This window comes from Stegostoma tigrinum, chromosome 3, assembly GCF_030684315.1.
Source record: "Stegostoma tigrinum isolate sSteTig4 chromosome 3, sSteTig4.hap1, whole genome shotgun sequence".
NCBI lineage: Eukaryota > Metazoa > Chordata > Chondrichthyes > Orectolobiformes > Stegostomatidae > Stegostoma > Stegostoma tigrinum.
In genome coordinates, this window is record NC_081356.1 from 79,082,953 (window position 1) to 79,286,250 (window position 203,298).

Consider the following 203,298-nt stretch of genomic DNA (forward strand, 5'->3'; position numbering starts at 1 on the left):
AGCCCCTCACCCCTGGGATAGTAGAAACTGCAGATGCTGGAGAATCTGAGATAACAAGGTGTAGCGCTGGATGAACACAGCAGGCCAAGCAGCATAAGTGGAGCAGCTCCTCTGATGCTGCTTGGTCTGTTGTGTTCGTCCAGATCTACACCTTGTTATCCCCCAGCCCTGGACCCATTCTCATTTCTGAGGCGTAATGCCTGGAACAGGTTGGAATAGACTAGTTGAATCTGAACAGGAGTTTTACACAGGCATATCATCATAACTTCAAAGTGCATATTTAAAAGGATTGACACCAGCTTTGGAGAAAAAAGTTAATGTTTCAAATATAATTTATGAATCCTCTGGCTCTTAGTTAATCACAATAAGTTATTTACTTCATCAAACTGGTCGTGATTCTGAAAACCTATTAAACCTCTTGACCTCTATTGGAAGGACAACAATGACAGCTTCTCTAGTTTCTTCACATAACTGAGGTCACTTCATCTCTGGTACCTAGTAATCTCTTCTGTAACCTCTTTAAGGTCTTGATATCCTTCCTAAAGCATGAGGCCAGATTTTCTGAGCAATGGCAATCTCACACAGATTCCCAGTCCAGCCCTTTTTCATGAAAGGATGGAGGTCTGTATTTCAGAGAGGAGATTTTGATCAGAGCGCTCTCATATTTCCACCCTGACAACTCTCTTGCAACATAGCAATCAGCTGTCACAATGTGAAACAACAGCTGTCAAATTATAAGTTAAGTGTGATGTTAAAGTGCTGGAAGAGTGGGTTTCAGATACATAGGGAGAGAGGGTGCCAGATGGATAGGGTTCCAGGTTAGCAGGGTGCCAGCTGCATAGGGGAGGTAAGGTGGCAGGGGTAGGATGACGTGAGTAGATGGTAGGGTGCCAGTTAAGTAGGGTGGCAGGTGGTGAGAGGGAAAGATGCCAGGTAGGTAGGATGGTAGTTGGGATGGGAGTGGAGTGCAAATAAGTGATGCAGTGTTTAAGGTAGGTCAGGGTGGATTAGAGAAAACAGATCTGATAGAGGGTGGGAAAGTTTAGTGTTGGGTCTGGGTGGATTTGGGTTCAGTGGTAGTTGCAGGGGTGGAGTTGGATCAGGCTCGGTGGCAGGTGGGGCTGGGAGTTGGGCTAAGGCCTGGGCTCATTGGAATTGTTCTGGGGAAGATGTAGTTGGGTATGTGAGGTAAATATAGAATCAGTTTAATAGTATCTCAGTTATATTATGCATTTAGTAGCCTAAATTTTCCTGAGTAACTTGTTTACATAATTTCATCAGAACTCTCCAAAGTCCCCGATTTAATTGGAGAGTTCAAAGTGTAGCGGAATTGCTGAGCGCAAAATTCAGTCTCCCAGACAATTCCTTCAGAGTGTGCTGTAATGGGGTTTCCACAAGATTTCCAGGAGTAACTCCAATCAAGGCCAGAATAACGGCTACCAGGCCATCAGAAAATCCAGGCCAATGTGTTCAAAAATGAACACAATATTCCACCTGGGGTCTTCTTTAGATCTGAATATATTGGGCAATCTTCCTTAAAATATTTCTCTCAAAGATGCAGGTCGACTTTTACAGTGAGTATAAAAGTGAATTGTGGCTTTGGATATGACTGTATTTTCATTTGCCACCTGGAGTTTACTTTGTGTAGAGATAGTGGGGACTGCCGATGCTGGAATCTGGAGGGAGGAGGGTAACTTCTTCAAGGTAGGCATCCTTAGGAGAGGCTTCGCAGTGGGGTTAAAATTGTTTCAGAGATAGTGGGGACTGCCGATGCTGGAGCTGAAGCGTCTCGACCCGAAACGTCAGCTTTCCTGCTCCTCTGATGCTGCTTGGCCTGCTGTGTTCATCCAGCTCTACACCTTGTTATCTCTTTGCTATGTGTAGGCTGGTCTTAAACTCGCACATGTCTTCACAACACAGCTCATATTGTATGCTTGATCCTTTACTCACTGTTTATAAGGTTCTGATAAGAAAAGCATCAATTTGACAGAGAGTGAAAAATTGATGCTGACTATCAATGCTATCAATGTATAACTTGTAGGTGAAAAGGGGATTGACTTATGATTTATAGAGTGCTTGCAAAAGCATGATTTTTGGAATCACAAAACAAGTTTGTCCTACATACCAAGTTGATTTGTATGCCATAATCTGCTGCAACTAGTGTTTATAAAGGCTTAGCTTGACTGACTTACTTTTGTACCCTAGTCGTCTGTTTAAGAAAAAGCCAAGGATGTTTTTAATAGGATCCTCAGAATGATCTGTCACCTTTGAAGATTTATCTTTAAAAGGAATATAAGAATTGAAAATACCTATATGGCATTCACCTGCATCAAATAGCCTTGTCTACCAGAAAGCAAGCATCTAAATTCTCAGCAGATCTCAGGTTATGATTGGTTTTGCCACTACAAACCTGAAGACTCCTGGACAAGTTAAGTTGTATTCTTGAATTTAATCCACGTACTAGTGATTAAATAAAGGATTGCTGTGCTATATAACATATTTCTACAAAGGTGGATTCAAGTTCATGAATCCACTCCAATACAAAATGTGAGAGTTATGAAAGACATAAATAATTCCAATAGTGGCCAAAATTTGTCTCTTAACTTCAAAAGCATTTTATTAGCTCAAAAGTAGTTTGGCACATCCTGAGGTTGTGCAGGTCTCTTTTTTTTTGTTGTGTAAATTGTTCCGGAGCTTCTTTGCCTAAAGTGGAGTAGTCCAGATGAACATATACTGTATCTTAGGTGAATGCAGCTACAAGCTCAGATGCATTATTGTTCCATATTTTTGTATTTTTATGCCGTCAAAGATTTCATTCCAATTTGATAGTATTGTTATTTATGGATTCCTGTTGTCTTTGGGGAGGATCAAAAGAAGGACAGGCAGTGGAATGTGATTGTTTGGGAGACCATTCTGTTTTTACACAACATTGGTTTGGTGATACAGCAGATTCCACTCCACAATTCCTTAAAATTGTGCTGTTCAATGCTATTTGTAAGCCCATATTTGGTATTAGGGACATAATTGCTGTTTATGCTGTGTAAGAATGTGATAATGTAACTGGCCAGTCTTAGTAATAGTGAGATAAGACCCTGACTGTAGTAAGTGGAGGGATCATTGTAATGTGTGCAAGGTGCAACGTGGACTGTGTTTTTTTCCTGTCTGTGTTTGCATTTATACTAACTAGGTGATGGAGAATTTCTTCTACAGTTCAACAATTTGGGGACTTACTATTTCTCCACGAGATTTGGATCTTTAGCATTAATCTTAGCATCTGCTGTAATTTTATTATTTATTAAAATTGTGAGTGGCTACAACATTCTAAAGGCACTGAGCACAAAGGCATTGTAGTGCTTGGTAAATGTTATGTGAATCATTTAGTAGAACTCGAAAGACATTTGTTACAATTCCTGTGGACACTGACAATCTAAAACAAAATTCAAACTTCCAGTTAAAGCTGAAAGAATAACAGCAAGATTTCATGTTTGGCAACATTTACCATATTCAATGATATAAAACATATTTTTCCTTCTTGGAGGAAACTTACAATTTCAACTATAGAAAGAAATATTCCTCCTTCTCAATTTTTGCTCAGTTGAGAAAACACACTTCATGGGTATACTTACCATGATCCTTTAAGTAGAAATTCCGATTTCCCAGAATCAATTCAAATAATTCTCAACTTTTGGAGATAGTAGGAACTGCAGATCCTGGAGAATCTGAGATAACAAGGTGTAGAGCTGGATGAACACACAGGCCAAGCAGCATCGGTGGAGTAGGAAGGATGTTTCGCTCCTAGACCCTTCTTCAGAAAAAGTTTTTGTCGGGTTAATACTGTACTTCTCTTTTCTCAGCCTGGTAACTTGTAATCTTAGAATTTTCCCCACTGTGAGATTTTCTTTTCCTGGAGACATGTTCATAAACCCTTCCAACCTCATGTTAACTCACCACGAATTTGAGCTTTTCCATTTGTATGGGAGATTCTGCTGACAATCCTGCATTGTGAACCATTTGTCATATTTTGGTTTCTGGTGGTTTCCTCTTTCTCAGATCCAGAGAGACTCATTACACTGTCAGTGATACTGTCTAATAGCATTGCATGGCCTATAACCTGATCTTTAGAATAGCTTTTTCTGCATTCATCCTTTTGCATCTAACTAACTCTTATTGAGAACCCAATTTTCTTGAAATTAAATAGACACCTGAAAGCATTGCTATTTTCAATCTGACATTCTTAACACTTTTCTGAGACTTTGGAGATTAAATCTCAAATGTTAACACAGTTTGCAGCCATTGTCTCAAAGCACCTTCTTCCCAAGTAAAAAAAATTTAAACCTTTTGATCGCTAACAATCCAATTGGGCGGCACGGTGACTCAGTGGTTAGCACTGATGCCTTACAGCACCAGGGACCCTGGGTTCGATTCCAGCTTCGGGCGACTGTGTGGAGTTTGTACATTCTCCCCTTGTCTGCCTGACTTTCCTCCAGGTACTCCGGTTTCCTCCCACAGTCCAAAGATGTGCAGGGCAGGCGGATTGGCTGTGCTAAATTGCCCATAGTGCCCAAAGATGTTTAGATTAGGTGGGTTAGACATGGGAAGTTAGGGGTATGAGTCTAGGTGGGATGCACTTCAGAGGGTGGTGTGAACCTGTTGGGCCAAATGGCCTGTTTTCACACTGTAAGGATTCTGTGAAAACACCCAGGCTGACTGATAGGCAGACTTCAGAACAGGTCCTAACCTAGAGTTTAGGGCCTTACTCTCCGATGTCCCAGCCTCTACCCACACACCAGGCCTCATCACCACATAGGCTGCCCCTACAAACCCCTTGTTATTAGTCATTAACAGTCCCCATTAACAACTATTCACACTCACAGCCTGATCATTAGCAACTCCTTCAGTCTCCCTTTGGGCTCTATCCTGTCATTTACTCCCTACCCCACCCACCTCCCTATTTTCTGCATATAAACTGACGTTTTCCCAGCCACTATCAGTTCTGAGAAAGGGTCACCTGATCCGAAATATTAACTCTGTTTTTTCACCTTTACAGATGCTGCCAGACCTGCTGAGCTTTTCCAGCAACTTTGTTTTTGTTGTCACCATAATTATTCAGTCTGTACAAGGAACAAATATTCAGTGAATATATATGTATTTCCAGAAGTGAAAATTGTAAGCAAGAACATAACAAAAATTCACAGCATGCTGACCACACAGTGCCACTTTCACAGCCGGAAGAGACCATACAAAATGTTGTATGTCAAATAAAAGCTAGAAATTCAGAAAATAATTGAGTAAGAACACCAAAAAAGTCGTTAAAATGAATTCTATTGAAAAAACTAAAAATAAAACTAAAATGGATGATTTCACATTGCAACAATTTCAGACAAATGATCACAGAAAATGGTAATAAAATGTGAGGCTGGATGAACACAGCAGGCCAAGCAGCATCTCAGGAGCACAAAAGCTGACGTTTCGGGCCTAGACCCTTCATCAGAGAGGGGGATGGGGAGAGGGAACTGGAATAAATAGGGAGAGAGGGGGAGGCGGACCGAAGATGGAGAGTAAAGGAGATAGGTGGAGAGAGTATAGGTGGGGAGGTAGGGAGGGGATAGGTCAGTCCAGGGAAGACGGACAGGTCAAGGAGGTGGGATGAGGTTAGTAGGTAGATGGGGGTGCGGCTTGGGGTGGGAGGAAGGGATAGGTGAGAGGAAGAACCGGTTAGGGAGGCAGAGACAGGTTGGACTGGTTTTGGGATGCAGTGGGTGGGGTGGAAGAGCTGGGCTGGTTGTGTGGTACAGTGGGGGGGAGGGGACGAACTGGGCTGGTTTAGGGATGCAGTAGGGGAAGGGGAGATTTTGAAACTGGTGAAGTCCACATTGATACCATATGGCTGCAGGGTTCCCAGGCGGAATATGAGTTGCTGTTCCTGCAACCTACGGGTGGCATCATTGTGGCAGTGCAGGAGGCCCATGATGGACATGTCATCTAGAGAATGGGAGGGGGAGTGGAAATGGTTTGCGACTGGGAGGTGCAGTTGTTTGTTGCAAACTGAGCGGAGGTGTTCTGCAAAGCGGTCCCCAAGCCTCCGCTTGGTTTCACCAATGTAGAGGAAGCCGCACTCTCTCCGTGACTCCCTTGTTCGCTCCACACTGCCCTCCAACCCCACCACACCCGGCACCTTCCCCTGCAACCGCAGGAAATGCTACACTTGCCCCCACACCTCCTCCCTCACCCCTATCCCAGGCCCCAAGATGACTTTCCACATTAAGCAGAGGTTCACCTGCACATCTGCCAATGTGGTATACTGCATCCACTGTACCCGGTGCCGCTTCCTCTACATTGGGGAAACCAAGCGGAGGCTTGGGGACCGCTTTGCAGAACACCTCCGCTCAGTTCGCAACAAACAACTGCACCTCCCAGTCGCAAACCATTTCCACTCCCCGTCCCATTCTCTAGATGACATGTCCATCATGGGCCTCCTGCACTGCCACAATGATGCCACCCGAAGGTTGCAGGAACAGCAACTCATATTCCGCCTGGGAACCCTGCAGCCATATGGTATCAATGTGGACTTCACCAGTTTCAAAATCTCCCCTTCCCCTACTGCATCCCTAAACCAGCCCAGTTCGTCCCCTCCCCCCACTGCACCACACAACCAGCCCAGCTCTTCCCCCCCACCCACTGCATCCCAAAACCAGTCCAACCTGTCTCTGCCTCCCTAACCGGTTCTTCCTCTCACCCATCCCTTCCTCCCACACCAAGCCGCACCCCCATCTACCTACTAACCTCATCCCACCTCCTTGACCTGTCCGTCTTCCCTGGACTGACCTATCCCTTCCCTACCTCCCCACCTATACTCTCTCCACCTATCTCCTTTACTCTCCATCTTCGGTCCGCCTCCCCCTCTCTCCCTATTTATTCCAGTTCCCTCTCCCCATCCCCCTCTCTGATGAAGGGTCTAGGCCCGAAACGTCAGCTTTTGTGCTCCTGAGATGCTGCTTGGCCTGCTGTGTTCATCCAGCCTCACATTTTATTATCTTGGAATTGTCCAGCATCTGCAGTTCCCATTATCGCAGAAAATGGTAGGTGTGATGCCAGAGGCAGAAGACTTAGAGATAGCCAAAAGCAAATTTGCAAACTCCAGATGTGTCAACAACAACAAAACTAAAACTTTTACCAAAAATAAAGTCCCTTAAGATGTTACGTTCTGTCCACTTTCCTGCTTGCCTCAGAATCCTGAACACTAAGTAAAGATCTATGGAAGAAAAGAGAAGCCATTGAAATGTTGGTGCTAAGATGTATGCTGAAATTTCCACATGCAGACCGTAAGACAAGTTAAAAAGTGCTTGAAATTGCGAAACCAAAAAGAACTCTTAAAAAATGACATACAGTAATATGTCAAAATTTCAGCCATTTGATCAGAACTAAAAGGCGACGGAGATCTCTTCCAGGAAGTACAGCGAAGGACAACAGAAAGAGGTGTTGACCAAGGTGTGGTTGATAACGGATATGACAATAGGGTCAGATGTAATTGACAGTGGATGTGTGATGATGACAGGTGACCAGGACACATCTGGACAGCAAACCCACAGTATGGACAATAAATTACCACTTGCTAGCATTTTCAATAGTTAGCTTGTTTTCATGCTTTAAGAAGTAGTGAGTGACTGGCTGGGGAGTTGTGGCGGGCGTGGGGGGTGGGGAAGCAGTGGTGCAGTAACATAATTGTAATGTTATTGACTCGTAATTAAAAAGCTGTAAGCAATGCCATGGAGACCTGCATTCATGTCCTGTCAGGGCATCTGGGGAGTTTAAACAAAATAAATAAAGATTTTGAATGACCAGGTTATTTTAAAAATCTATGTTGTTCATTAATGCCCTTTAAGAAAGGGAATTTTCCATTGTAACCCATGATTCCAACCCCACAGAATTTGTTTGATTCTTAACTGCCCTCTGAAATGGCATAGCAAGTCATTTAGTTGTTTTAAATGGCTACAGTATGAATCAAACTGTACGTACCTGTGTCCACCTGGACACTGCCAGTGATAAAGGCAAAACCTTTGAAGTGAAAACAAAAAACGCTGGAGATCACAGTAAGTCAGGCAGCATCCATGGAGAGAAAGCAAGCTAATGTTTTGAGTCTTGATGACTGATGAAGAGTTGAAACATTAGCTTACTTTCTTTCCACAGATGCTGCCTCACTGGCTGTGGTCTCCAGCACTTTTTGTTTTCAGTTCAGATTCCAGCATCTGCAGCAATTTGCTCCGATACCGTTTGAAGTGTTCATTTCCAAACAATTGGGATCTTATGTCAATATTATGTCAATTGGAGTCTTATGTTCTTACAGTTGAGTTAAAACAATGGCCCTACATATTCATACAGCCTGAATCATGCCTTATAGTCAATACCCTAGTCTCCTCCATCACCATCCCTGGGGTATGGGTTCTATTCCACTGACAGAACAGGACCACCAAAGTTGGCAACATGGTGGTATACAACAGGTAATGAAAAATAGTTACTTTTCAGACTGGAAGATGGCAGGTGCAGTTGTCCACTGTAGCACTATCAGTGCCAGGACCACTATTTCTCTGATTTATACAACTGGCATTGATATTGGAATAAAAGTAACATTTCAATTTTGGTACGACACCAAACTTTTGAGGTGTGACAAGCCGTGAAGGTTGTAATTGAATGTCAATAGGTAGCAAACTGGGCAGACAAATGATAAATGGAATTTAATATTGAGATGTGTAAGAGTATGCTATTTTGTTGAAAGGATAGAGACAGAGGCCTGCTCCTCAGATGCTGTCTGACCTGCTGTGCTTTTCCAGCCTCTCACGAATAGACAATAGATATTCAATACTATGTATAGTCTAAAGACTAAAGGGAGATGAGGACTTTGAGTCCCCAGGGAAGACATGTTGAACCTTTTATGAGCTCTAGTTAGGCCACGATGTGCGTCCCATTTCTGGTCACCACACTTCAGGAAGGATGCAAAGGTCCATGAGAGGGTGTTGTAGGGCTTTACCAGTATAGTTCCAAAAGTTGCAGTGTTAGGTTGGAGAAGATGGAGTTTCTTTCCTTGAAATGAAGGAGATTCAGAGGAGAGTTGATTATGTGTACACCATGACAATTTTGATAGAAGCGTATACTATCACGGCAGATTTAATAGAGGTGCTCACTATTCATGACTGATTTGATTTAAGTATACAAAGAAAACTCATTCTAATAACAGATGATACAGGGAATAGGAGACTCAGGTTTAGAGTTTCTGGTGAAGTAACAGGAGAAATACCTTTCTTAAGAAGCAAGTGATAAAGTTTGAAGTTTGCTGCTTCAGAGGATTTTGGAAGGAGAGAAGGTGAGTGCTATTACAAGTGAGATGGGCACTTGAGAGGGGCAGGGCACAGAATGACCTGTGGGTGACAGGCTTCAACGTCCATAACCAAGTGTGTCTCAATAACAGCACTACTAACCAAACTGGCCCATTCCTGAAGGCTGGACTGAACATGGTGTGCAGTAGGTGGTGAGAGAGCTGATAAGAGAGAAGAATCTTTCTTGACTTTACCCTTAGCTGTCACAGATACATCTGTCTGTGGTAGATTTAGCAGGAGTGACCATTACTGGAGAAGTCCTTATTCACACTAAAGACATCTTCTATGACGGCACAGACACTATACCAAACTGGGATAGATTTGAAACAAATCTAGAAGTTCCAGATTGGCACCATGCAACACAATCAGCCATCAACAGCAGCAGGTCAGTTAGTTCAGTTGGCTAAATGGCTGGTTTGTGACCCTAGCAGTGTGGGTTCAATTCCTGCACTGGCTGAGGTTACAATGAAGGACTTTTCCTTCACCTGAGTCATGGTGACCATCAGGTTAAACCACCACCAGTTAACTCTCTCTCATAAGAGAGAAGCTCTGTGGCCTGGTAGACTATGACAATTTTACCTTCAGAATCATAGAGAGAAGTCATTGAGAAAAAGGTCTCTATGAGAAAGATATGGATAACACAAGATGATATTCGATTGAAAGAAAAGGAGTACAATTCTACACAGATTAATGATAGGCCAGAAGATTTCAGCATTTTAGGAAGAAGTAATGGACGAATAAAAGAAGGGGAGTAATTAGAATGTGAGAGCAAACTAGCATGAAATCTATAAACAGACAATAATTGTTTCTACAAGTATATTAAAAGGAAGAACAAAGCTAAAGTAAACATTGGTCCGTTAATGGCTGAGACTGGGGAATATGAATTGGGAAACAAGAAAATGCCAAAGTCAATGAACAACTATTTTGTGTCTGTCTTCCCAAGAATAGTACAAAATTGAGCAGCTCCAGGGAGGAACTAGGAAGAATCAGTAAAAAAATGATTAAAATAGTATCAGGAAAACTAACGGCACTAGAAGGCTATCAAGTCTCCTGGACCTAATGGCCTGCATCCTTAACTGAAGTGGCTGCAGAAATATTAGATGCATTAGTTGTAATCTTCCAAAAATCTCTAGATTGTAGAAATATCCCTGTAGATTAGAATACTGCAAATGTTTTGCCTCTTTTCAGAAAAGGAGGAAACTGAATGCCAGATAGCCTAACAGATCTCATTTGGTTAATGCCAATGTCAAAGTAATAGTAGCAGGACATTCAGAAAATCATAATACAGTCAATCAGTCAAAATAATTTCTCTGAACTAGAAATTGTATTTCTCAAACTAATCAGGTCTGTAAAAATGTAGTTGGCAGGATAGATAAAGGGGAACCAGTAGATGTAGCACATTTAGATTTCCAATAAAATATGGTGTTCCATAAAAGCTTCCAGATCAATGAGCAGTTCATAGCATAGGGAGTAATGTATTAGCATCCATAGAGATTGGCTAACCTAGAGGAGAAACGGTCAGGATAATTGGTCCATTTTTAGATTGGCCAATCAACTTTTGGGGCACCATAGGGTGCCTATTTTCCAGAACTTACATGAAGGGATAGAGTGTATTATAGTATGAGCAAATTGATTACAAAGATAGAGAAGAGAACAGGAAAACAAAAAAAAAATGCTCAAAATCACAGCAGGTCTGGCTGCATCTGTGGAGAGAGATCAAGCCGATGATTTGAGTCTGTTGTCTCTTTCATCAGAGCTCCCAGTAATTTTGTGTTCAGTACAGATTCTAGCATCTGCAGTTACTTGCTTGTGGATAAGAGAACAAGTTGTGAAGAAGATTCAAGGAGCTTAACTACTTTTTTCTTGTGAGACGGCAAACAAGTGAGTCTGTTTTTGTGTTAGAAATATGCTGGTGGAGGTTTGGATACCCCTGGGGTGAGCTTTATTTACATACCTACATAGGAGTTGACCATCAGCCCCTCAAATTTGCTTTGTCATTTGATAAGATCATAACTGATCTGATTGTGGCCTGAACTCCACCTTCCTCACTGCCCACTATGTTTGACTCCCTCGTCAATCAACTATCTATCTAACTCAGTTAGAAAATATTTGATGATCATCTCCACTGGCTCTTTGGGGAACAGAATTTTATAGACCAGTGAGCCTCTGACAGAAAAGTGTCTCTTTATTTCTATCTTAAATCAGAAACCCCTTATTTTTAAACAGTGTTTGCCAGTTATAGTCTTGTCCACAGAGTGAGATATTCTTTCAGCATGCACTCTGTCAGGTTCCTCAGGATCTTGCATATCATCTATCTTTCTTCTAAGCATCAGTAGATACAAGCCTGACTTGTTCCCCTTTCTGCATAAGGAAATCATCCCAGAAATCAAAGCGAATGAACCTTCTCTGAACTATTTCAAACACTATATTATAGGATTTGGCATTCAGTTTAAGTGGAAGATCTAAGTCAATTACAATTGTAGACTGAGTTGAATGAGCCAATCTAAACGTTTACTTGCTCTATTACAGTCAGAGTACAAATGTGTTTTCAAGACATTTACAGAATTCATTATCACAAATACGAAAAAAATATTAAATACTGGCAGTAATTTTCTTTTCAGTCGATCCACTTTGGAACGCCAGATTGCAAGGCTGGTTGACTAGACACAAGTTTTTTTGTTCTGTTCTCTTGACTGAAGCTCTCCTTCTGCCGTCGGTTGTCTTTTGTGTGCATCAAACCCACTAAGATCACCATTTATTAACCCTTGCTTGCCCTTATACCCCTGCCCCGTGTGTGCTCAGAGACATCCTGAATTGGCTTGCTAACAAGGGACATCAACATCAATGGTTCATGATCAACTTTGGATTGGCTAGATAGTGTCTGCCCAATCAGGTTCGGTTTCTTTTGTGACGATGTTATGACTTCAACAGGTTATTTTGACCCGTTTCTTTTTTGAAGAGAGATTTTAAGTCAGAGAACTGGCTACTGAAGATGACTTAAGTAAATAACTCATGAAGCCTTGGGGTGTTTTTTTTTTAAAAGTTGGAACAATGGAAGCAGCCTGGGTCTGGCCAGCTCTCTTAGACCAGGCCTTCTGTTTTCTTTAAACTTTAGCAGAGAGCTTTGGGCTCTCAAAAGAGTTGGAAGTTTCAGTGAATGTCTCTTGGGTGCTAAACTCTGAATTTTCTCTTGATGTTTCTTCTTCCTGGATTGGAGAACTGCATGTGAGAATCTGTGCCTTAATTTACCTTTTTGCCAAGTGGTATGTTTAGGGGATGGTCCTATATTGGAACAGTTAATTAGTAATAGGTACTGTATCTAGTATTTGGTTAAGTTTTCCAATAGTTGTTATTCTAAATTCTGCCTTCTTTTATTTGTATTTTAACTGTAGTATTTAAATAAATTGTGTTTTACTTAATATCGAGTAGTTTGACTGGTTGCATTGCATCTAGAACACGGCACCTCACATCTGTTTTTAAAATAAGAAAATGTTGGGGTTTGGGGTACCTTCTAAAATATTTTGAAGGGGTTTGTTAAAAGTAATGGTTATCTTAGTGACATCACTTCCATTTGGCTCCTGATTGACTTTGACTCAACAATCACTTTTGTAAGGTCATCCCATTAGGGACAGCTCGGTGGCTCCGTGATTAGCACTGCAGCCTCACAGCACCAGGGACCCAGGTTCAATTCCAGCCTCGGGCAACTGTCTGTGTGGAGTTTGCACGTTCTCCTCATGTCTGCATGGGTTTTCTCCAGGTGCTCCAGTTTCCTCCCACAGTCCAAAGATGTGCAGGCTAGGTGGATTGGCCGTGCTAAATTGTCCATAGTGTTCAGGGGTGTGTGGGTTAGATGGGGATGGGTGGGATGATCCAAAGGGCACTGTGGACTTGTTGGGCCAAAGGGCCTGTTTCCACACTGTACAAAACCTAATCTAATCCCCTTTGGAACAGCATTAGCTTACCAATTCCAGAGTTCTTCACCAAGAAAAGGTGGCACCAATTACACCATTTATGCATTTTCTTAAAGTACGCAGCATCACCTCCTAACGATTAAGTGTCATCCCAAATGTCAAACTGCTGCATCAAAAATGATAAAAAAAAATTCCAATACTTAACTTCAAAGTAATAGATGAACACACACCGCCCCCATAGGTCTGTTACATACTTTAAGTTACAAAACTAAACTTAAACTAATTCAAAACATAATATCCTTCGATAAACACGTTTTACCGCAAAACATCCTCATGTATGTTGGCCCTGAATTCACATTAACTTGAGCTGTAACAACAACCATAAAACTATAAACTGCAGCCTTTCTTTTGATTTGGCCATATGGTTTTCTTCCTAACAGCAACAGTTTTACAAATAATCACAATTAAATAAAATACAATTTACTTATTTCATTGCTTAATCAAGTTAAAATGACTAATCATTTTTAGTCGTCATGGAATTCTACGATATCTTTCTCAAGTACAGGCACTATAAATTTAATCAGCAATGCTCTCGCAATTGTTATAGAACTTCCCAATTTATATTCCATTTGACTTCCTAATTACTTGTTCTAGAGTCATACACAATGGAAACAGTCTAACTAGTTCATTGCCAACCATGTTCCCTAACTAAACCAGTCTCACTTGCCTGTGTTTGGCCCATATCCCTTCAAACCTTTCCTATCCATATACTTATCCAAATGTCTTTTAAATGTTATAGCTATCTGCATCCACCACTTCCTCTGCCAGTTCATTCCACATACAAACCTTTCTCTGTGTAAAGAGGTTGTCCCTTATGCCCTTTTTAAATCTTTCTCCTCTCACATTAAATTATGGCCCCTAGTTTTGAATTCCCCTACCCTAGGGAAAAGATGCCTGTTACTGTTTTTGTAATTCATGTACTAAAACACCTAGATTCCTCTGTTCTGCAGTTTTACAGTTAGTTCATGTTGACATCAGACTACTGGCCAATTGAAGTTAGTGAGGGCAGTCATGGAGATGGGTATCAGACATCACATGTAGCCCTCACTGAAGCTGGCAGATGTCCCGAGGAAGAGACCGCTCACCTCAAAGACCCCACGATAGCTCAAGGAGACCTAGTTCCCGGAGTCATGAGGAAATAACACAATGTCTGAGAATCTTGTGGAAGGATAAAGCAGTCACTGCCTGACTACCCAAGGAACCAGACCCAGTTACTGCAATGGTCCATCAGCTGGAATCTTGCTGTGTTGTCTAGCATTGGTAAAGGTGGCATCCATCAGTAAGGTAATGTATCAGTGTGCAGATGTCTGAGATGGTGCAGAGGTCGACAGATGAGGAGAACACAAATGTCTGCTTAGTTTAACCTCATTTGCTTAGTGCAGTCTGTTTTAACACTACATCTCTATCATGTGTATCTCTTCCTGTCAATCGTGTGCTCAGTGTCACGTCTCCTCTGTCCTGCTCTTCTGCCCTTTTGCTGTCCATGTTTTGCAGGTTGCTGCTGATATCCAATGACTTTTATTTCTGAGGCTGCAGTGCCCATTTCCATCTCTATCAGTTCTGGTGCTCAGGTGGTGGCTGAACAGTTATTCGCACTGTTCTGATGCCTACATAATGCCAAGACACTGTCTGAGCTGGCAAAATTCTTAATGTGGCTTCTGTCTGCCACCTCTGATAAGCTGCTTCAAGTTTAACTTCAAAGCATTTTTACACAACTTATAAAACTCCTTCCGGCTCCATGATCTCACGTAGACATGGTCCTCACTCTGAAAGCTGGTCTGATTCGGAGAACTGCTAAAATCTGGCCCTCTCTGTACCAGGAACATAAAAATTGCAGGACTGAGACTTTTAATGAACCCTTAAATATTAATTATGTCTTGGAGCTGAGTTTAATCATAGACCAAGATTTTCCGAATCAACATCACACTTTACATCCCAAGCAATTTACATTTATACAAATTTATTTAAAAAAGGGATAACAATCATAGTTTAAGAATCTCATTCTAACAAAATGATTAGAATCCACTTGATATTTTAATTTGTCTTGAGATGATCATATTTTAATTTGGTGTTGCAAGCAATTTATCAGATTTTATGGACATAATATTTAATAATGATAATTTATTGACAATTGGTGAGTTAATGCTTTTGTGACTTGCAAAGAATTCTATTAATTATTAACTTAAAATATTTTATCAGCAAACAAAAGTGTAATAGCTTCAGTACGTGAGGAACATTGGTGTTGGTGAAAGCTAAAACCCATACAATCCAAAATGGATTCATCTTTAAGCAATCGAGTAATAATTATGAGTTTTTCTGCTCTTGTGCCGAGTGCCTTTCTTAGAATGTGCTTAAGATGAGTGTTTTTCAAACTGATAGGCAGGATCTTATGTTATGACTCATTGGGGGAGTGCACTGAAAATCAAGTCCCCCTATTTTCAACTCTGACATGATTGACCAGAGGTAAGACTGTATTGTCAATTTTCCCAATTACTCCAATCCTACCTTCATTCTGAGATAACAAGGTGTAGGGCTGGATGAACACAGCAGGCCAAGCAGCATCAGAGGAGCAGGAAGGCTGATGTTTCGGGCCTAGACCCTTCTATCTTCCTTCTCCTGCTTTTAAAGCTGACTGAGTGGGACCAATCATATTCTGCCTGTAGTTATGTTGCATTAAACAGATTGTTAGCTAAAATAGATAGAAGCTGGAATGGGACACTCGGTCCATCAAACCTGCTCTACTGTCCGATAAAATCATGGGTGATCTTATCTTATCTTGGCATTAATTCCACTTTCCTGCCGACCTCTAACGACCCTCAACTCCCGTGATCAAAATTCAGCCTTGAACATATGCAGGGCCAAAGCCTCCACTACTGTCTGTGGAAGATAATTCCAAAGACCAATGATCCCCTGAAAGAAGTTGTTCCTGCTAATTGAGAGATTCTTTATTTTGAAACCATGCCCCCTAATTTTGGATACTCCTTGAGCTGAACCATCTTCTCAGGATCTACCCCTTAATATCTTGTACGTTTGAATATAATCATCTTTTTATTCTTCTAAATTCTAGTGAGTTTGGCCCATACTGTTCAGTGGGCTCTCTAAGACATGTTGTTCGTCTGGATAAGAGCCTCGTGAAGCTTCTCTGAATTGATGCCAATGCAAGTGCATCCTTTCTAACGAAAGGATACTAAAACTGTACACAGTAGTTTCATGGTGTGAAGCTGGATGAACACAGCAGGTCAAGCAGCATCAGAGGAACAGGGAAGTTGGCGTTTTGGGTCGAGGCCCTTCTTCAGAAATGGGGGAGGGGAAGGGGACTCTGAAATAAATAGGAGAGGGGGGAGGCAGATAAAAGATGGATAGAGGAGAAAATAGGGTGAGAGGAGACAGGTCAAAGAGGCAGGGTTGGAGCCAGTAAAGGTGAGGGAGGGGATAGGTTGGTCCAGGGAGGACGAACAGGTCAAGGAGGCGGGATGAGGTTAGTGGGTAGGAGATGGGTTGGGGCTTGAGGCGGAAGAAATGGTTAGGGAGGCAGGGACTAGCTGAGATAACAACGTGGGGAGCTGGATGAACACAGCAGGCCAAGCAGCATCTTAGGAGCAGGAAAGCTGATGTTTCGGGCCTAGACCCAAAACGTCAGCTTTCCTGCTCCAAAGATGCTGCTTGGCCTGCTGTGTTCATCCAGCTCCACACTTTGTTATCTTGGATTCTCCGGCATCTGCAGTTGCTATTATCTCGGGGACTAGCTGGGCTGGTTTTGGGATGCACTGGGGGGGAGGGGAGATTTTGAAGCTTGTGAAGTCCACATTGAAACCCTTGGACTGCAGGGTTCCCAAACAAAATATGAGATGCTGTTCCTGCCTCTTTTGGGTGTCGTCTTTTTGGCAATGCAGGAGGCCCAGGATGGACATGTCGTCCAAGGAGTGGCGGGAGGAGGGGGGGGGGGGGAAAACAGTGTGGTGAAAAGAGTGTGGTAGTTGAAATGGTTTGCGACTGGGAGGTGTAGTTGTTTGTTGCAAACTGAGTGTCAATGTTCTGCAAAGCCGTCCCCAAGTCTCTGCTTGGTTTCCCCCATGTACAGGAGGCCACAATGGGAAAAGCAGATACAGTATATCACATTAACAGATGTGCAGATGTCTTCTTAGAACCTGGGATGGGGGTGAAGGGGGAGGTATCGGGGCAGGTGTAGTGGAAATGTCGGAAGATGATGTGTTGGATTTGGAGGTTGCTGGGGTGCTACGTGAGGACAAGGGGTTTCTGTTTTGGTTGTTATTGCAGGGAGGGGGTGTGAGGAATGAGTTGCTGGAAATGCAGGAGACACAGTCGAGGGCATTTTCTGTCATTGCGGAGGGGAAGTTGCGGTCCTTGAGGGGGAAAAAGAAAGGACATCTGGGATGTTCGGGAGTGGAATGCGTCATCTTGGGAGCAGATGCAGCAGAGGCAAAGGAATGGGGAATGGCATTTTTACAGGAAGGTGGGTGATAGGAGGAGTATTCTAGGTAGTTGCGGGGTTTGGTAGGCTTAAAATGGATATCGGTTTCCAGGTGGATGTCAAAGATGGAGACAGAGAAGTCCAGGAAGGAAAGAGAGGTATCAGAGATGGTCTAGGTGAACTTAAGGTTGGGCTGAAAGTTGTTGAAGTGGACGAACTGTTTGCGCAGCTGTGGGAGTAAGAGGCAGTGCTGATTCAGCATCAGTGTAACAGAGGAAGAAGTGGGGTTTAGGTCCAGTGTAGGTGCAGAAGAGGGACTGTTCCACGTAACCTACAAAGAGGCAGGCATAGCTTGGGCCCATGCGGGTGCCCATGGCCATCCCCTTTGTCTGCAGGAAGTGGGAGGAATTGAAAGAGAAGTTGTTGAGGGTGAGGACAAGTTTGGCTAAGTGGATGCAGGTGTCAGTGGAGGGGACCTGGTCAGGCCTGTGGGACAGGAAGAAGCGGAGGGCCTTTAGGCCATCTGCATGGGGAATGCAGGTGTACAGGGACTGGACATCCATGGTGAAAGTGAGGTGTTGGGTTCTGGAGGAGGTGGAGGGTGTGGGTGGTGTCACAGATGTAAGTGGGGAGTTCCTGGACCAAGGGGGAGAAAATGGAGCCAAGATAAGTGGAGATAAGTTCGATAGGGCAGGAGCAGGTGGAGCCAATGGGTTGACCAGGGCAGTCAGGTTTGTGGTCTTTGGGAAGGAGAGAGAAGCGGGTGGTGCAGGGTTGGGGGACGATGAGGTTAGAGGCTGTGGGTGGGAGGTCACCTGAGGTGATGAGGTTGTGGATGGTTTGGTGCTTGGGGGTGGGGTCATGATCAAGGCAGCCATAGGAGGGGGGGTCAGAGAGCGGGCATCTGGCCTCAGCGATGTAGAGGTCAGTGTGCCATACTACTACTGCGCCTCCTTTGTGGGTTTTATGGTGAGGTCAGGATTGGAGCAGAGGGAGCGGAAGGCTGGATGTTCTACTGGGGGAAGAGGCTGGAGTGGGTGAGAGGGGTGGAGAGTTTACACGATTGATGTCTCAACGACAATTAGAGATGAAGAGGTCAAGGGAGGGTAGGAGGCCTTGGGGTGGTGTCCAGGAGGGGGTGTGATGGAGGCAGGAGAAAGGGGTCAGTAGCTTCATCGCTGCTGGAAATTTCAGCAGGCCTGCAGCATCTATGGAGAGAAATCAGAGTTAATGTTTTGGGTCCAGCGACCCTTCCTCAAAACTGATGGTAACTAGCCAAATGTTTTTCATACAGAAGATAGGGTAGGGGGGAGGGGGCAAGGAGTAAACAATAGGTAGAGTTAGAACCTGAAGAGACAACAGTTGGATAGACAAATCAGTGGATAACAATCAGCTTTGGAAATGAAGAGTTACTAATGGGGACCATTAGTGGCTCACAATGGGTTATGTGTAAAAGCAGACTCTGGTGTGTTGGGATTGTGGTAAGGACATGGGGGAAGATGCTTTAAGCTTAAATTGTTGTGCTTGACATTGAGTCCAGAAGGCTGTAGAGTTCCCAAGCAGAAACTGAGGTGCAGTTCTTTCAGCTTGCACTGAATTTCGCTGGAGCACTACAACAAGCCTGAGGTAGAGATATTGGCCAGGGAACAGGGTGGTCTGTGGAAGCAGCAGGTGACTGAAAGCTCAGGATCTTTTTTTGTGGACAGAACATAGGTGTTCTATGAAGTGGTCACCCAGCCTATCCTTCATTTCCCCAATATAGATGTGAGCAGTGAATGCAGTAGACTAGATTGAAGTGCTGCTTCACCTGGAAGATGTGTTTGGGCCCTTAGATACTTAGGAGGGAAGATGTAAATGGCACCTGTTACATTTTCTGTGTTTGCAGAGAAGGTGCCATGGGCGATGCTGGGAATGAAGGAGGACTGGACTAAGTTGTCCCGCAGGGAATGGTTGTGGTGGAAGGCAGAGGAATATGTATCTGGTGGTGGCATCCTGCTGGACAGAGCAGAAATGACACTCATGGTCCTCTGGATGTGGATGCTGGTGGGATGGTAGGTGAGGTCGGGGGAACCCTATCACTGTTGTGGCAGGGAAGAAAAGATGTTAGGGCTGAAGTGTGTGAGATGGGGCAGACCCAGTTGAGGGCCCTGTCTGCAGCTAAGGTTCCTGTTTCCAGCTAGACAAAAAAAAACTTTGGTTCAGGAAGAAGGTGGACATTTTGGAGGCTCCCTTATCAAAATTGGCATAATCAGAACAGATGCGATGGAGACAGAGGAACTGAGAGAATGGAATAGTCTTTACAGGAAGCAGGGTGTGAGGATGTACAGTCCAGGTAGCAGAGGGAGTCAAATAAAAACTGAAAGGGCTGTGGATGCTGTAAATCAGGAACAAAAACAAAGTTGCTGGAAAAGCTCACCAAGTCTGGCAGCACCTGTGAAGGAAAAAAGAGTTAATGTTTTGGGTCCAGTGACCCTTCCTCAGAATTGAGGGAGTCAATTGGTTTGTAGTGGATATTGATGGCCAGCCTATCCCCAGAAAATGGAAACAGAGATGTTGAGGAAGGGAAGGGAAGAGTCAGAGATGGACCAAATGAAGGGGAGAGAGAGGTTGAAATCGGAAGTGAAATTGATAAATTTTTCAAATTCTAAAGAGAGGAAAGCAGTACCAATGATTATGGTTGGGGGTTGGAGCAGAACTAGAACAAAGAATGTTCCATGTACCCCACAAAGAGACAGGCATCACTGTGGACCATGTGGCTACACATGAAATTCTATGTTTTAATCGCTCTATTTATAGATTCATTTGCTCAAAGATCATTACTTACTCTGATCTCTTTACCTACAATAGGTCTAAAATAGAACAGAATAAAATGGAAGTGTGGATCAACTGTGCTATTCAAGGGGGCATTAGATAATTGCAACAGTATACAGTGTTAAATGAAAGGGTGGAACAAAGTCATAATTCTTATTTGGCAAGCCAGTACGGACACAATGGGCCGAATAGTCTCCTATGCACCACAGCAATCTGATAAATCTGTATTCCTCTCAAAAGAAAAGTCCTGAATACACTATGAATGCATCTTTAAGAGTACAGTAAAGACACTTTTACTTGTTTAGACTGTACTGTGAAGATTTAAAACCATGTTGTTTCCAGTTAAGAAAACTGTTGAAAGAGAGTGTGGGGTTACAGTAAAACAAGTTACTGGAGCACATTTTAAATTGTATTTGCAATGTGACTTATTGGAGCAGTGAGCAGCAAGTGTCCAGATAGATCGACACCGTCTGACTGCTCAGTCTTTTAATTGGCTTTTCAATTGGGCACCAGTTGTTGTGGGTTTAGGAGTGGTCCTCTTTTTTAAAAAATAGGATCCTATTTTTCTAATCAACCTGTTCAGAAATGATATTACACACTTCTGGAGCGAGTGGGACTCCCAGTCCAGGGGTAGGGACACTACCACTGTTCCCCAAGAGGGCCCTGAAAGAGTGCCTATCACCATATCAACATCTTGACTGTAGTCACCTGCTGAGGAACGTGTGCTTGCTGTGAACAATCCAGCAAAACCATCTCGCCTGCAAACAGAAAGCATCTTACCCTCCCTTCTGTGTGTGCAGAAATAAGAGGAAATCTCTAGCAGCTAGCTATTCTCCCTCACCTTTCTCGCATGATGTGTTGTCTTTGCAAATCCCCTGTTCAAATGAAATGTGGTAATGCACTTTCAAAAACACTGACAGGGCGAATCCTTAACCAGTAAATCAAAGACTGAGAATCAGTGTACGTACAAGCTTGTGTCATTGACAAAGAGTCAGAAGGAATCACATGGAACCAAAAAGAACAACTCTTCAATCTCTAATCTGGACAGTATTTTCCAGACTGGCTTTTTTTTCCCCTCTTCTATATCCATAGTGTTTGTGTCGCATTTTGTCTCTTTATAGGTCTGTTTGAATGTGTATGGGTGTTTTAAAAGGGTGTAGAGTTTAAGTTATAGAGTTACAAACTGGCAATTGATATTTCTTTTTGGACTTTGGTTTATACAATTTCCTCGGATTAAGTAGTTACCTGTAAATGAAGGCAGCTCAGGGATGCATATTATTTTAACCTGAACTAGACAGCTAGGAAGAATTGGACAATTTGAGGAACTGTGTATTTGTTTGACAATGCACTATGCCCAGAGAGTTGACACTATTATCAAGGGCCAGTTTAGCTCAGTTAGCTGGACAGTTGGTTTGTGAAGTAGCATGATGCCAACAAGGTAGGGTCAATTCCTGCTTATAAGAGCACAAAAGCTGACGTTTTGGGCTTAAACCCTTTGTCAGAGAAAGTCTAGGCCCGAAATGTCAGCTTTTGTGTTCCTTGCTCCACACTTTGTTATCTCAGATTCTCCAACATCTACAGTTTCCATTATCTCTAGGGTCAATTCCTGCACCAGCTGAGGTTACCATGAATGACTCTCCTCAACCTCTTTCTCTGTCCCTCCTCGCGCTCTGCTCTCCACCCCCCCCCAACACGTATAGTGGCCCTCAAGTTTAACCACTGCCAATTGTCTCTTTCAGGAGGGTGCAGCCCTATAGTCTAGGAAGAATATGGTGATACAATGACATACCTTTGTCAATTTGACTAATCTAATCCTTCCAAAGCTTAAGATCACCCATGTTTAATATAGTACCTTTCTTACAAGCCCTCATTGATTTATTCACTACAGTCTATAGTCCTATAGTGCAGCAAGTGCTGGAGAGCCTACACATACTATTACCAGTGACTTCTTTCCTTTGCTATTTATTCCCACAGAAACACTTACTTAATGAGACAATGGTATTCTTCTTGAGATCCTCTGAAATGCTTAAACAGTAAATAAGCCTTGCTACTTTACTGGCTTGCAAACCTGGCTTTAAATCCTCCTCTGAAAATAAGAGAACACCGAGACACTGATCATTCTTTTATTATGTGGACTGCAGTTCCGAGGTAAAGGTTGTTTTGTAAATGCCTAACTCAATTCGTTGGTACCACTAGGGTTTATTACCTGCCAGTTAACAAATGATACATGCAAGTTGCTTTCAACATACTGTTCCTGCTGATAGCAGGTTTTTAGCTTCTGAACCAGCAAGCCTCTCTTAATTTTGATTCCAATCAGATAGAGATATATTCTTTCAGAAGTACATTTAATGTCTGGTCCACAATGCTGCTAATGCTTCATGATTTGTGATTCAGATTTCCCAAGTTTTGAGCCTAATCCTCGGCAGAGAGATGCACCAAGATGATGCAGAGACACAAAATACATTGACAAACATGTTGGACCTCTGAAACAAAGGCCCGTGGAAGAGCAGTACTGCTAGACATCTATGAACAGCAAAAATTGAAAGTGGTTGAGAGGGCCATGGACAGGTTGAGAGTTGGCAATAACTTGGCTGTTAATATAAAATGTAGGAAAATGTGAGGCTGTGCTCTTTGCAGGAGGATTGGAGGAGCTGAGTTTATTTAAATGGAGTAAGACTGCAGAGCGTTTTGGAAATCCTCATCCATGAATCAAAAAAAGCTAGCATCCAAGTTTAGCAGATAATAGGGAAAACAACAGGAATACTGGCCTTTATTTCAAAGAGAATCAAGAATAAAAGGAGGGATACTTTGCTAAAAACTACACATGGCACTAGTCAGAGCACAGCTGGAATACTGTGAAGTTTTGGGCCATTTACCTTATCAAAGATTTACTGGCACTGGAGGGCCGTTCAGAGAAGGTTCACTCGGCTGATACTGGGTATGGAGGCACCGTCTTATGATGAAAGGTTGAGTTGGGAATGTACACATTGGAGTTTAAAAGAATGAGAGGTGATCTCATTGAAACATGCAGGATTTTTGGGGTACTTGACAGACAGATGCACCGAGGCTGTTTCCCCTGAGCGTATCTTGGACCAGAGGCCATAATCTCAGAATCAGGAGCCACATTGTTAAAACAGAAATCAGGAGGAATTTCTTCTGAGGGTAATGAATCTGTGGAATTCTTTACTGAAGAGGCTGGGTCATTAAGGCAGAGATGGACAGTTTTTTTATCAGTAAGGGAATGAAGAATTATGGCCAAAAGGCAAGAAGGAAGTGAAGTTGACAGGTATCAGATCAGCCAGGATCTACTGAATGACAGTGCAGAAGTAATGGGCTGAATGATTTACCTCTGCTCCTATGTCTGCTGGTTCAAGCCTAACTACTTGTATTGTGCCTTTAATGTCTTAAAAATATTCCCAACATTCATTTTGGAGCATTGTGAAAGAAAAAGCCATTATAACACCAAGCCACATCAGAAACGATTAGAGCAGATGACTAAAAGCTTGGTCAAAAGTGTAGGTTTTAAGGGCATCTTAAGTTTATGCTGTTTTGCTTATCCTTAAGTTTGAAAACAAAGTCAAAGTCCATCAGTATACTGTCTAAAAAATACATCCATTTCCTTATTTCTGCAATCTTAATCTCCTCCCATTCATAACAGCTGACATCATTAATAACACACTTGTATCACTGACTGGTACTGTTTCAACGTTAACATCCCTCATTTAATGAACTCATCATGAACAAGATGTTTTCTCCAGCTATCACTTATAGTCTAACATCTCTAAAGCTCTTGCATATAACGCTAGGGTTGAAACCAAGAACCACTTCTTCACAAAGGGAAATCTGGAAAGTTTCCATGAAAGGGTGGGGCGAATTGAAGTTTTCAAGTCTGAATATTGGGCTTTTACTAGGCAACAATGTAAAGTTGTACATTTTGGCTGGAAAAATGAAAATGCAGCATGTTATCTAAACGATGAGATACTGTATATTATCATTTATTGAGAGGGCAAGTGAATGCAAAAATATCGAGGTTTTGCTTCAGTTATACAAGGCACTGTTGAAACTATATCTAGATTATAGCATTCAGTACTAGTCACTTATTTAAGGAAGGATGAAAATGCCTCAGGAACAGTTCAGATATGGTTTATCATCCCCCAGGGTTCAACAGAACAAGAAATGCCTTGACAGAGGAAGATCCTAAGAGGTCTTGACAGTATGGATGCGGAAAGGATGGCAGAATCTAGAACTAGGAAGTCACTGTTTAAAATTCAGGAATAACCCATTTAGAACAGATAATGCATATTTTTTCCCTTCAGAGAATTGAGGGTATTTGCAAATCTCTTGCAGAAAAGGCGGTTCAAGCAGAGTTGTTCAATATTTTTAAGACAGCAACAGATTGGTTCCTGCGAAGGAGAGATAAAAGGTTAACAGGGGAAGGCACGAACGTGGATTTGAGGATTCAATTAAACCATTGCTGATCTGATTGTATGATGGAGCAAAGTTGAGGAACTGAATGACTCTGTTCACACGTTCGTTAGAAGCACAGAAATTGCATTAGAAAGTATCAAAACATTTGTTTTCTTCAATAAGGTTTATGCACAAAAATTCAACTGACAAACAATACATACAGTAATAATTTATTTTGAAATTTTCATTTAGTTATTCTGAAACAATTGTTGTTCCATTCATAAAAGAGTAGCCATCTCACCTCAAATAACAATATACAACAAGTTACAGCATAGCAATGGCTCTAACTACTTTTCTGGTAAAATCTAGATCAGGAGAAAATACTCCAGTCCAAAGCTGTAAAGTTACAGACAATCTCTTTTTGCAGCACACACACAGCAGTGTATATTAACACACTGTAGCTACCTATGCACATCATGTGATCACAGAATCGAGTCATTGCTTCAAACAACATACCATCCAATCAGATCATGCATAAGAGCAGGCTGGGGAAGGCTGTTGCAGCAGAAATCATAAGGCTGTGAATTTCACAGCTGCATGATTGCTTAGAGGGGTTAGGATACTTCACAATTACGAACAAGGAATATTAATACTCAGTTCATTCACTTTTTTTGCATGTATGTAATTAGATATCTAATTTTTGAAACTCCCTGACCATTTTTTTGCTATTAAATTGTTGAACATGATTCATATGTATTAATGGACTTACCTAGACAATTTTCAAGTATTTTAAAGTTATATAAGCCAAGCATTACATAAAAGGGTTATGGCAGGAACTCTTAATACATAATACAAGTAAACTGACTGTACATTGTGTTGCTTTTATGACTTGCAGGAATAATCTCAAACCTCCTAACCAAATGCATCTGCCAAATTTCCACCAGCATCTATATAGTTTCCTATCAAATATGGCTTCCTTAACAGAGACCCTCTGCAAACAGAAAAACAGTCAAGATATTTACAAAAGCATTTAAGTTGATCAACATTTCTTGTAAAACCAATAATCTCCAAATATCAGACAGTTGGGCCAAAATTATACATAATAAATCAATTTTCTACAGTTATTTCAAACAGAGGTCACTAAATATGATCCAGAATGACGCTTAGGACTCTGATTTCCACTAGACTCGGGGTTTTCAGGTTTAGAGCTCTCCTTTCTTTTACTGTTGTTTACAGGTGTTGGGATTTGTGATGGCCGAGTGGAGCTGTTGTCTGTGCTACTTTTGCGAGGGCTAGGTACATAGTTGAAAGGAGTTACTCTTGCAGCAACAGTACCACTAGGCGAGTTGTGCTTGCTTGAACTGTTTGAACTAAAAGGTGTACGTTCGGTGACAACCATGGTCTCAATTTCTGGTGAGGTAGCAGAGCTGTTCACAGCAGATTTTGCTTCTGTGTTTTTTTTCTCTGGACTATCTAACTGTGTAAATGAATTCAAACATTTCTCCATTCTTAGACCATGAGGAGGAGTTCTATGTTCTGACATTGGCTTGTTCTGTCCATCACCTGAGCCTTCTTCATCACTTATAAGCAACTTTTCAGGCACATCATCAATAACTGGGGGTGTATTGCCTGTTGGAGATTTTCCAGGCCGAGGATTGTTTATTGGACAGTCCTCAATTCTCACCCATACATCCTCAGTCTTTGACACAGGAGGTGCCATCTGGTAAACTAAATGTTTGGATTCAACATTATTTGGAGCTGAAGAATTCAGAAGGTGGTTGTTTGTTTGTGAAATGTCATTATCTTTAATTTTTCTCCAAGTTCCCCTTAAAGGAGCTTGGTTTTCCTTAGCTTGTTTGTTACCATGAGCAAAATTCTGATGTGGTTTCTCATCTTCACTTTTAGCCTTCTCACTTGATTCTGAAGAGGCTGATAGAATTGATGAAGAGCTTCCTGTTCTTCGCCATGTGCTAACTCGAGGAAGGGATGAGGAATGTTTGCTATGTTCCCGTTTCCATGTACCTGATCTATTCACAGGAAGCCTTGAAGGGCTTTCAGAATGAGATCGAGCTATATCATGTTTCCGCATTGGCCTTCCTTCAAGATGTTCTGCAGTGAGATTCTGATTTGGAGGTACTTTTCTCCAACTGCTGGTTTGATTTGGTAAATGACTGGGCATCACATCAAGATTCTGAGATGGACTTAAAACTGGAGTCTGAGTTTGTGATCGAGTAGGTGATGCTGGCCTAGAAGGTGGTGATAAAGATTCGAATGAAGTTGATTCTTCTAACTTTCTCCTCAATGTTGGACTTGGGGCTTCTTTGATAAAGGTTGACTGACGCATCAATGTCGGCCTTTCAGATCTGTCAGATTCACTGCCACTTGACTTTGTTGAAGACATTCTTGACAGTTCCACTCTTTTACCTGGTACAGTGTTACTGCCACTCTGGCTTAATCCCTTAGAATTTGATTCACTTCTTGTAATAGATGATGTGCCCTTTCCTAAACCGGTTTGCTTTGAGGATGCCTGCTGATTTAGTGGTCTACCTGCAGATGTGTAAGACATTCTTCCCGATCCTGCAGGTTTGGTTGAGGCAGTGCTTGGAGAAGATGTCCTTGGCAGTTGCGATATCTTGTTGGAAGGGCTGATCCCATTCCTACCTGGAGATATGGAGTTTCGACCAGGAGACTGCATTGGTCTTGACAGAGATTGTTGAGAAGGTCTAGATGGTGTAGAATCTCTCGATCCTGATCTAGAAGAGCCTTTGCTGTTTGATGCCCCCTGCACACCTGTTTGCTTGCCCACTGGACTCGACTCTGATTTTATTGGCGTTTTCATGCCTCTTGGTGGATTGTGTGTGTTTTGACTTGGGCTTGGGCTTTTGGAGGTTGTATTTTTTGGTGGCATCTTCGGAATAGGGCTTGTGCTAGGTGAACTGTTTCTTACACCAGGTATGTGAATCATGGTTCTTCCCCGCGAGATCATTGGCATATTTGCCTGTTGAGTATACTTTGGCTGACTGGAAGCAGTCTCAACATTGGAACGGGCCTTCCCAGTTATTAAACTTTTATAAACCCTTTTCCCTCCTCTAATAGCTTTAGCATTTTCTTCGTCATTTTTTTTGTTGTCACTGGTGCTCTTCTCACCAGGTTTCACAATTTTAGGGCCTTTACTGGAACCAAGTGGTTTTTCTTCCTGGTCAGGTGTAAGGTGAAAGGGCGATCCTAAAGAAATACCAGATTTAAGTGACAGAATGGAATCAGAATCAGAAGAACCCTGCCTTGACAGGCAAGCAGCAGCCTGGTGCAAGCTACTCACTATAGAATTAGCACCCTCTTGGATGGCTTTCCAGTCAAAACTTTCAGAATCTGGTGAAAAAGCCTGTTCTGAAAGAGGGCTTTGTACTTGCTCTCTCAAATTCATAGGTTCATCTGTCTCCTCTGCTGATGCTGCAGAAGTATCGCTTCCTGTATTTTCCCAGTTACTTTTCGCTTTTGCAAGGTGTTTTTTCTTTTTTGGCATTGCTGAACTTATGCATTCCTGTAGAAGATCATCTTCAGAGTCAATGCTGAGAGAACTAAGGGAACTGTTTCTAGAAAAACATACAGGTGTGTCTTCAACGTGAAATGACTTAGGTGCATAGCCCGAGGCGGGAGGTCTGCTAACAGCAGCTTGGCTGTTTGTATGCTCTTCCTGTTCACTGTGCGGTGTTGATTTTTTATTATTATTCTCTTGGTCAATATCACTGAGAGAACTTAAGGATGAATTGCGAGAAAAGCAGACAGGAGTATCTTCAATGGCAAAATTCTGCATTTTTTCATCTGTACCAGTTTCTCTGTCATTGCTGTCTTTTGGTGTTTGAGAGAAAACAGCATGCCTCTGTACTGCAGCTTTTGACTGCCCTCTACTTGGCAAGGGTTTTTGACCTGATTGCATTCTATCGGTAGGTTGCTGACCATTAGAAATTTGTTCGTTATTACAATTTTTTACATCATTAGAAGCTTTGTCTTTTTTGCCTTTTTCTTTTTTCAGTTCTGCCTTTTCTTTTGAGAGATCGGTATCATCGTCATCAAAGTCAAGTGAACTCAGTGAATCATTTCGTGAAAAACAATATGGAGTTCCTTCAATTGGGGTGTAATGATGTGGGGAGTCAAAGAGAAAACCTCCACGAATACGGTTATCATTACTTGATGGTTTATCATGAAAATCCCCAGCAACATTTTTTGTGGTTTGCCTTTTACTACCTTTTTCCATTTCCTTTCTGTGCTCTGTGTAGCCTTCAGCAGAAAAGCTACTTGGAGGATCTGATGCAGATGCCCGTTGTAAGGAACGTGCTTTATATTCAGTATTCTGAGATATTGGTTTCACTGGAGATGTCAGTTTCCTTTTATCAGGCTCTTGGTGACTTGCATGGTTCACAGATGTTGATGCTTGTTGCATTTGATTCATCATTTTTTTAATTCTGTAGGGTTTATGGCTCTTTCCTTTTGGCATAGCGGAATTTATACATTCAGCTAGAATATCACCTTCCTCCGATTTATCGTCTTGCCCTTGCTGAACAGTATTGAGACCTTTGGCTGCCTCAGCCTCATCCATACTTCTGCCCTCAGTTGGGATAGTATCTCTCTTTTCCATCACTGCAGATTCAGATGCAGGCCGAACGCTTCCTGAATTTGCCAATTCATTTGGAGGTGACTCAATTGTGAGATCACTTAGAGATGTAGCTGTTGAAAAGTTTATTGGCGTTCCTTCAACACAGTAGACTCGTGGCATATCTTCTCTAAATAAGTCATGATTAAAACTTACGTGCTTTTGAGCATGGACTCTATTTTGATTAGAAAGCAACTTGTATACAGGCAACTGACTTGGTTTCCTTGCTACAGGAGGTGGTATCCGTGATGTTGAAGTAGAAGGAGTTTTCTTTGCTTTACTCGAAGATTTAGTTGGCATGGCTGAGTTTATGCATTCTTCTAAGATATCAATATCATCATCGTCATCATCATCTTCCAGAATATCTTTCTCAGGTTCTGCAGCTTTGTCCATTTTACATTTACTTTTTACACTAGCATCTTCCTCTTTATCAAGTTCTTCACTCTTATGATCATCTTCATAAACAGGAGGCATTACTCTGAGCTCAAGATCTTTCTGAATAAATGGCTCATCAAGGCTAAGAGCACTTAAACTTGATGCACAAGAAAACCCATCTGGAGTGTTTTCTGTGGCAAAATGCATCAAGCTATCGCTGTCCTGAGGAACTTGAACTCTTTGGACTGCAGCATTCACAGCCTCTTGCCTTTGGCCAGTCTCTCTGCTTTTAACATTAGTTTGATCCTTGATTTTATGTGCCTCTCTCTTTAGTTGAGCAGGTTGAGGTGGTGGTGTTTTACTTCTGCTAGGAGGCATCGTCTGTCCTGGACTGTCTGGAAGATCACTTGGACTTATAACTCCACTGACTGTTTCACTGCAAGGCTCACTCTGGATGGAACTGGCAATTGATTGACTTTCAAAGCTCCCCAGTGAACTGACTGAACTGCATCTACTAAATACTAAAGGAGTTTCCTGCACATAATGCTCTGGAGGGCTCTTAGGGGTCTGTGCTCCACTCTTGGATGGTGATTTGGCACCTGAAGAGAACTCAACAGCTTTCTGCCTAGAAATATCAGGTTGAGACACATTGGTGGCCTGCAACCTATTCTGTTTCATTCGTGTATGCTGTGAAGTAGAGGAACCCTCACCTATTGCTGCCTCAGCAGATAACTGACCATGACTTTCCTTGAGGTCAATAATCTGCAAAGTGGTTCCATCATCTGATACATGTTTGGCTTGGCCACGTCCTTCCATTTCATCCTCTGATGACAGAGATGATAGTGAGCTACATCTTGAAAAGCAAATAGGAGTATCCTCTACACAATAAGTCTGCATAGTTTCTTGGTTAATTGAAGGAGCCTTACAATTGGCTGTTTTCTGTACTGCAGGAGTGGGAGTTGTTCTAGTTTGTGTAGAGCTAGGGTGAAGTTGCCTTGGTTGACTGGATGAGATTTTGGAACTTGATGTGCTTCCACGACTTGCTGCTGCATGGTCTTTTGTTGCATCTTGAATCAAAGAACCTTTTGAGTACATAAAAGATTGCTTCTGTGAAGGAGGGATTTCTGAGGAATACTTCAAACTATAATCAATTGGCTGTTCAATATGGTGCTCTTCCTCTGTAAACTTTATACTATAATTTGTAGGCCTGTCCTCTTCCTCCTCATGTTGTTCTTCCTCAGAGTACCGTTCACTATAGTTAGTTGGTTTGTCATCTTCATAATCATCTACCTGGCAAAGAGATGGATTAACTTTCTGGTTCATTCTGTGCTCAGAATCTACTCTAATTTGCTCAGAACTGTTATGTGCTCTGGTGCTGTAAGAGCAATCTGCCTGACCAAATCGAGGTTGGAATTTAATATGTGCTTCATCTCCACTGCAGGTACTTTCATGATAGATGGAATATTCAGAGGGTTGAGTTCTGGCCTGTTTATGTTCATTCCTTTTCATCTCTTCTTCCACAGTATGCTTTTGCCGTGCCCATTGCTCATTTTGAGATGGACTTTGTCGGCCAGAGTTTAACTGTTCATCTGAATATTTAAGGCTGTAGTTAATTGGTGTGTCTAACTCTGCATCGTTGTCATCTAAATGATTAGCATTGTGAATTTTGTTGGCAAGATCAGCTGGATATTTTTCATAATTGCAGAATTTACTTTCATCATCTTCTGAGTAAGATTCTATTGATGGCTTCATTTGCCCCCTTTTTCCATAGCCATCACTGCTACTTACACTATTCAAGCTATCATTTGATGATCTCCTATACTCCATTTTTCCATAAGGCATGGAAGCGATTCTATTGGAATTTTCAGGTTTAGCATAATTAAAAATGTTAGTATTGGGATGAGATGATGATGTTCGTCTCATTCCAGTCCTGTCCTCTGGCATACAGTGTAGATCAGATGCAGAGGCTGAATTTCTGTTCTCAGAGGATAAATGCATGCTTGTTACCTCCTCCATCACCTTGACTATTTGAGCTGCAGTGGTCGGAATCTGTCGCCCTACTCTTTTAGAAGGATCTGGCACATTATCAGAAGCAGGAAAGGAAGTAGTATCTGTTCCTCTTCGATCTCTTTCTACGCTCCGGTCCTTTTCTCCTCTGGAACTTTCTACACTGTTTCTGTCTCTTGAAGAACCAGATAACAAAGAAGTAGTCATATATGGTGACAGCACAGTCAGATTTCCAGTGTTGAAACTCTCTGATCTGCATACCCCATCATCATGCCGTCCAGAGTCCAAAACATACTCACTGTATCTACCTTGCTTGTGCCTTTGTCTATTGCGATGGGATGTTTTAGGGCTCAAATTATCAATATTATCAAAAGTTTCTGATAATTGTTGAGCATCTAGCTCTGCCTCAAGAGCCTTTTGTTTTCGGACATGCAGAGACGGCAGACTCGATCCTGGAGACATAATATTGGCATCTTTGTATTTAGCAGGTCTGTTGGCCATTAGATTCCTTAAAGCTGCAGCACTTCCCATTGCAATCATTTTGTGTTTAGAATGAATTAGATTCTTGAGCATGCTAACTGCTCCCATGTCCCACAAAGACTCCTGATCCTTGGCATTTCGAGCGGAGAGATTCCAAAGAGTTCCGCATGCATTGCTAACTATTGTCAAACTGTGCGATTTTAAGTGCTGTAGCAATGTCTGTAGGCAATTATTTTCTCGTAGGATATTTCTAGGGATTAGAACGAGAATTATGGATTAGAATTAGAAAACTGGTTTATAAAAACATTTATAAACCTAATATATACTAGTGTATATAAATTTCAAATCAAGGCAAAAATACCGAATAAATAAGACTAATAAAATATTCACAGATTAGCTATGCAGACTATTCTTTTCAAACTCATTTGAACTCAGTCTTTAAGCACTTTAGAAGGAAGGAGAGCAGGAGAGAAGAGTTGAGGAAACAGCAGTATGGATTGGGAAAGGAAGAAAGGAAGGGAAGAATGCAGGGAGGGCTGCAGAATTTGGGCGTGAAGTTAGCTGACAAAATTTTAAGTTTTCTCTCCTGCAAGAAAGAGATGGAGCCGTTACTTGTGATGGCTACTTTAGGAGCAGCATCCTACAATAAGATTGATGCCTACTGCAGGGAATCTGTGCCCTGCTTGTAGAGGAATCTGCTTAGTACATGCGAGGCAGATATTTTAAATCTATTCCCATTGACAGTTCTGTCTTAAGAGAATTCCAGAGTGAACACACAATTAGCCATTGCTTCAAACTCATATTAGGACATATATTCAAATTGTGGTGGTGGTTTAGGACTCCATGGAAGCAGGAAAACAGAACAGGACATATTCAGCAGTCAGAGACTGAAGGAGGAGAAACAGCTAACATTTAAAGTTTATGACTTTTCATCCAATGCCTCTTCTATCTCCTCAATACTGCCTTGACCTGCTAGGTTTTTTTATTCCCCAGCATTCTGTTTCTCTTTCAGATTTTCAAAATCTGTAGTATATTGCTTTTCTATTTATGGAAGCAGATGTTGTCTATGTTGCTGTCTGAAGAGAGTAAGATTCTCAAAATGTTTTATTACTGTGATATAAACATGGTGATGAAGTACCAATGTGAAACTGAAGTCTGTCCTTTTGTTTAATCATTTATTTTTGCCCTGGAAACAAAAATTACATCTTAGGAGAATTTAAAATTAGTTTTATCCTGACTGATGTGATTTGACATTAAGTGATTTCCCTATATTTCTGATTTCTGAAAAATTTATATTGGCAGTGCACACTATTCCCAGTACATCCCCCAGCAATCTTAGGGGATGTTAATTTAAACCAAAATCATGCACCTTTCATCACTCTTTCTAAAAAGAGCCACAAATAGCAATGAGAAAATGATTAGATGATCTACTTTGGTGTTGTTTGTTAAGGCACAAAGATACTAAAGGGCGTAAGAAAAGCTTTTCTGCTGTTTACTGAATAGTACCACGGAGCATCTTATATTTACCTGAGGAGGAAAGGCTTCAATTTCTTGATTCTTAATTAGGGAAATATATATTTAAATTGAGGAAGAGTTGGATATATTGTGAAGGAATATGAATCTTTTACTTTGAATATTCTGTGTTTGCATAAATATAGAAAGCCATTTTCAATCAACTGAATCAATTCACAAAACTCCTACTGCAAAATATTCCTCTATTGAAAGCATATTCAGAACTATGCATAGTTCTGAAAATGATTAGATTATCTGCTTTACTGCTGTTGGTTAAGGCAGAGAAGATACTAAAAGGCATAAGAAAAGCTTTCTGCTGTTTACTGAATTGTACCATATGCATAGTTCTGAACGTGTTTTCAATAGAGGAATATTTTGCAGTAAGAGTTTTGTAAACTGATGCAATTGTTTGAAAATGGCTTTATATATTTATGCAATTAATCTAGTAAAATTCCTTGCCGAGTCAGCTTTGTTCTTCTCTGAAAATAATCCCCATTTCATTAGTAAATTAATGATGCAAAACAGAATGGGAAATTTGCTTACAAATATGAACAAGTTTGTACTAGGTCAGTCAGCCTACGGTTACAAATTCAAGAATGCTATCAAGGGCCAAACTGTGCTTGCTATGACAATCTTTGACCTCATACCAGGGAAGGAAAATTTTACTATCTTAAATTCTGTGAAACCTGCAATTGTTTTTAAGGATGTTTTAAACAGACTAAATAAGGGGTGATGAATTGGACAATTCTACCATTGTTTCAGTTTTGCCAGTGCTCACCAGTTACTTTACTGAAGTTAATTAAAGTGTGATGTGAATGCTTGTAATCTCATGCAATAGTCTTCATTGTATTGTTATCCCATGTGTGATTTACAGTTTGTGCCGACTGGTATTTGCCTATTAATTCCCTTCACTTGCGGATTGTTTGGTAAATTTGGTTTGCATATTCTGTACTGGTAAGAGGCAATACGGAATAGATGAATGAATTAAGGGTATAATACTTTACAACACTGAAGTTAAGGAATCTTTTAAGTCACTATAATTATAGAAATCTGCATGATTGACTTTCATGAAGTAAAGACAAATTATTTCAATAAATAAAAGCACACACACCTGTGATCTTCATTTGTCGCAATCAGACTAGAAACATTTCGTAGGATTCCACCTCCACTTTCAATAATGGCAAGCGTATTAGTTTGACTTCTGTAGGTTAAAGTGCTGACCAAAAATGCAAGAGCACCACACACAGAACAGATGTCAGCCTTATTCTCAGTGCAATGTGCAGACAAATTCCAAAGGGCACTAAGTACACTCTTTAGGGTTGATTCCTTCAGAAATAAAGGAATAGTTAATACAATTTCTTTCTTGTTTGATAAGTTTAACCTGGAAAACATTTTTGAATATTTCCATGGTACCTATTTTACATTGTGCACCTTGCTAATATACTCTACATTTGAATGTTATAACATGTTCAATTTTCTTCAGAACCTCTGCTCTAGAACATTGATTTGTAAAAACCTTGACAGATAGCGCTTGCAGTATGTTAGGATAGTGTATATGATTGTAATGCTGAATATCAAATTCAATGAGACATTTATATGTAGCAAATTCCCAATGTGCAATAAAAAGTATAAACATTTTCATTCCACAGACCTGATAGAGGTCTGAGTAAAAATCTGAGGTGAGATTTTCAATCCTCACTCTGCTCGAGTTCAAATGATTCAAGGGTGTGACAGTATGTACATCGTAACATTTAAAACAAGTTTACTTCATATCTTTTATGTTTGTTTTAATACTATGTGTGCTCGACTTACTGAGCAGAACAAGAGATCACAGTGTAGAGGCTAAAAAACAGCAGAGATAGGTTAGCTAACAGGAAGCCAAGATCAGTCTTAAATATCATTTAAGTTATCAAGATGTAATAAGATAGATCAGCACTGAATCCTCAACTATTTATATGAATGACTTGGTCACAAGAATTAAATGTATACTGTTAAATTTGCTGAACACATAAGAAAAGTAGGAACATAAAGAGGATGCAGAGTGTGAAAAGAGATGAAGATAGGTAATATTGTAATATTTTTCCATGAAATTGTGGATGTCATCAAAAAGGAGAGCATTTGTTGCTTGTTCTTAGTTGTCTTCAAATTACAGGAAATAATTAACAGTTGACCAGGTTGATGTGGCAAATTTCCTTCAAATTAGTGGACTTGATGGATCTTTACAACAAATGATGACAGTTTAAAGGTCACCATGGAGACAAGTTTTCAATTTCAGATTTACTAATTTATTTAAGTTCCGTCAGCTGCCATGGTGGAATTTGAATCTGTGCTCCCAGGGCTTTAATGTGGGCTTCTGGATTACTAGTTCAGTAACAATATCACTGCATCACAATCTTCCTAATGTACAATATTGGAAAATATCAGCAAGTCCATTGTGGCAGGAAGAATAGAAAATCAGCATATTATATAAATGGAGAGAGCTTGTAGACATCAGATCCTGAGAGACCTTAATGGGATGGATAATGAACAATGTTTACCCTTCTGCAAGAGACTAGAAATAGGGGATACAGTTTAAAAATAAGAGAACTTCCATTTATGAAGGAGATGAGAAATATTTTCTGAGTCTTTGGAATTCTTCTTCAGTTAGTGATGGAGACAGTCATTCAATGTATTAAAGCAGTAGATAAGATTCTTAATTAACTAATGAGTCAAAGAGTGTCAGGGTTGGTGGGAATGTGGAGCTGAGGCCACAATCAGCCATGATCCTATTGAATGGCTGAGTAAGCTCGAAGAGCCAGATGGCCTCTTGTTTAATATGTTTGCACAAACTGTTGGTCAGTGTTGCTGAGCAATTGGTAGAACTGGCATGGACACAAAGTTTTAATACCTGTGGGGAAATACTGAGCACCACCTCTATTTTCAACAATATTTACTCAAAACTACATGAATGAAATCACGGCATTGAATGTATAAACTACCAAAACATGGCACACTGTGACCCCTTCTGTAGTTACTCTATCTTTTTATGAATTACAAATTTGGGAGTCTTTTCTCTTGAAATTCTAGCCTTCAAGTTACAGAAGAAAGTACAGATTGAAAATAGCAAGATGGCAGGAGAGGTCTAACTTTTCAGTAGTCACATTTCTACGAAAATTCTGAATGGAACATAGCTTCAATTTTAACTGTGAAGTAATTCATCTACCTTTTTCACATCCAGTGCACATTCCATTAACGCGCTCACACTTCCAACTTCACGCAAGATCTTTTTACTATTTACATCGGCTCGCCAGGATAAATTTCGCAATACACTTGCAATTACCTGTAACAAAAAGTTGTAGTTTACCTATAAATAAAAAAAATGCATTTCTTTTCCTGGAATTGCTAATTGTATTTTTATTTCCTCCTTTATTCCTAATGCATGGTAGGATATCAGATTCTCTAATGTTAACACCAAATATCATTCCTAAAGTCTTACAGAAAAAGCCAGTTATATAAAGCTTCAAGATGGTAAACTCTTCTCAGAAATGGTCTGATTAATATAACGTTTGATTAAAAGGCAAGGAACTGTTCATCAAGCAAAAAGAAATTGAAGTGGATAATAAGCAATCGTGTGCAGCATTTTCTCCAAGTTAAAGACAGCATTATGACTGCCAGTGAACTATTATTTTGCCATTTTCTATTATATTCTCAACTTAGCAAGACAGTAGTCCAAAAAATGATCTGTTTAAGATGATTAGTACACTTAGGAAAATCTCATCATTCAAATGACCTTGCTTACCAGATGCTTTAAAAATTCTACATAGGGAATTCCACTGAAGCTTAACAAGCTAATTTTTTTACCTGCTGTAGATCTTCACTTTCTGATTTCAGTTGAGCTACCATTGCTCTCATACACCCCTTCATAGAGCAGAGTGTGGCCTGTGAACAGGAAACATCACTGCAGAAGCAACTCTTACACAAATGTAATTTAGTTTTTTTAATGCTATGGTTGCTGAAATATTTAAATCATAAGTGAGAAGTTTGTAAAAAGCAACACCAACTGCAGTCGAGAGTGTCACCATGCCATGTACTTTCAGAAGTTCCAAAGTAGATGCCAGCTCTCAAAGCAAAGCACTGGAAGAGATCATTCCTCACCTAAAACCCAATTACAACTTTGACTCAAAATCTTCAACTAGTTTGATCAATTTTTATCCAACTATTCAAGTAAACTGATTCACAATGAATTGTGCAATTTAGTTTCAAGTTAATTTTAAGTGACCAAGTAAACCACAAAATTTAGTGGCACTGCTGCCTCACTGCACCAAGGACCCAGGTTTGATTCCACTCTTGGGCAACTGTCTGCGTGGAGTCTGCATAGGTTTCCTCCGGGTGCTCCAGTTTCCTCCCACAGTCCAAAGGTGTACTGTTTAGTGGATTGACCATGCTAAATTGCCCGTAGTATCCAGGGGTGTGTAAGTTAGGTGGATTAGACGTGGGAAATTCAAGGTTACAGGGAAAGGGAAGGGGGTTGGAGATGGGTCTGGGTGTGATGCTCTTCGTAGGGGCAGCGTGGACTTGTTGGGCCGAATGACCTGTTTCCACACAATAGGGATTCTATGAAGTTTATAAAATTTTGTGAGAGAAAGCAGAAAATATTGGAAACATAAGGTAAGAGAATAGATAAGTTCAATTTCTTTGGAAGTATGATTCACAGAAGTTTAGCATACAGGTGCAGCAAATGATTAAGCTATGAAATGCATCCTTTACTAAGGATGTAATATTTCAGTTATATATTGTGCAATTTTGATCTCATTTAAGGAAGGAAATAAATGCAGGTGGAGGATCAGAGGAGGTTTATTAGGTTGAAAATGGGAATAAACAAACAGTTTGTATAATGAAGAATGACTGGACAGACTTAGCTTTTCACTGGATTTCAGATGAGAGAGGGGTGATTTCATTGAAGTTCATAAGATTCTGAGTGGTCTTGTCAGGTAGCTGTGGAAAGGATAATCCCTTGTTTAGGTTCATCCAGAACAACGGAATACCATTTTAAACTTAGGAGTTTCCCTTTCAGGACAGAGATGAAAGAAATGTATTTCTATCAGAAATCTGTGCGACTTGGACCTCTCTGCCTCAAAAAATAATGGAGGTGGGATCATTGAATATTTATAAAGTAGATGCTGTTCATTACACAAGGACAGAAACATTACTGGGGTAGTTGGGAATGTAGAACTCAGAGGACAAACAGATCAGTAGTGATCTTATCGAATGGCAGAGTAGGTTTCAGGGCCAAATAGCCTACTGCTGTTTGTAATTCATATGTTGGCATGTGTAAGATACAAACCCAAAAGAAAAATCCACAATAAACTGCATACCTTGTTTGCAACATCCCCAAAAGTTAAATTTGTAAGTGCCATCCCAGCATATCGTCGTAAAGTGATGCTGTAATGGTCATCAGTGAGTCCATACATTTCACAATCAACTTGCAACAATTCAGCTATTGCCTGCAAACCACCTGCACATCAGAATAACATTAGTCAAAATTCAACTTCTTTCCAAAACTAATATTCTTAAGAAGCTTTGAAAAAGTGTCATAAACATCTTAAAGTCAGCATCCTGAAAAATAATTCCTAATTCAACAATGGTAAGATCTGGCTCACAGGAATGGATAAATAGGTTCACAAAAAGTCTGCAAAATATTCCAATTCTCACATAGTGCTTCACTGAAAAGTCATTGTTCATTTCTGTGTGTGTAATATCTTGCTTCACATAAATTAGTTTTCTATAGTCTTTTCCTATTCTTACACACATCCATGCATTCCTGAATATTAAAAGTCTTGTCAATGTGTTGACTTTCCTGTAAATAAAGCTAAATGTTTTAGCTTTCTTGGCACACGAACAAGAATCATGATACTTACATTATGTGCCTAAGTACAACATGGGACCAATACTGAAAATTATGGAGGCTCACATCTTGAGGGGCCACTGACATGGCTGTGCACTCAGCTACGAACTGTTCTCACAAGGGACTAACATGAAAAACTGAATGTCACTTTATATCAATATAAAAGAGTCCAGTTAAATAAACAAGGCTGCCCCTTTACCATATTAATAACCATCAGGAGCAGGTCACAAATCATAACCTTCATGTGTTAATCTTTTAGGTTTGTTGCTTCCTACTTTGACAATGACAATTCACTCTTGTGCTGCAGTTTGAATTTCTAGATAGCAGACTGCATAATTTTCACCATCATTTCACAATTTTCTGGAGGGTTTGTGTTATAAAAGTAGACTGGATATGCTGGGACTGTTTTTTTTCAACTAAGTGTAGGAGGTTGAGGCATGACATCATAGAGGTTTATAAAGTTATGTGGGGCATGATTTCCCTAATTTGGGGGAGTTCAAAACTAGGGGGCATATTTTTAAGGTGAGAGGAAAAAGATTTAAAAAGAACATGAGGGGCAATTTTTTTTAAAATGCAGAAATTGATTCATGTGTGAAATGAACTGCCAGAGAAAGTGGTGGATGCATGTACAGTGACAATGTTTAAAGTACATTTGGATAAGTACATGAATAAGAAAGGTTTGGAGGGATATGGGCCATATGCTGGCAGGTGGGACCAGTTTAGTTTGGGAACATGGTCGTTGTAGAGTAGTTGGAATGAAGGGTCTGTTTCTGTGCTGCAAGACTCTACAACTCTGTTTCTGTTATTTCCTCACATTAACTTAAGATGCTTTCTGTGAGGTATGACTCCATTCTTACAGTTCCATTTTCTCTTTCCGTCTCCCCATCATCAACTCCCCCATTCCTGCCACAATCATTCCAAATTAATATTAGAGATCAAGTAGAGATCCAATCACACTGATTTGGAGACCAACAAAAGGGATCACATTTCAGAGACACTACAATTCTTTTCTTGTCAAAGACCTCAAGTGATTCACATCAGTTCTGCTGCAGTTAAATTTTGAATGCATGTACATAATATGACACAAACTTTCCAATCTAGATAACAAGGCTGCATTGTTCACCTAGTTCATTCATTGCATGTCTGTGTTCCTCGTCAAACGAAAGCTTCATAAGTACGCAAACTGCAGGGCAGATCTGGTGCTCCACTGGAGATGGCACTGTAACAGCACAATGGATATACAAAGCAAAAGGAGGCAATTCAAATTGATAAATATTCTATTTTCATTACTTCATTATAATACATCTTCCAAACATGAACTTTAGAATTCAATGTGGTTAATTAAAATCAATCTTAGCAAACAATGACAATCTAAAGGCCAGACAAAAATGTTACTTTTTTTGTTATTTAATAAGTAGTTGAAACAAATCTTTTGCTTGACACACCATATACCAGTGCAGAGATTCGGTCAAAATTTTAAAATTAGACTACATATTTGGTTGTTATTGTTCACTCACACGTTGGTCAATCCACTCACTTTAACTGGCTCGTGAGCACACAAATGTAAAAACAAGGACGAGACATGCAACATTTTTACCATTTTAAACAAAAACAGCCTAATATACACACAGTTAAAGAAGCTTAACACTTAAATCTCAATATCTGTTTAGAGGTTGTCACAGCAAAATAAAAACAATCACCCAATAGGCTCTTTGTATTCAAACAGTTTATCATTCTAAAACAAAATCTTACTAACTAAATGAGCATATATGGCAATACTTAACTGAAGAATTAACTATGTGGGGCAGAAAATAAACTACACTTTTATGGTAGAACTAGGTAAAATCCTAAACATAGAAGATAAGAGTGGCTATTTAACCAATTGATTCCACTCCACTATTCAAGAAAATCACAGCTAATCTCATATTTCCACACTCTCACTATATCTATTGACACCTTTAGCCTCCAAAGGTCTGGCAATTTTTAAAATATATTCACTCACTTGGCCTCCACATGTTTCTGTCATAGAGAATTTCACAGTTCAACACCATCTAAGTTAATAATTTCGCCTTGACATAGTTCAAAATGGTTTACTCCTTATCCAGAGTCTGTGACCCTTTGTTCTGGATCCCTCTGTCCAGGGTGGAACAGATTTCCTGCATATACACTGTCCAGCCATCAGAATTTTTACCCCTTCATTCTTCTAAGCTCCCATTAATGCAGGCCTATTAACCCCATCTCTCCTGAGAGAACAAACCTGTCATCCCAGGAATCAGTTTAATGAACATTTATTGCACACCCTTGATGGTAAAGATATTTTCCCCCATTTTAGCATGTTCCCAAATCATTTAAATAATATTCTGCCATTCTGTTTTGCTACTAAAGTGGGCAATTTCACATTAATGGATGCTATACTACATCTGCCGTGCATTTGCAAACTCATTCAATGTATCTAAATTGCTTTGAAGCCTCTTTTCATCCTCAACTCCAACAACCCCATCTAGCAACAACAAATTTGGAAATGTTACATTTGATTTCCTTGTCTAAATCATTCAGATATTTTGTGAATATTTGAGGTCAAACACTGATCCTTGGGGTTTCTCATTTGTCACTGCCTTCCACTTCAAAAATGATCCATTTATTCCCACACTCTGGTAGTCATATACTGCCATAGATTGAGAATCAGTTAAAAGACAGGAAACAATATTATTTGCTTTAATTTTGCACATTAACCTTGTGAAATTTATCAGAATCCAAATATACTTTCTCAAAATCCAAATAACACCATAACCAATCATTCTGCTTTATCTGTTCTACTAGCAACATCCTCAAAAGACTCCAGGTTGTCAAATATGATTTCCATTTCATAAATCCACAATGACTTTGTATAATCCTATTAGTACTTTTTCAGTATCCTATTATCACATTCTTTAGAACAGACTGGAGCATTTTCCCAACTACACAGATGTCAGGCTAAGCTGGTCTGGAATTCCCTCTCTGCTTTTTAAAACTGGGGTAAGCCACATTTGTCACCCTCCAATCTGCCGTTAGTGTTCTAGAATTTATAAAGTTTTGGAAGATGACAATGTAACGGAGGGAGAGGTGGGGTTTAGGGCCAGTGCAACTGAGGAAGAGGTATTGTTCCATGTAACCTATAAAGAGGCAAGCTTAGCTTGGGCCCATGTTTGGCCCTAAACCCCACCTCTTCTTCTGCTATATTGATGACTCTATCAGTGCCGCTTCATGCTCCCACGAGGAGCTTGAATAGTTCATTCACTTCACCAAAATCTTCCATCCCAACCTTAAGTTCAGCTAGACCATCTCTGATACCTCTCTCCCCTTCCTGGACCTCTCCGTTTTTGATGGTACATGTTTTTGATCAGAGCTGACTGGGTGGACAGAATGGTCCTTCTTTGTGCTGTGTGACCTACACACCAAAGATCTAACTTACTGCTAACGATGACTGTACACATACTAAAATATAACTAGCTACCAGGAATAGCCAAAGCTGGCTGTCAAGGATCACTTTAAGGATGGTTTCACAATATGAAGGTGTAACGGCTGCATTTGGAGAGGGATCATTTGCTTTGGTGTGGATGGCATACTGAGCAGAGTCAATAACATGCTTTCTTTAGAGTTTCACTTCCCCACTGAGAATACTTTTGTTTAAATCTGTCAAATACTAGAACATTTTTCTACCTATATTGGGAGACAAACATGATATCTGTATAATGCTTTCCCTTATGCCAGTAGCAGTATCCCAGGCAGAACAGGCTGAAAGGACAATCGATTATAAAAGATAGATAAAATTCTTCAGGCTATCATACTGAAAAAAACTTTAATTATGAACTATTATTAATTTATGAACTCAATTCAATAAACACTTAAAAGTAGTTGCCACAAATATTTGCTTACCAACTATATTATAATCAAAGAATTTAAAATGCAGAACTTATCTACATTACTTTGCTTATTAAAGGCTACTTCTTTTAAGAAAAAGATGCAGAAAGAAACTAACACATTACACTGTAAAGAAAATGTCATACTTGGATTTTTGTCTTGATCCACACCTCGCTCATGTGCTTCCTGCCATTCCCAGCATGTCTCACAGTAAGCACGGATTTGTTCTAGTAGATGAAGAACACGGGTCTCCCGTCTTCCTCTCTTGTCATCTGGCTGTGAATGGATGATATTGTGCAGTGCAGCACTAGCCCGCGCACGGGCCTCCTTGCTGCCACGTGAATTGCCTAGCAGCACAGAGTCTTTATCATTGCCGTGCAAAAGCTGTATCAGCAGTGGAAGACAACCAGATTGACGCATAGCTATACAGCTGTCCTGAGAACTAGACATTGCTAGCAAAGTTCGAGACATATCATCCTTGTCGTGTGTACCAAGCATTGACAGCAGCGAATATACCATTTCCACCTATAGCCCAAGTGAATCAAAAGGTTAAATTTTATTCATATCATAGGACAAACAATTAATGATGTGAAGTCTAACTACAGAAACGTTGACAAAAATTATACCCTGTTTAAAGACGTTTAATTTGATACAGAAGTCATTTCTACCTTGGCAGATGTGGAATGGGAAAATTCTCACTGATTCAACTGTGTCAGGATAATAAATTACATCTATCCGACTGCTTGTACTCCATTGTTAGAAATGATATCATAATTGGATAACATCAGAACCAAATTCATTTAAAATAGAATTAATTAATTGCTTTTTGGTAGATATTTTAGCTAATTTCTAATTAACCTATTCAGAGATGTTATCACAAATCTCTGGAGCAGGTCAGATTTGAACCCAAGCCTCCTAGCTTAGAGGTATGGACATTACCACTCTGCCAGAAGCACCCTGCACTCTATATTTTATAGTATGTACTTAATATACTACAGATTTATCAACTTTCCAGCCTGTAGTATGCTGAATGAGTAAATTCACAGATTTCATGCGTTGAGCAGGGATATTCCGACCTACCCAATTAATTGCTCATTAACAGCTAATAAGTCTAACATGTCCTAAAATACATAGGGCACAAAAGGAGGTCTTTCGAGCTCTTGCAGCATAGTGACAGCATCCCTATTTCTGGGCCAGAAGACCCCAGTTCAAGTCTTGCTGACTGCATGACTTGTAGTAACATGGCTGAAAAGGTTGATTGGAAAACATCTAGAAGGGGGTCTTCGGATTCTTCTGGTGCATTTGTGATCTCCCTATCTCTGAGCCAGGACATCCCAGGTTCAAGTTCCACCTGCTCCAGAAGTATGTAATATCATCTCCGAACAGGTTGATTTAAAAATAATTAATAAACAAACAAACATTTTAAGGGTACAGTGGTAGTATCCCTAACTCCGAGACAGAGACATGAGCACAAGCCCCACTTGCTCCAGAGGTGTGCAACAACGTCTGAACAGTGTCTTTGGACTCTTGTAACACACAGGTAGTGTCCCTACCTTTTGGCCACAAAGCCAAGGTTCAAGTCCAAACAACCCTGTGAGTCACAAGAGTCTGAACAAGTTAATTAGAAGTATCTACCCTAATAGAAGTTTACTAGTTCACAAAATGTGGCTTGAATAGTGGTGTGACCTAATGAATAAAGTGTCTAACCTTGGTGTGATTATCAGATGATTGCAGGTTTGAGTCCAGTTGCAGTTACTTTAAGGGCTCTCGTGGTGCAGTGTAGTAAACTTAATTCTGGGCCAAAAGACTGAGGGGTGCGCCAGAACAAGCTGATTGAAAATATCTACATGGCACACAGGAAGGCTCTTGTGGTACAGTGGCAGTGTCCCCATATCAAAGTGAGAAAATTTGGGTTCAAATTCCACCTACTTCAGTAGGTAGATCTAACACATCTGAACAGCTGGATTAAAATTACACAGTGCAGAAATTTGTTTCTTCTGGCATTTATGCTCATTTACTCATCTTTTAATTTCTCCCCTTGTTTCCTAGCTGCTTATTGAATAAACCTATGCCATTTGCTTCAATCATGTAGCAACATATTCCACATTCTTTGGACACAGGTTCCTCCTGAAACCCTTCTGGCCATTTTACTGATCATCTTAGGTATTATGGCCTCTAGTTTGGACTCCCCAGATGTGCAAACATTTTCTGAACATCTATATTTCTTCCCTTTCAATTACATCAACCCTTTCATTATCTTAAAGCCATCGAACAGAGCACCCTGCAGCTGTCTCTTTTATATACAAAAGACCCTACTCAGCTCTATCTGGAATGTCATCCTTTGATTTCTGCAATTTTTTTGCACTTGCTTCAATGCTTCTAAATGAAAACAGAAACATGCAAAATATTCCAAGTGTGGGTGAACTAAATTTAACTTAATGCCCCTCTCTTCAATTCTAATTCTTTTTAATCAAACTGTTTCGACATGTTACAATACACCTGAGCAGGTGGGATTTAAACCCAACTTTCTGATCAAGAGGTAAAGACACTACCACTAAGCCACAAGAACCCTACATATCTAAGCTATCCTTTCAGAAATTAACCCTATGATTTTGCTTTTTAAATTGACCCATCATCTTTTTGGGTTTGTATTTTGTTGTATTCTTCCTCAATATTAATTATATTTAGCAATTTGATGTCATCTACAAATTCTAAAACTTTATCTCCAATTTCCAAATCCAACTAGGAATATATGAACATCAGTGCTCCCAGTATTGATCCCTGTAGAACACAACTTCGCAGTCTGGATAGCTACCCTTAACACTTTTGCAGCCAGCTCGTTATTGATATAATGCTATAACGTGATATGCTCTGAATCTACACATTCTGATGTTACTTATGTCTTTTGAAAGTCAAAGCACATTACATATAGTACAGCACTCATCTACACTTTCTACCATCTCTTCAAAAATGTGGTAAGTTTGATCAAACATGACATCCCTTCTGAAATTCTTACCGATAATTCTATTTTTGGGTTCTAGTTGCTTTTCCATTGAGGCCTTATGACAAGGTGCCACTATCTTTCCTACCACTGTTATAAAGCATAAATATCTACAGATTTTACTTGTTCTTCCTTGCTTTACAAATAATACTGAAACAACAATGTTAGCTTTCAGACTTTTAGTCGTACTACATTTTCTAATAAATTATTACACACATATATGCTTCTGCTATTCTTTTTCCTAACTTTTTCTAGTGTGAAGGGATACAAATCAAACTAGACTAGAGGCTTCATCGCCACAATATCGATTAATTTATCAATTATCTCCTTACCTTCCATCTTAAATTTCTTTGATTTCTTACTTCAGGCCCATCTTATTAGCTTCTCTTGTGAATACCGAAACAAAATAACTATTCAAGATTTTTCCTTTCAGTTGTTCTCACCTGAAGGTTGATTTTGTGCTTTCGTTAACAACCCTACCGTTCCTTTTCTTTTATTATTACAGCAATTTACCCTCCAGAACAGAAACAAACAGCTGGAGAAACTCAGGTCTGTTAGCATCTGTGGACAGGAAGTAGAGTCAATACTTCAGGGCCAGTGACCCTTCAGTCTAGCCAGACCTGCTGAGTTTCTCCAGTTATTTCTGTTTACGTTTTGGATTTCCAGCAGCCACAGTTGTGTGCTTATTTTTGCTTAGTATATTCTTCAAAACAATTAGCCATAACACAGGCTTGTATCTATTCCCTTAACGCTCAAATTTCCTAACATCAATGGCAAAGTTTTCCTATTCTGCTTTTGTCTTTGACTTCTTCATACGCTAGTGCCACGTTTAGCATCCTGGTAGTCTTCTTTCTTGCAGGTAGCTTGTAGTATACTGTACTTGCTGGATAAGATCAGTGTCTGTGGTATCAATTTTTCTATCTTTTCTTTGTCTCTGTATTCTGCTAATAGACAGTCACACTCTTTCTACATCTGCACTATAGTCTGAAGTGTGACTGCATTCTACAGAAAATTCACTGTATCAAGTTGAATTTCTTTTCTCATCATATTCCAGTAAAACAGCTTTGACTTCGAGGAAACTCAAGGTACAGTTTTTTTCCTGCAGATGTGGAAATTTAAGACAGTTTCACTGGACTGAATAACCTGCTCTTCTTTCTTATGTTCCCATTATAGCCTTTTAAGAGAAGAAATTCCTTATCAGCACCTTAAATGGGAGACCTCTTGTTTTGAAAATTTGACCCTATTTCTAGATTTCCCCATTAGGGAAAACAACTTTGAGATATCAACTCTCTCAGTCTAAGAATCCACTGTTCCCCCAAGATCAAATCTCATTCTTCCAAACTCCAATGAATGAAGGCCCAATTTGCACAACAATTCCTCATAAGAGAATACCTTTATCCCAGAAATCACCCTAGTAAACTTCTATGAACTGCCTCTAATGCAAATATATCCTTCCTTAAGACTAAAACTACTCTGGATATGGCTCCGTCAATGCCCTGTGCAACAGTAACAAGACCATTCTCAGAAAAGGTCATGGGACCCGAAATGTTACCTCTGTTTCTTTTCTTCACAGATGCTACCTGACCTGCTGAGCTTTTCCAGCAACTTTGTTTTTGTTACTAGTAACAAGGCTTTGCTGTTTTTATACTCCACACCCCACTTGCTACATTCAGACCTTTTGCGAGTTGTGTATATCCAGATCTCTCTACTGCAGCATTCTGCAGTTCATTTCCATTTCCGTAATATTCTGCTTTTCTATTCTTCCTGGCAGAGTACAAAGCCTAATTTTCCCCACATTACACTCCATCTGCCAAAGTTTTGCATACACTTTATCCTTTTTTATATCTTCCTCAAAATTTCCTTTCCTTTCTTTCTTCCAGTTGTCTAGAAATTTGGCTACAATACACTCAATTTGACATTTTGAAAATATCCCATTTTTCTGAAGAAGGGTTCTGACCCAAAACGTCAACTTGCCTGCTTTGCCAATGCTGCCTGGCCTGCGATATTCCTCCAGCTCCACATTGGGTTATCTAATGTTTCTTGTAGTTACCAATCTTCTATCCACATTAATTTGTTTCCCAAGCATGGTAGTAACCATTTATGAGGCACCATATTAAGAGCTTTTTGAAAATCCAAACATGTACTGACTGATCTTTATTCACCTAACTTGTTACATCCTTGAAGAACCCCAAGATAGTATAACATCCTTTCTACTAAACCATGCAGCTCTGCATAATTGTATTACAATTTTACAAATATCCACTGAATTCTTAATAAAGACAAAAGAACTGTAGATGCTGTAAATCAGGAACAAAAACAAAGTTTCTGGAAAAGCTCAGCAGGTATGGCTGCATCTGTGAAGCAGAAAACAGAGTTAACATTTCGGGTCCAGTGACCCTTCCTCAGAACGGATTCTTAATGATGGAATCAAGCATATTCCCATGACAGATGTTAAGCTAACGTGCCTAAAGTTCTCCATTTTTGTCTCACCCCTTTTTGAATAGAGTTGGTACATTTGTAGTTTTCCAGCCAGCTGAGACCTTTCCAGAATTTAGTGAAGATTGGAAGATTGAAGCCAATCTATCCACTGTCTCTGCACACTTTCTTCAACACCCTAGGATGCAGGCTAGCAGATCCAAATGACTCAGAAGCTTTTAGAGCTATTAGTATCCCAAGTACTTTTCTCTTGAACATTATGTGAAGTTCCTCCTTTTCGCCCTTGCTTTTCTACTATTTCTCATCTGCTTTTTGTATCTTACACTGCGATTCATACATTCTCTTTCAATTCACATGGGAACATAGTAAATGGGAGCAGGAGTAGGCCATTCGTTCTTTTAACTTGCTCTGCCATTCAATATTGATTATTCCACTCAGTACCATGTTCCTGTTTTCTCCCCAATACCCTTTAAACCCTTTAGCCCTATGAACTATATCTAATGTCTTCTTGAAAACATTCAAATGTTTTGGCCTCGCCCACTTTGTGGCAGAGAATTTCACAGGCTGGTTTAAAAATTTCTTCTCATCTCAGTCCTAAATGACATACCCTGTATTATTAAACAATGGCCCAGGTTCTGGATTCCAGATTCATTGGGAACATACTCTACACGCTTACCCTGTCTAGTCGGGCTTTTAATACCGTTATGAAATTTCTTAGTGAGTCACAAATGATAGATCCTTCTTACAGTCTTTCTCAATAGAGTAAAATGCCTCCTCTGCTAACTCTATTCCTCACTTAGTAGTTAGATATATTAGAATTACAAGAAATAATCTTAACCAACTGATGAATTAGTCAAATTGAAATTTAGAGAAATCATAATTTCATGTAAATTAATTTCAGGTGAGCCCGAAATTTTCTTTTGCAAAGCATTTTGTTTTCAGAATCATCCACATGTGGGTAATATTCAGAATTTAATTTTCTATTCAGTATGACTAGGTATACTTAAACACTTAAGGGTAAGGTCTTAAGGAGTGTTGCTGGATAAAGAGACCTTGGAGTGCAGGTTCATAGTTCCTTGAAAATGGAGTCACAGGTAGATAGGATAGTGAAGAAGGCATTTGGTATGCCTGCCTTTATTGGTCAGTGCACTGAGTATAGAAGCTGGGAGATCATGTTGTGGCTGTGCATGACATTAGTTTGGCCACTTTTGGAATACTGTGTAAAATTCTGGTCTCTCTGCTATTGTAAGGATGTTGTGAAACTTGGAACGGTTCAGTAAAGATTTGGAAGGATGATGCCAAGTTTGGAGGGTTTGAGCTACAGAGAAAGGCTGAATAGGCTGGGGCTATTTTCCTGGAGCATCACAAGTTGAGGGGGTGACCTTATAGAAGTTTATAAAATCATGAGGGGCATGGATAGGGTAAGTTCGTGGTGGTGGTGGTGATAGGGGGGGTGGAGGAGGAGGAGGGAAAGGAGGAGGAGGAGGGAGAGGAGGAGGAGGAGGGAGAGGAGGAGGAGGAGGGAGAGGAGGAGGAGGAGGGAGAGGAGGAGGAGGAGGAGGAGGAAGAGGAGGAGGAGGAAGAGGAGGAAGAGTCCAAAACTAGACAGCACAGGTTTAAGGTGACAGAGGCAAGGTTTAAAAGGGACCTAATGATGATCTTTTTCATGCAGAGGGTAGTGCGGGCCAGAGGAAGTGATGGTGGCTTGTACAATTACAAAAATTTAAAAGGCATCTGGATGGGTACATGAATAGGTAGGGCTCAGAGGGATTTGGGCCAAATGCTAGCAAATGGGACTAAATTTATTTCGGATATTTGGTCTGCATGGACAAGTTGGACTGAAGGGTCTGTTTCCATGCTGTACAGCTCTGGCTTATGAAAATATTTTTATCACTATCTGACTTAATTAGTTCTCCCCCCCAGAAAAATACTGGACAACTAAACCATATAAACTTGAACATGATCATGCACTCGATTTTCAAAGTAAATATGCTGCCAATATGAGTCTGCCACCACAGATACTACCATCTTTAAAGGTCAGGAACAAAGCCATGAAAAGCAGGATATCCATCTCAGGCTTTCCCCAGTATAAACTGCCACATATTACAGAGTAAGCAGCTCAGAGAATTCTGACTCCCCGCCTCCCATCTCCATTACTGCTTTATTTTATTCATTTAAAAATCAAAGAACTTCAGACCCATGGTTTCCCAATTCCACTCCACATAATTTGTAAAAAATCACTTGGTAGTCAGCATTTGAGAATCTGATCTGAATCCTCTAAATTGGACATTTTGAGGCAAATTCAATAATTTCACTTCTATGTGAAGCAATGCAGTATAATATTATAATCTGTGCTTTTACTAATTCAGGGCAGTTTCAACAGTATTCAACATTCTCAACATTTCTGATTAGGAAGTCAATATGCTATAGGAGCAACTTTTCTTTAATAATTCATGGGAAGTGGCCTTTGCTAACTAGGCCAGCATTTATTGCCTGTCCCTAATTACTCAGAGGGCAATCACATTGCGATAGGTCTGGAGTCACATATAGGTCAGACCAAGTAGGGACAGCAAATTTCATTCCTTTAAAATCATTAGTGAACCAGACAGGTTTTCATAACAAACGACAGTGATTAACATCCACTGTTAGGCTGGCTTCTAAACTCAAACCTTTTAAATTAAATTGAAAATTGCATCACCTGCAACGCCGCATTTCTCCAAAACATTAGACTGGCTTTCTGGATTACTAGTCCAATGACATTATCACTTTCCACCACCTTCCCAAATTCCAAATATGTGGAAGTCGTATGTCAAGGTAAGTATTATCTGTACAATATTATTACATCAAACAAATTTCAATACTTAATCGTATGTATCTAAATGTTTACAGTTTAGATGTTTAGTCCTATTTACTGATACTGTACTCACTTCTTGATTAAATATGCAATTACACTGTAAACAACCTTTAAGGAAACAAATTCAAACATTTAAAGCCCACAAACCCAGTACAGAAAAGCAAGCATTGCTGCTTCAGCAGTTGGAATTCGAATCAAAATGACAAAATATTGCCAGAATAAATAACATTCAGACGAATGTCCAAATTTCAGATTGAGATCAGGTAATTTTTGTAAATGTTTTCAAAGGACACAGTAAAGAATACAACATGCATGCATTAATGAAAAAGAAGCTATACTGCTAAAACAGCCAAAGCATTGTTAAAATGGATATATTAGAAAAATGCAGTGTAGCAACCTGTAGTCTGGAATCTTCGGTTACCTTGGTACCCAGGTGGCTTGTCAATCTTCTAGGAACTGAGTAGGAATTACTGCAGCTTGTCACATTAGCAGCGTCTTGTTCAACTCTTGATCCTGAATCCTAAAACAGAAGACAGAATTTGAAGTGTTGAGTTTGACAAAATATTGTTTGTGAAATGCTACGAAATAAATAGAACAAAACAGCACTTTATTGTCACTTGTATTTAAGAAAATGTAGTGAGGTATGTATAAGTCGCCACAATTTGGCACCATTTTAATTACTGAAATTAGAGAAAGAAATAATTGAGACAAATGTTCAAGTGCTATGTCATTTCTGTAGAAGGGTTGAGACCCAAAACATCAGCTTTCCTGCTCCTCTGATGCTGCCTGGCCTGTTGTGTTCATCCAGCTCTACACCTTGTTATCTCACACTCCAGCATTGGCAGTTCCTACTGTCTCTTATATCATTCCTTGCTTTGTAGGAACCATATCATCATTTTTTGAGAGTGACAAGTTGAGATTAATTTTCAGTACCCAATGGGGCTTCCTATTAAGCAGGGGTAGCACCAAAGAAGATAGCTGTGACTGCAGGAGGTAAGTCACCACAGTTCCAGGACATCATGGCAGGAGTTATTCAGGGTAGTGTCCTATGTCAAACTAGCTTCAGCTGTTTCATCAATATCACCATGATGATGTTAGAGATGTATGCAAATAACTGCACAATGTTGAACAAAATTCACAACATCTCAGATACTGAAGCAGCAAATTGTGCAAGAGTTTTAGAGCCCTAAAACAACCTTGTCATGATGTCATGGAACTGCACTGTGCTAGGTAGAAGTAGCAGAATGTGGGCAGAGTTGATGAGATGAGACAATTGAGAGAAGCAGATGGACAAAATAGTGCTTCGATAATGTAAAGGTAAAATCAGAGTTTGATATATCTCTGATCATCAGGTATTACAGTATTGGGTATAATAGGTAATAAACAGTCTTGTAAAGAAGCCAAAGCTGCAAGACAGGTCACAAGCTTGCCTTCTCCTTGACCATTCTATTTTGACTCCAAGTTCCTGGATACAAGTAGAAAACCACATGATATATAATAATGGCAGTGGGGAAGTGTGTCCTGGGTCCAGCCATAGAGAAGAATGTCTCGGGTCCTGACAAGAGTGAGAGATATCTAATCTGGTGACGGAGATGTTGCCAGATCTTGGGGATAGTCATTGGGTCCAGTGGCAGGGAGTACAGGAGATGTCATATTCTGGTGGTTGCAGAGAGTCAGGAGGCATGGAGTTTTTAGATCCTGAAGGTAAGAGTGGGGGTGCTGGGACCTGTGAGTAGGGTGTCAGGTCCTAAGATAGAGGGCAAGTGTCAACTGAGGGCTTGTAAGGGGCCTGGGGAAGTGTAGTTGAGGTTTTGTGATAAATTGGGGCTGGGTCAGTTGAACAGTTACCCATGAGTTAGAGTAGGTTTTCAATAGTCTAAGATAACAAGGTTGGAGCTGGATGAACACAGAAGGCCCAGCAGCATCTTAGGAGGAGGAAAGCTGACGTTTCAGGCCAAAACCCTTCATCAGAAAAATTTCAATAGTCTAACATTTCCTGAATAACACTTGACTTAACTGTAGCTGAATCCTCCACATTTTCTAATTTAAGTGGATACTTTCAGACGGTTCCAGGCTCAGGGGCATTGCCCAGCATAATCTTCAATTTTCCAGACAATCCCCTCAGTGTCTGCTACATGGGGATTCCATAGGGTCCCCATTCATAACTCCTATCCATGCTGCAGAAACAATTGTCTGACTATCAGAAAATCTAGGCCATAATTTCTCAGTTGGAATATAAAGCAAAATCAACATGATACATGGCTCTTACTTCACATTCCTACAGCATTTCACTTCATTTTCTAACGCAAATAAATTTTTCTTTGCCAATGCTATATGGTTCTTTGACAGGAGTATTTCAACAGACCATTTCGAGAGATAAAGATTGATAGCAATTAAGGATTATGTTAACTAAACATTAGACACAAGCATGAAATGTACTGTACTACAAATGTTCATCAAGCCACCACTCATTTCTGATCAATGTTTGTTCCACACATCTAAACTCAAGGAGTTAGATCTTCATTGTTACTCATCTTTCTAATGCTGAATATTCTGAAATATAATAAACAAAGTAGATATCAGAGAAAATTTACTTCGGGGGCAGGGGGCTTTGGTAAAGAAAGAGGGGTGGGGCAAGAGGCACAAACAATACATGCAAAAACCCATTACCAAGTGATATCCATCGAACTGATAATTTTCTTAATTGGTGCAAAACTGAATCTCCTTACCTGCCCAATCCCTGTTGTACCCATACTGGCTTCTCTTGTTTCCTGACAGTCACTCTGTCGTTCTGCATCATGTGATGCCGTTTGTTCACGTTTACTTTGTGAGGATTTCTGTTTAACAAATAATCATGACAGTAAATTCAGAATATTGAAGTATGAGGAATGTTTAAACTTGCCTAGCTGCAACTCTACAATGGAACTGTGCTTGCATTTTATGACTTATCCGTTGAGGTCAGCAGCAAGCACCACCCTGCTCAGTGACATGATTTGATGAAAATACTGCACGTCCACAGAGATCTAATGATGTATCACAAAAGCTACGATGCTGACTGGCTGTGCTGTTAAAATGACAGGATGTAAAAAAAAAAGTCCTCTGGGAATGGATGAGAATACACAAAGCAGTTCTGAGAGCATTTGATCACGTGAAAAACATCCTGAAAAATCTATTGCCAATAAGCTCCTACTCCTTGAATGTCTCACATAATAGATATAGTTAAATAGCTTCAGGGTAGACAGAAACACTCCTATTTAGTGCACTCATTTTAGACAGCTGACATTGAAAAGATATGTTCTTAAAAGTCTATTTTGGGAGCAGTTGTCAATTAGGAGCACTACATGCCTAAAATTTTAAAAATGCTACAAATTCAAGTGAAAAACATATTCAATGTCATAATTAAAGGTATTCACTACTTCCTGCGACAGCCATGATGGATTCATTAACTCAGCTGAAGAGGCCCAAGTACAGCAGTTAGCTCACACTACAGTGAAGTGTTGAGTGTGTTTCAGTGTTGAAGATGCTGTTTATTGAATGTAGCACTAAACTGAAGCTTTAATGCCCTCTTGGACAAATGTCAAAAGTGATAACAGTTACTCCATCTCAGAAAATGCTTTGTTGGTTCTAAAGCACATTGGGACAACCAGAGGTCCAAGAAAATACGTGCAGTGTTTTTTTTAAATAAAGCTGGAGCCAAAATGAATTTGAATATTTAACATTTCGGAAGGAGGGACTAGGCTCAAAACGTCAGCTTTCCTGCTCCCCTGATGCTGCTTGGCCTGCTGTGTTCATCCAGTTTTACACCTTGTTACCTCTTGAATATTTAACAGGTGGATCTCCAATTCTATAGACCTATTCAGGCACATGTCAGCTAGCAACAAAACTCCAAGAGATTCTTGTGAATGTACAGCTGGACCGTTCATTAAATAACTGCAAACCTTTCGAAAACATGAGAAAGGCTATATTTCTATAAACAGGAAATGCTTATGATACATTTGAAAAAAATGAAAACAGTTGAAAATATTGGTTTAAAAAAATCACTGTCTTATCAAATAATTTAAAACTGTGCTATTCCAAGAGGAGACTGCATTATTCGAAAGCCTTCAGCAGTGTTTAAATGTTACGTTTCAGTGTTCATTGAAAAATACAGACACTTAGTACAGCATTTTCTTTAGTTAGCATGTTTTAAAACATCAAACAGATTCATATTATTGGACTTAAGATCTGACCATATCAATTAGAAAAAAAAAGTCAAAAATTAATTTCCATTTCCTGCTGTGGCTAAAATTAGATCTTGATAAATCCAGTGCTTAGACTGAACTCTACCCGGTCTTGCAAATTTCTCTCAAACTTCTCCTGTTGGCTATATTGAGCAGTATTTCCAAAAGTACTGGTAGTCCTCCAATACTGAGCTCAAGTGGACATGGTTCATTTGTAACTCCAGATTGTGAATTTTGATAGACTTTTCAATAGTGGGAATTATAAAAGTAAATCCAAACATGTCATCATCCAATATTGGTAAATTGCACTTTCCAGGAGAGCAGGTCACCTGAAACTATACCGAAGCCCTCTTATTCTTCTGCCCATCATCCCAGTAAATCAACTTGTAGAGTACTTTTCCTTCCCTGAAATTACTCTGTGTGAAGCAGCTCCTGACATCAGAGCGAAATTATCCTTTTACAAGCCTGGCTCCTTGTTCCACCAGAAAAAAAAAGTTTCAGTCACTTTTGACATCTGTCTGAGAGGGCATTAAAGCCTCAGTTTAGTGCCACATTCAATAAATGGCACCTTCAACACTGGAACACAATCAACACTTCATTGTAGTGTGAGCTAGATGCTGTACTTCGGCCTCTTCAGTTGGGTTAATGAATCCCGAAACGTCAGCCTTCCTGGTTCTCTGATGCTGCTTGACCTGCTGTGTTTATCCAGCTCTCCACCTTGTTATCCTTGTTCCACCATTATGGTTTAGGTTTCCAGTTCTAATTAACTCGATGTTTGAATCAGACAGCACTCCAACACGGTAAACTTTGTTTTTGAGATAGAGTAAACAATCACAACACTTAAGTCTAGTATTCTTAAAAAATGTTGAGATCTGAAAACTAAATTGCATTTGATAAACTATTGCATAAATGCCACAAGTTAGGCTCAAGATGGCACAGATTCAACGTAAATACTGGTAGTGGTTAGGAAAGTTTTCAGCGTTTTGTCTCTTTGAAATAGAAACAAAATTTCCTTCGAACATGTTAGCTTCATTTTAAAAATATAATTGATACATTAAGTAAACATTTGAAGCAAAAAACAAGTTTCAAAAATGTAGTGATCCGGAAGCCTTGTAGTTTCACGCTGATCGCCTAACTGACGAGTACAAAGTTCTGACATAATTATTTATAGAAGGAAAACTAACTTTCTCCAAGTTTGATGTTTAAAGTGAACCATGCAATCAGAACCAAATCATAATTTAAATGCTAAATAAATGATTAAAAAAACATAATGACCTCAGTTTCCGTTGCTTGGGACTGTAAGTGCTGTCGCAAACGAAGCATATCCTTCTCAATTTGCTGAATTCGGACTACTCTCATCTGCACAGGATGAACTAAAGTTAGAAAAAGAAACTTTGCCTAGCTGGTTAAAACTGCATGACTACAAATTTTCTGTTTTGCGTGTTTTATTCTTAATTGGAGAAAAACAAACTTTACCATGTTTATAGAACTGCCACAATACCCCTTCCAACAAATTAAAGTTTAAAATTGATGTTTATTTTAATCAAAAAAAAATTTGAACTTTAAGCAATACCAACTCCCTTTTCTTTCTAGTAGATTGACAATTTATCTTGAGATTTTCATTTAAAATTATATTCCAGAGGCTAAATGATACAAATAAACAAACTATTCTATTCATCCTTGCAGCATAAAGATCAAATCTATTATTTTCCAGCACTATTATTTTCTTGAGACATTTAACATTTACGTTATTCCATATGTAGGTGTAACAATATATCCTGAAATTGCTATGATACTACCTGAGCTCGCTTCTCCATATCCTGGCAGGTTCCCAGTTGTTCTTCCATTGCAGATCGAATTTGCCGTGCTTCATACTCCAACTGTCTCCTAGTCATGTCTGTCTGCACAGAAAACTATCCAAAGATGACAAAATCAATACAATTATAATTTAAATATTATAATGATAATACAGGGAGGTAACTGATCTGGTTTCACCTCTCCCATCTTTGAAACTGGCTGAGGTGTTGCACACATCCATTTCTCTTCTGTGTCTGTCATGCTTTACTAACAGAGTCATAAGAGACATACCGCACACAAACTGACCCTTTGGTCCAACTATTCCTTGCTGACTGAAAACATTCATCTTCGTAAATGCTGGCTATTAGGATTTGTAAACATTATTAGCTTGAACTTCTTTAGAATGTTGCAATAGAGGATTACAACAGCAAAAATGCATTCTGACACTTACAATTTGCTGACTGGGTGGACCAAACATAATCCCAAACTAAATTAGTCCCACCTGCCTGCTATATCCTTCCAAACCTTTCCTATTCATGCATCCATCCAAATGTCACCTAAATGCTGTAATTGTGTCCATATCCACCACTTCCTCTGGAAGTTTACATGAAGCATCCTCTGTGTAAACAATTTGCCCTTCATGTCTTTTATTAAAATCTCTCTCCTCTTACCGCAAAAATGTGCCCCAGTCTTGAAATGCCCCAACTTAGGGAAAAGACACTTACCATTAACCCTATCAATACCCCTCATGATTTTATAAACTTCTAAGGTCATCTCTCAACCTCCTAGAAAAAATCTCCCAGTCAATCCTGCCGTAAGTCAAACTTACCATACCCAGCAACAGCCTGATAAATCTCTTCTGAAACCTCTCCAGCATAATAATATCCTTCCAGTAAGTTGGCAGCCAGAATTAGAGACAGTACTTCAGAAGAGGCCTCACCAATGTTCTGTACAACCTTAACATGTCTTCCCAATTCCTATATTCAAATGGCTGAGCAATGAAGGCAAGCTTGTTAAACACCTTTTTAACCACCCTATCTATATGTGACGGAAATTTCGAAGAATCATGTACCGGAACTTCTAGGTCCTTCTGTTCTACGGCACTACCCAAGGCCCTACTTCTTCAGCAAAAATAATTTCAAGTGATTGCCGACTCTCATTCAGAATGCTCTCTCTAAAACCTGCCTACATATTGGGTGCAATAAGCTCTTTGGAATCTCTCTTTGACCAATACTACCTTTTTGCTCTTCCCTCCTCATGTCTGGTAAATCAGAATCATACATTTTTGCTGCTGTCATCCTCCATAACAACATTCTAAAGACATTTAAGCTAATAATGTTTACAAATCCTAACAACCTGTTTTTATGAAGGTGAATGTTTTCACAAAGAGGACATCTTCCATCATGTTGCTTGGCCAATGGAAAAGATCTAGCAATTCAAAACTGAGCACCAGTGGGTTTTATGGGAAACTTAATTACATTCAACCTCAAAATGTCATTTCATGGCAGCACATACCTTTAGTAGTACCTTTACAGTAAAAGCAGAAAATCAACTCGTGAACATTGAGAATGTTTGAAGGCAAAAATTATCTAGTACATTATCCACTTCTACCTCTCTCCTGAGGTTCTCAGCATCACAGAAGCCAGTCTTGAACCAATATAATAAATCCCATGTCATATCCAGAAATGAATAAGACACTGGACACATTAAAGCCTACAGGCTCCACCGACAATACTTGGGCTCCAGAACTGACTCTTTCTTCCGGCCAGGTCATTCTAGTCCACATGCAGTGCTGGCATTCATTTAAAAGTGGAAAATAGTTTGGATATCACCTCAAAAATGAAGACAAATTCAATCTGGCCAGAAAGAGGCTCATTAGCATGTTCTTCATTAAAGAAATGGTGTGTCAACAACAACGATCAGAGCACTGACTCACCGATAACTCGTTCACCAATATTCATACGTTCTGTGGGAATCATTCAGTTCCAGATCTCATTCAAGCCTTGGTCAAACATAAACAAGCGGTGATTCCAATGGTGTGCCCACCACTTGGGTCAGACTGATTGCCCTATAATCATTTAGCCTATCCCTCATATCCTTATTAAACAATGGTATACATCAAATGACTCAGTACCATGTCTGTACCTAATGAGGACTGGAAAATGGTCTTCAGTGCACTCGCTGTTTTCCCTATGGGTTACTAAAACAGCTTGGGAATACAATTCATCTGGCCTGAGTGATTTTGGATGTTACTCTCTCCAGCACTTCCTCTTGGCTTATACTTATTGTCGGCGACATTTCCCTACGCTTAACTAAAATGCCTGCATGATCTCTCTCCTTTGTAAAGCCAAAGCACTCATTTAGAGCCCTGCCAAAATCATCAGCATCTGCACAAAGTTACCATGTACATTTCTACCCTTTCCTTCCTCTTAAATGTACTGATAAAACATCTTTTGTGTTTTCCTTAAATTCTACCTGCCAGTGTTCAGTCTAAATTTTGGAGCTCCCTAAATTACTCATGTGGGTAAACCTTCACTATGCTGACTACAGTAGATGAAGGTTGCACCTTAAGCATAAATTAAGTTCAACAAGAAATGGGCCATTGCCAGTGAAGACCAGATCCCATGAGCATAAATAAAAATAAATGTAAAAGATTACAGATAAGATTATTTATCTAATAACAAGAGAAATTCTACAAAATTACATGTTCCCATCAACATAATCAAGAATGATGATAGAATCATGGAATCCCTAGAGTGTGAAAACAGGCCCTTTAGCCCAACAAGTCCACACCAACAATGACAGCACCACACCCAGACCTATCCCCCATAATCTACGCATCCCTGAACACTATGGACAACTTAGCATGGCCAATGCACCTAACATGCACGTCTTTGGACTATGGGAGGAAACCCACGCAGACATAGAGAATGTGCAAACTCCACACAGACAGTCGCCTGAGGGTGGAAATGAACCCGAGTCCCTGGCACTATAAAGGGAGCACTGACAGATTGATAGCCACTGAGCCACCGTGCGTCCCCCCCAGACAAAATCAGAAATTCAACTTAACTTACATTTTCTGTGAGAGGGAGATTATCAATCCTCTTGGTGAGATTTTGAAGTTGTGCATAGTACCAATCCTTTTCCTTCTCTTCCTTTTCAATCTCAGCAAGTAGTAAAGACCTTGCAAGCAAACAGAAACCGTAAAATTACAGTGCACTTACATAAGGAACATGTAAACAAATCACGCAAGATATTAGTCTGCTCATGGATGCAATTCATCTATTTTCCGCAGTAATTCTCTCATGGTCTTCCAAAATGCATTTAAACATCAGGCTATGTTGCAAAGACTTCAGTTCTATGCCATGAAATGGATAGTGCACTGATTTTTTGCATTTTTAAAAATTTTTGACATATTTATATTGTTCTTCATGAAGCCTGTTAGCTGCATATGATTCCTAGGTGAGCGAACTATGAACACAAAGTCTAATTACTAAGTAAACAAAGTCAGATCAATTGAAGCGCAATAACGACTGCCTGCCAAAGTGCCAAAGACCATCAATTTCTGCCTAGCCGTTTCCTAATCACCAGCCTCCACATCCTCTGCATTACACAAACCCGATCACTGCTTTGACAACAAACTGTCAGTGGATACATCGCAGGCACCCATGGGTCAAACATCTTAATGTTGAGAGGAAATCATGTCTTCTTTAGATTTAGCCTTGGACCCTGAACCCAGTTTGTGCCAAGAGGATGGTGCTAACCAATTTCTCCCACATTCGTCTGGTTTCACAAATACACTATTGCTACTTAGCTTCATCACCTGTCTCAACCTTTTCAATATCTCTGTGCTTCATACCTCCTCTGCCTCTCTATCATGTTCTCCTCCTGTAAGTAATCCTTAATAATTCTTAAACTTCGATCAAGCTTTTGATCACGAGTCTAATATCAGTTTGAGAAGCTTGATGTCAGACTTTGGTATTACTTGTGAAGTCCTGGGATTTTGTTTCTTCCAGTTCAGATATACTGATAGCAAGGGATTCAGCATACTAATGTGATTAAAATGTTAAGGGATGATTGTTAAATTCTCTTTTATTGCAACAGTCATTGCCTCTTGGATGACACAAATGTCTCGTCACAGGTCTTAGTGCATATTACCTCGGACTGCTTCAGTATCTGAATCACTACTAATGGTGCTGAACATTATGCAATCATGTGAACATTCCCACCTCTGATCATTTGATGGAGGGAACGGTAATTGATAAAACAACTTCTGCTTTGGACATGAACCTGAGTAACTCCTTCAAAGTTGTTTGGAATTGAAATGACTTACTTCCAACAACCACAACCATGCTTCATGCCAAGTATGATTCCAACCAGTGGTAAGTTTACCCCATAATTCCATTGAACCTAGTTTTGCCAGGGTTCCTTGATTTCATTCAGTCAAATGTGGCCTTGATGTCAAGGGCAGTCAGTTTCACCCCAGCCATGGAGTTCAGCTCTTTCTCCCATGTTTGAACCAAGATTGTGATAAAGTCAAGAGCTGAGTAGCCCCGGCAGAACCCGATACTTTTTACTACATTAAAGGGATCTACATAACACTAAATTATCGTTGTCAAATTATCTGGTATCCACATCCAGATCAGGCGTAACTTCCTACTTTCAAAAGATGTTGGCATTGTTCTCACACTCTGCACAATTCAAAACAGATCCCGTTTCTTGCCACATCACAGCTCAAGGATGTTGGCAATTTTGGTGTTTTATTTGAGCCCAAAATTAACGTTCAACTCTCTTTCTTGTTCATTATGAAAGGAGGCCAATTTTCATCCACATAACATTACTTACATCTCTGTCACTGCTCTAGCAATCTGCTGTCAAAATCCTCATCCATGGCTTTGTCTTTTCCAAACTTGATTGTTCCAAATTTCAAAATCAGGTGCACAATTGTCACTTGTCTCTCAAGTCTTCAAAATTAAAATTCCCATTCTTCCTTCCCGTCTTCAACTTTCTAAAGTCCTAAGCTCTGGAGTTTAAAGCCTAAACTCTTTTAAGACTCTCAATAAATAAACTCTGACCAAGATTTAAGTCACCCCTTCTAACATCCCTTATTTTGAGTCAATTTTTGTCTTTCCACATTCTTCTGAATAAACTTCAGACTTTTTTTATGGCAAGGATAGGCTTATAAATGCAGGTTTTTGATTCTGAATGATATGTCTTATTTTCAAACCACTTCTCAAAACTTGAACTGCTTGATATGGTTCCTCTGATGTTCAGCAAAATAGCTGTAGTGTAGTACTAAGCAATCCTAGCAAAACTGGAATTAGTGGGCACTGGGGGCAAACACTCCACTGGTTGGAGTCATGCCTGCCACATAGGAAGATGGTTTCAGTTGTTAGAAGTCTGTCATCTCAGCTCCAGGACATTGCTGCAGGTGTCCATCAGGATAGTGTTCCAGGCCCAATCATCTTCATCAATGACCTCCCCTCCATCATAAGGTCAGAAGTGGGGAAGTGTTTGCCGATGATTGCACAATGTTCCGCCCTATCCGTGTCTCCTCAGATACCAAAGTAGTCGGTGTTCAAATACAATATCGACAATATCCATGCTAGAGCTGACAAGTGGCAAGTAACATTCGCACGACACAAATGCCTGGCAATGACAATCTCCAATAAGAGATAATCGAACCACAGCCCCTTGACATTCAATGATGTTACCATCACCGAATTTCCCTGGAAAAGATATATTGGAACTGGAGGCAGTTCAAAAGAGATTTACTAGGCTGATTCCTAGGATGAATGGGGTTGAATATTAACAACAATTGAATGGGTTAGGTCTTTATTCATTAGAGCTTAGAGGAATGAAGGGTGACCTTATTGAAATGTACAAGAGTAAGAAGCACAGAGTCATTGTGGGACTGCAGCAGATTGAGACAAAGCCCAAGTGAGTCACTGACTATTGTTGGAAATTTGGCTCAAAGTGGAAATTAAGTTCAGTTTTCAGAATTAATGTCACTTTAGATTAGATTAGATTCCCTGCAGTGTGGAAGCAGGCCCTTTGGCCCAACAAGTCCACACCGCCACTTGAAGCATCCCACCCAGACCCATCCCTCTATAATCCACACACCCCTGAACACTACGGGCAATTTAGCATGGCCAATCCACCTAACCGGCACATCTTTGGACTGTGGGAGGAAACTGGAGCACCCAGAGGAAACCCACGCAGGCACGGGCAGAATGTGCAAACTTCACACAGACAGTCACCCAAGGGTGGAATCGAACCAAGGGTCCCTGGCACTGTGAGGCTGCAGTGTTAACCACTGAGCCACCGTGCCGCCCTTTAGAACTGATCCTTTAATCAAATAAAATAGCCCAATTAAAGGAGTTAGCTACTTAATTCTGTTCAAATTCAAGCATCTGAATTCATTTGTCTAAATAAAAATGTTGCTTATTGTAACAAAAAGGTTCTCTGAAGAGATGTCATTCACCACTGCAGGTTCGCATGCATCGCGGCCAGCGTAGGGCGGCAGCACAAGGAGACAAAGACCAAGTGAGTATGGTTGGAAATTTGATGTGAAGTGGGACAAAATTGCTTTTACTAGGGTTTAATGCAAGAAATAAACTCTCCATATTGAGTGATGATTGGGAAAGGTTGAAAGGAGTAGATCAAGGGGCTGACCTGAAGTGAAACCAGCAGTGCAGTGCTGTCACAAACTACAGCAAGTGACACAAATGCAGTGACAGAAGCTGATGGGGAGTTGGAGTGATGACTACTTCCAGCCGATAAAATAAAAGTCCATTCATAAGGTTGTATTTAGGTCTCCAGTGTTTTTCTTCTTTCTTTTCTCAAAAATAACTGTTCAAGCATAGAACATAGAACAGTACAGCACAGAACAGGCCCTTCAGCCCACGATGTTGTGCCGACCATTGATCCTCATGTATGCACCCTCAAATTTCTGTGACCATATGCATGTCCAGCAGTCTCTTAAATGTCCCCAATGACCTTGCTTCCACAACTGCTGCTGGCAATGCATTCCATGCTCTCACAACTCTGTGTAAAGAACCTGCCTCTGACATCCCCTCTATACTTTCCTCCAACCAGCTTAAAACTATGACCCGTGTTAGCCTTTTATGCCCTGGGAAATAGTCTCTGGCTATCAACTCTATCTATGCCTCTCATTATCTTGTATACCTCAATTAGGTCCCCTCTCCTCCTCCTTTTCTCCAATGAAAAGAGTCCGAGCTCAGTCAACCTCTCTTCATAAGAAAAGCCCTCCAGTTCAGGCAGCATCCTGGTAAACCTCCTCTGAGGAGGATTAATACTGGCTTATTTAGTTTATAAATCAAAGGTGTCAGTACAATGAAGTGAAAAGAGCAGGAAATCACGTGATTAATTTACTAGTTAAATCAAATGTGACAGAGATGGTCGGATGGGTGATGTATTGCTGCTGTAATATTTGGAAGTTGCTGGACACCCAAGTCATTTAGAATGAACACATCTGTTGCAAGTGCTTGCAGCTCGAGGAACTTCAGATCCAAATTGAGGACTGGAGCTCGAGCTGCACGCATTGCACCACATCGGGGAAGGAAAAAGTTACCCGGAAACTTTGTTCCAAACAACGGTTACACTGCTCCAGATTAGGTAATTCGAAATTAATCTGTCATCAGGGACAGGAGGGTATACATACAACTGAGGCAGGAATGAGGACCCGGGGTAACAATTGAGGAGCTTCAATCCCTGCAATTGTCCAATTGTTATGAGGCTCTTGTAAAGTGGGCAGATAAGATGAGGACTTCAAGGAGGATAAGCAAACTATACATGGAATCTTGGTACAGGGAGCCTTTCAAGTGGAGGAAGAAGATAGGTATGTATTTGTGACAGGGGGCAGTATAATTTGGGGGCTAGGTATTGCTGTCTGCAGCCATAACTGAGAACCCCAAAGGCTGTGTTACCTGCCCAGCACCAGCGTCAGATACATCCTGGGACTGGAAAATAGATTAGAAGGGGAGGAGGAATCTAGTAGTCATTGTCCACAGTGGCACCAACAAACCTGGTGGTAGGACTGGAAGGGGGAGGTGGAGGGTGGTCTGCTGAACAACTTTGAACGGTTAGGAGCTAAACTCAGAAGCATAACCTCCAAGCTACTCATCTCTGAATTACTACCTGAGCTGCAGGCAAACTGGCACAGTGTCAATAAAGTCAAGGAGAGAAATGTGGCTCAGACAGGTGCAGGTGGAATGCATTTCAGTTAGTGGGGCACCTGCACCAGTTCTGGGGTTGTTGTGATGGGATATGCTTCACTTGAACTGTGCTGGGACCAGTTTCCTGGAAATTCAAATAGTATTTAGAGAGGGTTTTAACTAATTGCGGGCAGAGAGAGAAATGCAGGCTTCCAAGGCAAAAGGAAAAAGCTACACTATAGGCAGCAATTTGGATAGCGATTAACTACAGTGGGACAGGGTATACAAATATAGAAAAACAGTGGTAAATAATGTCAATATGATGAACAGTCAAAAGGAATGGCTGTTTATTTAGAAAAAAATTTAATTAACAACCCAAATACAGGTTAATGGATGTTACAGCCATTGTTGAGAAATGGTTAAAAGGAAATCAAAGCTGGGAATTAAACATTCAGTGATGTGTCTTTTTGAAAGTACAGGTAGGAAGGAAAGAGTGGCGAGATAATATTGTTGGCAAGGAATGGAATAAGTATATTAGCAAGAAATGGTCTTGAATTGAAAGTGCAGAATGCAAATGCATGGAAGAAAGAAATAAAAAACGTACAGATGACACTGGTAGGAGTAGTCTATAGGCTTCCTAACAGTAGCTACATCAGCGAGAGAATAAATCAGATAATGAGGGCCTATAACAAAGGCAGTACATTTTCTATAGGTGACTTGAATCTTCATATAGATTGAGATAGTCAGAATGGCAGAGGATGCACGAAGAAGAATTCATAGTTCCGTAGAACCATGTTATGGATTGAATGAGATCAGGTATTTTTGGATCTGGTGATGTGTAATGAGGCAAGGTAAATACATGTTAGACAAAAATATCCCCTAGGAAACAGTGACCGTAATATGGAAGAAATTAGCATCCAACTAGACAGGGAGGAATGCATGTCAGAAACAACTGTGCTCAGCTTAAATTAGGGTAATTTTTTTATTCATTCATAGTACGTGGGCATCACTGGTTGGCCGACATTTGTTGCCTGTCACTAGTTGCCCTTGAGAAAGTGATAGTGAAGTCCCCCTCTTGAACTACAGCAATCCACATGCTGTGGGTTAACCCACAATGCCGTTAGGAGAGAATTCCAGGATTTTGACTTACTAACAATGAAGAGCCAGTGACGTTTCCAAGGCAGGGTGGTGAGCGGTACTGGAGACAATCATAGAATCATACAATCCATATAGTGTGAAAACAGGCCATTCAGCCCATCAAAATCACACCGACCATCCAAAGAGCATCCCATCTGGACATTACTTTCCTCTCTTTCCCTATACCTGCATTTCCCATGGACACCACTTGACACTATAGGCAATTTAGCCTGTCCGAACCATCTAAATGCACAGCTTCGGACTGAGCACCTCACCTGGAGGAAATACACGCAGGCATGGAGAGAATGTGCAAACTCAACACAGACAGCCTGAGGGTGGAATTAAACCTGGGTCCCTGCTGCTGTGAGGCAGCAGGGCTCCCCACGCTGCCCATTCAGAGAAGGCTCACTGGGTTGATCCCACGTATGAAGGAACGGTCTTGAAGAGACGTTGAGTAGTTTGAGTATGTACTCAGGGGAATATGGAAGAATGAGAGGTGATCTTAATGCAACATGCAAGGTTCTTACTGGACTTAATACGATAGGTATGGAAAGATCATCTCTCCTAATGGGAGAATACAGGACCAGAAAGCCTAATCTCGGTATACTGAGTTACACATTTAATTTCTGATGATAATGAATCTGTGGAATCCCCTACCATAGATAACAGGCCCCTATCTCAACTTAATCAGGAGGGGAAACATGAGTTATAGGGAAAATGCAGGAAAGGCGGAATTGAAAATGATCAGATCAGCCATGATCTCCTTGAATGACGGAGCAGACCCAACAGACTGAATGGCCTACTACTGCTCCTTTGACATATGGTCTTAAATTGGAATGGTTGTGCCTGGAAAGATGGCTAAGGAAGATCTGATAGAAGTTTTCAAAACCATAACAGCGCTGGATAGATTAGCCAGTGAGAAACCATTCCCGCTCACTGGAGAACAAGAGAGCACAAATTGAAAGTGATTTGCAAAAGTAGCAAGTGTGATTTAAACAAATAAAAAAATCATACAAGTAGCTCAGTCTTGACTGCACTGCCTGGAAATCTGGAGGAAGCAGGCTCAATTGAGACATTTTAAAGTTCGCTGATTTTATTCAAACATTCATCCAATGTACCAGAGTATGGTGAGAAGGCTGGAGAATGGCGATAAATCATAATGCTCACTGGGAGAGCAGGTATAAACACAATGAGCCAAATGGCCACCTCCTGTATTGTAACTGATTTTCAAGCATTAAAATCAGCTGATCAAAGTTGAAAATTAATAACCTATTTTTAACACTATTGTGACAATCCAAAATTTAAAAGTTTAGTTCTTCACAGGTAATTTTCTTCCAGTTAGTTTCAAGATTTAATTTTGATATTATTCACCAAGGCAAAAGCCACACTTATTTCTACACTGGAAGCTTAAAAGATTGCACAATTATCGGTCAGCTGCAAAACTACACTATTTTGCAGTTTGTACACATTAAGTCACCACTTTCTAGAAATATGTCATTAATTTTTCTCCATTGCTCTGCAACAATGTATTTGTAATCCTTATACTGGTTTACAAAAAGAACTCATCCTCCTCCACAGAGTTCTGAGAGATTACTTTGCTCAACTAAATGTCAATTAATGTTCAAATTTTTTTCATGCTTGCCAGCTGGCTTGCTAGCTAACGTTATGCAGCTCAGTTTCGTAGCAAAGCAAACTCAAAATCTGAGCATTCATTTAATTGCCTTCTGGAAAAGTAATCACAATAGGGATATGCAACATAGAAGAAATTCACTTCAGAATTACCGATCTTGTTTTCGATGCAATTACACACATTTTCACATTGTTGTTCCTAGAGATACTTCACCTTGATACTGTACTTTTTTCTTGTAGATCTTGGCCCTTGCTAACTGTATTGTTTCAAGTTGTATCAAAGACTTTTTCTGAAAGCACTGGGAAAATTTCGCTACTTAATACATTATTTAATTCTGTGAGAGTTGTATGGTAATTAGTGACATGAAATGTCATCATTCTGAGATTTCAGATTCAACATATCTAAGTATGGCCTTATTTTCGCAAAATGCTTATAGCAAAGTATCTTATTAATAAAGTCACCTCACTTAGAAATATTTTCTGTGATATCCTTAGACTCAAGTTGCCGTTTTTGAACAGAAGACCTGTACAAAGATCTTCAAAAGGCTCTCCATTTCCTTTATCGTGGGTACTTTGATTCTAACAGGACTGGACAGGATAGGTGCAGGGAGGATGTTCCCGATGGTGGGTGTGTCCTGAACCAACAGTCACAGTGTGAGGATTTGGGATAGACAGTTTAGGCTGGAGATGAAGTGACATCTCTTCACCCAAAGAGTGGTGAGCCTGTGGAATTCATTACCACAGGAAGTAGTTGATGCCAAAACACAATATATTCAAGAGGCAACTAGATATAGCACTTGGGGCTGATGGGATCGAAGGTTTTTCTGAACAAGGGTCAAGGCTCAAAACGTCAACTTTCCTGCTCCTCTGATGCTGCTTGGCCTGCTGCGTTCATCCAGCACTACACCTTGTTATCTGGGATCAAAGGTTATTGGGAGAAAGCAGGATTAGGATATTGAATTGGACAATCTGACATGATCGTGACGAATGTCAGAGCAGGCTCAAAAGGCCGAATGGCCTCCTCCTGCTCCTATCTTCTATGTCTCTACGTAAACCCCAATAAGGCATACAATACTGTTCTACTAAATGTGGAATGCACTGGCATTATCTTTTTCCCCCTAATATGACACTCCATGTGAAGTGAACATTCCTTTTTAAAATGTTCGGTTTATTCAGCGTTTAAAAATCTTTGGTAACAGCTGTAAAAATCTTGCACATTGCAAGCAAACAAGTAAGACCACCAAACACAATCTTGTGCATTGCAAATGCTGTAGCTCTGAATGTAAATTTTAAGCATCCTGTTAAGAAGTATCTGCACATTTCATCAATAAAAATGATAGGAAGACAGGCTCTAACATAACCTCCTGATGGACAAAAGTGTGGATCAACTCCAAGAAACTCAAAAGCATTGTTTTTGGCTTTTCGGTCAGCTTTCTGGTATATGCAGATATTTTGTCTGAGGCCTTTAAATTTATTTCTCCTAACCTTGAATGCTGTCTTCCAATGAGTTCTAGTTTCATATGTCTGTTATTAGTTGTTTGTGACAACATAATTCACACATCTACGTGCATGAACTTATTCCGACAGTATGTAGTAAATTGATGACCTTTGCTTGATAAATGCCTCTTCACATACAACAACTTTCTTCCATGATTCCATTTCTTCCTAGTAGAGAAATTACTGAATATTCTAGCTTCAGCACAAGTTTTGCAGATCATGCCCAAATACACGACCTGACAATATCCTGGCTTGAGCTGAAAAGTGGCAAGTTACATTCACATCACACAAATGCCAAGCAATAACCATCTCCAAAAAGATGATCAGCTCCCCTCTGGGATCTCCGCTCCTGACATAAAAATGGTGCTACCATCACTGAATCCCCCACTATCTACATCCTACGGGTTACCATTGACCAGAAACTCAACTGGACTCACCACACAAATACAGTGGCTACAAAAGCAGGCTAGAAGCTAGGAATACTGCACCATGTAACTGACCTCCCAACTCCCCAATGCCTGCCACCATCTAAAAGGCAAAAGTCAGGAGTGTGTTGGAATACTCCCTCAGTGCTTAGCTCCAACAACACTCAAGGAACTTGACAGTAGCTGGGACAAAGCAACCTCCTTGATGGTGCCACAACCACAAATATTCAGTCACTCCACCATCAACACGCAGCAGCAACAGTGTGTACTACCTACAAGATGCACTGCAGAAATTCAAAGATCCTTAGACCACACCTTCCAAACCCATGACTACTTCCATCCAGTAGGACAAGGGCAGCTGATACATGGAAACACCACCGCCTGCAAGTTCCCCTCCAAGCCAGTCACCACCTCATTTGGAAATATATCACTGTTCCTTTATTGTTACTGGGTCAAAATCCTGGAACGTTTTTCTAATTGCATTATATTCTACCTACAGCTAATGGACTGCTGCGATTTAAGAATGTAGCTCACCACTATATTCTCAAGGGCAAATAGGCAATGAATGAATGCTGTCCCAGCCAGCAAAGCTCACTTTCCACGTGTGAATAAAAAAAGGCACAAACAACACTGTACTGGAATCCTTCCCTCAAATGTACAGGAATCTTGCCATTGGATTGTTGTGATTCTGTTTATACAATTTCATCCAGCTGTATTTGGACCAAGACCTTGAGGCCTTGGCACAATCTAAATTGAATGCTGGTGAGTAAGTAAATAATACAGACAGTGGATATTTAAAATAAAACAAAGTGCTTGAGAAACTCAACAGGTCTGGCAGCATCTGTGGAGGGACATTCTGGGCAACACTTCAAAGGATTTACAGTTTTGTTGATTGAGGGTTTTTTTTGATTTTGCTTAAACATAGCTGTTAAAAGGAAGTGCTGTAACATAAGTAACCCTCATAGGCACACTTAAAATTAGCAAAATCTCACTGTAGTCAGATGAAATACCCACGAATCTAGTTAAATTAAATTCAACTAACAACTTGTGTTAGCTGCTGGCAAATCCACCTTACTAGAAACTATTTTTAACTGAAGAAATGTTACTCCTGAATGGCAGTTAAGCGAGGTTGATTCAAATCATGTTACCCACACAAAACGTCAAAACATGACAGAAGAACTGCAGTGTAGTCTACATACACATAAACTATATGAAAATAACTTGCATTTATACAGAATATTGATGATGAGCAAGATGTCCAAAACAAACCATCAATTATTCACTCAATAATGCTTAGCAATGATAACTGATGCACACAAAATACAAAATTTTACAAAAGACCTTTTCCATTTAAGTTTGGGGACCACTGATATAGTACTGGTTCATTTCGCTCACACGCTACTGCCTTTATTAACAATAAAATAAATCTTATGCACAGTTTTTCTAGTCCCTCACTGACCACACCCTTTCACTCTCAGAGCATCACAACTGCTCTGGTAGTCAAGCTAATGTGACTGTACTCAAGTTCCTTCGCCCTAACCATCCCAATCACAGGCTGATTTCCTTTCTAGGCTTATCACTTAAGACTCAAATGAATCAATGAACTGAGCCTACTGGAAGCAACTGTGGGAGGGAAAACCTATGATGGGATGGTCAGTTTAGACAGATTTCTTTGCGCACTAGGCCCACACAGACATAAATAATTAAACACATGGTGTCTCTGAAGCCACTGCACAGTGCACAGCTTTCAGGGGTCATAGATTTGTATCCATTTTTAGTCCCAAGTGTCCAGCATATGATCAATTTTGGTTTCCAGCCAAAGTCCACGTCTTTGTAGACTTTGGCCAATTTCCACTACTTTAGACAACTGTGGAAATAGCTGAAGGATCTAGAACAGTTCCAAAATCATTGGACACAAAACATTAACACGGTTTTTGTCCCTCCACAGATATTACCAGATCTATCGAGTTTCTCAAGCACTTCTCAGTGTCTTGGTCCAAAAGCAAAAGCTAAATTGAGGGGAAGTGACTGCCTTGGATTACAAGGTAACATTCAACCATGCATGTTACAATGGACTCCCTACTAAGTGAATGGGAATCAAGGGTGAAAGTCCTCCACGGGGGAGTCAAATTGACAAATTAAGACACTGCAGTTTTTGCCAGCTAATTATCTCACCCCAAAGGTATTACTACCAAACATCTTCAAAGCAAAGCAAAGAATCATGCAGAACACAAGAGGCTTGGGCCCCAGCTATGCCTGCCTCTTTGTAGGTTACGTGGAACAGTCCCTCTTCCGCACCTATACAGGCCCCAAACCCCACCTCTTCCTCCATTACATTGATGACTGTATCGGCGCCGCCTCTTGCTCCCCAGAGGAGCTCGAACAGTTCATCCACTTCACCAACACCTTCCACCCCAACCTTCAGTTCACCTGGGCCATCTCCAGCACATCCCTCACCTTCCTGGACCTCTCAGTCTCCATCTCAGGCAACCAGCTTGTAACTGATGTCCATTTCAAGCCCACCGACTCCCACAGCTACCTAGACTACACCTCCTCCCACCCACCCTCCTGCAAAAATTCCATCCCCTATTCCCAATTCCTCCGCCTCCGCTGCATCTGCTCCCATGACAAGACATTCCACTCCCGCACATCCCAGATGTCCAAATTCTTCAAGGACCGCAACCTTCCCCCCACAGTGATCGAGAACGCCCTCGACCGCGTCTCCCGTATTTCCCGCAACACGTCCCTCACACCCCGCCCCCGCCACAACCGCCCAAAAAGGATCCCCCTCGTTCTCACACACCACCCCACCAACCTCCAGATACAACGCATCATCCTCTGACACTTCCGCCATCTACAATCCGACCCCACCACCCAAGACATTTTTCCATCCCCACCCCTGTCTGCTTTCCGGAGAGACCACTCTCTCCGTGACTCCCTTGTTCGCTTCACACTGCCCTCCAACACCTGCAACCGCAGGAAATGCTACACTTGCCCCCACACCTCCCCCCTCACCCCTATCCCAGGCCCCAAGATGACATTCCACATTAAGCAGAGGTTCACCTGCACATCTGCCAATGTGGTATACTGCATCCACTGTACCCGGTGTGGCTTCCTCTACATTTGGGGAAACCAAGCGGAGGCTTGGAGACCGCTTTGCAGAACACCTCCGCTCAGTTCGCAACAAACTACTGCACCTCCCAGTCGCAAACCATTTCCACTCCCCCTCCCATTCTTTAGAGGACGCGTCCATCATGGGCCTCCTGCAGTGCCACAATGATGCCACCCGAAGGTTGCAGGAACAGCAACTCATATTCCGCCTGGGAACCCTCCAGCCTAATGGTATCAATGTGGACTTCACCAGTTTCAAAATCTCCCCTTCTCCAACTGCATCCCTAAACCAGCCCAGTTCGCCCCCTCCCCCCACTGCACCACACAACCAGCCCAGCTCTTCCACTCCACCCACTGCATCCCAAAACCAGTCCAACCTGTTCTTCCTCTCACCCATCCCTTCCTCCCACCCCAAGCTGCACCCCCATCTACCTACTAACCTCATCCCACCTCCTTGACCTGTCCGTCTTCCCTGAACTGACCTATCCCCTCCCTACCTCCCCACCTATACTCTCTCCACCTATCTTCTTTTCTCCCCATCTTCGGTCCGCCTCCCCCTCTCTCCCTATTTATTCCAGAACCCTCACCCCATCCCCCTCTCTGATGAAGGGTCTAGGCCCGAAACGTCAGCTTTTGTGCTCCTGAGATGCTGCTGGGCCTGCTGTGTTCATCCAGCCTCACATTTTGTTGTCTTGGATTCACCAGCATCTGCAGTTCCCATTATCTCTGAGGCTTTTTGGTCCATCAAGTCTGTACCACCGTAGCTACATTAAATCTACACTAGTCCTGTAGCCTTCTATGTTATGACAGCAGCACCCTGATTTTCTTCAGCTGTTTCACTGGTAAAACTTTAAAGTGAGAAGCGAGGATATTCACTTGATTTAGTGGTCAGACTGATTCACATCAACTGAGTTATCAAAGATAACGAAGTGTGGAGCTGGATGAACACAGCAGGCCAAGCAGCATCTTAGGAGCACAAAAGCTGATGTTTCGGGCCTAGGCCCTTTTTGTCCATTTATATATGCAAACAGCATTAATACTTAAGGTGATGGAGTTTGATACATATATATAGACAGTTTCATTCATGAACATTGAAAACAATAGAAAAAACTTGGTAGTAAGGTCTTATCGAAGAATTATGCCAAGCACTACGCTATCTGCATTATGATAAATAAATAAGCATACAACTGATATTAGAATTACTATTTTACTGTTAAATAAAATTATATACATAAATATCTGCATTTGTTTTAGTATCGCATGGTGTGACTTAAAGAAATGGTAAACCAAAACCGAGAACGTTTTCAGAAACCGTGATAAACACTAATATTGCTGTAGTTACTTCGAACATTATAAAGTAATAAGTACCGCTCTTTTTCTAGCTCTTCCAAGTAGCTAGTGCTTTCTCTGCTTCCATTGACTAATCCCCTTCTAGGAACTGAACCCATTGGAACTGGGCTACACTCTCCTGATCGACTCGACACTGATCCTTCACGACTTCCATATGAGTGCAGTGACATCTTTGGTTTTAATTTTACTGCAGATGAATTTGCACACTCCAAGTTCAGTTCTGAAAAATAAAAGCATTAAATAAAAGCATTATGTTTATGGTTATTTGGAAAAGCACAGTTTGGTTAGAAATAGCACGGCTTTGAGACACGCAGGTCATGCCTCACAAGCCTTACTGAATTCTGAGGATTTGACAAAACACATCGATGAAGGTAGACAGTGGATGTGGCATATATGGATTTTAGCAAGGCATTTAATAAGGTTCCACATGGTATGCTCATTCAGAAAGTAAGGGGGCATAGGATTCAGAGAAATTTGGCTGTCTGGATACAAAATTGGCTGTCCAATAGAAGTCAGAAGGTGGTAGCAGATGGAAAGTATTCAGCCTGGAGCTCGGTGGCCAGTGGTGTGCCGCAGGGATCTGTTCTGGGACCTCTACTCTTTGTGATCTTTGTAAATAACTTGGATTAGGAAGTGGAAGGGTGCGTTAGTATGTTTGCCAAAGACATGAAGGTTGGTAGAGTTGTGGACAGTGTGGAGGGCTGTTGTAGGTTGCAATAGGACATTGACAGGATGCAGAGCTGGGCAAAAAAGTGGCAGATGGAATTCAACCGAGAAAAAAAAGTGTGAAGTGATTCATTTTGGAAGGTCGAATGTGAATGCAAAATACAGGGTTAACGGCAGGATTCTCAGCAGTGTAGAGGAGCAGAGGATCTTGGGGTCCACGTCCATAGATCCTCAAAGTTGCTGCAAGTTGATAGGGTTGTAAAGAAGGTATGTGGTGTGTTGGCTTTCATTGGCAGGGGAATTGAGTTTAAGAGGCGTGAGGTTATGCTGCAGCTCTATAAAACTCTGTTTAGATCCTCTTTGGAATATTGTGTTCAGTTCTGGTCACCTCATTATAGGGAAGATATGGACGCTTCTGAGAAGCTGCAGAGGAGATTTACCAGGATGCTGCCTGGACTGGAGGACAGGTCTTATGAGGAAAGGATGAGGGAACTAGGGCTTTTTGCTTTGGAGCGAAGAAGGATGAGAGGTGACTTGATAGAGGTGTCCAAGATGATGAGAGGCAATAGATAGAGTGGATAGTCAGAGACTTTTTCCCCAGGGTGGAAATGACTATTACGAGGGGACATAATTTTAAGGTGACTGGAGGAAGGTATAGGGGAGATGTCAAAAGTAGGTTCTTCACACAGAGTGGTGGACATGTGGAATGTGCTGGCGGCAGTGGTAGTGGAGTCAGATACTTTGCAGACTTATAAGCAACTTTTGGATAGGCACGTGGAGGATAGTAAAATGTAGGGTATGCAGGTAGATTAATCTTAGTAGGATAATAGGTCAAAACAACATCGTGAGCCGAAGGGCCTGTACTGTTCAATGCTCTAAATAATTTTATGCAATTTTGTAAAACTGAATAATGCATTAAGATAGTTTGCCGTGAGAATTATAAATCAGCTTCAAGACAATTTTAAGATGTAACTGCATAATTCAAAATTAATCCAAGTACTTGACAAAAGAAAAACTGTTCAAGACATTGACTGATAACAATGCATACAATGGAAGGAATCACCCTTCACCAATATGGAGGAGTACCTACTCATACAATCCTGCCCAATAGTTTGAGTTCTCCTCGGGGAATTCAACGACAGACCATAATACAACTTTGTCCCAAGCACGGACATTCTGAAGTGTTAACTTTGAATAACTTTCTTGACATGATTGATGTTCTTAGCAATGCGGCAAACAACCCAAGTAAACACTGACGCCAATGAAGATAAGGGAAGAACACTCCAGTGAATAAAATGATGCCTAGCACAAAGAAAGACAGTTACAGTTGCTGGAGACAAATCATTGAAGGACCATGATATTATTGAAGTAGTTCTCCAGTCAAGCTCCTAGCCCCAAATGTCTCCAGATTTATCAATGACTACCACTTCACTTTAAGGTCAGAATTAGAATCTTTTGATGATGCTTGTATTCATCTTGATTTGCAAACTGCCAGCTAATGTAGCAGTCCATGTCCACATGTACATAATATCAAATGCCAGGCTTGGCTGATGCACAATATTTTCACCATTTTAGTGCGAATGACACTTGCCAATAGGAGAATGTAACTACAGCAAGGCATCCCAACTGCATTTCAAATTTCCCTAACATCACCTCTGTGTAGAAGGATGGGGTTGCGGGGGGAGGGAGATAAATTGTTAGGGATCACTACTGACTAGAGGCCCAAATGGGCTAACCTCAAAGCCATAGTTACTAGAGTAGATCATAGGTTGGTCATCTTGTGGCAGGTCCCTCCCGTTGTGATTGTATCAGCACTTCATTTAAAAGCCTGAATATCACCTGCGCTTCTGCAGTGGATCAAGGGTGCAGTGCATAAAATCCACAGGAAGAATTGCAGCATGACACCAAGGTTACTTCAGCAGTACCATCAAAACTTAACTTTCACCACCTAGATAAGTAAGAGTGCACGCATTGTCGCACAAATGCAACTTGGGCATATACTCATCAATGCTGAATCCAAATCCTGGAACTCTTTGCCTAATAGAAATGTGGAAGCACTGCACTGATTGCAGCATTTCAAAATGGTGACCCATTAATATTTTCCTCAGGATAATGAGGGATGTGTATTCAAAACTGATAAATTCAACAATGCATATCTATTAATTTTTTTGTTACAGATATGACAGTATATGAAGCTAGCAATATATTCAAAATTTACAAATTGCCTATCAAAAAGTAACAATTAAAGTAGGACTTGCGTGAAAACAACCTGCAAAAAACTTGCAATTTAAACAGCAGGTACATAATGTTCTTTCACATACTGTAAGAAGTGCGCCAACGTGATTCCGTTATCAGGGCAGAGCGCTCCTCTGAAATATTTGGAAATGTTCCATGAACAATAAGAAGGCTGGTAACTGTTGAACAATGTACCACTTTGAAATAATGAAGGAAGAACAAAAAGTGACAATTTTAAGTTCTCAAATGGGCAACCAAACAGTCCCTTACCAAACTATCATACCCTACTGCCTCTCTTCACGTGCTTCAATCAAAAATGAAACACTATCTTCATTGGACTTAATTCAGACATAAGAAATCCAACTTTCCCACAATTTCAGCGACAGAATACCTTCTTTCTCAAGCCAAACGGCTCATTCTGACATAGTCTCAAGTTCAAATGCAATGATGCACTCTTGACTCAGTAATGCTCACATCTTCGGAGGCAGAAAAACATGGATTCAAATCCAGGAGCACAAAAGCTGACGTTTCAGGCCTAGACCCTTCATCATCATCTCTGATGAAGGGTCTAGGCCCGAAATGTCAGCTTTTGTGCTCCTGAGATGCTGCTTGGCCTGCTGTGTTCATCCAGCTCCACACTTGGTTATCTTGGATTCTCCAGCATCTGCAGTTCCCATTATCTCTTATCTCCTATCTCATGGATTCAAATCCCACTGGACTGAAAGCAATAACTCGCTCTTCTCTACACAGATGCTGCCTGACCTGCTGAATTTCTGTTTTTGTGTATGTTTGGACAGATTGGGAACGAGATAAAAACAATTACATTTCTGTTGTTACCAACAGAATCGGAGAACCGGAGAAAAACAGTTCACTGCTCCTAGCTCAGTCATAACATCTTTCTTATGAAATACTTAATCAAACTTTGACTTTTCTCACAAATGCATGCAAAAAATTTTGAAGAGGGAGAGGATTCACAACTATCCTGTCCAAAATGTTCTCTTCAATTAACTACAACAGATCAACAGGGCATATTGTCCACTGTTGTTTCTGGGGTGACACAAACTAAAAAGGCACCTCAATTCTCCAAAGAACAGTAATGATACTTAGTGATAATGGGAACTGAAGATGCTGGAGAATCCAAGATAATAAAATGTGAGGCTGGATGAACACAGCAGGCCCAGCTGATGAAGGGTCTAGGCCCGAAACGTCAGCTTTTGTGCTCCTGAGATGCTGCTGGGCCTGCTGTGTTCATCCAGCCTCACATTTTATTATCTTAGTAATGATACTTAGTTCAGTCAAGAGCGCAGGAGGGCATGCCAGGAATAGCACCAGCCATACCTAAAAGCAAAAGGGTGTCAAAATGGTGAAACAAGACTACTGGACTATGTGCATGTCCAACAGTGAAAGCAGCATGCAACAAACACAAAAGAAGCTACATGACAGTCAAGGTTCTGCAGTCTTGCCACATCCCGTCATCAATGGTGGATGACAATTAAATAACAAACAGGATATGGTGTCTCCACAAATATCTCTGTCCTCAACTATGGAAGGGCTCGACACATCAGTGCAAAAGATACCAGCAGTATTTGCATCTACTTCCCCGGAGTTCATACCTTCTGACACTGGGATTCATTCCACATATCAAGAAACAGCCGAAGGTACTGGATATTACAAAATCTATCAATCCTTACATCCTAGTTATATTACTCAAGGCTTCTAGTGCAGAACCAGGTGTAATTCTAGCCAAACGGTTCCAGTTCAGCCATAATACTAGCATACACCTAACAGTGTGGACAACTTCCCAAATATGTCCTGTCCATAAAAAGCAGGACAAATCCAACCTAGCCAAATTACAGGTCCATCAGTATATTCTCAAATCATAAGCAAAGTGATTGAAGGTGTCATCAACAGTGCTATCAAGTTACACTTGCAAAGGAGTAACCTGCACATTGACGCTCAGTTCGGACTCCAGCATGATCACTTAGTTCCTGATTTTCATTCAGTCTTGGTCAAAGATGGAAAAAAACTGATCACTTTCACCTCATCTCTGGAGATCGCTCATGACACAAAGGCAACATTTGAGTATGGCAGTAAGGAGTCAATGGGAATCAGGGGAAAACTCTCCAGTGGCTAGTGTCATTCCAAGCACAAAGGAAGACAGCTGCAGTTGACAAAGTTCAATCAATGCGGGATACCACCGCAAGAGTTTCTCAGAGTGCAACTATATTCAGTTGCTGTATCAATAATTTTTCTTCAAAATAAGTTCAGAAGTGGAGATGTTTGCCAAAGATTGCAATGCTCATTACCATTCATGAGGATTGGAAGCCTCAAGAGGCTGTTCAGCAGAGTGCTCTAGTTAGGACATGCAATGTTAAATTCAACTGAGTGGCCATGAGATGGCACGTATAACACATTTGCCAGACAGGTGCACTGTACTCTGCTGTGGAGTATGATAGGGCAAGTCACAAGTCATACAGTACAGAAACAGGCCCTATGGTCCAACTCATCCAGGTTTTCTAAACCGAAGTAGTGCCACTTTCCTGTACTGGTCTACATTCCTCTAAACCTTTCCTATCCATGTACTTGTTTAATGTCTTTAAAGGTTAATTGTACCCACCCCTATCATTTCCTCTGACAGCTCATTTCATATACACACCACCCTGTGTGAAAGCATTACCCCAGGTCCCTTTTAAATCTTATCTCCTCACCTTAAACAAACAGTCTAGTTTAGGGCTCAAATGCCTTGGGGAAAAGACCTTGGCTGTGCTGACATTCACAATATTGTAGCGGCAGGGCCCTACATTAATTTGACAAGCGTGATTAGTAGATCGTTTCCGATTGTGACTTGGCTGCTGTTCACTTCAAATCTTCCTGAAAGGACAGGTTCCCAAGTTGCATCATATTAACCTCTGCCTATCCATGTAGAAATGTAAATCAATTTTGATACTGTGGAGGTATACTTGATATGTTTTTGAATGCCATGGGTGGCTCAGTAGTTAGCACCGCTGCCTCACAGCCCTAGGGTCCCAGGTTAGGGTGACTGTCTGTGTAGAGTTTGCACGGGTTTCCTTCAGGTTTCCTCCCACAGTCCAAAGATGGGCAGGTTTAGGTGGACTGGCCAAACTAAATTGCCCGTAGTGTTCAGGGATGCGCAGGCTAGGTGGATCAGCCATGGGAAATGCAGGGTTTCTTGGATAGGGTGGGGGTGGGGGTGGGCATGGGGACAGTCTGGGTCTAACACTCTTTAGAACGTTAGTGGATTCAATGGGCCAAATGGCCTGCTTCCACTGTAGGGATTCTACGATTTTATATGGTGCAGCAGTCTGCGAGCTTTGTCATGTCTTTGTGAACTGTCTGGCCTAGAGTACAGCAAGATGGAGCCTTGGTAGCACAAAGGATTTGTCAGCTGAATTTTCAGGGCATGGTTCTTGGCAGATTATTTGTATTCATGATTGGCTGAGGCCAGCACTGAATCCTGTGGTAGCCTGGTGGCCTGTCTTCTCCATGCACAAGTTGGACTGATTAGTGCAAGTCTTTTTCTAACTCCACTCATAGAGTCTATTTTTACCTTGCTAACAGCCATATCCTTTTTCTCTGCTGTCATTATTGTCCCGCTACTCAATCTCCCCATTCTCCTTTCTAAATGCAATAAACCCTCCAACGTTTAATCCCTAGTCCTGACATTTCTGCACCCAAGTCTAAGTTATCACAACTTTGTTAGTTCCTTCCAATGCGTGATTGCCTTCAATTCCCATTTAATCATAGATATCTAAGTGCACTGCTGTACAAATATTTTAAATTCACTTTTAATCAAACTTTTAGACTCTATAATTATTGATTACCTTGCCATCAATGGCCTCCTTTAATTTATTCTTTTCTACATTCTACTTTTCTGTGTCTTTTTTCCGTGTTTCATTCACATATGCATGCCTCTTGCGCACAAATGAAGTGATGTATTATTTGCATTATAGCTGAAATCAACAGTGAAAATACAGAGAGCAGATGGATATTTAGAGAATACTGGCACATTATTGATGTGCAGAAATATACAGTTTTGAAATTTATATGGGTCATGCTTGCCATAACAAAATCTGTTTCATGCACAGGATATTTTTAAAAAATAAGAAACTACTCAGGTGTAGTATTGTAGCACTAAAATTCATTTGAAAATTATTTTAGACAAATTGAGTTTTAAACTTTTTGTTCCATTAAATAAATTCAATAATTACATAACAAAAGGGAACAAAATAGAGAAAGCAGTTATTAGTACTTCTGCTCAAGGGCAACCCATACAGTGGGCTAAGAACACTGTTCTTTCATTGCAAATGTCCTAACGAGATAGAAAGCCAAAGTTTAATCCTGCCGTCTGAAAACAAAGGACAAAAAAAGGAAGTGAAACATCTAGTTACCATGGTCTACATCGGTGACAACTTCAAAGTTAGATATAAGAAAGATTTTCTGCTGAGAATGAGCAGAGAGGAGTTAAATGGAAAAGCTCAATAACAAAGTTACCAATTAATTTTGGAATGACTACCCAGTGAATGACAGACCATTACTCAGAATTTGCATGCTAATTTGTGCATGCCCTGTGTTCTAAAGTTTTGGTCAATTTTGTTGGGGGCGGGGGGGAGACAATGATGCTAAATAGTATTTTGCGTCCGACTGCGGTGTATAGTTAGCATTCCACCAGGTTTGACCTTTCTGCCTCCCTCTGTCTATCCAACTCCTGATAGCTTAATTATCCTGTACTATTCACTGGGCTTCATGTCAAACTTTGGGGAACAGTAATAAAGGTGCACCAGCCCTTTTCAACGTGAGTTTGAATTCGTGTTGCTATTATTTTCTTTTAAGGTGCCTTAATTGACTTATCTTTAATCAAACCTTTACAGTAGGGACTGCCCTTGAAGCAATTTATTAATTCTAAATACTGACAGATCACCATTAAAGCTTCAGGTGAAATACAGGCCTTTGAAATTCACAAGGAGACATGTTGGTGCAAACCAGGAAACACTCTTACCTCCCTGCTTTAATCCTTTCAGTTTGCAGAGTTTGTTTCTACACGTCTTGCACTGTTTGTGCTGTGACCGAAATTGAACTACGTTATTTGAAATGAAATATTATGGAACTACAGAATATGTGCTGCACTGAATTACACTACATCCTATTCCTTTTATACGGGAGTATCACAGCCGATATAAATAACTGGTTGGATAACTGTGCTTTCATTAGAACCATGAGGTTTTCCATTGTATTACTCAGTAATGTACATCTTTGAGAATCTCAAACTGCAACATCTACGTTTCAACCACCAAAATCTACTTTGTTTGTTGTTGCAAATTCTCTCTTTTGGTGCATTATCGCTTCAGAATATCGTGCAGATAGGAATCATGCAACCAAAATCAAATGAAAATAAAGGTACCTCTAAAAATGAACAATGCAAATGCTTTTCAAATTGAATACAAAAATTCTGACGTAGTATGTCACTCCGGACCTTCAAAGCTCAAAGGCTCCCTTTCACCTATTGGAGACGAACTTCTGAAATCATTAACAGACAGACTTATGTTTTTCAAAATTAAAGTAAGGATTTCCTAGAAACAAAATGCTAAAATTTGAGCTTTAAAAATATTCTTTATTATCTGAATCAGTAAAATGCAAGCAAATTTTGCATTAGGCACTACAAATGTTTTAGCTGTCCACATGAAAGTTATCAACAGCTCTAATTTATTTAGAGAACAATGTGAGAAACACCACTATGTCTTCATTCATATGGCTGAATCTACTTCCCTCGATGACCATCTAAAATTGGTGTTTAAAATGTCAGTTACCGTTACATACTACAAGACTTACCTTTTAGTCGTTCCAGCAGATCAACCTGTCCAGCAGAAGCCAGAGCCAAAGCCTCGTCTTCAATGCTACCCTGCAGTTGCTTCAGGACCTCCTGCAGCACGAAGTGAAGCAGAATCAGAATGGCTGTAATCATACTGAAATCGAACTTACAAGTCAGGCTGCACTACAACCTTCAACTGAGCAGAATTAACTTGCACCAAGTGCATCACAAGATGATTTTTTGGGTCAATGTTTCTTATTCTATTTTATAAGTGAGACAACCAAAGTTAATTTCTGACCCAAATATTTAAATATTTGCAATTACTTTGCACTTGAACTTGACAATTTACCTTCCTGGAATGCTTTGTATGCTCCAAATTTGTCCATAAACTACATACAAGTCTTGAATTGGTTAAGGATTCTGCCGTGCCACGTTTCCATTCCCCCTGGCAAGGTGCACAACCATATCTAAAATTACTTGTCATTGCCACAAGGTACTGAACTCTATGAAGTGAAAGAAAATGTTTCAATCAAATCTCGACAAAGGCCCACACTCAAGTAGCATACAGTATGCAACTGAGCCGATGTATATTACACCTGGATTGATTTATTGATTTATATTTATTAGAAATTAGAGGTACAGCTCTAAAGAGGAATTCAAATCAATTCCTAATTCAGCTTATGCTGTATTACAAACAGTTGATTAGTGATGCTAAACATTGCAAAAATCTAACATTTTGGGTTTCTTTTTCTTGAGCAAAACTTTCGAGTTTGCCCAAGTTGTTTTTCCATCACATTTGGGCGTTGCTAGCTAGACTTGGAATTGTTGCCCATCCCTAACTGTGGTTGAAGTTGCTGCTGAACTACCTTCTGAAACGGTGGTCAGTCCACATGGTGTAGGTGAGCAGTGCTGTTAACTACAATGTTCCCAGGTTTCTGACAGTGACAGGGATGTAAAAACAATTTTGCCCTAAATCAGGACATGCGGCGTGGATCGGAACTTGTGGTCGATGCTTTGCTTGTGCATGTGATAGCCCTTGTCCTTCTAGGTGGCAGTGGCTGAGGGCTTGGAAAATGCTGCCAAAGGAGCCATGGTGAGTTTCTGCTGAGTATCTTGAAAAGATTGCAGAGCACAATATACTTAAGGATCTCAGTGTCCTCCTGCATGGTTCACAAAAAGACAGTATGCAAGTACAGCAGGAATTACGAAGTTTAATAGATTATCATTTATTGCAAGTGGGATTGTAAACACAAGTAAGAAGGCTTCAGTTAAGTATGGCCATTGGTGGTACTGTTATAATATTGGTCTCCATATCTAATGATGGTTGTAAATATGATCAAAGCAGTGCAGAGAAAGTTTATTGGGGTGGCACGATGGCTCGGTGGTTAGCACTGCAGCCTCTCAATACCAGGGACCCGGGTTCGATTCCAACCTCGGGCGACTGTCTGTGTGGAGTTTGCACATTCTCTCCGTGTCTGCGGGGGTTTCCTCCGGGTGCTCCGGTTTCCTCTCACAGTCCAAAGATGTGCAGGCTAGGTGGATCAGCCATGCTAAATGCCCGTAGTGTTCAGGGGTGTGTGGGTTATAGGGGGATGGGTGGGGGTGGGATGCTTCAAGGGGCGGTGTGGACTTGCTGGGCCAGAGGGCCTGTTTCCACACTAGAGGGAATCTAATCTAATACCTGAAATCAGCAAATTGACTTACAAGGAAAGTTAGATAGGCTAGGCTTGTATCTGTTGAAGTTCAGAAGAATAGAAAGGGACTTCATTGAAACATGTAAGATCCTGAGGATTCTTGATAGGGGATGCGCAGAAAAGAGGTTTCCTTTGATGTGGTAATCCAGATAATCCATAAAAAGTCAGTATTCAAACATAAGGAATTGCCAATTAAAGACAGGGGAGGAGAATTTTTTTTTCAAGAGGGTAGCAAATCTTTGGAACTTTGTTCCTCAAAAGCTGATGGAAGCAAAGTCTTTGAATTATTTTTCAGGACCAAGGTAAACAGATTCTTCATAAGCAAAAGATGAAAGGTTATCAGAGGGTAGGCAGAAATGTAAAATCATCAGATCAGCAGTAATTTTACTGAAGAGTGTAACAGCCTTGAGGGATAGAGTGGACTCTACCTCTACTCCCAGTTGGTTCATATATACAGATTGCACACTGTGGTTCCACAGCACTAATCAAGCAAGCAGGTTTGGCCTGGATGTTGTTGAGCTTTCACTGTTGTTGCAGCCATACCCATTCACAAAAGTGGGAAATATTTCATCACACTCCTCACTTATGCCTTGTAGCTAGCAGACAGGATTTGGTGGATCAGGAGGCCACAATTACATAATTTTGGAGAAGGAGTTTTGATTAGAAGACCAGCTACTGTAACTTTACTACCTAATACTAAAACTATTAACACTGCTACTTTTGGAAAAAAATAACATTAAATGAAGCTTAAGTGAAGAATAGAACTTTATTCTACGTAGATTTAGCTTGAAGGATAAGTTCATTGTAATTTTTAAAGTAAAATAGTACTCCTAGGCTTGAATGTTTCCTGCCAAATTCCATTGTTCTATGTTCATCATTGTCTCCTGGATCCTGTGTTAAGGAGTTTCATCCACATCATTGGGAAAGTGAAAGGCAAAGCCATTACGTCAGTGGACAGAGCTCTTAATGAAAGTACAAGTTTTCTTTTTCTATTAAATACTTACAGTAGAAGGGCAAAAAAAAGACTGGCCTCGTCAGTGACATATTCACTCCAAAATCAATACTTAATGGTAGGTAAATGTTACATTTTGTCATTTGTGGAATCTTTTCATTCCATTCTGTCTTCAATCTCTCTCTGCTGTGCCCAAAACATTTAAATGAATTGGATCATTAAAGTTCATTGTTCTTTTCACTAATGACTGAGTAGGTAGGGAATAACTTTTTCCTCAAACAATGGAATCAAGAGCCAGAGGGAAATGACCTGGAAGTTAATTGACAAAACGTTCAAGGTGAATAGAAGAGGAGGAGATGGGTATCTTGTTGAAAAGAGGTAAAAATGTCCTTAGGTATGGGAAAAAGAACAAGCAATTGGTACTATTGAACAACTAGCACAATGCAGATTTGACAGACTTAAGCTGCCACTTTCTGTGCTGTTCATTCAACGAATTTGTCCAGCCATCTGCTAACTTGAAGATGTTTTATTATTTTAAGTTATCTTGTGTTTAGTGCAGATCACCTTGGTAAAAGGCCAGTGCCAGCATGATCACCAATGCTGCTTGCTCATGAACAGTTGCATTTTACAGGCAGAACAAAGAGCTGTGTACTCACAGCTGTGCCTGCAATATTATGAACTGGCACATGCGCTATTTTGGCTAGATCAACAGATTCCAGCATAATTTCAATTAACTAATTCAAAGGGAAAATCATCAAAATTTTTCAAAAGTAAGTTCATAGAATCCCTACAGTGTGCCAGCAGACCATTCGGCCCATGGAGTTCATGCAGACCCCCTGAAGAGTATCCCACCCAGGCCTACCCCTCCACCCTGTAACTCTGCATTTCCCACGGTTAATCCACCTAGCATGCACTTCTTGGTGTACATATAACAGTATATATTGTGTAAACGAGGGGTAAGCCATTCAGGCCTGAGATGAGGAAAAATTTCTTCACTCAGAGTTGTGAACTTGTGGAATTCTCTACCATAGAAAGCTGTTGGGGCCAGTTTGTTGGATGCACTCAAGAGGGAGCTGCAAGGGGGCCTTCGGTGTGGAGAGAAAGTGGAAGTGGGATACTGAAATGGCATGATCAGCTATGATCATATCGGATGGTGGTACAAGTTCAAAGGGCCAAACAGCCTACTCCTGCACCTATTTTCTGCATTTCTATATAAAACAGTTTTAGAAGTCCACAAGCACATTTTTATGGGCTAACTACAGTGGAGCTCTATAGGCTCTTTTCAGTATGAAAATAACTAACTAAAATAAACATTCTTTTGATACATTTTTACTTCATTGCTTGTTTTTAAAAGAAGGAAGCACAAAAAGTTAAGTTTAAAAAGGATTTTACATAATTTAATAACCTGAATTTGACAGTCCACAATTTAAGCATTGGAAGAAAAATACATGCAGTGAAAAGTGTCCAAATTAATATAAATTTAGTTAAAAGACACTCCTGTCTGGGTCTTTTCTACCTAGAAATTTCTGCAAAGTTGCTTCCTATGCATACAGTCAGAATACAACAGCTTTGAAAGAGGCCCTTCAGTCTCTGTATTTGTGCCAGTCATCAAGCACTGATCTACTCTCATTTCATTTCCCAGCACTTACCCCTAAGTCTAATAATCTTTGGTGTTTCAAGTATCATCCAACTACTACTTAAATGCTGTGATGGCCCCTACCTCTATCAGCTCTTCAGGCAATGCATTCTAGAAACCTAGCAGCACTTGGCTGGAAAACATTTAATCAATTCTCTTCTAAATCTCACCCTATTTAGATTAAGTCTGTGTGTCTTGGCTACTGGCTCCTTCACTAAAGAGAAAAGTTTCTTCCTTTTCACCCGACACCCCTCAAAGTTTTGTACATCTCAGACAGGTCTCTCTCAGCATTCATGACTCCCAGGAAACCAATTCCTGCCTATTTAGCCTCTCAATAGCTGTAAAGTTCCAGCCATGGGAACATCATTATCTCTCCAGTGCAATATACGTCAATTGCCTTTTCATAATTTCACAATGGAGTACATTTGGTTCAAAGAAGAGTACAGGATAACATACCAGGAATAGGACCATACATATCCGAAAATGAGGTACGACCTGAAGCAGCTACAATGCAAGACAACTTTCATGGTAATGAGCAGACTGAGCAAGTGACTGACAGATCTAATTGATCAGACAACCTGAGGAACAGATCTAAGTTCTACAGTACCCCTACATCCAGTTGTGAGTGGTAGGAGAAAATTAAACTAACTGAAAGAAGTTTCTATAAATATCCCTCTCCTCTCTGACTGGTAAGCCTAGCATATCAGTATACAAAACAAAGTTGATCCATTTGTAACAATCTACAGCTGGAAGTGTGAATTAGATGATCCATCTTAGCTTTTGGTGTCCCCAGCATCTTAGTCTTCAGTCAATTAAATTAATTTTACACAATATCATAAAACAATTGAGGTTACCGGATAATGCAAAATCCATGGACCCTGACATCATTCTGGCAATAATGTTGAAGACATGCTCCAGAACAGCCACATCCTTAGCCAAATCATCCTGGTAGATACAACAATGGAATTTGCCTGGTGAAATGGTCTTATCCACAAAAACAGGATAAATCTGAACAAGTCACCACATCAATGGATTCCTCATGATCATCAAAGTGATTAAAAGTTGTCATTTTCAGCTATTAAGGGCAATTACACAAACATAAGTTCTTCACTGACTCAGCTTAGATTCTACCAAAGCCATTCAGCACCCGACTTCATTTCAGCCTTGCTCCAAACAAGAAACAATGCAGGTGGTGATGTGAACGGGCCTGCCCACATTGTTAATGCATTTGGTCGAGTGTGGCATTGAGGAGCTCAACTGAAAGTGAAGCAAATAGGAATCAGGGAAAATTCTCAACTGGTTGGAGATAATACTCACTGCTAATACAAAGGAAAATGATCACAGATTTTGAGGTCAGTAATCTCAGTCCCAGTATTATTAATAACATAAAGTAACATCAGCAGGAACAGCTATTCAGCCCTCAAGCTTGCCTCACCATTCAACAAGATTATGCTCAATCTCTTCCAGGCCTCAACTTCTCTCGTCAGCTCCTTTGCCCTCAACTCCCAGATATTTTAAAAATCTAACACTAAACACTTTCAGTGATCTAGTCTCTACAACTTTCTAGGGTATAGAATTCCAGGTAATAACTAACTTTTCTCAGGCAGAGGAAATTCTGTCACAACTCAGATTTACAGGTTACCCTATCCTGTAAATACAGCCCCTAGTTTGAGATTTCCCATCAGTGGAAACATCATCTTAACATCTACTCTGTCAAGCCCCCTCAGAATCTTTCATGTTCGCCTTTACATGGAGAGGTTGAATAGATTAGGATTATTTTCATTAGAAAGACGGAGATTGAGGGGGGACCTGATTGAGGTCTACAAAATCATGAGGGGTATAGACAGGGTGGAGAGCAAAAAGCTTCCCCCCCCCGCAGAGTGGGGGACTCAATTACTAGGGGTCATGAGCTCAAAGTCAGAGGAGGAAAGTTTAAGGGGATATGCATGGAAAGTTCTTTACACAGAGGGTGGTGGGCGCCTGGAACGCGTTGCCAGCGGAGGTGGTAGACGCAGACACGTTAGCGTCTTTTAAGATATATTTGGACAGGTACATGGATGGGCAGGGAGCAAATGGACACAGACCGTTAGAAAATAGATGACAGGTTAGACAGTGGATCTTGATCGGCGCAGGCTTGGAGGGCCGAAGGGCCTGTTCCTGTGTTGTAGATTTCTTCGTTTCTTTGTTTGTTACATTAGTACAATCAACCACATATTTGGTAAATGCTTTGCAGAACACCTCACCCTGTCCAAAGGAATGACCCTGGTAGCCCAGTTGTTTGCCATTTCAGTAATCCACCTTACTGTCATGCCAACACTTCTATCCTGAGCCTGTTGCAATGTTTCAATAAAGCACAATGCAAACTCAAGTGGCAACACCTCATTTTCCACTTCGATGCTTGACAGCCTTGAGCTCTAAACATTAAATTCTACAGCGTCAGAAATTAACCACATGATGCTGATCCTCAGTTTTCTTATTTGGCATTCTCTCTCCCCCTCTCCCACAGCCTTGTCTTGTTTGTAATAGAAACCGAAATTGCTAGAGAAACCCAGCAGGTATGCCAGCATCTGTGGTAAGAAAGCAGAATTAATTTGTTTGGTGACTCTTCACCTGAATTGGGGGCAGATCCACTATCAGGACAGTTCTGAAGAACTGGACTCAAAATGTTAACTCTGTTTTCTACTCACAGGCGCAGCCAGCCCTGCTAAGTTTCTTTTAATTCTACCATCTGCCATGGCAGGATTCAAATCCAGGTTCCCAAAGCATTACTTAGGTCACTTTTAATAGTCTGGTGATAATACCGCAAAGCCATCACCTCCCCTTTTGTATCTTTTCCTCTTTTGCCCACAAAAACAATCCCTTTGTCTTTTGCACTGGGCACCTCTACCATCTCATCTTTGCTCCTCCTCCTCCTCAACACCTTTCAGTTCAAAAGAGTAATACTGGGTTCAACAGGTTAACAGCTTCTCTCTCCACAGATGCTGCCAGACCTACTGAGTTTCTCTAGGGTTTCCTGTATTTGTTCCGCTCAAACTCTTGTATGTTCCAATAAAATTTACCCCTCAATCTTCTCAGTGAGCGTGAATCTAGGATAGTGTGTTGCTTTCCAGCTGCTAGGATTAAGGATGTGTAGGGGTGACCTATACCTGGCCATTCAATGTGACTTGTACCTGAACACGCTAATTGGTTCATGCCTGCTGACAAGATGGCAAACTGAAGCTAAGCAAAACTAAGCAGCCTGCTCACACAGTAAAACACAATGCTACCTTTGAACAGAACTGCTAGAAGGTCGGCAAAAGTAGGAGGTATGTTCCCATCTGAGACAGTTCTGAAGAAAGGAGGCCTTAGAACAGATAAATGACCCCTAGCCTTACTAATGAAAGATGATTGTCCCAGTAATTGAATAACATCAGGTGCTAGATGAAGCCCCTAAGCAGCTGCAAGGACAATAGCTAAAGCTATTTCATAGTAAATAGTTGCTTCTTTGAAGATATCTGCAATATCAAATTGTTTCCAATTAAAAATGCCTTGTTGATAGAAATTGTTTTCAATACATAACCAGAATACAATACCAGCCTTAAAAAAAATTTAAGCTTAGATGTGAAGGTTAGCTAGCCATAAGAGATGCCTTCTCTTTTGCCTTGAACAAGACAGCATTTTGTAAATTAAGAGTTGTGAGCAATCTAACAGTAGAAGTGGCTGTATAACATTATATTTTACAATTAACTTTATAACAGAAGTTAATCTTACAGCAACTAGTTAAAACTAACTGACCTTTTATTTTTACACTATGTAATTGGGACAAAGGGAAAATAAAAGGACTAACTGAATGTGATTAAAAAAAAGCACTAAAATACATGGGTAATGGAATTCAAGCTATCCTTACAGATAGGCAAGCCTGAGAAAGACCCGAAAGAGTATAGCCATTAAAAGTTTGGAATACAAATGAATAGGATGCAGAGAAAGAACCCAAGGCCTAGCGATTACAATGTCTAGCTAATACCATAAGTTCATGGGAATCTGGGGCTGTCCATAGAAGTGCCCATCATTGATTAGATGTCTAACAGGACTGGGTGTTTGGATTAGGGGGAAGGACAGCGAATATGCTGCATTTGATTATTGTAACCCAAAATGTATAAAAGTGCTGTTTTTTTTTTGTAAAACCAGAGAGTGTGTCATTGATCGATCTTCCGAAGCCAGATTCAGGGAAGATCCTTTGACCCCTCTCCCTGCATAGAGGGGTTTCTGCTTGAATAAACGTCTTCTACTTGGCCTGAATCCTGCCTGCCTCTTGACTTTTGTCCCCGGTCAGGAAAAACACTCCTACATGATGTCTCAAAACATTTGATGCATCTTGTTAAAACAGAGTGAGAAATTGGATGTTATTGTACATTGGTAGGAATGCGACAGTTAAAGAAAAGACTAAGGCTTCACAGTCTGAATATAAGAGGTTAGGGAGAAGATTTAAAAAAACCACAAAGTAATAATGTCTGGTTTTACTCCCAATGCCAAGCTTGAACGAGGGAAAGAATAAAAGGATAGAGGAGAGAAATCGATGGCTGAAGAGAAGGTGTAATGTGCTGGGATTCAGGTCCTCAGATCACTGGGATCTCTTCTGGGGAAAAGACCTGCTCAAAAAGGATGGAAAGGACCAATATCTCAGCAGGAAGATTTGCTAATTCTATTAAAGAAGACTATAAACTATTAGCGAGCCGGGGGTGGGGGATCCTGTGTGGCAGAATAAATAGAAAGGTAGATAGATGAGGATGGTTTTGAATCTGAAAAGAAATAGCTAATTAGAAAAGCCAGACAAGAGCAAGTCAGGGAACAAAGTAACTCTGAAGAATTAAACCGTATTAATTTCAATGCAAGGGGTCTTATCAGGTAAGGCTGATGAACTCAGGGCATGTTGGGAAAATGGGATCGGGATGTCGCAGCTATTGCAGAACTAGTTGAGGGACGGGCAGAACTAAAATGTCAAATGTTACAGGTTTCAAATGCTATGGGGAGGACAGAAAAAGCAGCGAGAGAGGAGGGGGAGTGATTTTTCATTAAGGAAAACATACTACTGTAACTAGAGAAGATATCTCTGGAAAAAAAAAATCGCCAGATGAAAATACATGGGTTGAAATTAGAAATATAAAAAGCAATGGTCACTTCGATGGGACTGTACTTCAGACCCCACAATAGTCAGAGGGAAGTTGAAGAAAAACATGCAGAGATCTCAGGTGTATGTAAGAATAAGGTTGTAATAGTGTGTGATTTTAATTTTCCAAACATTGACTGGGTCTACCATACTGTTAAAGGTTGAGATAGTGAAGACTTTGTTAAATGTTTTCAAGAAAATTTTCTTCATCAATATACAAATGTTCCTACTAGAGAAGGAGCTAAACTTGACCTTCTCTTGGGTAATAAGACAGGGCAAGTGAATGAAGTGATAGTAGGGTCTAGTGATCATAATTCTATTTGTTTTGAGCCAGACTTGTAGAATCCCTGCAGTATGAACACAGACCATTCAGCCCGAGGCCACACCGACCCTCTGAAGAGCATCTCACACCCCCCGCTCCCGACCCTATACTTAAAACCCTGCACTTCCCATTGCTAATCCACCCAGCCAGCACATCCCTGGACTCAATATGGGCAAGTTGAAATGGCCAGTCCACCTAAACTGCACGTTTGAATTGTGGGAGAAAACTGGAGCACCCAGAGGAAACCCACACAGACATGGGGAGAAATTGCAAACGGCGTACAGTCACCCAAGACTGGAATCAAACCCAGGTCTCTGGCACTGTGAGGCACTGGGTAGCCACCCAGATAGTTACGGAAAAAGATAAGACACCCATAAAAATTAAGATTTTTAAATTGGAGCAAGGCAAATTTTAATGGTTTGACTTAAGAGCTTTCAAATATCAATTGCAGTAGACTGTTCATAAGTAAAGGGACATCTGATAAGTGGAAGGCCTTCAAAAGTGTGGTGATGAGAGTTCAGGGAAGGCTGATAGGATTAGAGAACAATAGAAGAATAAAGTTATTGACGCTCTATTCAAGAATTTTTAAAAAATCATGTATTAGATATAGGCAACCTGGTTTAAATGAAGCTCATCTACAGAGTAAAGAGTATTCGAACATTCTTAAGGAGGACATCAGGAATATATAAAGAGAGAAAATGAGATATCCTTGCCTGGACGAGAGCAGCGTCAACACTCAAGAAGCTTGACACCATCCAGGACAAAGCAGCCCGCTTGATTGGTACTACATCCATAAACAACCAATCCCTCCACCACTGACGCTCATAGCAGCAGTGCATACTATCTACAGATGTGTTGCAGAAATTCAAAGATCTGTAAGACAGCACATTCCAAACTCAATCATTTTCACCCAGATGGACAAAAGGCAGCAGTTATATAGGAATGCCACCACCTTCAAGTTCCCCTCTAAGCCACTCACCATCCTGACTTGGAAATACATGGCCATTCCATCACTGTCGCTGGATCAAAATCCTGGAATTCGCTCCCTGATAGCATTGTGGGTCAACCCTAGGCAGGTGGACTGCAGCGGTTCAAGAAAGCAGTTCACCACTATCTTCTCAAGGGTGACTAGGGATGGACAAGAAATGCTGGCTGAACAGTGACACCCACATCCCACAAAACTAATAAATGAAAATAAAGGTTAAGGATAATCCAAAGAGGTTCTACAAGGATATTAAGAGCAAGAGCACAATAAGGGGAAGAATTGGGGTCCTTAAGGATCAAAGAGGTCTTCTTTGTGTTGAACCTGAACAAGATGGGTGAGATAATAAATGAATATTTCACATACGTTTTTACCATGGAGAGGAATGGAGGTACAGAACTCGGAAATAAATATTGACATTATGTAAACGGTTCACACTACAGAAGAGGAAGTGCTAGAGGTCTTAGAAAATAAAAGGTGGATAAATCGCCTGGGCCTAATCTAGGTTATTTCAGGACTTTGTGGGAAGTTAGACAGGAAATTGTGGGCCCCTTGCAGAGATATTTGTATCATCTATAGCTATAGGTGAGGTGCCGGATGACTGAAGAGTGGCTAACGTCGTGCCTTTGCTTAAGGATTGATGTAAGGAGAAGCCTGGAAACTAAAGACATGACAGCCTGACTTCAGTTGTGGGTAAGGTGTTGGAAATGATTCTGAAAGATTAAATTTATACACTTTTGGAGAGGCAAGGAATGATTTAGGGTAGTCAGCATGGCTTTGTGGGGGAGAAATTGTGTCTCTCAAACTTGATTGAGTTTTTTTTGGAGAATAGAGAACAGTACCTATTCCCCTAACTATACTATCTAGATTACTACATTTCTCTTTTCTCCCCCAGCTTCAATGATGATCTGGACCATGGTGCTGTGGTAAGCGCACTCAGGAAGAAACCAACTGAAGGGGTTCTCAGCCACCAGTTTTTATCTTTTGCATTCACTATTCTCCTGATACAGATTACTATTCTCTTTATGAACCTGCCGACCTGCCGTCTGACTTATTTTGAGAAGTTGCTAATTCGGTGCACTGTCTCTTACTATTTCAGAGGTTCCTTCTCTCACTTGCTTAGTCTGCTGATGCTGATTCCATTCATGCTAGTGCAAGAGATTGTCAGATTAGTGTCTAGGACCTTCAGCTGCTTCATCAACAATATTTCCTCTATCAATGATATTTCCTCTACCAATGCCAAAAGTGGACAAGTTCACCAATGACTTCATTACGTGCAGTACCATTCATGTAGTGCTTTAGAATCCGAGCGGTCATGTCCAGGCAAAGCAAGACCTGGGCAACATTCAGGCCTAAGCTAATACGCGGCAAGTAACATCTGCACCTCGAGTACTGACAATACCCACTTCTAATAAGAGAATCAAACCATTGTTGAATCTTCTTCTATCACTCTTCTGGGCAGTACTATTGGCCAGAAACTTAACTGAACTAATCATATTGTGGTGACAACAGCATGTCAGGGGCTAAGAATTCTTCAGCAATTAACTCTGCGAGTAATTCTTCAAAGCATATCTACCATTACAAAGCACAAGTCAGAAGTTTGATGGAATATCCTCCATTTGCCAGAGTATAGCTCCAAACACACTCAAGAAACTCAACACTATCCATGACAAAGCCACCCATTTGATTGGCACTCCATCCAGTACTTTCAACGTTCACTTCCTCAAACACTAAGGCAAAGTGCCAACAAATATACTAGCTACGGGTTGCCCTGAAAAAAAATGCACCAAGGCTCTTTAAACGGCACTTTTCAAACCCAAGACTGCCACCACCTCAAAGAACAAAGCAAGCATAACGGCTCTAGTAGCACAATGGTTCTTGCAGTCCCTACCTCTAGTCCACGTGGTCCAGGTTCAAGTCCCAATTGGTTCAGAGGTGTGTAATAACATCTCTGAACAGGTTGATTAAAAATATTTACAAGAGAACACCACCATTTACAAAGTCTCCCTCAAACCACACAATAGCCTGACTTGGAACTATTTTACTACTCCTTGACAATCACTAGGTCAAAATCCTTGAGCTCCAATGCTGTGACGTACCTATGCCATACGTACTTGAGCAATTCACCACAGTCTTCTCAAGGGCAGTTATGATTAGGGAAGCAATGATTACAAAAATCAACAACGTCCATGTCCCATGAATGGATAAAACAAATTATTTTGTTAGGAAACAGACTAATATACTGTAGTCAGCAAATTTCAAAAGAGCTTTTTCCTTATAATTTGCAATTAAGAACAAAGAAGAAATTATGACCTCCACACTGATCTTTAATCTGCCCTTTACTGAAGTGGTATGTTGTTCAGTAAAATCCCTTTTCATGGGTTACACAATGAAATGCAATGCTCCAAACAGTGGGGAGTTACAAATCTTGTAGCCACATTCCTCCTGCCAATTCCAATTTTAGTCAGAAATTCAAGGGTTGAGCAGAGCAGAAATCTTCACTCAGGATCAAAAAAATGGAAATTCAACTCAACTACTGCCATTACTACATCTTGAAGTGAAAGAAATACATACAGGGCTTAAGAGAAATCTTGCAGATTTGCTGCCTGGCCTATATATACACAAGATACACAACAGCATGTTATTTGTTGGTGAGAGGCATGGGTACAGGGTTAGGGATAAGGGACAACTAATTTTTTTTTAATAAAGTGATGTGGAATAACAAAAGAAATCACCAATTAAAAATCCAGAAACTACAGGTTTATTTCCTACCTGTTTTGTATTCCATATTGCTCAGTTTAAAATTATTTTAGAGGTGGTAAAAACCTGCAGTACATATCAAGTTGACATTTTTCCTGTACTTGTTCATTAGCACAAATGTAAAACAAAACAATTGCTGAAACCATAGAGACCGAATATTCTGACATCACAAATAACTGAAACCATAGTGATAGAATTCAAATGTATTTTTAAAAGTTGAATTAACCCGAGGGAACTACAAAATAGAAAAGATTAAACCAAGGCAAATTAAGAAGTAACAATTAGCTTCCACCTACGTTTAAAAGCTGACAATTTTAAGATGACAACAGATTTAATTCTCTGATTTTTGGGGAATAATGAGTTATTTATTGTCAGGCACTCCACAACGAAGCCTGATTTTACCAGAGTATAAGCTGCCCAGAATGATATATTAAATCATACCATTATTACAACTGTGCGCAAATTGTAAGCTCATACATAATCATTTAACAATAATAATCAATTTTAAAAGTCTGATTTAATAAATCTCTACGTGTAACATGGTGGGAATTCCATGGAAATTTAATTCCTTTTTTTAGAAATTTTGTGATAGGAATGTTTACCATTTTGTTGTGGAATTTATGCTTTGGTCTCAATTTGCAAACTGGACTTAAATTGAACTAATTTTAAGAACAGAATATTTTCTCCAACTTCCGGTGCAAACCGGCAAATTCTTAGGACTTTTCTTCTTTCCTCACATTAAATAATATCGTCTTTACCAGTGGTAACCTGTTGCAGTTTTATCAATCACCTGAAAATAGGCTTATATTAAAAAGTAAGCATTTTTAAAAGGAGCTATGTCTACCAACTAACTATTCAGATTTTAAATAACTGAAAATTACTCTAGGAAAATCTACAGAGCCATTCACTAGTTTTAGTGGTCTACAAGTGTCAGTTTTAGTACATTCAGTACTTTAACATGCAAAAGGTTTTAAACTAGTATCAGTACCAGTGCACCTAAAAGAAAAGTACCATTTTAAGAATTTCATTAAAAACTCATCAATGGATGCAGCAAGTGAAATATCGCTACAATGATTAATGTGATCTGCAGGCTCAGATGTTCTACATCTGCAGACACATCTGTTCCACTTGTTATTACCATATTTTTGTCACAATTTGATGCTAACATTTTTCACAAAATGCCAATATGTATGTCCACATTTGAAGTCAAAGTGAAAGTTAACAGAGTTAATGTTTTGAATCCACTACTGAAGAATCACTGGATTAACTGATTTCTCTCCACAGATGCTGCCAGACCCAGAATCTTTACATCAATTTCTGTTTTTGTCTCTTAATGCAAGTGTTTGGAAGTGGGTGACTGAATAACTACGTAGGTAGTCAGGTAGACGGTTTAAACAGGAGGTCCGGTGAAGATAGACATTTGGAGTAACCCAGCTGCTACACCAGGCTTTTATGGGTCTAACATTTTCTTGGCAACTATCAGAATAAGTTGCATATATCCAGCCCAAGGGTCCACTCTAAATCAGGGTCAGAGATTTTATTTTTATTTCAACATACTTGTGGAGGATCCAAGACAGCAGGAAATCAGACCATGAGAAGTTTAAATCTCCCAAGTAAATTCTCATGTATGCCTTAAGTCAGGTCTTTTCAAGAGTCCTGATGCGCTGATCTGGGTCATTGCTTTAATAATTCCTCCAAGTTCCAATGCTATTTTACATTTTAAAAATAATAAACTGATTTTCAAGATATTAAGGTTTTAAATTTTTTACATGCTCATATTTATTGCTTATTTTTTGGAAGATTTGTGGCCCATTGATACTTAAATGCATCGCTAGCTTCAGCTTCTCTACTGTCTGACAGTACCACAACAGGCCATTGACTTCTTAGCTGTGAATGCACCCATTAAGCACACTCGAAAACTCACTCATATGGTCTTCAACATTACCATCCTCTTGCCTCTTCTCTACCTTGATCCAGACTTTCTTCATGCTACTATTAACCACTGGACTGTTGAGTTATTCTTTCCACTATTCCAAGTTGCTACGGTAAGGGTTCATATAATCATAAGAAAGCGGAATAAAGCATTCAACCAAATGAGTCTGCTCCACTATTCAACACATTGAGGAAACAAAAGGTCAAACGCTCGCCTCTCATTGACAAGCTTCCTGCTTCACGATAAAAACTTAGCCCCCTTTCCAATGTCAACTCATTTTTTTAAACTTTCTAACCCATGTTCACTTGTACCAATTGTGCCTTTCATTCTGCCCTAGTGACTTACCAACTCATAAGTATTGCTGACATTTCTGTAGTACCACAATGTTCAGACCACTTGCATCTCAACTAATTATTCTTATGCTCTTATTTTAGCAGTTTCTTCTTTGTTAAAACCAGAAAATAGTTACTAGTTTCTTTGCTATGTTCTCTGCTTGTATGTAGGTCTCCTTTGAGGTCAACAATTGGCTCAGTCACTCCTATCGCTATCTATTCACTTCTAACTGCACATTGAGGACTTCTGAATTCCTTTTCATTTTAACTGCTATTCTATTCATATACTCACTTGTTTTCCCTGTCTTTTGAAGTTCATCTCTGAACTTTCTATATTCAGCCTGTTCTGTTAACAGTTTGACAGCCATTCTGCCACTTTGAATTACCTGGCCAGATCCAATTCCAACCAACTGATATTGACACTGCTCCAAATAATTAATTTTATTCATTTGTTCTACATCCTTTTCAAGATTATACGTTAGAAACATAAAAAAGCAGGAGACGGCCGTTTAGCCCGTCAGCTCTGCCATTTTTCACTATCATGGCTGATAGGCTATTGAGTTGCACTAATTGTGCTTTCTCCCTTTGATCCCATTCATCCCAAGTGCTATATCTCATTGCTTCTTGAATATATTCAATGCTTACCACAAGATGTAGTTGATGCCTAATGAATTCTACAGGCTCACCACTCTTTGGGTGAAGAAACGTCTCATCTCTGTCCTAAATGGTCGACCCCAAATTCTCAAATTGTGGCCCCTGGTTCTGGAGACAACCACCATCAGGAACATCCTCCCTGCATCTCCCCTGTCCAGTGCTGTTGGAATTTTATAAGTCTCCCCCATCATTTGTCTGAACTCTAACAAAAACAATCCCAACCTAATCAATCTCTCCTCTTACGTCAGACAGGCCATCCCTGGAAGCAGCCTGGTAAACCTTCGCTGCACCCCCTCGAGAGGAAGAGCATTTTTCCTCAGCAAAGGGGGCCAAACTGCACACAATATTCCAATTGTGGTCTCACCAAGGGCCCTGTATAATTACAGCAACACTTCCCTGCTCCTATACTCGAAACCTCTCGCAATGAAGGCCAACATGCCATTTGCCTTCTTTACCACCTGCTGCAGACCTGCATACTTACATTCTGCGATTGTGCACAAGGGCACCCGGGTCCTGCAGCACACTTCTCTCTCCCAATTTACAGCAACTCAGGTAGTTAAACCTTAAGATGCTATGACTATTGCCCGCAAATACTCCCCAACTGACAAGTTGATCCACTTGAGCCATATCATTCACTGAGAACCAGGTTCAGCATCGAGCAAAAAAAATGTGGTTTTACATACCTATAGAATACAGACAGAGAGGGTAAAACCAATGAGTAAGTCATTTAGAATGGAGATAAGAGGGAATTTCTTAAAATGATAAAAATGTTCTCAGTGAGAAGATTGGACTTCAACTTTGCAAAGGCTGTGCAGTGGTCAATATTGCCAACATTATGGGACAAATGCATTTGCAGATTGGCAAGGCAAGTGCAAAGTAGGGTTTTGCCTCTTGCTGGCTTTCTCACAACCTGCCATAAGCCTAATCAGGGAGCCACGTCTTTCAGGGCTTGGTCAATCTTGTTCACCTAGACTACATTCTTGCCTTACTACCTTGGCACTTCTTTCAAGTGATATTCAACTTGGAGGTGTATTACATCATAAGCTGAGGGCAGGCAGTAGGTGAAGATCAGCAGGACCTTTTCTTGTCAATTTTGATCCAATAGCATTAAAAACTTAATGGGCTCCACGGTCAATGCTAAGGACTTCAAGGGCCACTCCCCTTTTGTTAAGGATCATCATGCCTCAGGCAAGTAGAGAATTCAAAAAGATGGGACCTTCACAATGGCCTCAGCTGGTGAAGGAATAGAACCTGTGCTGTTGCTGTCACTCTGCATCGTAAACCAGCCATCCAGCCAAGTGAACTGGCCCCCAAGAAAGAAGTACACTGTGAATTACATTTGTACGATTCTGACTATATGCCATGCAATTTACAAAATATGCATAATAAGCATTCACCTACTTTTGCAAAATGGAATGACATCTGTTAATAGTCTGCAACACATGATTTTGGAGTGTCTTTTTAAAATCAATTCTCATCATGTGGACTTCTCAGGCAAAGCTGGCCTTTAACCCCAGTTGCTTTGAGATGATGATGAATGGTCCCCATGAGCCAGATAATAAAGTGTGAAGCTGGATGAACACAGCAGGCCAAGCAGCATCTCAGGAGCACAAAAGCTGACGTTTCGGGCCTAGACCCTTCTTCAGAGAGGGGGATGGGGTGAGGGTTCTGGAATAAATAGGGAGGGGGAGGCAGACCGAAGATGGAGAGAAAAGAAGATAGGTGGAGAGTAGAGTATAGGTGGGGAGGTAGGGAGGGGATAGGTCAGTCCAGGGAAGACGGACAAGTCAAGGAGGTGGGATGAGGTTAGTAGGTAGGAAATGGAGGTGTGACTTGGGGTGGGAGGAAGGGATGGGTGAGAGGAAGAACAGGTTGGGGAAGCAGAGACAGGCTGGGCTGGTTTTGGGATGCAGTGGGGGAAGGGGACGAACTGGGCTGGTTTAGGGATGCGGTGGGGGAAGGGGAGATTTTGAAGCTTGTGAAGTCCACATTGATACCATTGGGCTGCAGGGTTCCCAAGCGGAATATGAGTTGCTGTTCCTGCAACCTTCGGGTGGCATCATTGTGGCACTGCAGGAGGCCCATGACGGACATGTCATCTAAATGAAATGGGAGGGGGAGTTGAAATGGTTTGCGACTGGGAGGCGCAGTTGTTTGTTGCCAACCGAGCGGAGGTGTTCTGCAAAGCGGTCCCCAAGCCTCTGCTTGGTTTCCCCAATGTAGAGGAAGCCACACCGGGTACAATGGATACAGTATACCACACTGGAAGATGTGCAGGTGAACCTCTGCTTAATATGGAAAGTCATCTTGGGGCCTGGGATAGGGGTGAGGGAGGTGGTGTGGGGGCAAGTGCAGCACTTCCTGCGGTTGCAGGGGAAGGTGCCGGGTGTGGTGGGGTTGGAGGGCAGTGTGGAGCGAACAAGGGAGTCACGGAGAGAGTGGTCTCTCCGGAAAGCAAACAACGGTGGGGATGGAAAAATGTCTTGGGTGGTGGGGTCGGATTGTAGATGACGGAAGTGTCGGAGGATGATGCTTTGTATCCGGAGATCGGTGGAGTGGTGTGTGAGAACGAGGGGGATCCTCTGGGGGGCAGTTGTGGCAGGGGCGGGATGTGAGGGATGTGTTGCGGGAAATGCGGTCAAGGGCGTTCTCGGCCACTGTGGCCCTTGAAGAACTTGGACATCTGGGATGTGCGGGAGTGGAATGCCTCATCGTGGGAGCAGGTGTGGCGGAGGTGGACCTGCTCACACGATGAGGCATTCCACTCCCGCACATCCCCGATGTCCACGTTCTTCAATGACCGCAACCTTCCCCCGACAGTGGCCGAGAACGCCCTTGACCGCATCTCCCGCATTTCCCGCAACACATCCCTCACATCCGTCCCCTGCCACAACTGCCCCCTCCAGAGGATCCCCCTCATTCTCACACACCACCCCACCAACCTCCGGATACAACGCATCATCCTCCGACACTTCCGCCATCTACAATCTGACCCCACCACCCAAGACATTTTTCCATCCCCACCCTTGTCTGCTTTCCGGAGAGACCACTCTCTCCGTGACTCCCTTGTTCGCTCCACACTGCCCTCCAACCCCACCACACCCAGCACCTTCCCCTGCAACCGCAGGAAGTGCTACACTTGCCCCCACACCTCCTCCCTCACCCCTATCCCAGGCCCCGAGATGACTTTCCATATTAAGCAGAGGTTCACCTGCACATCTGCCAGTGTGGTATACTGTATCCATTGTACCCGGTGTGGCTTCCTCTACATTGGGGAAACCAAGCGGAAGCTTGGGGACCGCTTTGCAGAACACCTCCGCTCGGTTGGCAACAAACAACTGCACCTCCCAGTCGCGAACCATTTCCACTCCCCCTCCCATTCCTCAGACGACATGTCTATCATGGGCCTCCTGCAGTGCCACAATGATGCACCCGAAGGTTGCAGGAACAGCAACTCATATTCCGCTTGGGAACCCTGCAGCCCAATGGTATCAATGTGGACTTCACAAGGTTCAAAATCTCCCCTTCCCCCACCGCATCCCAAAACCAGCACAGTTCGTTGCCTCCCCCCACTGCATCCCAAAACCAGCCCAGCCTGTCTCTGCCTCCCTAACCTGTTCTTCCTCTCACCCATCCCTTCCTCCCACCCCAAGCCGCACCTCCATTTCCTACCTACTAAACTCATCCCACCTCCTTGACCTGTCCATCTTCCCTGGACTGACCTATCCCCTCCCTACCTCCCCACCTATTCTCTACTCTCCACCTATCTTCTTTTCTCTCCATCTTCGGTCCGCCTCCCCCTCTCTCCCTATCTATTCCAGAACCCTCACACCACCCCCCTCTCTGATGAAGGGTCTAGGCCCGAAACGTCAGCTTTTGTGCTCCTGAAGATGCTGCTTGGCCTGCTGTGTTCATCCAGCTTCACGCTTTATTATTTTGGATTCTCCAGCATCTGCAGTTCCCATTATCACACACACCCCATGAACCAGAGTTGCCCATGGGAAGAAGGCACCACTACAAATTGTTATCCATTGTGGTTTCATTATATCTGTGACAATTGAGCAGCTTCATGTCAATTTTATTAATATGTTTTAAATTTCCAAATTTAAAAAGAAAACTTCAATTTCAATCTGCTCTAATGGAATTTAAATTCATGCTCTTGAGATTTCTACTCTAGACTGGATTACTACAACAGTACCAGCAAAATATTACTGAAATGCTTGCTCTATTTCTCTCTTCACTTACTTGCCAGACTAGCTAAAAACATGTTTCCACTAGTTTGTTTTTATTACAGATCTCCAGCACCTGCAAAATTTTTGTTTACCTGCAGTGCTAGCAATTAGATACCGAATGTTGTCAAGAGCTCTGGACCAGACTGAATTGCTCCTATTACACAATGAAGAGGAGTAATATTAAAACTGATTCGGTTAGAATTCCCACAATTCTACGAAGAACGTCTTAATTGCAACTGACTGAAACACGTCTTCACCCACAACTGCTTAAAAGTGAAATTATAACAGAGGGCAGCAGATCTCCAGTAAAAAAAAAGTACTTTAAAAATATAAAATCAAAAGTACAGTCAACAATCGAAAAGGTGAAAGAAATATATATCAGCAAAAAAGCAAAGTAGCGTCTTAACTTACGTAAGCAAGTTCAAGATAAGGAGAAACGGATTGTTTGCGGGGGGAATATGAGTGTGCGAAAACACGAGGGGGAGGGGGTGCGAGAAAATTAGCGAGAAAGGAGTATAAGACAGCAAGATAGATCATATGAGGGGACAGAACAGGAAGAAACATGCAGCTGTTCAAGACTGATCTCTATCTATATTCTATTTATCTGGTATTAAAGGATTTGGAATTACGGCATTCATCCCCAAAGTCTTATCAATCTTAGTTTGATAATCTTCAACTGACTTAACCTCATAAGCATTTTCAGTGAGTTACAGATTTCTAGTACCTTTCGGGTGAAAACGTGCGAGTGAATTAAATTTGTTGAAGTATTTCAATCGTGGGGCAGTGTTCCGCGCGTGCGCAATTTCATGGGCGAGCGGCACTGCGGAGTTGTGGTGGTTTAGGGTGGGGGCGGTCAGCACCGGGACCTCGGAAGGAGCTGGAGAAGTGAGAGAGTGGTGGAGAGTTGGGTCAAAGCCATAAGGTTAAAAGGGGTTAGAGAACAGGAGAAACCCTCCTATTCCCCCACATCCAACCCCGTTTCAATGTCGGGCAGTACCAAAGGAGCAGGAAAGCTGACGTTTCGGGTCGGGACTTTTCTGAAGGAGGGTCCCGACCTGAAATGTCAGCTTCCTGCTCCTATGCTGCGTGGCCTGCTGTGTTCCTCCAGATCCACACTGTCATCTCTGACTCCAGCATCGGCAGTTCTTACTGTCTCCGTTTCAATGTCGTCCCTTTTCTGTGCGCAGTGCGGACTTTGCACTTGACGCAATAACGTAGAGGCTCGAGAACGATGCACGTTTCCATGTAAATACACAGGCGTAGCTGCTTCACATAGTCGACAGTAGTAAACACTGCATTAATCCAAGATAACAAAGTGTGGAGCTGGATGAACACAGCAGGCCAAGCAGCATCTTCAGAGCACAAAAGCCGACGTCTCGGGCCTGGAACCCTTTATCAGGAAAGGGGGATGGGGAGAGGGTTCTGAAATAAACGGGGAGGGGGTGAGGGGAAAGGCGGACCGAAAATGGACAGAGGAAAAAAATAGGTAGAGAAGAGAGTATGGGCGGAGAGGTAAGGAGGGGATAGGTCAGCCCGGGGAGGACTGACAGGTCAAGGGGGCGGGATGAGGTTAGTAGGTAGGACACGGAGGTGCGGCTTGAGGTGGGAAGAGGGCATAGGTGAGAGGAAGAACAGGTTAGGGAGGCGCGCATGAGCTGGGCTGGTTTTGGGATGCAGAGTTCCCAAGCAGAATATGAGTTGTTGTTCCTGCAACCTACGGGTGGCATCATTATGGCACTGTCGGAGGCCCAGGATGGACATGTCACCTAAGGAATGGGAGGGGGAGTTGAAATGGTTTGCGACTGGGAGGTGCAGTTGTTTATTGCGAACCAAGCATAGGTGTTCTGCAAAGCAGTCCCCAAGCCTCCACTTGGTTTCCCCAATGTAGAGGGAACCACACTGGGTACAGCAGATGCCGTATACCACATTGACGGATGTGCAGGTGAATATCTGTTTGATGTGGGAAGTCATCTTGGGGCCTGGGATGGGGGTGAGGGAGGTGGTGTGGGGGCAGGTGTAGCACTTCCTGCGGTTGCCGAGTGTGGTGGGGTTGGAGTGGAGTGTAGAGCAGACAAGGGAGTCCCGGAGAGACCACTCTCTCTGCAAGGCAGACAAGTGGGGTGGGGGGGGGGGGGTTGGAAAAATGTCTTTAGTGGTGGGGTCGGATAGTAGATGGTGGAAGTGTCGGAGGATGATGCGTTGTATCTGCAGGTTGGTGGGGTGGTATGAGAGGACTGGGGGGGATTCTCTTCTGGCACTTATTGCGGGGGCAGGGTGTGAGGGATGAGGTGCGGGAAACATGGTTGAGGGAGTTCTTGACGACTGCGGGGGTGGGGGGTGGGGGAGGGAGTTGCAGTCCTTAAAGAACGAGGACTTCTGGGATGTACGGGAGTGGAATGCCTCATCCTGGGAGCAGATGTGGTGGAGGCAAAGGAATTGGGAATAGGGGGTGGAATTTTTTCAGGAAGGTGGGTGGGAGGAGGTGTATTCCAGGTAGCTGTGGGAGTCAGTGGGCTTGAAATGGACTTCGGTTCCAGGATGCTCCCAGGATGAGGCATTCTACTCCCATACATCCCACATGTCCTTGTTCTTCAAGGACTGCAGTTTTTCACTCAAATGCTAAATTCTATCATGTTATAATCACTATTCCCTAGGCGGTCTTTTGTTGAAATTACTTATTAAGCCCATCCAAAGTAGTCTGATCCCTGGTCGGATTCACAACATATTGTTCTGAAACTATCCTCTGAGCTACATCTGCCATTTTGATTTTCTCAATTTACAAGATTCAAGTCATCTGATTAATAGACTGCCTTTTTCACATCCCCATATTACCTTCGAATCTATTTTCTGCCCTACAGAACAGTCATAGAGGCCTATGGATAATTCCCACCACTGTCTTCAGCCCCCTTGTTATTTCATAACTCTACCTACATGGATTCTATATCATTGAATCCAACATTTCTATCAAAGCCACTCTATAAAACTTTCCTTCCTACCTGTCCTTTCAAAAGATCACATAACCCCAAATGTTCAGCCCAATTTTGATTTCCTTGGAACCGTGCCTCCATAATGGCTATAAGATCAAACCTATTGACCTCTTTGTGCCACTAATTCATTCATTCTGAATACTATGCACATTCAAGTGAAGAGCTATTCATTCTGTCTTGTTACTTTTTGTTTCACCTTTGTCCCTATTCGTCACTTTGTTAATGCTGGTGTACTCTGTCCCTTCGAGTCGTTCTCTGGATAGGATCCCTCGGCTTGACGGTCGCATAGTGAATGTAGTGAGCCATTAGATTATAGAGTGTTTGAGTACAATTATGAGACTGCTGATGGCCTACAGAGGCTCAAGGATGCCCAGACTGCTAGATGGGCTTGTCTAGGGTACATTTTGCAGCCTTGCCACTCATCGTGCTTGCCTAAGCAGTGCCTATAACAGTGGAACACTACATCATTAGGTGATAGGGAGGAGTAGTTTATGGCACTCAGCAAAAGGCTTCCTTGTCTATGTTCATCCTGATGGCATGAGATTTCAAGGCGGCTGAAAACTCCCTCCCACCTGCATACAAATTTTCCGCCACCTCTGATGTTGGAAGAAATTGCTAATGAATGGTGATAGTGAGCCAGAAAACCCCATCTCTAAACACTACCAGGTCCATTGTGCTTGTCCAGCAATTTCTATTTTTGTCTTTAACCCACTAAATGCCGGCATAGGGGACTTTGCAGGGTTGATGGGGTTGAGTTGCCATTGTCGTTTTAGATCCCGAAATGGACGTCAAATAGTTCATTTGGTTTCAATTTTTGCAAATTTTTAAGCAGTTTTATACATCTGATTTACTTCCTAGGCCGGTTCAGAAAGTACGGAAGAGTTAATAACATTGCTGAAGGTCCGGAGTCACATGCAAGCCAGACCAAATAGGAACAGCGGTTTTCCTTCCCTAAACTACATTATGGAATTAGACGTGTTTCTATGACAATCATCTCATGATTGTGATTAGACATTTAGTCTTCAGACATTTAGTATCAGTAGAATTTCCATTTAAAAATGAATCTACTATGATGGGATTTGAAACTAGAGCCCCACAACATTACCTTAGTCTCTGGATTACTAGCCTGGCAACAATATCATTATGCTATCGCCTCCGTTTGAATATAATATGTGAGGCTTGCTTGATTGAATGGTGCCATATTCGCTTTGTCTTTCAGAGAAATGTCAGATTGCTTTCAATGAGTTTGTCTAACCTCCAAATGTTTTCTCCAAAATAACTATTTCTTTGGGTGTGACAGGTCGAGGAGAGGCAGAGGTCAGTGCTGTATTTTTCGTCTTACACTTTCTGACTAAACCTTCATGAAACATTAAAACTATCCCTATTTAAATGATTTTGTTATGAACTCTGATGAGGCTGCTAAATGTATGTTGTGGTTTGATCATGGACCAATAGCTTATAATTTGAAATTTCAGGCACTAAGAATAAAAACACAAGATTCTGCAGTTTTAAATAAACAATTTTTTTAAAAATGTTTACTATTGAAAGTAAGTAGAACATAAAATTTAGACGCTAACATCCAGAATTAACGAAGTAATTATGGATGTACACTCACATGGGGTCAGCATCCCAAGCATATCACACAGATGTGATCAATACAGATCCCACACAGACTTAGCAAGTGCCTCCCCAACTCAAATGGCAATGTCATCAAATCTCAATAAAACAAGGGAGTGACGATTGAGCCTGTAAAGTCCCTCAGAAGCCATGCTATCTCAGACTGCCTCAATAACAACTTACGTTCTTGCAGTCCAATCTCCTCCCGTGACTAAGCCTCACTGGAACAGTGATGCTACACTCCAGCATTTACTCAATTTTATCCTCTTCATGAAGGTAGCACTTCCTTCATGTTTCTGTGAGTTCTGATGAAGTTACATCAGATTCAAAGTGTTAATTCTGTTTCTCACTCCACAACTGCAGTCTGACCTGCTGAGTTTCTCCAGCATTCTCGGTATGTGTTTCAGATTTCTAGCACCTGCTGTACACAACAGCATCACAGGCTGCAGGTGTTCCATTCAGAATATTCAAACTCTTCCATTGTGGCGTTCGTTGCATAAAGGATCACTGGACCAGAGATTATAAAGATAAATACAGATAGACTTCCTTCATCCCCACTTTCAGCAAACAAGTAATAATAGGACATCAATGAGCCCTAGCCACTCAGAACCAAATGTGGCACTTAAAGTAAACAGAGATATATTCAGTTGTTCATCTCTCTCCGACACAGACAGTGAACTGCTGCTGCATTTTCAGTTGCTCCTCTTCCCAAGTCTCTTCAACCTGGAGACTGCTAACAGGACCTCAATGTAGAATACCTTTTCCAGCTTCTAATTACCTCACTGACCAACAGGTCTATGGTAGGAGCCATCTGTTTAGATAGCCTCTGACTAAAAGCCTGGGCTGAATGCTCTCTCCGTTCGCTGAAACACTGATCCAGTGATCTGCTTTACATGACAGATTCTACAAGGGTCCTTAAAATGGCCAGCTCCTTTAGGTACAAGTAAAAAAAAAACTTGAATAGAGCATATGCAGTCTGTGAAGCTGTCGTGCATGTGTTGGGGGTTCCCAGAGGATGCCAAGAATCAAAGTATCCAGCCTCCACAGCAATGTCACAAGTAATACAGGGAAGTTGACATGATTATGTTTTAGCCATTGAGAGGTGAACATTTTAATTATTCCACAAAAGACATGAAAATCTGAGTGATAGATCTTCAGTGACAGAAGTGCAGCCCCATCTCCCCAACCCCACCCCTATCCCATGACCAACACTGCCTCCCATTCCCACCTCCTTGACCTGACACAAACTGTCCATCTTCTCTCCCACCCTGGGTTAGTAAATTTGCAGATGACACTAAGGTCGGTGGAGTTGTGGATAGTGACGAAGGATGCTGTATTCAGAGAGACATAGGTAAGCTGCAGAGCTGGGCTGAGAGGTGGCAAATGGAGTTTAATGTGGACAAGTGTGAGGTGATGCACTTTGGTAGGAGTAACCGGAAGGCAAAGTACTGGGCTAATGGTAAGATTCTTGGTAGTGTAAATGAGCAGAGAGATCTCGGTGTCCACGTACACACATCCTTGAAAGTTGCCACCCAGGTTGACAGGGCTGTTAAGGCGGCATACAGTGTCTTAGCTTTTATTAATAGAGGGATCGAGTTCCGGAACCAAGAGGTTATGGTGAAGCTGTACAAAACTCTGGTGTGGCCGCACTTGGAGTATTGTGTACAGTTCTGATCACCGCATTATAAGGAGGATGTGGAAACTTTGGCAAGGGTGCAGAGGAGATTTACTAGGATGTTGCCTGGTATGGAGGGAAGATCTTACGAGGAACTTGAGGCTGTTTTCATTAGAGAGGTGGTGGTTGAGAGGTGACTTAATTGAAACATATAAAATAATCAGAGGGTTAGATAGGGTGGATAGGGAGAGCCTTTTCCCCAGGATGGTGACGGCGAGCACGAGGGGGCATAGCTTTAAATTGAGGGGGTGAAAGATATAGGACAGATGTCGGAGGTAGTTTCTTTACTCAGAGAGTAGTAAGGGAATCGAACGCTTTGCCTGCAACGGTAGTAGATTCGCCAACTTTAGGTACATTTAAGTTGTCATTGGACAAGCATATGGACGTACATGGAATAGTGTAGGTTAGATGGGCTTGAGATCGGTATGATAGGTTAGCACAACATCGAGGGCTGAAGGGCCTGTACTGTGCTGTAATGTTCTATGTACCCGGCCGTCCCACCACTGCCTACCTGCACTCACCTCTCACCATCCCACCTACATTCCGTAGGCCCACCCTCCTGTCTCTATTTTTTTCAGAGCTCCATTCCCACAGAAGGGTCCTAACCTGAAACATCAGCTTTCCTATTCCTCTGATGCTAACTGACCTGCTGTGTTCCTCCAGCTTTCCCTTCAAGGGTAAACCAGAACAGTTCCAGAATTGATCGACAGGTGATACTCAATGGATTTAAATTAAAAAACTAGATTATTAGGGCCTCTTGTAGCATAGTGTCCCGATTCCTGGAATGGAATGCTTGGAATCAAGTGCCACTTGCTCCAGAGGTGTGTAATCACATCTCTGAACAGGTTGATTAGAAAAATAGTTCAGTTTAAAGTTTTACAAAACATAGAAGCTGTATTCTTCCCCAGTGGGAGATGGAGTAGGCTTCTGGCCAGGAAAAGGATCTAGGAGGACAGATAGAAACTGGTGTTTGTGCTTAACGACGCTCATGATGAAAACCCTTCTAAATCTTTTTTCTTGCTGCCAAATTCAACACATGGACATTGGTCTGTGAAACACACCCGAGGTCAAGTGTTTCTAGAGTAAAAGCCAGCTGGTGTTGCAGCTATTTCTTGACACTCTATCAGAGATAGACCTGAAGTCTGTGCCCTAGTAAATTCTTTGAAAATTCACCTGCGTGCGTTTTGACTACACTTGGGTTTGGAAAAATTTGTAACGTCCAAAGCCTGATCTTAGATGGAGCAGAGAGTTTGGAACTCATCTTGTGCCAGTAGTGCAAGAACTGAAAAGGCAGAGCCAGGATGCAGGATGGTTGAGTTTTGGAAATCATGACCTGCCAGGAAATATTTAAAGTTATAATAATCAGGCTTATTACACATGCATAACAGAAGGAAATCAAGAGCAACATTTGGGACACTAAGAAGCCAGGCTAGCAGATTCGTGGTAAGTCAGAGGATTGGGAAAGCTTTAAAAACAAAAAGGTGACCAAAAAAAAACTGGGTAAATTTGCAAGTAATATCACGATGGGCAGGAAGGGCATTTTTAAATATTAAAAAAAAAGCCAAAGCAAACAGACCACTTAGAGAATGAGGCTAATGAAATAATAATAGGAAACCAGGAAATGGCAGAGGAGTTGAATAAGTTATTTGCCATTAGTCTTCACATGAGAAAACACAAAGCATTCCAAAATACTAGAGAATCAAGAGGTAAAGGGAGGACAGTAAATGAACACAATAACTATCAATAAAGAAAAAGTGCTAAGGAAACTAATTGAGCTAAAGACAGATCAGTGCTTGGACCTGATTGGAATCACCCTAGGATAATGAACGAAGTGCCACAGAAATAGTGAACTTCTCAGAATCCTTATATTCTGGAAAAGTCCTCGAGATTTGAAAAACTGCCAATGTACCATATTTATTTAAATAGGAAAACAGGCCAAAACTAGGTAACTGTAGGCCAACTACCTTAAACATCTATTTTGGGAAAAGTTAGAGTCTATCATAAAGGATGTAAAAATAGAGCATTTTAAAACACATTACATGATCAAGCGGAGTCAGCACAGCTTCACGAAGAGGAAATCCCCACCTGACAAATATACTAGAATTTTTTCAGGAGGTAATAAGCAGAATAGATAAAAGGGGAAGCAGTGGATGCACTACATAGTTGGATTTCAGAAGGTACTTGCTAAGGTACCACAGGTTAGGCTGCATAATCAGATAAGAACCCACGGTGTTGGAGATAGTATCTAGCATGACTACTGGATTGGCTAACTAAAAGAAGACAGAAGGTTGGGTGGTGACGACAACCTTTAATTAGTAGATTGCCAGTGATCAATTTGGGGGCAAAAAATCAATGGGAAATCAAGGGATGACACAATCTGTAGAGGGATGTAAACCGACTAAGCAAGTTGGCAAAAACAGATGGAATAATCATGTTGAGAAATTTGGCAGGAAGAGGAGGAGCTGAAAATGATTTAAATAGCAAAAAACTGCAGAGGATTTGAAAGTCCTTGTGCATGTGTCACAAAAAAAAAATTGCATTCAAGGTTACTAGGCAATAGAAGACAAATTGAATGTTGGCCTTTATTTCACAGAAATTGGAGGTTCTGCTAAAACCAAACACGACACTCGGCATACCGAAGCTGGAAAACTGAACAGTTTTGGATGCGCCTATCTCAGGAAAGATATACTGGCATTGGAGGCAATCCAGAAAGTCACTATGCAGCTATTAGGTACGGAGGGACTATTTTATGGGAGATGGCAAGTAGGGTGGGCTAGTACACACTGGAATTTGAAGAATGAAAGGTGATTTCATTGAAACATAGAAGATTATGCGTCTCATCTGTCAAGCCCCTAAGAGAGGTTGAGATAACAAGGTGTAGAGATGGATGAACACAGCAGGCCAAGCAGCATCAGAGGTGCAGGAAGACTGACGATTTGGGCCCAAAATGTCTGTCTTCCTGCTCTTCTGATGCTGCTTGGCCTGCTGTATTCATCCAGCTCTACATCTTGTTATCTCAGATCTTCCAGCATCTGCAGTTCATTGTATCCCTAAGAGAGGTTGATTCCCCTGGAGGAAGAGTCTAGAAAGAGTTATAATCTCAGAATACGTGGTCATCCATTCAGATCCAAGATGAGGAGTAATTTTGTCTCTGAGGACAGTGAATCTCAGGAATTCTTTACTGCAGTGAGACATCAAAGCTGAGCCATTTATGATGTTTAAGATGTGGACATGCAGGTGTTGGATGGTGGTGGACAAAGTCAGAAGTCACATGACACCAGGTTACAGTCCAACAGGTTTATTTAAAATCGCAAGCTTTCAAAGCGCTGCTCCTTTGTTAACTGAAGGCTTCCAAAAGCTTGTGATTTTAAATAAACCTGTTGATTGTGGCGCTTTGTGATTTCTGTCTATGATATTCAAGGCTGGGACAGAGAAAACTTTAATCAGGGAGGGAATGAAAGGCTATTGAGAAAAGACTGGAAAGTGGCAACAAGGATTATCAGCCACGATCTCAATGAACCCTTCTGTTCCAATGTGTTACGGATAAAAAAAATGGATGGTGAAAACGGGTTCAAAATTTTTTTTGCAGCGTCAGATTGGTTGGTTTTTCTGTACGAGTTCCATTAGATTTCTGCAACTCAAATTGCCCCACACTTTTGAGAAGAACATTGCAGATTTAGAGAAAGATATAATGCAGATTCACTCAGATTCTACCTGGCATGAGGCAATGGTAAAGGTTGGCTTGAAAATTTGGATATTTTTCAGTTTGAACAATGCATATATTATCAATATAATAGAATTGCTTCAGTTCTCGAGTGGATTGGGTACATAAATGAAGGAACAAAAGTTGAAACAACATGGGAAATTGTATTAAAACTATTTGCTTACATGGAGTCTAACCGGATTCAAATTGAACATCCTGTTTTTGTGTTGTAACATCTTTGTATTTCGATGCACAGTCTCTGCTCTTCAAAACTCTCCCCCAAAACATTTTGTTATCTTGTTCTCCTCCTTGCAAAATCTTTTAAATAACCTGTCCAAATCTGACATTATACACAATTTTTATGATAAAAATTCATCTTAGAGTTACATATTACCTACTGATACATCGAGTATACCAAAGCTATTTTACAAATACAACGATTTCTGCTACATTAAGTGGTAAAGTTCAGTTGGAATTGAGAACAGGAATTTGGATTTAATCGCACAAAACTACAAATTCTAACCCTGTCATGCTGTACAGTAAGACCTACATTCCAACAAAGTAGTTTATTTGGCATCTTTCATACATTCTCAATGCCTCCTCTGCAACTCAAAAGACAAGTTAAAAGGGTTTAAAATGCATACTAAAATAATTTGCAGAGCAATATTTAATGGAACACAACTGTGAGCTGCAAGCTGCAGATAAACCCACAAGGACACAAAATTGTTAGTTAACCAATACATGGGGCTATTTGTTCTACAAGCTAACATATCAGCAAGATAGCAAAGGAATAATAATGATAACGCTGATAGCTACACAATGAGGTTGTTTATGCACTGAACCTCTGAGCCTTGAAAGAAGTCATTAAAAGCACCAGGGACTTTGGACAGGGGGTGTGATTGATGTACACCAGTCAGACAGACCATTATGTTAAGGACAAATTGTGGCCCAGTGCAAACAGACCTGATAGTATATACGTGCCTTCCCATTAGTCATATACAACAATTACATGGACATACCTATGTTAGGATAATCTGACTGTACTCCTTATGCATGAAGTAAACCTAATCAACAGTAATGATTGGATTTAGATAAACGTATCTCTCTTAATTGGGATATGTTAATTTCTTGTGACTGAATCCAAGAGTATAACTGCTTCTGTAATCCTTTCTGCGGGGTCTCCAGTATGATATTCATATACTCTGGCATCCCTTGCTGTTCTAGTAATAAAGACCGTTTTAACACACACACTATAGATGTGTGTCTGGTCACTCTCTGCCAATAAGGGTCAGAGAAGAGTAGGGTGACTATCAGACCTGGAAATTTCCAAAGCACAAGTTAGTAACTACAAAATTACAATACCTATAGTTCAAAGGTTATAATAACAAACTCGCATTGTAGCATAATTGTGTATACTAAGATTTCATCAAATACTACTGAGATAAATAGGAAGAGGTAGTCCACTTTACTGGTGATTGCAGGACAAATATTTGCGACAACGCTGAAAGAACTCAACTGCTTTTTGTTAAATTGTGTCACGTGCCTCTCGTTGATAGAAATATGACTCAGTTTAGTATCAACTTAATATCAGAAAATTGACACCTCTGATCATGCAACATTCCCTCAGCATTTGTTAAGCATCAGCCTAGGATATGCCCTTTCATTCTCAGACTGGAACTGGAACTTATGACCATTTGACTTAGAGGCATAACTTCCACCATCGAAAGTGACAATGGTGTGAATATTGCACAACAGTAATGTATTTGTGAACTAATTTAGTATATAAATAATTTAACACAAAATATTAATTCCTAATTTAAATTTTTTTTTAAAAAAATTGAATACACACTGAAAATTAAAAAGGTCTTGCATTTATTGTTTTAACATACAAAAAACATCCCAAGGTGTCTCACAGCTGATTCCATAAAGAGAGAGAAATTCACTTTGTAGCACATGTGGTCCAATTTGGTTGATATTCTAACATACTTAAAAATAACAATCAATTATGTACAATGAATCAAGCATTACATTATACCTGGTACCACATCTAAGTGCCTGGCAACAGAAATGAATGTGGCTGTCACAAATTACCAAAGTAACAATCTTAAACATTTGCTGTAGGTGCTAAACAAATATCAATTCTAATTTCTAAATTAGAATTGCATCTTTCACTTGAAGATGTAGATTCATTTTGCAAAAGAAAGCCGTCACAAAATAAATTTCTTATTAATGGTTCTGATCTCACACACTATTGCCACGCATTTGAATGAATTTTCCATCACACAGCAAACATAAAAATTGCATTAGTATGGAACGCAAGTTGAGGATATTAACAATGATTTTTCACACATATACCATAATGCATGACACAACACCACGTTCTAAGATCAACTACCTGAAAAATATAATGTTGCTAAATATATTTCATTATGATGCATTAACTAATTTAGAAATCAAAGGCCAAAAAAAGCATAAAAGTTGCCTGCATATGTTCTGGCCTTATTCTAGTGTTGAGTGACTGCCTGTAAATTGGTATGCTGGCTAGGATACCCTTTCAGCACATTTTCTTCTACTTCACTGCTTTAGCCAAGAGAACAGCAGCTGCCACACATGCAATGTGCTATCACAATGTAGCATGTCAAACCATTAGATTTTGAATAAGGTAAGCCTTTATACTGTGTGTAATTTCCAGTGGCAATGTGATTCAACTTTATAATGTACATTCAAAGAGAAACAATACATCTCTACAACTACTTCTTGGACAACTGAACCATTCCATAAGCAATTTACGTTTTTTGTCTTCAGCAAGAATTTTATTGTCTAAAATACTGGCACACTGTTATCCCCACAAGTGCTGCCTGACCTGGCGAGTACATCAAGCTTTACTCTTTAATTTGAGATAACACTTATTGCAATAAAGTTCAAGAAAATGGTTTATCTTAATTTTCAAATGATATTTGTAACAACAATTAATCACACAGACCACAGGAATGCAAATATATAAATGCTTTTAAACAAATTTGGCACAAAAAAATGCAATTGTAGCCTGCCAACCAAGTATTAAAGCATTAGGTCCAACTACTAGTACTGGTGTATCATAGAATCCCTACAATGTGGAAGCAGGCCATTCAGCCCATTAAGTCCACACTAACCCTCCAGACAGCATCTCACCCAGATCCACCCCCTACCCTGTCCATGTAACCATGCATTTCCCATGGCTAATCCAGGCAGTCTGCACATCCATGGACTGTGGGAGGAAACCTTCACAGACGTAGGGAGTATACGCAAACTCCACGCAGTCGCCCAAGCCTGGAATTGAACCAGAGGCTAGTGCTGTGAGGCAGCAATGCTAACCACTGTACATAAAAGCCCCAAAGTACACAGGGCGGCAAAAACAAGAAACATGTAGAAATGCAATCTGTTGGACCAACCACAAAGCTATTCAGTGTTTCAAGAACTGTAAAAGTCACATGGTATACAGGGACACTGGGCTCATCTGTGCAAGAAATCTAATTCAGGAGATGTGACCAGAGATTACAATAAAATGCAACCAAATAAAAATGTGCACAGCATACTGGCAGATGTATCAGGGATTGCACTAGCAAACTGCACAGGTGCAAACACATACAAGGTTAACAGCAAGGCAGATCATGGTTCAGATTTAGAGTAGAAAAATCTTCAACTAGAATGTAATCAAACTTTTCATATTGTGAATGTGGCACAATTTGTGGGTCAAGTTCTACAGTTGGAATCTTTTAATATTGCAATTATAATGCAGTGAAATTAGGGAAAAAAAATCTATTAAGCCAGATTTTATTCGACGATCCTGACCTATCCAGTGGTAACTTCAGCTGAGATCATAACAGCAGTATTAGTAACAAATGCTTGAAGAAAAACAACACACTCACAAAGTTGTCATGACAGGGTGTAAACATCTCAGTCAGAATCCCAAAAGGATGTATATCTGGATCTTTACAAGTCACTGATTCAACCTACAGCAGCCAAATAAACTAATGGGACACCCATTCTTTGCATTGGCACATGATGAGGAAATGAAATCACAAGTGTTCCCAGGTAGGACATGAGTGCAGCAGCAACAGTAGGGCTGCTACTGGCATCACAGCTCAATAACGTGTTGTCCACAAGATTGCCAACGTACCAATAATGGCAGAAATCATCACTTTTAGGATATCATTTGGAAAATGTTTTCAGAGACAACCTTTGATTTATCTGTCTGTTAAGACCTGTTCCAGCAACGCACGAACAGAAAATTGAAAGTATTGTTGCATGCAAAGCATTGCCGATGATACTGCAGTGATAGGCAAAATGAAAGAGAGCATAAGTCTAACAGGGTAGCAAGCCCTTATGAAAAGCTCATTTTCAACAGCAATAAATACCAGGTGAGTACAGATCAATAGTTTTCCAGGCAAAAAATTTAAGTGGTTGGACACACACCTTTCTCACAGGACAAAGAAGACCTGCAGAGATGTTTTGAACCTTATTTTTAAAACCTCCTTGCACTGTACATGAAATTTTGCTGATAAAACATCACTATTGAGACAGTGCTTAAAGAAAGATGTTCCATATGCTTGGCAATCAAATTTGGAAATCAAAACATTTTAAAAATAAAAACACCAGGAACATTAGTAAGATGGCAAACCAATTGCATTTAGTTTCTAAGTTTACCATAACTGCAACCTAATTATTTGCAAGGAAGACTCGCACTAGTTTTCAATTCATTCACACTTGTTCAGTAAGAAATTCATTGCAGAAACTGATCACAAACTATGGAAAACTAGTTGGTGCAAGCCACTGATGACTGCACTATCTAGATTACAATAAGTCATGGTATAAGTACACAGTAAGACTGTGACGTCTGTTATATACTTAGAAACAAAATGGTTATTCCATACATACAAAAAAAAAATCACCAAATTTCAAAAAGACTGCAGGTATTTCGCTAGACTTACCAGTGGCTGGTGCAGAAATTGAAGTCAAAGATACTCCTAAATCTGATGATATTTGATTGACATAAATGCAGCCAACTTTAGGAAGCAACAACAATCCATAACTGGTGGCACAATGGAATCCTATTACACAAGACTGGCCTGATACGACACACAATACCAGTTGTTCTTTGATATGTTTGGCTGTACAGAAGTAAATTCAGTCTCTCAAAAGGCATAACTTTTAAAGAGAAACAGGTGCTTGCACGTAAAGCTCTTCACCAGAGCATACTGTGACAGTTACATCAGGAATATATCAGAGCAGAACGGTGAGGGACCTGGCAAAAGTGCGCGTTTTGGACACAGAGCAACAATGATTTTAAAGACAACAGTGAAGATGCAGGAGGCATGCCAGAGTCACCACGCTGATCCACGCAAATGTCAACACCCTCACCAGATAGCAATGCACCCTTAATAGGAAATCGTAGTAGATTTACTTAACAAATAGTGACAAATTTCTCCTAGTTTTTGCTGTTTAACTGGAAGGAACTGGCTTATCCAAAACTGTTGATTGGAGAAGGAATCTTCACAATTCAGTTGAAGAATTTAAAAAGAGGGCAATAAAAGACTGTCAATAAAACACTTGGAGGCTGCCCACATGCCTGCAAATGCTATTAAATGCTTTAGAGAAATCTGGAGTTAAGATCATATAAAATAAAAACAGGAGTAGGCCATTTGGCCCCTCAGACCTGCTCTGCCATTCAACAGTACAAAGTCAAGAGAAAAGCAATTAGTGACAATACTCTGGTTATGAATGGATGAGCAAGAATAGATCCGAATGAAGGATAAAGTTCTGACAGGAACAGTGACATTGCTTAGTGGCAGGCTTCTATATCTAGCATGGTGATCAAGAGGAAAAATGAGACAGTCAATAGCTTGACGAAAATGGGGCTTAAAAGAGCAAAAGATGGAGCATCTCCAATGGCAAACTGAGGTCAAAAACGACTACAAAAGGTCAAAAAAGTTAAAATGCACTTTTCTCTTCAAGAATTACAATTAATTGTTTCTTACATGGCTACATGAGAGGTAATGCACGAAGACCCAGATTATTTACAGCAGTATTCTTGTCAAGATAGCAAATCTAAAAAAGGTAAAAATCAAACCAATGCATCTGCTGCAAATGCACTAGACGAGAAGTTACCACCACGAGTGTCACCATTATGTGCTCATCGTGCACATGAAAAAGAAGTCTCACACCATACAGAACTGGAACCAAAAGTACAGTAATTGTTATTGAGGCCTCACCCTTGCCTTCTGGCTAGCCATTAAGTATATGCTTTATAATGAGAAATTGTACCACTGCATCATTGTAGATTCAACAGTACAAGTTGTAGAAGTCTCCAAGATCTAATAGACAGGCAAGCTTACTCTCAAATGACATCATATGCTTTGGACTCGGTGCATGTAATATGCACTCTCTACGGTTGAAGTGGCAAAAACAGAGCCATGAAATATCATCTGTAACCAAAGAGATGCAATTAATAGTATAGAACATAGAACATTACAGCACAGAACAGGCCCTTCGGCCCTCGATGTTGTGCCGACCTGTCATACCGATCTCAAGCCCATCTAACCTACACTATTCCATGTACGTCCATATGCTTGTCCAATGACGACTGATATGTACCTAAAGTTGGCGAATCTACTACCGTTGCAGGCAAAGCGTTCCATTCCCTTACTACTCTGAGTAAAGAAACTACCTCTGACATCTGTCCTATATCTTTCACCCCTCAATTTAAAGCTATGCACCCTCATGCTCGCCGTCACCATCCTAGGAAAAAGGCTCTCCCTATCCACCCTATCTAACCCTCTGATTATTTCATGTTTCAATTAAGTCACACACAAAACAATCATTGTGTCAGTTATGCCTCAGTTGATTGTGTTTTCAGCCAAGTCCCTCGGCTTTGGGTTCAATGTCAGGGCTTGAACATTAAAATCAAGGCCAACATTCCAGGACAGTACTGAGGGAGTGGCTCAATGTAAGAGATGCTGCAGCAGGGCCCCATTTGCTGCTTGGGGGTGGAAGTAAAAGATCCCATGGCACCAGTGCAAAGATGGGTTACCCAGAACATCCTATTTCTCAACCAACATCACAAACCATTTCCACTCCCCCTCCCATTCCTCAGACGACATGTCCACCCTGGGCCTCCTGCAGTGCCACAACGATGCTCCCCAAAGGTTGCAGGAACAACAACTCATATTCAGCTTCGGAACCCTGCAGCCCAGTGGTATCAATGTGGGTTTCACAAGCTTCAAAATCTCCCCTTCCCCCATTGCATCCCAAAACCAGCCCAGCTCGTCCCTGCCTCAAACTGTTCTCCTTTCACCTACCCCCTCCTCCCACCTGAAGACACACCACCATTTCCTACCTAACCTCATCCCGCCTCACTGACCTGTCCGTCCTCCCTACTTCCCCACCTACACTCACCCTTACTGGCTCCATCCCCGCCTCTTTAACTTGTCTGTCTCCTCTCCACCTATCTTCTCCCCTATCCATCTTCAATCCACCTCCCCCTCTCTATTTCAGAACCCTCTTCCCCTCCCCCACTTCTGATAGAGAGTCTAGGCCCAAAACATCAGCCTTCCTGCTCCTAAAGATGCTGCTTGGCCTGCTGTGTTCATCCAGCTCCACACCTTGTTATCTCACAAAACAAACATTATCTAGCCATTACCATATGAGTTTACTGCAAGCAAAATTGGCTGCTGTATTTCCTATATTTTAACAGTAAAGGCAAAGTTGCCACAGTAGCTGTATACTCTGGTCAGACTATCATTAGAGACATGACTGGTGGTGGTTTAACTTGAGGGTCATCAAATCTCAGGCAAGGAGAGCTTGAGAAATAGAATCCTTCATGGGAACCTTAACCAGTTCTGGAACTGAACCCCAGCCGTTGGTGTCACTGTATTGCAAACTAGCTGCCTAGCCAACTGCGTTAAAAACTGCAAAAAGGCATTTAGTTGGCTGCAAAAGTGCTTTGACAGGTACAGTAGTTGTGAAAGGCTTGATATAAATGCAAGTATTTTGATGTTTTTAAAGTTTTTTTTCCTAGAGATAGGAAATTGGACTAGAAGTTTAGTTTGATGTTTATTAGGATACCAATGTTGCAGACGGACTGGTTAAGCTTGGTGACAGAAGCCATTGGGTTTTGGTCTTGTCAATATTTAGTTACAGGAACCACAGAATGCTTACTTCATAACTATCATGGCTATATTGGTTAACTGAAGGAATAATTCACCTAGTCTCATTCCCCTGCCTTCTCTCCATAGCCCAGCATTATCTTGCTTTGAAAATAATAATCCAATGCCCTCCTGAATGTTTCAATCGTACCTGCCTTTTAGGCAATGCATTCCATATTCTAACCGTTTGCTGTGTGAAAAAGATTTTCCCTGTGCCAGCATTGCTTCTTTCACCACTTACCATAAGTTTGCACCCTTTGCTTTCCAATCTTTCAACAATGGGAACAATTTCATCCCATTTACACTGTCTATGCCTTTCATTGTTTTTAATACCTGGTACTCAACTCCTCTTAGTCAGAAGTCCCAACATTTCCCAACTAACTACATAGCTGAAGTGCATTATCCCTGATGCCATACTCAATCTATCCAAACTTTTACCTTCCAAAAGAAGTATAGTGCATAGAACTGCACGTTGACTCAAATCCAGTTTTTTATGCAAATTTAAGTTACTTGTTTTTGTGTTACATGTCTGTAAATGATAAAGCACAGGATCGCTTGGAAATTTTCTAATTAATCTGTTTAAGAGGTGTTATCACATACCACTGAAGCAGGTCGGTTCTGGAACCCAAGCTTCTTGGCTCAGAGATAGGGACACTACCTCAAGTGCCCTATCCAGCATGTTATGTTTTATTGAATTAGCTCTTAACCTGATAACCATTTCCAAAGATCTAGGCCTATATTTACTCAATTTATGTCAGTAAAATACTACTGAACCACAATGGTGATCTTGAATCTCCCCAGCTTTCAACCAACATTTTTCTTTTGAATAATTTGTTCACTTAAGTATCAAAGATCAATTTACAAATAAACTAATCAGTAAGCGATCTATTCCAATGGATTTAACTGGTATTGAAGAAAACCTATTTACATAAGGCACTTAAAACAATTACATTTCAATACATCATCATTCCTGCTGTTCTGATGGCTGTGAGCAATATTGCTGCACCTGAGTTTCACATCATCCATAAATTTTGAAGCTGTGCCTGTACATCAAGATCTATGTCAACAATATCTATTGGGAAGAACAGGCACCCTTTTGCCAACATTTGGATATTTTAAAGCTACCTCCAATCTCAAAAACATACTTTAACCTTCAGTTTCCAGTCACTTGAGAAATTCTGTACCGTGCTATCACTTTGCCTTATGTTCCCCGAGCTATGCTCGCAACTCCACTCTGTAGCGCTTTATTGATTGCTTTTGTTTTGTCCATGGACACAACTTGAACAATATCCTCGACAACCCAGTACATGGATAATCTAGCTACTGGTGCAACAATTAGTTTGTTGAACTCTACTGGTGAATAACAAATTGGGTTTTATTCTTGAGGCAATCACCTTTGAGTCGGTTTTACTAATTCTTCCGTAGGTTAACAGATGCACGGCACACCTATATCACAAAATCATAATATATCTCCCAGCAAGATGTATTATTAATGTATTTTTGTGAGCCATCACAATGGCTTTTGTGGATGCTACATGTAATTGTGCTTTGCAAAGGAACAGTAAGGCAAGGACTTCAGATGTCTTGGCTAACAATCATCCCTCAGCCAACTTTCTGTTCAATTGCCTGTTTACCTCTCTTCATTAGGTTAAAGTCTCGTTTTTTTTAAGGACATTAAATTACATCTTTTCTGATTTTTTGACTGATACATTCTGTATATTTTGCACTTTAAAGGAAGTCTGCTATGACATCATTTTTCAAGACAAACAAACAATCAGTGCTACTACACTGCTTAAAACATCTGGGTTTAAAATGTGTAGTATCTTATATCATCCAAAAAAGATAACCATGTTTTCACTAATGCTGATTTCAAAGTTACCCATGAGAGCACCCATCGTTTTCAGAGCTAATTCAACACAAATGAATGGTGAGAAGTGAACCCTAATTAAATAAACTTTGTTGCTACAAGTTTTCCTAGGCAAGGATCAAGCTTGTCACAAAGATGTGTGCAAAATGTAGAATAGTAATCTTGAGTTTTATGACCTGGTGTAACATCTTGGACTCAATACAGTGGAGCTGGAGAAACATGGCAGGTCAGACAGCATAAGAGGAGCAGGAGAGTCAGCATTTTGGATTGGGTCCCTTCTTGGGCTGCTCTTAAAAAGGGAAAGAAAATAACTAGAAGTGCTAAAACACAAGTCACCTCATCTATAAGTCTGTCAAGTTTTGCAAAACCTCTGAAATCAAACTACCAGGGAGGATTTCTGTGCAGTTGTCCTGAAGATCTTTACATCTTCATTTTTCTAGTCACTGAAAAATCTAAGGATAACAAGTCAGCGAGCGTCTCAATTATTGACCGGAACAAAGATGGCCTACCGAAATTCATTATGTAAAGTGGGAGATAAAGACCCACTGCTTTAATGGCATCTTGACAGCTCTGACAATGGGAGATCAAAACTCTTTATTGATATCGATTGTGGCACACAATGGGAGCAATCAGCTATTATTTGATCAAAATCCTACTGAGGACATCTGTTTGTAACAATGAGTTTACAGAAAGCAACAGAAGAGAGCCAAGCAGAATGCAACCTCTCCCTCACTCTGCAATTCTCCAACTTGGGTCCTATCTCTGTCATATCTCAGAATACATCACAGGTAGAAGATTTTAATTTGAAGGAACTTCATGTGCCACAGCATGCAGCCAGTTTAAAAGACACTATGAAAAACAAAAGGCAGCTACGTTGGTCATAACACAAGTTTCAGAACCACTTGAAGATTTCTTTCTTTCTTTGTGACTTGGATTTTCTTCAACTTCACCTCCCCCTCCCATATAATTTGCTTTCTTTTCCCACACCTGTGTACATGTGTCTCTCTCCCTCTCACAGAATTCGTAACAGGTTAATCTTTTCAATTGGTTCTATGTTTTTTTTTGAAGGAGCTTCACAGAAACCAAAAACACTTTTTGGTTAACTCAATGGATCTTGCTCATTTGTTTCTTCATATAGATTTGCAAGGTGAAGAATATACTAAAATAAAATTTAAAAAAAAATCACAGTTTGTTAAAAATTCAAAAACTTTTGTTATAAACAATCTCAGGACGAAAAGAGACAAATTTATTTAACCTTCAACTTAGTCATTACAACCTCAAGAGTGGGTTGTGAGGCTGTTGCTGAGCAACTTTTGAGGGACATTAACAAGTTGACCAAACGGACAGACGACATGGGATAGAAATTTCTAAGCAGAGAAAGGTGCAGTGATGCATTTTGGTACAAGAAACATGAAGTGACAATACAGGCTGAATGGTACAACTTTGATGGGAGTATAAGAGCAAAGGGACCTTGGGGTTCAAGTACATAATTCTTCAAAGATTGCCAGGCAAGTTGAAAGATCATTAGGAAGGCCTATAGAATCCTTGGGTTTATAAATAGAGGCACAAAGTATTAAGGCATAGAAGTAAACCTCTACAAATACATGGTCTGAGCAATTTAAGAGCATTGTGTTGCTCTCTGGGCGCCTTATTTAAGGAAGGACATGAAAGGCCTGGAGACAGTGCAAAGGCAAAATTAGAAAAATTAGGTTTATACTGCTTGCAGCAGCTAAGATTAAGACGTAACTTTATCAAGGTGTTCAAAATTAGGTTTATACTGCTTGCAGCAGCTAAGATTAAGATGTAACTTTATCAAGGTGTTCAAAATTATGAATAATTCTAACAGGGTAAAGGAGGGCACTCCACTACCATTAGTTGGTAAGTCACGAACAGAAGATCATAGTTTCAAGCCTGTCAGCAAGGCAGCTAGGACTGAGAGAAGGCGAAATTTCTTTCCTCAGAGTTGCTAGAATTTGGAATGCACTGACTTGAAGAATGGTGGAAGCAGATTCCCTGGGTGTTTCAAAAGATAGCTGCATGTATATTTGAAAGTGATCAATTTAGAGTGCTACAGAGATTGGGCTGGAGAATGGGATGAGCTAAGTAGCTCTTTTGGGAGTGGTACTGATGATGGGTTGAATGGCCTCCTTCCATACTGTTAAATTATATGATTGTAAGATTTTAGTGATTTGAAACTTGAGATTGAGAGTCAATTAATTGGATAGATTTAAAAAGAGGCGAAAGCATTAGAATATTAAAAGTTTCAGGTCCCTATTGCAGCAGAAATGCTGGCGGCCATGATATGCATTTGTCACTCAGTTTAATCAATTCAACCTTCCCAATATTCAAACTGGTGAACTACTGACTGGCCCATAACTTCATAGTAACAGCACAGTGAATTCCACTTTTGAATTATCTGTTATGAAAATGATTTTTCAAAGATTTCCTTGTGAGAAAGTCGATAACAATCACTATTTTTGTACATTTCCACATCAAATTAGGTCAGCTTTTACTGGCCATCAACCAATCCTTTATCTTGTGTTACTACTCCAAAATGCAATGGCACAAAACCTCCTGGAAGTCTCCTAATATTTATATGGAACATATTGCATTTTTGGCGTTTCAAGATATTAGATATTCTCACCATAGCTTTAACAACATTCAAACGTCGCAGGCTAGGAGAAAGCTATGTGCACTTGTAAGGTCAGAATATAGCGCTCTTTGAATACCCAATGTAAGCAACTAACCACAGGAAGACCAAGATAATTTCTGAAGAGGACTGAATTTAATATTACAACAATCCTATGCAGTAAGATCAATAAGAACGAGAAGAAAAAAATTTAAATTTGTGGTCTTGAATTAACTACGATCAACGCAAACCATATGGATCAATGAAAGGCTACTTGGGATCCCTCGGTCTTGAAAAGTATTAAAAAAGAAAACTTCACTGAAACCGGGTGCAACTAATTGGAGAAACTAATGTAACTATAATTTGAAATTAGCTGTCAGAAAGGCAAATGAATACCAGCACAAACTACAAAAGACAATGTTGTTAGAAAACATTTCACACAAAGATCACTGACAGATTGAAATCCTTCAAATAGGGAAGCAAAAGTAAAAATTTGAGAATGATGGATAGGAGGATACGGCAATAGCAAGACTGTAGATTTCTAAGGAAGGAGGAACAACTGCCTCCATAGTTAACTGTGTAGAAAGGTATAATGGTAGCACAAATCAGCCTTAAACACAACAGGTGACAAATATCCAATTTATGGAACTGGTAAGTTCAAGCAGTTGCTCATATGAATATTCCACCACAAAGCCAATTGGAATTTTTAATATTGTATTTCCATATGTGTCCCCGTCTAAAACATGAATTTATCTTAATACTATGGCCACTTAACAACAGTGGAATATTTTTGATGGAAAGAAAATGCTGCACATAAATTTCAACTACATATGGTTTCACAATATCTAGGCCAACTTCCTCCAATGCCACACTAACAAGTAACAGTGCTAATAACAGAAATTTTACTCAAGTGGAATATCGTCTTCAGTTTGCAGAAAACTGAAAAGTACCTTCATATTGAATGCCTCTGTCTCTAGCTGTGTCAGATGGCTTGAATTGTCTTCTAATTCCTGTCGCAGATTTGAATTCTCCATTTTAAGTGCCTCCACCTGCTTCAGGAGCTGATCATATGAAGCTGATGATGCAGCCATCCTGAAGTAGACACTGACCTGTTTAAAACAAAATAAATATATTAGCTACACTCCTATCCTTTCAGCATTCTTTCTAAACAAAGCTGACATCATTTACAATGTGCCTATCAAAAACAGCACATTTGAAATACTAAGCCTGCAAAACATACACAACACTTCCCATTTAATGATAGCGAATATAATTTTTTGATTGAACTTCTTCCCATTGGTTTCCCCTTAAATTGCTATTTTGCCTTTGATCTTCAAAGTTTAAACCACTTCGAAAATAACTGTAATGAAGATAGTAGACTTAAGATTTTCTAATCCTGTTATTCTTACAAAACAAAATTCTGCCTCTCCATAGGCATTATGTAACTTAATGGGCTGAAAGGCTTCCTTCTCTGTTTCTCTCCTTACACGGCATATTGAAAGCATGGAATGAAATGGCAACTTTGGCCCAAAGACCAACTCTTAGATAGAATATACGCAATCTACCCCAAGATTGACTTTGTCCTATACATTTAGCTGTCGCCGCCAAGTTATTCCCAAATATAATTGGGTAAATCTGTAAATCATAAACTTTACCACATCTTCAGTATTCAACCATGGCCAAAGACCCATCAGCCAGTGCTGTAGCTCGGATTATTTTGGCCTGAAGGATTTGATTGTTTTAGTCTACAGAATCAAGGCCACAACAATTTAAATCTTTTGATTCAGTTAATTACCAGAGCATCAATGGTTTGATTCAACAGTATGCTGCATATACTAAAATTCAGAACAATATTCCCTAGGTTTACCTTGAGGCTCACTAACCTTGCCATGATCCACTGAAATTAAAGTGACATGCCATATTTTAAATTAGGTACATCAACATCTCAAGCATCTGGATCCCTTTTTACCATATCACTCGAAGAGCGCAGAACATGATAGACATTGTGGTTTAGGTGGGAAATTCAATGATATTGGAAAAGCAGGATCTGACCAAAATGGACTGGGAGCAAGAGCTTGCAGGAAAATCTACAAAAGTGGTGAGGGTGGCAGGTATACTTTAGGTTCAAAAAAAACAATTTGGAGACTTCCAGTTTCAAGATATTCTTTTTACTCTGACATGTAGGAACAAGAAGCCAACAGAACCATGGTGTCTCGGAATATTAGGTTAAGATGGAAAGAAAAGAGCAAATTAACAGACCCCCTAATGGAATATAGAAAGTCCAGGGGGAAACTTACAAATCAATTACGAGAACAGAGGTAATGAGAAAACACTGGTAGGTAAAGTTAGATAAAATCCCAAGGCATTCCACAGACATATTAAAGGGGATAAGGATAATCAGGGAAAGAGTAGGGCCCATTGGAGACCAAGGGGACAGTGTGTGGAGACAGAGGACATTAGAGGAGTACTAAACGAGTACTTCACTTCAGTCTTCACTTGAGTAGATGGATATACTTACAGAATTTGGGAAGAGGGACTGTGAAGTACTTCAGCAGACTGACATGGGATTGTGGCAAGAGAGATCTTGGTAGGATTAAAAGTGGACAAATCCCCAGATCAGAATGAGCTGTATTGCAGGCTGCTGTGGGAAGTGAGGGTGTAAATTACAGGGGCTCTGGCTGACACTTTCTAATTCCTCTTTGGCTAAAGGGGAGTTGCCAGAGAACTGGAGGACAGCCAATGTGGTTCCACTTTACAAGAAGGGTGGTAGGGATGAACTAGGGAACTACAAACCTGTGAGTCTCACAATAGTGGTTAGAAAGGAACAGTCAGCATATCTTTTTTCACAGAGAGGTCATACCTAACAAAGTTAACTGAAGTTTGAGAGGAGGTATCAGGTGTGTAGGTGAGAGCTGATGTAGTTTAAATATATTTCAGCAAAACCTTTGAAAAAGTTTCATAAATGAGACTACGAAGAAGGTAAATGCACATAGGATCCCGGGTAACTTGGCAAGATGGATCCAAAATTAGATTAGTCCTACGACATAGAGTGGTAGTAGAGGCTGTTTGTGCAACTGGAGGGCGGTGTCAGGTGGCATACCACAAGATATAAAATGATTAATGAGGATACATACATGTGTATGGGGACAGGTGGTCAATAGTAAGGAAGGTGGTTTTGGGTTACAGGAAGGTATAGAAAGATTAGTCAGTATCAGTAGCAGATGGAATTTAACATTGCTTAAATGTTAAGAGATGCAGTTTCTAAGATGTAACAAGACACAGAAATACTCAATGAATGGCAGGAAACTAGGAAACCCAGAGGAACAGAGGGATCTTAGGGTGCTTGACCAGAGATCCCTGAAGGTAACTGGACAGGTTAATAGGGTGATTAAAGAGGAAAATGGGATGCTTGCCTTTATCAGTTGTGGCACAGACAACAGAAGAGTTAAGATTGGAACTGAACAAAATTTTGGTTTGGCCAGCTGGCGTAGTGTGCGCAGTTCTGGTCACCACATCACAGGAAGCATGTGATTGCACTGGAGGTGGTGCAAAGGAGATTGGGATGAAGCATTTGAGCTATTAAGAGAGGCTGAACAGGCTTGGATAACAAGGTGTAGGGCCAGATGAACACAGCAGGCCAGGCAGCATCAGAGGAGCAAGAAAGCTGACATTTCAGGTCTGGACCCTTCATCAGGCCCGAAACGTCAGCTTTCCTGCTCCTCTGATGCTGCCTGGCCTGCTGTATTCATCCAGCTGTACACCTTATCATCTCAGACTCCAGCATCAGCAGTTCTTATCTCTGAACAGGCTTGGGATATTTTCTTTAGACGAGAGTGCTGACAGGAGATCGGATTGAGGTGATTATGAAGGGCATAGACAGGGTGGAAAGGAATCAGCTGTTTGCCCTAGTTGAAGACTCAATAATGAGGCGGCATAATTTGAAAAGTTAAGGGCAGAAGGTTTAGAAGGGAATGGAGAAAGTGTTTTTCACTCAGAAGGTGGTGGGAATCGAGAAGGAATGTACAGGCGGGAAACCTCAACTTTTAAAAAATACTTGGTTGAGAAATGTCACACTATTCAAAGCTATGAGGCAAGTGCTGGGAAGTTGGATAAGAATGACAGACCAACGTCGACACGATGGGCCTCTTTTGTGTTATATGACTCAGTGCTCTAAGTGAGTCAAGATTGTGGAATTAGATTTTGAGAAATAAAAAGAATTTAAAGTAAATACCATACAATAGCAAACAGAGGAATGCTAATATGGAACTAGTTAGCAGCTTTAAAATATTGCAGTCCACTGAGATGCTTTTAGCTCCCATTTATAGACAGATCAGAAAGCTGCAAGGAGGGGCTGTCATTTTCAAAGCTCTCATTTGCCTATTACTTCAATCTAACAACTCATGAATCTAAGAACTCATTAAAGAAATGGCAGGCCCAAATGCAATTAAAGAATGCACACTTGCACCTAAAGGCTGTCAAGCCAACTGAAGGATCAGCAACTCAGGCAAAGGCACTGGGAGTACTGGCAACTATGAGGATGGCTCATAGATGACAACATTATGGCGACGGCATCCACTTCCAGCCAGATAAGTGGGATCCAGTTAGCTGAAACTAGCTTCAGTGTGGGCAGGTTGTCACAGGTTGCCCTTTAGTGTCTCCCTCACTTAATTTCTCACACTCCACAAACATAGCAATTGTAAGAATTAAGCAAATGACCATCACACATGACAAAATCCACCATGCAACTTGAGAAGAGAAACTCAGATGGCCACTGGGCTGGACAGCACCACTGTATTACTCCTACTGATAAAATGGTATAATGGTAAAAGATGAATTATTGTACAAATGCGGACGAATGGGATTGTGGGAGATAAAGCAGTTTGGATCAGAAATTGGCTTGCTGAAAGAAGACAGAGGGTGGTAGTTGATGGGAAATGTTCATCCTGGAGATCAGTTATTAATGGTGTACCGCAAGGGTCGGCGTTGGGTCCGCTGCTGTTCGTCCTTTTTATAAATGACCTGGATGAGGGCATAGAAGCATGGGTTAGTAAATTTGCAGACGACACTAAGGTCGGTGGAGTTGTGGATAGTGACGAAGGATGCTGTATTCAGAGAGACATAGATAAGCTGCAGAGCTGGGCTGAGAGGTGGCAAATGGAGTTTAATGCAGACAAGTGTGAGGTGATGCACTTTGGTAGGAGTAACCGCAATGCAAAGTACTAGGCTAATGGTAAGACTCTTGGTAGTGTAGATGAGCAGAGAGATCTCGGTGTCCATGTACACACATCCTTGAAAGTTGCCACCCAGGTTGACAGGGCTGTTAAGAAGGCATACAGTGTTTTAGCTTTTATTAATAGAGGGATCGAGTTCCGGAAGCAAGGAGGTTATGGTGAAGCTGTACAAAACTCTGGTGCAGCCGCACTTGGAGTATTGTGTACAGTTCTGGTCACCGCATTATAAGGAGGATGTGGAAGCTTTGGAAAGGGTGCAGAGGAGATTTACTGGGATGTTGCCTGGTATGGAGGGAAGGTCTTACGAGGAAAGGCTGAGGGGCTTGAGGCTGTTTTCATTAGAGAGAAGAAGGTTGAGAGGTGACTTAATTGAAACATATAAAATAATCAGAGGGTTGGATAGGGTGGATACGGAGAGCCTTTTTCCTAGGATGGTGACGGCAAGCACGAGGGGGCATAGCTTTAAATTGAGGGGTGAAAGATATAGGACAGATGTCAGAGGTAGTTTCTTTACTCAGAGAGAGTAGTAAGGGAATGGAGCGCTTTGCCTGCAACGGTAGTAGATTCTCCAACTTTAGGTACATTTAAGTCATCATTGGACAAGCATATGGACGTACATGGGATAGTGTAGTTCAGATGGGCTTGAGATCGGTATGACAGGTCAGCACAACATCGAGGGCCGAAGGGCCTGTACTGTGCTGTAATGTTCTATGTTCATTCAAAGACATTCCACTCCCTGCCATCCCTCACCAATCTGTAGCACTCCATTGTCCCAAAGAGCTGGTTTCTTTCTCCAAGCAGTTGCAAGGGATAACACAAATCATAAACCTGGCACAAAGCAGAGTTATTCTAGCCAAAATTTAGTGACTATAATGTAAATACAATGGAAGACCAAGCCACACTAGATGGCCGCAAAAGCAGTAAATCTCCAAGAGAATAAAGGTGGAGAGCTGGATGAACACAGCAGGCCAAGCAGAGGAGCAGGAAGGCTGATGTTTTGGGCCTAGACCCTTCTTCAGAAATGGGGGAGGGGAAGGGGGTTCCGAAATAAATGGGGACAGATGGGGAAGCAGATTGAAGATGGATAGAGAAGATCGGTGGAGAGGAGATAGACAGGTCAAAGAGGCGGGGATGGAGCCAGTTTAGGTGAGTGTAGGTGGGGAGGTAGGGAGGAGATAAGTCAGTCCAGGGAGGACAGACAGGTCAAGGGGGCAGGATGAGGTGAGTAAGTAGGAGATGGGCGTGGGGCTTGGGGTGTGAAGAGGGGATAGGTGGGAGGAAGAACAGGTTAGGGAGGCGTGGACGAGCTGGACTGGTTTTGGGAAGCAGTAGGAGGGGAGATTTTGAAACTTATGAAGTCTACATTGATACTATTGGGCTGCAGGGTTCCCAAGCGGAATACGAAATCCTGTTCCTGCAACCTTCGGGTAACATCACTGTGGCAGTGCAGGAGGCCCAGGATGGGCATTTCATCTGAAGAATGGGAGGGGGAGCTGAAATGGTTCATGACTGGAAGGTGCAGCTGTTTGGTGCGAACTGAACGTAGGTGTTCTGCAAAGTGGTCCCCAAGCCTCTGCTTACTTTCTCTGATGTAGAGGAGGCCACAACAGGAACAGCAAATGTAGTACACCACATTAGCAGATGTGCAGGTGAACATCTGCTTGATGTGGAAAGTCTTCTTGGGGCCTGGGATGGGGGTGAGGGGAGAGGTGTAGGGGCAGGTGTAGCACTTCCTGCGGGTGCAAGGAAAAGTGCCGGGTGTGGTGGGGCTGGGGAAGGGGAAAATGTGTCTGGTGGTGGGGTCGGATTGCAGATGGCGGAAGTGTTGGAGGATGATGCATTGGATCCAGAGCTTGGTGGGGTGGTACGTGAGGACAAGGGGAATTCTGTTTTGGTTGCTATTGTGGGAAGGGGGTGTGAGGGATGAGTTGCGGGAAATGCGGGACGCACGGTCGAGGGCGTTCTCGACCACTGTGGGGGGAGGTGGTGGATTGTGCAGCCCTTGAAAAATGAGGACATCTGAGACGTACAGGAGTCGAGTGCCTCATCCTGGGAGCAGATGTGGCAGAGGCGAAGGAATTGGGAATAGAGTATTTTTGCAGGAAGGTGGGTGGGAGGAGGAGTATTCTTGGTGGCTGTGGGAGTCAGTGGGCTTGAAATGGATTTCGGTTTCTCGGTGGTTGCCCAAGATGCAGACAGAGAGGTCCAGGAAGGAGAGAGAGAGAGAGAGGTATTGGAGATGGTCCAGGTGAACTTAAGGTTGGGGTGGAAGGTATTGGAGAAGTGGATGAACTGTTTGCGCTCCTTGGGGGAGCACAAGGCAGCGCTGCTACAGTCAATGTAACGAAGGATGAGGTGGGGTTTAGGGCTAGTGTAGATACAGAAGAGGGATTGTTCCACGTAACCTATAAAGAGGCAGGCATAGCTTTGGCCCATGCGGGTACCACGGAGCCACCCTCTTTGCCTGCAGGAAGTGGGAGGAATTGAAAGAGAAGTTGTGAAAATGTGTTTATCTGGCAGCATTGAAAAATCACTTGTTTTCTGCAAACTATCTTGTCCAAATAAGCACCCATTTTCAGAAGTGATTATATACTAGAAAGTACAGATCCATTATCAAAAAGGTAAACTACAGCATTAGAATTCTCAAGTATCAGAATATGTTGAAAATACTCAGTAGATCAAGCAACGTTTGTGCACACAAGATGATCATCTTTTCAAATCATGCTCTCTCAGTACAGTTTCTGTCACTGGACTATGCGATTGTCTTGAATTCACTGAAAGTCTGAATTAAACACTCTGCTGGGACTTCCGATAGTGCATGGAGCGGTCCCAGACAACCAGATACTCCAAGACTTCTTTAATTTTCAGTCTTAACTATTTCAGACAGTGATTAACTCATGAGCTACAGTTCATATTAAAATAAAACGTGAGATGTTGGAAATCTGAAACAAAAACAGAAATTGCTAGAGAAACTCACTAGGTTTGACAGCATCTGAGAAGAAAAAGCAGAGTAAGTGTTTTGGGTCATGTCTTAGATAGTAAAAGTGGCACATACACACACAAAAAGGGGGGAAGGGAGAGGGAAACAGAGGAAGAGGGGTAGACGGAGAAATACTTTGTGAAATCACAAGAAGCCAAGAAACAGGGGTATACACAGACTAAATGAATGGGCAAAGATCTGATGAAGGGTACAAAGTTGGAAAAAGTTAAACTGTCAATTTTGGCAGAAAGATCATCTAGATTGGAGAGACTGTAGAGCTGAGATGAAGAGGGATATGGCTGTCTTTGTGCATGAATCACAGAAAATTAGTATGCAAGCCATCTAAGAAAGTTCTTACAATGTTAACATTCATTGCAAAGGGATTGGAATACAAAAGTAGAGAAGCCATGCTTGTTCTATAAAGGGCTTACTCATCTGCAGTACTGCATACAGTACTGACCTGATTATTTATGGAAGAATGTAAATGCATTGGAAGCAGTTCAGACAGAAGTTTACAAAACCAGTACTTGAAATGAGGAGAGAAATAATGGGAATTGCAGATGGAGAATCTGAGATAAGGTGTGGAGCTGGATGAACACAGCAGGCCAAGCAGCATCTTAGGAGGACAAGAGCTGAGGTTTGGGCCTAGACCCTTCATCAGAAAAGGGGGAACGGGGACAGGGTTCTGAACTAAATAGGGAGAGGGGGGAGGCGGATCGAAGATTGATAGAGGAGAGGATAGGCAGAGAGGACAGTATAGGTGGGGAAGTAGGGAGGAGATAGGTCAGTCCGGGGAGGACAGACAGGTCAAGGGGGTGGGATGAGGTTAGTGGGTAGGAAAAGGAGGTGTGGCTTGAGGTGGGAGGAGGGGATAGGTGAGAGGAAGAACAGGTTAGGGAGGCGGGGATGAGCTGGGCTGGTTTTGGGATGCAGTGGGGGGAGGAGAGAGGGGAGATTTTGAAGCTTGTGAAATCCACATTAATGCCATTGGGCTGCAGGGTTCCCAAGCGGAATATGAAATGCTGTTCCTGCAACCTTCAGGTGGCATCATTATGGCACTGCAGGAGGCCCAGGATAGACATGTCGTCTGAGGAATGGGAGGGGGGAGTTGAAATGGTTTGCGAGTGGGAGGTGCAGTTGTTTATTGCAAACTGAGCATAGGTGCTCTGCAAAGCAGTCGCTAAGCCTCTGCTTGGTTTCCCCAATGTAGAGGTAGCCACAACGGGTACAGTGGATACAGTATACCACATTGGTAGATGTGCAGGTGAACATCTGCTTGATGTAGAAAGTCATCTTGGGGCCTGGGATGGGAGTGAGGGAGGTGGTGTAGGGGCAAGTGTAGCACTTCCTGCGGGTGCAGGGGAAGGTGCCGGGTGTGACGGGGTTGGAGGAGAGTGCGGAGCAGACAAGGGAGTCCCAGAGAGAGTGGTCTCTCCGGAAGACAGAGAAGGGTGGGGATGGAAAAATATCTTTGGTGGTGGGGCCGGATAGTAGATGGCAGAAGTGTCAGAGGGTGATGAGTTGTATCTGGAGGTTGGAGGGGTGGTATGTGAGGACAACAGGAAATTTTTTTTGGCGGTTATTGCGGGGACGGGGTGTGAGGGATGAGTTGTGGGAAATGCGGGAGACACGGTTGAGGGCGTTCCTGACCATGGAGGGGGGCAGGAGTTGTGGGCCATGAAGAATGAGGGCATCTGGGATGTACGGGAGTGGAATGCCTCATCCTAGCAGCAGATGCGGCAGAGGCGAAAAACCACCAAAAGACGTTTTTCTATGCTTCCTCAAAAAGATGAAGTAGAATCTTTGAATATTTTAAAGGCAGAGGCAGGCAGGTTGTTATTATTTCAGATCTCCATCAACAGTGACGTGTTTTTTATAACTTGAGCTCCACACAACAATCAATAGGTTAAATCCATATGTAGCAGGAATTATCTCTGAATGCATCCAAAATAATGCCATGGGAGAATATTAAAATATGTAAGTGCAATCACAGGGAAGTAGTGGGTCACTTTCCATTGCGAGTTGTAATTTTTTAATCCAGTGATTACTAAATTACATGTGATAGCAAAAGAAACGATCAAGCATATTCTGGAAGTGTAAATTGGAATAGTTAACTCAATGCGAACTATGTTTAAAAAAAGGTGAGATAAAGAGGAAGTGATTGATGTGATTGCAAGAAAACAAAAGAGAAACAAAAAGTAACAGCAAGTTAAAGTATCAGAGATAATGGGAACTGCAGATGCTGGAGATTCCAAGATAATAAAATGTGAGGCTGGATGAACACAGCAGGCCAAGCAGCATCTCAGGAGCACAAAAGCTGACGTTTCGGGCCTAGATCCTTCATCAGAGAGGGGGATGGGGGGAGGGAACTGGAATAAATAGGGAGAGAGGGGGAGGCGGACCGAAGATGGAGCCCTGAGGTTGGTCCGGAGGGAGGAGGGTAACTTCTTCAGGTTAGGCATCCCTGGAAGAGGCTTCGCAGTGAGGTTAAAATAGTATCAGAGATAATGGGAACTGCAGATGCTGGAGATTCCAAGATAATAAAATGTGAGGCTGGATGAACACAGCAGGCCAAGCAGCATCTCAGGAGCACAAAAGCTGACGTTTCGGGCCTAGACCCTTCATCAGAGAGGGGGATGGGGGGAGGGAACTGGAATAAATAGGGAGAGAGGGGGAGGCGGACCGAAGATGGAGCCGGCTTTTGTGCTCCTGAGATGCTGCTTGGCCTGCTGTGTTCATCCAGCCTCACATTTTATTATCTTGGAATCTCCAGCATCTGCAGTTCCCATTATCTCTGATACTATTTTAACCTCACTGCGAAGCCTCTTCCAGGGATGCCTAACCTGAAGAAGTTACCCTCCTCCCTCCGGACCAACCTCAGGGCTCCATCTTCGGTCCGCCTCCCCCTCTCTCCCTATTTATTCCAGTTCCCTCCCCCCATCCCCCTCTCTGATGAAGGGTCTAGGCCCGAAACGTCAGCTTTTGTGCTCCTGAGATGCTGCTTGGCCTGCTGTGTTCATCCAGCCTCACATTTTATTAGCAAGTTAAAGTATAATGGGTCTAATGAGTGACAATTGAACAGCATTTGAAGAGTAATGTCAACTGAGACTTGTTTTTATATTATGTATTACTTTGATACTAAAATAATTACTAAAGGAAAATTCCCTAGGAAATTTAAAAGTTTTGGAATTGCAGAACTTGCCGTGCTCATGAACAGTCAGAATGATTTTGAGGGTTACACATTGCAAACAATTTTCTACATCATATACTCTGGGTGAGCACTTAGCTAAGGAAAGACATAGGAGGTGATATAGGAGAGAAGACACCTGCTTAACCAACAATACTTTTTTGAAACTATCTTGGCAATCACAGATGACAAAACACCCCCATGCCGCAGAAACTCAAAGCTATTGATGAAATGTGTTGTCAAACTAGAAAATCAGTTGGTTAAACATTCAGCGTGTTTAATGTGGTGAAGCATGGGGTAATCAATTTTGGAATGAAGGCAGTCAAGTCACATACCTTTTAATTGGCATGAAAATAAAGAGGAATACAGAGGTTTGGACTGGAGGTATACCAAACACACAATGGCAAAGTACCATGTTTAATAACAATGAAATGTCTGCTGTTGAAGCTGTTTGAGTTATGTCTCAGGGAAGTTAGAATACAAAGAGGATGATGTTTTGCCAGTTGTATACGGCCTTGGTCAGATCCAGCTTTAGTCGATTTTCAGTAGAACACCAGGAAGGAAATAGTGACCTTGGAAAGATCACAGCATCATTTTGGTAGGCCTGTATCAAGGTGGAGAGATTTAATTTTAAAGACACGTTGCAAAAACATGGACTACATTCCCTCCAGCTTCAAAGGTTGAGGCATAATCTGATTGAGACGCTTACGTTTTATACAATGTATAAAGATGCCTTGGCTCTAGTGGGGTAGACAAAAATAAAGGGGTACAACTTTAGAAGTAGAGCTGGGCCATTTTGGAGCCAAATCAGGAAGCATGTTTTCACTTTTAATGTACAAAGATGGAATTCTCATGCCCAGCAGCTGCTGAATGGTGGGCCAATTGACATTTAAGACTGAAACTGCTAAGTTTTGGTATTTTCAATTAATTTAAAAACAGAGTATTGAGCGAAGGATGATGTATGGAGTTGAGGGTGCAGATCAGCTATGATTTAACTAAAATGGTGAAAGCAGCTCCAAGAGCTGAACAGCCACCTTGGTTCTTATTGTGTGCCCTGAAGACATTAACATATCATAGAATTACATCCTAACAGAGTGGAAACGAGCCATTCAGCCAAACTAGTCCAAACCAGCCCTCCGAAAGGCACCCCACCCAGACTCATTCCATACTCCGACATTTCCCCATGTCTAACCCACCTAACCTAAACACCCCTGGACACTACGGGCAATTTAGCTTGGCCAATCCACCTGACCTGCAAATCTTTGGACTGTGGGAGGAAACCGGAGCACCCGGAAGAAACCCACACACACACACGAGAACGTGCAAACTCCACCCAGACAGTCGCCCGAGGCTGGAATTGAAACTGGGTCCCCGGCTCAGAGAGGCAGCAGTGCTAACCACTGAGCCACGATGCACCCAGAAATACGTTTAGAAATTAAAAATAATTTTAAAAATAAATTAGAAATTAAAAATAATTTAAAAAATAAATTAGAAATACATTCAGAACAATTGAGTAATAATCTGGTGAGGTACCCTAACACGGCAAAAGATACTTTCAATGTGTCAAACAATTGCATGCCAGAATGCCACAGAATCTAGATGGCATTCAATAATGTTTTTATAATACTCACTATCCATATTGTTATGGACCAGAGAAAATCTCCTCTCAAAAGTATATCAAGGAGATAGTCCAGACTCTAACAGGTTCAACTGGCAACACCAAACCCCAAATGAAAACAAAAACTAGAACACCTGTAAGTGCAAACCTGACTCAACCCGCTAAGGCTTTTGTCTAATTTAGGAAGAAACTTTGCAGCTCAAAGCTGTTAACCCACTGCTTCTGAAGCAAACATTCCGTTACCAGTGTGGCAACACCTCTCCAAGAGAAACAACACAGAACCAATCTCTTTCAAAAGGCACAGTACTGTTACAATACAACATTAATGTCTCATCACGTGGACGAAACTAAGGGCAGTAGAAAACAAAATATTAATAAAAGAATTATTCCCAAAGAAACAATCAGCTTACATAATGTTGAATAAGTATCAAGCTTAGCTAAGCATCCAGTAGGTCCCCAACTGAAATCAGCACTCAGATACACTCAAGAAACAAAATACCAAAACATTCACTCATGGGCAACAATAAAAATATCAGGCATTTTCTATGACAAATTTAAATATCTAGCTGTGATACAGAAATATATTGATACCAACTATCTTGTCTAATTCATACTGGGATTTATTTAGAGACATTTAAACAATCAATGAGTTCAAAATTAACCCTTGAAATGTCAATTAAACTGCTCAACGCTCAATTGAGAACCCTTGAGGCCATGGTGTAGAATATCTCTAAGAACAGAAGTCTAGCGGTGAGAGGGCAAACTTAAATCTAGATTTGGATAGAGGGACATGTGGGAAAAAAAGCCAGTCATTTCCTTCCAGAATCAGACCATTTGAATGCCTCCACCACAATCTCAGGCAGATCATTTCAGAACTTAAGCACTCACTGCATTTAAAAAGAAGTTTTTCATTTTGCTTTTGTTTGTCAACTAATTTATATCTTTGCCTTCTCATTCTCGATGCTTTCACAAATATGAACAGATTCTCATTATCTACTCTGTCCGGATGTCTCATGATTTAATGCAGGATTCAATCCTTTTCAACTTTCTCTTCACCAACATAAATCATCCCAGTGTTTTCAATCTATCTTTACTACTGAAACTCTTCTCTGGACCCATTCTCAAGAATCTTTTCTGTACTTTCTCATCCTTCCAGTGCCTGGGACTGGAAGTACTACTCCACCATTACTGAGATCCTATATGCTTCATTAACTGCTCAGGGCATCTCAAAACACTACACAACAGATAATTTTTCAGCTGTAGTTTTTTCTTTAAAAACAAAAACAAACAGTAGCCAACATCAGAAAGTAGCACTCCATAACTGTAAATTAATCAAAATGGCCAAGTGATGTATCTTTTAGTGTTGATCTCATTTGAAGTTGTGTCAGCCAGGACACACACAAATCACTACCCTCCTTTAAATACTGTAATGGAACATTTCACGTTCATCTAATCTGTCAGAGCCTTGAGTTGCTTCAAAGACTGTACCTCTGACAATACTGTACTTAAGATTCAGCTAAGGTTCACTACAGTGGTATGTGGACCGAATTTTTTATGGAGGGGAACAAGACCCAGTTGGGCAACCAAAAGCTTTGAGAAGGAAGGAGAGCCGAAGAAATAATGAGTTAAACGTAGGACTGTGCAATGTCACATCTTTAATATGTTAAAGTGAAGACAAAAATAATAGAATAGACTGTTGTTAGTTTGGAAGAAATGAAGCAATTTTTCAGGGCGAGTTATCAACTACAAAAAAGCTTTCCTCTGAATTCACTGTCCACCCCAACCATTTGCCTCTTTATAAATGTTACTAATCATATTCATGGTCTGTCCTTTAAGCTTTCTATCTCCTGGTGCCTCTCTAATCCCTCGTTCTCGACATACAAGTGTAGACCATTCCCATCTGTCCTTGACCACATGTATTAACATATCCCTTGTAATTCTGCTTCCTGACATGCTTATCTTTGGAAAGAAACTCTCTCCTGTCACTTCCAACTGCACTTTTCGAATCACAGCCATCAAGCTATCGGACTTTATTCATCACAATACTTCTGCAACAAATAAATGTTTAACCATTCCCTCACATATCCCGCCATGGAATATTTACTCTGTCACCTCATCCAATAATGTTACATGACCTCCATCTTCACTTCCTCAGTACCACGGACCACAGATTGATATTTTGCACACGACTGATTTACATCACCGGACTGGCTAGATCAGGTCAAGGTTCATTTTTGTGTCAAACAACCTATTCCAGAATCATCCTGCCATATCTTTTCCACTACCAATCATCCCTGAAATCCTCAGCCATTCAACATATGCTGCTTTTCTGAATATTTTCTTGACCACCGAGTCAAATCTACTTCCCAAACAGACCCCAAATAATTTTAAAACCTTCCATCAAATCTCTTCTGAACGTTTTTTTCTCTCCTAACTTCTCCAACCTATCTTCATAACTGAAGCTTCTGTTTCCTGAAACTATGTTTGTAAACCTCTTCTGCACTCTCAAATATGTTCACCTAGAAACGTACACAATCCACAAGTTGAGATGAATCTAGTGACTGGCTTCTGTATCCCAGTAATAATGCTCTGAAGGTTGTAATAGAACAATCTGCCTGTCCCATCACCTTAAATGACTTATGTACACAGACACCCAGGGTTGTTCAAAAGCAAGAAACCTGACACACATATTCTAAGTGCTGATTACACAGCTGCTTGTTCAAGCAACAGTAGAAGCCTTGTTGTAGACAAACTGGAGCCATGGGGTGGAATTTTGGCTGGCAGTAAGTAACTGATTGGTCTGTGGAACACAGACCAGATATTGGCGACAAAGGCCGACAGCCTGCAAAAACAGCTTGGAGGTGCGAATATTTGGCAGAAGTCTTCTGATCAAGGGCAGTTCTACAGTAAAAAGACATTTTGAGCCTTACCTTTCCCTCAGCAGTTGCTGCAAACTGTGGCTCTTAATCAGCCAGCCATAGACGGTACATGAGAGACAGCAACTCTATCTTCTGTAGGCAAGTGAAGTATCTCGCAAATGATAATCAATGAATAGGATGTCCTGACAAACCAAAACAGGCACTAACGAACTGCCTTCTCAGTCTTCCCTTCCGCACATTGTACCCATGTTTCATTTCTGTTCTATGTCTGTATGTGTGTGTGCATGCACGCACGCATGTGTGTGGGAGAACAAAGAATTTATAAGGCGTTTAGAGTTGTAAGTCGAGAACCAATTATAAATCATCACATCTGTAGCTAGAATCTACTTATTTGTAATAAATAAAGTTACGTGTGTTCATTATCGAAAGCTGGTCTGTGCTTTTTGTCTGCCTAGGTCTAAAAGTCAGTTAAATGGAGGAATTTTGCATGCCTTAGAAGATAATCTTTAACTTTTGGGACAACTCCAGGAACAAGGCTTGACTTCCAGCATGTTCCCCCGGTTAGGTGTAACAAAAGAAGTATGCCGTACAGCTACTCAAAATCATGGTTGAAGTGATTATGTCCTCAACTTAATTTTCTTGCTTGTTTTCCACAGCTGTCAACTTCTTACAGTTCAACCACCTATCACAATGACTCAACCTTTACAACTCAAGGAGGTTGAAAATTCCAAGGCTTTCTCTGACCCTCAGAGCAGAAATTCCAATTCTATCCACACCTGAAATGAGACCATCACTACCAGTTTTTGAAATTATGCCTTTAGTTCCAGAATCCCCTACAAAGGAATTCTCAGTATCCACATTGTCATAGCTGCTCAAAATCTTATGTTTCAATAAGAACAGACCTGTCATTCTTTTAAATTAAAACTAGTACAAGTCTAACTTGTGCTTCCTTTGCTTGTGAAACAATCCCTTTAACCAAGGCATCGACTTAACGAACATTTGTTTACAAGAGCTCATCCATTTATCTTAAAATGTTTTCTGAAGAAGCAGCGAATTTTACCAGCTGCAGAGAAAGTAAGTGTTGCAAATGAAAGAAACTTGAAACAGCACATGTTTGAATTACTCTAAGTCAGGACAAGCAACATACGATCAGAACTCCTAACTGAACTGCCTACTAGCTAAAAAGGTACACATCCACAAAGCCAACTCGCGTTCCTCTCCTTCAGATGCTCAATGTCCTTCCTCACCAAAATCTTCGGAACACTGCCCAATATGACAGGGAGCTCTAAGTGTTCAAAGCAGGGATATATTTTACTTCAAAATCAGTATAATATTAGTATCTCTGATTCTTAATCTATATTTCCTTGCACCTACAGGCTTCATTAACTAAAATCTAACTTGAGACACAAACTAGGCTAACTGGAATGACAAATTGCTTAGTAAAATAAATGCTGTACTCCTCTTTGCCAAGAGTTACATCTAGTTTTTAAAACATTAACTGCAGTGACAAAATGATACCTAAATATCGTCTTTCATCATCAGCTGATCATTATTTCTTGCCATTTCCTCAAAGATTTGTGGCAGGAATTAAGAATCCAAGGAATGTATAAAATGGAATGCTGCATTGTTTTAATCAGCTATTTCACAGTTTTCCTGTTTTGACTTAAAATGGCTCCAATAAATTGAACTGAAAACAAAGTAGATCCAAGAGAAAACTAGCTGCAGTTTCCCCATTGCATTTTACAAAGTAAACACGTACAAATAAATAGGTAAATCATGTCAACAGTTTTGTCACCAAATTGCAGAGCAGAATCCTGATAAAACAATTACTATTCTCAATATAGGAGCAGCTCGAACAGTTCATCCACTTCACTAACACCTTCTACCCCAACCTTAAGTTCACCTGGATCATCTTCGATGCATCTCTCCCGTTCCTGGACATCTCTGTTTCCATCTCTGGCAACCACCTGGAAACCGATATCCATTTTAAGCCTACCAAGTCCCACAGCCACCTAGAGTACACCTCCTCTCACCTATCTTCCTGCAAAAAGGCCATCTCCTCTTCACAATTCCTTCAACTCCGCCACATCTGCTCCCAAGATGAGGCATTCCACTTCCAAACATCCCAGATGTCCTCGTTTTTCAAGGACCGCAACTTACCCTCCATAGTGGTCGAAAACACCCTTGACCATATCTCTCGCATTTCCCGCAACTCATCCCTCACATCCCCTCCCTGCACTAATAACCAAAACAGAATCTCCCTCGTCATCACATACCACACCACCTCCAGATCCTACGCATCATCGTCCGACATTTCCACCATCTGCAATCCGATCCCACTATCAAAGACAATTTTCCCTCCCCACCCTTATCCGCTTTCCAGAGGGACTACACTCTCCAGGACTCCCTTGTCCGCTCCACACTCCCTAACAGCCCCATCACACCCGGCACTTTTCCCTGCAACCACAGCAAGTGCTACACCTTTCCCTACACCTCCCCTCACCACCATCTCAGGCCCTAACAGGACCTTCCACATCAGATGTTCACCTGCGCATCTGCTAATGTGGTATACTGTATATGCTGTTCCCGTTGTGGCCTCCTCTACATTGGTGAAACCAAGCAGAGGCTTGGGGACCGCTTTGTGGAACACCTCCGCTCGGCTCGCACCAAACAACTGCACCTCCCAGTGGCGAACCATTTCAACTCCCCCTCCCATTCCTCAGACAGCATGTCCATCCTGGGCCTCCTGCAGTGCCACAATGATGCCACCCGAAGGTCGCAGGGATGGCAACTCATATTCCGCTTGGGGACCCAGCAGCCTAACGGTATCAATGTCAATATCACAAGCTTCAAAATCTCCCCCCACCGCTGAAGGCTTCCCAAAACCAGCACAGCTCAGACCTGCGTCCCTAACTTGTCCTCCAACTATCCACCTCAACCCCCACGCCCATCTCCTACCTACTAGCCTCATCCTGCGCCCCCGACCCGTCCATCCTCCATGGACAGACATATCCCCTCCCTACCTCCCCACCTATACTCATCCTTTACTGGCTCCAACCCCACCTCCTTGACCTGTGTCTCCTCTCCACCTATCTGCTCCTTTGTCCATCTTCTATCTGCCTCCCACTTGCTCCCCATTTATTTCAGAATCTCCTTCCCCTCCCCCATTTCTGAAGAAGGGTCTAGATTATTACATAAATTACATTCCGTCAAAGTACAAACCATCCAAAAGAGCTGGGTAACTGTGGAAAACAAATGATGTTTTTATGATTTATGTAATACTAAAAGAAAAGGCTTATAAAGTTGTGAGAAATGGAAGTAAGTTTGAACATTGGGAAAAATAAGACCACAGCAAAAGAAGAAACTGATAAAGGGGGAATAGAATGGAAATATAAATTAACTAAAACATGCAATTAGATTGTAATAGCTTCAATCAGTATGGAAAAAGGAAGTTGTTTCAGAGATAGTCGGAATTGCAGATGCTGGAGAATCTGAGATAACAAGATGAAGAGCTAGATGAACACAGCAGGCTACGGAGCAGGAAAGCTGATGTTTCAGGTCTAGACCCTTCGTCTGAAGAAGGGTCTAGTCCCAAAACGTCAGCTTTCCTGCTCCTCTGATGCTGCTTGGCCTGCTGCGTTCGTCAAGCTCTACACCTTGTTGCCTCAGATTCTCCGGCATCGGCAGTTCCTACTATCTCTGTAACCATTCTCAGTATCTTCTGAAGCTTGTGACTAGATAATACACAAATGGAATAATCTTCAAATTTTTCAACAACTTACTAGATGCATTGACTAATCAATATAAGCCTCCAAACGGTGAATCCTCCATTGTAAACAAAATCTCTTTATTCAAATATTATCAACATCCATCATATAGCTCCACTCGGTGTGAATCAGGGATCGAATACACGTGTGAACTAATATGCTGTCACTCAGAGTTAGGACATGTGTTCCAGAATGACAACTGCTCAATAATTGCTTGAATGGTACATTTCTTGATAACCTTCACAAACTTGACTTCTTAACCCATTCTTCATATTGCACTTGCTTTGTCCTGTGGATTAGTGACGCATAGGTATCACTGCTACATGTCAGATCTCATGAATGGTTTGTTTCCTTGATGAGTAAAACAAAAAGGCTCAATAAAGAGCAAACATTAGAGAAGGGAAGAAGCTCTATCGGAACCAAAGACAAACAGAGAAAAATAGAAAAGGAAAGAAAGATGGGATATAGAAACAAAAACGAGAAGGAGTAAGTAGGTATTAAGCCCTTCAAATCTGCTCTGCCAGTTAATAGGATAACGGCTGAACCTCTCTGTAGATTTGGTAGCAATTATCCTGCCATCTCAACTGTTGATGCCTTTGATGTCTAAAATGTTATCAATATCTTTACAGAATTTACTCAGTGACTCTGCCTCCACAGCCTTCTGTGGGAGCAAATTATACAAGTTGATTACCATCCGAGTTAGAAAAATTTCCTCATCCTGAGGTTATGACCACCCGGTTTCAATTCTCCAACAGGGGGAAAACATCTCCTGCATCTGGTCTGTCCAGCCTGCTGGGATTTTACATGTTTTACAAATCCATGCCAACTACGTTGAATCCTGTAAATACTTTCCAAGTGTGCAGCTGGAGGAATACAGCAGGCTAGGCAGCAGAGGGGCAGGAAAGTTGACTTTTTAGGTCAGGACCTTTCTTCAGAAATGGGGAGGGGGAGGGGAGTTTTGAAATAAATAGAGGGAGGAGGGGTGAGCTGGGAAAGTAGATGGGATGGTGATAGGTGAGGGCATGTAGGCTGTCGTCAGAATTGGTCAGTGAGGTGGGAGTGGCAGATAGATAGGGAAGATGATGGACAGGTTGTGTCAGGTCAAGGAGGCAGGGATGAGAGGGAGGCTTAGTCATGGGATGAGGCCAGGAGTGGAGAGATTTTGAAACTGGTAAAATCCACGTTTAGGTCATCGGGTTGTAGGCTCCTGAGGCAGAATATGAGGTGCTGCTCCTCCAGTTTCCAGGTGGTGTCACTGTGACATTGGAGGTGTCCCAGGACGGACACGTCACCCAGGATTGGGAGAGGGGTGTTAAAATGTTTCACGATCAGAAGGTATTGTTGTTTTGTCACGTACAGAGTGCTGATGTTCTAAAAAATGGTCTGAGTCTCTGCTTAGTCTCACTGATGTAGAGTAGGCCACATCAGGTGCAACAGATGCAGTAGACATTTGGCCTAAACATGGATTAGCCTAAACTTGGCCACTCCCAGCCTCATCCCATGACTAACCCTTCCTCGCATCTTTGCCTCCTTAACCTGACAACCTGTCCATTTTCTCTCCTACCTATCTGCCATTCCTGCCTCATTGACCAATCCTGACCACTGTCTACATGCACTCACCTATCACCATCCACCTACTTTTCCCAGCCCCCACCCCCACTCTATTTTGGGTTCACCTTCCCCCTCCCCATTTCTGAAGAAGGGACCCAACCCAAAAGAGCAGCTTTCCTGTTGCTCTGATGTGGCCTGGCCTGCTGTATTCCTCCAGCTGCATATTTTGTTATCTCTGACTCCAGCATCTGCAGTTCGTGCTATCTCAATACTTTCCAAAGTATTCTGTTATCATGCCTTTTATAACAGAATAGTACTCTTGCCATTACTGACGTTTGAGTTGAGAGGGGAAGAAAGAAAAGGAGCCATACAGGACTCGATGCACCAGCTCTGTTGCTCTCTCGACAGACACTACCAGATCTTTCAAGTTTTTCCAGCAGTTTCTCTCATCATTTCAGATTTCCAGAACCAGCAGTATTTTGCTTTTAATTTATGCAAACTCTGTTTCCCTGTAAGAAATAAAACCTATTTTAAAAATCTTCTGGAATAAGTTTACTATATACAGAGCGAATCAACATAATTTCATTCTTTTTGGTCATTCAGGATCAAAGGGGATAGTGAAAACATAATTAAGATTGGAGAATGTTAAAGGAAATGGGAAGGAAGATGAAGAGTTTGACATCCAAAAGCTATTAGAACTTACAATGCTCAACACCACATGGAGAAAGCTATTGAAATGCTGGCTGAGTTGAAGGATGAAACAGTTGAATAAGCACAGCTCTGAAACAGAATGAAGAAAAATCACTGTAACCTACATGCGAACCTCAAGATTTGAGGAAGCCTGCTATCTGTAACCATGGGTGGATCTGAAACTCCAAAGGTTGAAATTTCAGTTGGAACCTATGTGGGATTACTAAGAATTGGCAGCAATTGTTGAGGAAGAGTGATGTGGTTGTGAAAGCAAGTTTTTGTCGGTATCTCTTCAAACGGGAGAGGAAATAATCTCCAGGTATGTGTTTTAGTGGGCTCAATCCTGTTCTCAAATTCACTGCTGAGAAGGAGCAGTCCTGTGACCTAAGATCAACTGTTCGCACAGAAATAAATCAGTTAACTACTTCGGGTTTCCAGGGACTACTCTGCTCTAGGGAGCCATGGTTTGATGTGTTTGCTAAAGATGCCAAATAATAACAGCAATCTTACTATAAAACTATTCATTTGCTTTTATCATTGGACCAGCTAGTGTATTTAAGTCTAATTGGAGCATTCCATTGAAAAATATTGGCTATAAGTATAAAGGAGGATTTTTGGTTCAGATGAGAAATTTAATGGAGGTGCAATCAGGTTTGTACTTAAAAAGAACTACCATTAAAAGTGGTAAACAGTATTAGGAGACTCATTTGCTTATGATTTTTTTTAAGAACATTACAGCACAGTACAGGTCCTTCGGCCCTCGATGTTGTGCCGACCTGTCATACCGATCTGAAGCCCATCTAAACTACACTATCCTACGTACGTCCATATGCTTGTCCAATGATGACTTAAATGTACCTAAAGTTGGAGAATCTACTACCGTTGCAGGCAAAGCGTTCCATTCCTTTACTACTCTCTGAGTAAAGAAACTACCTCTGACATCTGTCCTATATCTTTCACCCCTCAATTTAAAGCTATGCCCCCTCGTGCTCGCTGTCACCATCCTAGGAAAAAGGCTCTCCCTATCCACCCTATCTAACCCTCTGATTATTTTATATGTCTCAATTAGGTCACCTCTCAACCTTCTTCTCTCTAACAAAAACAGCCTCAAGTCCCTCAGCCTTTCCTCGTAAGACCTTCCCTCCATACCAGGCAACATCCCAGTAAATCTCCTCTGCACCCTTTCCAAAGCTTCCACATCCTTCTTATAATGCGGTGACCAGAACTGTACGCAATACTTCAAGTGCGGCCGCACCAGAGTTTTGTACAGCTGCGGCATAACCAGGTCAATTCACACTAAATCAAATAAACACGCTAAATCCTAAGTATCCGCGTATCCACAACTTGTGAATTTGCCTATCTACGCCCAAAGGTACGCGGCAACAAAATTTAACATCCACAGCAAAACTCAAGTATCTGTGATTTTTAACAGGCTCTTTAAAAAAGGTACTACTTGCCCCAATCTATTTCCAACATGTTGTGGTTTTACTATCCATTATCTTTTTAATATAGATTACATAACACATAAAATGGCCTCAAAAATAGTATCACAGACTTAAAGGATATAATTTTAAGTGTAGAATATTGATTCACAGGTAGATCAGGAAGCAGAATTCAAATATACTCAATTCAGGAACTACAATATTGAGTTTAAAAATATTCCTCCAGCCAAAGGCAGTAAGTGACAAGACACACGGGTCGAGTTCAAATGCAATGATTTTTCTAATCTGATGAGACATTAAAGTAAGAATCCAGATATTTTCTCTGGTGCAGGATTTCATTGCACTATTTTAAAAAGCAAGAGATCTACCTGATACTCTAGTCAATACTGATCCCTCAACTAATATCAGAAAGTGGAATATCTGGTTAGCACCCCAGCGAGAAACACCATGCTCCAGGGAAATCGGCTGTACTGTTTGCTATATTAGAGCAGTGGCTGCACTTTGAAAGTACTTAATTAGCTGTACTTTGGGAAATTCTGGCATCATGAAAGGCCTTACATAAATGCAATTTCACTTTTACTTTCAAACTCAGTGCTTGCTCACAGTACAAGTTCGGAGTATTAATCCTGTTTTGCACCTGCAGGTGGTTAGTTAATAAATCAAGGTCTTGGGAGACTCTCATGGCCTTAGAGAGAAACTTCAAGACAAGAATCTAAGGTTTAAAAAAGGCAAAGGGACATTCCTGGAGGGTGAACTGAGGGCAAATGCAATCCCAAAAACTGATGTAAACTTATGCTTGGACTAACCATTCTTCAAAATATCATAATTGTATTTTGCCAGTTCAGTAGCTGGCCTGCACAAAGCCATAATTATTAGCCTTGCCCATAAAAATATAGAATTTCACAGAATCTTGGGCCAAATGGCACTCAACTTATTAAAAAGTACATTTTTCAAACAAAAAAATTTACAATTGGCATTAAGGCATCAAACCTTAAATCTAGGCGATATTATCATACCTTTGCTGGTGAAGAGTTTAGAATATTCTAGTGTCTCAATTTTTTCTTTGGGTGGAGGTGGGGCTGTGCTTTCCCTCTTACTGCCATTCTGCCACAAAGTACGCAACTGAACATTGAAGGCAGGATCAACATTGGTTTAGATTCCTTCCATCTGAGAACAGCCTAATCTCGAGCAATAATTAAACATAGCTACTTGAATATAACGCCCTGGCCTGCCCTCATCTCTAGAATGATACCTGAGCAATAGTCAGACCCTTCAAGACAAAAGGATTTTTTTAAAAAAAAGTGATCCCTTATACAATTTACTCTAAATTGATGTGTTCGATTTATTTTACTCAAATATACAAACAGTAAGTATTTCACTTGCTGCAAGGCTAGAAAATTCAGTTGTTGAGACAAGTCAACATATATCAATTACTAAGTTTGTTATAGGGAACCACAACATCTGCACTTCATGATTTGCAGTCACCTCAATTCCTGCAGCTTTTTTGGTGTATTCAAACAGTACCAAATACAACTGGGATTCTTATGTATAAAAGATATTAAAACATTGTACATTAAATTTTGGATGATCTCTTCAACCCAGTTGAGGGGAGGAACCATTTCAACATATTTAATTTAACCACATACCTTAAATATTCTTGAGCAAAACCAAACACTACAGTAAAAATTCTAACATGATACACTGCAATTCGGCTGCTCATAAGTCTTTCCTCTGCAGGTTTATGTAAAAATTCTCCATTTTAAACAGAATCTGAAAATATCTGGGGTTGAAAAGGCTTGTCGAATATACTCGTGAGCGCGCACACAACTGGGTTACTGTAGATTCTGTGTTACGTTGCTGAAACGAAGTATGGAAAATCCTGTGTTTTTAATGACAATTCATAGTTAATTTAATTAGATTTTCTGAACATTCAGTTCAAAGTGCAGATTTCAGCTGAGCTATTGTATTATTTCATAGAATAAAGATCACAGCAGCTGTTTCCCTTTCCAATAAATCCACTTCATACTATAATTTACTCAAACATAGCTTCATTTGAGTTCAAATAATGTCATACACAATATTTTTGTCTTTAATAGGGTTTCCACTGCAACATATTAAACCTGACTTCCAATGTGTTTTAAAACAGCAATGCACCAACATTAGCTGTTACGCAGCTTTTGGAGCTATGATTGCAAGCACCCACCATGAGCACTCATTCTGTCGCTATAAAGACACAGCAAGGCATCATTAAAACACAAATACCTTATTCTGAGAATAAAACAAAAAACCGCTGTGTTCATCCAGCTCTACACCTTGTTATCTGAGGTACATGACCACCAGATCAATGAAAAAGAAACAAATTGCAATTTTATCAATCTCTGCGTCAAAACCTAGTACACACAACTGCAACATAACCTGATAAGCTTTTCTCAAATCAAGAAATCAGCAATAGTTTCTTTATTCCAAACCAGAATAAACCAAGATTTCATTCAGCATTTCATTTAAAATTTTTGGGTTCCTTTCTAGTTTCTGGAGACACTGTCTACTGCTTACGTACCAATATCAAACCGTTTACAGAATACAATGCCCCATTCTTTCCCAACCCTCCTTTTCAGACCAGGAAAAGCTGATGTGCACAAAATAAAGCCATATCTAATCTGCTGCAATAACAAACCCGTTTAGGAGTAAATACAAACACAGTAATACAATTATATATGTCATTTTGACAATAAAACATAATAATTTTAATTTTAAAAATTGTTTTTCACCTACCCCATTTCTGAAGCACTGTATACCTCCATTTTCCCACCCTTCCTTGTGTTAAAGCACAAGTGAATACAGCCATTCCACTCACGTGATCACTTAATCATCCAATAAGATTGCAGATAATCTCCTTTAGTTCTGGAGGATATTTGCTGGCCTTCATCCAGAAGATTACACAGCTGCTTCCTATAGTCAATTAAATCCCTGTCTGTATGAGTGGTAGAGGCTGCTTGCCATAGCAGATGATTGGCACAAGGCCAATAGGTCCGACAAACTAGAAGGTCACACCTGCTGTCAACAGTGCCTCGAAGCGGCAGCAATTTATAAGACCAAAATCTGAGTGTTCATTTGCTCAAGTCAGCTATAAGCATCTCTCTCTCTCTCTCTCTCTCTCTCTCTCTCTCTCTCTCACACACACACATTCTGTAAAACACCTAAATCCGGCCAAATGTTTCTGAACGACAGCCAGAGTTAAAGAACCGTTTCCACGCAGCGAGGTAATTCTGTCCATTGACTCCATGTGGTCTCTCTATGTAGAGCAACCCATTAAGTCCCATTCTTCCACTCTTTCCCTACAGCCATACAAGTTTGTTTCCCCTTAAGTGCATAACTAATTTTCTATCCAATATCCTTGTGAAATTGTCGATTGGCTCAGCTTCACCAAGTTCATTACAGCAAATTTCAGGACATTATAACTCACTACATTTAAAAAATAATTTTCCTGGGAAGGTTCTCATGACAGTGACAATGTCCTTACCTTTGAGCCAGAAGGCCCACATTCAAGTCCCACCTGCTCCAGAGGTCCCTCATAACACATCTGAGCAGGATAAGTGGAAAATATCTACAAGGAACTGGAACAATCCATAGAATTCATAGTCCATGGAAATAATTACAGGGACCATCATGGCACAGTGGTCATGTTCCCTCTGAATTAAGAGACCCAAGAGCAAGTCCCATCTGCTCCTGAGGTGTCTAATAATTTCTCTGATCAGGCTGATTAAAAAAAAATGAGGAAGTTTCCTCATTTCCTGCTACCCCTTACTAAACTGTGTAAAATCTGTGTCCTCCAGCTTCTGTAACGGCAACAACTTTAACTTGTTCACCTGGAATACTCTGGGCAGCTTCAGTCCACTTAGCTAAGAAAAGGTATACCGGCATTGGGAACAGTCCACAAAAGGTTAACGAGGCTGATTCCAGAAATGGAGGGACTGTCTTATGAGGAGATTCTGAATGGTTTGGGCCTGTATTCAAAAGGTGTTTAGAAGAATAAGGAATGAACTGATTAAAACACACTAGATTCTCAGGGGGCATGACAGGGCGGATACTGAGATGGATCCATTAGTCGGGGGGAATCATGAGCGAGGAAACAATACTGTACACAGCCTTGCACTCAACTTCTCAACCATCACCAGCCACTTCCTACAACTCTGCCAATTCTGAATCCGATTTCCTCTCCGTGAGGGTAGTCTATGTTTGGAAAAGCTCTACCTCAGAATCTTGTGGAGGTTAGATCAATTAAAGTACTTAAAGAGTATACAAACAGATTTAAGTACAGGAAATCATAGGCGGTAAGATTTTGGAGCCCATTAAGGATGAGATTGCGAAGTGCATGCAAGAACATGGTAAAATAGGGTGCAGTCAGCATGGCTTCGTCAAGGCGAAATCATACCTGACAAATTGGTTAGAATTTTTTGGGGAGGTAATCAGCAAGTTAGATAAAGGAGAGCCAGTGGACATGATCTATTCGGATGTCCAGAAGGCCCCTGACAAAGCTGCTAAGAAAGATAATTGCCCATGCTGTTAGGGGCAAGGTACTGGCCCTGACAAGAAAATAGCTGATGAGCAGAAAACAGAGTAGGGATAAAGGGTCTTTTTCCGGATGGCAGCCAGTGAATAGTGGAGTTCCAAAGAGGTCAGTGTTGGGAACACAACTATTCATATTATACATTAATGATCTGGATGAAGGAACTGAGCGCATTGTGTCATCTCCAAATGTAGCAGAAATGATAGGTGGAGGGACAGGAAGTGTTGAGGAAGTAGGGAGGCTGAAGATGGAATTGCTAGGTGAGTATCCTTAAATCCTGATCAGAACCACCCCACCACAGACACTGCAGCAATCATTCTAAACTCTATCAAGTACAGACCACAGTCCAGAAACACTCATCTGACAAGCCTTTCGTTTCCAGGATCATTGTTGTAAACCTCCTCCAGTGCTAGCTCATGTTTCCTTTGACATAGGGCCCAAAACTGCTCACAAAATACAGTCTGACCAGAACTTTACACAGCCTCAGCAATACATGCCTGTTCATTTTCTTGCCTTTTTGAAATGAATGCCAAAATTGCATTTGCATTCTTAACCATCAACTGAACATGCATGTTAACCTTAAGAGAATCCTGAATGACTCTCAAGTCCGTTTGTGCTGAATAGCATTCCTCAGACCATTGAGTATAGGTGTTGGGACATCATGTTGAGCCTGTGCAGGACGTTGGTGAAGGGTACTCTTCTGAAATACTGTGTGCAATTCTGGTTGCCCTGTTGTAAGAAGGATATTATTAAATTGGAGAGGGTTCAGAAAAGACTTACTAGGATGTTGCCAGGAATGGAGGTTTGATTTGTAAAAATAGGCTGAGATTTTTTTTCATTTGAGCGTAGAGGGTTGAGGGTTGACCTTGTAGAAGTGTACAAAATCATGAGGGGCATAGATAAGATGAACAGCAAAGTTTGTTTTCCCTGAGGTGGGGAATTCAAAACTAGGGGGTACATTTTTAGGGTGAGAGGAGAAAGATTTAAAATGGACAGGGGGCAACGCTGTTACAGAGAATGATTACCATGTAGAATGAACCGCTGGAGGAAGTGGTGTACGCAGTTTAAAAGATATTTGGATAAGTGCCTAAATAGGAAAGGTTTGGAGGTATACGGGCCCAATGCAGGCAGGTGTGACCAGTCTTATTTGGGAAGATGATCGGCGTGGACTAGTTGGACCTAAGGGTCTGTTTCCGTGCTGTATGACTCTGTTGTGAATTCATCATTGAACAACCATACATCTGACCCTACGACAGAGTGAAAATAATTGATTAAGCACCTGAAGCTGGTTGGACCTAGGTCACAACCCTGAGGAAATCCTACTGAACAGCCAAAATGACTGACAAACAACCAAAACCATCCTCTTTTGCACCAGGTATGACTCTAAACAGTGGAGAGTTTTCCTAATTCGAAACAACCCCAGTTCTGCTGCCATTCGTTAATTTCACAATTGATCAAACGTAGCCTTAATGTCAATGGCAATCACTCTCACGTCATCTCTAGGATTTGGTCCTTTTGTCCATGTTTAAACCAAATCAGGTTAATGAGGCCAGGAGCTGAATGGCCCTGTTGTAACCCAAATTGATAGTCTGTAAGCAGGTTATTGCTGAGCAAGTACTGCTTAATACAACTGATGAGACCCCCATCACTTCAACGATGATCAAGAATAGGCTAGCAACGTGGTAAACAGGATTGGTCCTGCTGTGTGTACAGGGCATATCCAGGCTATTTTCTATATCAGGGTGATAGATGCTAGTGTTGTAGCTGTACTGGAACAGCTTGGTTAAGTCTTCAGGACTGTTGCTCAGGATATTGGCAAGGCCCATAGTCTCGGCAGTATCCAACATCTCCAGCCATTTCTTATCATCACGTGGAGTGAAGTGATTTGGCTAAAGACTGCCATTGACCCGGACCTCTGGAGGAGGCTGAGATATATTACCCACTCATGGTCATTTACACATCCACTACCTCCACAACTCACTCTATACTCCAAAATGTTCAAACAGGATCAGTCTTCAGTGTCATTATTTATTCCAAAGCAACAGAGTCAGTACAGTACAGAAAGAGACCCTTTGGTTTAACTTGTCCAAATATCTCCAAACTAAACTAGTCTCAGTTACCTGCTTTTGGCTCATCTACCTCTAAACCTTTCCTATTGATGTACCTGTCCAAATGTCTTTAAAAATTGTAACTGTACTTGCATCTACCACTCCTTCTGGCAGTGCATTCCACATACAAATCACTGTGAAAAAATTAACCCTCAGGTCCCCTTAAATCCTTCTCCTCTCATCTTAAAATTATACCCTCTAGTTTTGAACTCCCCCGCTGTATGCCATTCACTTTTTGCTATTCACCCTATCCCCCTCATGATTTTATAAATCTCTGTTAGGTCACCCCTCTACCTCCAACGCTCCAGTCAAAGAAAAGTCCCATCTTATCCAGCCCCTCTTGAAAACTCAAACCCTCCAGTCCTGAATACATGCTTTAATTCTTTTCCGTCTCCAATTTGATAATATCCTTCCTATGGCAAGGCAACCAGAACTGTGCACAATATTCCAAAAGCGGCCTCAAAGTCCTATACAACCCCAACATGACATCCCAACTCCTATACTTTCGGGTCTGAGCAATGAGGGCGAGGATGCCAAATGCATTCTTTACCACACTGTCTGCCTGTCACGCAACTATCAAGGAACTTACTTTATTAATAATCATTACCTTCAACTTCTTGTTCCAACTAGTCACCTATCTAATTCTAGGAGGTTTCTTGTATCTTCTTCAGCAAAGACACAGAATAATCATTTTGCTTTTCTGTCATTCTTTCTTTCGCCACTATAGCTTCTCTTATACTGTCTGCCTAACCAAACACTTCCTCTTTACATAGATAACAAGGTGCAGAGCTGGATGAACACAGCAGGCCAAGCAGCATTAGAGGAGCAGGAAAGCTGACGTTTTGGGACTAGACCCAGAAGAAGGGTCTAGACCCGAAACATCAGCTTTCCTGCCCCTTAGCCTGCTGTGTTCATCCAGCTCTGCATCCTGTTATCTCAGATTCTCCAGCATCTGCAGTTCCTACTATCTCTGAAACAACTTCCTTTTTCCATACTGATTGAAGCTAATACAATCTAATTGCATGTTTTTGTTCATTTATATTTTCATTCTATTCTCACTTTATCAGATTCTTCTTTTGCTGTGGTCTTATTTTTCCCAATGTTCAAATTTACTTCCATTTCTCACAACTTTATAAGCCTTTTCTTTTAATCTTACATAAACCATAAAAACATCCTTTGTTTTCTACAGTCACCCAGCTCTTTTGGATCATTTGTACTTTGACGGAATGTAAATTATGTAATAATTGTTTGAAGATTATCCATTGTCTAGGTACTGTATTGAGAAGTCAAGATGCAGGGTAGTCACCAGAGATTTCCGTATTATCCATGCCACATACTACTTTAATCTCCTGGTTAACTTTATGCCCCAGACTACCTTTACCAATCACCAATGTTTACTGCCTCCTACTGTTCCTTAGCTTCACCCAGATTCACTATTTGTTCTTCCTAGCTCCGAGATACTCTCACATGTACTCAGTGCATTGCTTATTAGTATCAGGACAACACCACCTTCTTTCTCATTTTGCCCATCCTTTCTAAATGTTGAACATTCCTGAATATTCAGTTCCCAATCATGGTTATGCTGCAGCCATGTTTCCAGAATGGCAATTAGGTCATATCCATTTATCTTTATCTATGCTTTTAAAGCAGCTTGCATTCAGGTACAGCGTCCTTTATACTGTATCTTCTGACACTATTCTGCATTCTAAGCTCGGGGTGGGGGGGGATAGTGTTTAAACAAATTTGAAATTTGTCACTAAAGAAGAACAAGAATAAAGTGGCAGGGTGGAGATCCAGATTGGAGGGTGTGAGAAAACATTAGCAGTTTTACCATCAAAACCAGTCCAGGAGATATCATACAGTGCAGCAAATACAAGATAATCAATATTGGTATAGAGTGTACGAATGTAAATGCACAGTATGATAAACAAGGTTGGCAAGCCTAAAGGTATAAATAATTATATTGGATTATATTACAATTACAAAAAGTCCAGCTCAAAGGAAGGATTGACAATTTAACATTTCTGGTTGCAAGCTATTCAGGAAAGATAGTGGGAAAAAAGGGATTGTTGGCAGTATAACTACTGTTATGTAACCACAAAAGGGATTAACAAAGAGAGGCTTCAAAGGCACAATCTGAATGATTAGAATTAAGGCAAAAGTGAAGACTTATTATGCTTGTGGGTACAGACAACAGGCCAAATAGTGTGCAATAGAGAGTGGACTGCATATACTGTACTGCCAAATTAGTGGGAAGTAAGATCTTCAGATGATGTTAGCAATAATGGAGAAAATTTATGTTATTAATGAAGACTGCCAAACCAACAGCATAAGGAGCAAAGGGGGAGGAGAAATTCTTGAAATGTATACAAGAGAATTTTCTTCATCAGCTATGTTTCCAACAGAAGTGGGGGGAATATAAAAACAAAAAACAAAACAAGAAAAAAAAAATCGCTGGATAGAGTTTGAAGTAATAAAGTAGGGCAATGGAATGTGTTTCAGTCAGGCAGCATTTGGGAAACAACAACTACAGTTGAAAGTACTTACGGAACAGAACAAAGTGAAATAAAATGCAAAGACATTCAACTCAAAACAGGCTCCTGTCAGCAAGTTAAAAAGTAAAACAAAAACATAGGATTGTAGGTAAAAAAAAGTAAATGAATACTGGAAGGGCTTCAAAAGGAAGATAATGAATTTTCATTACTTCCTTCACCGTGTGGGTGCTGCTGGTTGGGTGATCATTTATTGTTCATCCCTGGTTGCCCTTGAGAAGGTGGTGGTGAGGTGCTTCCTTAAACTGCTGCAGTCCATTTGGTACAGGTACACCCACAATGCTGTTAGGGAAGAACTCAGAGGACTTTTACACAGTGACACTGAAAGAACAGCAGTATGTTTTCAAATCAGAATGGTATGTGTCTTGGAAGGAAACGTGCAGGTGATAGGAGTGTTGCCATGTATCTGCTACCCTGGATGGTGCTGTTCACGGGTTTGGCAAGTGTTATCTTCACAGAGCCTCAGTGAATTCTGCAGTTCATCACATAGAAGCTACACAATGCTACTACTGAACATAGTAACCAATCAAGCAGGTTGCTTTTTCCTGAATGGTGTCAGGCTTCGAGTGCTAATGCAGCTGTACTCACCCAGGCAAGTGGACAGTATTTTATCATATTCCTTACTTGGGCCTCATCACTGGTAGACAGGCTTTGCAGAATCAGAGGATGACCTACTGCTGCAAGATTCATGGACTCTGACCTGCTATTATAGTCATAATGCTTATGAGAAGTCCAGTTCAGTTTCTAGTCAATGGTAACTCCCCCAAGGATGTTTAAAAACAGGAATTTGGAATATTCAATAGCACTGAACATCAAGGGCAATCGTTACATTCTGACTAATTGAAAACAGTTATTGCTGGGCATTTGTGTGGCACAAATGCTACTTGCCACCTGTAAACCCAAACCAAAATATGGTCCAGATCTTGCTACATTTGGGCACTGACTGCACCGGTGTCTGTGGAGTTCTGAATCGTGCTGAACTTCACGCAATCATCACCAAATGTCCCCACTCTGACTTTGTGTAGGTAGGATGAGGAAGCAGCTGAAGATTGTTGGATCTAGGACACTACCTGAGGAACTCCTACAACAATGCCTTGGGGTTTGAGATGACTGATTTCCAACAACCACAACCATCTCACTTTGTGTTAGGTATGACTTCACTCAGCAGAGAGTTTGCCCTGATTCCAATCGATCCTACTTTTGCTAGGGTTCATCAATGCAATCTGCCAATTATGTTCCTAAAGTCAAAGGTGCACTTACACCACACATGGATTTCAGCACTTTTGTCCATGCTTGAATCAAGGCTGTAAGGTGGTCAAAAACTGAGCGGCCCTGAAAAACCTTAACTATGCTTCAGCGTGCAGCTTAACGCTATGCAAGTGATGTTGTGGAAACCATCCACTGATGATCAAGACTAGACTGATGGAGCAGTAAGTGGCTGTATTTTATTTGTCCTGGTTTGAGTACACAGGATGTGCCTAAGCAATTTTCACACCAGCAGGTACCTACCAGCGTTGCAACTATACTAGATCGCTGGCTAGCAGCGCAAGTTCTACAGCATGCCTTCAGTTCTATCACCCAAATGTTTTCTGCAGCATCCAATGCATTTAGCAGTTTCTTGAAATCTTGTGAAGTGAATCAAACTAGGTGAATATGGTATCTATGATGCCGGGAACCTCGAGAATGGGCAGAGATAGATCATTCTGGCTGATGATTGTTGCAAATGCTCCTATCTCATATTTTGTTCTGATCTACTGACCTCACCAATCATTGAGGATGGAGATATTTGTGGAGCATTCTCCTCCATTGAGTTGTTTTATTGTCCACCTCCAATCCACTGGTTGTGGAATCACTAAGTCCATTCTGGCACTTGCAGTTTATAGGGTGTGGAACCAATGTTCAGGATCCAGGGTAACTCCCCACCAACTACATAGGCTATAAATGAACGAGGTAGGTTTTCAATGACAGTTGAGCCAGGGTTATCATTAGGGTTGTAGTTCCAGATTTTCTTTTTAAGATATCAACACTTACAGAGTTGGGATTCAAACCTGGGCCCCCGGAACATTACCCAATTTACTGGATTACTTGTCCAGCAACAACCACTACACTATCATCTCCCCTGCTTTCTTATGACAATCAAGCACATTCCCAGGCCATTAGAAAAGGGAATACCAAGAGCATCTGAGAATAGATTAACCAGTAACTTAAAAACAACTTTTGGGTCCCTATCTGTAACCATAATAACAAGTAGAAGTATAGCTGATGGAAGGCAGCATAGTTTGAGTATTTTTCACCGTCTTCATTAAAGTAAATGGTGCTAACTTCACAGTAAACAAGGCAGTTGTAAAATTAGACTGGGATGAAAATAGGTTGAGGTCCTTAATGATCAGTAGCAAGTCAGTAATGAGGAGAGACAGCTTTATGATGATTATTGTTTTAGTTTAAAAAAAAATGAAGAACACTATATATCCCACAAACAATGGTCTGGATGGGTGCTCTTCTAGGACATATTGGACTTTTAACCGCGATCTTAAATCACAGAACAATAATGGGCCAAATGGCCTATTTCCACGGAATTTCTTCCCAAGTACTGCACCAGTTTCCTGCATTTTTTCTTTTAAAACGATTGGATAATACTATGCCTTTCTTGAATGCCAGAGGTGCCTTTATATCAAGTTTAGCGATGTTTATTCTTCCCTACAGGCACAATTAAGTAAAGGGCTCAGGCCTTAGTAATTTGAAAATAAATGTTATTTCGTCGGAGGCTCAGTAATGATGTTACCTAGAATGGTGACGAAACGTCTGAAAACGAACCTTCCAGCTTAGCGAGCAAACTCACATCCAGAATAAATGTTATTCCAGGTTTTCAACAGTGTAGTTGTAGTTCATGTATCAGTAATAGGCTGTACTGCATAATAAGCAACTAGTAGCCTGTATTATATTATTGTGTTCACATCACTCCAGATCCCAACAAAGCAACTGTGCACAATCTTTTGCTGGCATGCATGGAGCTCCACTTTCTGTACAGCTAGTTTCTAATACAGCAATAGGGTAAAGTTCCCAGGATTTTCAACAAAGCATTAGGTACTTCAAAATGTAAATGCCCATTGAACTGAAGTTATACCACATTATGGTCAAAAAATATGATTTAAAATTTTAAAAAATCTGTTTGGAAACTGGGCCACTGGCCTAAGTTAATGCAAAAGCAACAAAATAAGTGTCATTGTACAAAATAATTCCTGGAGTACAGAAAGCCATTCCATTTGCAACCTAAGCGGATGCTTGTGGACTCAGGTTTATACCCATTACCCTACCTGCCACAAATGGATCTCAATCTTCTGTCATCACTTACAATAGTTTGCAATGAGACACTGAGTAAGATTGATGTTTTGTTTAAACAACGTCATTTTCAGAAGTTAACAGATGGTTAATGAAATATGAAGAACTGATATTATTAGAAGTGGATGTAAATAAATCCTTGTTAGGAAATAGAATGAAAGGTTATTGGGGATAAGTAATATTGTGGAACACAAACAGATCATTTATGATTTACTGATTGATGGAGCAGGTTTGAGGGCCAAATGGTCTACTTCTGCTCCCACGACAAAAAAAATTAGACAAAGAACCAGGAAGAGCCTGGTATCTTCTCATAAACCATTTAAATTAGATATGAAGCAAAAATGGACAGAAATGAAATAGGATCCCACATTCCACAAATTCAACAGTAAAACTGTAGACTGGGAGGATAAATGCAGCTTGTACCCCAAGTTCATAGGACTGAATGGTGTCTAGAATAATAGAATCCCTACAGTGCAGATAGAGGCCATTTGATCTATCTAGAATGCATTGACCCTCTAAACAGCATCACACCCACACCCAGGTCCCACCCTATTCCCGTAAACCTGCATTTACCACAGCTGATCCACCAAGCCTATCCCTGGACAATATGGGGCATTTTAGCACAGCCAATCCATCTAACCTGCATATCTTTGGATTTTGGGAGGAAACTGGACCACCCAGTGAAAACCAATGCCTAGCACAGGCAGAATATGCAAACTAAACACAGACAGTCACTCAAGATCAGAATTAAACCTCAGTCCCTTCTAACCACTGGGCCACTATGCTGCTCTTTTTAATCACTATCTATGTAAGGGTTTTAAGGTGATAAAAATATATAATGGGATTAAGAAAATTTATTTTCTCTGTTCAAGTAATCTGAAAGAAGAGGACATAATTTTAAAACTGAAGTAAAACTACTGGGAAATGAAATCATGAAGCATAATTCGCACAGATGAGGGAATGGAAATGTGGAATTCTCTCCAACAAAAGTCTGTAGGTGCTGACTTTCAAGACTGATTAAAGCAAACTCCTGTACACCAGCATCAAGCAAAGTGGAAGAAAGGCAGGTAAAAAAGATCAGTCAAGATTTAACTGAACTACAGAGCAGTCTCAACCAGCACAGTTGCCTAAAGCTGTTGCTATATGTAGTAAATATAATGTTACGATCCCTGTAGGAACCAAAACCTTTTCAAAAAGGAATCCTATAATATCCATGGAAAGTGCTAGACATATTGCACTAAAAAATTTTTTACTGTAGCAGACCAACTGAAATCAACATAACTCAATCATGAATTGGTGTTGGGAGGCAGCAATGCAATGGTATCATCAGTAAACTAATGATCCATAACACCAGGCCACTGAGCTATAGACGTAACGTCGGAACTTGGAGCAGGAGTCGACAATTCAGCCCATCAGGCCAGCTCCATCATTTAATTTGATCATGTATGATCTCATCTCAGCCTCAACTTCACCACACAACCCTTTAACCCATTACTAAGTAAAAATCTGCCTACCTCCTCAAATTTATTCAGTGTCTTAGTGTCCACTGCGCTTGGGAGTAGTGAATTTCACAGACTGGTGACCCTTTGAGAGAAGAATTTCTCATCTGTTCTAAATCTTCCACCCTTAGCCTAAAACTATGACCTTTTATTCTACATTGCTCCACAAGGAGAATCATTTGCTTTATGTCTACTTTGCAAATCCCCCTTAGCATCTTGTATATCTCAATCAGATCTTCTCTCATTCTTCTAAACTTGAATGAGTCTAGGCCTAAACTGTTCAATCCCTCCTCATTAAATAGAATTTTCGTCTCTGGAATTGATCCAGTGAATCTTTTTTGAACTGCCTCATACATACAGATTTGAACCCCACCATTGCAGATGGTGAAATTTAAATTTAATAAATAAACAGACAACAAGGTGACTAATGGCAAGCATATAACCACTGTCAATTGTTGACTGACTGATAAATTGGTGCTTATCCCGGGAATTTTGTGGCACGCTACTCACCTTGCCATAGCACAGTTTGTAAGCTCCTGCTGTATGGTGTTATTATTGCTGCATTATGCTCCCATGCACTGCAGCAGCATACTCTATTCAGTGCCACTTCAGATTTGTCTTCTCCTGCCAGTTCTGAGGCATTCTAGGTGTTGCCTACAGTTAAATACTTATTATAGCATGAAATGGAACATGGCTACTTATCATGAATGTGACGTACAAATGAAACAACACTTTCACAGTAAGTCATTAGAAAATGAAATGATTGCCTGAAAATTTGGTGGAGGCACATTAAGTTGAGGATTATTTGGACAGATCTAGTGTGTAGGGATACTGGGGAAAAAGAAGGACACCAGCACTAGGTAACAGAACCGGTATGAGTGCATTGGCCCCTTAAAGCAGAGTGGCAATTCTGTGATTCTTTGATCAGCTTATTTTTACTTCTTATTCTGCTCGTCTATGAAGCAACTCCATATAGTCCAAGATTTACAGTGAATATTGAGAAGTAAATATGTGCATATATTTATATACACACATACACAATCTACTGGCTCAATTATGTAATTCAGATCACCAACAGTTCTCCTTCTGATTCTACGTGCCATAAATTTATTTCCCAGGTAATGAATCCAGGCTTTCATGGTGGTAACAAAATGTTGTTGCTTTGAAAAAAGGTTATAAAAAGATATTGGAAAGAAGTAGGTACAGATGTTAAATAAAGTTATTTGGGTAGAGAAGATCATGATTTAGAAGGGCTCGTGACCTTTCATAGTGCATAAGAGACGTGTTAACAATACCAGATTAGTATTTATTCCAGCAGGAGAGATATCAGATGTTAAAAACACCTACATGATGGCATATTGTCACTTAAAGAAATTGGTGCCCAAGTGCAGAGTTTTCATTTCTTAGAATTTTAATATTTTCAACATTGAAAGATTCACAAAACTTTGCTGTAAGGTATTATGACAAAATGGAATTCTCAAACTTTGTGACAGTCAAACTAATCCTGCTCTAAAAATATAAGGAGTTCAGCCTCAAACTGAATTTCTGCCCAGTAAGTGAACAGTTCAAAACAAAAAGTTAATTTATTAAAGATCAAGCACTATTCTTTAAAGCAACTAAGATAGCTTTTACAAGATGGATTTCTTTAAAACCATTTCAGCTGAAGCATTTCCAGTTACTCTAAGTCTTATACAGCCTCTATTTCTGACCTATAATGAATTTAACAGTAATTGGTGGGAAATGCTTTGTGGAATGTTTCCAAGTTCAACCAAGTTCCCAGCAGTCTTATTCAGTAAGGGAATTCTTAAATTTTCACATAAGAAAACAACCTTTATGAAAAGTAATCACAAGATATATTGATTAATTTCTTGTGCAATGACAAATTAAGTTTTCCCAGGCCCACAGCACCTTAAACAATGCTTATGTAATTTAATAGTTGGCAGTTCAGGAATTGTATTTGTTTCCTTCGTCAAAACTTAACAAGAAAACTTAACAAGCTAGCCAAGTATCACTGGACAAATTGTCAAATGCACAAATTTACCTTCAATGCTAACTATAAAGCATCGATCAACCACAAATTCAACTACAAAATCTATAAAGATAAACGAAGATTGATATTGCCAATGTGTTTAAAATTCACCAATTTGAGTTTATTACATTGACAATTAATAAACAAAGCCCAATTTTTAATGGGGGGGGGGGGAGTGGATTGAATCCAGGGGAGGGGCTTAGATTAGTTCACAGGTCGATACAATATCGAGGGCTGAAGGGCCTGTTCTGCGCTGTATTGTTCTATGTTCTATGTTCTAATCCCCTTGCAGTGTAATTTTTATGATGTGGTCGTACGGGGAAGGATCAAAGGTGAGCGTTACATCCTTTACATAGAAACGGAGTGCTGCTCCAGTTATTGGACAAAGTCTCAACATTAAAGTACAGTGTCAACATACCTACAGAACGAGGAAAAACTGACCAAAAATTCAAAATGAGAAACTTAATGATTTCTTGAAAATGCTACAGTTTAAGGATCATAAAAACATAGTGTGAATATGAGTTGGTGACAATCTGTTTGGGGATAATTAATATTTAAAGAGATATGAAAATTTCATCATAATCAACCACTAAATTCCACTCTTTTTAAGAGCACAAATTTTGCCGTAAAAGACACATTTTGGTGAAGCTTTTCGTCTTGCACTCATTAGGACATTTCACAAGAATACCAGTTCAAGATGAAAACCACCATTTTTACTGCATTGGGCAGATTACTGATTGTTTCGCAGGTGCATTCTCGCAAAGGTGTGGACACGGTAAATTCAACCATTAATAGTGATTAACAGTTAATAGCCTTTGTTTAAATTTTAAACCAGGCAGGTTGATTTTGATTAACCATGAGCCATCAGAATGAATGTCACCTATTTTGTTGATACAGGTGCAGTGCATGTTCATATTCTTTCTGTAAGCAAAGAACCAGCCTCTGTTTATGAATGAACAGCTTCCAATACGTTCATGTTCATCACAATGTGAACCTGACTGACAATATTAAATTAGTTATCCCAGTAATTCCAAGCACATTCAGGATTATCCACATAATAATGCCAAACTGCAGCATGACATCTAAAGATGGATTCTTTGTTGCAAGTTTTAAAAGTCCTGGCTGGTTGGGTACAGTCAGTACTTTGCTCGTTGTGAATAGCTGAAGCGTCACAATGTTTGATATGATCCTCTAGTCTTTGAGGCATACATGCTATGTATATGATGTGGAATCACACTGCCACTGAAATTTATACATCACATTACTCATTCACTAGTTTGTTCCTCAAGACAATACCCTACCCAATCCGTCAACCTACTCAGTTTAAAATTTAAGCAAAGCCCGGCTGTTAACTGTCAATCGGTATTAATGGTTGTTTTTGTCTGTGGAGGCTACCCAGAGATCACTTGACAACCATTCAGCACTCTCTCCTCATGCTATATAAATGTTGGTTTTCCCCAATACATGAGTTCTGTATGATCAAAACACAAACATTATTATATATAAAAATGAATACACAAAACACATACTATTAACTTAGCAAGCTAATCCATTGCCACAAGACTTGGATAACAACTACAGATTCTTCCACTAGTTTCAAATTGTGCAAAGTTCCAGTTTCTGTTCCCTCACAAAATTCAAACTCAAAATAGCCTCACCTGCATTCCCTATGTAAAAGAAATTAGTTATTTCGCTCTGCTTACAGTGCAGTTCTATCAATTACTTCTGTTACTTTCTCTCAGTAAACTGTAAACCTCGCAAGGTCTAAACTGAAACTAACTCTCTCAGCAAACTTACAGAAAAACTGAAACCAGAGAACCTCCCCAAGATCTATCCATCTCCATGACAATATCCTTAAACCAAGCTTTAGATTAATTACCCCGCATTCAAAATTTCTTCCTTGGCTTGATTAAAACAAGGGTTCTACAACCTTAGAAAATTCACTAAATGTTTTAAAGTAAATTAACTCTACACCCAAAAAATGTTAATGGACCAAACAGCGAGTATTTTCTTTTACTCATTCACAGACTGAGGGTATCACTGGCTGAGCTAGCATTTACTACCCTTCCCTAATTGCCCAAAGGACAACTGAAAGTCAACCACATTGCTGAGAGTCTGAAGTCACACGTAGGCGAGACCTGGTAAGGATGGCAGTTTCCTTCCCTAAAGGGCATTAGTGAACCATACAGGTTTTATCAACAATAGCCAGTGGATTCATGGTCATCATTAGATTGTTAATTCCAGATTTTTATTCGATTCAAATTTCACCATTTGCAGTGGTAGGATTTGAAACCAGGTCCCTGGAACATTACCTAGGTCTTCGGAATAACAGTCCAGTGATAACACCACTAAGACCATCGCCTCCCCTAATTGCAGACATCATGTCTTCAACTCTTTTGCAAAATAAGATCACCTCCTAATCTTACATTTCTGGTTGCTAATCTTAAATCAACATTGCCCAAACCTTTCAGTGCAACAGACTCCAAATTTGCTTTAACAGTATTATAACCATTTTCTATAGTTTGAGACTTGAATTCCCCAAACCAAATACCATGTTCTAAACTATATTAACCATGAACTGGATATTTCCAACAGCACCCAAACCATTACTTCACTAGCTTTGGAAAAACATCCTAAGTACAAGCAAATCCAAAAAGGAAATCCAAATATTAGAACACAAAACTGGGTTTCACACATATGTCAAGTACTTGCCTAGATTAGTCAAAGCATTGAGAACGAGAGCAGGAAGATTACAATGGAACTATATATAACATTAGTTAGGGCACAGCTGCTGTACGTGTGCAGTTCTAGGTCACCACACCACAGGAAGAATGTGATTGCACTAGGGTGCAGAGCAGATTCACCAGGATATTGCCTGGGCTACAGTAATTCAGCTATGGAGGAAGAGTATGGATAGGTTGGGATATTTTCCTTGGAATGGAGAAGGCTGGGAGGAATGCCAACTGAGGGGTACAAAGTTCTGAGGTACATTGACACAGCAGACAGGGAGAAACTTTTCCCCTTAACTGAGGGGTCAATAACCAGTGGGAACAGTTATAAAAGGTAAGGAGCAGGAGGTTTAGTGGGGATTTAAGGAAAAGGTCTTTCACCCAGAGGGTTGTTGGTATAGAAAACACACATGACAAGAAATGGTGGCAGAGATGGGAACCCTCAATGCATTTGAGAACAATACAGATGAGCAGTTCAAATGCCACAGATCAAGTGTCGGAAAATGAAATTAGTGGGGGTGGATGTTTGACAATTGGCACAGACACAATGGATCAATAGGACTTCTTTTTGTGCTGTAAAAACACTGGCTTTACAACTTTAAAAAGAAGGGGGACTGGGAGGAAGGATCAGAGAGGGGAGAGGTGAAATGCCATGACAACAATTGAAATTTTTTATAGCGAAATCGGTCATATCATTTTGTAAATTACTTTTACACTTCACAAATGCTACATCCCGCTGGGAGTCCATCAGCCCCTACATTCTCCAAAGCAGCATACTTGTCCGAGATGGGGACTGCCACTGAAGACTCCTGCATAACCTGCCTACCTCTCCTGGAGAATCCAAGATAATAAAATGTGAGGCTGGATGAACACAGCAGGCCAAGCAGCATTTCAGGAGCACAAAAGCTGACGTTTCGGGCCTAGACCCTTCATCAGAGAGGGGGATGGGGTGAGGATTCTGGAATAAATAGGGAGAGAGGGGGAGGCGGACTGAAGATGGAGAGAAAAGAAGATAGGTGGAGAGAGTATAGGTGGGGAGGTAGGGAGGGGATAGGTCAGTCCAGGGAAGACGGACAGGTCAAGGAGGTGGGATGAGGTTAGTAGGTAGATGGGGGTGCGGCTTGGGGTGGGAGGAAGGGATGGGTGAGAGAAAGAACAGGTTAGGGAGGCAGAGACAGGTTGGACTGGTTTTGGGATGCAGTGGGTGGAGGGGAAGAGCTGGGCTGGTTGTGTGGTGCTGTGGGGGGAGGGGACGAACTGGGGTTTAGGGATGCGGTGGGGGAAGGGGAGATTTTGAAACTGGTGAAGTCCACATTGATACCATTAGGCTGCAGGGTTCCCAGGCGGAATATGAGTTGCTGTTCCTGCAACCTACGGGTGACATCATTGTGGCACTGCAGGAGGCCCATGATGGACATGTCATCTAAAGAATGGGAGGGGGAGTGGAAATGGTTTGCGACTGGGAGGTGCAGTTGTTTGTTGCAAACTGAGCGGAGGTGTTCTGCAAAGCGGTCCCCAAGCCTCCACTTGATTTCCCCAATGTAGAGGAAGCCACACCGGGTACAGTGGATGCAGTATACCACATTGGCAGATGTGCAGGTGAACCTCTGCTTAATGTGGAATGTCATCTTGGGGCCTAGGATAGGGGTGAGGGAGGAGGTGTGGGGGCAAGTGTAGCATTTCCTGCGGTTGCAGGGGAAGGTGCCGGGTGTGGTGGGGTTGGAGGGCAGTGTGGAGCGAACAAGGGAGTCACGGAGAGAGTGGTCTCTCCGGAAAGCAGACAGGGGTGGGGATGGAAAAATGTCTTGGGTGGTGGGGTCAGATTGTAGATGGCGGAAGTGTCGGAGGATGATGCGTTGTATCCGGAGGTTGGTGGGGTGGTGTGTGAGAACGAGGAGGATCCTCTTTGGGCGGTTGTGAGAGATGTGTTGCGGGAAATGCGGGAGACGCGGTCAAGGGCGTTTTCGATCACTGTGGGGGGAAAGTTGTGGTCCTTGAAGAACTTGGATATCTGGGATGCGCGGCAGTGGAATGTCTTATCGTGGGAGCAGATGCGGCGGAGGCGGAGGAATTGGGAATAGGGGATGGAATTTTTGCAGGAGGGTGGGTGGGAGGAAGTGTATTCTAGGCAGCTGTGGGAGTCGGTGGGCTTGAAATGGACATCAGTATCAAGCTGGTTGCCTGAGATGGAGACTGAGGTCCAGGAAGGTGAGGGATGTGCTGGAGATGGCCCAGGTGAACTGAAGGTTGGGGTGGAAGGTGTTGGTGAAGTGGATGAACTATTCGAGCTCCTCTGGGGGGCAAGAGGCGGCGCCGACACAGTCATCAATGTACCGGAGGAAGAGGTGGGGTTTTGGGCCTGTGTAGGTGCGGAAGAGGGACTGTTCCACGTAACCTACAAAGAGGCAGGCATAGCTGGGGCCCATGTGGGTGCCCATGGCCACCCCCTTAGTCTGTAGGAAGTGGGAGGAGTCAAAAGAGAAGTTGTTGAGGGTGAGGACGAGTTCGGCTAGGCGGATGAGGGTGTCGGTGGAAGGGGATTGGTCGGGCCTGTGGGACAGGAAGAAGCGGAGGGCCTTGAGGCCATCTGCATGCGGAATGCAGGTGTATAGGGACTGGACGTCCATGGTGAAGATGAGGTGTTGGGGGCCAGGGAATTGGAAGTCCTGGAGGAGGTGGAGGGCGTGGAGGGCGTGGGTGGTGTCACGGACGTAGGTAGGGAGATCCTGGACCAAAGGGGAGAAAATGCAGTCCAGGTAGGTGGAGATGAGTTCGGTGGGGCAGGAGCAGGCTGAGACGATGGGTCGACCAGGGCAGGCAGGTGTGTGGATTTTGGGAAGGAGATAGAAACGGGCTGTGCGGGGTTGGGGAACAATGAGGTTGGAGGCTGTGGGTGGGAGGTGCCCTGAGGTGATGAGGTCATGAATGGTGTTGGAGATGCTGGTTTGTTGCTCGCGTGTGGGGTCATGATCGAGGGGGCGGTAGGAGGTGGTGTTGGAGAGTTGGCGTCTGGCCTCGGCGATGTAGAGGTCAGTGCGCCATACTACCACTGCGCCACCCTTGTCTGCGGGTTTGATGGTGAGGTTGGGGTTGGAGCGGAGGGCTGACCGTTCTGCAGGGGAGAGGTTGGAGTGGGTGAGAGGGGTGGAGAGGTTGGAGGCGGTTAATGTCTCGACGGCAGTTAGAGAATGAAGAGGTCGAGGGAGGGTAGGAGGCCTGGGGGTGGTGTCCAGGAGGAGGACTTATGTTGGAAGCGGGTGAAGGGATCAGTGGAGGGAGGGTTGGGCTCCCGGTTGAAGAAGTAGGCGTGAAGGCGAAGGCGGCAGAAAAACTGTTCCATGTCCAATCGTGACTGGTATTCGTTGATGTGTGGTTGTAGGGGGACAAAGGTGAGCCCCTTACTAAGGACTGACCGTTCGTCCTCAGTCAGTGGGAGGTCTGGGGGGATGGTGAAGATGCGGCAGGGTTCAGTGTGGCTGTCTTCTCTGGGGTTGCTGGCTCCGGATACAACGCATCATCCTCCGACACTTCCGCCATCTACAATCTGATCCCACCACCCAAGACATTTCTCCATCCCCACCCCTGTCTGCTTTCCGGAGAGACCACTCTCTCCCTGACTCCCTTGTTCGCTCCACACTGCCCTCCAACCCCACCACACCCGGCACCTTCCCCTGCAACCGCAGGAAATGCTACACTTGCCCCCACACCTCCTCCCTCACCCCTATCCTAGGCCCCAAGATGACATTCCACATTAAGCAGAGGTTCACCTGCACATCTGCCAATGTGGTATACTGCATCCACTGTACCCGGTGTGGCTTCCTCTACATTGGGGAAACCAAGCGGACGCTTGGGGACCGCTTTGCAGAACACCTCCGCTCAGTTTGCAACAAACAACTGCACCTCCCAGTCGCAAACCATTTCCACTCCCCCTCCCATTCTTTAGATGACATGTCCATCATGGGCCTCCTGCAGTGCCACAATGATGCCACCCGTAGGTTGCAGGAACAGCAACTCATATTCCGCCTGGGAACCCTGCAGCCATATGGTATCAATGTGGACTTCACCAGCTTCAAAATCTCCCCTTCCCCCACCACATCCCTAAACCAGCCCAGTTCGTCCCCTCCCCCCACAGCACCACACAACCAGCCCAGCTCTTCCCCTCCACCCACTGCATCCCAAAACCAGTCCAACCTGTCTCTGCCTCCCTAACCTGTTCTTCCTCTCACCCATCCCTTCCTCCCACCCCAAGCCGCACCCCAATCTACCTACTAACCTCATCCCACCTCCTTGACCTGTCCGTCTTCCCTGGACTGACCTCTCCCCTCCCTACGTCCCCACCTATCTTCTTTTCTCTCCATCTTCGGTCCGCCTCTCCCTCTCTATTCCAGAACCCTCACCCCATCCCCCTCTCTGATGAAGGGTCTAGGCCCAAAACGTCAGCTTTTGTGCTCCTGAGATGCTGCTTGGCCTGCTGTGTTCATCCAGCCTCACATTTTATTATCTTGGATTCTCCAGCATCTGCAGTTCCCATTATCTCTCCCTCTCCTGGAGGTCACCTATCTCCCTTTCTACCACTGCCATCTATCACAGCCCCTAGCTCCTGCAAATTCCTCATTGCCTCTAACTGCTCAACTCAATCCATGCAATCCAAAAAGATTCGCAACTAAGCACACTTCATGCAGACATAATCATCAATAACATGGAAACTCTCCCTCATCGCACACATCCAACAGGAAGAGTACATCATTCTACTTAAGGCCATCTTTGCACCTTAATCTACAGACCCAAACATACCACAGTCTTACTGCTATAAAACCACTGCTGCAGGCTAACTTAGTACCTACATTTTATATTTTTAAAATTCAATTAAAAACACATATTCAAAAAGAAGTCACTTTAGTCCCAATTTAGGTTTGCAAAAAAACTAGCTCCTCAGCTGCTTCCCTGCTTTGATGTACCCACACAGGTTTCTCAAAGGTCAGCTGGACCAGTGGAGGCTGAGGATGACCTTACAGAGACTTAGAAAATCATGAGGGGCATGGTTAGGGTAAACATATATGGTCCTTTCCCCCAGAGTGGGAGGTTCCAAAAAGAAAGGGCATAGGTTTAAGGTGAGAGGGGAAAGATATAAAAAGAGAGACCTAAGAGCAACTTTTTCACATAGAGGGTGCTGCGGGTATGGAATAAGCTGCCAGGGGAAATGGTGGAGGCTGGTACGATAACAACATTAAAAAGGCATTGGGGTCTATGAATAGGAAGGGTTTAGAGGGATATGGGCCAAATGCTGGCAAGTGGGACTAGAGTTATATAGGATATCTTGTCAGCATAGGCAAGTTGAATCAGAGTCTGTGTTAGTGTTGTATATCTCTATGACTCTAAGACAAGTAATAACCTTTAGTATTACAAAAGGAAAAACAAAGCGATGCATAGATTTCTCAAAAGATTTCCTCAATACTCCCTCTGCCAGATTTAATATGTTCCCATTGCTCAATGCTTCAAAAACTGACTGCAATCCATGGCAACATAGCACCTTCAAGTCTTCATCTTTTCAAGAAGAAACTTTGTAATTCAGACTGGTGTCCTTCTGCTTCCTCATTTTTCAACACTTTCACAGCAACCACAAAAACTAAAATGCACAGCAAGCAGATCTTTGAAACACTACCAAAAAACTTTACCAGACATGTGTCATTCAGATTAAAGAGAATAGTGCTATATTGGCCCTTATTATACAACGTTTTATTCGAAAATGTTCACTAGGATTTTAAGTAGCACTTTAAAAATTGGAACACGGAAGATGTATGGAAAATGAAGAATCCACCTGTTTCCGATCAATATTAAGCAGGTCAACCTGATGGAGGCTTATAAAGTATCTATGCACCATGAATGCTGTTACAAAAAAACATACAAAACTAGGATTTACAGAGCACCTTTATCACAGGAAATAAAAACAGCTAATCCTCAACTCCACTTTCCTGCCTTATCCCCATGACCCTCAATTCCCTAATTAGAAATCTGTCTAACACAGTCTTGAATCCCCCAAATAACCCTGCCCCACGGCCCTTTGACGTCAGGAGTTCCACAGATTAACTACGCAGAAAAGAAATCCTCTTGTCTTAAATGAGTGACCTATTACTCTGAGATTGTTCTTTAAGGGAAAACAACCTCTCCATATCTATTCTGACAAGCCCCCTATGAATTTCATGTTTCATTAAAGTCTCCTCTTATTCTTTTAAGCTCCAATGAGTACAAGCTAAATCTTCTCAACCTCTCCTCATAAGAAAATCCCCACATACGCAGAATCAATGTGTAAACCTGCTATGGATTGCCTTTAATGCCAGTACATCTTTCCTTAGAGGACGAGACCAGAGCTGTTCAGAGTATTTTAGCTGTGACCTAACTTGTGCCTTGGATAGTTTTACCAAGGCCTCCCTATTTTTATATTCTATCACCTTTGAAATGAAGGCCAACATTCCATTCATCCTTCTATTCCCAAGCTAAGGTGAATGCTAATTTTTTGAGGTTTGCACACAACAGCCCCCAGTTCTTCTGTGCAGCATCTTTCTGCAATTTTCCCAATTTAAATAGTTATCAGCTCTTCTATCCTTCCTGCCAACGTGCATAACCTCAGATTTTCCACATTATACTTAATCTGCCAAATTTTCGCCCACTCGCTCTACCCATCCATATCCTGATGTAGATTCCTTGGTGTCATCCTCACTACTTGCCTTCCCACCTCTTGTTCTGTCATCTGCAAAACTTAGCTATAGTACATTTCCTGAATATATATTATAAATAATTGTGGCATGAGAACAGACTCCAGTTGGACTCTACTAGTTACAGATTGCCATCCTGAAAATGTGCCACTGCATCCCAACTCCATCTTCTATTAATTAACCAATCCTCAATCCATGCTAATATGCTACCATCAGACCATCTTATCATGTACTGTTATGGACCCAACCAACCCGCTCAAAACTTATCAACAAAATAGCCTAGAGCCTAACTTTTACATTTTTTAAAAACAAGTGTAAGGCACTGTGTTCCAGACGTGACTCAATTGGTTAAACTATAAAGCTTCAAGCAAAACACACTTTTTTCTTACACCACAATTAAAATACAAACAAAACAGAATTGGGATAACTTTAACTTTATCAAAATACTTGAAATAATATTATTTAACTACTACTCATCGATTGTTCCAATATAGCAGGATCCTATAAACACACCACTGGCAATGGCAAACTCAACAAAACAGATTTCCCTCACTTGCTATCTTCTCCAGTCCAGGGGAAAGAAACACCAACAGAATGAATCTCTGCGAGAGAGAACTCAAGCTTTTTGTGAAAACAGAGAGTTGTATCCAGCAGCTTTGACTTCAAAAAACCCCAACGCCAACAAACTGAAAACCCCGGATGTGTGTGAAGTGATTCCACCTACTTAGGAACAAAAAGAGAAATTGCTCGAAAAGCTCAGCAGGAAGTGTCACCAGACCCGAAATGTCAACTGTGACTTTTTTCTTCATAGATGCTGCCAGACTTGCTGAGCATTTCCAGCAACTTCTGTTTCTGTTCCTGATTTATAGCATACACAGTTCTTACAGTTTCTATTTGCTCATGCTACTTTTTTTTAATTTTTAAAACAAAAAAAACAAAAGCTGTTTACTCCGCTTTCATGGTGTAGTCAACTCAATGACTGGTTTACAACAGCCCTCTTCAACAGAAAGAGGACAGAACAAATCCCTCTTAACGTCACATATTTTCACAGTAGCCTTATGTGTGGTACTAATATTCAATGACTTTTGGATATCCAAATATATTACATCTGCTAGCTCTTCTTTATCCCTCATGCTTGTTACTTTCTCAAAGAAATCTATAAATTTGTCAGGTCCCATTTCTTCTTCATGAGGCTGTGCTGATGCTGATTTAGAAAAAGAAATCAATGCTCTATGAAATTTTCTCAATAACAAGCATTAAGTCGATGGCCCGAAGTTACTAATTTTTTTGTCTCTCTTCTGTTTTGAATATTTTGAAAACAAATCATGGGACATGGGCATCACTGGCTGGGTCAGCATTTATTCCCCATAAATCAGTTGCTCTCAAGAAGCTACCATCTTGAACTACTGTAAACCATATACTGGAGATGGACCTACAATGCGTTAGGGAGGGAATTCTAGGATTTTGACCCAACAACGGTGAAGGAAAGGCAATGTATTTTCAAGTCAAGACAGTGATTAGCTTGGAGAGTAACTTGTAGATGGTGGTGGTCCCATGTAGTTGCTGCCCTTGTCCTTCAAAAAGAAATGGTCCAGGGTTTGGATATGGAGATAGTAGGAACTGCCGATGCTGGAGAATGAGAGAAAACAAGGTGTAGAGCTGGATGAACACAGCAGGTCAAGCAGTATCAGGGGAGCAGAAAAGCTGATGTTTCGGGTCAAGTCCCGGGTTTGGATATTGCTGTTTAAGGATCCTGGACAAATGTCTGCAGTGTATCTTGTATAATACAGTGTCAGTGGAGGACTGAATGGATGTGCTGCCAAACAAGCAGGCTAATTTGTTCTGGATGGTGTCAAGTGCCTTGAATGTTATTAGAGCTGCACTCATCCCAACATCCACCAGACTGGTGCCTTGTAGATGGCGGACAGGCTTTAGGGAATCAGGAAGTGAGTTACTCACCGCAGCATTCCTGCTCCAGTAGCTCCGCTATTTATAAGGCAAGTCCAGTTGAAACTCTGGTCAATAGCAACCTTCAGGATGTTGACAGTAGGGCATTCAACGATGGAAACAGCAAGAAATGTCAGTGGTTAGATTGTTTATTACTGGAGATGGTCATTGCCTAGCATTTGTGTGGCGTGAATGTTACTTTGCCACTTTTCAGCCAAAGCCTGGATATTGTCCAGAACTTGTGTATTTGAACATGAACTGCATCAATATCCAAGGAGTCATGAATGGTGCTCAGCACTGTGCAACAATTACGGAACATCCCCGCTTCTGAAGTTATGATGGAGGAATAGTGACTGATGAAGCAACTAAGCTGCTTGGGCCTTGGACACTACCCAGTGAAACTCCTGCAAAGAAATCCTGCAGAGATTTGACTGAACTCTATCAATCAACCAACCATCTTCCCACGTGCGAGGTACGATGAAACGAATGGAAAGTTTTCCCCATTTTGCTCAGACTCCTTCATTCCACACTCAATCAAATGTAGCCTTGATGTAAAAGGCTCTTACTCCCACCTGACCTTATCTATAGCTTCAGCTCCTTTCTGCCTCTTTAAAACCAAGACTGTCACGAGGTCTGGAACTGAATGGCCCTGGGGAAACCCAAACTAGGCATCAGTGACCAGGCTGTTGCTAAGCAGGTACTGCTTATTAGCACTGTTGATGATGTCTTGCATCACTTTACTGATGAAGAAGGGTAGTCTAAAGGGGCAGTAATTGGCCAGAGTGGATTTGTCCGGCTTTCTGTGTATAGAACAAATAAGGGTGTTACTCGTCAACCACAGTACCGGGAAATTACTGATTGAGGAAAATGATCGGCATCTGAGGTGACCCCTGCGGAAGGTCCACATTTTTACTCAACTGCTACCATGGTTGACAGAGACCTTAGTCTTGTCCAACCCATCCCTCACACTTCTGCCTTCACCCCCTCTCTTGCTTCCTACAACAGCAGAAACCCCTAGTCCTCACTTACCACCCTACCAGCCTCTGCATCCAAAGAATCATAAGCAACTGTTTCTGTTACCTTCACAGGGATGCCACAACCAAGACACAGAATCAGAGATGCACAGCATGGAAACAGACCCTTCAGTCCAACTCATCCATGCTGACCAGATATCCTAAATAATGTTGTAATTTTACCTGCATTTTATTCAATCTAGTATAATATATTCACTGTTTATAGTGTCATCTCCTTCACATTAAGGGGACAAACATCTGCTTTGCAGAACCCACATGTTCGTCATAAGGCATCTAAGTCCTTTTTGCCAGCATTTGGCCCATATCCCTGTAACCCTTCCTATTCATCTACACATGCCTTTTAAAATGTTGTAATTTTACCAGCCTCCAGCACTTCCTCTGGCAACTCATTCCACACATGCACCACCCTCTGCATGAAGAACATGTACTTTTAGATTCCTTTTAAATCTTTTCCCTATCACCTTAAATCTGTGCCCTCTGTGCGAGATGTTAATGGGATAACAACCCATTAATTTTTATGCTCCTTATCTTCTCACACAGGGGTATGTAGAAACTGTTTTAACCTTCCTGCCTGAATAGGATTGGGTGGGAAACGTTTGTAAAGGTGTCAGACTTCTGTAATTCTGTAAAGGGGTGAAACTTCTGTTTCTACTGAAGGGGCCAGATCAGTGGCCTTTGTTCAAGCCAACACTTCGGTGACTTGAAATCACAATCTGTTACTTTGGCTACTTGAAATCGCATCCTTTCATTATCAGTCACTTTGTGAATGATCAATACTGTATCCTGTTCTCTTTATGTTCCAAATGTAGTAATTGTTTTATGTATCAGCCAAATTAGAGTATAAAAAGCGGGAACTGTCTGCTGTTCAGGGAGAATCGCTTACGGAACTCAGCACTCTGTGCCGGGTTGAGTACAGCGATCTGCCACAGCTTATACTTGCTTAATAATAAAGGATTGTGTTTTGTAGCCAGGTCAGTGTCTTGCTATTGCATTTAGTCCGTGACGGTATCCAAAAAACGAACCTAACATAGGTTTGGACTCTCCCAACCCGGGGAAAAGACCTTGTATATTTACCGCATCCAAGCCCCTCCATATTTAATAAACCACTATAAAGTCACCCTATTGCCTCTGACACACATGTAAAATAACCTCAGCCTATTCAGTCCTTCCCTACAGTTCAAACATTCCAAACTCTGGCAAAATCCTTGCAAATCTTTTCTGAAGCCTTTCAAGCTTCACAACATCCTTCCCATAGCAGGGAGGCCAGAATTGCAAGCAGAATTCCAATACTGGCCTAACCAATGTCCTGTACAGCTGCTACATGATCTTCCAACTCCTATACTCAATGCACTGACCAATAAAGGCAAGTATACCTCACGCCTCCTTCACTATCCTTTCTACCTGCGACTCCACTTTCAAGGAACTAAGAACCTGCACTCCAAGGTCTCTTAGTTCAGCAACACTCCCCAGGATCTTCCCATTAAGTGTTTAAGTCCTGCCCTGATTTGTCTTTCCAAAATGCAACGCCTCACATTTATCTACATTATTCCCATTCCCTTCTTTATCAGCATACCATGTTGACTATTCCATCCAGGTCACAGTGGTCCACCCTCCTCCATTCCCAACACCTCTTCATACCCTCATGGCACCTTTCCATGTAACTGCAGGAAGTCTAACACCTATTTGCTTCCCCCCTCCTAAGTATACAAGGCCTCAGACGCACCTTCCAGGAAACGCAGAAATTTACCTGCATTTTATTCAACCTAGTATAATATATTCACTGTTTATAGTGTCATCATCTTCTTCACATTAAGGAGACAAACATCTGCTTTGCAGAACCCACATGTTGGCCATAAAAACGATCCAGAGCTTTCCGGCGCCTGCCACTTCAACGCACCATTCCCACACCAACATTTGCCACAGACTTGCTCCAGCGAGCCTCAGAGCAAACTCAAAGAACAATCTCTCACTTTCTGCTTGGGGACCCTGTAGCCTCTAAGACGCAACATGGAATTCAATAACTTACAGTCTGATTTGTCCTTCCTTTTCTTTTAGTCCATGCCTACAATGGTTTCTGTCATAACATGTATGCTTGCTTGCTTGCTTTTAGCACAGCCAACCCATTCTCATGGCTTTTAGTCTTATTACCATTATTACTTATTCAGTTTCTCTTCTGTCCCGGTCTACAATCAGTAATTCCCTCATGTGCCTTCCCTTGCATGTGGCATTTTATAAATTTCTACTTTGGACATAAAACCAATCTGAGTCTATGTTAAAACACAGGCAGAATTGAAACAAGGCCTCAAGCCTCAAATGCATTGCCTGACCTGAGATATTAGCTCTGGTATATTGATAAATCCTTTCGTTATCTCAGGGCAGTGATTTGAAAGAAATTCTGGGATTTGCATATCAATCAATCGAAACCTGCATCTCCGGTCTGATCAAAGATTTAACAGCCATCTTCGGTTTCTTCAATACATTCGCGTTAGTTCTATGACCCTTTGATTTTTGCTGAAAATTCTGTGTCAGATGTCACCTCTCTCACTAACACGAAGGAGCGAGACTCTGAAAGCTTGTATTTTCAAATAAATCTGTTGGACCACAATCTGGTGTTGTGTGATCTTTGACCTTGTCCATCCCAGTCCAACACTGGTTCTCCACATCGTTGAGTCCTACAGCACTATCCATTCACCTCTTCACTCCCACAGCCCCAACCTTGTCTTCAGCATAAATACCACATTCTCCTAGCAGCTCTCGGTTCTGATGAAGAGTCATTGGATTTGAAATACTAATTCTGCTTTCTTCCCACAGATGCCGCCAGACCTGCTGTTTTTCGCTGGCAATTTGTTTTTATTTCAGGTCTCCACAGTCTTTTGTACAAGAAAACCTGTATGGAAATTTGAAATAATTCTCAATCAATTTTATCTCCCATTTCCAAGACGTCACTATCTCTTTTTTAAAAGGTATCACAAACCACAAGAATTTCTACAGCATAGAGGAGGCCTTTCAGGCCATCATGCCTGCACCTGCTCTTCAAATGTGCATTATTGCCCGAGTAATAATCTCTTGCTTTTTCTCCACATATAAATCACCCAACACCTTCTTGAATGCCCCAGCTGAACTATCTGCACCACAATTCCAGGCAGCCTATTCCTTAAGCTAACTATTTACCGAGTGAAAAACATTTCTCACGTCATCTTCTTTTGTTTTGCATGTCACTTTAAATTTTTGTCCCCTTCACAGGGATGCTGACACACTGTACACTCCACATAGTATCATGCAGATGGGAAACCATTGAGCCTCAGGGTCTATGATATTCTGAACTTCAGGCTCTTTTAACAGGAAAAAACGTTTTATCCAGAAGTTATCAGAAAAATGGATAATGATCCAACAGTTCAGTGAACAATAAAACGAGGATTCAGCAGATATTGATCCATGAATTACTAGATCAAAAAACATTATTTGAGGGGCTAATTTTGGATGAAGGAGAACTAAAAAACAAGACACAGCTGAAGGAGACCAGCAATGAACTACAATTAGATACAAGTGTTTAGGGTTTACAGCCAGTGATCACAATAGATTACAAAACACAAGCTGTGAGAACATCACAGCCAACAGACTGTGGAAGACGGACAAGCATTTCATGCTCCAGCACAAATTTTCAAATGCTCAGTAGGAGGAAAACATTCAAGAAAACAACACTATACACATAATACATTCCAAAATTCATCAATTTAAAATATTTTAGCAGCTGCCTTCAGTGTGCAGGGGTATGTCTGGAGGCATACAGGTGTGTGAGGGAAAAGACAAAATATGAGAAGTGCAAGCAAAATTCCAATTTCTTCACCCTAGATTAAAATTCAAAGAAATATTCTTTTCATTTTACTTTCAGCAGGCCGTTAGAAAATTTATGGCTAAATCTGGGACATTTGATCAGCTGATTCTTTCAATGACATATAACACTCTACACTCATGAAAAACATTAAAACAACCTAAATTTATACAAGAGGAAGTAAACTCACAGATCTTAATTAATAAACAGTTTCTTCTAAAGACAAGTTTCAAGGCAGTTAAAAACTAAGCAGCAAGTGTAATGAAAATGCTCCAAACTCCATTACAGAAAATTCTAAATATATTGTTTACTTTACAAACTTTTGGACAACTATGTTTTAACAAAAATTTTCCCCTTGAAGGGATCCAAAATATACTACTTCTTGATAAAAGGCAGTGGTCATTGACAAGTGATAATGAAAATATCTTTTCAAATGAAACCTAGACTCTAAAGCAAAAAAATCAGCATATTTATTCACTAATTTGTACAACAATTAAAGGAAGCAGGAATAATCTGAAAAATTTCACCCAGATTGGTAACAGAGTTCTGAATAAGACTGCACAGTTATTCCTACTCCGTGAAGCATCAACAAGCAGCTGCTGCAATTGACTAGAGACACTGTCAGAAAGGACTAAAACATAGATATGGAGACAGCTTTAGAGCCTTCCTAAATTGAAACTGTTAACAATGCATCGTATTATGGGCAGGTAAAAATAGTACAGAGCTACTACTGAGATTAGTTTGTTTAAGAGCAAAGTTCTGAATTGTAGATGTTGGAGATCTCAAATAAGAATGACAAGTGCTGAAAAAGTTCAATAGGCTTGGCATCATCTGTGGAGAGAGAAATAGTTAACATTGAATCCAATATGCCTCTTCTTCTGAACCAGCTCCAAATAAAAGTCATGTTGAAATCTGAAACATTACTTCTGTTTCTCTTTCTACAGATGCTGCCAGACCTCCTGAATTCACACTATTTTTCAAGCTTTGTGTAATGTCATTTTAAGAATTAATACATATGATCAGCATTAGTAACCTACTGCAATGCTCCACAAGTAACTCAGAACACAAATATTTGCTAAGAATCAAGAAACAAATATTTACTTTCTCTATGCAAGAGTTACTACTCTGCAATCAAACGATTTATCAAAGATATTGCCACCTACAATATGAATCATTTATCGCGTTCAGAGACAAATGTTTCAGCTACAACTTTACTACTGCAACAAGTAGCAGCTCTCAGGATCAAATTAGGCTAAACACAATTGATGACAGAGATAAACTGATTTTTCTATTCCACTCAATTTATTTTATGGTAGAATGGTCTTAAGGAGCATAAGAAATTTTAAAAGCCAAAAGTCACATGTAAACTTTTTATTTTGATCCATTTCTCTGAAACATGAAAACACAACAATGCCAGGAATGAGAACATTATTCTGTGCCATGCATACTTTTACACAGCAATTCAGATTTGTAACTGGCAGTTATAATCACGGAAACATTGATTATGCAATTCTTCTGTTTGTAGATTGTTATTCATTTAACGTAATTAAAATTAATCATTAGCTGTTTTTATATTCATTCAGTGGAGGGTGTTGTTGGCTAGGCCAGCATTTATTACCTATCAGCAGCTAAGAAAGAAACACATTGCCACATGTCTTGAGTCACATGTAAGCCAGTCCAGGTAAAAAAAGCAGCTTTCTTTCCTAAAGGACACAAGTGAACCAGAAAGATTTTTACCAAACAAACTGACAATGGCTTCATGGTCATCATTAGACTCCTGATTTTAATAAAATTCAAACTTCACCATCGGGATTAACAGCCCAGCAATCATTGCACTGAGAGTTAATGCCATAATGCACGTAATTTATCACTGTCAAATAGTTGCTTATATTAAAAAAACACACCAACAATCAATGTCCCATGTTCCTCCATCATCATCCTTGAATAGGTCATGCTCGACAATCAAGGCATGTCAACTAAAAGGTTAGGACCAGGTGGCCCTGGCACTCCAACTATGGCCTCAAACCAATGTCTCCCTGTAAGGTGCACTGTCAACTCGAAAGTCTCCAGGGCGGGTCACACACAGGTTACAAGTCACCACAGCTGCACAAAATTTTTTAAAAGAGACCACACACTTAAATAAATCACCTGCACTCCCAAAAATCCACAAGATCTTGAGTGTACAGGTCAAACAACAGCAGGGAAACCTCCTGCTGATTTGCACCTACCACCTCAGAATGCTGTGCGTGAGACACTTCAAGGTCTATCACCGTCAGTAGCTTAAGTGGCACCACTTCTCACAAGATTGGCTGTACTCTCTGAAAGACATATCTGCTGGGTTGGACCTGCAGAAGATCATGAAAAACGAATGACAGAGAAAAAAACTTATTAAGCACATCCTCCTCAAACTACTTGTCTCATCAGTTACATCCATCTATGACAACAGCAGTCAGAAATAAAGATTCTAGAATTAAATACCTAATAGCTGTATGCACATTCCACGAGCAAATTATAAAATGAGAAATGAAGGAGCCCAAGCAAAACTGGAATCAATGGATATCAGGGGCAAATGCTCTGGTCGTTGGGTTATACCTGACACATGGGAAGATGGTCGTGGTTGTGGGAGGTCAATCATCTCAGCTCCAGAACATCTCTGCAGGAGATCCTCGGGGTAGTGTCCTAGGCCCAAACATCTTCAGCTGCTTCATCAATGACCTTCCATCGATCATAAGGACAACATTGAGCATGTTCGCCAGTGATTGCAAAATGTTCAGCGCCATTCACAACTCCTCGGATACTGAAGCAGTTCATGTTCACGTGCAACAAGACCTGGGCAATATCCATGCATGGGCTGACAAGTGGCAAGTGACATTCATGCCACACAAATGCCAGGCTGTGACCATCACTAATAAGAGATAATCTAATCTCTGTCCCTTGACATTCAATGGTGTTACCATCACTGAATCCGCCACTATCAACATCCCTAGGGGTTACCTTTGACCAGAAACTCAACTGGGCTCACCACGTTAACAGAATGGCTACAAAAGAAGGTCAGAAGCTGGGAATACTGCATCGAGTAACTCATCTCCTGACTCCTCAATGCCTCTACAAGGCACAAGTTAGGAGTGTGACGGAATATTCCTCACTTGTCTGGATGAGTGCAGCCCCAACAACACTCAAGAAGCTTCACACCACTGGACAAAGCAGCCCGCTTGATTGGTACTACATCTACAAGCATTCATTCCCTCCACCAACACTCAGTAGCAGCAGTGTGTACTATCTAAAAGACGCACTGCAGAAATTCACCAAGGATCCTCAGTCGGCACCTTCCAAACCCACGAACACTTCCATCCAGAAGGACAAGGGTAGCAGGCATATGGGAACACCATCACCTCCACATCACTCAGCATCCTGACTCTTAAATATATCACCGTTCCTTCACCGTTGCTGGGTCGAAAACCTGGAATTCCCTCCCTAATAGCATTGTGGGTCAACCCACAGCAGGAGGACTGCAGCAGTTCAGAAAGGCAACTCACTACCACCTTCTCAAGGGCAACTAGGGATGGGCAAGAAATGCTGGCCAGCCAGTGATGCCCACATCCCACAAATGAAGTTTAAAAATGCCTAATTACAGCAAACTTTATTTTCCCCTGCACCTTACAAACTGGCACTCTTGATAAACTGGCAAAAGTTTTATATCTCAAATGCTGCAAAGTTTATTGTATTATTCTGTCCAATTTTTAAAGTTGTTTTTAATTTATTTACCTCAGTATAAATATACTTGTTGTTCAATCGAATGGTCACGTGAAATAACAGTTGATTCCTCATCAAATATCACAACCTACCACAATGTTCGAGTGGTAGTTGAGGGTGAGATGGCTATCTAATGTTAAGTTTTATTTAAGGCAAAGTTGTATTAAGTGATTTATACTGTAAATAAAAGTACAATAGTGATAACGTATACCCTCTGTATCATGTTTCTAATACAGAGTGTGTTTTTACATTATGTGGACCTCAATTATCTGGAATATTTGATTAAACTGCATATTCTTGGTCCCATAAGGGCCAGATAATAAAAAAGTTACTGTACTTAGCTTTCCTCATTTCCCGACCATACAATCAGATGCTTTTCTGTTGTTAAATCTAAACTACTGAACAAACACAAGTCGCAAGTTGTGTATAACAAATACTCAGATCCAGGATTAACAAATGATGCAAATCATTTTCCTCCTTTTCAGTTAATTTTTCAAGATAAATTTAATACATCAAGAACAGAATCAGAGTCACAAGGGAAAATAAAACTCTACAAATGAATCTGTAACTTCACATGGGGAAGGAGGAGTGGACAGAAATTTTGATCAGTTGTAGGAGTGCCAATCATATTGTTAGGAAATTAGGTAACTGACTGAGACCATGGTGGCCAAAATCTCAAAGCTGAGACCACTTGTCTGGTGGGTTTCAGCAACATTCTAACAATTAGGAAATTTCAACCTCAAAACGTAAAATAATATTTGGCTGTTTTTAAACAATAACTTCATGCCTTACCATAAATAAGGGCTCTGCTCTCGAGCTCCACATTATTACCCAACATTCAAGACATCAAATTCCTTTCAAATATATATTTTTTAAACTGTATAGGAAATTATATAAAGCAAAATCTTTTACTTTTATATGGAAATTAGAACACAGAATCGGATCCTTGGAGCCAATAAATCTCTATTGCTGCTTTCACTCTCCCCATCACATCTCTCTGCCCCGTGCCTTCAGCTGCCTATTTAGTCTCTTACTAAAATGATGTTGTGATTTCTGTTACAGTCCCTAACTCTGGTCGTGTAACCAAGCCTTGTACTAAAACGATTCCCGACTCGGTTTAGTAAATTTCATACTTAATGTGACATCTATGTCTTGTTGCAGTAAATTCCTCAAATACTGAAAATCTGTTTCTATTCATCCTGCCCCATCTTTCATATTTCAACGTTTCTATTAAATCACTTCACGAAATATGTTCTCATCAAAATAGCCAAATTTTCAAGTCCTTTATATTTGTACTTCATTCAAGGCAAGGCTTGTTTTGGAGAAAGATGACAGGAAAGACGATGGTGGGAACTCTGTACCTTCTCCTCAGTCACACCCCAACATTGTAATACTCCTTTCTTTCTGCCCTTTTAAAAACCTTTAAGAAAATGGGTTATACGCTTACATTTGTCTACACCAATCACATTATGAAGCATGTGAACAAGCTCAATTGCCCCTTAATTTATGTATTTTCCTATTCCTGGGCACTGCCCACCCTTTCCTACCAAACGGATGAGCGGGAAGGTGTTTGGCTGAGCACATGACCTATTTTACATGCCCATTACCAAAGTCTTACCTGGCAGGGGCACGTAGGCCTCAGCCCGTCAATCTGAAGTACAAACTCCATGACTCCTTGGTAAGGAGGGTCTGAACTTGCATGCATTCCAAAATCAAACACTAGAAAAAGCATAACTTGCAAGTCCCCAACAAGGCCTTAGAGTGCACTCCAAATGAAAACAGGAATTATTAATTGGGGTCTTTCTGGCAAGATGGAAGCAGCTTTGTCTTTATGAATCCACTTTTGCACTTCACTAAAAATTTCCTTGCCAGTTACATCAATGAACGGTAAACACTACTCTAACAATTCACTAATGCAGGCAACAACCATGCATTTAATTAACACTGTGTTAGGGTACTATTTGGTTAGATTGCACCATATCACAGGACACTAACACTCGATATTCTAGGATCTAGGGTTGGAATATTCCAGTGGCTAATGATGGCAGTGAATTCTTGCAGTATGACACTCTCACTCTGAAGCACTGACAAAGGATAGACTAAAGCAATTAGAGGAAAGACGCCTGGGCACTGTTTCGAGAAGCAGTCACAGCCCTTGGATCAGTTACATTAAATCTGTGCCATGATCAGGAACAAAAAGGTATGACAACTGAGACATGTACAGAGATCCAGAATTTAGCTTTGAACACGTCTTCGATTATATTTATATAATAGGTTTGAGGTCCTTGCTTCCCAGAGGGTGGTGAATATGTAGAACATTCTACCCCAGAGAAGTGTGGAGGCTAGATCACAAAGTATTTAATGAGTAGGTAGATATATCTCTGAAACATCAGGGACATGACAGCTATATTGAGCTGGCTTTGTCTTCTATCATCCAGCCAATTTTTGTTTATCCAATTGGCTGTCCTCAGTTCCCATGCAATCTAACCTTACTAACCAGTCTATCATGCAGGGCCTTGTTAAAGTCCATGTAAACAACATCTAATGCTCCACTTCATCTATCTTCAGTAATCTCTTCAAAAACCTCAATCAAATTTGTGAAATGATTTCCCATGAACAACATCCAATTCAATGCTATATTTCTGTGCTATACTTACATTCGTTAGTATCGTTAATAAGGAGAAATGTCTCGCTCTTTTTCTTCACATTAATTAATGACTAAGTTTTCACAGGTCTCTGGGGTAAGGAATTCTAAAGATTCATCACCCTCGAGGCAAATTAGTTCCTACATATTTCTGCCCTCAACTTCAAAAGGGCAGTTAAGAGTCAACCACTTTGCTGTGGGTCTGGAACAATATGTAGGCCAGATCAAGCAAGGTCAGCAGATTTCTTTGTCTAAAAGACAACTGTGAACCTGACGGCGTTTAATGGGTATTAATGATGGTTTCACAATTACTCAATCCAGTTTTGCAATTCCAGATTTTATTCTTTGAACTCAAATTCCAGCAACTGCCTGTGTAGAAGCAGAAGGCATCCAACCAGGTAGTTTAATAAGTAAGTCATAGAGAATGGAACCTGATTGATTGCCACACCTTGAGCCAATGTATAGGAAATGGGAGACAAGAAATAGACAAAAGGTGTGAGGAACAGAAAGCTATTAAGGTAAAGAGTCTGGAATGTGTTAGACATGGGGATGACAAGGTCACGAAAGGTCAGGATGTAAAAGTAAAATTGGAGTTGTTTGAAAATGTTTGTTGTTTAAGTACAAAAATGCTATACCTTGTGGAATTCTTCACACGATTGCCATAACTGCATGTTTGCTAAAAATACAGTTTGTGCCTTTATGATTATGTGTAAATTATCTTCAATGACATCTGTGGGGGATTTTAACCTAAACGTAAACATTAAGAATCAGATGGATAAAGACAGTCTACATGAGCAGTTCATAGAATGTTTTCAGTAAACTTCCTGAAGCCAAACAATAGGCTTTACTAAATCCATTATTGCCCAATCAAATAAGATTAATAGCGACTTTATAGTGAAGGTGCTCCCAGGCAGTGATTAAAATACAGTTGAATTGTATACTCTTATTGGAGGGAAAGAAGCAAGTTTAAAAATAGTATTTTAAACTTAAACAACAGCAATTAAGGGAGTATGAAAGCATAAGTGAATTAGCAAATTAGATTAACATACATGTCAACAGAGATAAACTGGCAGACATTTAAGGGGATATTTCAGAATACATGAAATAAGAACATTCTAAAGAGAAATAAAAATTTGAAGGGAAGGGCCCACCATCGTGGTTAGCTAAGCAAAAACTACAGACAGTATTAAACTTATTGAAAAAGCATTTCATTCCACAAAGATGGTGGCAAGTCAGAATGTAAAATACAACGAATTACAAAAAGATTAATAAGGAGGAAAAGAAGTAGAGTACAAGAGAAAGCTAGCAACAGTTTCTACAAATATTTAAAGAAAAGCAAGTTAAAGTAAATCGTAGAACACAAGTGTCTGGAATTGCTTATACGATGATATCAAATGGGTTGGACAAGTATTTTTCATTAGTCTTCACTATCGAGGATGTCAATAATATTTGAATAGCTGTAACTCAGGAAATAGAACGAGCAGAGAATTCAGGAAAATTATAGTATCACCAGGAAAGGGGTACAGAGCAAGCTGTGGGATGGGATGTTGTTGGCTGGGCCAGAATTCATAGTCCAGCCCTAGCTGTCACTGAGAGTGTGGTGGTGAGTTGCCTTCTTGAACTTCTAGATGGAAGTGGTTGTGGGTCTGTAAGGTGCTGTGTAATAAGCCTTGGTGAATTTCTGCAGTTCACGATGCAGATGGTACACAGTACTGCAACTGATTATTGGTGGTTGAGGGAGTCAATGATTTTGAACATTGTACCAATCAAGTGGATTGTTTTGTCAGGGACAGTGTCAAGCTTCTTGAGTGTTATTGAAACTGCACTCATCGAGATAAGTCAGGTGTATTGCATCATACTCCTGACTCGTGCCTTATAGATAGTGGCCAAGCTTTGTGGAGACAGGAGGTAAATTACTTGATGCAGTATTCCGAGCCTCTAATGTGCTTTTCTAGCCACAGTCTTTATATGGCTAGTGTGAAGTGGGCTACTTCAAAATCTGAGGAGCTGTGAATAGAGTCCCACCTGCGTAACCTTTGCTCATAAAAGACAATTAATTCCTCCATACTCAGACTCACCCTAGTGAACCTCCGCTGAATGGCCTCCAATGAAACAGTATCTTTCCTTAAATAAGGGTATCAAAACTGCACACAGTATTCAAGGTGTGATTTGACCAAGATATTATGCAGTTACAATAAGACTTCCCTACTCTTACACTCCAACTCCCTCGAAATAAGAGCTGACATTCAACGAGCCTTCCTGGTTACTTGCTGCACTTGTGTGTGCTAGCTTTCAATATTTCATGCACAAGTATCCCAAAGTCCCTTTCTATTGCAGCTTTCTGCACTGTTTCTTCATTTAAATAACTTTTCCTTTTGTTCTGCTTTCCAAAATGAAATTTATATTTTCCCACATTATACTCCATTTGCAAACATTTTGCCCATATACTTAATCTATCAATGCTCCTCTAAATTGTTTGTATCCCTCCTGCAACTTGCCTTTCCACCTAAAGGTTGTTCAAAATTTGGATCTTTTGAAAGTGAAGAACTTAAATTCCTTTGTATAGAAGACAGAATTTTAATTGTCTGGAATTCACCTCCTCCCACCCACCTTCCTGCAAAAATGCCATCCTCTATTCCCAATTCCTTTGCCTCCGCCGCATCTGCTCTCAGGATGAGGCATTCCACTCCCAAACAACTCAGATGTCCTCATTTTTCAAGGACCACAACTTCCCCCCACCTCAGTGGTTCAGAACATCCCTCGATCGTGTCTCCCGCATTTCCCGCAGCTCATCCCTCACACCCCCTCCCTGCAATAACAACCAAAACAGGATCCCCCGGCCTCACATACCACACCACCAACCTCCAGATCCAACACATGATCCTCCAACACTTCCACCATCTGCAATCCGACTCCAACAGCAAAGATATTTTTCCCTCCCCACCCTTACCTGCTTTCCGGAGGGACCATTCTCTCCATGACTCCCTTGTCCGCTCCACACTCCCCTCCAGCCCCACTACACCTGGCACTTTTCCCTGCACCCGCAGGAAGTGCTACACCTGCCCCTATACCTCCCCACTCAACACCGTTCAAAGGGCCCAAGAAGATTTCCACATCAAGCAAAAGTTCACCTGCACATCTGCTAATGAATGTGTTGGCGAGTTGGCAGGTAAGTAAACCTACAATGCTGTTTAAGGAGGAAATGTCAGGATTTTAATCCAGTGACAGTGATAGAACTGTCCTAGAAACAGAAAATAGGAACAGAAGTAGAGGCTCAGACTTCTCTGCCATTCAAGATGATCATGGCTGATCTTCCAACTCAGCACCCAGTTCGCGCTTTCTCCCTTTACCCTTCGAAGTCTTTAGCCTCAAGGACTATATCCAACTCCTGCTTGAAAACATTTAACATTTTGGCCTCAACCACTTTCTGTGGTAGAGGATTCCATTGGCCCACCCTTCTGTGAGTGAAGAAATTCCTCATCTCAGTCCCAAATGGCCTCGCCCGTATCCTCAGACTGTGATCACTGGTTCTGAACTCCCCAGTCATTAGGAACATCTTTCTTGTGTTTACCCTTTCTAGTCCTATTAGACTTTTACAGGTTTCTATGAGATTCTATGCGCAATCATCTAATCAATCCAGTCTCTCTTCAAATGCCAATCCTGCCTTGCAAGAAATCTGGCTGGTAAATCTTCACTGCACTTCCTCCACAACCAGACTATCCCTCCTCAGATAAAAAAGACCAAAACTACACACAATACTCCAGACGAAGCCTCACCAAGGCCGTGTACTCAAATCCCTTTGCAATGACAGCCAACATGCTAAGGTGTCAGTGCAGGAACACTATGGGGCAAGTGATCATAGTTCTATTCTTAGTTTTAAAATAATTATAGAAAAGGATAGACATGATCTGTAAGTTAAAGTTCTAAGTTAGAGTAAGGCCAATTTCAACACTACTAGGCAAGGTCTTTCAAAAGTTGGTTGGGGTGGGGGGGATGGATATTCACAGATAAAGGGATGACTAGCAAGTAGGAAGCCTTCCAAAATGAGATAATGAGAGTCCAGAGACAGTATGTTCCTTTTAGGGTGAACTGCAGGTAGGGGCAAGAATGCTGGATGACTACAGAAACTGAGGTTGTGGTCAAGAAAAAGAAGGAAGCGTATAGACAGCGGGTTTGAGTGAATACCTAGAGGAGTACAGAGCATTCAAGTGTATATTTGAGGAAATCAGGAGGACAAGAAAGGGGCATGAGACAGCTTTGTTGGATTCTCCTTAACCCCATTCAAAGAGTTTCTACAAATACATGAAGGACAAAAGAGTAACTAGGGAGAGAACTTGGTCCCTTAAAGATCAGCAATGGTGTGTATATATGGAACCACAGGAGATAAACGAGGTTCTAAAGGAGTATTTTGCATCAGTGTTTACTGGAGATGGAGAAAAACATGGAAGCTAGAGAGAGATAATGGGAACTGCAGATGCTGGAGATTCCAAGATAATAAAATGTGAGGCTGGATGAACACAGCAGGCCAAGCAGCATCTCAGGAGCACAAAAGCTGACGTTTCGGGCCTAGATCCTTCATCAGAGAGGGGGATGGGGGGAGGGAACTGGAATAAATAGGGAGAGAGGGGGAGGCGGACCGAAGATGGAGAGTAAAGAAGATAGGTGGAGAAGGTGTGGGTGGGGAGGTAGGGAGGGGATAGGTCAGTCCAGGGAAGACGGACAGGTCAAGGAGGTGGGATGAGGTTAGTAGGTAGCTGGGGGTGCGGCTTGGGGTGGGAGGAAGGGATGGGTGAGAGGAAGAACCGGTTAGGGAGGCAGAGACAGGTTGGACTGGTTTTGGGATGCAGTGGGTGGGGGGGAAGAGCTGGGCTGGTTGTGTGGTGCAGTGGGGGGAGGGGATGAACTGGGCTGGTTTAGGGATGCAGTGGGGGAAGGGGAGATTTTGAAACTGGTGAAGTCCACATTGATACCATATGGCTGCAGGGTTCCCAGGCGGAATATGAGTTGCTGTTCCTGCAACCTTCGGGTGGCATCATTGTGGCAGTGCAGGAGGCCCATGATGGACATGTCATCAAGAGAATGGGAGGGGGAGTGGAAATGGTTTGCGACTGGGAGGTGCAGTTGTTTGTTGCGAACTGAGCGGAGGTGTTCTGCAAAGCGGTCCCCAAGCCTCCGCTTGGTTTCCCCAATGTAGAGAAAGCCACACCGGGTACAGTGGATGCAGTATACCACATTGGCAGATGTGCAGGTGAACCTCTGCTTAATGTGGAATGTCATCTTGGGGCCTGGGATGGGGGTGAGGGAGGAGGTGTGGGGACAAGTGTAGCATTTCCTGCGGTTGCAGGGGAAGGTGCCGGGTGTGGTGGGGTTGGAGGGCAGTGTGGAGCGAACAAGGGAGTCACGGAGAGAGTGGTCTCTCCAGAAAGCAGACAGGGGTGGGGATGGAAAAATGTCTTGGGTGGTGGGGTTGGATTGTAAATGGCGGAAGTGTCGGAGGATAATGCGTTGTATCCGGAGGTTGGTAGGGTGGTGTGTGAGAACGAGGGGGATCCTCTTGGGGCGGTTGTGGCGGGGGCGGGGTGTGAGGGATGTGTCGCGGGAAATGCGGGAGACGCGGTCAAGGGCGTTCTCAATCACCGTGGGGGGGAAGTTGCGGTCCTTAAAGAACTTGGACATCTGGGATGTGCGGGAGTGGAATGTCTTATCGTGGGAGCAGATGCGGCGGAGGCGGAGGAATTGGGAATAGGGGATGGAATTTTTGCAGGAGGGTGGGTGGGAGGAGGTGTATACTAGGTAGCTGTGGGAGTCGGTGGGCTTGAAATGGACATCAGTTACAAGCTGGTTGCCTGAGATGGAGACTGAGAGGTCCAGGAAGGTGAGGGATGTGCTGGAGATGGCCCAGGTGAACTGAAGGTTGGGGTGGAAGGTGTTGGTGAAGTGGATGAACTGTTCGAGCTCCTCTGGGGAGCAAGAGGCGGCGCCGATACAGTCATCAATGTACCGGAGGAAGAGGTGGGGTTTGGGGCCTGTGTAGGTGCGGAAGATGGACTGTTCCACGTAACCTACAAAGAGGCAGGCATAGCTGGGGCCCATGGCCACCCCCTTAGTCTGTAGGAAGTGGGAGGAGTCAAAAGAGAAGTTGTTGAGTGTGAGGACGAGTTCCGCTGGGCGGATGAGAGTGTCGGTGGAGGGGGCCTGGTCGGGCCTGCGGGACAGGAAGAAGCGGAGGGCCTTGAGGCCATCTCCATGCGGAATGCAGGTGTACAGGGACTGGACGTCCATGGTGAATATGAGGTGTTGGGGGCCAGGGAATTGGAAGTCCTGGAGGAGGTGGAGGGCGTGGGTGGTGTCACGGACATAGGTGGGGAGTTCCTGGACCAAAGGGGAGAAAATGGAGTCCAGATAGGTGGAGATGAGTTCGGTGGGGCAGGAGCAGGCTGAGACGATGGGTCGACCAGGGCAGGCAGGTTTGTGGATTTTGGGAAGGAGATAGAAACGGGCCGTGCGGGGTTGGGGAACAATGAGGTTGGAGGCTGTGGGTGGGAGGTCCCCTGAGGTGATGAGGTTAGGGTTAGGGTTAGAAGCTAGAGAACTTGGGGAAATAAATAACGATATCTCGAAAAGTTTCCATATTATAGAAGAGGTGATGTTAGACATCTTAAAATGCATAAAGGTGGTAAATCCCTGGGACCAGATCATGTATACTGTAGAGCTTTAGGTGAAGCTAGGGAAGTGAATGCTGGGTCCTTTGCTGAGATATTTGTATCATCAATAACTATGGGTGAGGCTCCAGAAGACAGGAGATTGACTAACATGGCAGCATTATTTAAGAAAGGTGGTAAGGAAAAGTCAGGGATCTATAGACCAGTGAGCCTGGCATCAGTGATGGGCAATTTGTTGGAGAGGATTCTGAGGAACAGGATTTACATATATTTGAAAAGGCAAGGAGTGATTAGGGATAGTCAACGTGGCTTTATGCATGGGAAATTGGGTCTCACAAATTTGATTGCGTGTTTTGAAGAACAGACCAAGAAGATTAATGAAGGCAGAGCTGTGGTGTGGACTACATGGACTTCAGTAAGGCATTCAAAAAGGTTCTGCATGGTGAACTGGTTAACAAGGTTAGACCACATGGAATACAGGGACAGCTAGCTATCTGGATACAAAGCTGGCTCAGAGGTAGGCGACAGAGGACATGAGGAGGTGGTGGAGGTTGCTGAAGGCCTGTGACCAGCAGTGTTCCACAAGGATCGGTGCTTGGCCCATTGCTTTTTGTTATTTATATTAATGATTTAAATGTGAGAATAGGAGGTATAGTTAGCAAGTTTGCAGATGACACCAAAATTGGTGGTGTAGTGGACAACGAAGGAGGTTACCTCAGAGTACAACTGGACCTTGATCAGATGATCCAATCGGCCGAAGTGTGGCACATGGAGTTCAATCAGGATAAATGCGAGGTGCTACGTTTTTGCAGGGCAAATCAGGCCAGGACTTGTACAATTAACGGTAAGGCCCTGGGGATTGTCATTGAACAAGGAGACCTTGGAGTGCACATTCATAGATACTTTAAAGTAGAATCGCTGGTAGATAGGAGAGTGAAGAAGGCATTTGGTATGCTTGCCTTTATTGGTCAGTGCATTGAATATAGGAGTTGAGAAGTCATGTTGCAGCCGTACAAGACATTGGTTAGGCCACTTTTGGGATACTGTATTCAATGCTGGTCTCCTAGCTATAGAAAAGATGTTGTTAAACTTGAAAGGGTTCAGTAAAGATTTTCAAAGATGTCGCCAGATTTGGAGGGTTTGAGCTATAGGGAGAGGCTGAATAGACTGGGGCTATTTTCTTTGGAGCGTCAGAGGCTGAGGAGTGACCTTACAGAAGTTTATAAAATCTTGAAGGGCATGGATAGGCTGCCATGATGTGGTGATGCGGATATTAGACTGGAGTGGGCCAAGTTATAATCCACTAGCTCTCATAGTGCTGCTCCTTCTTCACATGAAGTGGAGGGAGGCGCACAGGCACAGACTAAATGTAGGTAGAAAGATAATGGCAAGATTGATCAAGGTAATTTCAACTCCCCCTCCCATTCCTCAGATGACATATCCATCCTGGGCCTCCTGCAGTGCCACAACGATGCTACCCGAAGGTTGCAGGAACAGCAAGTCATGTCTGCTTGAGAACACTGCAGCCCAATGGTATCAATGTGGATTTCACAAGCTTCAAAATCTCCCCCCCTCCAAAAACCAGCCAAACTCATCCCTGCCTCCCTAACCTGTTCTTCCGCTCACCTATGCCCTCCTCCCACCTCAAGCCGCACCCTCATTTCCTACCTACTAACCTCATCCCGCCATGCCCCCCCCCCCGACCTGTCCATCTTCCCTGGACTGACCTATCTCCTCCCGACTTACACTCATCTTTACTGGCTCTATCCCCGCCTCTTTGACTTGTCTGTCTCCTCTCCACCTATCTTTTCCTCTATCCATCTTCGGTCCGCCTCCACCTCTCTCCCTATTTATTTCAGAAAAGTCTTCCCCTCTGTATTAGGGTATTGCGGGATACTATTTCAAACGCATTCTGGAAATCCATGTACCACTTCAATAGCATTACCCACATCAAGCCTGTTACCTCTTCGATTGAAAATGACTGATGGAAACACAGAGGGAAACCTTTTGATAACATGAGTGGCTAAAATCTGTATTGCATCCTATTGCGGATACGTCTAAGACTACTGGTAAAAGGCAACAAAGTTGGATGAGCTGAATTGCTCTTATAGAACATGTTCTACTCTAGAAAACAGTTCCAACCACACTCCAGAAGTTCAACACTAAACAAGACAAAGTAGGGTGATTCAATGGCAATACATACCCAATCTTAAACATTCATTCTTTCCACCATTGATGCACATTGGCAACACAGTGCTTCATCTGCAAGATGTACTGCAGCAACACACGCAGGCTCATTCAACAATACATTTCACACTTGCGACCTCTTCCACCTAGATTGACAAAGGCAGCAGATGCATGGTACCAAATTGATTGCAGGTTTCAACAAGTAGTTCACCACCACCTTCTCAAGGAGGGGTGAGTAATAAATGTTGGTCTCATCAACAACACACACATTCCATGTAAGAATGAAATAAACACCAGATAAGAGATAATGGGAACTGCAGATGCTGGAGATTCCAAGATAATAAAATGTGAGGCTGGATGAACACAGCAGGCCAAGCAGCATCTCAGGAGCACAAAAGCTGACGTTTCGGGCCTAGACCCTTCATCAGAGAGGGGGATGGGGGGAGGGAACTGGAATAAATAGGGAGAGAGGGGGAGGCGGACCGAAGATGGAGAGTAAAGAAGATAGGTGGAGAGGGTGTAGGTGGGGAGGTAGGGAGGGGATAGGTCAGTCCAGGGAAGACGGACAGGTCAAGGAGGTGGGATGAGGTTAGTAGCTACTAACCTCATCCCACCTCCTTGGACTGACCTATCCCCTCCCTACCTAGACCCTTCATCAGAGAGGGGGATGGGGGGAGGGAACTGGAATAAATAGGGAGAGAGGGGGAGGCGGACCGAAGATGGAGAGTAAAGAAGATAGGTGGAGAGGGTGTAGGTGGGGAGGTAGGGAGGGGATAGGTCAGTCCAGGGAAGACGGACAGGTCAAGGAGGTGGGATGAGGTTAGTAGCTACTAACCTCATCCCACCTCCTTGGACTGACCTATCCCCTCCCTACCTCCCCACCTACACCCTCTCCACCTGTCTTCTTTACTCTCCATCTTCGGTCCGCCTCCCCCTCTCTCCCTATTTATTCCAGTTCCCTCCCCCCATCCCCCTCTCTGATGAAGGGTCTAGGCCCGAAACGTCAGCTTTTGTGCTCCTGAGATGCTGCTTGGCCTGCTGTGTTCATCCAGCCTCACATTTTATTATCCTAAACACCAGATAAGGTCTGCTTTTTATCTTTCCTGTAAAGATGTTAGTGAATGAACTATAAGGCTGTTTTAAAATACAATAATTTCAAGTCAAAATTATTCAAACTAGCCTCTTATTTTAGATTAATTCTATCGGTTGCTATACTACAATCTGGACTTGGTGTTCCAAAACATTATTCCGGTAACATCATCACTACACTAACCGCTCCTTACCAAATGGTAGAGGTGGTTGCCAGATCATTACAACGTAGGATAAAAATATTTGTCTTTTATTCCATAGATCTCAAACTAGGGAAGCTACCTCATTAAAGTCTCATGCAAGTGAAAGACTTTTGACTAGATGTCATAGTATTCTTTGATAGCTTTTACAGATTGCACACTTTTCACTCAATTGATTTGATAGCCTCATATACTCAAATACACCTGTATCTTTTAGGAGGATTTTTAACTAGTGCCAAGGAGGGAGAGCAACATGTCTATGAAACCTTGTATCAGTAGCTTTTCATCTCTGAGGGTTATTACCTGGTGTCATAAACACGTGTACAGTCAAAGAGATGTACAGCATGAAAATGGGCGCTTTGGTCCAACTCTTTCATGCTGACCGGATATCCTAATCTAGCCCGATTTGCCAGCATTTGGCCCATGTACTTCTAAACCATTCCTATTTATATATCCATCCAGGTTCCTTTGAAATGTTGTAATTGTACCAGCCTCCATCACTTCCAGTCAGTTCATTCCATGCACACACCACCCTCTATGCAAAAAAGTTGCCCCGTAGGTGTCTTTTATATCTTTCCCCACTTACCTTAAACCTATGCCCTCTAGTTTTGGACTCCCTTACTCGGGGGAAAAGACTTTGACTATTCACCCTATCCATGCCCCTCATGATTTTATAAACCTTTACAAGGTCACCCCTCAGCCTCCAATGCTCCATGTAAAATAACCCCAGCCTCTCCCTATAGCTCAAACCCTCCAGTGCTGGCAACATCCTTGTAAATCTTTTCTGAACCCTTTCAAGTTTAATGTTGAACATCAGATTTTATTAAGTGAATACAATGTCCTAAGTTGGTAAACTGATGATAAGCACACTGTCCAAAAGTAATCACCTTATGTTTCACATCAAGTTTAATGTGTGCCTCAGGTTTATCCAACAGCGTATATCACTATAAACTACATCAGTGCTTATAAAATGGTTTACTCAAGCTATTTTACCTGGAATTACAATTCTGCTTTGTGGCGTCACTGCACCTAAAGCATTTACCATTTTCCAATTGCTTGACTTGCATCAATTCTCACTTCCAACATTGTAAGCAAGCTGTCCCAAATACTTTCGCAGTACAAACACAGTTAACAGAGTCCATGCTGACACGTTCACTGTAGGATCAGAATCCTTGTGAGCTGTACAATTTCTTCAAATTCATCATGATTTTCATCGTCATCATCATGTGTCATTTTGAGGACTCTGCAACTCCTCACAGCAATTCATTACAAAACGATGTTTTGTGTTTCACCAGAACTGCACACATTAAACATTCTTTGGTGCTGGCTCATTTGCCCATTACTGTCATTCAAGTTTGTTTTTTCGCTTTAATAGCCAGATCTGATAAAGGGGCCATTCACCCTCATCCTGTCTGTCTTAAATCCTGCCATTGTATTTATGCCTGCATTTGGTGTCTGGACTGTTTTCAAATTTGACAATCATGGAGTCTGCAATTTGTGTCACCTGAGAATGTCTTATTTGTTCCATAAAGCTGAAGGAAATTACTGTTTTCCATTTTTTAAAGGCAGAGGACATCTGATCTGGAGATTTTTTTTTCTGAGAACTGGACAACAGTTATAATCAGTTGCCTGCCAATTTGATGTACCTTTGCACTGATCCAGGGATCCCCAAACTTAATTGTCATCTTTCAGTTAAATCAGTTAAGTCCAGGAAATATTTTTAGATTTCAGAAAACAGAATAATTCCACTGATCAAATACCAATGTTGCTGCATAGGCATTTAATAGATCATCCTTCTTGCAATTTCAACCAACAACTCTATTAGACAATATAAAAAGTCATCACAATCCAACAGATGGATGTCCATCTCATTAAATAATCGACATCTGATTTAAATGTCGACCATACGTTGATTTCTCTTACGGACTATTAACCCATGTCTACATGTCTGATTCATTCTTCTTTCGGTTTTGTGGTTCAAACTGTGAGAACACTGAAAGCAATCAATAAATTTGCTCTCTGTCATCTCCACCAATTGGCACTCAGATTTTAGCTTTATTTTCCTCCCTGTTTCCAATTTTCACCTTTAAGCTACCATCCCCTACTACTATGTCCTAGTCCAAAATACCAAAGACAGAACTGGAGGATAGTTTTGTCACACTTTTAAGCTTTACTTACACAAATACACATTACAAATATACATCACTCCAAGAGCCACAGTTTCAGTCTACTCCTGTATAAAAGTAAATACATGGCTAATGTCCACCACCTAAATATAAATATTCAATTACAATACAATTAACATTAAGCATTTCATAAACTAAGAGCTCAACACAACTGAAAAATGCAAAATATATATATTGCATCCCACTGACATAAATGCGTTTACTTTTATGGGAAAACAGAACATGCGATTTAATACTCAACAAGTCTGGCAGCATCAGTGGAAAAAAAAACAGCATTAAGAATTGGTTTCATGGTCTTCTGATGTTAAAGCCATTGATGTGAAATATTAGCAGTTTCTCCCTTCAGATGCTGACAGTCTGAGTATTTGTAAAATGATCTGCTTTTAACTCAGATATCCAGGAAACAATTGATTACTGTACTAATTTTGTATTAATGATTTTCTTACTTTAGCACCACTTCAAATTCAACTTAACCTCAAATATGTTTCACTGTTTCAAAAGATATTATCTATTCACCTTTCTTTTGTTACACATAAACGTGAAACAAATCCTGCACCCTACCAAGTGAGACTTAATTGTGAAATAAAATTGATTCAGTCTTAAACACTTAAAAATAAAAATGTGCATGGAACAGTCAATCATCATGGCTTACTCCTATCGATTTTAAAACGCTACCCATTTAAAATCCAGAGAAAACAAAACTTGTGCTTTTGAAAAGTTAAACAAAAGCCAGCGATGGTGTTAAAAAGCCTATTTGCAAAGTGATTAAGTCAAAAATAATCATCTGCTTAACTGAAACAGAAACCTCAGAATTACGTATTGACCTTTTCCTTGGCTGATACGTTTACTTTTTGAAGCAGACCCCACCATTCCTCTTCGGCCCTACTCCCAGCACCGTTTCCATTCCGGTGTGTTCCTGCCTCAAGCAACGAACAGCTGCCCACAGACCCGAAACCTCAACGGCAAACGGTCAACGACCAGACTCACACACAGACCTTTTACTGACGCACAGATTATCTCTCGAAAACTTCTCAAGCTGCAAATCCCGTTTCTCCATGCGGTAAATAGTATGAAAACGACCTTGCTCTTGCATTCCCTTTCTTCTTTCCTCTTTCATTCTCTACACTCCAGCGCCATGTTGTTGGAAACCGTTTCTTCTCGTGACGGGCAGGGGGCGCACATCCGCGCATGGGCAATAGGGCACCGCGGCTCAAAGCGCAGGGAAGTGAGTGTTCTTGTTCCTTGCTCTGTATTGTTCGCTCTGCGTACTGACTTGCTACAAAATCAGAGGCATTTCTAAAGATTTTCGTCACAGTTTTTCATTAATTATCTTGACCGAAGGCAAACTGGAACGGGAAAAGATCTTTAGTGATTGGGGTATCTCCCCTTATAAAACACGAAAATTCAGATGCCACA

At 41.3% G+C, this 203,298-nt stretch overlaps 1 protein-coding gene across 5 annotated transcripts; it reads right to left on the bottom strand.

Annotated features, from left to right (window-relative positions):
- Positions 1–25,228: 25,228 nt before the first annotated feature.
- apc (APC regulator of WNT signaling pathway) lies at positions 25,229–203,037 on the bottom strand. 5 transcript variants are annotated; one of them, XM_048526851.2, is made up of 16 exons: positions 202,878–203,037; positions 128,418–128,576; positions 84,184–84,274; positions 75,454–75,655; positions 61,184–61,292; positions 58,112–58,225; positions 57,588–57,671; positions 54,822–54,929; positions 52,490–52,612; positions 43,948–44,326; positions 41,025–41,120; positions 39,372–39,511; positions 37,858–37,935; positions 37,220–37,336; positions 35,129–35,343; positions 25,229–32,755 (listed from the first exon to the last, which is right to left on the bottom strand). In XM_048526851.2, exons 2-16 carry the CDS (start codon positions 128,556–128,558, stop codon positions 26,119–26,121), a joined length of 8,634 nt encoding a protein of 2,877 aa, XP_048382808.1. In that variant the 5' UTR covers positions 128,559–128,576; positions 202,878–203,037; the 3' UTR covers positions 25,229–26,118. The 5 variants fall into 5 exon arrangements, with proteins under 5 accessions (XP_048382808.1, XP_048382807.1, XP_059500674.1 ...); XM_048526850.2 differs by lacking the exon at positions 202,878–203,037 and adding an exon at positions 153,585–153,878; XM_059644691.1 differs by having other exon boundaries at positions 25,230–32,755; positions 52,514–52,612.
- Positions 203,038–203,298: the final 261 nt, after the last annotated feature.

What these genes read in the sequence shown, in the direction of transcription:
- apc (XM_048526851.2), bottom strand. Translation starts at nt 128,558, where the DNA reads ATGGCTGCATCATCAGCTTCATATGATCAGCTCCTGAAGCAGGTGGAG. An exon ending in ATCTCCCTCTCACAGAAAAT is followed by an intron (nt 58,226 to 61,183) that starts GTAAGTTAAGTT and finishes ATCTTTGGATAG; the next exon opens with TTTTCTGTGCAGACAGACAT. An exon ending in GTGCACTGGATGTGAAAAAG is followed by an intron (nt 35,344 to 37,219) that starts GTAGATGAATTA and finishes TTATTTCTGAAG; the next exon opens with GAATCAACCCTAAAGAGTGT.